This window comes from Balaenoptera musculus, chromosome 4 (genome assembly GCF_009873245.2).
Source record: "Balaenoptera musculus isolate JJ_BM4_2016_0621 chromosome 4, mBalMus1.pri.v3, whole genome shotgun sequence".
NCBI classification, from domain to species: domain Eukaryota; kingdom Metazoa; phylum Chordata; class Mammalia; order Artiodactyla; family Balaenopteridae; genus Balaenoptera; species Balaenoptera musculus.
This window is the reverse complement of record NC_045788.1, coordinates 116,991,937-117,280,294: the sequence shown is the minus strand read 5'-3', so window position 1 is coordinate 117,280,294 and position 288,358 is coordinate 116,991,937. Positions and strand designations below refer to the sequence as shown.

The following is a 288,358-nucleotide window of genomic DNA, read 5'->3' as shown; positions in this document are numbered from 1 at the left end:
TGAGCTGGAATATTGGTTTTTCTCTGCTTTCAGACTCAGACTGAAATACTGTCTCTTCTTGAGTCTTGAGTCTATCTATCAGTTCTCCTAGTTCTCAGGTCTTCAGTCTTAGACTTGAACTACACCAGAGGCTCTCCTGGGTCTACAGCCTTCAGACTGCATATCTCAGGACTTCTCAGCCTCCATTATCACTCATGGGCCACTTTCATATAATAAATATCTTCATATATATATATATGAAGATATATATATATATTCCATTGGTTCTGTTTTCTTGGAGCACCTTGACTAATACAACTGATATAAATAAGATGAAGAATTCTATATGGTAGCTAAGAAGAGAATGTCTAAGTTAATATTTATACATACTTAATCCAGTCTGTACATTTGGCCTTTGCCATTTGAGGTATGGCATAAGGGAACAAAGACATATTTCACCTATAAACATACAGCTATGGATGTTAAAGTTGGTCCACTGTACAGATAAGGAAAATGAAACACGGTGAGATTAAATATTTTCCCAAAGATACACAGCAAAGCAGTGGCAGAACTATCAGTAGCACACCTTTTCTGAATTCTAGTCTACTGTTCTATCCTTCACACCGGGCTTCAATTTCACATATGATTCTTTCCACACTTCAGTGTTTTAACATGTGAAACGATCTCTGAAGCTAACTCCCACTCCCCACTTCACTTACTGTGCACTAATTCTTTCTTTAAAATGAGCATGTTCAGCTGAATAAACCAGGTCCTTGGGTTGGGCAAGGAACATACTTATGCTTTAGAAAAGGTATGGCAGTGAAGGGCTGGGAGAGATGAGTAGAATGCCTCTGGCTGATGAGGATCAGTCAGAGAAACCTGTGTAGCCCATCCCAAGATGCGGAGAGAGTAAATATTGAGCCAGTGCCAACGTACTCAACTGCAAGGAGGGTTGGGGGGGTGGGGTGCAGAATGCCAAGGTCTACAGGGAAGCATTATCCTAGTAGCCTCCTTAGACCACCTCATCTCCAGAGAAGGCTCTGGTAACCTGAACATGCCGTAAACAAAGCTGACACTAAGAAGCACAAAAATTTGCTTCAAGGAACTTTCCCTGAATATTTTTATATGAGGCGCTCACTGTCCGTCAACAACTGTTTTTGGTAAATTTTACCACTATCCTTATTCAATTTTCACACCCTTGGGAGTCTCACTCAATATTAAATGATACGCTGGCTTGGCAAAATAAAAGAAACTCTAGATTATTTTTGCAAAACACATCTGCTTGCTACAGAAAAAAAAAGTGAGGAAAGGAAAATAAGGCATTCAAATTTCCCTGGACAGCTTTTAAAGCTAGCTGAAAAAAATCATATCAAAGAATACTTTCTAATTTCTAAGGAAGCAAATAAAAGTCACTTAGAGAGTGTTTATCACAACTAGCTATATGTTTTTAGTCAAATCTATAATGATAGTTTTTTTTAATATAACTGATATGTTCAGTATATTTTTCCCTATTTTATTTCAAGAAAGATTTTGATAGTTTGCATTATTGTAGATTTTTATAGTTGTCAGATGTTTTGCTCTGATTAGTTTTATGTTGGGTCCTTGATCAGAAATATGACACCTACCACCCATTACAGTTGTTCCTATGAGAAAAATCAATCTTTTTGGCAATGAAACAAGTCATGAAAATTTTCATGAACATCCTCTAGTGAAAAGCAAGAGTAGCTTGTTATATCCCTTCCCTACATTGAAAGGACCAGAGGGGGCAATATCCTAGTGTTTGCTTTGGATAAATCATTCAGATTTTATGAGTCCTTGTATAGATCCATTCCCTATGTCGGAACCAGCCGCGTGTCCCTAAAGTGGTTTCATAGACCTCCGGGTGCTGCTGAGCTGCAGCGCTCCCTGTCCTTAAACAGGAAGGTCAATATCCAGGGCTACTTATATGAAGTGTTTGACATATTCTATGGTCGGTAAGCTGTGAACCCTAGGATATATTCAAGAGCTAGTTATTGGTGGCCCTAACTGTGTACTTCTGATGCCTCTCTCTTTGGGGATGGATGAGGGATAAATTTAGATGGGCTCACAAATGGAAATGAATGCTTAATCTGGATGGTGGTGAGATATCTAAGGAGAGAAGCAGTTTTATTAGGAATAAAATATTCACATATAAAGAATAAACTATTTTACATACACAAAAGTTATTTTTTAGAAGGATCTGTGGTTTAAAAGGTGTCTGTGATATCTGGATGTTTCTTTTCTGACCCACCACTTTCATAAAGTCACATAACATAATAAATATATCATAAAATTATAACTTAAAAATTAGACTCTAATGAAAACTTTCCTTCTTTCCCGATGCTAACTTCTATTCCTGCCCATCATACCAACCATTTAATGAAACCAGTCTATCAGTTCTTTGTCAGGAGTCATGAAAATCTGACAGTGGACATTGATGGCTAAGCAAAATTACACATTTTGCAAAAGATGTGGGATTCCATGAAGTCCATGAAACTGGTTTTGGAGGACTGCTTTTACTTATATGCACAGAAACAATTGAAGAAAAGACATTGACCCCAAAACAGATGACTAAGTATCAAAAGATTAAGAGAGGCTTTGGGGAAAAGTTATGATGCTACCACTTTTTTCCCAAAGATAATTCTGTTAATAACCATAAAAGTCAAACATGTGGGCTTTTTTAAAGCCCACTGGTCTTCAAAAGATGTTTGAAACCTGTTATAATTTTGTAGGAGGTGTACATGTTGAAAGAATTAACTCTTTTGAGCATTTCCTCCTATTCCTATGTTGATCCAATTAGCCTACAACGACCTGATTTACCAAATCCCTCTCTATGCAGACTCTCTGTTTTCAGTTTCTCATCTAAAACTGGAGAGGAGTCTTATGAAAATGAAATGAGAACAGAAATTTACTTTCTATCCTGGAAAGGGGTGATTTATAATATAGAACAAGGTTGAGGGAAGATACCAGAATATCAGGGTGAAAGGTGAGGGAAAGGGGGGCACATGGTTTGAAAAACATATTCAGTATGATATTTATTTTAAATTTTACAAAGCAAACAAAAAGTACTTTGTCATATCATAACAGTTATTAATATAAACCATAGAAAATAAAGCTTATAAAATCTTCATAAGTGGTAATATGCATATGCTACTGTGATTTAAAGAAGGTTTTTTATAATTAGAAGGAAGGGAAATTTGAGAATGTTTTCTGCAATGCATGTGTGTAGAAAAAGGGAGAGAAACACTGGTCTTTGTAAACAGGCAAAAAATAATTTAAGGGTGAGAGAAAAAAAGTTCCATTTGGTCATTTGAAGCTTGACCAAATCTATTTAATCTTTTCCTCTAATAAAATAACAAATGAGCTGATTTAAAGGTGGTGAATCTATTTTGACATTCTCTCCTCTCTCACCTGGATACAGACCTCCTCAGCTCCAGAACTGACTCCTTTATTTGATGAACAAGGATGGCCAGGGGAAGGCAAACACACACATACCCTCTTTGCAAGCTCAATCTATGTCTAAGACACCCTAGTGTTAAAGGCAAGTCATATATTTACATTGGTCTTAACTATATTTATAAAAGCAGGGCAGAGTTCCTCCCTTGATTCTATAACTCATTCTGAGTTCTGGGAGGTTTGTATAAATGTCAGCTGTCATAATTGCTCATTTATTTGAGAGTGTATTTATTTTAACATTTATATTGAGATCTTGGGATTCCTGATGTAGGGATATAAAATTTACTTTTTACTAAATCTTTAGACAGGCTAGGAAATAGTACAGGATTTAAGCAACAGAATTTCAAAGCTAGGACAGAACTTAGAGATCATCAGTTTCTTCATTATCATAAATATGAAAACCAAGGCCCAGGAAACCAGAGTCTAAAGCTCATGCTTAGACAGTGATGCTGCAGAGTAAAAAAGGCTGCAGGATTTGGAAGCCCAGACTTCTGAATTCAAATCTCTACTCTGCCTTTTATAATTATGATATATTGGGCAAATCATTTAACCCCAGAAGAAGATATTTTGATGTGACTAAAGTTAAATAATTTAACCATGAACTTCAGTTTATCCATCTATAAAATTAGGGCAATAATACCTAGCTTTCAGGGTTATTGATAAAAATACAGATAATATATAAAAATGTTTTTAAAATGTTAACTCTTATTTTTCTTTACTAGAAGAAATTCCAGAAATCCTAAATCCCAGCTCTTTGCTCTTTCTAACTAAGAGTAGGATGTCAGCATAAGCTTTAAAAATCTGATTCATTTTTTAAAAATTCCCTTAGTAAAAACCTCCTATTTCTTGATACTCTCCTCTAACAATATCACAATTAGACATAGATTACTGTTTGACAAAGAGTGGTTCTCAACAGTAGACTCAGAATGTTCCAGGAAAAATGAGGCACATAATTCAGGTAATGCTGTATACTATCGCTCTAGACTAAAGAGAAGCAGAGTTTATTAATACCCAAAAGGTTTCTAAAAAATCCTGCAGGAAGGAAATCTATGTATACTAGCTTAACCAGGTTCTTTGGCATCCTAAATAAATATCTGTTAATACTCCCACAGACTTGTGTCACCTGGACAAACTCCATTCCCCAAAACAACTTACAAAGGTGCTGCTCAAGGCACAAATTAATTGAAATGATATGGATTCCAAAATAATGGCTTAAATTCCTTCTGAGTGTTAAGCAAATAAAATGTCAATTCATTTCTTTTTAGTTAAAAATTTTTATACATAGAGCTGGGGAGAGTGGGGAGAAACTGCTGAATAGGTATGGAGTTTTACCTTGCGTGATAGAAGTTTTTTGAACTAGATAGATGTGGTGGTGACACAGTACTATCAATGTACTAAATGTCATTGAATTATTTACGTCAAAATGGTTCCATTTATTAGGTGAATTTCAACCTCAATAAATTATCTTTTAAAATTTCATACATGTATAAAAAGTTCAATTTCAAAATATCGAAACCTGACTATTTCAAGTGTTGTATGACAAACCTACAAAAAGTTTCAGAGTTAAAACATACATTACTACAAATATCGAATCATTATGTTGTATACCTGAAACTAATATAACATTACGTCAATTATACTACGATTTAAAAAAAAACACACATATATCACCAGAGCAAAGAGCAAGTTTTTTTAATGGCCTGTAAAATGTCTGTATGTATTTGTAAAAATAAAAATCGATATTTCTTTTAAGCTCTGAAATTGCAGAAGCTATGTAGTAAAGTCAATACTAGAAGAAAAAAAAGGTATTTTCTACAGGTAGCTAATATCTTACAGGCAGATTACAAACCATCACAAAACACATATTGACAGAGATTGACTATGGCTGCTGTAACTTAATCTCTGCATTCGTGATCTCAAACCTCTGAGTCTCACTTCATGGTTTATGATACAGTTACATCACAACCCCTCAATAGAATTACAGCTTTGTCACTAATCTCTCCCTATCAGTTATCCTGTAAGGAAGGAAGCTGGAAGGCACCACTAGAAAGACGCAACAGCACGAATGATTGCATTCAGTTCCTTTCCACAATAATATCTGTAAGTCTGGGAGTGATAAATGGCACCCAAGTTATAAACGAGCAACAAGGTCAGTAGCACCAAGCAGCCAAGAGTTCAAAGAAAAGTCACAATTCTGATGGGTTCAAGAAAAGGCCACATGCTGCTGGCATGCATGAGTAGAGATAAATCCTCAAAGATGCCTTACTGCAATTACAAAACAGAATCAGAAAAGCCTGTTATCGAAGAGCTAAGAGGTCTGTCCAGGAAATGAACAAAGAACATTGATTAGCATAAAAGTCATTCTTTTTCCGGAAAAATGATGAATTTTTATAACATTCCATGACCAGTCAAGAATTCTGGTGGAAAATGTCTTCAAAATGTTAAATAATTCTTTGACACTGAAAGATGTATCACTGAACAACACTGGTTTTCTTCTTGGTCTTCTCTCTTTAATCTCTTAAATACATCTATAAAGAATCCAGAAGAGACATGGAGGGAAATGGCCTAACTCTCTAGAATTATTTTAGGCTGTGTCTTCATCCCTTTATCAATTTCCTTAGGTGAATTGCATAAAATAAAAATGTGATCTTTTCTTATAAACTAAAATATACAAATCTTCTAACAATATAACGAATAAAAACCACTCAGAATGTTATCATGAAAGTGGCCTGAGAAATCCCCTTGTTTGACCCTTTATGTAATAGAGACTTGAAAATGTTGAGGGTCTTTCCCAAAGTTATATCATTGGTAATAGGCAAACTGGGATTAAAACCACTAGACTTCTGAAACTTACTCCTATCTTCTTTCTCCTTAATAAAAGGTCCCCTCAAATAGATAGCTACTGAAGGTCCCGTAGCATCTAGCTCTCTCGTTGAAGGGACTATAATCCTCAAGTTTTCATGCTCTGTAGATTTGTAATAGATTTCAATAATCTTTGCTATTGCTCATTTATTTGTTCATGAGGATCAAGACGAATTTTACCATACTGGAGAATTTGCTAGCCATTCTGATGCAAAGCTAGAGAATACAAAAAGGGACAATCATTGAAATCTCCACTACTCCTCGGAGAAAGAAGCCTTAAAACAAAGGACTCCTGAAGATATTGAAAGAGCTTCTTTCCACTTTCACTCCACTTTCTCATAAGGAGCCTCACATTCCTCCTGTGACAGCCATGGGAATTTTCTTCCTTATTTTAAACAGCCATGTTGGAGTATAAAAAATATTGCACCATGTCTCCCATGAGTAATTAACGTTAAGGTTATGATTTTCACAATGCTTTTGCCTTAAACAACAGAATATGAAATGTTAAAAAGCTGCTCATTGCATCCAATAATGGAAATGTAAGGCACATTTTGTATATGGATGCTTTTAAGATTCAAAATGACGTTACAAAATTTTAAGGATAGGACACTAACCATTGAGAAAAAAATATATTTTCAACAGTGGCCTAGAACTGTAAACAGTGCTCATCAAAGGACAGACACAGGAGCTCGTATTGTCCAAATTGGTGGACAACCCAACCATGACTTACTTGTCTTTTCAGACCATTCTTATATGTAGTTATTTTGTGCATGTCTAATTTTCTGGAAATACTTCAAACTAGGTATTGAAATTTTACCATAAAGCTTTATTTTCTCCATCGTGTCCCATAAATGCCTCTACAACACTTTCTAACTTATCATGAGAACACTTGACTGGCATTGTGATCAGGCCCAAAGAATTTCTGCAACCTTGCTGACTCACACCTCTTTTGAATATGTATAATAATGGTTTTGCTTCAAAAGCATCTGTCTTCTTGCTATGCTAAACTTGAAAAGCGTAAGATGACTATTTCAATCAAGTACATCATTAAGAAGTCTAGACCATGAACGTGAAATTTTTTTTAATAATGAAAAGAAGAGGTGATCAATAGAAAGCCACACAGCTCCAAATACCTGTGAGAGTTATGAAGAGTTGGGCTCTGATGGGAGAGTAAGATCAATAGAAAATATAATCACTGAAGTGTTCTGTGTACTCTAGACTCTAGAAAAATTATAGTCCAGGGCAGAGCCTCCTACAGCCACTTCAAAGTGTCTAAATTCTTTCCTTGTGCTGGAATGTTCTAATTACTATGGCTAGAAAAACCAAGTTGCAGGATAATTAACCACCTCCTCCATCAGAATCGGACTGAAATAAAACAGACCTCAAATGCCCCCGGACATCTTTTGGCACCTTTTCTTTAATTTGGGTAGGTTTACTTCATGAATATGCAAAATGCAGAATTAATCATCCTCTCTTTATTCCATGAAATAAATTGCTCATGCAGATTTATCCTGTAAGCAATGCTATGTGCACTGCTTTGCTTTCCTCTTTTGCTGTGGGCTTCCAGAGAAGCTGTTTACCTCTCTTCACAGAAAGCACTTCCTTTAGTCCTTACTGAGCTAGAAAATCTGCCTTCGTTATCACGGGGGCAGATCACAAACAGAGATATAACCTGGACAAAAAGCACGTTTTAACTTAATTAAGACCAGTATTGTAATTAGACCATTAAAGCACAAATATTATTGGCAATCGGCTGGAGCTGAGAGACTTTTTTTAAACCTGTGGTGGATTTTATTGTTGCTATAATGGTTTTTACCATAATGAAATTTAATGCATTACCAGGAAAAAGCCATACCCTGTGGTAGGGCGCTGCTTATATTTCGAAACACGTTAGCGTGAAGCTACAGTGAGATCTAATAATAGAAATGAACTTACCTAAAGATGCATTGATTTTTATATCAGGTCATGTTGAGAATTTACAAAGAACATCCAGTCCATGAAACAAAAATCCTCTTGAGAATAACATTGATTGCCAGAAGGGTAATATTAGAAAAATGGAAATCCTCTCCTCCCGGAATAGTGTACATTCGTATAATGGATTAAGTGCACGAGGTAGTTTAGAAAAGGTCATCTTTCAGATAAATGATAAATTTGATAAATTTCAGTAGATTTAATCACCCCTGAGATTTGATCAAAACAGCAATAAAGTAACAAATAACATCCATCTCACACATATAATTTGCTTATTTATTCTAACTTCTGAAATTATAAACATTATTTCTATTAGCATGACCTATTCAATAAAATTCCTCACAAGATAAATTCTTACCATTTTAATACATACCCCAATCGTTGGATGGCTTCAAAGAAGATAAGAAGATTGTCTGAAAGAGAAGGAACAGAGAATTAAGGCAGTATTAAATTATATCTTTCATAAGACCATAGACCCCTCCTAAGGTATAAGGGACTAGAGAGGGAGGTTACTGTTATGCCCACATTATTAGACTTGAAATCAGCATTCAACAGTTTACATATATATTCAAAAACACTTTACTAACAGTTTTCTTCAGAGTAGTGTATTTCTTCATTTTCATCATTCAAGTTTATGTTGTTTATCCATATTCTCTATTATGTTTTTAATGTATTTTGTTTTGAAATATTAGGTTACAGTTTTCATATCTGTGAGGGCACATCTCTTGAGAATTCTCCTAATCTGTATGGAGGTTCTGGTGCTCCTTACTCTCCCTTTTCCTATTTTAAATGGGTATGACGTTCAACTCACCTTTTTCTATTGCTCAATTTTAAGTAAAATGAGTGGTTCTTTTTTGAAAGGAGGAATGAGCCCTGCTATCTTTTCTAACTTCATGGCTCTAGAGCTCCCTCTTTTGTTGTTTTCTCAAAGTGATTGAAATAATACAGAGTCCTGCTTTCTGAGATGGGCTTCCTTTGCTTCCCTTTCTCATTTTCACCTAGATCAAGGGAGACAAACGACCGCCTATGGACCAGATATGGACCTCTGGCTTGTTTTTGTACTGCCTTCAGGCTAAGAATGTTTTCCACGTTTTTAAAACATTGAAAAGAAAAGGAAAAGAAGGAAGGAAGGAAAGAATGAAAGAAGATGATGCACAGAGATGCAGGTGCCCCAAAATGAAGCTGGCCCTTTAAAGAAAAAATTTGCCATCCCCTGAGTCCTAGGTCAGTGTTTTCTTTTGAACTTGTCATTGTTCTGTTCACTTAGGATTCTACTCCCAGAATTTTCTCCTGGCTCAAGCAAGACTGACCTGAAAGGGAGCTTCTATTTTTTAGCATCAAAAGTTTTTAGGGTCCAGACATTACAGAAGTCCCCACGCACTAACCAGTAAATTTGATCCTGAGAACCCCTCTGGCTATGCCTGCTGTTTTCAGATTGCCATCCTTTCCAGCTGGCTTTCTTTCTCTGCATTTGTGGATTCAGGAAGAACTGAAATTTAGGCCACTGCCTCCATCTTCCCAAAATCGAGTTAATTTTTTTTAACTGAATAATGAAGAGAACCTGGAAAGATTAGGAACATTTCTGCTTTCTCTTTATGAACTGGAATGTGATTTTTTAAGGACCAAGGATGTGTTCAGTAAATGCTTATTAAATTGATTTACTGCTTCTTTCTTCCTTATCTTTAATAAAATATTCAATTATTTTTTTACATATGTTAATAAAATTGATCAAATAAATAATTAAATTTCAATTTATATACCATTATACAATAAAATTAAATTCCCCTCAGAGAAAGCAGACTCTTTCTCCTGGGTTAATTCTATATCTCCCCTAATAACAATGCCACTCTCAGAGAGTTGAATCTATTTTACTCTCTTTGTTTCAGATTTCCCTTTCAAGGATGTAGCACAATATGAACCTTCATAATTAAATTTATTCTATGAGAAGGATGGAGTCACTTATATTGAACCTATAACTATTCAAAATGCTGAACAAAATATAAAAAGTAACTCTGAGGAAATCCTGGAGAGCGAGCAAAAGCAGAAAGAAACTGGAGGGCATTTGACTCTTTCAGGAAAGAAAGGAGCTGCACCAGGTGAAATCCTTGTTTCCAAGGCTTTTCACTGAGGACACCCACCCGGTAACACCTGGGGAGGGGGATGACAGGGGCTAACGCTCAAGCAAAGGCTCAGACTTGCTGGCTTCAAAAGTCATAGAAGGAAGTTTGGGTTGCTAAATGGCTGAAAATTAAGAGGGGAAAATCAAATTAAAAAGACCACAGTAAGGGCAGTCCTCAAAACTGCATACAGTGTGCAGGTTCACAGAGCAAGTTAGAGGGAGCTCTGACTACCCAGAGAGGGAGGGAGAGGGCAGACCCCAGCTCAGAGAAGCTGTCTGGCCACCTTGGGTTTTGGAGTGGGTGTGCCCCAGCTACTGTGAACTTGGACCCCATTGCAGGAGCCTTTCTCAGGATGCTCTTCTTTTCTCTGCCCAGACCTGGAGTACATTAGCAGCAGGGAATACTTGATATTGTTTTTCAGAACTACTGAATAACTTTTAAAAACTGAATTATTGGGATTCGCTTCAAGATGATGGAGGAGTGAGACATGGAGATTACCTTCCTCCCCACAAATACATAAAAAATACATCTACATGTGGAACAACTCCTACAGAACACCTACTAAACACTGGCAGAAGAGCTCAGACTTCCCAAGAGGAACAGATGCCTGAGGGCAACCTACACTCAGAGGTGGGGCCAAAACCAAAGCTGAACCCCTGTGCAACAAAGAGAAAACAAAGAGAAAAGGAAATTTCTCTGTGCAGCCTCAGGAGCAGTGATTAAATCGCCACAATCAACTTGATGTACGCTGCATCTGTGGAATACCTGAATAGACAAGAAATCATCCCAAAATTGAGGCAGTGGACTTTGGGAGCAAATGTAGACTTGGGGTTTGCTGTCTGCAACTGATTTGTTTCTGATTTTTATGTTTGTCTTAGTATAGTTTTTAGTGCTTGTTATCACTGGTAGATTTGTTTCTTGGTTTGGTTGCTCTCTCTTTTTTTAATTATTATTATTTTTTTTAATAATTCTTTTCATTTATTCCTTTTTTTTTCTTTCTTTTTTTCTCCCTTTTCTTCCGAGCTGTGTGGCTGACAGGGTCTTGGTGCTCCGCCCTGGTGTCAGCTATGAGCCTCTGAGGTGGGAGTGCCAAGTTCAGGACATTGGACCACCAGAGACCTCCCAGCCCCACATAATATTAATCGGTGAGAGCTCTCCCAGAGATCTTTCTCTCAACATTAAGACCCAGCTCCACCCAAAGGCCAGCACGCTCCAGTGCTGGACAACCCATGTCAAACAACTAGCAGCACAGGAACACAACACAACCCATTAGCAGAGAGGCTGCCTAAAGTCATACTAAATTCACAGACACCCCAAAACGTACCACCAGACGAGGCCATGCCCACCAGAAAGACAAGATCCAGCCCCACCCACAGGAAGACAGGCACCAGTCCCCTCCAACAGGAAGCCTACACAAGGCACTGAACCCACCTCACCCACTGGGGGCAGACACTAAAAACAACGGGCACTAAGAACCTGCAGCCTGCGAAAAGGAGACCCCAAACACAGTAAGTTAAATGAAATGAGAATGCAGAGAAATATACAGCAGATGATGGAGCAAGGTAAAAACCCACCAGACCAAACAAATGAAGAGGAAATAGGCAGTCTACCTGAAAAAGAATTCAGAGTAATGATAGTGAAGATGATCCAAAATAATAGAAATAGAATGGAGGAAATAAAAGGTATGTTTAACAAGGACCAAGAAGAACTAAAAAGCAAACAAACAATGATGAACAACACAATAAATGAAATTAAAAATTCTCTAGAAGGAACCAATAGCAGAATAACTGAGACAGAAGAACGGATAAGTGACCTAGAAGACAAAATAGTGGAAATAACTACCACGATCAGAATAAAGAAAAAAGAATGAAAAGAATTGAGGACAGGCTCAGAGACCTCTGGGACAACATTAAACACATCAATATTCAAATTATAGGAGTCTGAGAAGAAGAAGAGGAAAAGAAAGGGTCTGAGAAAATATTTGAAAAGATTATAGTTGAAAACTTCCCTAACAAGGGAAAGGAAATAGTCAACCCCAGGAAGCACAGAGAATCCCATACAAGATAAATCGAAGGAGAAACACACCAAGACACATATTAATCAAACTATCAAAAATTAAATACAATGAAAAAATATTAAAAACAGCAAGGGAAAAGCAACAAATAACATACAAGGGAATCCCCATAAGGTTAACAGCTGATCTTTCATTAAAAACTCTGCAAGCCAGAAGGGATTAGCAGGACATATTTAAAGTGATGAAAGGGAAAACCCTACAACCAAGATTACTCTACTGAGCAAGGATCTCATTCACATTCGACAGAGAAATTAAAACCTTTACAGACAAGCAAAAGCTAAGAGAATTCAGCACCACCAAACCAGCTTTACAACAAATGCTAAAGGAACTTCTCTAGGCAGGAAATGCAAGAGAAGGAAAAGACCCTCAAAAACAAACGCAAAACAATTTAAAAAATGATAATAGGAACGTACATATCGATAATTACATTAAAATGTAAATGGCTTAAATACTCCAACCAAAAGACATAGATTGGCTGAATGGATACAGAAACAAGACCTGTATATATGCTGTCTACAAGAGACCCACTTCAGACCTAGGGACACATACAGCCTGAAAGTGAGAGGATGGAAAAAGATATTCCATGCAAATGGAAATCAAAAGAAAGCTGGAGTAGCAATTCTCATATCAGACAAAATAGACTTTAAAATAAAGACTATTACAAGAGACCAAGAAGGACACTACATAATGATCAAGGGATCAATCCAAGAAGAAGATATAGCAATTGTAAAATTTTATGCACCCAACATAGGAGCACCTCAATACATAAGGCAAATGCTAACAGCCTTAAAAGGGGAAATCGACACTAACACAATCATAGTTGGGGACTTTAACACCCCACTTTCACCAATGGACAAATCATCCAAAATGAAAATAAATAAGGAAACACAAGCTTTAAATGATACATTAAACAAGATGGACTTAATTGATATTTATAGGACACTCTATCCAAAAACAACAGAGTACACTTTCTTCTCAAGTGCTCGTGGAACATTCTCCAGGATAGATCATATTTGGGTCACAAATCAAGCCTTGGTAAATTTAAGAATATTGAAAGCATATCAAGTATCTTTTCTGACCACAGCACTATGAGACTAGATATCAATTACAGAAACAAAATGGTATAAAATACAAACTCATGGAGTCTAAACAATACACTACTAAATAACCAAGAGATCACTGAAGAAATCAAAGAGGAAATCAAAAAATACCTAGAAACAAATGACAATGAAAACACAATGGCCCAAAACCTATGGGATGCAGCAAAAGCAGTTCTAAGCGGAAAGTTTATAGCAATACAATCCTACCTCAAGAACCAGGAAAAATCTCAAATAAACAACCTAACCTTACACCTAAAGCAATTAGAGAAAGAAGAACAAAAATAACCGAAAGTTAGAAGAAGGAAAGAAATCAAAAAAATCAGATCAGAAATCAATGAAAAAGAAAAGAAGGAAACAAGAGCAAAGATCAATAAAACTAAGCTGGTTCTTTGTGAAGATAAACAAAATTGACAAAACATTAGCCAGACTCATCAAGAAGAAAAGGGAGAAGACTCAAATCAACAGGATTAGAAATGAAAAAGGAGAAGTAACAACTGACACTGCAGAAATACAAAGGATCATGAGAGATTACTACAAGCAACTCTATGCCAATAAAATAGACAACCTGGAAGAAATGGACAAATTCTTAGAAATGCTCAACCTTTCGAGACTGAACCAGGAAAAAATAGAAAATATAAACAGACCAATCACGAGCACTGAAATTGAAACTGTGATTAAAATCTACCAACAAACAAAAGCCCAGGACCAGATGGCTTCACAGGTGAATTCTATAAAACATTTAGAGACGAGCTAACACCTATCCTTCCAAAACTCTTCCAAAATATAGCAGAGGGAGGAACACTCCCAAACTCATTCTATGAGGCCACCATCACCCTGATACCAAAACCAGACAAAGATGTCACAAAAAAAGAAAACTACAGGCCAATATCACTGATGAACATAGGTGCAAATATCCTCAACAAAATAGTAACAAACAGCATCCAACAGCACATTAAAAGGATCATACACCATAATCCAGTGAGGTTTATCCCAGGAATGCAAGGATTCTTCAATATATGCAAATCAATCAATGTGATACACCATATTAACAAACTGAAGGATAAAAACCATATGATAATCTCAATAGATGCAGAAAAAGCTTTTGACAAAATTCAACACCCATTTAGGATAAAAAACTCTCCAGAAAGTAGGCATAGAGGGAACCTACCTCAACATAATAAAGGCCATATATGACAAACCCACAGCCAACATGTTCTCAATGGTGAAAAACTGACACCATTTCTGCTAAGATCAGGAAGAAGACAAGGTTGCCCACTCTCACCGCTATTATTCAACATAGTTTTGGAAGTTTTAGCCACAGCAGTCAGAGAAGAAACAGAAATAAAAGGAATCCAAATCAGAAAAGAAGGGTAAAACTGTCACTGTTTGCAGATGATATGATACTATACATAGAGAATCCTAAAGATGCTACCAGAAAACTACTAGAGCTAATCAATGAATTTGGTAAAGTAACAGGATACAAAATTAATGCACAGAAATCTCTTCCATTCCTTTACACTAATGATGAAAAATCTGAAAGAGGGGTTAAGGAAACACTCCCATTTACCATTGCAACAAAAAGAATAAAATACCTAGGAATAAATCTACCTAAGGAGACAAAGACCTGTATGCAGAAAACTATAAGACACTGATGAAAGAAATCGAAGATGACACAAACAGCTGGAGAGATATACCATTTTCTTGGATTGGAAGAATCAACATTGTGAAAATGACTATACTACCCAAAGCAATCTACAGATTCAATGCAATCCCTATCAAACTACCACTGGCATTTTTCACAGAACTAGAACAAAAAAATTTCACAATTTGCATGGAAACACAAAAGACTCCGAATAGCCAAAGCAATCTTGAGAAAGAAAAATGGATCTGGAGGAATCAGGCTCCTGGACTTCAGACTATACTACAAAGCTACAGTAATCAAGACAGTATGGTACTGGCACAAAAATAGAAATATAGATCAATAGAACAGGCTAGAAAGCCCAGAGATAAACTCACTCACCTATGGTCACCTTATTTTTGATAAAGGAGGCAAGAATATACAATGGAGAAAGGACAGGCTCTTCAATAAGTGGTGCTATGAAAACTGGACAGCTGCATGTAAAAGAATGAAATTGGGACACTCCCTAACACCGTATACAAAAATAAACTCAAAATGGATTAAAGACCTAAATGTAAGGCCAGACACTATAAAACTCTTGGAGGAAAACATAGGGAGAACACTCTATGACATAAATCACAGCAAGATCCTTTTTGACCCACCTCGTAGAGAAATGGAAATAAAAACAAAAACAAACAAATGGGACCTAATGAAACTTAAAAGCTTTTGCACAGCAAAGGAAACCATAAAGAAGACAAAAAGACAACCCTCAGAATGGGAGAAAATACTTGCCAACGAAGAAACTGACAAAGGATTAATCTCCAAAATATACAGTCAGCTTATGCAGCTTAATATGAAAAACACAAACAACCCAATTAAAAAATGGGCAGAAGACCTAAATAGACATTTCTCCAAAGTAGATATACAGATTGCGAACAAACACATGAAAGGATGCTCAACATCACTCATCATTAGAGAAATGCAAATCAAAACTACAATGAGGTATCACCTCACCCCAGTCAGAATGGCCATCAACAAAAAATCTACAAACAATAAATGCTGGAGAGGGTGTGGAGAAAAGGGAACTCTCCAGCAGTGTTGGTGGGAATGTAAATTGATACAGCCAGTATGGAGAACAGTATGGAGGTTCCTTAAAAAACTAAAAATAGAACTACCATATGACCCAGCAATCCCACTACTGGGCATATACCCTGAGGAAACCTTAAATCAAAAAGAGTCAAGTACCACAATGTTCACTGCAGCACTATTTACGGTAGCCAGGACATGGAAGCAACCTAAGTGTCCATCAACAGATGAATGGATAGAGAAGATGTGGCACATATATACAATGGAATATTAGCCATAAAAAGAAACAAATTTGAGTTATTTGTAGTGAGGTGGATGGACCTAGAGTCTGTCATACAGAGTGAAGTAAGTCAGAAAGAGAAAACCAATACCGTATGCTAACACATATATATGGAATCTAAAAAAAAAAAAAAAAAAAAAAAGGTTCTGACAAACCTAGGGGCAGGAGAGGAATAAAGACGCAGATGTAGAGAATGGACTTGAGGACACGGGGAGGGGGAATGGTAAGCTGGGACAAAGTGAAAGAGTAACATTGACATGTATACACTACTAAATGTAAAATAGCTAGTGGGAAGCTGCTGCATAGCACAGGGAGATCAGCTCAGTGCTTTGTGACCACCTAGAGGAGTGGGATAGAGAGCGTGGGAGGGAGACGAAAGAGGGAGGGGATATGGGGATATATGTATACATATAGCTGATTCACTTTGTTATACAGCAGAAACTAACACAACATCGTAAAGCAATTATACTCCGATAAAGATGTTAAAAAAAAAACCCTGAATTATTTACGTCTGCCTGTTTTGAAAGGCATTAGACCTATGTAGTATGTTCCTTCAAAATATCATACTTGTTTTTCCCAGTTTGAGTTCTATGGCATAAGATTAAAATCTATGTGCTAAGAAAAATTATACACAACATGTGAATACTTTAAAAACGAACACAACATTGTAAATCAATTGTACTCCAATATAAAACAAAAATTTTTTAAAGAGATTTTTATAGTGTGACCTTTTGACATTATGCAGGAACATTGTTTAATAGGCCCACATGATTGTTTAATTATCTAGAAGAATGAACCCATTTACTATTAGATTAGAGTTTAGACCCTGAAATTGATTATTTTTATTTCAGGTACATATGGTAACTACAAAGGCTTTATTGCCCTGTAGGAAATTGATCAGTTTTTACGTAACCCAGCAATCTCATTCTAACGTTCTTCTATAAATGCCTGTAAATTCCTAGTTTCTCAAAATGCTCTTTTACTGGATCAGTCATTAATGGGTTTATAAATCTTTGGCGTGCATTTGTTCTATCTTTGTATTACTGTGTTTTTAACTTTTGGAAAATAATGCTTTGACACAGAGATTGTGCATATCTGGTAGGTATACACATAACATTGTGTGATAATAAATGTGCTTAGTTTGGTTGTTGCTTTACAATTCAAAAAAAAGAAAACAAAACTGTGTATAACCCCCACAAAAATCTCAGCTGATTCCTGGATGTGCCCAGGGTGGGATATGGAGAACTTCTGGTATGCAAGCTTGGGAGATGATCTGGTGAAATCTGAAACCGGCCTCTGGACACGGAAAGGAAGGAGAGACCCAAGAAATAGGCTCATTGGAGCCTCTTATATGGAATTTTACCTAAGGAAATCCCCCAATATCTCATCCTTTATTTACTCAGTACCTTTGGTGAAGTCCTATAACATGCCCTGAGATGGGCACCACAGGAGATACAAAGTGAATGAGACACATTTTAGCCTTACGAAGAATTTACAAACTAGGTTAGACACTAGTGGTACGTATAAATATACAAATAAGCAAAATAAATGTGAGTAATTCAAGCACAGAATAATCAGGGAATTGTGGTGGTTCACATAAAGAAACATTTACTTCTAGGGTGATTGTCTAGAGAAAATAGTATTGTAGGCAGCTTTTGAAAATGAAAAGCATAGTCAGAGTTTTGACAGGTGAATGTGTTTCTATACGGCATTCTAGTGGATAAGGCCATATTAATAAATGTTCACGAATCTGATAAAAGAACAGTTTGCAATTTCAGACACTATTTTATACTATCATTATTCTGCCAAGGCTTATGCAATTTGAATTTTATGTAAGTTAAAAACAATCTACTTTTAGATTCAATACCAAACAAATCTCACTACATTATTAATAGTGTCGTCCCTCGGTATTCATGGGGGATTGGTTCCAGAACCCTATGGATACCAACATCCAATGCACATCCTCTTGTATATGTTAAATCATCTCTAGATTACTTATAATACCTAGCATAATGTAAATGCTATGTAAATAGTTACCATCACTCAGCAAATTCAAGTTTTGCTTTTTGGAACTTTCTGGAGGTTCTTTTCCCCCAAAATATTTTTGATCTGCTGTTGGTTGGTTGAATCCAAGGATGCAGAATCCACAAATACAGAGGGCTCACTGTATTATTAAAACCAAAGATCAGGTTTTAATTCCAGCAAATGCAAGAAATTCCTCATGATTTACTCTTTTTAGAAATAAACAAAACAAAGAAAATTATACAAAGGCATGAAATTATGCATGCTAAAATTTATACACCACTTCTCAAGTGAAAAGAAACTGAACTGTTATTGACCATCTTCCATATATCAGACGTAATGGGAAAGCAATATATGTGTATCATTATTTTGTGTATATGTTTACTCTGTGCAAAGCACTGTGCTAGATCCTATAGAAAAAGAAAACAGGTCTTCATTCTTTAAGGAGTTTGCACATTAATAAGGGAAACACACATGGGCTCAGGGACCATGAATGAGATCTATGCATTTATCGGTCCAAAGTCATAAATACCCCTGGCTGTTCAGAAAGAGTAAACATTTTTATCGTACCTCTGTCTGGCATACAACTGTTCCTTCAGAATCTTCATTATAGTACTGTTCTGTATTACGGCACTTAGACTGTATTTTAACTGTGTACTTGACTTGCTCTTTTTTTTTTTTTTTTTCCTGTCATCACCTGACATTCAGTGTGTCTAAAATAGACTTCATTTTTTCCCCAAAGTGGCTGCCTCTCATGATTTTGTTTCTGTTCCTGGTAGCAACATTCTTTGTAATGGCAGAGCCTTAATATACAGCAAGTCCCTTTAATTCAAGTCCTTACTTTCAGCCCTGATCAGACCTTGGATCATGTTGGTCCTTTGTTCATATTTTTGAATCTCTGACTTGCTCTTTTGACACAATAAGATATTAAGGGCAAAGACTGAGTCATCACCTCTTTTTGCCTCAGAATCTGGGACGTCCTGGAATATTCCATTATTCAATAAACACTTCATTAAAGGAGGAATAAATATATAATTAGTAACTTTAAAATAAGTCATTTTTTTAAATTACAAAACCTTATTTAACAAAAGACTACCCTCATAACCATAGAAATTATGGAGCGATAGAGTAGGATGTGACATAAAATGATCCATCAATTCTTTTATTTTCTCAGCCTGACTTCTACAGTCTTCTCCCAAAGCATTTTAAGCATCTAAATTATTTTAAATATATACGCTGCAAAGGGTAACCTATAACATGTTTTGTTATTATATGCCAAAGTTCAATTAAACATTTGGATTCATATTTAATCTAAATTCTACTCATAGAAAAGTTCTCATCTTTTCTCTACAATAGAAATAGAAACCTATCATGTGATGGAAACTATTTAATAAAGATTTTGTGTCCTCCTTAGAATTTAAAATAATAAAGAGCTTATGAGTTTTTTCGTACTTTTCTCTGTTTTTGAAAAAAACAGACATTTTTAGAGCAATTTACAGTAAAATTGAGCAGCAGGTACAGAGATTTCCCATATACCTCCTGCCCCACATACACGCAAGCCTCCCCACTATCAGAATCCTGCACCAGATGATACATTTGTTGCAGTTGATGGACCTACATTGACACATCATTACCACACAAAGTCCATAGTTTACCTTAGGGCTTACCCTTGGTGTGGTACTTTCTGTAGGTTTTAACAAATAGGTGATGATGCATATCCACAATTATAGGATCGTATAGAATAGTTTCACTGCTCAAATAATCCTTTGTGTTCTGCCTATTCATTCTCCCTCTTCCCTAACCTTTGGCAATGACTGATTTTTCTTTATAATAGACTTTAGTTTTTAGATCAGTTTGTTCACAGCAAAATTGAGTGAAGGTACAAAGATATTCCCTATCTCTAACCCCTGGTCCCACACATGCACTTTTTAATCATTTCCACTGCACATAGAGAGGTGAATGCAGAACCAGAAGCCAAATACCCTACTTCTAAATCCTGTGTTCTTTCCACTTCACAGCAAATACATTTCTCTAAACACAGTCCCTGCTGTAACAGACTGGGCCTACAGGCCCACTCTATACAAAGTTCATTCAGGGGTGATTATGGCCCTAATTCCTTTATTAAAATTCCTCCTAAGAGGATCATAAAATTTACCCTTTAAATATTAACCAAATTTTAGTGACTACAAATAATTAGCATTTGATTATTTGTGAAGTCTGACCTCTCGGAAAGAGTTTTGTGTCGTCTGTGCTTTCCTGCAAAATTGCATTTCCTGTTAATAGTTTCATTAATAAATAAGGAGTCAGTCACCTAAGTTCCTTCATTTGTAATAAAGGGCTTTTGGGACTAAATGGACTTAATTTGTTTCCAGCAATAGACTTTAGTGATGACACGATCATTCTTTTCCCTCATAAAATTAGAACCTCTCAGAAAAAGTTTATTAATTTAAAAAATGTGACTATATTAAAAAAATATTTTTCTATTCCCGAAGTGACATTTTCTTAGAAGATTTAGCATATGGAATAAAATTATATTGGAACAATTTAGCAATGTGTTGGATAACATTAAATTATTAATAATCAAAGTTATTATTTAGAGAACTATAGTTATATAGGTAATTATAATCATTTTTATAAAGCTGATTATTAATATTATTGTTATTAAAATGAATTGATGCCAATTCAGAGAATAAATAAAAATATATCAATGAATGGCATTTATATATTTGTGGAGAATGTAAAAGTGTGATTGGAATCTGCTAAGGGATAGGATGTCTGAAGGAAATGTTTATCAGTACTTCTCATCAAATAACAGTCTTCCAGAAATAGAGCGGCTTGCTCAGATCTCAGCCTCTGGAGAATTATAAATCTGGGGAGGAACTTTGAACATCTTTGAGAGTAATTTTCCCTGTAAGCTGTAGATAAGACACCTTAATAGGCATCACACCTTCCAAAACAGTACATGTGACTGAAGCACATCATCTCCACCTGCAAGAGAGACTTGTAAACTCCCTCTGTATTATGAGGAGAAGGTGCTTAAAGGCCAGAACCTCTCAGCAGCATTCTGTTGGCACCATACCCAAGGCTGACACTCCCTTTCACGTGGATTGTAGAGTCCACTTTGTTGAACTAACCCCAAACTAAATGAGAAACCAGGAGTGGCAAGGGAAGATATCTGGAATTGGGGATGAATAAACCTCTTTAAATTGTAATTTTGTGTCCAGAGGTGCCTTTCTTAAACTTTGTCCTCTGAGATTACACACTGTGAAAAAGAAAATAATAATGTAGGTTTTTATCTTTAATTAGACATACTCCTTCATATATCATTAATGATGCTGATTTTTTTCAAGATGCTTATATTTGGTAAAATTGGATCCTATCTGTAGTTTTGCTCTGTTTCCATCTGAAAAAAAGCTAACAAAGATAACGGACTTTACAGGTTAAATTATTCAATGAAAGATCCCATTCAAGTTACCATTGCAAATGTGAAAATGAAGATGGAACCCTCTTAAAATGTAGATAAATGTTATCTAATTATTTATATGACTTTTCCAATTTTTATTCAAAAACTATCAAGTGAAGAGATTAGTTTCATAGAAACTAACTTTTGACTTATGAGTAAGATGATCCAGTAGTTCAGTTTTATCCCTGGAGAGTAAGATTTAGAAATCAGGCCCTCTGAAATACCAGAATCACAGTGATCCCAGGAGACAAGGAAGAGACAAGGGCAGCCACTGCCTGTACTTTCAGAGGGAAACCTGGCTTCTCATTTTCTTTACAGAACAACTCCTGAAACATTACAGTATGATGATTTATACCTCCTTTAATTTGAAGCTAGTGAGGTTGATTAAGTGACTGAAGCAATTACTATTGCTAAAAAAAGTACTATGCTTGAATGCTGGTAAATGTCAAAGGACACCGAGTGACGATCATAATTTTCTGATTCTAAAAATGCAACCTGGGCTTCCCTGGTGGCGCAGTGGTTAAGAATCCGCCTGCCAATGCAGGAGACATGGGTTCTAGCCCTGGTCCAGGAAGATCCCACATGCCGAGGAGTAACTAAGCCCGTGCGCCATAAATACTGAGCCTGTGTGCCACAACTACTGAAGCACACGCACCTAGAGCCTGTGTTCCGCAACAAGGGAAGCCACTGCAATGAAAAGCCCATGCACCACAACGAAGAGTAGCCCCCGCTCACCGCAAGTAGAGAAAGCCCGCGTGCAGCAACGAAGACAAAACGCAGCCAAAAATAAATAAATAAATAAATAAGGTTAACGTAATTTATTTTTAAAAAAGACAGAACTTTAAAATAAACAAATAAATACATAAATAAATATGCAACCTAAGTAAAGATTGCTTCAGCCCTTGCTTCAGTTAACTATCTACACTGCTCACACATCACAGTCACACGTTCTGTCCATTAATGATGAAAAAGAGGAAGTTCAACTAAGTTCAAATGAGGAATGTAAACAGAAAGGGAGTTCAAGGTATGCATGTATGACAGAGTAGATTCAGCTAAATGACTTATATTTTCTATATCTAAAAAAGGACAATAACTGATTATAAAGATTGCATAAAACTAGTAATTAAAAGTTACATTGTTTTGTGAACATGTATATAGAGAGATTTTTAAACATTTAGGGGGAAAAGTTTATCCACCAAAGAAATCTAAATGATGCTAATATTTACAGGGTCAGCTAGGAAATAATAGAATTTTTTTAGAGCTGGAATGTGCCCTTACTAATCAAATCTTCTCTTGAAATTTTAATTATTCATTATATCTCATTTCTCCACTGAATGAAGTTATTTTGAGTAAAACACAAATCCCAATGTGAATAAAAATACAAATTGGAAATTGAATAGAAATAAACTCCTTTAGCACAGTGACCTAAATTTTTTAAAAAATTAAGAACTCTCAAAAGCAGAATTTTAAATCACTTGCCCCAACTTTGAACTTGTTAAAATACAGACACTATACAGACCATCCCCAAATTCTGATGGATTGACCTGTGATTTTATGACTTTACAGCAGTTCAAAAGAGGTAACACATTCAGTAGAAAGTGTACTTCAAATGTTGAATTTTTGGTCTTTTCCCTGGGCTAGTGGTAAAAGGTACAATACTCTCATATCCATAGCTGCAACTCGCAGTCAGTCATGCAATCACAAGGGTAAGTAACTGACGTACTTAAAACCATTCTTTATCCAGACAACCTCCTTTTTTTTCACTTTCAGTACAGTAGTCAATAAAGTACGTGAGATATTCAACACTTTGTTATAAAATAGGCTTTGTGTTAAATGATTTTGCCCAAGTGTAGGCTAATGTAAGTGTTCTGAGCATGTTTAAGGTAGGCTAGGCTACGCTATGCTGTTCAGTAGGTTATGTATATTAAGTGCATTTTCGACTTAATGATATTTTCATCTGATGATAGGTTTATTGGGACATAACCCCATCATCAGTAGAGGAAGATCTCTACTAAAAACACCCCTTTTCTGCTGTTGCTTGTCAAATTATTGTACATGTTACCATTTACTTAACAATGTGAAAGATATCAAGCAAAACATTTAACACTCAAATTATATTGTAGCATGCCAGGGCCACCCAAATATAATGTTTATCCCTGAGTCCTGCATCATTCAATGGAATACAACCTTCTTCAGCTACGCCTACTCCATTTTATCTTATCCTGCTGCCCCACATCCATCATGTCCTATTTCTGCCTCACCCATCATCATAGGTGCCCTCACTTACAACTGCACTTCCTTACCCTTCACTTCTGAAATCAAGTGTTCTTACATGTTCAAGCAGTTTACATAAGCTTTCTCTTCTTACCCTAATTAAAACCTGGATCTCCCCCGAGTATACGATTTTCTCTATAAAAATTCTATAATTATAAAAGCTACTGTAATCCAGGTTACCTAGGGCTGTATCCTATCCCTATACAAGGAGTCTATACAGACTTGGAGAGGAAACAGTAAAAGGGATTGATCTTGTGATTTCTCAAACTGTAGGCATATACTCATTACCACACTCACAGTGTGGGTGTTTGATGATGATGATGATGCTGATGATGTTAGCTGACCAGGAGGGAAAAGAGATACTTCTCCTCTGCATGTTCTTAATACCTCCTCATCCATCTTTCCTAAAGAGAATTCACATTATATCCCAAGGACAGATTAAGCTATTCTTTATGCAAAGCTGTACAGAGTCCAAGAATGGGAATTTGATTAGCAAAAACAATTTGATGCAGATACCTGGGTATCACGTACCACACATTCTCCTGGAATGCCCAATTGCATCCTGAAACAGTGACTAAATTCCTATTCCCTTTGTGTATCTTGTAAACTTCACAGACCCCTGTCATTCATTTTCAAAGGTTTTTCTTCTCCATTAGGTGTCTGCTAGTATGCAGTGGAGATGGAGGAGTCTTGGTCTTACTGTTGGTTGGGGATATGAGGCTTTCCACTTCAAGGTGCCGCTTTCAACAAAATCTTTTCGCAAATCCACCAATGGGTTTTCCTTTTATCTCATTTGCTGAAATTTGGTCACAGGGTCTCTTTTAGGTACAATACAGCCTAAAAACCCAGTATACTGCAAAGAGGATCAGGATGCCATGTGTGGTTTAGAGCAATGATATTTTACCCCATGAGGACATTTTATCACATGAAAACATTGCCATCCTCCACAAGTGGGGGGGAGGGGGGTTCTAGTAGCAAGGAGGAAGGTAGAAATAGATACTCCATAAACCACTATGTTTCCTAGTCAGTGACTACAAATTACTCATTGTGAAAAAACTTAATGTTAAAACTCATAGAAAAGAAGAAAAAATAAAAAGTTATATATTGTTCTTTATGGATGAATACCAGTGTTCTCACATTTCATTTCTTCAGTGTATTATGTAATACTTTCATGAAATTTATGAAACGTGGTAAAATTTTTCTAACAGGATGAAACCCTAAGGAACAGTGATAGAGTAGAAAGTTCTTATTAAACAAATGTTCATCAATTTCATCAAAGAAATTGCCAAGCCTTTGGTGACTATCTACCAAGGCCATCTATTCCATATTTGGAATATGAACAGCAATTATTTCTTATATTTAACCAAGTGAAAACGTGGTAATGGATATACAGCTATGCATAAAATACAATGTCTACATATTCTGGTGGAAGGTAGGAGGACCTCTTAGTAACAGTGATGAGATTGAATTATAAGCACTGTAAAAAATAACTCTCATTTTTTACTCCTAAAGAATAAGAAGGGGGGAAAAATGTGCTATTGTAAGATTAGGGTGAGTCTCACAAATGGCAGAAAGGCACTGACACTGATTGTTGATAAGGAATCAAGAGACCACAGAAATACCACCTCTCCCACATTCACCAGGAAATCTCAGCATGACAGCCACCAGATGAAGCAAGTATACTAAGAAATAGGGAATAGGATGTTATGCTCTCTTCACCACATCTTCAAAAAGTCATTCCATTGGAAAAAAAAAATCATTACATAAAGTTACAGGAATCACATGGAAAAACAAATTAAATGAGAAACCTCATATTTCACAATCTCATAATTATTTTTATTTATTTAAATCCCTTTAACTCTCAGGTAACTCCATGATTTGATATATTCCATTTCTTTGGGAGCTATTACAGCTAATGGAAAAATAATTTTCTAGTACTAAACAATTGTACTAGAAAACAGCAAATGAGTAAGTTATTATCACTATTTTATAGAGTTTTTTAATATGCTAAAAATCTTTGAAAAAAATAAAGCCTTCTCTGCCTAGTATTATTATTGCTGGGAGCAATTAGGTAAAGCATAGGAGGCCAGATTCTCTTTTTAAAGTCTCTACACAGATCTAAAGGTGAAAAGCATGTTCACAGAGAAACTACATGAAGTTTTTTAAGGTAAGATCTTTCATTCACTTATAGCCTTAAGTATATGGGTGATAGTAATGTATCTCACCACTCTGAATTAATCTAATCTAACCAACATATAATGACTAAAGTTGGCCATATGTTAATTAATTAAACTAAGCAACAATTTATAAATGGATGACTGAGGAATTCACCTAACAACAATGTTCTAATCAAGAGATGAGTCCTACTACCAAATTTGAGTTGAAAATAGACAATATTATTAACATAATTTTAAAGTTATGAATAAAGGAATTTCTCAAAATAGAAAAAAAAATTTTTTAAGGCTTGGGTAAGAGACATTGGGCCTGACCCAGAGTTACCCCACACTCCTTAGTAGAATCTGTCCTTCAGACACAACATTAGGGGCGTATATCAGCAAGGCCTTGTCTACAGGGGAGAGGAGTACTTAAAGTTCTCTTGTCCAGGATAAATCACTTATTCTGACTCTATACTCACTTAGAAAAATTCCAATTTTATTATTTGCCTTGAGGTGTCTATCGGTAGAGAACATTATAGCCTACAAACATCATAGCTAGTCTATATGGAAATAACATTTATCTTTTAAAAACAAACAAAAAATGGCATTCCTGTCTATGCCTTAGACTCCTGTGAATTTGGTGTTGTTTAGATAACTGACAATATATATGTATTCTGGTCCTACAAACCAGAATATGGTGACCCTATCAGAAAACTTCCAGAGGGCTAGCTGCCTTGTGCTGGCTGTACACCTCTTCCCTGCTCTTTCAAGCCCATTATCCTACACTGTCCTCTGAATATGAAAATTGTGTCACTAGTCTACTCTTAATGAAAGGTATCTAGTAATATCTCCAGAATTTGAGGTAGATTCTGCTGAATCACCAATACATAGCTTTTACCAATAGAATATAAGTGAAACTATATTTTGGGAGTAAAGGTAAAATCTATGATTCTTCTACAGGAGAACCAAATCTATGGTTCTTCTGCAGGAGAGCGAATCTCTAGCTTTCTTAGTACCTACTGCCAACTCATTGGGTTACCGTCCCAGACATTATCCAGTAAGGAAGCCTCACTTGGCTGCCAGGGAAGACCTAGATTTCTGCGAAATGCTAGCAACATATCAATGAGACAATACTCATTCTTATTCCCCCATGTATTCTTAAAATTTAATTATTGCCTTCTTCCTGTTGTTTTTCTTCTACTTTGACTACCAGCTACACTAATCATAATCATTGTTACATCGATTCGTATTTGTCTTAGCAAAAATTCCAATAATCTATAGCAAAACACACAGCATTTTGTGTCTGTACGATTATCTAAAAGATTAGTTAACACTAATTAAGGCATTTGTTTTCCCTGTGCCTGGTACAGATATATAGATTCGAATACAGGTCATTAAGTAACTTACAGAGACTGTTTAGTGAATGGATAAAGGGAAGGGTTTCTGATGTTCCTGAAACTTAACTCACATTATGGCCTGTCCATATCACAATCAAAGCAATATTTGGGATAGGGAGCCAGCTGGAGGAGAACCAGACTTGAAATATAATAAACCCAGGAGGGGAGGCCCAGGACAGGAAGCTGGAAGCAGTATTGTGTTGGCTAATGCCACACTCAGTCATCTGCTAGATTAAAGTTTTGGCCAGGTTAGCTAGCTGCAGAAAAAATGTGAAGCAGAAACTTGCTCATTATAGAGGAACAAGTTGGCTAAAAACAGAGTAATACTATTTAGTAATTATCACCTTTTCCCCCAGCTGCTCCACACCTCCAGCACACACATCTAATAACGAATGGATATATGGTATGAAAGTCTTTGGCCACAAGACAGAGCCCAGGAAATGTGCCCCAGGAAAGAGCTCTAAAAGCAGACGCTTTGAAAATCTTCACTTTGCTTCTGAGGTGTATCGATGATGTCTTCCCCAAAGGACCAATTAAGATTCTCCTCCCAAATCCAAGAATCCTACTAGATTACCAAGAGATATTCTCTTTTTTCAGACAAAAAGAAATGTTTTAAAGTAATTACAGCTAAGAGGGGGGAAAAGTTCCAAGTTCTTCTATTCTGTCTCTGTAAATGTCTGTTTGCATTTATATTTTGTCTTCTAAAACTCTTGAAAATTCATGGTAAAATAAACAGCCAGGTCTAAAATATTTTAAAGTCAATACAATAAAAGCTGGTTGAGGGATGCTGCCCTCTTATACCTCTAAAACACAGTAGGATATCTACCTTGTTATATATTAAATCTAATATGTCACTGCATTTACAAGAGGAGAAAATGTATATTTCCTAGAGACAGAAGGATTTAGACTGCACATTTGTATTCATAGGGCACCATTGAAGAAGTGTTAGGCTTTTCTGGGAAAATGACTTACTTAAAGTAAGAGTCAGAAATTGGTGCCCTCTAAGGTTGCACACAGCCAGCTCTCTGTCCCTAAGTTGCTGGAATTACATCTCTGCTTCCTCTGTCTTCTCATTCTGTAACTGGCCCTATAATTTAGTTTTGACCTGTTCCCTGCCTAGTACTCCATGCCTACTCCAGTAGTCTTCCACCATCTAAGGAACAAAGCCCTGTCCTGAACCCTACCCAGGGGGACCTATGCCTACAGACAGGTCAGTTGTGCAACGATGACCACTGTCTCCTTGGCTCACAATATTCCCTGTTTTCTGATTTACTCACTACTGATGTGACTAGAAAATGACCTTTTTCTGCATTGCAAATTAGACTGCAACACTCCTCAAAAATTGAGCCCCCCAATTTATCACCCATTTCCCATCAGCATCTATATTGAGTTACTTCCTCTGTGTCAGTTCTTCACCACAGAACAGGTTTTGTGGTACCACCTAAACCTGTGCGGGCAGGTTTTTGGCTGTGTCCTGCTCTAGAAAGACAGTCAGTACTTGGCATGAATCAACCCAAAATGTGATTCTAAAGATGTGCCAACCCCCCAACAAGATTCTCATTTCCTGAATATTCAATCATTTATCTAGGCACTGTTAGCATATGTAAAAAAGCCTATTAATCAGTTGACCTTCAAGCAAGAAGATTATCCTGGTTTATCAGGGTGGACTCAATATAACCATATGAAGGAAAAGGTTAAAGGGTGAGTTTGAAAAATACATTAGAAGAGGAAGAAGAGAGATAGAGCAGAAAGAGGAAGCCAAAGAAATTCTAAGCAGGAGAAGGGTTCAGCACATCGTTGCTGGCTCAGATGTAGGGCCCATGTGCAAGGACTGAGAAGGGTCTCTAGGAGCTATAGGCAAACCCCAGCTGACAGCCGGCAAGAAAGTGGAGACCTCGGATCTATAACCACAAGGAACTAGAGTCTGCCAACAACCTAAAAGATCTTAGACATGGATTCTTTCCCAGAAGTTCCAGATAAGATCCCAGATCACTGACATCTTGATTTCAGCTTTGTGAGACAAGACACAGAGCAAAGAAACCAATTAAGCCATCTGTAGAACTGTGAGACCATAAATTTGTATTGTTTTAATCCATTGATTTTATGGTAATTTGTTTTGACAGCAATAGGAAACTACTTACAGATGTTCAATTCACTCATATAATTTATTTTGTGAAAAAGAAAAACAATTCTTTGGAAAAAGACACCTCTGGTTAAGGTTAACATCAATATTCTTTTTTATACACACAGTTGGGAGCTTATATTTCTTATAGTTCTCCCACTACTTTACTTGTAGAAGCGTTTTGTAACCAAACATGTCTTCATTCATTAGACATTTATTGAGCGTCTCCTCTGTCCAAAGGTCTTTGGCAGATATAAAGAATCCCTGCCTATGGTCTCATCCTTGTATGGAAGATGGGCTGACCCTTACAGGACAAAGTCTAACCACCTCAACACAGCATACACAGTGTTCAATCATCTACCTTCTACCTATAATTCTCTACTTCCCCTTATGATCCAGCCAGACATGACACCAGCCTTTTTCTAAACCTCTGATTTCTCTACTTCCCCTTATGATCCAGCCAGACATGACACCAGCCTTTTTCTAAACCTCTGATTTCTTTTCATGCCTTTGAAACTTGGAATTTACAGTTCCATTACCTCAGGGTGGCTTTTCCCTCTGTCTGGAAGACTCCTCCCCCAGATAGCCAGGTGTCTCTCTCACTCACCTTCTTCAAGTTTTTGCCCATTTTATTCTTTAAAATACCCCTATCCTGACCACTCTATTGAACATTGCAAACTACCATCACCTCCACAATCTGAATTGGCCTTATCCCTGCACTATTTCTATTCCATAACACTTAGCAACCTCCAATGTACTATATTATTCATTTATTATATTCATTTGGTGTTATCTCTCGCTTCCCCTAATAAAATATAATTTCCACAAGAAAGTGACCTGTTATCTGTCATGTTCACTGAGTTATCCCCAGGACCCGGAACACTGCCTCACTCACAATAAACAGACCCTTTATAAATACTGATAGATCATTGAATGAATCTTACCAAGAGAATATCTTTCCTTTTTTTTTTCTTCAGTAGTTACATAGGAAATTTATTATCCCCAAGAAGTGGTGAAAACTGAACATACAAACAGATTTTTTTCCTTTGTGTACACATTTAGTTTTATCGTAACAAAGCAACCTGTACACTTCTAACATTTAAAACTGGGCATCATCTTTCCTTTCTAGCAAAACAAAAAGAAAAATTTTTAAATAAACAGGAATAAAATTACAACAGAGAATGTCAATTGCAAATAAGAACCTACAGGTTCTGCTGATTCTCCTATCAAGTGGCAGGGCTCAAGTCATCATTAGGAGAGAATTTTATTTTAAAAGTGTCATCTGAAACTGCAAGGATGTCCATTAAACATCACAACTAAACATGCCAAAGGAGAAGCCATGTTGTCAAAATGCCCACTTAACCCACCCAAACATCTCAAACCCAACCTTTGCTGACCTTCTATAACCCCATTTTTTAAAGTTTTTTCTTTCTTCTTTTGAACAAGAGAAAGTAGACAGATACATGCTGGTAAATGCTAACTGTCCATATTCACATAGAGACACAGTGTAATCTCTGAGCCCAATATACAGAGAAAGGAGGAAAAAGCTAGAATTCTATGCACTACTACACAGGGGCCTAGCACCCTCCAGCTTCCAGCAGAGCTAAGGGAGCAGGAGGTTTTTCTTTTTTCCCACAGAGCATGGCGGTGTTGATTCCACAAAGTTTTTGTTGAGACAAGAAGGGGTAAAAATGAATTCGGAACAGAAAAGGGTAGAGACTCTTTTCCCACTGAATTCTGCTCAAGGTATTTCCCCCCAAAATAAGTTGTGAGCCATGGTTTAAAGGAGAAAAGAGACCTCAAAAACAGGACGACTGAGCACAAGAGGAGGAAAAAAAAAAAAAGACTGTAACTTGCTCCCAGGGACTGGAGAAAATTTAAAAAGGAAGGTCAGAATCCATCAGTGTTCCATTAGTCATCTTCTCCTTCATCTTCCTCTCCTTCCTCCCTCTCATCATCATCTTCATCTTCTTCACCTTCATCCTCATCCCCTTCTTCATCAATATCTTCCAATCCTTCTTCCTCTTCATCATCATCATCATCTTCTTCTTTCCCTTCCTCATCATCCATGTCCGGAAGCAAGTAGTACTGTAATGGATTTGGCCACATAGCATCTTTGATGACCTCTCCTAACTCATCTGCACCTGCATCAGAATGATCAGTAAACCAGGTGAAGAAGCTTTCTGGTTCCTCATGCTGTCTCTTCCTGCTGGCTTTATTCTGCGTTTCACTTGAACGTTTTGTCAGATCCTTTCTGGATTTCCATTTGATTTGAGTGGACTTTGAAGATGGATCACCACTCTCATTCAGATGAAATTCTTTGGAGAGAAATTTGTTTTTGAAGTAAGGGTTTTCATCAAAATAAAAATCTATTCTGTAACCTGATTTAATATCTTCAAATTCTGTCACTTCGACTCTTGTCAAATAATGCAGCGTCTCTTCACCCTCCTCTCCAAGCAGTGCAGACACTTGTGGATAGTTAGCAAATGTTGTTACCCAAAAATCTGGGCTTTGGGTGATCAATTCTGACCTCTTCTGAAAAAATGGTTGGCGGAGTTTGTTATATTTCTGTTCTACTTTCAAAATCTCCTCACTGGCTTGTTCGTTAAGTCTGTCTGTTTCATTTTGTACTTCACCAATAGGTTCAATTGCTTCTTGCTGTTCTTTTTCTTCCTTCGGCAAGTTCTGAGAAGCAGACGTTTCCTCTGGCCTGGAGGCAGCAGTCAGTCTCGGTTTCTTCAGTTTCTTTGCTTGGGGTGGAAGTGAAGACTGGTTTTGGGGGCCATGCTGGGAGAAAAGCCAAGAATCCACCCAAGGGAAGAGGCTTGTACCAGGAGCTCTGAGAACTAAGGCTGCCCCGGGTGACAGAGGTTTAAATATCACAAACAGATTTGAGAAGTAAAGCATTTGCATCACCAGTCTTGCTTTGATATCTCTACTGTAGTCTTGAAATTTTCCTGAGAAGGCAATTCTATGATCGATCTTTCTGGTTATTTCTCATTTTAAATTCTGATAGAGAAAAGCTGATCAGCCTCCGACTTCCTTGCCCTTGCACGGTTCCATCACACCCAATGCTTTTAAAAATCGAGGTCATCTGCCAGGTTTTGAGCTGTCTTCGACTCCTTTCCCACCCTTCTAAACTAAAGTGGAGACTTTAGTCTAAAGTGGAGACTCTCACCGCATCTCTGCTTTGCCACCTGGCGCCTGTACAGACTCTGCCAATGGGAGGTACCAGAGGGGAAGGGGAAGGCTGAAAACCAAGAGCACATATTTTCAATAGTTATTTGTAGGGTGCGCTTTGGGAGAGCCCGGTTGATGTCCATGAAAAGTGGAGAACTGACAGGTCCACAGGTCACCTTGCTAAGATCAGGAAGTGATCAGGGACTAGGGCTTCACAATAGTCAAGTGTCTGGTATGCCCAACATTCTTCTAGGACTAATCTGGAAGTAAGGGAAGCATTGTTAGATAGGTTTTGGTGAAATAAAGGTCCACCTTACATATATAGGATGCCACCAAGAATGAATATCTTTCAAATTCTTGAAAGAGAACAGGACAGTTTATGAGTCACACTCACAAATTCCTTTTCCCAACTGTCCTTTTATGTTTCAATAAAGACGTAAAAATTAATGCTTAATTAAATGCAATATTTATTACTTCTCTACTGCCATTCTTATTGGCTGTCAGTCTCCTTTTCGATAAACCTTTCAATCCATGATTGACATTTTTCCCCTTGTCTTTTTTTTAAAACTGTTTTAACCTCGGTATTCATATACCAGAAATGTAAGGATGAAAATTGTAAAGATTAGAGAAAACATTTTCTCTCTCATTACAAATACAAGTTGCTCCCTTTGAGGTTATTCTTTAACAACATTTTATAATTGCTGACTTATTTTTCGAAGTTACCCTATAAGACAAAAAGTTTGCAAACAGCTACAAGCACCTATGAAGCCACATATGGCTCCCAACACATAAACCAAAGCCACAAATTGATATTTATAAAACTTCAAAAGTTTAAGAAGGTTCTTCTGGGATATGTGACTGAAAAGTACTGACACCGTGAGTGACAAGGAGCCAGTGTGCTCCCTGGTAAAGAAATTCTAGCTCATGCTGGCACTGAACACGGTGCTTGAACTCACCCACCATTTAGTAGTTTACAGCATGCCAACTTTACAGAGGAAAGGTTTACGAAGGAAAAGTTTCAGTCTCTCCTTCTTTAGCCTTCTGTATCTTGCCCAAAGCAGTTTTGCCAAAGCCAAAGTCTTAAGGGTTGGGCTCAATTTCTCCATTTTAAATAGGGATCACAAATAAAACTGTCAACCAGTAAGAATAAATGTAGTGAGTAAGAATAAGTGTAGTTAGCTTCTTGGCCAAAGTGGTAGACTTAGTTTGGCTAGCAATGCCAGAGCAAATACATCCATGGGGCTCATTCAAACTGGACAGATGTTGACTTGGTCCCAACAACAGCAAGTGGAAAAACTCAGTCCTCAATTCACCTCATTGTGGGTTTGCCTGTTTTAAGTTATGCCTCCTGCAACCTAAATAGCAGCTATTTCAAAAATGTTTTCGTCTCCCAAATCCTAAAATGGATCTAATCACATAGTTTCATACTTAAAAACACAACAAGCAAACAAACATGACCAATTTTCCTTTAAAACTGAAGGCATAGCAGATAAACAAAGATAATTTGAAACCCAACATGTTTAGGTATGAGGGATGAAGAAAACAGCAATTTATTTTTTGAAAAACGTTGAAAATCATTTTTTTTAAAGAACTTCCAATCTGCCTGAGAAATTTCAACTTTAAAGGCAGTCTCCACAGTCTAAAAAATCTATATTAGATATTTCAAAGAATACTCACAGTAGAACAATTGCTATGGCTACAAAGAATCTGACATTTGCATTTCCTAAGGTAATGGTTGGCAATACTCACTATTAGAATCACTTGAAGAATTTTTTTTAAAAATCGATGACCAGGTCCGACTCTTGACCAATTAAACTAGAATATCTGGGAGCAAGGTCTAGGCGATTCTAAAATCCAGCCAGGGCTGTAAACTGAGGAGGTCTATAAACAAAAGGAAAGTAATAAGAATTGTGAGAAAAATGTTTTACACACTTGCCTGATGATCCGTGTCTCCTGGAATGCTTCTCAACACCTGTTGCATGCCAATCTCTGGGGAAAAGCTTGGGAAATGTATTTTTAAACAGGAACACAATAATCTTTATCATCAGGAACCTGGTCTCCTGGAAGGAGAAATGCGAGTAACTATATACAGGTTTTAGCAGATATCCATGGAAAGCACTTAAGAACAAAATGTTATTTAAGCGGGCCTCCAAATCACCACTTGAGCCTTTTCCAGGTAAGGTTTAAGGTCTACGTTAACTGAGGCACACTCTAGAGGAAGCTCAAGTCCCCTTAATATTCTCATTGAACCCCCAAGGGAAAGGCCATGTGAAAAAGGTCAAGAGCAAGATGGCATCCTCAGACATCTGGGCTACAGTGTTGGAGGACAGGGGGAGATTTTATAGGAAGAACTGAATTGAGGCAAATCCTCCTGTGTCATCTTCTTGTCTTCACATACAGTCAATCTCTTCACATCACACAGTGTGTTCTGTTCACAATCTTTTGTTGTGTTGAGCCGGAGCCTCGAGCACCTTGGAGCAGCAGGTGCCTCCAACTCCACAAGGCCTGATGATACATGTGATTTGTATCATGTACCATTTAATAGTACACTAAAACATAGTCGTTTTAAGTATCTGTTTGCATTTTACTCTTTTACTATTTGTTTTATTATTTTTACTATTTTATTTTTAGTAGTTTGTTTTACTATTTCCCTCTTGCAACACTGGGGTATTGTAGTATTCATTTAATATCCTCTAACAGACCATAACATAAAGAGGGCAAAGGCAGGTTTTCATGCTGCACCATTGAATTTCCCATATAATTTGCCCCGTGAGACCCCATGACATCAGTGGCAATGCCCAGTGGAACAATAGAGAAGCCTGATGGGCACAGTAATTTCTCCAACAAGTTGGTGGGATACGACAATAGTACAAGCAGGACATGGTGATACAAGGAACCATGTGGCAAGGAATGCTGAATATCATCTTAGGAACAAAGGGGAGTCACCACTAGAATATACAGACATAACAATTTGACCTAGACTTAAGGTTCTATGAAGAAAGTGAAGGCCAAAGCCAGAAAGATTGGAGAGGTTACCATACCCACATCTCTACCCAAAGACAAAGGAGGTGCAGAGATACTTAAACTTAATCAAATTTTTTAAAAAGTAGGATGTAATAACATTTACACAACAATTCCAGTTGTGTTAGAGAAGTTTGGGTGCATATTTTAAAACTTTAATGACATAGAAGACAAGGTTAACAGTGTTTATCTCTGGGTAGTAGGATTATGAGTGATTTCAGGGATTTTTTTTTTGCTTAATTTTTTTTCTAAATATTCTACAATGAATATTTTTGTGATAAGACAATGTATTCAAGTTATAAAATATTATGATTGTTCAAAATTTATTGTATACTATATATTTGTGGTTTAAGGAAGTCAAGTTCTCAAGCCTCATCATTTATTGGTTTAACCCATTCTCATAGCAACAAGTTGTTAAAGAAATAAATATGTATATAATGGAACTCAAATTATACCTCAATCCTACATGGTAGAGGAATAACTGTGTTCAAGATTAAAATGCAAGAATACTGCAGTATAATTTTTGTGGTCAAATACAAATATTTTTCAATAATTATTCATTGTATTGGCTAATATTATACTTTTTCACTCTAACCTTATTCTGCTACTCTAGACTGTGTCATGAGGCATCAGTATTGTCAACATTATTGACTGTGAATAAATGTAAGACTCAGGCTCTTTAGTTCTGGGACCCAAATCCCAGCACTAGTTCAACTGTCCAGCATTCTCACCAACATAGGGGAGGGCGTCTCATGAGACTAATTGTTCTAACTAAAATCAGACTTCTTAAACACAGAGTAGAAAATCCGTGGTTATATTTAGTATTCCTTTAATAAAAAACAGAATTTTATAATATACTTGAGTACAACCCATCTCCGTTTATATTAACTTTAATGTATGACTCTTTGATCTTAGTTAAAAACAATGTATTCAACTATTAATAAGGGTTCAAAATATCCAACTAGGAGGAGCAGAGGGCGATTGCCCCATCCACTTGAGCATGGGGAGCCTGCTGAGCTCCCAGGCCTGTCCCCTGCCCTCCAAACCCCCCTCCAGGCCACGTGGGTCCTTGAGGTCATAGGAGGGAGGCTGGGGAGATCAGAAGAGACAGGCAGGAGGGGCCCTCCCAGACCCCAGACCGGAGGAGCAGGAGAGGAGAGGAAGGTGTTTGCACCGCTCACTCAAGCCCAGGAAGCCTGCTGGGCTCCCAGGTGAGGTCCCCTGCCCTCTGAGATCAGGGTGGGGGGCATGCCTGGGCCCCTTCTGTTCCTTGAACCTAAGTCCCACCCCCCACACCCCCGAGGGCCTATTCCAGCCCTGTGGGTCCTGAGCATTGGCTCCACCCACCACCCAAACCTTATCCTTGCTTAGGCCTCACCCTCCACAGCCACAGCCTTCTCCCCCCTTTTCTTTTTTTTATTTTTCTTTTCCCTCCTCCCCTTTTTCATTATTGTGGTACTGATGTACCTTCTGGTTGTTGATTCACCTATATGTATTTTTTACATTCTTTCTAACATATCTGTTGGTTGCCTAGTCTAATTGTATTTTTTACTTTGTTATTGTTCTTTTTTTTTTTTTGCCACCCCACGTGGGTTGTGGGATCTTGGTTCATGAACCCAGGGTCAGGCTGAAGCTCTTGCAATGGGAGATCCGAGTCTGAACCACTGGACAAACAGAGAACCTCAGACCCCAGGGAATATTTATTGGAGTGAGGTCTCATGGAGGTCCTCATCTTAGCTCCAAGACCCAGCTCTACCCAATAGCCTACAAACTCCAGTGTTGGAAGCCTCAGGCCAAACAACCAGTAAGACAGGAACACAATCCCACTAAAAAAAAAAAAAAAAAAGAGACAGCAAAAAAATATGTCACAGATGAAGGAGCAGGGTAAAAACCTACAAGACCAAATAAAGGAAGAGGAAATAGGCAATCTACCTCAAAAATAATTCAGCAATAATAGTAAAGATGATCCAGAACCTCAGAAATAGAATGGAAGAACGGATTAAGAAAACACAAGAAATGTTTAACAAAGATCTAGAAGAACTAAAGAACAAACAAACAGAGAGGAACAACACAATAACTGAAATGAAAAATACACTAGAAGGAATCAATAACAGAATAACTGAGGCAGAAGAACGAATAAGTGAGCTGGAAGACAATATGGTGGAAATAACAGCCAAGGAGCAGAATAAAGAAAAAAGAATGAAAAGACTTGAAGACAATATCAGAGACCTCTGGGAAAACACTAAATGCACCAACATTCGAATTATAGGGGTCCCAGAAGAAGAAGAGAAAAAGAAAGGGTCTGAGAAAATATTTGAAGAGATTATAGTTGAAAACTTCTTTAACACGGGAAAGAAAATAGTCACCAAACTCCAGGAAGCACAGAGAGTCCCATACAGGATAAACCCTAGGAAAAACACACCAAGACACATATTACTCAAACTAACAAAAATTAAATTCAAAGAAAAATTATTAAAAGCAGCAAGGGAAAAGCAAAAAATAACATACAAAGGAGTCCCCATAAGGTTATCAGCGGATTTTTCAGTGGAAACTCTGTAGGCTAGAAGGGAGTGGCAGGATATACTTAAAGTGATGAAAGAGAAAAACCTACAACCAAGATTACTCTACCCAGCAAGGATCTCATTCAAATTCTATGGAGAAGTCAAAAGCTTTTCAAACAAGCAAAAGCTAAGAGAATTCAGCACCACCAAAGCAGCTTTACAACAAATGCTGAAGAAAGTTCTCTAAGCGGAAAACACAAGAAAAGAAAAAGACCCACAAAAACAAACCCAAAACAATTAAGAAAATGGTAATAGGAACATACATATCGATAATAACCTTGAATGTAAATGGATTAAATGCCCCAACCAAAGGACACAGACTGGCTGAATGGATACAAAAACAAGACCCATATATATGCTGTCTGCAAGAGACCCACTTCAGACCTAGGGACACATACAGACTGAAAGTGAAGGGATGGAAAAAGATATTCCATGCAAATGGAAATCAAAAGAAAGCCAGAGTAGCAATACTCATATCAGATAAAATAGACTTTAAAATAAAGACAGTTACAAGAGAGAAGGAGGGGCACTACATAATGATCAAAGGATCAATCCAAAAAGAAGATATAACAATTGTAAATATTTATGCACCCAACATAGGAGCACCTCAATACATAAGGCAAATGCTAACAACCATGAAAGGAGAAATCGACAGTAACACAATAATAGTAGGAGACTTTAACACCACACTTACACCAATGTCATTCTTCACAGAATTAGAACAAAAAAATCTTACAATTAGTATGGAAACAAAAGACCCTGAATAGCCAAAGCAATCTTGAGAAAGAAAAATGGAGTTGGAGGAATCAGGCTCCCTGACTTCAAACTATACCACAAAGCTACAGTAATCAAGACAGGATGGTGCTGGCATGAAAACAGAAATATAGATTAATGGTACAGGATAAAATGCCCAGAGATAAACCCATGCACATACGGGCACCTAATTTATAACAAAGGAGGCAAGAACATACAATGGAGAAAAGACAGCCTCCTCAGTAAGTGGTGCAGGGGAAACTGGACAGCTACAGGTAAAAGAATGAAATTAGAACACTACCTAACACCATACACAAAAATAAACTCCAAATGGATTAAAGACCAAATGTAAGACCAGACACTATAAAATTTTAGGGAAAACATAGGAAAAACACACTTTGACATAAACCACAGCAAGATCTTTTTTGAACCACCTCCTAGAGTAACAGAAATAAAAAGAAAAATAAACAAATGGGACTTAATTAAACTTAAAAGCTTTTGCACAGCAAAGGAAACCATAAACAAGATGAAAAGACAACCGTCAGAATGGGAGAAAATATTTGCAAATGAAACAACAGACAAAGGATTAATCTCCAAAATATACAAACAGCTCATGCAGCTCAATATCAAAAAAACAAACAATCCAGTTAAAATACGGGTGGAAGACGTAAATAGACATTGCACCAAGGAAGACATACAGATGGACAAGAGGCACACGAAAAGATGCTCAACATCACTAATTATTAGAGAAATGCAAATCAAAACTACAATGAGGTATCACCTCACACCGGTCAGAATGGCCATTATCAAAAAAGCTAGAAAAAATAAATGCTGTAAAGGGTGTGGTGAAAAGGGAACCCTCCTGCACTGTTGGTGGGAATGTAAATTTATACAACTGCTATGGAAAACACTATGGAGGTTCCTTAAAGAACTAAAAATAGAGTTACCATATGACCCAGCAATCTCACTACTGGGCATATACCCTGAGGAAACCATAATTCAAAGAGACACATGCACCACAATGTTCATTGCAGCACTATTTACAATAGCCAGGACATGGAACCAACATAAATGTCCATCGACAGATGAATGGATAAAGAGGATGTGGCCCATATATACAATGGAATATTATCAGCCTTAAAAAGAAACGAAATTGCTTTATTTTAGTGAGGTGGATGGACATAGAGTCTGTCATACAGAGTGAAGTAAGTCAAAAGGAGAAAAACAAATACTGTGTGCTAACGCATATATATGAATCTTAAAAAAGAAAAATGGTACTGATGAACCTAGTAACAGGGCAGGAATAAAGAGGCAGACAGAGAATGGACTTGATGACATGGGGTGGGAGGGCAAAGCTGGGGCGAAATGAGAGTAGCATCGACATATATAGACTACTGAATGTAAAACAGCTGGCTGGTGGGAAACAGCAGCATAGCACACACAGCGAGATCGGCTCGGTGCTTTGCAATGACCTAGAGGGGTGGGATAGGGAGGATGGGAGGGAGGCTCAAGAGGGAGGGGATATGGGGACATGTGTCTGCACATGGCTGATTTGCTTTGTTGTGCAATAGAAACTAACACGGTATAGTGCAGCAATTATACTCCAATAAAGATCTATTTGAAAAAATAATAATAAAAAGAGAAATATCCAACTATTTGTTACATGTAAGTGTTCCATACAAAAAAATGCCATATCTTAAGGATTTTCTTTATACTTCATATTTTCTCTTTGTTGAGCAAACACTGAACTTTTTATAGTCACTACCAAGATATGTTTTAAGAGAGATGTAACAATACAGTGGTTGGATGACAGTACAGCCAGTAGAAACAACCATCCATAATGCTCAGACTCCAGAATGGTGCATGGCAAAATGGGGAGATAAAGTTAGCATTTACCAGCATAGTATCATAAACTGATAACGACTAAACTTACAACTCTCCTCTCTTTCTGATGAGGTACACACTGAAACGAAATGACCTCATATCAGACCTGGTAGGATGAAATTGTCTATTGATTTAAGAAAAGTAGCTGATGAAAGTTTAATTTAGCTAACTTTAGTAAATAGAGAGGTATATAAAAGCATATCCAAAATGTTGCCATCTGAAACATTAAACTTTTAATATACAGCATGCACTGAATTATTCTGGTGATTGGTGATGCCTGTTTTATAGCTGTGTTTCCAGAATATTGTTTTAAGCTCTGTAATTCTGAAAAAGAGTTTCCAGGTTGGCATGCGTTAGCATAGCAACATGCTCACAATCACCCCACAGCAAAGTCATCATCATCAACATTATTGACATCATCCTAGTTGTAACAAATAAACTATAACCAGGAGCCACCGTTTTGAATCTCACCTTTACCTTAAGTCATGGCTATGGTGTCCTCCTGCCATGCAAGGTTAGCCTCTTAAGAAATAATATCCAAAATTACAGATATAACTGACAGTAAAAATCAGCTAAGATCTTAAAAAATTATGTCATAAAGTAACTTAAACCTTAAGAATATAAGAATACAATGAAAGAAACAATTTATATATTTTTTATTTTATATTGCTTATTGAAAAGAAAAATGTTATATTGAAGCCTCTTCCTCTATGACTTATTCAGTATCCTTGAACATTATCATTACTAGTCTACTATCGTAAAATGTCTTCCATTAGAAAATAAGCTACTACTATGGATTTGAACATATAAAAATACTGGCAGTAGGATAACTTTACTTGTAGTACTGAGGATAAAAATGGAATGGTGTAACTAAAGAGGAAAAAAACATGTAGAGATTCACTTAAACTCAGTCATAAGCAGTACATAATAGGTGGAAAATCACTGTTGCCAACAGAACTGAATGTCCTGTAGCCATAAGAAATTTTATTGAGTTGCATTTTTTAAGCAAAGCCTTCAGGCAAAATATGTACCCAGGAGGCATGTTCCAATTGTGATGGATACTTGGGTAGTGACTATAATGACAGGTGTTTGGAAAAAGACTACAGTTACAATCCAAAGCATAACAGTCACCTGTGAAAACTGGCCTTATTAATCCTATATGAACATACAGATCACATTTCCCACTCAAACCATGCCCATGATTACAAAAATGAGAGGATAACAGAATATATTTATTATAAGGGGCTAGAATATAGCTGTGTTGGACATTGTTTAAACATTAATAAGAATTAATCTGTGTTAAGGGAACTGATGGGCAAGAAAGAGTCAAACAAGAATATATACATGCAGGATCAAATGAAGCATAGCAATGACTAAAACACAGAATAATGAGAGAGTTAAAAAACAGGCACTACAAAGGAACCAGTCTTCCTTTGACTCAGAGAAATACACAGAAAAGTAGCATCTATTAGAGAAAAAAGATAAAAAGTCAGTATCTATATACATAGAGAATCCTAAAGATGCTACCAGAAAACTACTAGGGCTAATCAATGAATTTGGTAAAGTAGCAGGATACAAAATTAATGCACAGAAATCCCTTGCATTCCTATACACTAATGATGAAAAATCTGAAAGTCAAATTAAGAAAACACTCCCATTTCCCATTGCAACAAAAAGAATAAAATACCTAGGAATAAACCTACCTAAGGAGACAAAAGACCTGTATGCAGAAAATTATAAGACACTGATGAAAGAAATTAAAAATGATAGAAATAGATGAAGAGATATACCATGTTCTTTGATTGGAAGAATCAACATTGTGAAAATGACTCTACTACCCAAAGCAATCTACAGATTGAATGCAATCCCTATCAAACTACCACTGGCATTTTTCACAGAACTAGAACAAAAAAATTTCACAATTTGTATGGAAACACAAAAAACCCCAAATAGCCAAAGCAATCTTGAGAAAGACAAATGGAGCTGGAGGAATCAGGCTCCCTGACGTCAGACTATACTACAAAGCTATAGTAATCAAGACAGTATGATACTGTCACAAAAACAGAAATATAGATCAATGGAACAAGATAGAAAGCCCAGAGATAAACCCACACACATATTGTCACCTTATCTTTGATGAAGGAGGCAAGAATATACAGTGGAGAAAAGACAGCCTCTTCAATAAGTGGTGTTGGGAAAACTGGACAGCTACGTGTAAAAGAATGAAATTAGAACACTCCCTAACACCATACACAAAAATAAACTCCGGATGCATTAAAGACTTAAATATAAGGCCAGACACTATCAAACTCTTAGAGGAAAACATAGGCAGAACACTCTATGACATAAATCACAGCAAGATCCTTTTTGACCCACCTCCTAGAGAAATGGAAATAAAAACAAAAATAAACAAAGGGGACCTAATGAAACTTAAAAGCTTTTGTACAACAAAGGAAACCATAAACAAGATGAAAAGACAACCCACAGAAAAGGAGAAAATATTTGCAAGTGAAGCAACTGACAAAGGATTCATTTCCAAAATTTACAAGCAGCTCATGCAGCTCAATATCAAAAAAACAAACAATCCAATCCAAAAATGGGCAGAAGACCTAAACAGACATTTCTCCAAAGAAGATATGCAGATTGCCAAAAAACACATGAAAGAATGCTCAACATCATTAATCATTAGAGAAATGCAAATCAAAACTACAATGAGATATCATCTCACACCAGTCAGAATGGCCATCATCAAAAAATCTACAAACAATGAATGCTGGAGAGGGTGTGGAGAAAAGGGAACCCTCTTGCACTGTTGGTGGGAATGTAAATTGATAGAGCCACTATGGAGAACAGTATGGAGGTTCCTTAAAAAAATAAAAATAGAACTATGATACGACCCAGCAATCCCACTCCTGGGCATATACCCTGAGAAAACCACAATTCAAAAGGAGTCATGTACCACAATGTTCATTGCAGCTCTATTTACAATAGTCAGGACATGGAAGCAATCTAAGTGTCCATCGACAGATGAATGGATAAAGAAGATGTGGCACATATATACAATGGAATATTACTCAGCCATAAAAAGAAACGAAATTGAGTTATTTGTAGTGAGGTGGATGGACCTAGAGTCTGTCATACAGAGTGAAGTAAGTCAGAAAGAGAAAAACAAATACCATATGCTAACACATATATATGGAATCTAAACAAACAAACAAACAAAATGGTCACGAAGAACCTAGGGGCAAGATGGGAATAAAGATGCAGCCCTACTAGAGAGTGGACTTGAGGACACAGGGAGGGGGAAGGGTAAGCTGAGACAAAGTGAGAGAGTGGCATGGACTTATATACACTACCAAATGTGAAATAGATAGCTAGTGGGAAGCAGCCGCATAGCACAGGGAGATCAGCTCAGTGCTTTGTGACCACCTAGAAGGATGGGATAGGGAGGGCGGGAGGGAGGGATACGCAAGAGGGAAGAGATATGGGGATATATGTATATGTATAACTGATTCACTTTGTTATAAAGCAGAAACTAACACACCATTGTAAAGCAATTATACTCCAATAAAGATGTTAAGAAAAAAAAGTCCATGTAGTATTCCCTATGTGTAGGTCTTTTCAACTTCTTAATGGTGTCATTTAAAGGTCGTTTAATTTTGTTCAAGTCCAAGTTACAAATTATGCTTTTGATATAATATTTAGGAAATATTTGCTTAACCTAAGGTCATGAAGATTTTCTCTTGTGTTTTATTCTAGAAGTGTCATTGTTTTACCTATTGCATTTAGGTCTATGGTCCAGCACTACTTATTGAGAAGACCAGGCTTTCCTAGTTGGATTACCTTAGCACATTTGTCAAAAATCAATTGGTGGGCTTCCCTGGTGGTGCAGTGGTTGAGAATCCACCTGCTAATGCAGGGGACATAGGTTCAATTCCTGGTCTGGGAAGATCCCACATGTTGCAGAGCAACTAAGCCCATACACCACAGCTACTGAGCCTGTGTTCTAGAGCCCGTGAGCCACAGCTACTGAGCCCTCATGTCACAACTACTGAAGCCCGCATGCCTAGAGGCTGTGCAACAAGACAAGCCACTGCAATGAGAAGCCTGCACACCACAACGAAGAGTAACCCCCACTCACCGCAACCAGAGAAAGCCCACATGCAATGACAGAGACCCAATGCAGCCAAAAATTAATTAATTAATTAATTAATTAATTAAAAAATTCAATTGGCAAAGACTTAATATTGTTAAGAAGACAATACTCCAAAAATTGATATACATATTCAACACAATTTTTTCAACATCCCAGTTGTTTTATTCTTTTTTTTGAAATTTGACAAGCGGATCATAAAATTACATATAACTGAAAGGAATCTAGAATATCCAAAACAATTCTGAGAAGGCAGAACAAAGTTGGAGGAATCACACTTCCCGATTCTAATGCTTACTACAAAACTGCCATAATCAACACAGTGTGGTACTGGCTTAAGGATAGACACTTAGATCAATGGCATAGAATTGAGAGCCCAGAAATAAACCCTTACATTTATGGTCAATTGATTTTCAACAACGGTGCCAAGACATTAAATGGAGAAAGAAAAGTCTTTACAACAAATGGTTCTGAAAAAGCTGGATAACCACATGCAAAAAAAATGGAATTTGGAACTCTTCTTATGCCATAAATAAAAATTAACTCAAAATGATCATGGACCTAAATGTTAGAGCTAAACTATAAAACTCTTTGAAGAAAATACAGGAGTAAATTTTCATGACCTTGATAATGCAAAGACTTCAGAGATATGACACCAAAGCACAAGAGATAGAAGAAATATTAGATAAATTGAACTTCATCAAAAATAAAAACTTTTTGTGCTGTGAACTATATCACAAGAGCACAAAAAGATAATCCATAAATGGGAGAAAATAATTGGAAATAATATATCTGATAAAGGAAATGGATACAAAATATGTAAAGAACTGTTACAACTCAATAATAAAAGGACAAATAACCCAAGTTTTTAAAATGAGCAAAGGGTTTGTCATATATGGCTTTTATTATATTGAGGTAGAATCCCTCTATGCCCACTTTCTGGAGAGTTTTTATCATAAATGGGTGTTGAATTTTGTCAAAAACTTCTTCTGCATCTATTGAGATGATCATATGGTTTTTATCCTTCAATTTGTTAATATGGTGTATCACAGTGATTGATTTGTGTATACTGAAGAATCCTTGCATTCCTGGGATAAACCCCACTTGATCATGGTGTATGAACCTTTTAATGTGCTGTTGTATTCTGTTTGCTAATATTTTGTTGAGGATTTTTGCATCTGTGTTCATCAGTGATATTGGTCTGTAGTTTTCTTTTTTTGTGACATCTTTGCCTGGTTTTGGTATCAGGGTGATGGTGGTCTCGTAGAATGAGTTTGGGAGTATTCCTCCCTCTGCTATATTTTGGAAGAGTTTGAGAAGGATAGGTGTTAGCTCTTCTCTAAAAGTTTGATAGAATTCTCCTGTGAAGCCATCTGGCCCTGGGCTTTTGCTTGTTGGAAGATTTTTAATCACAGTTTCAATTTCATTACTTGTGATTGGTTTGTTCCTATTTTCTATTTCTTCCTGGATCAGTCTTGGAAGGTTGTACTTTTCTAAGGATTTGTCCATTTCCTCCAGGTCGTCCATTTTATTGGCATATAGTTGCTTGTAGTAGTCTCTCATGATCCTTTGTATTTCTGTGGCATCAGTTGTTACTTCTCCTTTTTCATTTCTAATTCTGTTGATTTGAGTCTGCTTCCCTTTTTTTTCCTGATGAGTCTGGCTACATCATTCTCAATGGTGAAAAACTGAAAGCACTTCCTCTAAGATCAGGAAGAAGACAAGAGTGCCCAATCTCACCACTATTATTCAACATACTTTTGGAAGTTTTAGCCATGGCAATCAGAGAAGAAAAAGAAATAAAAGGTATCCAAATTGGAAAAGAAGTAAAACTATCACTGTTTGCAGATGACATGATACTATACGTAGAAAATCCTAAAGATATCACCAGAAAACTACTAGAGCTAATCAATGAATTTGGTAAAGTAGCAGGATACAAAATTAATGCACAGAAATCTCTTGCATTCCTATACACCAATGATGAAAAATCTGAAAGAGAAATTAAGGAAACTCTCCCATTTACCACTGCAACAAAAAGAATAACATACCTAGGAATAAACCTAGCTAAGGAGGCAAAAGACGTGTATGCAGAAAACTATGACACTGATGAAAGAAATCAAAGACGATACAAACAGATGGAAAGATATACCATGTTCTTGGATTGGAATAATCAACACTGTGAAAATGACTCTACTACCCAAAGCAATCTACAGATTCAATGCAATCCCTATCAAATTACCAATGGCATTTTTCACAGAACTGGAACAAAAAATTTTACAATTTGTATGAAAACACAAAAGACCCCGAATAGCCAAAGCAAACTTGAGAAAGAAAAATGGAGCTGGAGGAATCAGGCTCCTGGACTTTAGATTACACTACAAAGCTACAGTAATCAAGAGAGTATGGTACTGGCACAAAAACAGAAATATAGATCAATGGAACAGGATAGAAAGCCCAGAGATAAACCCACACACATATGGTCACCTTGTCTTTGATGAAGGAGGCAAGAATATACAGTGGAGAAAAGACAGCCTCTTCAATAAGTGGTGCTGGGAAAACTGGACAACTACATGTAAAAGAAAGAAATTAGAGCACTTCCTAACACCATACACAATAATAAACTCCAAATGGATTAAAGACCTAAATGTAAGGCCAGACAGTATAAAATTCTTAAAGGAAAACATAGGCACAACACTCTATGACACAAATCACAGCAAGATCCTTTTTGACCCACCTCCTAGAGAAATGGAAATAAAAACAAAAATAAACAAAGGGGACCTAATGAAACTTAAAATCTTTTGCACAGCAAAGGAAACCATGAACAAGACGAAAAGACAACCCTCAGAATGGGAGAAAATATTTGCAAACGAAGAAACTGACAAAGGGTTAATCTCCAAAATATACAAGCAGCTCATGCAGCTCAATATCAAACAAACAAACAACCCAATCCAAACATGGGCAGAAGGCCTAAATAGACATTTCTCCAAAGAAGACATACAGATTGCCAACAAACACATGAAAAGATGCTCAACATCATTAATCATTAGAGAAAAGCAAGTCAAAAGCACAATGAGGTATCACCTCACACCAGTCAGAATGGCCATCATCAGAAAGCTACAAATAATAAATGCTGGAGAGGGTGTGAAGAAAAGGGAACTCTCCTGCAGTGTTGGTGGGAATGTAAATTGATACAGCCAGTATGGAGAACAGTATGGAGGTTCCTTAAAAAACTAAAAATAGAACTACCATATGACCCAGCAATCCCACTACTAGGCATATACCGTAAGAAAACCATAATTCAAAAAGATAAATGTACCGCAATATTCATAGCAGCACTATTTACAATAGCCAGGACATGGAAGCAACCTAAATGTCCATCTACAGATGAATGGATAAAGAAGATGTGGCACATATACACAATGGAATATTACTCAGCCATAAAAAGAAATGAAATTGAGTTATTTGTAACGAGGTGGATGGACCTAGAGGCTGTCATACAGAGTGATGTAAGTCAGAAAGAGAAAAACAAATACTGTATGCTAATACACATATATGGAATCTAAAAAAACGATACTGATGAACCTAGGGGCAGGGCAGGAATAAAGACGCAGACGGAAAGAATGGACTTGAGGACATGGGCGGGGGGAAGGGTAAGCTGGGACGAAGTGAGAGAGTAGCATTGACATATACACTGCCAAATGTAAAATGGATGGCTAGTGGTAAGCAGCCGCATAGCACAGGGAGATCAGCTCGATGCTTTGTGATGACCTAGAGGAGTGGGATAAGGAGAGGGGGAGGGAGGCTCAAGAGGGAGAGAATATGGGGATATATGTATACATATAGCTAATTCACTTTGTTATACAGCAGAAACTAACACACCACTGTAAAGCAAAATACTCCAATAAAGATATTAAAAAATTAATAATAAAATAAAATTTAAAATAAATAAATAAATTTTAAGAAATAAATCAGAACAATGAATAGAAGAAAAAGACGTTTCTCCAAAGAAGATACACAAATGACCAATAAGCACATGAAAAGATGCTCATTAGGAACATGCAAATAAAAACCATAATGAGATATTACTTCACATCCATTAGGATAGCTGTTATGAAAAAAGTCAGACAACAAGCATTGGTAAAGATGTGGAGAAATTGGAGCCCTCATACATTGCTCATCAATATGTAAAATGGTACAGCTACTTTGGAAAACTGTTTGGCAGTTCCTCAAAATATTAAACATAGAGTTACCATGAGACCCATTAATTCCACTCCTAAGTATATATCCGAGAGAAATGAAAAGATATGTCCACACAAACAGTTGCACACCAATGTTCATAGCAGAATTATTATTGGTAACCAAAATGCAGAAACAACTCAAATGTCCATCAAATGATGAATAGATAAATAAATACGATATATCCATACCATGGAATATTAATCTGCCAACTGATTTTTTGCAAAGATGTGAAAACAGTTCAATGGAGGAGGACTTTTCAACAAATGGTTCTAGAACAATAAGACATCCAAGGTAAAATAATTCAAACCTCAAACCTGAACTTTATGTCTTGTACCAAAATTAAGTTAGAATGGCTCAGAAACTTAAATGTAAAATTATAAAACTTCTGGGAAAAGAACACAGGAGAAAATCTTTAGAATCTAGGGGTAGACAAAGAATTCTAAGACGTGATACTGAAAGCATGATGCATAAATATAGAAACTGATAAATTAGACCACATCAAAATTAAAAACTTTTTGTGTGTTCAAACACCTTTATGACAAGACATGCTACCGATTGAGCCCAAATATGTGCAAAACACATATCTAGCGAAGGATTAATAGCTAGGATATATAAAGAACTCTCAAACAACAGTAATAAAACAATCCAATTAGAAAATGGACAAAAGACATGAACAGACATTTCACTGAAGAGCATATACAGACAGCAAATAAGACATAAAGATGTTCAGCATCATTAGCAATTAGGGAAATGCAAATTCAAACCAAAATGAGATATGACTACATACCTATCAGAATGGCTAAAATTTAAAATATTGGCAACATCAAATGCTCATGAGGATCTGGGAAACAATCACCCCAGATGTTGCTGGTAGGCATATAAATAATACAGCCACTCTTGAAAACAATTTGGCAGTGTTCTTATGAAACTAACCATGTAACTACCATACAACTTAGAAATTGCACCTTTGGGCATTTATCTGAATGAAGTGTAGAGCACAAACTTCAATGTGAGGAATGATGCCGAGACAGAGGCTGCTTGTTGTCAGCCCTCCCCAATCTACATCTCTTGTTTAACTTCAGTTCAGCCTGAATATTTTTATTTGAATGATTTGGACAAAAATATAGATATGGGGGAGTGGGCAGGAAGAAAATTGAGTTTTACTTTGGATTGTGCAGTGAATTTAATAAACGTCTGTTTTCCACAGCACTTATATTCTAATAGTTTGGTAAAATATTATATAAGAAATAAGTCCGACAGAGAAAGACAAATAGTGTATTTTTCACTTACACGTGGAATCTAAAAAATAAAACAAAGGAATAAATATAACAAAACAGAAACAGCCTCACAGATACAGAAAACAAACTAGTGGTTACCAAAGGGGAGAGGTGGGGAAGAGGCAAGATAAGGGTAGGAGATTAGGAGATACAAGGAACTAGACAAAATAAATAAGGTATAAGGATGTAATGTACAAAACAGGGAATATGGTCAATATTTTAAAATAATTTTATATGGAGTATAATCTATAAAAATATCAAATCACTGTGTTATATACCTAAAATTACTATAATATTGTAAGTCAACTATACTTCAATAAATAATTAATTAAATATTACATATGGAAAAAATTAAATTGCAAAGTACCATGAATGTGTACAGAGATGTTGTTCTTTGTAAAAGCAATACTTTTTGCTTGAATTGTATTAAACATGCCTAAGTTCAAAGTTACAGGACTTCAATTGTAAAGGATATCGCACATGAGTGTTTAGTTATTGAGATTTTCTAGCATGTTAGTAAAACATAATTTTATTAAGTACTACAATGGTATGGTATATTATACTCTTATCAGCAGTGATTTTATTAGGCAAACATATTTGAATTGTATTTTTCTGGAAAAGAAATCACTTGGGACAAGATTGCTGCTTTCTATATTGCCACCCCAAAGTGAGAGACCCCCCCCCCCCAGTTCTAAAATCCAACAGACAAGGTAATGGGAAGTGACTCATTTTTGGTTGAGACAACATTTTTTTCCCTTTGATGATTCTTAGTTTATCTTTTGTCAAAGCTTCAGATTCAGAATAACATACATTTCTTTTACAAGCCCTTGTAGTGTTCATTCTAAATAAGTCAATTCTGTCAACACATTCTGATTTTTATTGGTTTTATAAAACAATTCCCTAACAATACAGTTTTAGAGTTGAAAGGGATTGTGGAGGAATTTTAATACACTCTCACATTGTATTTATAGAGACACCATTTTTATCAATAGTTCAGACAGTGGAAAATGGGGTAACCACTAATCACCCGCTTATCCATTAGTTAACTCCCTCACCTATGTAGCTATTTATTAATTACGTGTGATCATTTCATTGACTGTCACCACATCCTGAATGCCCGTAAGAGACACATTAATGCACATTCTTTTCTCTCACTACCCTTTGCAAACCGCTCATATGAAGCTGATGATCCTTTTATGTTTGATAAAAATCCACAAGATTTGCCCACCTTTGAACGCTTGAAATAGAAGGAGTTACTTTCAAGAAGTGTGTTTTCAAAGGCAGCAGGAAGGGAAGGGCTGAGCAGCAGCCTGGTGAGCAAACGGTAAGAGTTCCGCTGTCATCCCGACCCCGGTGACCCCTTCACTTCACTTCCCTCAGCTGCAATAACACAGAGAGCCGCATTACCCTTGCTTACTTGAGGACATGAAAAGGAAACCATGCAACCAAAATGAGTGAAGGTCAGAACTGGCAGTGAAGTCTTGTGGAAAAAGGCGAGTTGAGAATCAGAAGACCCGGACAGTTTTCCACTAATCGAGACTATGGGACCACAAACAACTCAACGCTTTCATTTCTTTATCACAAAATGGCCATAATCACAACAACAAAAAAGGAAATGTGCAGACTTTTAAAAAACGGAGTACTTCCAAAAGTACATTAAAATCCAAATAAAGGGTGCATTCATTTGATGTATTATTATTATTGCCAAATAAATAACAGAATTAGGTCTGACCTCATAATTAATTTTCTTAGGTTTGAATAGGAACCAAACAGTTTTTTAGTCTATGGCAAATGTCCTTTAGTCAAAAGAGTTTCAACGTTTTATCCAATAGGGAAACAGTTGCCAAAAAACAAATAAAAGAGCTTCTTAAGGGACATTAGTTCTTGGACATCAACCTCTAAAAACAAGGTTGTGATAGTACATTGAAGTGAATCAGAACTCAGTGGATTGCATTCCATCAAATGATTTTAGAAAAAGAGAAAATGTTTATTCAGATGTGATTGGAATTTCAAGACAGACAAACATAGAACATATTTTATGCTGTGTTTCTGGTATTTAAAGTTTGTAGTAATACATTGAAAACTGTATTAAATAAACAAGAGAAGGCTTTTTAAAAGATGCCACTAGAAAATGTAGCAATTATGTTTAAACCAAAAATACCTGTTAACTAATATTAGATAATTTCCTTTGTCATTTTTCAAACTCTAGGACATTAAATGACTCTAGCAAATCAGCAGCTTAAAACACGTATCTTTATATGTGCTGGCAATTCCAACACTTAAAATCAGTAGGAGTTAAGAACACCGAGGAAGCTTAGAAATGCAACGCAGATACTTTCAACTCATCTGCCTCTTTTCTTAATCAAAGACTACAAAATGCCATCTACCTATTGGCTATTCCTTATGAATATTTTTTTGAATATTAATAATAAATGATCAGAAACATCATCTTGTTTTATTCTCCTAACTCCTTAAGGAGTTTTATTCTCCTAACTACATTAGGCTTCAACATTTTCAGTATAGATGGTGCTCACATTATATGGGTATGTTGAAAAAAATTATTTTCAGGAAGAATTTAAGTGATTTGAAGTCAAAGCACAGCTGAAAAGAAGGTTCCTGATGGTTTTGCCCACCACACCATCTGAAGGCTGATATTGCAGTACTCTTTTCCTTCCTGAGCCGTTTGCTCTTTCATAGAAAATAAAATTATGTGAAATTGCATGAAAAAGTTTGTATTGTGACTTTAAAAGGCAGAAGGGGACTGAAAACTGCTTATGGGAAGTAGAAACTATAACAGAGAATCAAAACATAGAAATCCAGAAAAAATAATCGCCATACTTAACTCACACATTATAATATTTCCTTTACCACTGTAATTATATCAACTGAAATCATAAGCTAATTTTTGCCTAATTATACCTTATGATATAAGACACAATAATAATTGAATTTATGCCATGGTTAAATGATTACTATTCTGTCTTACACTACATCATCCAAACTATCTGAAGCACTTATTCCCAATCAATGTTAACTATGTGAAAGGAAGAAAAACCCACAGCAGGCTATTCATGCAATCTACCTCCACTGAGTGAGTTAAATGGTACTTTGGAAAGTGTTTGACACAGTACCAAAGGGGTGAATACCAAAAACAGAGCTTATATCTGTGAGATTTTTCTATTATGCCATTAAATTAATAAAGACTTTAAAATAATTTTTTAAATGAAACTTTAAAGTGCATCCATTTATGAATCTATAGAGACAAAATCATGATTATTTCTAATCAAAATTAGCTAAAGCATCTTTTCTATTACTTACTCATTGGTGTCAAGGAAGGAAGGAAACTAATATTTCTGGCATCTTCTACTTACAGAAATTTTCAAATGCTTTCTCACTTAGTCCTTACAACAATCTTATGGGCCAGGTTTATTATTTTTATTTTACAGATAAGGAAACAGAGACACATTAGCAATTTTCTAAGTAAATGACAGAGTAGTGATTCAAATTCATTTAGTTCATAGAAATTTTATGGCAAATACTGAGGAAGTGTGATAAAAAATTATAAAGTGGTATTATTTTTTTCTGTATTTTTTTCAAATTTGTGAATGATTTTCATACTACAATTCAGACCATCTAATAAGGGTGAGCAGAAGATTTACAAAGCAATTAGCATATTGCAGAATCAGATCAGTGCAAGGAAGGGCTAACCATTCCATATGGATAACTACCTTTTGAAATGCTGTTCTGTTGATATGAGTGTAATCTAAATCCGTTTTCAACAACAGAGGCCCTTTGAGTTCTCTAGAATATTTTAAAAATTCTTTTATTTGTTGTTTTATCATATTGATAGTAATCTAAAAAAACATTAATTAATTGCTTGAGCACAAATACTGCCTTCTGGTCTTGATGCTTGCATTTCTTTATATGTAAGCTCTAGTTATATCACCGTCCTGGTACAGAATAATGAGAAAACAGAAACCAACATAATACTTAATTTATGTGATGTTTAAACTACCTGATTTTAGGGCTCACTAGAAAGCTACAGTAATTAAGACAGTGTTGGTGCTGAGAGTAAAAACAGATAAACAGATCAATGTAGTAGACTAAAAAGTGTACAAATAAACCTACATATATATGATGAATTGATTTTTCAAGAAAGATAACCAAGGTATTTCAATAAGAAAAAAAAAATAGTCTTTTCAACAGACAATGCTGAAACAACTGAGTATCATTTTATGACAAACTATCATCAATGCTCACATCATACTGTTCAGAAAAATGGACTTAAAATGAATCATAGATATAAACATAAAAAGATCTCATCAAATTTAAAAGCATTTGCTCTGGGCTTCCCTGGTGCAGTGGTTAAGAATCTGCCTGCCAATGCAGGGGACACGGGTTCAAGCCCTGGTCCAGGAAGATGCCACATGCCATGGAGTAACTAAGCCCGTGCACCACAACTACTGAGCCTGCGCTCTAGAGCCCATGAGCCACAACTACTGAGCCCACGTGCCACAACTACTGAAGCCCGCATGCTTGGAGCCTGTGCTCCACAACAAGAGAAGCCACTGCAGTGAGAAGCCTATGCACCGCAACGATGTTGGAAGACTAAGACAAGGAGCTCACCTTCCTCCCCACAAATACATCAGAAATACATCTACATGTGGAACAACTACTACAGAACACCTAATGAATGCTGGCAGAAGACCTCAGACTTCCCAAAAGGCAAGAAAATCCCCACGTACCTGGGTAGGGCAAAAGAAAAACAGAAAAAACAGAGACAAAAGAATAGGGATGGGACCTGTCCCTCTGGGAGGGAGCTGTGAAGGAGGAAAAGTTTACACACACTAGGAAACCCCTTCACTGGTGGAGATGGGGGATGGGCCTGGGGGGAGCTTCGGAGCCATGGAGGACAGCACAGCAACAGGGGTGCAGAGGGCAAAGCAGAGATATTCCCTCACATAGGATCGGTGCTGACCAGCACTCACCAGCCTGAGAAGCTTGTCTGCTCACCTGCCGGGGCAGGTCAGGTCTGGGAGCTGAGGCTCGGGCTTTGGAGATCAGACCCCAGGGAGAGGACTGGGGTTGGCTGCGTGAAGACAGCCTGAAGAGGGCTAGGGCACCACAACTAGCCAGGAGAAAGTCAGGGGAAAAGTATGGACCTTCCTAAGAGGCAAGAGACCATTTTTTTGGGGTGCAGGAGGAGAGGGGATTCCTTCCCCATTTGCCCACAGAAGGCAGAGCACCGACTAAGAAAGCTCTAGAGACGGGCATGAACCATGACTATCAGCTAGGACCCCAGAGATGGGCATGAAATGCTAATGCTGTTGCCGCTGCCACCAAGAATCCTGTGTGCAAGCACAGGTCATTACCCACACCCCCCACGGGACCCTGCGCAGCACGCCACTGCCAGGGTCCCAAGATCCAGGGACAACTTCCCCAGGAGAACACATGGCATGCCTCAGGCTGTTGCAATGTCACGCCAGCCTCTGCAACTGCAGGCTCAACCCACATTCCAATTATGACTACTGTACCCCTCCTCCTCCCCAGTCTGAGAGAGCAAGAGAGACCTAATCAGCCGCTGCTTTAACCCCCTCCTGTTTGGGCTGGGAACAGATTCCTGAGGGTGACCTACACGCAGAGGCGTGGCCAAAACCAAATCTGAACCCCAGGAGCTGTGCGAACAAAAAAGAGAAAGGGAAATTTCTCCATGCACCCTCAGGAGCAGCGGATTAAATCCCCGCGATCAACTTGATGAACCCTGTGTCTGTGGAATACCTGAACAGACAATGAATGTTCCCAAAATTAAAGCCGTGGACTTTGGGAGCAACTGTAGACTTGGGGTTTCTGTCTGTGACAGATTTGTTTTTGTTTCTGATTTTTATCTTTATTTTAGTTTAGTTTTAAGTGCTTATTATTTTTGGTGGATTTGTTTATTGATTTGGTTGCTCCCTTTTTTTTTTTCTCTCTTGTTGTTTTTTTATTCTATTTTATTTTTTCTCTTCCTTTTTTTCCTACCTTTTGTTCTGAGCCGTGTGGCTGACAGGGTCTTGGTGGTCCACCCTGGTGTCAGGCCTGAGCCTCTGTGGTGGGAGAGCTGAGTCCAGAACACTGGACCACCAGAGACCTTCTGGCCCCATGTAATATCAATTGGTGAGAGCTCTCCCAGAGATCTCCATCTCAACACTAAGACCCAGCTCCACCCAACGTCAAACAAGTTCCAGTGCTGAACACCCCATGTCAAACAACTAGCAAGACAGGAAAACAACCACACCCATTAGCAGAGAGGCTGCCTAAAATCATACTAAGTTCACAGACACCCCAAAACACACCACTGGACACAGTCCTGCCTACCAGAATGACAAGATCCAGCCCCACCCACCAGAACATAGGCAGCAGTCCCCTCCACCAGGAAACCTACAAAAGCCACTGAAGCAACCTCATCCACTGTGGGCAGACACCAAAAACAACAGGCACTAAGAACTTGCAGCCTGTGAAAAGGAGACCCCAAACACAATAAGTTAAGCAAAATGAGAAGACAGAGAAATATGCAGCAGATGAGGGAGTAAGGTGAAAACCGACCAGAAGAAAAAAATGAAGAGGAAATAGGCAGTCTACCTGAAAAAGAATTCAGAGTAATGATAGGAAAGATGATCCAAAATCTTGGGAAAAAAATGGAGAAAATACAAGAAACGTTTAACAAGGACCTAGAAGAACTAAAGAGCAAACAAACAATGATGAACAACACAATAAATGAAATTTAAAATTCTCTAGAAGGAATCAATAGCAGAATAACTGAGGCAGAAGAACGGAGAAATGACCTGGAAGATAAAAGAGTGGAAATAACTGCCACAGAGCAGAATAAAGAGAAAAGAATGAAAAGAATTGAGGACAGTCTCAGAGACGTCTGAGACAACATTAAATGCACAAACATTTAAATTATATGGGGGGGTTCCAGAAGAAGAAGAGAAAAAGAAAGGGTCTGAGACAATATTTGAAGAGATTATAGTTGAAAACTTCCCTAACATGGGAAAGGAAATTGCCAATCAACTCCAGAAAGCACAGAGACTCCTACACAGGATAAATCCAAGGAGAAACACGCCAAGACACATATTAATCAAACTATCAACAATTAAATACAATGAAAAAATATTAAAAGCAGCAAGGGAAAAGCAAGAAATAACATACAAAAGGATCTCCATAAGGCAAACAGCTGATCTTTCAGCAGAAACACTGCAAGCCAGAAGGGAGTGGCAGGACATATTTAAAGTGATGAAAGTGAAAAACCTACAACCAAGATTACTCTACCCAGCAAGGATCTCATTCAGATTCGATGGAGAAATTAAAACCTTTACAGACAAGCAAAAGTTAAGAGAATTCAGCACCACCAAACCAGCTTTACAACAAATGCTAAAGGAACTTCTCTAGGCAGGAAACACAAGAGAAGGAAAAAACCTACAAAAACAAATCCAAAACAATTAAGAAAATGGGAATAGGAACATACATATCGATAATTACCTTAAATGTAAATGGATTAAATGCTCCAGCCAATAGACTGGCTGAATGGAAACAGAAACAAGACCTGTATATATGTTGTCGACAAGAGACCCACTTCAGACCTAGGGACACATACAGACTGAAAGTGAAGGGATGGAAAAAGATATTCCATGCCAGTGGAAATCAAAAAAAAGCTGGAGTAGCAATTCTCATATCAGACAAAATAGACTTTAAAATAAAGACTATTACAAGAGACAAGAAGGACACTACATAATGATCAAGAGATCAATCCAAGAAGAAGATATAACAACTGTAAATATTTATGCACCCAACATAGGAGCACCTCAATACATAAGGCAAATACTAACAGCCATAAAAGGGGAAATCGACAGTAACACAATCATAGTAGGGGACTTTAACACCCACTTTCACCAATGGACAGATCATCCAAAATGAAAATAAACAAGGAAACACAAGCTTTAAATGACACATTAAACAAGGTGGACTTCATTGATATTTATAGAACATTCTATCCAAAAACAACAGAATACACTTTCTTCTCAAGTGGTCATGGAACATTCTCCAGGATAGATCATATGTGGGTCACAAATCAAGCCTTGGTAAATTTAAGAATATTGAAAGCATATCAAGTATCTTTTCTGACCACAATGCTATGAGACTAGATACCAATTACAGGAAAAAAAATCTGTAAAAAATACAAACACATGGAGGCTAAACAATACACTACTAAATAACCAAGAGATCACTGAAAAAAATCAAAGAGGAAATTAAAAAATACCTAGAAACAAATGACAATGAAAACACGGTGACCCAAAACCTATGGGATGCAGCAAAAGCAGTTTTAAGAGGTAAGTTTATAGCAACATAATCCTACCTCAAGAAACAAGAAAAATCTCAAATAAACAACCAAACCTTACACCAAAGCAATTACAGAAAGAAGAACAAACACAACCCAAAGTTAGCCGAAAGAAAGAAATCATAAAGATCAGATCAGAAATCAATGAAAAAGAAATGAAGGAAACAATAAAAAAGATCAATAAAACTAAATGCTGGTTCTTTGAGAAGATAAACACGATTGATAAACGATTAACCAGACTCATCAAGAAAAAAGGAGAAGACTCAAATCATAGAATTAGAAATGAAAAAAGAGAAGTATAACTGACACTGCAGAAATACAAAGGATCATGAGAGATTACTACAAGCAACTATATGCCAATAAAATGGACAACTTGGAAGAAATGGACAAATTTTTAGAAATGCACAACCTTCCAAGACTGAACCAGGAAGAAATAGAAAATATGAACAAACCAATCACAAACACTGAAATTGAAACTGTGATTAAAAATCTTCCAAGAAGCAAAAGCCCAGGGCCAGATGGCTTCACAGGTGAATTCTATCAAACATTTAGAGAAGAGCTAACACCTATCCTTCTCAAACTCTTCCAAAATATAGCAGAGGCAGGAACACTCCCAAACTCATTCTACGAGGCCACCATCACACTGATACCAAAACCAGACAAAGATGTCACAAAAAAAGAAAACTACAGACCAATATCACTGATGAACATAGATGCAAAAATCCTCAACAAAAAACTACCAAACAGAATCCAACAGCACATTGAAAGGGTCATACACCATTGTCAAGTGGGGTTTATCCCAGGAAGGCAAGGATTCTTCAATATATTCAAAGTAATCAATGTGATACACCATATTAACAAACTGAGGAATAAAAACCATATGATCATATCAAAGATGCAGAAAAAGCTTTTGAAAAAATTCAACACCGATTTATGATAAACACTCTCCAGAAAGAAGGAACCTACCTCAACATAATAAAGGCCATATATGACAAACCCACAGCCAACATCGTTCTCAATGGTGAAAAACTGAAACCCTTTCCTCTAAGATCGGGAATAAGACAAGGTTGCCCATTCTCACCACTATTATTCAACATTGCTTTGGAAGTTTTAGTCACGGCAGTCAGAGAAGAAAAAGAAATAAAAGGAATCCAAATCGGAAAAGAAGAAGTAAAATTGTCACTGTTTGCAGATGAAATGATACTATACATAGAGAATCCTAAAGATGCTACCAGAAAACTACTACAGGAATCAATGAATTTGGTAAAGTTGCAGGATACAAAATTAATGCACAGAAATCTCTTGCATTACTATACACTAATGACAAAAAATCTGAAAGAGAAATTAAGGAAACATTCCCATTTACCACTGTAACAAAAAGAATAAAATACCTAGGAATAAACCTACCTAAGGAGACAAAAGACCTGTATGCAGAAAACTATAAGACACTGATGAAAGAAATCAAAGACAACACAAACAGAAGGAGAGATATACCATGTTCTTGGATTGGAAGAATCAACATTGTGAAAATGACTATACTACCCAAAGCAATCTACAGAATCAGTGCAATCCCTATCAAACTACCAAAGGCATTTTTCACAGAACTAGAACAAAAAATTTCACAGTTTCTATGAAAACAGAAAAGACCCCAAATTACCAAAGCAATCTTGAGAAAGCAAAACGGAGCTGGAAGAATCAAGGTCCCTGACTTCAGACTATACTACAAAGCTCCAGTAATCAAGACAGTATGGTGCTGGCACAAAAACAGAAATATAGATCAATGGAACAGGATACAAAGCACGGAGATAAACCCACGCACATATGGTCACCTTATCTTTGACAAAGCAAGGAAGACTATACAATGGAGAAAAGACAGCCTCTTCAATAAGTGGTGCTGGGAAAACTAGACAGCTACATGTAAAAGAATGAAATTAGAGCACTTCCTAACACCATACACAATAATAAACTCAAAATAGATTAAAGACCTAAATGTAAGGCCAGACACTATAAAACTCTTAGAGAAAATCATAGGCAGAACACTCTATGACACAAATCACAGCAAGATCCTTTTTGACCCACCTCCTAGAGACATGGAAATAAAAACAGAAATAAACAAATGGGACCTAATGAAACTTAAAAGCTTTTGCACAGCAAAGGAAACCATAAACAAGAGGAAAAGACAGCCCTCAGAATGGGAGAAAGTATTTGCAAATGAAACAACTGGCCAAGGATTAATCTCCCAAATATACAAGCAGCTCATGCAGCTCAATATCAAAAAAAAACAAACAAACAACCGAATCCAAAAATGGGCAGAAGTCCTAAATAGACATTCCTCCAGAGAAGATATACTGATTGTCAACAAACACATGAAAGGATGCTCAACATCACTAATTATTAGAGAAATGTAAATCAAAACCACAATGAGTTGTCACCTCACATCAGTCAGAATGGCCATCATTAAAAAACCTACAAACAATAAATGCTGGAGAGGGTGTGGAGAAAAGGGAACCCTCTTGCACTGTTGGTGGGAATATAAATTGATACAGCCACTATGGAGAACAGTACGGAGGTTCCTTAAAAATCTAAAAATAGAACTACCATATGACCCAGCAATCCCACTACTGGACATATACCCTGAAAAAGCCATAATTCAAAAAGAGACATGTACCACAATGTTCACTGCAGCTCTATTTACAATAGCCAGGACATGGAAGAAACGTAAATGTCCATCGACAGATGAATGGATAAAGAAGATGTGGCACATATATACAATGGAATATTACTCAGCCATAAAAAGAAACGAAATTGAGGTATTTGTAGTGAGGTGGATGGACCTAGAGTCTGTCATACAGAGTGAAGTAAGTCAGAAAGAGAAAAACAAATACTGTATGCTAACACATATATATGGAATCTAAAAATAATTGTTTCTGATGAACCTAGGCAGGACAGGAATAAAGATGCAGACATAGAGAATGGACTTGAGGACACGGGGAGAGGGAAGGGTAAGCTGGGACAAAGTGAGAGAGTAAAATTGACACATACACACCACCAAATGTAAAATAGCTAGCTAGTGGGAAGCAGCTGCATCGCACAGGGAGATCAGCTCAGTGCTTTGTGACCACCTAGAGGGATGGGATAGGGAAGGTGAGAGGGAGACGCAAGAGGGGGGGGGATATGTGGTTATATGTATACATATAGCTGATTCACTTTGTTATACAGCAGAAACTAACACAACGTTATAAAGCAATTATACTCCAATAAAGATGTTAAAAAAAATTTAAAAACAGAAAATAATAGCTTGAAAAATCCAAATGCTCACCAATTGTTGAATGGATAAACAAATAATGGTATATGCATATAATAGAATACCACTCGGAAATGAAAAGAATCAGATTACTGATATGCACAACCAAATGGATGAATCTCAAAAATACTATGCTCTCAAAAGTACCCAGATACAATAGTATATGTACTGTATGATCCTATTCATATGAACAGGCAAAACTAATCTATAGTGGCAGAGAGCAGATCAGTGATTGCCGGTGATTGGGGGTGGGCAGGGGGGAATTAACTGCGAAGGGACAGGAGGAACTTTTTTGAATAATGAAAATGTTTTATATCTTTATTGGATTGCTGTTTGCATAGGTATATGTTTCTCAAAAGTCAGAAAACCATATGCTTTATATAAGTGCAATTTATTGTATGTAGACTATTCCTCAATAAAGTCTATTTAAAAAACCAAAACAGCTTTTAAAAGAAATTCAGCTACCTGAATAAATTTCCATAGAGCCTTTCAGTCCCCTCGTATAGAACGTTTCATTACAATTGTTTTATCACCAGTTTTCCAGAGCCTAAATATTTTTATACCCCACCTTCAAGGCAAATCAACAATAATGGTGAGGACCTGTTGAACTCTACATATGAGTGTTTTCTTCTGCAGCTTTGATTTTGGAAGAACAAAAAAGAGGGTTTGAGGATAAAAAAGCCTGAAACTCCAAAGGAAATCCGGATTATCCCACAGTCATAGGAACATATAACTACCAGAACTGGTTTTAAATCTGTCTAAAGCATCAATGACAGTTATATGGCAATGGTAACACCAGAAGTGATTTTAAATCTGTCTACTTGTTCGGGGACAATTCACTTCAGTGTACATACCTCTGCAACTAAGACAGAACATCACCCTACTTCTGCTTATATTTGCAACATAAAACATGCTTCTAAGATTGACTTCAACCCACTCCTTCCTCTATAACTAGTATGACCCAAAACGAAGTCTTCCTAAAGCCAAACAAAATAGTGCCATTTGCAGAGACGTGGATAGACCTAGAGACTGTCATACACAGTGAAGTAAGTCAGAAAGAGAAAAACCAATTTCATATAATATCGCTTATATGTGGAATCTAGAAAAATGGTACAGATGAAGTTATTTGCAAAGCAGAAATAAAGACACAGATGTAGAGAACAAACTTATGGATACCAAGGGTGGAAGGGGGCGGGTGGGATGAATTGGGAGATTGGGATTGACATATATAAACTACTATGTATAAAATAGATAACTAATGAGAACCTACCGTATAGCACAGGGAACTCCACTCAGTGATCTGTGGTGACCTAAATGGGAAGGAAATCTAAAAAAGAGGGGATATATGTATAACTGATTCACTTTTCTGTACAGCAGAAACTAACACAACATTGTAAAGCAACTATACTCCAATAAAAAGTTTTTAAAAAACGACTGTCAATATGCTTTGCTCTACAAGATTAAGCTTAATCATCAGAGCTCTCCCTTGCTTACGCTGTAATTTTGGCATTTACATTGCAGATACTGAGTAGTGATCTTATTTTTTGGCAATTCCCAGATCTCATTTTACAGATGGAGAAAATGTGACATGAAAAACATTAAAGGCTTTGTTTTTAATATAACTAATGATCATATAACTAATATAATCCACTGGGAACTAAATACCAGTCTAATAATAACAGGTCTGGTACTCTTTTTCTTCCAGCATTCACATAGAAACACATATACACATGCATATACATCGTTGACATAAAATTCTTCAAGATAATAAATGTCATATAAATTAGTTTCATGGTCACTCAATCTTTTTTGACTTATACTTTAGGGATTTAAAGATGACTATATTCCTCCTAATATCAAGGGGATCATGGTTTACTAAAGGAGACATTCAGGTAAGAAATAATAGTAATGCGATAAATAGAAATCAAAAAAACTAGATTTGTATTTTAGATTCATTGCTTATTTGCAATATAATGCTGGATAAATTACTTACCCTCTCAGAGTTTCAGTTTTTTTATCCATAAAATGCAAACAATAAGATATACTCTGAAAGAGTACTGGGGAGTTTGAAAATTCATGATAACAGAGTAAAAATCACAATGATTGAAACAAAAATAGTTGCCATTTTCATTTCACCAACATCATTATTCCCAATAAAATAAGTAGTCCTATGAACAGACATGAGAGAATGGTTGTCATTTTGAGAAGAAAGTGATATTGGTATGGATTTGCAAGAAGAGGAATAAGTTCAGGGGGAAGGAACACTGAGGTGGGAGTGGAGGTGGTAGTGCAAGCATTCCAGGCAGTAGCTAGAGCACACATAAATCTCTAGAAGTACAAGTAAGTATAAGTAAGATTTACAGGATGCATACTCTCTACTAGGCACTGTCATCAATATACTACCTTATTCCATTCTCACAACAATCCTAAGATTTAGATACTTCAATATTGCCATTTTACAGATGAAAAGACAGGGGCAGATATTGTAACTTGCCCAAAGTCACAAAGCTATTCCATAGTAGGCCTAGGAATTGAACCTGAGTAGAACATGGTAGCCTACACTCTAACCCATTACACAATAAAGAGTGTACTTTAATGTATGTCACTACTTTATATAATTTTCAGGGCTGTTTATGTCAGTTAAGTTTTTCAGAAGCCAATGAAGACATTTGGAAGACTAGTGTATTCAGAGAAGATTTATCAGATCCTTAATTTCTTTTGCAATATGATTTAAATAATTAATTATGTATAGTAGGCACAAAATGCAGTATAAAACTTAGGTGTTCACAAAATACAATTTTATTTTTCTATTACTCAGTTTATTTTCTGTCACAAGCTTCCAAGTAGTCAGATCATAAAAATTTAATATCCTTTAAATATCCATTTGTCTTATCACTGGGTTCTAAATGCTGGCTGGGTGGGAGTTGATGGGCATCTGGCTCTTGTCTTACAATCTGTATATTCTGACATCTCCTGAGATCGGCTGAGGAATTCATAATTCATTTCAGTCCATGAATTTCTGTCGAAACAACAGGTCACTGCTAAGTCATTTGTCCCTCCCATCCGAAAGTTTCCTTCAGGCATGTTCTGTCTAGGCTACGTCCCATGTTCTTTTAGAGTATGTAGGATTATTCTGCTGTTCTTAATCACACAAGTCCACAGAGATTTACCGGATGAGAGGCTGCTTATGATCTCTCATTACTTCCTTGCTCCTCTTAGTTTCAGGCGATATTTGTACTTATCAGGTATCAACCTGGCATATGAGAAAAATGTTACCATAAGTTGATCAGAGATGTTTGTCCACCTAAATCCATTTTGTCTTTTTCCTGAGCCAGTATTCCATCCTCCCTTGCTGGGAGGTGTGGCCATGTAACTGGGTTTTAACCAATAGGATATGAGCAGAAATAATATGAGTCACTTCCAGCCTGGCCCCCAAGCCTTTCACACATGCTCCTTTATGTTCATTCCTCCTCTGTTGTCATGACACAGAAAAATGAATCTCTAAAGGCTGAAAAGATACAAGCTGTACAAGCTGCAAAGAACCTTGCTTCCTGAATGATAGAGCAGAGAGCTGTAATCTGAAACACCCACCAGGACTGTTATTGATCAATAAATAAACTCCTGTTTTTGTCTAGCCATTAGCAGATTAAGTTTGTTTCTTACCACAGGCTGGTTTATCCTAACTAATACACAGACCCATATGATTAGATATCTTAAACAGTGGTTTCTGTTCTGTAATATTGATGTGCCTCCATGGCTGTACTTTCAGAAGGGAAAAGAGGCACCACTTTCACTCCAATCTCCCCAATTTATCTGGAGTGTCTGAATGACCCCTTGTTCATCCAAGAGAGGGGTCATCTCCCTTTTATAAAGTATGTTCAATATTTACTACTCATTGCTTCTCCATCTTACTCTCCTCTTACCCCAGCTCTAAGAATCTATTATTTCAGTGGGAGGCAGAAAGTTTTGTGTTACTCATCAATTACCCCTTTTTTTTAACCATGTTGAAGAGATTAAAATATCATTAATCGAGTATTTTGCAAATAAGTGGGGAAATGAATAAGTAATGTGTAGCTGATTAATTGAGAGACATCGAAGAGTACAAAGAAGAGCAAAGGTGGGGGGATCACCGTCAATATGCCTAAATATTATGCCACAATATTTGTAATCCTCTGTCAAATGGATCACATACCCAAGAACTGCATTATCTCTCAGGGTCTCAGTCATTAGCTTGAGTCCTACCCAGAATCTGGGGAACTGTGACACTTGAAAATGATTAATATTTTTTGATAGTGAGGAATTTGGTCAAAGCACAAGTGTTTATTGAGTACTTACTACATATGCTGCTTACTGTTCTGTGTACTGAAATCTCTAGAAGTACAAATCCTTGTAGTGAAGGACCAAGGATTTTCTCTCAAGATACAAGTACCCAACAGAGGGAACCCCCCTCCACCTTTGCCTGCTTCAAGCATGACCCATACTGAGATGGTAGAGTGAGACAGAGACCACATCAAGGTTTTGTAATAATCCACAAATGTTTTCATGTAGTTGCTCATGTGACCCTGGAAACATCTAGGAGTGCTGATATATGAGAAAATGAGTGTAGTTCCCCTTGCATTGCTTCTAGAAAGCAGTTAGTGCCATGGGCCCCTTGAGTCCGGTTCTTGACTTGAGATACTTTTCCTTATCTCCCTACCCTCTGCAGAAAGTACTCACAGGATTTTGTGATGTAGAACTCAGAAATCTAAGAAAATTGCCAACTGCCTCAAATTCGTCTAAGGCCAGCCTCACTCCATAATCTAGAGTAAAGGAGCACATATTCAAACTTTACCCTTGACACATGCTTGGGTAAACTGCAGTTTCCTGATTAAATATGCAGAGTAAATTCCAACATGGGTCCCAGGTGATAAGTTTCCTAAAATAATTTTTTTTACCAGTTCTCAATTGTGATTCTATCTTATTCTATCTCAGTCATGAGTCAATCCATATTGTACAAAGTCTCACCCCAGCTGGCTAAACTGAGAGCAAGAAATGAAAATCAGATATGATTCTCACGTAATAAATATGGGAATTGTGACTTCAATGATGGAACATTGGAGAACTGAAGGACAGGGGATTTTTAAGATTCTGGAGAAATTTCTTCTTCTAAAAACGACTTGCATGGGTTGGGATATTTTGAGGTTACAAGCTGTGGGTTAAAATAAAGTCTCAGGGCTCACAGGTCTGGTAAAACCACAAAATTCTGTCTTGAATGGAATTTCTGGTGCCAAGCTTTTCATTGCTTTCACCTGAAACCACAATGAGAGGAGTCAAATTTTCATATGGGTAGAGAAAAGAGAAAGTAAACAAAGGACACTCATTTCTCACATCACCAAGCAAACAGGCAGTCACACTGGTGCCTGATCTGCCCAGCACTTAAGCAAGAATCCTGGAGAAAGGTTCACAGAGCCACTACTATTGCTTCATCCAGTTTCTCCCCAAGGATTTGAGTATTCACGTCCCATCGTCCTGGGGGAGGGCATAGGGGTAAATCTGCATATTTGTGGATAGTATGACCATGGTTGGGAAATACCTTTGTGGGAACATGCTGGTTACAACAGCTAAAGTGCTTTTTGCCATATTCAGTTAAATTAATCCCTGTCTCCTGTCTCCCACTTCTTTTGGCTTTTTTAGTAACTTCCTTCTATCCCACTCCCATGTAGCTCATGCCCTTTTTTTTTTTCAGTACCTTTACTATTGATCACTCAAAAAGTCATTCTTAGTTTGGAAAGACTGACGGGAGGCACATTTGCCTGTTTCTGCCGCTAAGTACAGCTGGATATCCTGAACACTATATATAAAACAAAAGAAGGCTCTGAATGGTGGAGACAAGAGGACAGACTGGTTACACAGACTGGCTAAGCTGTGGACCCAAGGAATGACACCACGGTGAAATACCTGGGTTTTCTTTTTATCTCATATACCTCAGACTTAGAGCCGAAGAAACCAGCAAGCAGAAAATACTAATGGGCATAGACAATTAAGCCCCAATGAAAGTCTGTTTTTCTCTACCCAGAGGACTAGAAAAGAGTCAGCCTAGACGATAACAATTCCGCTCCAAACAAATATCACAGAGAAAACTGCTGTCTCATGACCCCGCTCCTGCCTCCACTTCTGCTGGCATGGTGTCAGAGGAGGCTGAGCGAGGGCTTGGGAAGTCCATCTCCATCAAGCTGTAATGCATCCCACCCTACCCTGGTGTCAGCGGATACCACATGGGGAATCTGGATTTGTACCCCTGCACTGTGGGAATAAAGGTCCCCTCCCCGCTCTCCCCCCATGTTTCAGCAGTATCAGATGAGAACTAGCAGAGGGTCAGAACTTCTACCACTGCCACCCTATCCCTGCCCCACATCTCAGTGGAGGACACCTGTGTGCAATAAGCAGCCATTCTAGCCAGGGAGGTATCCGTGAAGGTCTAGACTGAAGCCTGCATTCTCACCCCCAACCCAGAAGTAACGAGGTACCCCTCAACAACCCCCTGCCCACACTGTGGGGTTAACAGAGGTGGGGAAACCTAGACTTCTACCCTGTCCTAGCGGTAATGAAGAGGTGCTCCCAATCCTTTGCCAGCTTCAGAGGAGGCCTGCTAAAACACAATTTAGATGAAATCCAGTTTCATGACATAATATTCAAAATGTCCAGGATACAATCACACATCACTCCTCATACCAAGAACCAGGAAAGTCTCAACTCGAACCAGAAAAGACAATCAACAGAGCCACCACCATGATGACACAGATGTTGACATTATCTGACAAGGAATTTAATAGAATTCTTCTTTAGCAGATTCACTGTAGTTTCTCAATGAAGTGAGCAGCCCAATTAAAATAGATATAATGAATTATAATTCACATTTAATGAAATGTATTTGTGCAAATGGTCACTCAGCACCAACAACCATAAAGAAGTAATGACAGCTTGTTATTACTGATGTAATTAATGGTGGCTTGTTAAAAAATGAGATCGGAATATAGATTAAGAGATTAAGAATCAAGATAAAAAGTACCCACATTCTACTTAATCCATGCATGTTATAATTGAATCATTATAACTGAGTTATGGATTGGGGTTCATTTGTCTACAAACATTTGTCCCCATGTCTCCTTCACCATCCTTCCCAATCTCTACATATACACTCCACAATCACTTAGGAGTGCCTGTATACCTGATTGCTTATAAATTAGAATTACTCAAATATAGTCAAACATAATTATGAATATTATTTGCAATAATGGAAACTAGTGAAGATGTATTAGTCAAGGTTCACCAGAGAAACAGAACCAATAATATATATATATATATATATATATATCTACCTACCTACCTATCTATATCTGTATATATCTATCTGTGTAGATATCTATATATACATCTATAGATAGGTAGGTAGATAGATAGGTATATAGTATGTCTATACTTGTATCTACAGCTATATCTACCTATATCTATATATTGAGAGAGAGAGATTGACTTATTATGAAGAATTAGCTCACACCATTACAGAGGCTGAGAAGTCCCACAGTCTGCCATCTGCAAGCTGGAGACCCAGGAAAGCTGATGATGTAGTTTAGTGGGAGTCCAAAGGCCAAAGGACCAGGGGAGTCTGTGCTCTAAGTCCCAGTCTAGGGGCTGGAGAAATGGGTGTCCCAGCTCTACAGTCAGGCAGAAGGGGCAAATTCCTTTCTCAGCCTACTTTGTTCTACCCAGCGGATTGCATGATGCTTATCCACGTGGGGGGCAGGGGGCAATCCGCTTTACTGAGTCCACTGATTCGAATGATGATGTCATCCAGAACCATTCTCACAGACACACCCAGAAACAACGTTTAGCCAAATATCTGGGCACCCCATATTCCAGTCAAGTGGATATATATCACAAAAGGCAAGTGGCCCATCAAACTTTAAGTTAAATAATTAATTTCCTATTTGCTCTGAACTACTTTCCTTCCTCAAAGAGTTCTCAGTGCCTAGTTCCTTGAAAAAACAAACCCAAAATTATTTTACTGAATCTGATAAGTCTTTAAGATATCATTTCATTGCAAATACTCTCTTCTCTCTCTTTATAGTCAAATTTTATTAAGTCTTTATTTATGAGATAATGTCATGATCCAGAAGCAATACAAGGCTTTTTGTAGAACTTTTTTCCCTCTGAGATAAGACTCTAAAAGTTCTCATAAACCTCTTCACTCTTAAAAGCAAGAGTTGGCAGACTCCGCTAGGGTTTCAAAACTATGGGACATCTTTAATTGCATGGTCATTTGTCTTTACATGATACCTTTCACCTGGTTTTAATGTCAAGAGAAAAAAATTGTGGAGGACTAACTTTTCCATTTAAACAAATACAAATGAAAATATAAAAAGATAAAAGATAAAAAAGATAAATTTATCAGTTTCCACTTTTACTGGTTTTATTTGGAGGTTTGTGAATCTCAGGGATGGGTCCTGTTACGGGGAAAAAAAAGAGATGGTATTCAATTTGAATATAAAATAAAAGAAGGATGGCAGGAAGGGGAGGAGGGAGGGAGTCCTTCTTTTATGCAACTTCTCTAACATGTGATCATATTTGTAAGGAATTGTTCCTTATCTTAAAAATCCATTTGACTGTGCTGTGAATGAGTCCTTGAAAATTCCCCAAGACACAGAAAATGGAACTTTTCTACCCAGGACTCTGTAGTATTGCAGAGTTATCTGAAGTAGAGCACACTGGTTATAAGTCTTTCCAAATTAGTAAACCACAAAAATGTAGGAAGCAGAAAATTACTTGCAAGCAAAATGTAACCAGTATTTATAGTAATTAAGAGATGAGGAGTTTGGGGGGAATTAGTTTAAGGAGGGGGAGAATCTACACTACTTAATTAGACAACGACGCTGTTATAGAAATTTTGCAAACACAGTATGTGCTAAGCAGCCCATGCCCCACTCTCTAGTATCCAAGACACCCACCTTTCAGCTCTACAGTTTAGATGGAAATATGAGATGCAAACACTTTAGCTTTACCCATGCTGTATTTTACTTTCTGCTTAGATTACAATTGATTGTGCAAGATTGGAGAACATGTTAATGATATTTGGAAACTCTTAAACCTTTTTCTTGGGGGGGTGAAGTAGAAAGGAATAGCTTTATTGCTTTGCCAGGAAAAGAGGGCCACAGCAGGCTAATGCCCTCAAAACTGTGTGTCTCGGACTTCCCTGGTGGCGCAGTGGTTAAGAATACACCTGCCAGTGAAGGGGACACAGGTTCGATCCCTGGTCCAGGAAGATCCCACATGCTGCGGAGCAACAAAGCCCATGTGCCGCAACTACTGAGCCCACACGCTGCAACTATGGAAGCCCATGTGTTCTAGGGCCTGTGTGCCACAACTACTGAAGCCCGCATGCCTAGAGCCAGTGCTTCGCAACAAGGGAAGCCACTGCAATGAGAAGCCCGCACATCACAACGAAGAGTATCCCCAGCCGGCCACAACTAGAGAAAGCCTGCACCCAGCAACGAAGACCTAATGCAGTCAAATAAATAAATAAATAAAATTATAAACAAACAACCAAACAAAAACTAACAACAACAATAACAAAACTGTGTGTCCCAACTTGGAGGGGGCAGTGAGGTGTTTTATAGTAATGGTTCAAAGAGGGTGTCATCAGCTCGTGGACATTCTTCTGATTGGTTGGTGGTGAGCCAGCATCATCGACCTTCTGGTTCCAACCAGTCTGTGGTCCACGTGCTTGTGGGCAAATTAACTTTGAGATATGGTTAATCCTTATGTTAGTAGGTAAACTCTAGAAATCTGAGCACAAAAGTTTAGCTCAACTGTATAAAACATTCTTCCTGATTTTCAGGATTATGTCACATTTCTGTGTCATATCCTGGGAAATAGCAAATCCTTGCTCCAATTTAGTTCTTCTCTGATTGGTTCTGCAGCCATCCCCAAACAAACTCTGGACAATAAGGATTTAGAACATTACAAGGATAGTATGAAATGTCAGAATTTCTGGAGAAAAGCTAAGGGGGTGGGTAGCAGTTGTCTGAAGTTCTACTAATGTTCAGACCCACTTGGGAAGGGGTTAGTTTTTCTATAGATCATATCTAGAATCTGTTATTTTATAGTAAACTCCAATAGTCACAGAGCATTACAAAGAGTAAACTGTAAATTTGGCCCACCTGTTGAGCTCTGCCTTGTCACTTCAACAGCTTTTAAGAATTTTTTCTGCAAGTATTTGGAAAAATTTTATGGGAGTTAAATGACATTAGAAAGAGCAGACGCAAAACAGAAATACTTCTGGAACAGCTTTTACGTACAACTTTATAGTTTACAATGTGTTGTACATGCAACCTCAGCCGATGGCCTATTTATTCCCATCCAATCATGTTGGATGGAATACAATTCCATGTCTTAGATGATTCATCAGTACATAAAAATCAGCTTGGCCCTAACCATGCAAATACAATCTGAACTCAATTTTTAAGAAACCACAGATTTTCCCCTTAGGGAATGGACTGTTTGTGGGCAGTCTGTCTCTTTATAAGAAAATTATTTTCTAACGGAGCATTTTCACAGGCTAAAACTGAGAATTCCAGTATTTTCACTGCATAAGTATACCTAGATATTTCAAAGGAATACTCCAAAAACAAAATATGAGCTATTTTCTTGTTTTTGCAGTTTAAATACCTGTATGGAGCCCTATGTAAAATTCTACTCAAGGACTGATTTTCCTTATCAGATTAAACCAATGGAACACCAAGTCTTGCAAAATCCCTTGCTTTCACTTAGGAAAAAAGATCAATTTCACTTACCTTGTGTCAGTTACCAAGTGATTACCTCTCATCTCCAAATCCGCTCACCATTGCCCTGCTGATGGTCCTGGAGCTGGACCCTGAAAACATTGCTCTTTTCTCAGAGGACACAATGGTAAGTATTGTCAGCAGATGGCGCTAGAGAACACTGCTGGAAAAAGAGGCTTTGTTTCAGTGTGTTTTTCTCCACTTGCTACTGCGGTGCACAGCATCAAGCAGTACATAGGACATCAGTGTGTTCTGCTGAATGGCACCTCCACAATGGCAGGTTCCTCTGGCACTTCAGAGGGCAGCTTCCCAGCAAATTCCATGAAGCAACACTTTCCTATGGACAGTTTTCCAAGCACCCAGAAGGCAGCTTCCTGGCAATTTCAGCTGGCAATATACCTCAGAGGACTTCACCATCCAATGGGCCATGGTCATGGCCACACCCTCTCCATTGGTGGGGAAGAGTACCTCTTCCAGATTTGGTCTTTCTCTTGGTGCTCTGACTCAGCCCTAGAGATAGTGGCTTCTCCCTAGATGTGTTCTTCAATTCGATTATTCTTTAGAGTTTTTCTGTTGCTAAGAAATTGGTTATAGTTATTAATTCTTTGTATTAAACTTTCTTTGCTAAAATTGTAATGTGATTTCCATCTCCTGATTGGTTCCTGAGTGACATGTACATTCAAACAGTTTTAAATTTAATAGTAACTGACGATACAAGTACAAATTTGTTTCCAAAAAATCATGGTATAATAACATAGGAAATCTAAAACACTATCTTAAAAATATATGATCCCACAATTTTTCTTTCAGTAGACATTATATTTAAAGTATCCACTTACTGTCAACATAAATAAACCATCTAATAGAATAAATATTATCAAACCAATTTGTTTATTATTGATGTTTGAAAGGAAATTTCCTTTAGTGGAAAAGCTGCTGAAATATTTACATAGGCATTCATCAGTAAAAATGCCAAATGAAATGAGATCAACTACATACTTTTAAAAAGAAGTTGATTTGTATACAGATATTGACTTATGATGGGGTTATGTCCCAATAAACCTATTGTAAGATATTCAAAATATCTTGTCAAAAATGCATTTAATACACCTAACCTACCAAACATCCTAGCTTAGCCTAGCCTGCCTTAAATGTGCTCAGAACACTTACATTAGACTACAGGTGGGCAAACTCATTTAACACAAAGCCGAAATTGTTGAATATCTCATGTAATTTTTTGAAAACTGGACTAAGAGTGAAGAACAATGGTTGTATTGGGTACAGAATGGTTGTAAGCATATTAGCTGTTCACCTTCGTGATCACGTGGCTGAATGGGAGCTGCAGCTCACTGCCACTGCCCAGCATCATGAGAAAGTATCGTATCACATATCACTAGCCTGGGAGAAGATCAAAATCAAAAAATGTGAAGTTTACTTTCTATTGAATTCTTATCGTTGTGGCACCATCATAAAGTCGAAAAATCTTAAGTCGAAGCATCTAAGTTGGGGACCGGCTGTACATGTTAGATGACATAACTTAAAGTACTTCTGAATTTACTTGAATGGAAGGCTACTCCCTATCACTAATGTTGGCATTTTACAGCACATGGATCAAAGAGAGAGCATTGTGGTTTTCAGTTTTCAGTAGCTTTCTCTGGGTGGCCATTATTCAGCCTAGTACGTTGAGCACCAAAGTGCTTTGACTTTTGTCTGGATGTGATAGCCAAATGACTTTGGGCTATCTTCCTTGGAGAGAAGGTAAATGTGTTCTATGCTTGGAAAGAAAAAGGTGGATTATGAAGCAGCTGCCCTACTAGCTTCTAGACGTAGCCATGTGAATAGTGACTGTCCAATGAAAAGTGAGTGGAAGAAACTGATGTTTGTCATTCTGGGCCAATGAAATTAAGAAGCTAGTGTCCCTCCACAATAGTCTCTTTTCCCTTCTTCTGGCTGGATAAGACTATGAAAAGTAAATTATTGAGACACAGAAAGGAAAAATCGGAGTCCCTCAATGACTGTGTGGAAGAAAGGTATCTGCCAATATATCTGAAAGAGGATAAATACAAAGAAACATCCACATAGAAACATCGTGGTGAAAATGCAAGCACCCAACAAATAAAGAAGATCTTAAAATATCAGAGAGAAAAGGCAAACCACCTACAAAGGCATGATAGATTGATTGATGATAGAAAGACTTTTGATAGAATTTTCAACGGTAACAAGGGAAGCCAGAAGACAGTGGGAAGACCTTAAAGTGTTGAGAGGAAATACATATCAACCAAGAATAGTGTATCCAGCCAAACTTTATTACTAGAACAAGGATGAAATAAAGGCATCTTAGAAACCAAAACCTTTGAATGTTTATCACCTTAACTAAAGGAACCTCAGATGGACTTCCATAAGAAGAAAACTGATTATAGGACGACAGCTTGAACATAAGAAATATTGAACAAACAAAATGATTAACGGGTCTGTAAATACAAAACAACTTGTCTGTATAAGTTATTAATGATAATATATAATTTTGAAAGTTAAAAAAAAAACAACTTAATTTCTGGGTAGCTAGAGCATGTGAGTCGCAAGGCTGTTGTATTTGAACCAACTGTTTAATTTGAGTGTATACTCTGACTTTAGATTCTACCTCAGGTTAAAGCAAAGACCTGGCTGAGGATATTGATTTAGAGAAATAACCAAGAAAACTACTTATTATTACAAAATACATTTATTTTCATTCAACAACCTAATTAAGCAATCAATCAATTAAGCAAACAAGCCATAACAGGTGATAGGCCAGGAAGGGATGTACTAACTTATGCCTATTACTTAGCCAAAACTCTATTTCCTTTGACTGTTGTTTATTCCCAGCTGATCCTTTGTCCCTAAGTATTCTCTATCCAAGCAGCACTAAGTGGTCATAGTAACCTCATGTAACTGCTGCAAGATCAGAGTACTCCAGAGAGAGGGAGAGAATACAGTGTTGTTCTTTTCTGTTGAGTGGCAGGCTAGTCACTTTATGCTAACTAGGGACCTGGGCATATTTGATATGTCTTACATTCTATTGGTTCAAATTAACATCAACCTTATCTGTCCCTTTAGACTCAGAATAAATAGAGTGTATACAACCGACGTTACTTGTTTACAAGTTAAGTGTTTATTAGGTATTTATTAGTATCAACTTTTCAGAACTATGAAGATTAACCAATCAGAAAGTTTCCATTAATAGTGGAATAATGTCCTATCAGAGGACTCACCTCCTAGGAAACAACTGTAAAACTTGCACTAAGGCACTGAAGAGGAAACTAAAGCAGACTTAGATGTGGCATATACCCTCAAGGGAAGGTAGTGGGGCAGTAAGCACCTACTTCTACGACTTTTAGCCTAAAGTTAATTGGAATCTTTGAGGCCACCCAGTGTGTGTGTGTGTGTGGGGCACTTGTGAAAAATCACACTGTGTTTCTGGGTTGGGGAGTCAGAAAACTGATGCCAGAAAAATACCACTGAAGTGAAGAAAGACACTGGAAGGGAAAGAGCCAGAGAAAAAACATAAAATCCACATCTTGAACCTCAGAACAGACTCAGAATGACCTTCTTTCAGGTATCCTGCTGCATAAATTCCAGACATAGCCTCTGTGTACCCTAATCTCTGTCTTCTCAACTTAGCAAGACCACCATACTCTTCTTGGTCTACTTTCTGTGAGAGATAAGTATTTCTTAGGTCCTTCCCAGCCTAGACACACCACAGCCCTTTCAGTGTGTGTGACCTTCTAGATTCAGGAATATATCAGAGCTTTAAAAAACCCTATATGGACATTTTATTCTCCAAATATTTCTTTTATGATTTTGGGCCAGCCTCTTGTTTGCCCCAACTAATATTGCTACCTCAGCTACCTGCATGTTAAGTAATTGCTGCTGATTGTTTTTCACAAATGCTCTGGGTGTAGTATCTTTCCCACTGAGCAAGTTCTGAGTCAGTTTAAATACAGCAAGCCCTCCGAAGTGTGCTTTTCCATGAAGCTGCCAGACAGGTGAGGTAGTAACCACTATCTGGGGATGGAGATTTTTGGAGAGTCCAAAATCCATTCTGTCCCCTTCAGTGGTTAATAAGTTGCTGGTTTGCAAGGCTATCATGGAGCTGGGGGAGGAGATGGGAAAAAGGAAAGTTAAAATGCCACAGAGCTCACTCTTCTTACCAAGATTGTTGTTTTTGGAGGACCTTCAAGATGGCAGAAGAGTAAGATGCGGAGATCACCTTCCTCTCCACAAATATATCAGAAATACATCTACATGTGGAAGAGCTCCAACAGGACACCAAATGAACGCTGGCAGAAGACCTCAGACCTCCCAAAAGGCAAGAAACTTCCCACGTACCTGGGTAGGGCAAAAGAAAAAAGAAACAACAGAGACAAAAGAATAGGGATGGGACCTGCACCAGTGGGAGGGAGCTGTGAAGGAGGAAAGGTTTCCACACAGCAGGAAGCCCCTTCGCGGGCGGAGACTGTGGGTGGCGGAGGGGGGAAGCTTCGGAGCCACGGAGGAGAGCGCAGCCACAGGGGTGCGGAGGGCAAAGCGGAGAGACTCCCGCACAGAGGCTCGGCACCGAGCAGCACTCACCAGCCCGAGAGGCTTGTCTGCTCATCCGCCGGGGCGGGCGGGGCTGGGAGCTGAGGCTCGGGCTTCAGTCGGATCGCAGGGAGAGGACTGGTGTTGGCGGCGTGAACACAGCCTGAAGGGGCTAGTGCGCCACAGCTGGCTGGGAGGGAGTCCGGAAAAAGGCCTGGAGCTGCCGAAGAGGCAAGAGGCTTTTTCTTGCCTCTTTGTTTCCTGGTGCGCGAGGAGAGGGGATTCAGAGCGCCGCTTAAAGGAGCTCCAGAGACGGGAACGAGACGCGGCGATCAGCGCGGACCCCAGAGACGGGCATGAGACGCTAAGGCTGCTGCTGCCGCCACCAAGAAGCCTGTGTGCGGGCACAGGTCACTATCCACACCTCCCCTCCCGGGAGCCTGTGCAGCCCGCCACTGCCAGCGTCCCGTGATCCAGGGACAACTTCCCCGGGAGAACTCACGGCGCACCTCAGGCTGGTGCAACGTCACGCCGGCCTCTGCCGCGCAGGCTCGCCCCGCCTCCTCCGTACCCCTCCCTCCCAGCAGCCTGAGTGAGCCAGAGCCCCCGAAGCAGCTGCTCCTTTAACCCCGTCCTGTCTGAGCGAAGAACAGACGCCCTCAGGCGACCTACACGCAGAGGCGGGGCCAAATCCAAAGCTGAACCCTGGGAGCTGTGCGAACAAAGAAGAGAAAGGGAAATCTCTCCCAGCAGCCTCAGGAGCAGCGGATTAAAGCTCCACAAACAACTTGATGTGCCTGTATCTGTGGAATACCTGAATAGACAACGAATCATCCCAAATTGAGGAGGTGGACTTTGGGAGCAAAGATATATATTTTTCCCCCTTTTTCTCTTTCTGTGAGTGTGTATGTGTATGCTTCTGTGTGAGATTTTGTCTGTATAGCTTTGCTTTTACCACTTGTCCTAGGGTTCTGTCCATCCGTTTTTTTTTTTTTACTTTTTAAAATTTTTTTCGTAATAATTATTTTTTATTTCAATAACTTTATTTTATTTTATCTTCTTTCTTTCTTTCTATTTTTTCTCCCTTTTATTCTGAGCCATGTGGTTGAAAGGCTCTTGGTGCTCCAGCCAGGCATCAGGGCTGTGCCTCTGAGGTGGGAGAGCCAACTTCAGGACACTGGTCCACAAGAGACCTCCCAGCTCCACATAATATCAAATGGAGAAAATCTCCCAGAGATCTCCATCTTAACGCCAAGACCCAGCTTCACTCAACAACCAGCAAGCTACAGTGCTGGACACCCTATGCCAAACAACTAGCAAGACAGGAACACAACCCCATCCATTAGCAGAGAGGCTGCCTAAAATTGTAATAAGGCCACAGACACCCCAAAACACACCACCAGACGTGGACCTGCCCACCAGAAAGACAAGATCCAGCCTCATCCACCAGAACACAGGCACTAGTCCCCTCCACCAGGAAGCCTACACAAACCACTGAACCAACCTGAGCCACTGGAGACAGACACCAAAAACAACGGGAACTACGAACCTGCAGCCTGCGAAAAGGAGACCCCAAACACAGTAAGCTAAGCAAAATGAGAAGACAGAAAAACACACAGCAGATAAAGGAGCAAGGTAAAAACACACGAGACCTAACAAATGAAGAGGAAATAGGCAGTCTACCTGAAAAAGAATTCAGAATAATGATAGTAAACATGATCCAAAATCTTGGAAATAGAATAGAGAAAATACAAGAAACGTTTAACAGGGATCTAGAAGAACTAAAGAGCAAACAAACAATGATGAACAACACAATAAATGAAATTAAAAATTCTCTAAAAGGGATCAATAGCAGAATAACTGAGGCAGAAGAACAGATAAGTGACCTGAAAGATAAAATAGTGGAAATAACTACTGCAGAGCAGAATAAAGCAAAAAGAATGAAAAGAACTGAGGACAGTCTCAGAGACCTCTGGGACAACATTAAACACACCAACATTCGAATTATAGGGGTCCCAGAAGAAGAAAAGAAAAAGAAAGGGACTGAGAAAATATTTGAAGAGATTATAGTTGAAAACTTCCCTAACATGGGAAAGGAAATTGTCAATCAACTCCAGAAAGTACAGAGAGTCCCATACAGGATAAATCCAAGGAGAAACACGCCAAGACACATATTAATCAAACTATCAAAAATTAAATACAAAGAAAAAATATTAAAAGCAGCAAGGGAAAAACAACAAATAACACACAAGGGAATCCCCATAAGGTTAACAGCTGATCTTTCAGCAGAAACTCTGCAAGCCAGAAGGGAGTGGCAGGACATATTTAAAGTGATGAAGGAGAAAAACCTACAACCAAGATTACTCTACCCAGCAAGGATCTCATTCAGATTTGATGGAGAAATTAAAACCTTTACAGACAAGCAAAAACTAAGGGAATTCAGCACCACCAAACCAGCTTTACAACAAATGCTAAAGGAACTTGTCTAGGCAGGAAACACAAGAGAAGGAAAAGACCTACAATAACAAACCCAAAACAATTAAGAAAATGGGAATAGACACATACATATCGATAATTACCTTAAATGTAAATGGATTAAATGCTCCAACCAAAAGACATAGACTGGCTGAATGGATACAAAAACAGGACCCATATATACGCTGTCTACAAGAGACTCACTTCAGACCTAGGGACACATACAGACTGAAAGTGAGGGGATGGGAAAAGATATTCCATGCAAATGGAAATCAAAAAAAAGCTGGAGTAGCAATTCTCATATCAGACAAAATAGACTTTAAAATAAAGACTGTTACAAGAGAGAAAGAAGAACACTACATAATGATCAAGGGATCGATCTAAGAAGAAGATATAACAATTGTAAATATTTATGCACCCAGCATAGGAGCACCTCAATCCATAAGGCAAATACTAACAGCCATAAAAGGGGAAATCGACAGCAACACAATCATAGTAGGGGACTTTAACACCCCACTTTCACCAATGGACAGATCATCCAAAATAAAAATAAAAAAGGAAACACAAGCTTTAAATGATACATTAAACAAGAGGGACTTAATTGATATTTATAATACATTCCATCCAAAAATAACAGAATACACATTCTTGTCAAGTGCTCATGGAACATTCTCCAGGATAGATCCTATCTTGGGTCACAAATCAAGCCTTGGTAAATTTAAGAAAATTGAAATTGTATCAAGTATCTTTTGCAACCACAACGCTATGAGACTAGATATCAATTTCAGGAAAAAGTCTGTAAAAAATACAAGCACTTGGAGGCTAAACAATACACTACTTAATAACCAAGAGATCACTGAAGAAATCAAAGAGGAAATCAAAAAATACCTAGAAACAAATGACAATGAAAACACAGTGACCCAAAACCTATGGGATGCAGCAAAAGTAGTTCTAAGAGGGAAGTTTATAACAATACAATCCTACCTTAAGAAACAAGAAACATCTCAAATAAACAACCTAACCTTACACCTAAAGCAATTAGAGAAAGAAGAACAAAGAAACCCCAAAGTTAGCAGGAGGAAAGAAATCATAAAGATCAGATCAGAAATAAATGAAAAAGAAATGAAGGAAACAATAACAAAGATCAATAAAACTAAAAGCTGGTTCTTTGAGAAGATAAACAAAATTGATAGACCATCAAGAAAAAAAGGGAGAAGACTCAAATCAATAGAATTAGAAATGAAAAAGGAGAAGTAACCACTGACACTGCAGAAATACAAAGGATCATGAGAGATTACTACAAGCAACTCTATGCCAATAAAATGGAGTCTGCACCAGGGAGAAATAGAAAATATGAACAGACCAATCACAAGCACTGAAATTGAAACTGTGATGAAAAATCTTCCACCAAACAAAAGCCCAGGACCTGATGGCTTCACAGGCGAATTCTCTCAAACATTTAGAGAAGAGCTAACACCTATCCTTCTCAAACTCTTCCAAAATATAGCAGAGGGAGGAACACTCCCAAACTCATTCTACGAGGCCACCATGACCCTGATACCAAAACCAGACAAAGATGTCACAAAGAAAGATAACTATAGGCCAATATCACTGATGAACATAGATGCAAAAATCCTCAACAAAATACTAGCAAACAGAATTCAACAGCACATTAAGCAATCATACACCATGATCAAGTGGAGTTTATCCCAGGAATTCAAGGATTCTTCAATATATGCAAATCAATCAATGTGATACACCATATTAACAAATTGAAGGAGAAAACCATATGATCATCTCAATCGATGCAGAGAAAGCTTTTGACAAAATTCAACACCCATTTATGATAAAAACCCTCCAGAAAGTAGGCATAGAGGGAACTTTCCTCAACATAATAAAGGCCATATATGACAAACCCACAGCCAACATCACCCTCAAAGGTGAAAAACTGAAACCATTTCCACTAAGATCAGGAACAAGACAAGGTTGCCCACTCTCACCGCTATTATTCAACATAGTTTTGGAAGTGTTAGCCACAGCAATCAGAGAAGAAAAAGAAATAAAAGGAATCCAAATCGGAAAAGAAGAAGTAAAGCTGTCACTGTTTGCAGACGACATGATTGTATACATAGAGAATCCTAAAGATGCTACCAGAAAACTCCTAGAGCTAATCAATGAATTTGGTTAAGTAGTAGGATACAAAATTAATGCACAGAAATCTCTTGCATTCCTATACACTAATGATGAAAAATCTGAAAGTCAAATTAAGAAAACACTCCCATTTTCCACTGCAACAAAAAGAATAAAATATCTAGGAATAAACCTACCTAAAGAGACAAAAGACCTGTATGCAGAAAATTATTAGACACTGATGAAAAAAATTAAAGATGATACAAATAGATGGAGAGATATACCATGTTCTTGGGTTGGAAGAATCAACATTGTGAAAATGACTCTACTACCCAAAGCAATCTACAGATTCAATGCAATCCCTATCAAATTACCACTGGCATTTTTCACAGAACTAGAACAAAAAATTTCCCAATTTGTATGGAAACGCAAAAGACCCCGAATAGCCAAAGTAATCTTGAGAAAGAAAAACGGAGCCAGAGGAATCAGGCTCCCTGACTTCAGACTATACTACAAAGCTACAGTAATCAAGACAGCATGGTACTGTCACAAAAACAGAAATATAGATCAATGGAACAGGATAGAAAGCCCAGAGATAAACCCACGCACATATGGTCACCTTATCTTTGATAAAGGAGGCAAGAATATACAGTGGAGAAAAGAAAGCCTCTTCAATAAGTTGTGCTGGGAAAACTGGACAGGTACATGTAAAAGTATGAAATTAGAACACTCCCTAACACCATACACAAAAATAAACTCAAAATGGATTAAAGACCTAAATGTAAGGCCAGACACTACCAACTCTTCGAGGAAAACATAGGCAGAACACTCTATGACATAAACCACAGCAAGATCCTTTTTGACCCCCCTCCTAGAGAAATGGAAATAAAAACAAAAATATACAAATGGGACCTAATGAAACTTAAAAGCTTTTGCACAGCAAAGGAAACCATAAACAAGAGGAAAAGACAACCCTCAGAATGGGAGAAAATATTTGCAAATGAAGCAACTAACAAAGGATTCATCAACATTTACAAGCAGCTCATGCAGCTCAATATTAAAAAAACAAACAATCCAATTCAAAAATGGGCAGAAGACCTAAATAGACATTTCTCCAAAGAAGATATAGATTGCCAACAAACACATGAAAAAATGCTCAACATCATTAATCGTTAGAGAATAGCAAATCAAAACTACAATGAGATATCATCTCACACCGGTCAGAATGGCCATCATCAAAAAATCTACAAACAATAAATGCTGGAGAGGGTGTGGAGAAAAGGGAACCCTCTTGCACTGTTGGTGGGAATGTAAATTGATACAGCCACTATGGAGAACAGTATGGAGGTTCCTTAAAAAACTAAAAATAGAATTACCATATGATCCAGCAATCCCACTACTGGGCATATACCCAGCTAAAACCATAATTCAAAAAGACACATGCACCCTAATGTTCATTGCGGCACTATTTACAATAGTCAGGTCATGGAAGCAACCTAAATGCCCATCAACAGACAAATGGATAAAGAAGTTGTGGTACATATATATAGTGGAATATTACTCAGCCATAAAAAGGAACAAAATTGAGTCATTTGTTGAGATGTGGATGGATCTAGAGACTGTCATACAGAGTGAAGTAAGTCAGAAAGAGAAAAACAAATACCGTATGCTAACACATATTTATGGAATCTAAGAAAGAAAGAAAAAAAAAAAGGTCATGAAGAACCTAGTGGCAAGATGGGAATAAAGACACAGACCTACTAGAGAATGGACTTGAGGATATGGGGAGTGGGAAGGGTAAGCTGTGACAAAGTGAGAGAGTGGAATGGACATATATACACTACCAAATGTAAAATAGATAGCTAGTGGGAAGCAGCCGCATAGCACAGGATCAGCTCGGTGCTTTGTGACCACCTAGAGGGGTGGGATAGGGAGGGTGGGAGGGAGGGAGACGCAAGAGGGAAGAGATATGGGGATATATGTATATGTATAACTGATTCACTTTGTTATAAAGCAGAAACTAACACACCATTGTAAAGCAATTATACTCTAATAAAGATGTTAAAAAAAAAAGATTGTCGTTTTTCATGAATAACACTCTTCAGATTGTCACAACCCTTTGATAAATTTCCAGAGTTCTGAAATAAATTGGCTTTGATAATTTTTCTAATGTTCTCGTAGTTTTTATAGAGGAATATATTTTCAGAGGTCCTTACTCCACCATTATATATTTTTCTTCTCCCATATGTATACTTTTCCTTTTGCTATTCATTCTTTCTTACATCTCTAAGTGCCATTTGAAATTTTCTATTTTAAATTCCTTGAACTCCTTTAAATTCCTTGAATAAATTCTATTTATCACACTTATTTTAAAGTCCTTGTATGATCATTCTATGATCTGAATCTTCCACATATTTTTTCCTAATGACTTTTTGCTTGTCATTTAAATTCAGATTCATGTCTTCTCTAGTTTTTGTTGTATTTGTTTGCTTCATCTTATTTGATTTGCTTGAGTACAGATTATACATAAAGTTCAAAGAGATCATATCAGGCTCTGGATGATATATCTTTACCTACAGAGGATTTACTTTTATTTTTGGCAGGCAGCTCAGTTAAGGGTGCTAGCAACTCCAATTGACATTAATTTTATCAGTCACTGAAATGACTCCAACCTGGGCTTTAGTCCCTCTGAGGGCCTTTTTCTGTTTGCTTTTGTTCTTTAGTGTGTAACCATTCTAGGTGCTGGGTTTTTCTCATATATGGGTCCTGAACTGCAATTCCTGCTGCCCCATGAGTCAGCCTAAAGTGCTGCTCAGCTTCCCCACCTCTGAGCTGCCTCTTTAGGAACCGGTAAACATATTGAAGAGAAAAGAAGCACATGATGCTGGACTTGTCTACATCTGCTCTCATTCTTTTCTGGATTCAAGTGTGCACAAATCCTCAGTCCTCATTACTTAGGTAGTTCTCCAGTGCCTTCACATAGATATATGTACTTTATTTTGTGCAGCTTTTTTTTTTTAACAGAGAAGATTTCTCTGAAAAAATTGATTGTACCATTCTCAGAAATAAAAGCTCCACTCAAAAGTTTAGTTCTTGACCTTAGGTTTCTGAATCTGTTTGTTGTTTTGTTTTGTTTTTTTTCCCAAGAAAGAGTCACTTACCAGGATGAATGGAATTCAAAGAAGAGAATGTTGGCATCCTCATGCTGCTAGAGACCACCTTGATTAGAATCAGGCCTGCTGACCTCTGTGTGTAGTGCTCAGATTTGCATTCTACGAAGTTTCTCTTTCATTTTTAAGCAAAGGAGAGATTTGAGAGGATTTGTACCAAAGGAAGAAACGAAAAGGATCATACCAACGTTGGCTGGTATATTAGTTTGCTAGGGCTGCCATAACAAAATATCACAGATTGAGTGGCTTAAAAAATAGAAATTTATTTTCTCACAATTCTGGAGGCTGTAAGTTCAAGATCAAGGTGCTGACAGGATTGGTTTCTTCTGAGGCCCTTCTCCTTGGCTTGTAGATGGCTATCTTCTCCCTGTGTCTTCACATGGTCTTCCACCTCTACATGCCCATGTACAGACTTCTTATGAAGTCACCCACCATATTGAATGAGGGTCCACCTCATTTTAACTTAATTACTTTTCTAAAGACACTATCTACAAATACAGTAACATTCTAAGGTACTAGGTTTTAAGATTTCAACATACAAAATTTAAGGGAACACAATTCAGCCCATAACACCCGGGGTAATGGATCTTGGCTCTCAAGGAGAAATTTCATTATTTCTATACTTTAGAGGCCATTACAATTTAGGTTCAGACCCAGAGAACTCTTACAGAGCCTTCAGGAAATGGCTCTTCATACCAATACACTCAGTGATAAAGTAAAGAAACAACTTGCCCCGGGAATGTCAATGGATTCTTATTAAGTCCCTGAAATGGTCATACTTTCTGCTCTTTCGAAGGCCTGGGTGTTCAACATTTCCTTGAATGTAATGAGATTCTCAGTATTTTTCAAAAACTATCTTTTTTAACTTAAAATTATCTTATTTTAATATCTTAATTTTCAGAAAAGAATAGAAAGTTAAAAATGCTTTAACTTCTTTAGCAGACTTTAAAAAATAAGTGAAATAATTATAACTTTTTCAAAAGAATTTACATTATTCCATCAAAGATTAACCCCATGGAGAGCATACATCTTCAGATTCCTGACTATTGAAGCATCACAAGTATGAAATTATCAAAGTAATAGATCTCACAGTGTAGACACCATATCTCTAGGATGTAGGAAAATTTCAAGGAGAATTGTTTATATGTAGATAGTAGCACATTTATTTAATAAACATTTACAAACATCTACTATATAGTTTTGCATAGTTTAAAAAGGGCATTGTGGTGGTTATGAAAATCAAAAACAAAAACAAAACCACCCATTAATCCATTGGCCTGATCCTCCAAGAGTATATAATCTAGCTGAGGAGACCCTAAAAACATGGATTGTTACATAGCTGTTGAGAGGCACCCTCACACAGAGGCCATACTACCCTCCAAGTTACACCTATCTCACTGCATATATTGTATGGCCAAAGCAAATGTAAGGATTACTGAAATGTAAGGTAGGAAGATTAAGAGTACATTGAATTCAATTAGAAATAGCTGGATTTCCACAAAGTCAATCATTTATGATATAGATAATTCAAAAGAGTACCTAAAAGTAGAAAACATTTTGAGGGCAAAATAAAGCTTATAATGGTTATAATGACAGGTTCTGCATTCCTGTTTGACTTCCAGGACGAAAACAGTTTCTTTCTTCATATGTCTAAGATATAAGAGTAAAAAAAGATCCTGGGAAACTTGGGGTGGGGACATTTTAACCATCTCATTCTTTTGACTGATTATGTAATATTGTATAGCTATAGAGAATAAAAGAATAAAAAGACATCACGTAGTACATACTTTCTTGTAAAAATGTGAATTAAAGAATCATCATAAAGAATTAAGGTGCTTATAATAGTGTCATCTTAGAGGAAAAAGTAAAGAAGCTTTTAAAATGAAAGTACATATGTTTAAGCAAGTATACTAGCATTTTCTTCCTTTTCTACTTTATTAAAAAGAAAAAAAACGAGCTATTCTCTAAATACAGTATTATGACACCACCTACTGGGAATTTAGAAGACAACAATCAAGTTATTTCAGTGTAACCATCCTGTCATCAAGCATTTTTTAAATTATCAATTCAGCCGTGTTGTTAAATTCTTGAAGCCAATCCAACATGCTTTCTGTCTCCACCGCTCCACTGAAAAGACCCTTGTCAAAATCACTTACTCTTCTGTCCTCATTTTACCCAGGAACACTTATCATAGGTGACCATTTCCTACTTTTAGAAAAATTCTTCTGTCTTGGAGTAAGAGACACCAGATCTTCCTACTTCATTGGAGAGTCTCTATTTCCTTAGCTGGTTTTCCCTCCAACATAACACCTTTTAATGCTCCTCAGAACTCAGTCCTGGGCCCTCCTCTCTTCTCTCTACATCATCTTATCACATAACATGAATTCCGTTGACTAGCTGCATCTCAGACGTGATGATTCTCAAATTTATGTCTCTAGAGGATAATCCTCTACCAAGCTCCAGACTTAGAACTCCAACGGCAAACTTGCATAGAAACAGAAAATTAAAACTTACTAAATGCTATGAAATTGGAAGCAAGTCCAGAGGCCTCCCAGGTGTCTCTTTCCAATCACACATTTATCCTCCCTCCTGGAGTAACTATTATCCGGACTTATATGGTAATCCTTTCTTGTCTTTTAATATTTTTTTCAGTTTTGCCATTCATTAATGCATTCCTATATATTTTTATTTTACCTAGGTTTTTGTAATGTTAAATAAATGGAATTTTACTGTATATGCTTTTGTCTTGTTTCTTTTAGTCAGCCATATCTTTATAAGATTCACCCATGTTGATATATGCAGCTGTCGCCTTCTCCTTTTAATTGCTGTACAGTATTCCATTATATGAACATACTACAATTTATCAGTTTATCGTTGATGGATATTTGGGTTGTTTCTAGTTTTTGCTAGTATAAACAATGCTTCCAAGAACATTTTTGTATATGTAAACTGATATACATGTACCTAAATATCTTTAGGAAAAATACTTAGGAATTACTGAATAATGTACTCATAACTTCAGATGTTTTAAAATAATGCTAAACACTTTTCCAAAGAGGTTGCATTAATTTACACACCAACCAGTATAATTTGGGTGTTCCTATTGCTACATACACATTCCCACCAATATTTGTTAACTTTTTTTTTTTTTTTTTTTGCCAATCTTGTGGGTGTTTGGTGGTATCTCACTGTGATTTTAATTCCCATTTTCCTGATTATTTATGAGGTTGAACACTTTTCTGGTTATCAGTCATTTGGATTTTTTTTTTTGTAAAGCCTCTATTCAAGTTCACGTTTTTATTGGATTCTCAGGCATTTTTGTATTATATATACATATAATTCTTTTTCTTTGTGGCTATGTTTTTCTTCTATGCCTTCATCACAGCCTGAACTGTGGTAGCCTGAACTGTGTCAACAATGAAAGTTGTAAGTCCCTTTCTAGAATCTCCTTCCTGTATGGTTGCTAGTTAGCATTGGCCAAAAGAATTGCAAGACTGGGAAAGTAGAAGTGAATGAGCCTTGTTTTCTGAAGGTCATTTGTTAGATGTGGTGACTGACAAATGCAGAGGTGCCAATAGGTTCTAGCTTGAACCTGCTCTCCTCCACTCCACACCCAGCTTTCTTTGGCTGCTAACTAACTCTGTTGACCAACAGTTGCCCCAGGCCCATCATCATTGCAGAGGTGGTAGCTATACAGGGTATACCTTCTCATAGACCTAGGAGCCTTCTCTTCAGAGTCCCACTTCAGCAGCTTGGCATGCTTGGCTCCCCAGGTTTACTGGTCAGTGATACCTCCTCTGATTTGCCAACTTCTCTCCTAGAATGTCACTTCCCAGATCCTGCCATAATTGTGTAAGTTTTAATTATTACAAGTAACTTATCTCACAACTCATAGTAGCTCTGCTTCCCTCATTTAACCTCATAAATGTAGATATTGGTGTCAGAAGTGGTTCCAGGGTAACTGAATCTTGAGTACATTAATCTATCATGTTTAGCTCCAATCCAATTAGATTAAAATGAATTAATGTTGCTTATCATAAAGGCAATGCTGGTAGGCCGTGAATTGCAGTGGCAAAACCGTGACTTAAATTATCACATGAAATCACCTGTAGAAGGAAAGACTTAGAGTGACTAAGTAGCTGCTGCCATTTTTTTGTGAAAATTTGTTGTATTAACAGATTGATTGGTTGCATCAAAGTGCACTGAAGAATCTGAAGAAAGAAAATGATGAGCTCAGGGGGTTAAATAATTCTCATCTCAAAATCTGAGTAAAGGACAAGAAAACTGCAACGATCTTAAATGAAACCCTTGTCTCCTATAGCCACAAGGTCTTTTCTAAAACCATACCCAAAGTTTAATTCTGTGCAAGGCTGAATTAAAAAGCAAATTGAGTTCACAGCATTACAGAGGATCTCTTATGTTAAAGTCAGGTCATTGATTCGGAAAGAGTTGGACCATGAAAATTGGAACAGGGACACATGGGAAATTTCCAGTGAAGCTGAGGACCTTAAACCCCAAAGTTCTGTTGAACCTTGTCAATAAGAGCAGCCTTCTTCCCCTGTATTGAGTTTAGATTTCCCTTGCCTGAAAAACTTGTAATGGCCTCACCTGAGGTGGCTGTCTAGCAGGGACCTGCTGATCTTCTTCAATATTCACACCACCTCTCATTGTTTGTAGGCCTATATTCAGATTCAAATTCTAGCAGGCCCCAGGGTTACACGTAAAGTGTGACCCAAGAGGAGACACTATGTACATTAAAAATAATGCAAAATTCTGCCAGTTTATATTGAGAGGAACCTGAGGACAGTGTGTGAGAATGGATGTTTGATAAGAGTGAGGGAATATACATTGAATATAATGCTAAATTGATTGATATGAAAGCACTAAGCAGAGACCTTGGATTCAATTTTTGGCTTCAAAGGCTAGCAGCAGCTCTAAGAGTTTTCTTGGTTGGGTGACTGAAATTGGACTCGAATATGGCCAAAACTGAACAAAGATGAGATGCCAGAACTTTCTTGGTACACTGCATATGGAATTGCCAAAAAGTTTACAGAAACTGCAATGCTGGAGTAGATTATGTATCCCTGCTATGTCCACTGCAGAGGCCAGAAGATACTCCCTTCATCAAATCCTTGGGCAATATAGTGGTGACGTGAGCACCAGCATCCTTTAAGAGAGCTCTTGTAGCTATTCTCTGTGCACTAGAAATGACAATGGGAAGTGCTGCCCTCAAACTTGCCAGAATTCAATGGGAATAATACGATCCCAGAGAGGTAGGGGTCATGTAGCATCACTGAACTAGTAGAGACGATGTAGGTATGGTTACTTTAATGGCAGCACAGCCAAAAATAACTGGAGGTCTTGATTTTTGTCAACGTCTAATTGTCATGGTGTCCTAGGACTAAAATAGATAGGTAGACTATTAAAGAAGAAAAGCGTATAAATCTGTTGAATAGAAATTTCACTCGAATCAGCAAATGAAGAGTCGTGGCCCCTCAACCAATTCCAAGACAAGCCAGTTTGCAGCCGCAGAGCCACTTGAATGAAGAGGAGACTCAGTCTCCTTGAGAAAGTCCCCATTTATTAAGGTGACTGTGCACTGGGGAAAAGGATATATATAATCAAGCATTTCAGGTATGATGGACATAATTCCTGGGGCTGCAGGAATGTCATTATGGTACACCAGCAAGAGCAGGGATTTATGCAGGTCAGATATTAAGAGTTTTGGGTTAGGTCCATCTCAACTAGGTTCTATTCCCAGCATTTTCTCCAGGGTGATGTCTGCCCTTCTGAAGCAATTTTGATTTTGAGCATTTTTTACTTCCTTGAGGATTAGACTGCCTCAGACCCCTCCGATATTTTTGTCCACATCCTTTTGTACTCATCCACAAACTGAAGCCAGTGGAGCCTTCTCCCTGTTTTGCTTATCGTTCTCAGCACTATTTGCAGAAGATTCCGATTAGGGTCTTCTCACTTTATGGTATTTATTGGCAATTTCTGTTTTCTGAGGGTCTTAGGACATACAGAATTTCCTGGGTTTTTTTTTTGTTGTTGTTGTTGTTGTTTGCTTGCTTTTTACTGATAACTCCTCACATCTGCTAAACCTGTCAAAGTCTTGCCAAAATATTGTAGTTGTGTGTAGTTTGGCTCCACCCACTTGTATTTTGTAGCTTATAAGAATTCCTGTCACTTCACTTTGTTGAAAAATCCTATGTGTTTTTCTTTAACTATCCTTTTTTTAATGAAAAAAGGATCTGGGAACATTTTAGAAAGTATGTTATCATGATTATCTCACCCAAGCCGTAAGTCCACTCTTTATTTTTATGACTGCACTGCCATCTTGCACATTGCAAATATCCTCTCACTACATTGCCTTGTCTTTTCACTCTCTTCAGGGAATCTTTTGATGGACCAAATTCTTAATTTCATGTGGTTAAATTTATCAAAAATTTCCTTCATGTTTAATTCTTTTTCTGTGTTAAGAAATCCATTGTTATTCCAAGATCTTAAAGATACTCCCCATATACTATCTTCTAAAAGATTTATAGACTTCTGTGATTTAGCCATCATGGAACAGTTGGTATCAGAATAAGTTTCCTGATATCAATAACCATAAAACTGGATTTAAAAAATATGAAGCAACTCTTTTCAGTGTTTGGAAAATGGACATGCAAGGTTGCAATACTCGAGGGCAGTGCAGAACACCAGATAAGCTTTCTTCCTGGAGACATTTTCAAAATATGGGGTATGGGAAGTGCAAACCAAGCAAAGAGCAGGTGTCTTATTCGGCGAAATTTCCAGGACTATGGAAGGCACACTGAAGTTTGAAACTGTTAGATAATTTTTATTTTTCTAAGAAATTACATGACTACTTGGAAAAATGATTCCTATCTATCTTTAAAATAATTGTGCTTGCTAGTCCAAATTTTAAGCTAATTCTATGTGCCATGTGGAAGTGTGAGAACAGCATAATTTTCATAATTATTGTAAGGGGTGCAGCAATTATAATCAGCACTTAATTTCCTTTCAAGCCTCAGGTTTGTGATTTAAGCACACCAGACTCCAAAAGAAAAACAAGGCAGAAAATTTAACTATTTTTCACTTAAAATATATTATTTTGGTTAACATGTTATGCTGATATTTTTATCATTTTAAAATTAATATTATATTGTTTTACTCAATTTCTAAAATGGTAAAATATCAATAGATATAACCTGCTCAAACAAAAGCTCTTTTAGGTCCTCAAAAATTTTTGTGTGAAGAGGTCCTGAGACCAAAAAGTTGGAGACCTGCTGTTCTCTACCACTAATATTCAATTAGAATGCATTTTTTTAAGATGGGAAAAGAAGCTCATTCATAAACACCACACAAACATTAAAACACATTAAGATATTTAAAGAAAAATTAAAAAAAATTTAAACTCTTCTGAAAGACATGAATCTAATGAAAGGATAGACAATATTGTTTTTGGATAGGAAGACTCATCATTGTAAAGTCTCCATGATTTCTCTATATGCCAATCTATGTAAGCTAATGTAAGTACAATCAAAATGCCAGTAGGATTTTTATTTGAAAGAAGATTGAATAATTCTAAGTTTATCTGTAAAAGAGTACAGAAAATTATGGAAAAAAATGAGTATTAAGTGCGTCTCTGTTGGGTAGTAACACAACATATTAGCTACTAGGAAAATGTATATTAGTTATAAAACAAATATTTTAAATCAATGTTAAAACAACAGTCACTAAATTAGTAATGGTAGCTGAATAGACAAAAAAAATTAAGTGGAACTGAAGAGAGTGTTCATAAATTTCAAATATAAAAATTTATTACCTAGTGCAGATTACATTTTAGATCAGTAAGGGAAAAGAAGAAATATTTTATAGACAACTAGATAATCTTGGCAAAAACTTGTGAATTTTTACCTCACCCTTTAATATAATTTCCAACTGCACTAAAGACTGTCATAAAAAACAAAATCATAAAAATATCAGAAGAAAATATGGGTGAGTATTTTTATAATCTTGAACAGGGAAAATCCTTTCTAAACATGATATCAAAGGTGAAAATTATAAAGCAGGTCAACAGATTTGATTACATAAAAATAAAGTCATAAAACAGTCATATTATAAGCAAGCTTAAAATAAATGACAGAAGGTAAAAATTTGCAGTGTGTGTAGTAGTAAAGAATTAATGATTCCTAATGTGAGCTATTGCAAATTTATAGACGTGAACACCCAATAGAAAAAGTGCAAAGGTCATAAGCAAGTACAAGCGGCCATTAACATATTGAAACATATTCACTCTCATTAAAAATTTAAAAAATACAATAAATTTTCGGTTGTCCCTGAAAAGTATTAAAGACTGATAAATATTCTATGTTGTTGAACCTGTGAAGAAACACACTCTCATGCACTAGTGGTGGCAGTATAAACAGGAATAGTTTGGTGAAGTTTGACAATTTAGCTCAACATTTTATATCTGTATACTCTGTAACTCAGACAGAAGTTATACATCTACAAATTTAGCAGAAAGACGAGATAAAAGTAGCACACACAGAGACATAAGTAGCAGCCTACATTGTATATCCATGAATAAATATCGTACATCTTCCTTATAATCAAATACTGTAGAGCAGTGAGAGATATATACACACTTTCTTGGAAATATGTCTACATCTATTATATTTTTCAAATTTTTATGAAAATTATTTAGATATAGTTGTATGTGTGCATGTATATGTGCACATGCACAGAAAGATGTCCAGGGGAATCAACGCAAAAATGTTAAGTGTCTAACTCTGGGTAGATAGATGAATTTGGGGGGATTATTACTTTTGTCTAATTACTGAAGTTTGTTTTATAAACATACTACCTGGCAGATACTGTGGCATATGGCACACAAGCAAAACGTGTGAATGGGCATGAATTCATATTATATATACATCCTTCCACTGCTGACTTTAAAAATAAAGCATTAAATAGCATCATGTAAAAGTTTCATTTGATAAAAAAAGAGCAACAGGATTTCAATCAGAACTAGTGCATTTACTCTTGAGGTCCCAGAGATAATCTATAGATATATTTCTGAATATTTAGTGTTTTAGTGATTAACATATTTGGATAAAAATGAAATCTCTGAGCGGAAACTAGTGTGTAGGTTCTATACCTATTGTCTCTCAGCTCCAGTTCCATCCACCCTTTTATCCCCTGCTCTGTGATGCTGCGGCTGGGACTCTGCAAATTGCATTTTCCTGACCTCTTTGCTGCACTCCATTTAGGTTCTGTCAATATGAAGTACTAAAGAAAAGTTGGAAAGTAGAAAGAGGAAAACAAGATTTACTTCTTTGTCTTTGCTTGCCAATCCTACCGGTGACCTAATAATTTCAATTAATTCCAGTCTTCAACTGGAACTTAGAGCTTCAACTTTAGAACTTCTAGAGCTATCTTCATTGCATCCCTCAGAAGTAGCAAGAGCACTTAGGTGGTGAACCTTCTCAGAGGTTTGAGCACCAACTCCATGGGGACCCTTTTTTTGGAGCTCCAAGTTTCTGGTAACCCCAACTTTTCCCCTTTTGTTTCCCTACCCCTAGGAATAGTAGCTGTATCCTGCAGTTAGGCTCTCTGGGTTACTCTCTAATGCCTCTACCACATCTCCTCTGTTGAAATACCTTGTGTGGGCTCTCCTGACTGGATATATGATGGTAGAGGTGCTCTCTGAAGAGCAGATGTAGTAAAGTGGTTAATGGCAGGATCAAGATAAGGAGATGTAAATGCTGACAGCCAATTTGCTCAGGTTAGCACTTTGGAGGGTGTTTGAATGTTCCAGGGGTGTTAATAGAGGAAGATGTCCATATCAGCAAGGGTCTGAGGTAGCTCTGTCCAATGAAACTTTCTGCAATAATAGAAATGTTCTAAAATGTATTGTCCAATACGGCAGCCAACAGTCACATGTGGCTATTGAGAATTTGAAATATGGCTAGGATGACTAATATTATTTGGTTTAAGTTTAAATAGCCACAGGTGACTAGTGGCTATCATACTAGACCATGCAGGTCTAAGGTGATTGGAGGACCAGACAACCTGCAAGACTGCACCTTTATTAAATTGCCAGATATTTTAACAGGTACTAGGGTTACAAAACCAGGAGATACTATTTCCCTCTAAAGGAGTTCAGTCCAGCAATGGAAGACAGATATGCAAAACCTCTTCGAAAGATTATTCTGCCAACAGTACATAAGATGGATTAAAGGGGCAAGGGCAAAGATAGGCCACTCAAGGCCAAATCCAATTGTCCAAATTAAAAGATGAGAAACCTCATCAACAGTAGGAGTGAAGGGATGCATGAGCAAGGTATTAAAAATCTGACATGTCAACACCTAGTAATCAACGGGAAATAAACGCAAAATTGAGAATAATTCCCTATTTCTGAATCATTATATCATTCACCAAAAGAATGTAAGAGAATCAGGTTTGGGAAGAAGTAGTGAATTCAGTTTTGGATGTGCAGAGTTTAAAGTGCCTGTGAAGCATCCAAGTCTCTATGTTGAACAGACAATTGGACATACGTACAGATCTAAAATGCACAAGGGAGGTTTGGTTAGGAACACAAACTTGTGAATCATAAGTATGTAGGCAGTACAGGAAGACAAGCTAGCAGACACGACCATCCAGGAAGGGTGAAGAGTTAGAAGAGGGCCAAGTACAGACCTTGACAACACTGATATTTAAGTAGTAGAAAGAAAAGAAAACGACAAAGAATGCAGGTAGGAATGAGAGTAGTCCAAAGAAGCTTGTCTCAGGAAGGCAGAGATTCTGAAAATCATGAGCAGAAGCCAATAGTGACAAATTATAAAATGGCTGATAATTACTGAACACTTAACTTTGTGGCAGACATTTTCCAAGAGTTTTTTAATATAGAAACCCATTTAATCTTTTAAAAAAATCATATAAGGCAGTTTTTACTGTGATCCTATTTTATAGATGAAGAAACGTAGGCACAGAAGAGTTAAAGAGTTCACTCAAGATCAACACCGCAGTAAGGAGCTGAGCCAAGATCTGGACACAGGCAGTCTGGTTCTAGAGCCTGCACTCTTAGCCACTCAGAAGAGAGAAAGAAGTCCAGTAAGTTAAGGACTGAAGAACATTTGAGTGCAGCTTCAGCTGGAGCGCAGACGAAAATGCACATGCAGTATGGCATCAGCAAATTTATACCCCCTGCCTTTTCACGTGACATACAATAATGCAAAACGCACATTTCTCCACCCTACTTCAGTCAGGCTCAATTAGTCTCTGAGGGGAGGGCCAGAGGTAATCCTTAGAAAAATCAAAGTTGGAGAAGCACCTACCAAATGTTCTCAAAACAGTTCTCACTTTAAAAGGCTTTTAAGAATCCACATGATAGATAGGACCTAGACACCTTTTATAAAGAAAGCTCACCCTTTTGATGCACACCTAAGGTTAAGGATACTAATCTAGTTCCAGATTATTGAAAAAGAACCATTTGTTAAAGGACAAACTGATATTGTACAGGCTTTGGGCTAATACAAAGCAAAACAGTGAGCTAATTTTGTAGTAGAGCAAATATGTCTCCCAAATAACGAACGTACTTTTAACTAAGTTTATAAATTCATTTTATACTAAATTAGATTTTATTTTTATCTTCCTCATAACATTGGGTTATCAAAAATGTCTATCAAAAATTTACAAGTATGGAGGTGAAAAGTTGAAGGGGTTCATATCCAAGCTCCCCAACTTTCTTGGTAAAGGTGAGATCATCCTATTTTACTGGAGCTGCATTGAATAGGAGGTTGAGGATGGTAGTGAAGGTGTGAAAGAAGAACTGTGCATGGAGTAAGTAAGGATATTTGAAATTCTGGTGTGTATGTCTGTGTGCATTCAATTGCGTATGTAGTTCTCTCAATCATGACTCATTTACTTTTATTAGTAGTATTATAGTACTTATTATTTGATTATTGTAAGTCATCTCTATCAAATGGCTAATTAGAAAAAGAAGGAACTGGAGGCTAGAAAGTACAGGAGGGGGTAGGGGAAAGCATGTGTAAAATAGATTTTTTTTTCATTTTTTAAAAGCAATGACCCTCTCCCCTTCCACCCTCCAACCCCCCGCAGAAAAACCCCACCAATGCTTATATGTATGCACCGCATAACATTATCCAAACATGGAAAAATATGTGTCCACAATGGTTAACACCAGTGCCTCCAGTACTGGCTGGGGAATAGGGATATAAAGTAGGTAAGAATAAAAATACCAGCAAAACAGAAACAGATCTATGGTATAATGTTAAGTGAAACTAATAAAATAAACATGAACAAGGGCAAGTCAACATGAATTATTTCATTCATTCAGCAAAAATTTGTTCAATGAAAACACACTGAAATGATTAGGTGGATGCATTGTAAGCAATTTCTAACTTGGTTTGCTATAACGTTGATATGGTTTTTAGAATAAAGTGAGAGTAAAAGAAAAGCAGATGAAAGAATAGAACTACAGATATTTGCACAGTGATCTTGTAACAACAATACTTTTGTGTCTGCAAAGGAGGTATATAAACTGGGCCATCACATACTGTGGACTGAATTGTGTCTCCCACCCCCAAATTCATTTGTTGAAGCCCTTACCCCCAAATGTGACTGTATTTGGAGACAGGACCTTTAAAGAGATAATTAAGATTAAATGAGGTCGTAAGGGTGGGGCCCTAATCCAGTATGACTGGTGTCCTAATAAGAAGAGGAAGAGACATCAGAGATGCACACATGCACAGAGAAAAGGTCATGTGAGGACAAAGTGAGAAGGCTACTTTCTGCAAGCCAAAGAGAGAGGCCTCAGGAGAAACTAAACCTGCCAACATCTTGATCTTGGACTTCCAGCGTCTAGAGCTGTGAGAAAATAAACTTATGTTTTTTAAGCCATCCAGTTTGTGGTATTTATTATGGCAGTCCTAGCAGAAAAATACATATGCTTTACATGAGGCATAATGGCACAACAAACAATATTTAATCTGCTTAACAATGTAAAGTAAATTTTAAAAAAATGATTATACAACTGTATCCCTACTTACTCTTCCCAAGTATGCTGTGTGGATTGTACTTTAGAGGGAGGACAATAGGACTCAGAAGCCAAAGTCAACAATTCTGAATCATAAAACAAAGACACTGAACTTCTGGAGAATTAGATATAGGAGGAGAGATTCCACCTTAGTCTCAATAAATCTAAAGCTAAGCGAAAGAATTTTTAGTCACTTCTTTGAAATTGCCAGTGAGGGAAATAATGAAAAGTTTCCAAGAAATGAGGGTTCAAAAGTAAATAGAAATTAAACATCAATTTAAGGTGCATAAAATGCTACTGATAGTTTTATTTATTAGTGCTGTAGTTCTCAACATTCAGCAGATATCAGAATCTTCTGAAGGACTTGTTGAAACTTGTTAACTCTTCAAGTTTTAACAAGTGTTGGTCAGTAGTTCTGATATGGGGCTCAAGAATTTTCAGTTCTAACATGTCCCCAGATGACGCTGAAAAGCTGCTTGGCTGGAGACCACATTTTGAGAACTACTTATTTAGTGTATTTAGTGTATTGTATTTTAACGAATCTGAAAAGTATTATGGGATCTCACAGGTTCACTCATGGCTACAGTCTCCTTACACAAGATGTTTGTAACAAGTTCCTACAAATCTTAACTTCTATCTATTCGAATTCTACCCTAAATTATTTCAAAATGTAATTTTTGGGGAGTGGGAAGGGAGTACTATAGTAATCAAAATGAAAGTCATTAAATCAAAGTGAAATCTGCCATGGACAACAGTTCTATGAGGTTTCAATTTTTAAATTACTAGCCATAAGTTATATTTAATCCAGTAAATAATGTTAAGAAAATTTCACTAACCTAAATCTTAAGAGTAGATTAAAAGCTGATATAAAAACAAGCTGTTTCCCTAGGTCTTGAAAAAGGCCACTTTTTAAAATAAGAACTTCAGATTCATAACTAGGAATGAATAAACTGGCTTTTAAGTACAGAGTAAATATGATAATAATACTTACCTGGATGTGCCTTGTAAAAGAAGTAATTTCCATATGGTGTTTAGCAGTTTGTGTCTCAGTGGTCAATTATACACATAAACACAAACAACTTTACCATTATGGTAGAATATCATAAAATACTGAAGATACTTTATAAATGCTTTGAGGATACATATGAAGTTTCTAAACTTGCAATAGGACTTGAAAACCGACGCAGAGCACTAGTTCTGCTCAGTAGAGAATTTGAAATCTAAACCAAAACACATTCTGATGGCTATAATATGCAAAATCTAATTTTACAACAGAAGTAGTACCAATTCTTTGTCATTAATACCTTAGCAGTATATTGATACTTTTATAAGGAGTATTATATAACAGTTTAATATTTTCTTGTTCCTCTTCCATCCAGCATCTTTTATGAGAGGCACTTATAAAGAGCACTAGCTTTGGCGACGCTATAAGAAACATACACATGGTATAATGATATATTTTACTACGCTAACAAAGTATCACTTATAAAGAATTTTTATAAATTCAAAAATAGGTTGTTGGTAACAATGATTACCTTTAAAGCATTGAATTTCATTCACAATATTACTTCATTAATCTTAAACAGCAGTTCCATCTACAAAATGTTCTACAGCTTTTTCCTTTTTGAAAAGGAGGTAAATAAATGCAGGTAAGGTACTCATAACTTCTAGTTCAACAATATCAACTTCATTTCACAGCACTGATTAGTAGAGAACATTTTCAAATAAAGTAGTATACAATTTACAAAAATAGAATGACTATATAATGCAAACACTGTCCTCCATTATGAAGAATATGTGTGTGTATACATGTGTGTATGTATGTATATATACATATACATATTTCTTATAAGTTTCACTATTAAATAGCCCTTATTCAAGTACTTTTTTTCTGGTATCTCTTGAAATAATCACCTTGCTATATTATATGTAAATACATAAAAAAATAAAAGGTTAATCTAAGAAAAGGTTAAAAGTTTCAGTGTGGTTGACTTAAATATCAGCCGCTCACTTCAGTGAAAACCTGATTTGAATTCAAAACAGGTTTAGGTGCCATACTAAGTTTAACAACTTAGTCAAAAATATAGATATATTTAAGTGTCAAGTACTCAGTAAATTTCTAATGTGCTAACATTAGAGCAAAATTAAAAGTGTGTATTAATCTATTTATCACCCAATCTTAAACAATCCCCAGACAAAATTCATTTATATAACTAAAAAAATACACTAATATATAATATACCTGCTTACAAACACATAGGTAGCCATAAATAAAACTTTATTCTTTAATTTCATTTACAAGCTACCAAATATTATGTATTGTACACAGTGCTGAACACTTAAATGGCTGTAGTCATGGAGGATCCAGACTGAATGGAAAGCTGCAGATAAAGAAAAGATAAAAGCAAAGTAATACTGTAACAGACAAGTGGCAAAAGCATGGTTTTGCCATAATAAAATCAACTGGATTTGTAATTATACATCAGTTCTGGTTAAAACAAAGTGAGCGCCATGCGATTCTCAGCTTTGTTTGCAGTCTGGCTAAAGTCTGTAGAGTCCTTTTGTCTTCTGCGGTGATTAAAATAAAAAGTTAAAAACTATAGCAGCAACAAGCAAACCCTGTAACAGGAAGGCAAGGGTTAAGAACTAAAAAAAAGTTTATACAGTGTGTTTAGGGAAAGTATGTGCAGTTTATCTTCCATCAGCAGGAGTCCGACTGAGGGACAACATGATTCGGGCAAATCGCTCACAGAGTTCATGCGTGGAGTACGGAGGTAACTTCGGTGGCTCGTGGAAACCTTTAATCTCCGTAGAACAATCAAGCAGTTTTGGCAGAAAATCTGTCAGCTTCTCTTGGAGGTTTGCTGCAAATATAAACAATTAGATGTAACTAAAGATAGACAGGGAGAGAAATTATCTTCAACAAGATTTATTAATTTGGAGTGGTCAGTTGATGTTTCATTTCAAAACATGTAAAATCATTACCATTTTGGGGGAAGAAGTAAAACATAAATGGCAACAGTAGTGTGCACAGCTTAGTTTGTAAATAAGAAAAAAAACTGATGTGAATATAAACATGTTACAGAATATAAAAAATGATAATAACTAACATCTAATTCTAACTGCTTTTAATCCCAACACCCCAGGTGTCCACCTGCATTGTTTAAACTTACATTCCATTTCTTGTCCAAGGTAGGAACACCATCGATTTCTCATATCTTCCACAGCAAGTATATCTTTCTCTTCCATTTCATCCACCAATAACAAGGGCAAAAATGGGACAATAAACTCATTCATGATAATCAGACCATTGTTTACTTCTCGATCCTCTCCAGATTCAAACAGTTCTGCAGCCTGCTCATTTAATTTCTTAACGCAATGAAAAAAAGAACAACAGGTTTGTTTCTTTTTTTAATTAAATAAAAATGTAAGTGTTAATACTGAAGGCAACATAACAAGCATGTTTCCAGACAGTATTAGAACAAATGGAAGTCACAAAAAGCAACCTCAACCTATTGAGCAAGAAAAGTCTCTTAGAAAAGCCTATGCATATAACAACAGAAACAAAAGCAAAAAAGAAGTGGGAGAAATCATGTTGCCATGTTTTTAAAGCTTATGTTCAGTTTATTTCACTTTGATCATCACTATAGGGACCATTTTTAAATTTGTTCTCCAGAGGTAAATTTCCCCCAATTCTAAAATTTGACAAGCACTCAAAGTAATTTTAAAAACAAAGAAATTTTTGAAAGACTCATCATCTTCTCCATAAATGTCAACTGAACAGGGACTGTTATATTTCTTGATACAAAAATATAAAGGTAATCCATTAGTTCATTTATTCCTTCAAAAAATTCTTACTCAGTACATGCCATGTGCCAGAAACTGTTCTAGATGCAGGGGTACCCAAGTGATTAATACAGAAAACTCTCATGGAGCTTATAATCCCTTACAATACAGGGATCAGTAAACTTTTTCTGTAAAGGACAAGATAGGAAATATCTTAGGCTTTGAGGGCTATATCGTTTTCATTGCAATGACTGACCTCTGCCACTGCTGCACAAAGGCAGCCATATGTAAATGAATGGGCATGCCTATGTTTCAATAAAACTTTATTTATAAAAACAAGTGGTAGGCTGGAGCACAGGTCAAGTGTGCTGACATCTAATTGAGTAGAAGAGAGAAATCCATGAGATAAGAAACAGACATAGGAGACAGATAAAAAGATACAGGTATAATAAGACGTTTATGTCTGAAGTCTTATGTTTACAGAATGATAAATATGATTTTTAAATAGTTTTAAGCTGAATTTCAAATACAAAAATTTTATTATTTCTTATGGTTATATTATGTCATTCTTGTGCAATTTATCTTGACTTTGTAGAGAGGCTTATGCTGAAAGTCCAATTCAGCTACTAAGCAAATTATTTAACCTTCAGCAAACAAGTACTTTCCTAGCTTCAGCATCTTTATATGAAAAATGAGATACTATTACCTTCCTTACACAGTGGTTAAGAGGATTAAATGAGGTAAGCCTTTAAGTATCTAGTGTAATTTTTATAATTTGCATTCAAAGACATATAATTATTCTGAAATTCGATGTTAAGTTCACTAAATCAAAACATATCCTAGAAACAACTCAAACATAGTACGTCCAAAGCCAACCTTATTCATTCTCTTAAGAGTCCCGAAAGCCAAAGACAGAACTAGTAAGTCAGGCAGCCTTAATGCTTCTATTTCCTTCTTCCCACTCATCTAATAGTTACCAAGTCCTTGATTTCATTTCCTTTACCATCTTATATACCCTCTCTTTCATATTCATTGTACTTCTGCCTTAGTTGATGCTCTCGCCCTCTCTTCCCTGTCTATCTCCTCTGGCGTTCTTCATTTCAATCTTTACTCCTTTCCAGTTCATCTTCTAGTATACTACTGCCAGAATTATTTTCCAAAAACAAACCTGATCATGCCAAACTTACATCAACTTTACAATGGTACCAATGCATCAGAATGGTGCATAAGCTTCTTCACAGTCTGACATCAACAAATCCTGTTGGCTTCATCACTTCCACCTAACCCTGTTCCTCATAACTTAGCCACAATGGATTTATCTTCATTTTCTGTTGTATACTTTCCATGCCTTTTCATATGATATTCCTTTGTCTGGAATGTTATTCTCTCTTCTCTACAAGGCATTAAACTCTTATTTATCCATCAAGATCCAGATCAGTGTTTATCTTATCTCTTAAGCTTCTCCCCAACAATTCCAGGCATATTATTTTGCATATTTCTCATAATAATACTTATTCTGAAATATAAAAATTATCTGTGTACATCTCTCACCAGATTGAATTCTCTTAGGATAAATAATAGGTCTTACTTATCTTTGCATCCCTCAGAATCTGACATTCAGTAAATACTCAATGTAAAAAAAACACAAAACCTTAAAGGAACACTAAAATAATCCTCCTGAGGTTTTATTTAAATCCCTATGTGAAACAACAAAGTGTGGCTGGTTTACTAACCTAAAATGATAAAAGAAACACATTCTACCATTTTATGAATGTCTTAGAATAACCATCAAGTTTTGGTTGTATTTATGTTCAAAACAGTTTTACCAAAATATTTCAATATCCCAACACTGTAACATTTTTACATTAAAAATTGCTTTAACTCATTCAATGCAAAATTTTATATAATTATATAAAACTTTGTACTTTTTAAACTGAAATATATATAATTCAGGTCCTCCTTCTCAGGGGTTGATTAAAAACCTTTTGAAACTGACCAAATTAAGAATACCATCCTTAATGGATACAAACCATCAATAATTCAAGTCTTAAAATACACTCAAATGCAGCAAAATCAGCTAAGAGAAAAATAACAAGATCACAAGCTTCTAATATTCCCATTCAAAAATTCTGAAAACATACTACAGACTACAATTAACATATACTATGTAGTTCTACTGAAAGAAAACATTTCACCAGTACACCTACTTAAAGTTTTTTAAAGTACACATTTGAATACCTTTATATATTTTATAGAAAAAAATTGCAACTTAGAAGTTCACAATCTATAGTCATGTTAATAGCTAAATGAAATCTAATCAGAAAAAAGTATAAAGATGGAATTTGTAATTTTATACATAAAGGTTAGCTGACTCAAGAAACATTAACAAAGTACTCCAGATATCTAGAGAGTAAACTGGTGGGGGAAAAAAAAAAACTTGCTAAAAAGATTTCTTAAAGTTTACAACAACAATAATATTTCAGCACATGGATAGTAAAAATATTTGAGGAAAAAAATTCCATTGACTAGGTGAAAATAAAGGATATTATACTACAATGAATCCTTTAACATCATGTACACTATATACACTATTTATAGAAACTCAGAAAAATCTATTCTTTTTCTGGAATAATAATGATGATAATTCATGACATCATTTAGCCCCTCTTCTGTCATCAAAAGAGGGAATGGCAGAATGAGAAGAAATCTAAATATAAAAATGTAATTATTCTGATCTCATTTTAAGAACATTTCTGGTTCATCATCTGTAAAACTTAAGATCCTTAAAGAAGAAGGGATAAAGAATTGAGTGTATTTTCCCACCTCAAGGGAACAGACCCAGATTATAGACATCATCATGACACCCCATCAGAATTAATAGTCAATCACTTATATATGAGTCTGGAAAATTGCCCCAATGGAAGACAAAATGATAAAGTAAACACATACTATGTGCATTCAACTTACTAGTAAACATTCTCTTCTATAATGTGATATCAATTCTTCATCATGTCCTCTGTATGGGCCTTTGGACAAGAGTTCTTTGTTATTCTGATAAGCACAGATAAGGAACAGCAAGGAATCTATATAACTTAAAAAAAAAAAAGTATAGCATTAGTATTTTATCTTTGTAAAAAAAAGGTCAATTACAATTATAAACCATTTTAGGTATACATTTAAATTTTGATTATCCAGAACAACATTAAAATAAAAACTATCATCTGATGATACACTGTATGCCTGAAGGCATCTTCTGAGCAACAGCCGCATCTGAAACCAGCAGACAGTTGTCTTAAAAATAAAACAAACAAAAAACAGAGCTAGGAATTAAGAAAAAACTGAGAGAAAAAGGCCATAATTGATGAATTCAGAGTTCCTTCTGTCTTCCTTGGTATTTATTTCCATTTAGACTCAAAATTAACACTGATGTGAAAGTCAGTTATCTACTTTTTAAACAGCATAATGCCAGTTTTGTTTGAGGGAAGGATCAGGTTACTTTGTTCCTTTATCACGAACAGCACTCAATTCATTCAGTGACTCTTTTTTAGTCAGGTTTTTTTCTATGTGAGGGCACAGTTCTACTCATTGAGAAAAATGTAACAGAGGGGAGAATATCCAAAGGAGATGGGTGAAGTAGAAGGGAAAAAATGCTTCTAAATCTGGGAAATCTAGTGGGATACAAACAGACAAAAGAAAACACTAACATAAAAGGCAGGCAGGGTTAGGCCTCTATTTTATAGTTAATATTAATATGTTATTGATATAAGTCTAGACCTTAAGAAGTTCAAACTAGGTTTTAAAAAGGGAATATGGGAAAAATGTTTGAGTATTATATTTGTCTCTAAAATGATTATTCTTCTCCTAACATGCTGTAGGAAAAAATATATACAGCTATATATTTGTATAACTGAAATATGAAAGATATTTTAAGATATTTCCTATGTGTCAGATTTTCCAATCGTAATGTATCTTCTCACAAATTCAGAAAAATGCAACATCCTTAAAAGTGAAATACTGTACAGAAACAATGTTTACTGCCAATCAGTGTTACTGTTTATTAATTTCAGGTGCTCAGAAACAAGTCTATATTCCAAATGTTAAATGTAGAATTATGTGGAAATTAATGTACACATTCATGACAAATCAAATTACACACCTGAAACTACTTCATAAAAAATAAGTTCTTTTAAGTATGTTTTGAAAACAGCTTTTCCCAGGAATTTGTTTTTGAGAAAACTTAGAGTATGAAATCTTATTTAGAAATAATATGGGTATAGTCTCAGCTAAAGCTTTTTTTGTTTAAAGAGTGATAATAATATTAAATGTTGTTTTACGCCACTAAGTTGAATTAGTTTGCTGGCACATCTACCTTTCCTTTTACAGCTATTAAGCTTCCTGTTGAAAGGTCTCCCCTGAATGACATCCATATCTGGCTTTCTAGACCTGAGTCATCGCTCTGAGAATAGCTCTGAAACCATGAACATGTTCCAATTTTCTAGTGAAGTACACAAAACGTTCTACATTTTATCAACCTTTAAAGTGCTTACATTTCAAGTAATCAGAATAAAATTCAGCAGTCCAGTTACCAAATTCTTATTTAACATAAAATAAGACTATGTAGCCTGATAGATTCTCTTTATCTTCCATTTTTACTGCTGTAAAATTACGGTTCCTAAAAACATGATTTCATTTCACTACTCACAGAAGTAATAATGACCCATCAATAAATAATTCAATTTATGGTTTTCAAGTGCTAAGTTTTCATTAAAAACAAGTTTGAACGAACCTTTTGGCAATGTTTTATACACTGCTAGTTATGGTAACCGCTATATTTAAAGTGGTAAAATTAACATTTCTTTTTTCAATATTCCATAAATATTATTTGTCACCATTACTAATTTTCTAGCTGATCTTTTGCATTTGCTATGCTAAGAATATTCACTTTACCAACAAGAATATATTTAAGAATAAGCAAATTATGAAATTTAAACATAATTCCAAGTTATACTTAAAGTCCTTTAACAAATGTTAACTCAGAAAAGCTAATGTAGAAGCTATGCAGAGAGCAAGAAAATGACAGGTTCATCTTGTTAATTCGTATTGAGATAATGAATACATTTTGTCCTTTTCTGATTTCATTAAATTATACAAGAATACAGAGGTCTCTATTTCAATTTTTCTCTCCCTAGTTAGTTGTGTGACCTTGACAAAGTTATTGCAGCACTGTGAAGCCCAGTTTCTTTACCTATAAAATGGAAATACCTTTTAGATACTCTATTCAATTGTAAGACCATATTAATATTTTTCTCAGAAAACTTAATCTCCAAAATCCTAAAGCTAATTAGAATATCCCTATTAAATAAAACTTTGACCAAAATATTAATAAAATAGAGCTGATCAAAATAGTTTTCTATTTCAGTGACCAAAGTGAATTAACTTAAAAGTACACAATCACTAGGACTTTAATAATTTGTATCCAAGTATTAACATTACTTTTTACTTTTGTGTGATAACTTTTAAGATTTTGATAAGTGTAAGAATGATGGCATTGTGTACTGTCCAACGAACAGAGCAGCACTGTCCAACAGAACTTCCTGCAATAATGGAAGTGGTGTATCTGTGCTGGCCAGAACAGTAGCCACTAGTCACGCATAACTACTGAACATTCAAAATGTGGCTAGTATGATTGAGAAACCGAATTCTTAACTTTAAAAATTTTAATTAATTTAAATTTAAGTTTTTGCATGTGGCTGGTGGCCACCATGTTGGACAGCATAGCTCTAGACGTAATGTTCCATGTTGGCATTTAAAAAAAACAACATTATTACCTCAAGTGGAGGTTTCTTATACTTTACACAATAAAAAAGAAAAGGAAAAAAAAAGAAAGAAATCAATATCCCTTTTACTTGGCGGCAGTATTACAGTGTATATTAAATATAGCACATAAAAAAATCCTTTGTCAAGTAAATTAATGTTAAAGGATATGAATTGAGAAATACATGGATAATAAGTAAATACACATTAGTGAATAATCTATAATGGTCAATAAATCAATATGTATCCTTTTCTTCTCAATAACAATGATTGCAATTTAAAAAGTAGAAATTCCTTTAAAACCATCTGTAATTTGTATGAGAAGTAATCTAAAATATTTACAGTCGCAGTATTTAGAAGACAACTGATTAGTTTTCTACAGCTATATTTTTTATAGTACCTGGAAGTTCAGAGAAAGAGACAGATTAGAAACGCTATCTCTAATTTGACGTCAAGATTAAACTCAGAAAGAACAGGAAAAAGGCTAGTGACTGGAAGGTGGATGTTGGAGAATACAAAGAATTCCATTTGCTGGGCTACCAGCTTCTTCGGTCCCCAGCAAACTTCTAGGCTTCAATCTAATCCTATTCCATTCTAAGTTTCAATTGTAGTGTTTGAGAGCTGATAAAAACAATGACAATAATGCCAGCTTTACAGATTTAGCTTAAAATGGAAAATATATTGTATGTGGGGTATATGGGAACTCTTTGTATTAATTTTGCAATTTCTCTGTAAATCTAAGACTGTTCTAAAATAAAACATTTATTGAAAATATACACTGCAAACAAAACCTTTTCTATAGATGAGGTCACATCTGAATAGAATACAAAAATTAAGCTCTTCTTTTCATGTGTGTCCATTTTGCCTTACCTTTCTCTTTGAAAATTTTCTAGCCCAATTATGAGATACAGGGTTGTTTCCCTGAATTTTCTATAATCCTGATGCCATTCCTGTAGGTGAAAGAAAAGAGTAAAAGTACATAGATATTAAAACTACAATGAAAACTGCTTATAAATGCATTGTTTTGATAACTGTTTGAATTAATAGAAGCAAAGAGTTCATAATCAAAGATAAACTAGACCTAAATCAAGACTTTACTGTCTTATATACAAAACTATTTATCGGTATAATAATAAATGTAAAAATTATTAGACATTGATGAGAAATTAAACAACAATGATCTCACTAGAAGAAAACAGAAATACAAAGGCAAGATAATCAGTCAGGTACGTCATCTCTCTCTCTCAAAAATTCTTCAGTGTAAAATTTTATTATTAAGATATCATTATAGAATATTTGGGGTGCATGTATCTTTTCAAATTAGTGTTTTCATTTTTTCCAGATACATACCGAGGAGTGAATTGCTGGATTATATTGATGGTTCTATTTTCGTTTTTTTGAGGAACCTCCATACTGTTACCCATGGGGAGAGGGAAAGAAGGAGTGCGATAGGGGTACAGGATTACAAAATACAAACTACTATGTATAAAATAGATAAGCAGCAAGGATATATTGTATAGCACAGGGGATTATAGCTATTATCTTGTAATAACTTTTAATGGAGTATAATCTGTAAACTGAACCTATGCTGTACACCTGAAACTAATATAATGTAAAGCAAATACACTCAAATTAAAAAAATATTATTATAGATCTACATCACATTGAAGGTAGAAGGTAAATGAAGCTAACTCCTCTAACAGGAAGCAAAGCTTGAAGACTGTTATTTGAAGCACAGTTTTAAGGAACTGAAAGAAAAAGCAAAATGTTACATCATAATAAATTTATTTAACCTTTTAATTTTCCCAAATTTGTGTTAAATTTTAAATGTGGTTGTTGAATACTCTTTTCAGCTGAGCTATGGTGAAAAAGATAGATGTATTTCACATTTCAACAGCCCCTTCCTCCAAAACAACTCACAATTATTGGGCATGTAATGTGACTAAATGATTCAGAACTCACAACTTATAACTCTAGAAAATGATTTAAAAAAAAAAAATCAAGATTTCTTAACTTACTTAATAAAAATTGATTCAAGGAAAATCATAACTAAAATTCAATATAGGACTAACCTAAGGGAGATAGCGATGATAGAAGTGTGAAAGCTTTTATATACATATTATTATAAGTAAATGAAAATAAGAAACATACAGGCCAGTTATTGACCAGCTACATTCTACTTGAATACGAATCATTTTAATTTTTAATTTTAAAAGGCATAATTTCCACACTATTAGTAGACCTTAATAACAAATAAAGGTTAAATTGTCTTGCAAGCATAAAGTTAACTTTTCTGGGGGAAGTATTCAAATTGCCACTCTATTGTCATTAGAATCACCTTAGAAGTTGTTAAGTAGGTAAACTTTTTCTTTAAAGGGTTAGACAATAAATGTTTTAGGCTTTGCAGGCCATGCAGTCTCTGTTGTAGTTACTCATCTCTGCGGCTGTAGTGTGAAAGTGCTGATGTGCAATACCTAAACAAATCGCTTGTGTTCCAATAAAACTTTATTAAAAAAAAGCGGGTAGTGAGCTGGATTTGGTCTGTGTGCAAGGTTTGCTGATGTGCGACTTAGAGCAAGACAAAGATATGTGGGATATACAGAATCCAAAAACATGTCACGTAAATACCTATAAGACTTAGTGGATCTGCAGTTAGAAAAAATATGAGAAGTTTTCATAATAAAAATATGCTGAATCCAATCTGATGAAGCATGCTTGTAGAGAGACTGTAGAATCAAATCACAGTTAAAAAATCAAGTCCCATGTTACCTGAATCTTGGAGACAAGGGTAGAGTTAGCAACCAATTTGCCTGCCATCTCTGGCATGTACTGTGTGTCCATTTATTTGTGGCTGTGTTCCTAGATTTTCTATTCTGCTTTATTGTTCGAATTTACCTATTCTTATGCTAATATTATTATAAAGCATAAAGGTTAAAATAATTTGTATTGATTTCAAGTAAAAAGCCTTCCTACCTTGTTCTTCTTCAAGAATGTCAGGACTAGAGTGAGATCTTTGCATTTCCATAAAATTTTTGAATCAGCTTATTAAAGCTCCATAAAACAACTTGCTAGAATTCTGACAGAAACTGCCCAGTATCAATAAACCATTGTGGGGAAAACTGACATCTTTACAATACCAAGTTTCCCAAACACGATACGATACATATATCCATTTGTTTAGGTCTTCTTTATAATGTCTCCTAAAGTCATGCACATTTTTTTGCTATATTTGCTTCTAGGTACTCCACAGTTTGGGTACTACTAAAAATGCTGTTATTCTTAAGAATTTCTATCTGATTGTTACTGGTATAAAGGAATAAAACTGATATTTGACGTAAGACTTGTATGTTACAGAGCTCTCTTATCTTTATTTATCTCCCATAAATTTATCTGTAGATTTTGTATTTTCTAGGTATAAAATCTGCAAATAATGATAACTTTGTTTCTCCTTTTGCAATCTCTTACTTTTTGCTTTATTTTTTGTTGCCTTACTGTCCTTGAATTTCCAGTACAATGCTGAATAGAAGTGGTAATGGCATACATGCCTGTCTTTTTCTTGATCACAAAAGGAAAGCTTTCAATGTTCAGATTTCTTTATGATATTTGTTTTTGTTTTTCAAGACACTCTTTAGTAGATTAAAGTAGCTACCTTGTTTCTCCAAAGAAGATATACAGATTGCCAAGAAACACATGAAAGGATGCTCAACATCACTAATCATTAGAGAAATGCAAATCAAAACTACAATGAGGTATCACCTCACACCAGTCACAATGGCCATCATCAAAAAATCTACAAACAATAAATGCCAGAGAGGGTGTGGAGAAAAGGGAACCCTCTTGCACTGTTGGTGGGAATGTAAATTGATACAGCCACTATGGAGAACAGTATGGAGGTTCCTTAGAAAACTAAAAATAGAACTATCATATGACCCAGCAATCCCACTACTGGGAATATACCCTGAGAAAACCATAATTCAAAAAGAGTCATGTACCACAATGGTCATTGCAGCTCTATTTACAATAGCCAGGACATGGAAGCAACCTAAGTGTCCATCGACAGATGAATGGATAAAGAAGATGTGGCACATATATACAATGGCATATTACTCAGCCATAAAAAAACCCAAAATTGAGTTATTTGTAGTGAGGTAGATGGACCTAGAGTCTGTCATACAGAGCGAAGTAAGTCAGAAAGAGAAAAACAAATACCGTATGCTAACACATATATATGGGATCTAAAAAAAAAATGGTTCTGAAGAACCTAGGGGCAGGACAGGAATAAAGACGCAGACGTAGAGAATGGACTTGAGGACACGGGGAGGGGGAAGGGTAAGCTGGGACGAAGTGAGAGAGTGGCATGGACACATATACACTACCAAATGTAAAATAGATAGCTAGTGGGAAGCAGCCGCATAGCACAGGGACATCAGCTCGGTGCTTTGGGACCACCTAGAGGGGTGGGATAGGGAGGATGGGAGGGAGACACAAGAGGGAGGAGATATGGGGATATATGTATACATATAGCTGATTCACTTTGTTATACAGCAGAAACTAACACAACATTGTAAAGCAATTATACTCCAATAAAGATGTTAAAAAAAAAATACAACGCAAAACAAAAAATAAGTGGAGAAAAATAAACGACGATTATATTTAAAAAAAAAATGACTGTTTTCTGTATCCTTCCTTTTATCTGTTAATGTAGTGAATTACACTAATTGTTTAAGGGAATATAAAGTAATTAAGTTTGTAAATGAGAGCGGTCATTAATCAAAGGCACTCATGAAAGCAAGTTAAAATTTACCAAATTTATAAATTTTTGAAAAGATAATGTATAAAGTTAAATTTAAAAGCTTGAAAAAATACTAGGTGTTTGAATTGGTAACTTAAAAAAATATTAGTTTTAAAGCCAAAGTTAACACAAAGAGAATTTTTTGCACAAAAATTACCACAGGCATGATACGAGTGCTCATGTGTGTGCTCGAGATCTCTCACACAACACTGTCCAATAATGACAAATGCATATGGCATACAATGATTAAAACGAATTTCTAACTTCCCCCCAAAATATCTGATGAAGCAAAGAAAAAATACAGCATGGCTTCACTGTAGTACAGTATTTAAGAACATAGGTTCTGTTAACAAAGTTGTGACGTGAAGTTATGAGAACTTTAGGCAAGTTACTTCACCACTCTATGTCAAATTTTCTCACGTGCTTAGCTGTGCTGAAATGAAAGATTACTGAATTAAACAATTCCTCAATCTATAGTTCAACCTCTCAAAAGGCACATTACCTCATACTCCTCAAAGTTTACTTCTTCAGGTTTTATCATTTCAATTTTGGCTTGAGCAACTTTCATTATGTTGTGACACCTTCAAATAAAAGAAATGTATTTCTAAATCAAAAGCAAACTCCATAAAAACTGAAAAACATGTGTTACACAAAACTAAACTACCCAACACATATGAAAATGAAATACACTATCACTGAGCAATATTTTTTTGAGGAAACAACTTTCAAATAACTTAAGTGAAAAATGTGTTTTTTGGACAATACCAGATAGTTACAAAGTATATAAAGAAGACAGAAGCAATAATTCTAATTCAAATTTACCATGTTATATTTATTGATACATATGGCTTTTAAATTATATTCTATTAATAAAGATGGAATATGTAAAAAAAATTTTTAAATTTATAATGTATTATTAAGTAAGCTCCAGAGACACAAAATCTTATTTTCCCCCAAATGGTATTATTAATAAATAGTAAAAAGGAATCCAAAATGTGCCTATCATTTCAGGTAGGAATGGAAACATTTCAATAGATTTTATGATCAGAACCATTGCTAAAGAAATCTCCCCAAAATATATTTAGTTATCACACACATTTTACTCCAGATTTCAAGCACAAAAGAAATTAGATTTCTTAAAACGAACTATTTTTAGTTGCCAGGGCAAATAACTGCAAAAGACTGAAAAATCAACGTGAGTACTCCATAAGTATCCTCCCCAAATTCAATAGCATATACTCATTGGAACATAGTACACTGACAGTCCAGATAATGAGGGTTATAACTTCTGAATTCTTCAGTTATATGTAACAAAATAAGTGATGCCAACCTTACTACTAATAAAAATATTAATAGCCAATACTCACTGAGCATTTACTATCTAACAGATAATGCTCAAAACCATTTACCTGTATTATTTCACTTAATCCTAAATTTCACAGCAGACACATGGTGAGGCAGAAATTAAATCTAGATGCTTTGTTTTCCCTCATACTCTTCTCTACTCACATATTTTTAATTCAGTATTTTTGAGACATTCATGAAAGGATAATCATTTACTTCAGAATTAAAATGTGTTTACAATGAACTCCAAGATAGTATAAATGTTTCTGTATTCTAAAATAACTTTTCAGTACTTTGGATCTTTACCTGAGGCCTAAATTTTTTTAAATAGTATTCATTCTAACTAGACTAAATTAAAATTTTTAACATTAGTAAATAGTTTTATAGGAGTTTCTAAGAGAAAACATTTTTTGGTAAACCAAAATTAATTTAACCATTCTAAGCCTTCTCTTTATGTCAGGAGATGTTTAATTACTTTATTTGTACATATGATTAATTACTTTTCTCCAGTGGTTCTCAAACAAGGGTTATTTTGCTCCCTCAGGGGATATTTGGCAGTATCTGGAGACAGTATGGGTTGTCACCAGTTGGAGGGTACTACTGGCATTTAGTGGGTAGAGGCCAGGAACATTACTAAATATCCTACAAAATACCGGACAGCCCCCTCAAAAACAAAAAATTATTTGGTCCCAAATATCCATAGTGGAGAGGTTGAGAAATTCAAATATTAAGTCCCAAAAGGGCAGTGATAATTATATTATACTCTTCTGTGTACCTTTACATTGCCTAGCTCAGTACCTTAGTTCACAATTAAAATGTACTAAAGCGATCTAAATTATTTTTAGTTCAAACTTTTAAAGGTCATGATTATAAATCCCAAATAAATTACAAAGCAATTGTTCAAATTAAGTGAAGTCAAATTCTGTACTGCATTTATTGAAATATGTCTGTGTATGTGTAAAATAAACATTCAAAAATTGCACTGGGAGCTATAAAAAAGACAAGGACAATTTGAGCACACGAATAAGATATTTAACATTTTCAAATTACCTTTCATCAAAACTCAAATTTCTATCTCCAAATTGTTCTAGCAATGTTTTCTCAATGATTTTCTTTGGAGCCTGATTCTGGATAAAGTAGACTACTACATGATGTAAACGGTAGTCTGTTTCTGGTGGGGTATCTTCTTGGGCCAATTTAACCAACCTTGAATATTCCAACTTAATTGCCTAGAAAGTACAAGAAAATGTCAATCTTGGTTAATTATAATAATTAAAATCTTTCAATATTAAAACTTAATTATCCTTACAATGAAATATGCTTTTTTCCTTTTAAAATATTACAAATAAGGTAGTAGTACATCTAAGAATATTGTCCCATGTTCCATAGTTTAAATACATCTAAGCTTACCATGTGAGTAACTTTGTAAAACTTATCAGAGCCTGGTCAAAGTCTATTCAGAGGCATAAAACAGAGATACTAGGTATATCACCTAACCTATGCTCAGTTTGATGTACCCCTCTAATGTTTCAAATTCTAGGGCTGAACTGCAGTTCCCTAGAATACCCATATCTGAAAGAAGATGGCTGGCTCTTAAATGCATAACATCACCACAATTAACTTCAACTGTAGAGCTGACAAATAAGGGATGAAAAAGCAAGTTTTTTATTTACCATAAAATAAATTTTTTATTATTTCAAAAATATTTGAATTTTATCAGTGTAATGATTATTAATGCATAATATCACTATTACTACCTTGATACTTGAGCTTACTTTTTCTTTATAAACACCTCAGAATTCATATTATAATGGGAAACAATAAATACTAATGCATGTTCCCACACATAAGCAAATGATTTGAAAAATATCTGCTCATAAAGAAATATGTGTACAGTTATATATCAAATACTACTATAAATAAGAAGCCCATATAGTTAGATAACACTTTAAAAATATTCATTTATATTAGACACATCTAAATTCTAACTCTGCTAACCATAAAACATTTGGGGCTACATGCAAAATATATTTTACAAAAAGTCCATTCTACCGGAAAGGGTTTTTCTTTTTTCTTTTAAATGCATGCCTTTCCTAAGCAATTCTTGGCCATCCAGAAACTACCACCTATGGGGCTGTATTTTATAGAAGTGAGAAAACATAACTGAAAAATAGTAAATGAAATATTCTAGTTATATATTCTTAGGGAAGCTAATAAGTCCTTTCTATTGATATATAGCTTAGCATTATAAATAGAGTAAGGTAATTACTCTATAGCTAAAATAAATTATTCCAGTTTTATTTTGGATATACATGTCATTCTAAAGTGTTACTGCTGTGGTTAAAAATAGCCATGAAAATTAACTATATTTAGTCATGTAAGACTATGATGGCTCACTTTACTGCATGCTTTGCTTATAAACTCTTTAATCTTCCCAATTTGAAATTAAAAATTTTTCCAAGTTGAAAAAAAGGCACATGGTCATTTAATAACTAAACTATACGGAATTTGAGAATAAGTGTTAAAGAAAAACAATAAATAACTGTTCTTCCTTATCATGGCCCTTAGACAATGATTGGCAGAGGCTATTAGAAGGTTTTTGGATATTTAAATATTTCAGATGTCATGCTTTTGGCCGAAATTAGTATGACCAGAATAAAATAAATTTGTCTCTTAAATAATATTATAGGTTTAGACATAAGGAATTACAACACTAAATGATTATCCGTTCTCCCACCTGCCTTCAAAACACAGGCTGTGATTTTTTTTTTTATAAATAGTAAATAGATTTCTATTAGAGAGCTAGAATATACATCGTCTTTAACTCTAAGATTATGTTTATCTCTTGATTTTGCTCTATTTAAGATTCTCCTAATTTTAATGAGTAAATGCCAAAGTCATAATCTATAGGTGTTTTATTAAACCAGTAGAAGTAGAAAGGTACTTCTAAATATCTAGGAGCAGTTTTTCAAACACAAAATACCACATTTTATCAGCATAAATTATCAACTTTTTTTTTAATGAATTGCTTTTTCTCTAACGTCATTTTATTTATTTATTTTTTAAATTTTTATTTATTTATTTATTTATTTATGGCTGTGTTGGGTCTTCGTTTCTGTGTGAGGGCTTTCTCTAGTTGCGGCAAGTGGGGGCCACTCTTCATTGCGGTGCACGGGCCTCTCACTGTCGCGGCCTCTCTTGTTGCGGAGCACAGGCTCCAGACGCGCAGGCTCAGTAATTGTGGCTCACGGGCCCAGTTGCTCCGCGGCATGTGGGATCTTCCCAGACCAGGGCTCGAACCCGTGTCCCCTGCATTGGCAGGCAGACTCTCAACCACTGCGCCACCAGGGAAGCCCTCAACTATTTTTTTTTTTTTTATGAACTTCCTTCTCAAGAAGTTTTCTGACTTCTACAATATACTGCAACCATACACATTCCTTCAGATTTTCAACAAGGTGTTCCACACTGGTATATTTAGGAGAGCTGTACACAATCTACCCTTAACATTTAACATGGTCCTACTAATCAGGCTCAGTGTTAACCTATTGAGTCTTATTTCCTGTTACTCTTCTACCCAGATCAGGTTCAACTCCCCACAAATGCACACATGTCTTTGCTCCTTAAGTTCTCTACATGCATGATGTCCTTGATCATTCCCCATCTAGCCACACATGATTCATTCAATGAGACTAGTTAAAGTCTCTCTCTTTTGAAATCTTCTTCCAAATGATTTCTACTTAGACTTTTTTCTACTTTTCTAAATCATATGATAAAACATATTCTAAATTTATAACTTCTTATAGACTATTTTGATGTAAGTATATGTATACATTAGAAAATGTCAAATATACAAACATACAGTATACTCTGGAGGCAGTAAGATCTAAGGGAAAATCAGCTGGAGTAAAATTCAGAAAGCTAGGTATATCATTTTATTTTTAAAATTGTTTATTTTAAAAACTGATAGTGTACTAAGAGATGAAGAAAAACTACTTCAAATTCCAGAGGGTCAGAATCATATAGGTTATATTCTTTGAGCACAATGTAATATAAATAGGAATTAAAAATAAAGATAATTCCCAAACTAAACACTTAGGAATTTTAAAATACTGTTCTAAATTACTCTTGGACCAAAGGAATCAAAATTATATTAATACTGAGAATATGAGATCTCAAAACCAAAGGGACACAGCCACATTGGTAAAGGAAAATTCCAGCTTAAGCAATACAGAATAACATTTATTTCAAGAAGCTAGAAAAAGAAAATAAACCAAAATAAAGTAGAAGAAATAAAATAATGTGGCAATTAGATAAAGACCACCAAAGGCTTTTTCTTTCCAAAAAGCTGAATGGAAGACCAAAAAATGGAGAAAACACCACCAGAAATAAGGAAAGTGATAATACCAAAGATACAGGAAAAAGTTTTAAAATTTATAAAAGAATAATATATAACTTTATGCCAATAAACTATAACATCTTTATTAAACAGATGATTATCTAGGAAAATATAAGTTATCAGAATTACTTTAAGAGGCAGAAAAACTGAAGAGATGCAGAAAAAATATAGATAATTGAAAAGGTTGCCTAAGATCTATGCCCAATAAAGGAATTAGGCCCATTCTGTTTTAGAGCTGTGCTGTCATGTCAGATCTTCAAAGACCAGATGATTCCTATATCTAAACTGCTCTGAACCTGAAAAAGGGGGAAAGCCTCCTTAATGATTATATAAAACTAGTATAACCTGAATATCAAAAATTGACAAATATTTTTAAAAAAAGAAAGTATAGATCAATTTTGTCAGTGAACATAGATGCCAAGACCCACATCTATTTTTGATAAACTACCTTGTATACATAAAGAATATATAGGAACAGATAGTGTTTACAATGATTAAAAAAAAGATAGACGAATGCTAAGATCCTTACTTTGCAAGGATTAAGGAGAAATCTGTTCAGCATCTCAAATAGATGCATTAAAAAATTATCTAAATTCCAAAACCAACCAGTTTAAAAGAAAACTCTTAACTGTAAATTTAAGAAAGTGCTTTTAAACTTATAAGAGAGGATCTGTAAAAAACCAACACTACACATTCTATTTAACAATAAAACACTAAAAACATTCACATTATACTCAGGAACTAAACAAAGGAGTTTACTACCATTATTTTATTATTTATATTCTGAAAAGGCTGGTCAACATAATAAAACCAGAAATAAGAGATAAGTATAATGGAAATTATCCCAATAATGAGATAGTTATTGGGAGGCAGTTTACTGAAATAATCAAGAGAATCAACCAAAACATTATTAGAAAATATAAAGGGTTCAATAAAGTAACTGGATACAATATAAATACATAAAAGTAATTAGTTTTTCCACAACCTACCCTACCAATAATTTGGTATTAAAAGTGAGGATAAACAACTCAATTCACAGAAATAATTTTTATATATCTAAGATTAGATTAAAAAAGAAGGTATAAGACCATTATGAAGTAAAATTCTAAAACCTTACTTAAGGACATAAGAGAGGACCGAAAAACTGAAGATTCATATCATGTTCCTTTCTGAGAAGACTCAAAATACTGAAAAATATAATTATCCACCTCACTGTAACTTAATATAATGCAAGTACAATCAAATTCGGAAAGGATTTAAGGAGACAAGTTGCAGTTGGTTAAAAATTATCAAAAAAGAAAAAATGAAACTTGCCAAACTTTCCATTTATAAAAGAAAAAAAATTAAGAGGTGTTTCTACTACAAAATGTCAAAATATATTACAAATGGTCCATAATGTAAATAAGTGTAATATTCAAAAACAGAAAAATGATCAATGGAACAGAGATACCCAAAGAGACCCATTTATAAAAAGGATTTAATATACGATACAGTATTTTAAGTCAGTGTGCAAAGAATGCATTAGTCAAAGTGTTATGTGTCATGATACGTTTGGACTTTTTGGATATTTCTCTATTTGGAGAAAACTGAAATCTCATATCTGGGAATCAAACAATAAAAATCATTAAAGTAACAAAGATTTGAATAATTTTAGAAGTGATCATATAGTCTCAAATCCATTAAGGAACTATTGCTATATTTTATAAGATTAAAAACATTATGTACAGTTAAGACATCAAAAACAAATTTGAGGATAAATGACAAACCACAAAATACAATTTTCAAATTATAGATGAATCAAATTTCTTAGCAGATCAGATGCTCATTTAACTTAAAAAAAAAGAAAAAAAAAGTGTGCAAAAAATGGACAGGCAGTTAACAGAAGAAATACCAACTGCCAAAAAATTTAGAGAAAGATACTTAGCCTAACTAAAGATCAAAGATACATAAAATAATGGGATTACCCTTTTTATATCATTTTGTCAGCTAAGCATCAATGATGGTACATTGGAAATTCTACTACGCTATGTTCACATGAGTTTTCAAATGATATATGTACAAGAATGTTCACAAAAATACTGGAAATGACCTAAATGCCCAGCAACAAAAATGGTAATGATGAATTTAATAAAAGTTACAATTTGTGAGGGTTCTTTATGTGACACTGACACTTTATGTGACAGACACTGTCCAATGATGTCTACATGGATTATCTCACTTAATTCTCAAGATAACTTCTCATTTATAAATAAAAAAAAATGGCCGTGATAATGTCAGTAAATTGCCTAAGATCACACAATTATTAAGGGATAAAGCTAGAATTTAAACCCAGGCATCTGACCATAGAGCCTTTGCTAGTAACAGCTCGCCTGGGACAGAACTTTCTAACCTAGGCCATGAATAAGCTGTAAGAATTCTGAGATACTAATCCCATCAGCCTTTATGGTAGCCAGATCCATCACTAGATCTATCCATGTTTGTCATAACAAGGAAAAAACTGGAATGCTCTGCTCTAAAAAAATGTTTAAATAAATTTTGGTAAGCTCAACAGGAAATAAAATGTACCTATGAAAAACAATAAATCTACAAATCATGACACGAATAATCATAAACCACATTACATGAAAAAAAAAACTAGAAAAAGAAAAGGTAGAAAGAGCATACTTCTATTTTTATTTAAATTATAATGTATGGATGAGTACTGAATACCAGTCTCATTTATCTACCTAGGAGCATATACAAGAAATAATCAATAGAAGCTAACTGTGGAGTGAAAATTAAAAAGTGAGAGAGAAATGTTTACATTCTATGTTTTGGTATATGTATATTTTATTAGTTTAAACATCGCTTTCTCTAAGAAGCCCTCTAGATAACAGCTCTGTTTTTCCATTATAAGGTCTCTTTCCACAAACTGCTCCTTTATCATACTAATTATGACTCTAATTAGTGTTTGCTTCCCCCTAGAAAATAAGCTTCATTAAGGCAGGAACTCAGTCCATCATTTCCCCAGCTATATTCATTGGCTTTAGTACAGTACCTTGACATAAGCAGGTAATACCTTTTGAATATGCCCATCAACAGAATGGAAAAAAAAATAGTGTAGTCATACAATGGAATACCGTAAGAGAATGAACAAATTCTAACTATATCCAATAATATATATGAAGCTTCAAACATGTTCTTCAGTAAAAGCAGCCAGACACAAAAGGACCTATAGTAAAAGATTCTAGGTATATAAAGTTCAACAAGAAAACTTACATTGTTAGAAGTTCAGATAACACCTACTTTTGGATAGGGGGAAAGTGTAGTTCATAGAAAGAAGAAACAAAGGTAATTTCTGGAATACTATAATGTTCTATTTCTTGGCCTGGTTGACAGTTACATGAATATGTGCACTGCGATAATTCACAGAGCTGTAAACTCATGAACTGTGTTCTTTTCAGCATGTTTTACATCTTAATAAAAATATTTTTATAAGTACTGAATAAACAGAGGGGTAATAATAATAGGCATTTATAAAATAAAAAACAAACTAATAAAGTTATGTCAACTGGGAACAATTGTTATGAAGCAATGAAATAACCAGTAAGGAAAAAAAGTTTCATAATATAGAAGTGTTATTGCTTCATTAAAATCCTAAGGGCACTTTAATAGGTACAGACAAAAAAAAAATGTTACAAAAAAGAAATTTTAATGTCTTTGAAAGTAAATGAAAAAAGTTATACTAATCGCATGATTATAATTATGATGTGACCCTCCCACTCCCACCCCTGTACATATACATACAGGCAACTAGTACTTTGAGAATATTATTCCTTTTTTTCCTTCTGGCTTTTATTTTTGCTCATCACAGTAGCCTTGTACTGCCTTTCCCTGAATTTTGTTTTTACATGACAGAAACTTCTGTCTTTAAGCCACTATGATTTGGGGACTTTCTGTTAACAGTGAAAACTAATCTTAATAAATAGAGTCAACTTGGGAAAAGGACTTAGGTAAATGTCTTTTCTCATTTGTTTTTCTAGATCTGCCTGCCTACTATCTCTTTAATATTTGTGTACAGGGGCAGACTCCCATGTGGGAGGGCCTGTGGTTGAAATAGGAACTGTGACTGACTGGGTTGGTAACCCTTCCTAATTCAAAAGTTAATCCTTAGCAAATCCACTTACCCAGCTAGATGTAAGTTTCATTTCCCAACTTATCTTTTTATCAGTAACAAAGCGAACACTTTCATCACATGGTTTTACTACTAGCAAACATACATAACATTTAAAAAATTGTTCTGATCATAATGCATAAGTAAATCCATATACAGAAGTACTTAAACATGCACAGAGTTGAAAAACTTCTTCTCACAGCCAAAAAGCTAATATAAAATAAAGCCAACAAAGTTTTTTTGGGTAATGTGACAGGATAGAAGAAAAAAAAAAACTCTTTCCCTCAATTTATAATAAACTAAGCATTAAAAAGAAAGAAAATTAAAACTATACTATATCTGATTTAGGGAACATAGGAAGACAAAAGGAATCATATGTTAGATTCTGTGCTATGTATATATTTTGTGATTTAATACTGAATGTCGATAATGATTACAGTCAATTGCCAAGAACATATAGAACAATTAAAAGGTCAACTGCTGTAAAAGGAACCAAAAGTCTGTCAAAAGACCTATAACCAAAAAAGGGGCTAAGCTCGTATGGTTTTATGAGTGAGTTCTAGTTTACTCTTATGGAACAGTTAATTCCTATGGAAACTATACTAGAGTTAAAGAAAAACAGGAGAGCTCAAATTCATTTACTAAATGAATTTAGTAAATGAACTTAATAAGTATGACATCAAACCTGAGGAAGACAGCCTCCAAATTATAACTTACAGCAATTTTTTTATTAATATAGAATGCAGAAAGCCCAAATAAAATGCTACTGAGCTAAATGTAAATAGGGTATTTTTAAATTTATGAAATAAAAAATTAAAAGTGTTTTAAGAAAATATTCCAGAAAATTTATAATACCTTAGGTTGAAGAAGACTTTTTGTATAGCAGTGAAACTTCAGAACCCAGAAAGGAGAAGAAAGATAGTATAGATAGCACAGTATTTTTAAAACTTCTTTATGGAAAAAGGTACCATAAACTAAATTCAAACAGAAATGGCAGACTGGGAAAAAATATAGGACATACGTCCACAGAGAGAGTAATATATAATAAATGAGAGTACATCTATACCATAGAATACTAAATGCAGGTGGTATAGATAATGTGGTAGATATATTGTCTTAACTTTAAGAATACCCACAATATATTTCTGAGTGATATAAGTTACAAAATAATATGAAGAGTAAAAGTTAAAAAATTTCTCTATATATGCACGTCTTTAAAAACAAAAGGAAAAAACCAGAAAGGTTATACAAATGTTAGAAGTGGTTACAACAGGGCAGCAACAGAGACTGTCGTTATTAGTTTTACTTAAGACACCTCTATATTACTGAATGATTGCATTTGTATACGTTATTTTTGTTATGTATATGACAAATTTTCTCAAATTTTTTATTATCAGCTAGAACTTTCCAAATGCTAATCATTTACCTATACCAAAAGTATACATTAATTATAAACTGATAATGTTCACCTACATATTCTTCAATTACAGATAGATGAAAATATACACAAATATAAACTTCAGAGATTTTCTGCTGCATCAAAATCAGAGGGTAAATTTAAAAAGACAAATATATGAGATATAGAAAATACACAAAGGATAAGATGCAAAGGGCATCCCCAAAGTGATGATGGAAGGAGATCTCAAGACATCAGTTATATACCAGGAATAAAGGAAAACCAATGCAAACTGGAGCAGGTCATAAAGCTCCAGAATAGAATTCCACAAGAAAATAAAACTGACAAAGAACAGTGCAAAAAACTAAGCAAACAAAAAACAAAACAACCAATTCCAAGGAAAATGAAAGATGAGGGAAAAGAAGTAAAAGTAATAATATGTATGACTTAGTTCAACCCTGAGTAGCACACAAGAAATAATAATACAAGCTGAGAATTCTGAATTAATCAAATGACAAGATTCTTATACACATATTGCATGTGTGTGTGTGTATGTTGATGGAGGGATGAAAACTGTATGTGCTGGTGCGTGTATATGGGGCAGGAGAATAAAGAGGGCTCATCATTCACATCCCATGGTAGGGAATTCAACAGGAAATGTGTAAACTAAGAATCACAAAATCACAAGCATTCTACTTAAAGATATAGAATTAATGCCAAAAGGATTTGATGAAATAACTGAAAGCTGTTACCAGAGCTGGGGGTGGGAGGGATATGATGTGACTACTGTTGTTTGCAGTATGTATAATTAGGTGGCTCTTTAAAATATATGCAGGTATTAATTTAATAAAAGTGAAGTTTCCAGTTCAACTGGAAGATAGATAAAGATACCCAACTTGACAAAGATGACAATGGTACTATCAATGACAGATAACTCTTCCATAAGAAATAGAAGAAAACTTTTGAACACACATATTTAGTGTTTTCTAAGAAAAGAAATGTAGACTGCCCGGGAATAAGGATTAATTTTTAAACATAAAAGTTGTTTTTCTTTTCGTTTTTTTTTTTTTGATAAGAGTAGTTTTCAGCCTCTCTCATGGGATCTTAACAGAGTGAACAACTCATCTTGGGACCAGTCTGCCAGAACTTCAACAGTTTAGCCCCTAAGTCCTATATCCCAGGAAACCCTTCAGTCCCAGGCATACCAGGATGATTGGTCACTCTAATTCTAACCAGTTCAAAGGTGTTTATTGATATAAGGCTACTATTCACAAGGCCTTTGTTTATACTATATACCGAAAGAAACACTGAAAATAAGCAGTTTCTTAAAGACTGCGGTGAATGGTGGTATAGAACATTAAGGGAAAATTTTAGATTTTAAATGTCAAGAAAGGGAACACGTAGCTTTGTTGAAGTGAACTATACCTCAATAAAGCTGTTTGTTTGTTTGTTTTTTTTAATAACAAACACTAAAAGGGGCCAGGGAGGTAAAATAATGAACTGGCTTTGGTTAACCTAAAGAAAGTGACAAACCAAACACAGTGTTTTCATCTTTCAAATATGTAAGAACAAATAATAATGTAATCAAAACAGTAGATCTGGTATTAGAGGGAATAAAGATTTAGTCATGGAATAATGCATCAGCTTGATGGTCTCAAGTCTTGAAATGACTAGGATATTAAAATTAATTATGGAGAAAACAAATAAGAAATATAAGATAATAAATGAATGAATCATTTTAGAAACAACTAAACGAAGAAAGCAATTTAGTATGAAATGATAATAAAATTAAAGAAAAATATTGTAATATTGACTAACAGTATTACCAGAGGAGAAAATAAACTATTACCAGAAGCATTTACTCAGTTCCTATTTTTGCCCATCAATACCCTTTATTTGCTTCAAATACAAATACAATAAATTTCTGCTAACAAATCAGAGGTGTACTATTAGGATAACTCAGGTAAATTGCTTTGTTTTTGTTGAATTATCTGACTTTAAAAAGAATAATCAGTTTTAGATTCATGCATAAAAGAAACCCGTAGAACATTAGGTGGCCATGATTAGCCATGGATAGGAAGAGAGAAAGTATATAGGAAAACAAATTTAATTCAAGGAAATAAAACATTTTAAGAAGTTTATTTAAAAAATAAATAAAATGAAAATGTTCATTGTACCTTAAAGAACCCTGCTTCAGGGCCACACCTGTCATATACATTCCTGGATTTACCTATCGCCATGATAATACCTTGCATGTTCGGTGTCATCATGATCTGCCACAAGGGATTTAAAGTAAGAACTTTTGAATGGTTATCATAAAAAAAAAATCAAAAAACCAAAATCATTCCTTTACATGCAAGTTAAAAGTCCTTTGTTTTTACATGCATGTTAGAAGTCCTTTGTTTTTCACTATTTATAAATCAAACACTGCATTTTTTTTGTAGCAAATGTGATCTGATACACATATAAGTATCTCGAAATCTTCCATACAGGGCCACAGTTAGCTGACATCGTGCCTTTGTGCAAAGTGCAAAAAGGCATCCTGTCTGAACTGAAGAATTTTTAAAAAAGGCACCCCCTTCTTGACAAACAATTTAGAAAAATGTGCTGCTCTCTAAGAGAACCATTTAGAAAAAGCAACACTCTTTTTATTAAAGAAGATGCCTCTTCTTTAAGGCTCGGGGAGCTCAGCATTAGCTCAGTTCCAACTCCACTTCTGCCAGTTGGCCAGGCACCCCTGCCTGCACAACCATACAGTCTAAATATCTAAGCAGCAGCCCTGTACCCATATGACTTATTTTTAAAAGTTACAAGGCACATGCACTGTTAAACTATCACTCCAACGAATTTAAAAAAACATATACACAAAACACAAAACTCTGCCAAGAGCATAAGCACTTGCACAAAAGGTAGTGTTAAATGATTAATCACAATTCTACTTTTTTAAATGCCAGAACGCTCACCCTAAAACAAGCACTAAGGTGCTTGATCAACAAATTAACATTTTTATTAAAAACATGCCAGTCTCCATAATCTGCAAGCACCAACGTGGTAATAGTTCAACAGAAAAACGTACTGCTATTAAGTACTAAATATTTAAGTATTTCTTTGTCTTCATAATAGTTTATTATGTACTATGTCATTTTGTATAATGGACTTGAGCAACTGTGGATCTTAGTATCTGCTGGGGACAGGGAGGATACTGGAACCAATCCACCATGGATACCAAGAGATGGCTGTATTCTTAAATGTTTGTATTTTAAAATATCTGCAAAGTGAAACAACTCAAGACACTATGAAGCTATCATATTAGAGCAATAAAGAGACTGCATCCATTACCTCTGATTCACTGAACCTATTACCCATAGTATTTATTTTGGAGTACACACTGACAGTTGCAATATACCTAACATTAACTGCTTCAGAAAATCCTTCTGGCCAGTTCCTGACTCACAAACCTGCTTCTTATTCTCTTTATGGCCCATGCTTTCTTACAGTAGCACAGTAATAGTAATGTCTGTATGACACCTCGGATTTTGGTGATTAACTCATATAAGAGTTTAATTATAACCTTGAAGTAAGTCTGAAAAAAACATTACTTGGAAAAAACTATTCAATATACATTCAATTCTCATCCATGCCAGTAAAAACTAACAAATGATAGAATCCAGGGTCTGTCTTTTCTGTTGTTACTATTCAGAAACAGCTTTACTGGCCCCCTCTCAAATACAGAAAAGATCAAAACTGAACAGTGTAAAGAAAAAAGTGGTAAAGGGGAAAAAAAATCTGATGGGATCAGGACAATAGCAATTTTCATCTGGATTCCCAAGAACCATATCATGGGAAACAAAAATGCCTCCATACTGTTAGAAAACTAAGTAGATGAGAATTAACAGTGGAGTAGTAAGAAGAGATAAGATGGAGGTGCCCAGTGTATACAACACTGGTAGGCATTCGACAATGTTGATGAATCATTCAATTCAGTCACACAGAGGGTGCAGAAGAAAACAAAACAAAACAAAAGTTATCAGTACACTAATCTGTATCTCATCTATATCTAATCAGATTGTAGGATCTTCTGGTAGGAAATGGTGGGCAAAGTATTATAATCAATAATTCAAGTAAAATAGGAAAGGAAAATATTTTTAAGTGCTCAAAATTTCTGCTATTTAATTAAACAAACCTTATCAAAACCTATCAACCCGAGAGTAAACAAATCCTATGTTTGCACAAAAGAATTAACTCTAGCAACATAAAATTATTCTTTTGACAAATCCATAAGCTTTCTACTTAAATTTTCATTTGAAATTTGAAGTACTGTCAGCAAATTGGTAAGGTAATTTCAGGCTGTGGGTGGCAAAGCTGTGTTATGCAGCAATAGACAATGTGATGAGGGTGCAGGCATGCCCAAAGTACTTGCATTAAATAGCAAAAAACAAGTGGAAACAGTGCAGAGGGCTATAATAAAGGTACCTCGTCATCATAACCCCCCTCCTTTGACTCAATCATAAATTTCCCTACATGAGGAATCGCCACCTCTACAACTTGCTGGTTAGAAGGTGGTTGGCTTGTGGTATTTTCAGGTTTCTGCAGAAGAAAATCATTAGTGTGAACATTAGAAAAGAGAACAATGGAAGCACTCAGTTTAAGTGCATAGACTCTTGATCCTTTTAAAAATACCTGCATTTTTTTAGTATGAAATGAAAACATCTAAAACTGAACATTAAAGCAAATGCATTAATCAGGTAATAATACAAGATTTCCAGCTTTCACTTTGCATCTCAAACACTAAATGAAATTTTAATTTTTTTTTCCCACAAAGCATCTTCAAATACTTAAAAATAGTTAATACTGAAATTGTATTTCCTACTGCTGTCTTTACAGTAGGTGAAAGTTTTATTTACTTTTTAAAATTCTAATAACTCCACAAAGCCTTTCTTGATATCTCCATCAAAATAAGATATGACCTCCTCTGAATCCAGGAGAGTCTGTAGGTTTTCTTTCTTATGATTTTACCTTTCTATCCTTTCTAGTAATCGATTGTATAGCCACTTAATATCCACACCACTGTGCTTAAACCCACTCGGTCGCAGCCTATGAGACCTAGTACAATATATTTATATCATGAGTGTCCAGTGAATTCTTGTTTTGGGGAAAGCTGCTAGAAAGTGATATCCATTTTTAACAACTCAGTCAGATTCTTCTTCTTTTCTTTGTTAACAAATTCTATGAATTTCACTAACCCAAACTAATAGAGTGGAAGCCAGTGTGAAATCCAGGAAGTCCATTCAAAGACACTAATATGGTTCATTCAAAACACTGTTCAGATTTCACAAGGATCTTACTTTACTGACTAGATTTATAACTAGCATATTCACTATTTACCTACAAACAAATTTCAGACGTACTTAAGGTGCTTGAAAGCAGCTTGCTTAAGTAATTTCAAATTGCACCATAAAAATTTCCCTAAGCAAAGATGAACTTTACTTTTGACATCAAATAAACAGAAAATTTTAATAAAAACAGAGTGGTTTTACTGCAGTTTAAAATACAGGTAAATTTTAGTGATGTGAAGACTTCCTGACTTTTCCAAAGTACATATGCAGAAAAAGTTTAACTGAACAATATAACAAGAAAAATGGCCAAGACCGGCATTGCTTCCTTTAAAAGAAGTGTTATTTTTAACCATAACATTTTCAGAAAAGCTTTCCTCGTTCTGTTTGAGTCCTCAATTTTTCAAGAGGAAACAACCAACCTGCATGGTTGTCATGATCGTGAGAGCTAATATTCAGCTAACCCAAAACCTGACACATTAATTGTTGTTCTATAAATGATAGGTATTACAAATATTATACTATTATGCTTCTTGAAATTGCTTATACTTGAATAATCCTAACCCAATATTACTATGGGTAATATAATATTATCTCTGTAAGTAGAGATAAGCTTGGTCTATGACATTTAATTAAGGATTTTTAATTCTTCCAGCATTTGAGAGAGGAAGAATTGTCCTACGTCTCCATTCACAAGAGTGAAATATAAGCAGGTAAACTAAGAAATTTGTCTGAACTTTTGGTGAAAAATTTCTCATAAGCAAACCAACCCAAAACAATACTATATTAAGAAGAAAAAATACAAATTTAAGGCAAGTAGCAACCAGAAAATGTATTCCTTAGAATACTTATCCTTACAAAATGACATTTCCTTTGGAAAAAAAACTGCACTTAGGAAAAATAAATGTTCTATAAACCTTCCCAGTTGCCACAGAAGAGTTTCAACAGCAATAACACTAATTAATTATTTGGGTGAAAGTTGAAAAAGGGAAGAAATTTTGGGCACATGTAGTTATTCTGTGTCCATCAAGTTTAGATATCCTAAAGCACCATAAAAAATTTTCATATAAAGAATTTTAGGGTTCACTGAAGTAAAGTACATTTATCTTTTCCTATTACTGTCAGGTCCCATATGGACACCTTAACAAAGGCTGAACTTGAAAGAGATTAAAAATAAGTTCCTCAGTTAATAAGTTGTAAAAATAATTAGAACACAAAGATTTTTATTAATTGCCTGAAATCTATTAAATACGTGATTTTTTAAAAAAGTGGTCCCATAAAAGGGTGATTAGAAAGCTATATATCTTCAACCCCTTTGGCTCCCTTAATATGCTCATACCTTTTTAACCTACTAACTTATGGAGAATCTAGTCTAAAGAAATAACCAGAAATATGGGAAAAGTTTCATTTTTAACAGCCTATTTATAATAATGTAAAAGTAGAAATCAATATATAAGGGGGAATGAGTAAGTAAATAAGAATTTAATCACTTAATGGAATACTAGTCAACCATTAAATGTTTTTTAGTTTGTAACATGGGGAAACGGTTATGTTCAGTGATTAAAAGAAGAAAAGTTAAGATATAAAATTTTATATGCAGTAGTAACTCAATTACAAAAATAGATCCCAAATCTGTATATAAAAATAAGAATGAAAGAAAACATACTAACTTATTAAGTGATTAACTTTGGATAGTAGAAATACGCATGATTCTTTCCTAGAGTCTACTTTTTTGAATTTTTAAATTTTCTAAAATATTTCACTTAAAATTAAAGACATTCTTCTAAAAACCAAGCTGTCTAAACATTTGGAGAGTATCTCTCTATGGTTTCTGTGATTCTAAGCTTTCCAGGAAATTCTTCTTCTACTAAAGTTGGAGCTTTATATATTGTATATTTGTGAAATGTTTAGGATTTAAGTAACAGAAGGAAATAAAGAGCGACTTAGGGCCTACACTACATGCTAGGCACTTAAAAAAATGATCTTAATTCATCCGACAATCACCTCCATTTTATATAAAAGAAAACTAAGGTTTAGAAAAATTAAGCAACTTATTCAAGTTTGCATAGCTAGCAAGAAGTAAAATTAATATTCAAAAACCCAGGACTATCTAATCCCCAAATCTGAAGACTCTGAAATTTAGTTTCTAAGGTATACCTTTAAATGAGAAAACCCAGTAGGTGGTTACCATGATCCTAAGCAACTGACCATGAGACCAGGAACCACTGGTCAGACAGTCATGATTAATATATCCTTAGACATGCTGCAGAATTTATACAGACAATGTGGCCAACTATTGGTGCTACTCCAGAAGATATGCCAGATAGAAAAATATTTATGCTACCTATCATATTCCCTCAATGCCATCTTTTTTCAAGTAAAGGTGAAGCAGTAGGTTGCTAGCTTATAAGATGATATCCATATGAATAAACTAATCAATCAAAATTTAAGTGCTGATTTCTACAAATTTAAATTACACATGATTAGCCAAACTAAAAAAAAAAAAAAAAAAAAAAATCATGATTCTACATTAAGCTAAGTAATGCTTCCAGCTTTCTGATACCAGTTAAAAGAATGATACTTATTAACCATAATGTAGGCTCTAACAAATAAAAATCTTAATTAGCAAAAGCCCTGGCAAATTATTTTTTTTATATCAGGCAAAAATATTTCTCCCTTGTTATCTACTCCTGTGTTTTTTCTCCCTCCCTAGGGTTTCTTCTACCATCCCCCAAGAAGTAGAAATCCCAGATCTATTAAAAGAAGCATTTTTCAGGAAGCGCTTTAGAGTTAGCAGTTCCTCATCGCAAGTTTTTTAGAGTCTCTAGGGACATTTGAAAAATTTGAAATGATCAAAAAGAAAAATCTATCTATATTAATACATTTTTTTATGGTAAGATGATATATAATCAAACTTTTTCAAAAAGGAAATTAAATTAAAAAATAATTTCTGATTACTTTGTTCATCAAAACATAATTAACAGAATACCCTATTAATTGAACATTTTGGTTAATCAAGGTCTTAGCACATTAAAGACATCACTGTAATTAGCAGGCTATTGTTGAGATTAAGTTCACTCAGTGGAAAATTATGTGTTGAAAAATTACATGTCCTGTTAGCTTTAGCACTCTAGGAGTGGAATCTTCAAATCCTAAAATTAGCTATCACGAAACTTGTATTAAGAGTTGTTTGTGCTCACTAATAAAATAAAAAATAAATGACTATAGCAACTGAATAGTTTTGTAGTATGAAATTCTTGAAACAACATCTCTCAGAATATCATATTCATTGAAACGTTAATGCAATACCAATGTGCTCAACTTACTGTTATAAAAAGACACACTTGAATACTTGAAAATTACCAATAAAGGAGGCTTATAATGACAATTTTATACAGGACACTACTGAAATATGCATAAAGTGTTTTATAATATCATATTTATTCTACTAATAATACTCTAACCTAGACTATCTAGTATTTTGTTAAACACAGTCCATGAAACAATGAAATTTATACCTTATATTCCCAACTATTCCAATGTAATAAGACTAACGATGGGAGGAGGGGTTGAGGGAAAAGAAAAATAATGCTAAATTTTGTACTTCTCTTTTTTAAGTTCCAAATCAAATGACTACTTTAGTCTATGATTATAATTTTTCATAATTCTCTAACAGGAAGACAGAAACTTATTTTTTTAGAAAGAAGCATTTTAAAAATTACAGCTGAGGAAATTACAGCCTGGCAGTTGGGTGACACCTACAATCACTCATCATGTTCAAGCAGAGCCGTCCCTTGGCCTGGTCTCTCCTGACTCCCAGGCAGGTCATTCTCCTTATACTGCTAGGAAACCTTGTGAACATTGATGGGTATGTTCAGAGAGCTGAAAGAAAAATTCTTACCGACTGTAAAACTGTTTCAGGACTTTTATCTTCATGCTCATGTGATGCCTTGGTAATTATTCGAATAGTTTCTTCTTTCAAGTGCTTTGAGAAATCACTTCTTGATGGCTGCTCTAGATATTCTGGTTCTCCTGCTTGTGCTTCATGAGAAAAGAATCAATTGTATATCTAATATAAATCAGTGAGTCTATACTAAGATATATCTGTTATTTATTTCTCATTTGAAGTTATACAATAATTAATTTTACTTTACTTACTCAATTTAAAGTAATACATGCTTCAATATACAGCACTTCCCCAGAATTTACCAAAAGAAAGAATCAGATCTCAGAGGAGTCAAATAATTACTGAAGAAAGCACTCATTATAGTTTATGCTAAGAAATTCATAGTAAATTTTTTTGTCATGATAAGTATCAAAGTCTAACTTTGGAAAATCATGAGCATTCTACCAAAAAAAAGAGGTAGGGGAGTGGTTTGTACAACAATCCTGGTCTGAGTTTCTGTAGAGAGCACAGTAGCTGTTTTTCTGGACACAGTATCCTTTTTCATACTTACCTAACAAAATCCTAACCCTGAATGAACCCAACCTTCTATCTTTTCTGAACCTGTTCCTGGTAGCTGAGTGTTGTCAGAGAAAAACAATTACAACTTGCCAAACTGGTACCAATATAAATTCAAGACTTCAAATACTACTTCTGTGAAGAACTCCTAAAGTTATATCTACTGCCTATGGTCTGAGTTCGAAACCCACAGATTCAACAATGTACTCTGAGTGTCCACTGGGTATTTAACAGGCAACCCCAAAATCCTTATACAACCTACAAGACGTTATATAAATGGGCCTCTGCCTATCTCTCCAACATTGCCTGGTGTTCTTTGCCCTTTACTCAAAAAAGAACACATACTAGTCTTTTTTCAGCTTATCTAATACAACAGAGAAGAGGTTTACCTTCCAACTTTTGGATCTTTCCTCATTTTCTTCCCTTTGCCTGTGTGTTCACCAATTCTCATCCCCCCCATCTAATAACTTCTATATATCCTTTTGTTTAAATACCACTTCCTCATGGAAGTATTCCTGATAACCACATTTCTAGAGCAGGGCTGCTCAGCCTCAACACTACTGACATTTTGGTTCAGATGATTCTTTGGTGTGGAGGATTGTCCTGTGTACCCAGGCACCTACCCACTAGATGCCAGTTGTACTGTCCCCGCAGGTGTGACAATCAGAAATGTCTCCAGTATTGTCAAATGCCGTCTGAGGGACAAAATCACTCCCAGGTGAGAATCACTGCTCTAGAGTAAATGTATACTTTCTTTTTAATAGCACTTACAACAATTATAACTTCATTATTGTTGTTAAGTATTTGTTTCAAGCCCATATCCCCTGCTAGACTGTAAGAATCGAAAGAGCAGTGATGTTATCTCCCTTTTGTATTGCTATTTCTTCAACACCTAGCATATAATAAGCACACAATAACTTAATGGAACAAATGAATTAATAAGCTAATGAATGGATAAAAAGAAATAAGAAAGTACACTAAAATATTCTACAGCGTTACTGGGATAGGTTAAGTGAGTCCTTGCTCAATCAATTGGTGGGACACGACAGGATACTGTCATCCTTTCCAATATTTTGTTAATTTAAAACTTTTCTCAAAGTGAAATATTATTCAAAAAGAAATACTGTAATTTCAACATAGATGCATGAGCATTCATTTATCCAATGAATTCTAATTAAGTGTCCAACTATGTGCCTGGCACTAGGCTAGGCACTGGGACTCCGAGTGTGAACAAAGCAGCCAGTCCCTGCCCCCATGGAGTTTACAGTCAACTATGGAGAAAGTTATTAACCAAAGAATCACGCATATGAATTGTGACAATATCATAATAATACATTATAGGAATAAAATGGGGCAAGGGTAATTTAATTATGGGATATGAGATAAACTGACTTCTTAGCTGAAGGATAATGGATTAGATTTGAAAATGGAAGAATGAACAGCCCATGAAGTGAGCATAAACTCAATCCAAACGGCATCTAGTGTGGCTGGACTATAGTATTACAAGAGGGGAGAGGTGGCCAAGAGATGATGCAGATAGGGACAAAACGGAGGCCTTTGAGTCACAAAAGTTTTGAAGGGCAAAGGAAGTGAATAAACATTTTAAATACAATGGCAACACGTCAAGTTTAAAGAACATTATTCTGACCACACTGCAAAGAACAGATTAGAGAGGAAAGTAAAACTAGAAGTCAATGAAAGTACTAAAAGGTACTACAGCAATATGAGCAAGAAACGACTGTTCTTTTAGATAACAGAGACAGCAAGAAAGAGAGAATTGGTTAGATTCAAGATGCATTTTAGACATAAAGGTTTGGAGACTGATGTGAAGATGACAAATTTTGGGTATGAGTAATTAGGATAATGGGAGTGAAATATACTATGACAAGGAAAACTAAAGGAAGAAATGCTTACAATGTGTGTGATAAGTAAAGAAGTTAAAAAAAGTTAAATGTCCTCATTTCTATATTTCCTGACTTTGGACTGCAATGTTCTTTCAGTGTCCCTGTATGATAGACAAGGTTAAGAAAATCTTAACCACTGCAACTCCAGCTTAGCAAGGCTTCTGCTTCTGGAAGGTTTCATAAGTGGCTTAAGTCAGCTGCTTTAGGGATTAACAGAGACAGACTTCTTGTTGATAAAGATTTCATTACTTGTGTTTTCCCCCTTTGTCTCTTCTCACTGTAATAGATAAAACATCAGTAGTTGATAGTACGATGTGAGCTTAATGCAATGAGGGCCAAGAAATCCATCTGGTGTGACACTGGTCTAAGCCAGGGAAACCTGGACAATGTATGTAAATTAAGTCCTTAAGAGAAAAAGTAATTTTATCTGATCGACACAGTCAAATACACCTTAGGTCCCCAGCGTCAAGGTTTCCTTCCACATAGGGATTTGAGTCCAAAAACCTTATGTGATGCTGAATGATTTTGCCTAAATGTCATATAAAACTATTTCCTCTAGAATTTTCCCTGTGTAAATATCTTCCAGGGAACTTATTTGAGTGGTACTGTAATCACAGTAGGTAAACCTATAAGGATTCGAGTTCTGGGAGTTTGGAAACAAAAACTTCATTCCCAACATGTTTGTTGAGCATATGCCATTTTCAGTACCGAGTTAGGTTATTAACAATGTAAAAAAAAAAAAAAAAAAAAAAGACAGAAAATTTACTCACTTTAAGGAACTCTCAACAAAATCAGATAAATGTATACTCCATTACAATACGAAGTACTGAAGGCAATAACAGACTTATGCACAAGGTCCTACAGAAGCACTGTGGACCTAATACACACACTTGGAATGATGCTGCATGCTAAGAACGGAGGAATGCCAACTGAGCTGAGTCTCAAAGGATTTGTAGAGAAAATTATCTTGATGAGAAAGAAGATGATTCCAGGCAGAAGGAATAGCATATGCAAAGGCACTGTAAAAGGTAATAATTGCTACAGGGGTAATTAGGGGGATTCATAAAGATTTGGGGATATGAGCAAAGTCTTAAAATGGACAAAATTTCAAGAATAGTGAGGATAAGAGGACATTTTCCAAATGAAGGATACTTCATGAGCAAAGCCTTAATTACAGGAAAATAACCTACAAGCAAGAATAATGGGGAATACCCTGGTTTAGATGAAACATAGAATAGTAGTTTTGGAAGAATTACAAGGGAGTCAGATTATAATAGAGGGTCTTCATAAAAAAGAAAAGAGGTTTTAGCTTCATTTTGTCAAACCAGAAGAGAAAAAAACATGTTCACTAGAACAAACAAATAACCAAAGGAGGAAAATAGAAAGCTCTTTCCACTATCCAGAGATAAGCACTATTAATATTTTTAGTATTATATATTCCAGATTTTACCTACCCAAATTTTTTAAAAAAAGTTATTCTGAATATACTGTTTTTAAACTTAATATAACAATCATTCTTCCTCTCGATACAATTTTTACTGATTATACCGTGTTCTTCTGTATAAAGGGCTCATACAACTAATATTTTACCATACATTTAGGCAATTTCCATTTCTTTGTTAAAAACAGCATTAGGACAAAACATCTGGCTCTTTTATGTTTTTTGCACACACAACAGTTTTTGTTCATCCTGTAACCCTATAGGAGTCTCACGCAACAGTTTTTGTTCATCCTGTATCCCTAGAGAAGTCTCATCCCTGCTGGCCTATATAAATGGTAGGAGCTCAAAAAACAGAGACCACGCTGTTTCCTTTATGCACTAACTGGCATTTTATGTACTAACTGGTCCCACAGTTATTAAAGTGTTATTGTTCAGGCTTCAGCTTGAAATACAGCTGGTGATTACTTATGTGACATTTGTTATTCTTAATTCCTGGAAGTCTTCCTTGGTTACCTACCTGCAGCTACAAACTCCTAAACACACTCATTTCACCGTGAATGACCAATTCTCTGTAGAGGTGTAAAATGTCCCTGTACCTGGAGTATCTTTCAAATCATTTATTTAGTTTATGGATGCTTCACTGAGATTTTTGGATGGCTATCCTCCACATAAGATATTTTCCAGCCATGTTCTATGTTGATAATAGAACTTATTCATTCACCTATTTGGCTGTTATATAAAATCCAACATTCTGAGAGTACTCAGAACTTGCTCCTTTAGTCCACCTTCATGTTGAAGTAAAGGGTTGGGAGGACCTTGGGGGTGTTCTGTGCCTGTTTTCTGGTTATGGTCTTTAGCATTTTAAGAGAGTCAACTTGACAAGCAATTGACTTTCTGTTAAAGCATAAGGATCTGCTCTCTAATCAACTATTTAAAAAAAGAACAATAACTTGTATCTTTCAGAAGTATTTTATACCTTAACTTACTAATGAGTCATATTTATTACATGCAAATTTAGAACAATATTTAAAGAGTACTGTGTCAAAGAATAGTAGTCCGTTTTTCTTACAGAAATGTATTTAAAATCAATGATTCCCCAAAAGCAGCCTATAAAGAGCCATGCTAAGCTGGCTGCATAGAATCATCACAGAAACAATTTTAAGACTTCAGATTCCTAGGTGGCACCACAAACAGAATTCTCAGCAATGTGGGGAGTAGAGGCTTAGGAACCAAAGTTAAACCTAAAAATTATCCAGGATAGAGCTATATCTGCACAACATACTTTTAGCCTTCTTCCCTAATGTATAGTTATTTTGGCTACCCTTTTTTTTTTACATATACATCTTTATTGGAGTATAATTGCTTTACAATGTTGTGTTAGTTTCTGCTGTACAACAAAGTGAATCAGCTATATGCATACATATATCCCCATATCCCCTCCCTCTTAAGCCTCCCTCCCAATCCCCCGCCTCTAGGTGGTCACAAAGCACCGAGCTGATCTCCCTGTGCTATGCAGCAGCTTCCCACTAGCTATCTATTTCACACTGGCTATCCTTTTAAAATGGTTGCATTCCCATACACTGAGGATCACCCCTAGGAAACTCATTATTGCAATTTCCATAGGGAATGAAATCAAATCAGAAAACATTCAAGGGGCATCAACCATGTGTCATTTATTATGCTAGATTCTGGAGATTTAAATAAGAACATCGCCCGGTCCCTGTTTTAAAGGAACTTGAAAATATTGAGGATATTGTTCATTCTACCAGGTCTTACTCTCAGGAACCAACTGTACTTTCCTGGAATATCAGCTTATTTTTGATTTGTAGACCATTTGTACCTCATTTTTTGGTTTCAGTTTCTTTCTTTTTGTTTTTAAAATCCGAGTATGTTATATATATATTGTAAGGACTTCAAATAGTTTTTGAGTAAGATATGGGTAACACAAGCAAAACAGTAACAGGCAAAGCTCTCTCTCCTTCAGAATAATTTGTTTTATACATACAGCCTAGAGCCATGCTGCTTAACCACAGGTACACCTCAGAATTATCTGACCATCTTTTTAAAAATATATATTCTGGACCCTTCCTCCACTGATTCTGATCCCAGTAAATCTTAGGTGGTATGTCCTGTTTATACTCAGAAAAAGTCCCCCAGGTAATTCTGATGCATCGATATATACCGCAGTAAAGAACTGTTGGCTAAATCTCTAAACATAAGTGTTAAGGTAAGTTTTCTTTTGCAGTAGGCAGGTTAGGGAGGTAGTGTGAGATGGACTAAAGAATACTTTTCTATCATTTATTATTTAGTTTCAGTAAGACAATGAATCGTGTGGGAGAAGTGATGCCTATGGATTTCTTGGTCACCTGTTAGAGAAGAGGAACAAATACTCATTTAATTAATACTATATAAATTAATATTCTTATTTGGAATATCACCCTTAAGAAATTGGATTTTAATGGTTCTTAGGTTACAGCTTTACTGAAAAGATTTGCAGGGAGAGAAAAAAAAAATCACTCTGATGGATTTTATGAACAAGATTTCCTTGTATTACTTCCACTAGTCACTCATAATCCTAGTGCACACCTGAGAGATTTAAACACAGGTTCTCTTTGACAGTCTGAAAGTATTATACCAAATTAAACAAATTACTTTGAAAACTGTGAGGAGAGACAGGAAAAAGATGGCATAGGCATTAAAGTAAAATTTCTCTACTAATGATAGGATGTAAGTGATTCCAATGAACACTATAATACATTCCCTTATTCAATTGTGGTATGTTAAATTCCCCTGTAACAGAATATGGATTTCTTAATATGATATGTAAGATAATACAGTAATAGAAACCAATCTTTTAAACAATAATCTCACCCCCAAATTTATAGATTTAGAACATTCTATTTCTACTAACTCAAAATGCATATTTCTAGCAATTCTATACAGGACATAATGTTTTCTACTGAGGCAGTATTGTCACTGCTTTCTAAAAACCCAGTCTGGAAGATAACTATCATAACAATTACATATGAATTGACCTTTTCCATCTCTTTATTTTTTAGTTATTCTGGCTCCTTTCAGAAATACATCTGTATTTCTCTTCAAGTTTTTTTTTTTTTTTAAATACTAAAGAGGGACATGAACATATATGCCCAATACCTACTGATGAATTTTTTAAAACTTACAAAACAGAATATAAAGTGTATAATAGGAAGTATTGATCAGGATAAAAAGGGTGTGGAGCATACACATGTGGCCTTTTCATAGCGAGGGAATATAAGATGACAAATGTAAATGATGGGGAAAAGCTGGCTAGTCCTGTCAGACAGGAATATTAGTGGGGAATATGTATTAGTCTGATTTAGTAAAAATAAAATGTGTTAAGTCTGTAAATTTAGATAGTCTCGTGAGAAACAGAAAAGATGGAAAAGAGACTGTACAGAATTTAATATTTTGATGTTACAAAATATAACTGAGCCAAGAATAATAGGGTTGGAGCTTAACCAATGACTGGAGCACTCACCTTCAGCTGAGCGCTTAGGTGCCACTATCACGCCAATTATGCAGCCCTGTCCTCCCACTAATAAGGTAAGAAGAGCCGTGTGCAACTGGAGCACTTAAAAGTTAAGCAAAGAATAACAGAGTAGTTCCATCTTGGGGCAAGTTCTAGGGAGTAATTTGGAAAGGATATGTACAGAAGACAAGGGATGAAATCACAAAGAGACGGAACTGACTCAAAAATGAAAGGAACTATAACATAGTTACTACACTGTGATTTGAACTCAGAAACCTCTTGATATCTACTGAGCTATTTTACTTCCTACTAATATGGACAAAGTTACTATAATGAAACTGCATTGTTATGAAACTATTATAGAGTTTCACCTGTTCTACACAGTGGCCCTTGATGTACAGGAAGAAAGTACAGTCCTCGTCTGGTAGAGCTCACCAGAGACTACAATGGTGGTATTCAGATATACTGTACTGTATTTCTGTATCAATATGTTGGTATCTTTGTTGGTATAATACCATTATCTTGGTCTTTTAAAAATTCTGAATCAATGTCACTTAAAATCAAGATCAAGGACCCAACTATTCAACTCATATGAGAACAAGTTCCAAGTTTGGAAAGATCTGTGCATGCCTACATCAGTCACCATACCATATTGTGGTACTATAAATCTCTCATTGAAAGAATAATTCCTTCTAAAGTTCAGATGATAATGCTGAAACCTACCTAGGTAAAGCTGCATGGGAATCTGTCTATAAAAGATGAAGTTAAACAAACACCTAAAATGCTTTCTTAAAAAATAAAAACAAAACACACAGATCTTACAAAAAAAAGGGTGATTCAAAATGATCCACTCAGAGTTAAATAAAAAAAATAAAAAAAAAAAAAGAGAGAGAAAGAGACAAATGGGGTTAAGGAAAATATGTTTAATTTATCTCTTCTCATTTCCCCAACCACTAAACAGAAATAGCACCTTTCCTACAGTACAAAACGTTATCCTAAAATATTTTGACAACTTAGTGATGAAATTAATCTTAAAAAAAATCATTAGACATTGTATTTTCAGCTTTGCTAGAACATATTTTTGTACAGTGTTCTTGATATTTTATTGATTTCATCACCTAATAATTGTAGAATGTTTAATATTTATATTTTTAAACACTTATCTTCTCATTTGTTTTACAGATCTATATAGATTTTTGCTTGGAATATATTAAATATTTAGTTCCTGCTAATTTTGTTTTTAACTTTAAGAATTCTGAAAAAAAATCAAATAAATACCCTACATGAATTAATACTATTTACCAGTAGTGTTATTTTGCTCAAATATGAAATTATTAGAGTTCATTCCTTTGATAGCTTTAGTGAATTGGCTTGGGTTACCTGTGGTTTCACAGTTTTGCTAAGCATCTTGCCAAGAAAAGTCAATCAAAGTAGGCAGAATAGGTAGAGGGAGAGTTAGCAGAATCATCTCACTTAACTTGAAAACAATATATATGTACATACAGTGTTATCTGGCAAAGGGGTAAGCTAAATTGTTGCCTTTTATTATCTCTGAGTGATGGAACTTCAGATGATTTTTACTGGAGTCTTCATGTTTTAGGATAACTAAAGTTTTATGTTGTTTTTGCTTTTTCAATGAGCATATCTTATTTTTATAATAAAATATCAATAAATATGATATTGATAATAAAATGCAATAAAAGCGGACTAACCTGTTGTCACAGAAGACTCTGACTCTCTCAATTTCTGAGATGCTAAAAGTTTTTCCTGCAAAGCTTTCTGGGCAAGCTGTGCATCCCATTCTTCTAGTTCTTTCTCAAATCGCTGGTTGTCTTCCTCAACAAAATCTCTTAAGTCTGGTGGTAGTGTTTCTATTCCAACAAGGGCCTGCCCAGTTTCTTTATTAAACTCCTCTGCAAATCATATTTCAAAAACTATTATAAAATTAAGGATTAAAGAAAAAATGCAAAGCTCAAAATAGAAGGTGTTTCAAATGTATTTAAAGTACAAATTATTACCACTTGGCGAATCAATATTACCTATATATTAAAAGAAAACTCAAACAAATGCTCAGAAAAACAATGATGCAAACATTTGATAATCCATTATAGGTAATGTTCTCAGCTTTTGCTTTTAGGCTGAAGAGTTAAAAAATGGAACAAGACATAAGGCCAAAATTGTTTGCTACTTTTCAAACACTGACATAGTTCTACTTTTTCTATTATAAAATACCAGACGTTTGATTATTCATGAAGTAAAACTTACCACAAAATGAGAAGAAATAACTCATAACCTCAAAAACTCAAAATAGAACTAAAATTCTTTTTCATCTGAAGCAGTTAAGTATAGCAATATACTTATATGCAATTTGAAAACTAATCAATCAATATAGCAAGATTTCTTTAAACATCACATAAGTAGTACTTAAAAGGGTTACTCAACCTCTACCACACACACACAAAATAAATTTTAGCTTTCAGTCATAAATGAACTGCCTAACTAGTTTTGCTAAATGGTTAAATACAAAAGGAAAGTTTATTTTTATCAGTCTCAACAAACCTTTATTAAGTGCTTTTTATATGCAAAGCCTATATTAGAATATGAGAAATAAAAAGATTAAGACATAGTATGAAATGGTCCCTGGCTTTGAGCCAATCAGAGTGAAGTGGGAAAGACAAGTCAACATACAATTCCAACACATAATAAGTGCCCAATAGAGGTATGCTATGAGAACACAAGGAGGGATACTTTGTGGCAGGTCAAGGAAAACTTGGCAGAGCAGATGACATCTGAATTGAATCTGGAGCGATGAGAAGGAATTAGGCAAAACAAGAAAGAAATAAGATCATTACTGGCAAAAAATAAAAATAAAAAACATAAGAACATATAGATATAAATGTGTGAAATGATTTGGTGTGAGCCAAAGAAGTTCAAATATCAGTAAAGTACATAAAGTTTGAAATGGACAATGGTTATAAATGAAGCTGGAGAGACAATTAGAGGCCAGAAGATGGAGGCTTTATATGTTAGGTTAAGGAGCTTGAATATGAGTCAATGTGTGACACAGTCGTTAAAGGGATTTTAACAAGGAGAAAAAAATCAGATTTATATTTTATAATAGTTACTAAATAGTTAACTTTGAATACAAAATATATTCCAGTTTTCAGCCCTGGTCACATTACTTTTCAATTCCAGTTTTCTCACCTACAATAACCCAACAGCATTTTCTAATCATATTCATCACACTCTTTAGTAAACCACACTTAATTAATCACACCAGAGACCAGAGTCACATAAAAGGGTTACTTATTTAAAAATACATACCACCCTATATATTTCATATTCTTACCTTGCATTAAGAATTGTGGCTTATCATTTATGTACATTAAACAGTATGCACTGGCATTTCTATAACCACCAAAAGAGTCCCTCACTAGCTCTTCCCATGATGATTTTGTTACAGCAATATCATTGTACTTCATCCACCTGTTTTCACGATGATCAAAAATGTATGCCCAGTAGTGCCCGGCATTAGCTTGGCCTTCATGAACTAAAACAGCATGTAAGCGATAAGGAACCTAAATATGAAAAAGAAGAGTTAAACTGTAGTTATGCAGTCTATTACACCACATCCCATGAAACCCACAAACCATCTGACTGGGGGATCCCATAGGAGCATTATGTTTTTTAACAAGAGTAAATTGGCTGGGATTAAAGTTTTGAAAAAATTAAACTATGAAATAAAAGAAGGCAGGGGGCAGAGAGGATAAGCAAACTAAAGACATGTAAAACAGACAGGTATGTAAATAAGATGATTTTCAAAACTCTGGAAATATATTTGTCGATCTATTTAAGTTATTTCTTTCGAATAAAGAACTTATGATGAACACTTTTATATATAGCACATGATTTGTTTATATCTTCACAGTTATAAATTGATGGATGAGTTCAGCAAAATGGCTTATATAACAAGCCATTATATGAGCCTCAGAAGTTAAAATGTAACTGAGCCCTTTACCTTCTCCCATAATCTTTTATTTATTTATTTATTTGTTTGTTTGTTTGTTTATTTATTTTTGGCTGCGCGGGGTCTTTGTTGCTGCTCGCGGGCTTTCTCTAGTTGCGGTGAGTGGGGGGCTACTCTTCATGGCGGTGCGCGGGCTTCTCATTGCGGTGGCTTCTCTTGTGGCAGAGCATGGGCTCTAGGCGCGCGGGCTTCAGTAGTTGTGGCCCGCGGGCTTCAGTAGTTGTGGCCCACGGGCTCTAGAGCGCAGGCTCAGTAGTTGTGGCACATGGGCTTAGTTGCTCCGCAGCATGTAGGATCTTCCCAGCCCAGGGCTTCAACCCGTGTCCCCTGCATTGGCAGGCGGATTCTTAACCACTGCACCACCAGGGAAGCCCCACTCTCATAATCTTAATATCCTTAAACAACCATATAATTTTCCCATAGAAGTTTTTTAAAATGCTAAGGCCTTTTGGGAATTTTTGATAAATTTTATTATAAAAGAATAAAAAGGTAGGCAATAAATACAGTATGAGAATACAACTGAATGAGGAAAATATTAATATAAAAATCTTAAAGTTCAACAATTTTATAACAAAAAGTATGAGAATTATGATAAATAACATAGACAAATTAAAATATGTAAATAATTTTGATAATGCTTACTAGCTCAAAATTCAACTTACTTGGATCATAGATTTGTCAGAGTACATTAGTTCAATTGTGCGATGGATTCTAGATATGCTTTCCTGCAAATCTAAGGATAGAAGATGCCATTTAATGATTAATGATTAAATCTGTCCTACAAAATTATTTAGAGGCAGGGATGTTTCACAGTTATATTGCCTCTAATTGTTTTTTAAAAAGTGGAGACAACCTAAATATTTGTCAGTAGGGAAATGGTTAAATTATAGTATAACCACACTATACTATGAAGCTGTTAAAAAGAATCAGGAAAAAAACACCAAAGACTACAAAAGAAAATTAGGAACTTTAGACTAGGTAAAGGCCTTTTACAGCTTGTTAGAAAATCCAGTAACCATAAATGAAAAGACTCCCCAAATTTAAGAAAATCTATTATTATAGAAACAAAACAAAAACCAACATAAAGAAAATCAAATGACAAACTGGAAAAATATTATCTGCAGCATACAACTACAGGCAACAGGTTAATACCCATAACATTAAAGTTTCTATTAAGCAATAAGAGAAGGACAAATAGTTCAATATAAAAAATGGGCAAAGGTCACAAATTTATAGAAAAATAGAATTTCACTCATAATTAATGAAATGCAAATCAAGACACTGAAATACCATTTTCATTTCAACTATCAGACTACCACAAATTAAAAAGTGCCCAGAGCTAGGGAGAATACTGGGAAACAGGTTCTCTCACACAAAATTATTGGGAATGTAAACTGCCTCATTGTTTTGGGAGGGAAATTTTTAAATAGTCAAAATTTTAGGTATATACACTTTGGATCAGAAATGGCATTTTTAATATATTCAACTCAAAAAGTATGTTAATATGTATGCAGAAGGCCAGCTTTGTTGGTAGTTAGTAACAACATAGAAATTGAATAAATTATATCATATTCATATATTGGAATACTATGTAATAGTTTAAAAAATAATGCTAACAGCAAATATCATCAGGGATAAAAGAGAGAAAACAAATATTCCAAGGAAAATCTTTAATACTTGATGCATAGTATTATAGGTTCAAAACCTTATGACATGTCTCTCAAGTTCCTCTAACTTAAAATGGCCAGAAGTGGACTCATCATATTCCTACTTCCTCCCCCAAGGTGGGGGCCTGCTCCCCACCAGTTTGCTCATTTCCAAAGTGCATTCCATCTATGTAGTTATACATATCACTATGAGCAACTAAGGGAATCATCCCTGATCCCCCTCTCTCTCTCTCCTCCCTCTTGTCAATGACCCACATCAAAGAATATACCAAATTCATTTCTTTCCTCCCTCAATGCTACTACCTTGGTGTCAGAAGTTCTTAGCTTTCAGCCTTCTGAATGTAATCTTATGAAAACAAACACAATCTGCCAAGTCCAGTAGAAAATTATCCAACACCTAGCACAGTATTCAGGAAAAACTATGTGCTTAATTCATGTTTATAATGATTTCAAATACAAAAAATTTCCTTAGATATGAAAAATACTAAGGAAAATCTTTAGTTACTAATGCTAACTGTTAGTTGCCACCACACCCTATTTACTCCCTATTAAATTAGGACTGCTCTTTATTTCCATATTGTCTATAAAGCATCTAGTTGGGCATTTAAAATCTAACAAGTGATATTGTTTAGTACAAGTCCAACCTTTTGGTATAAAAAGAGTAACTCCTAGATTTTTTTTTCATAGATCAATAAAATTAGGATAAAATTAGGGAGCAATAATAGGTTATTATATTTTGACATGCAAGAAAAATTATGATAAAACTACCATAAAATATTAATATCACTTCATTTTAAGAAAAAGGAGATTTTAACAGCAGTAAAGTAGGAAGGAGATAATTTCAGAATAAAGGAGAGTTCCTTCCAAGCATGGACAGATGGCAACTTAACACTAACACACACACACACCCCACAGAGCACTGTCCTTACTTTTCTTATTTTACTACATGCCAGTTAAAACTCGTTATAGACTGGCACTGAGCTAATAGATCATATTTGGAAACCTACTAGAGCAGAATGAATATTAAAATTCACATTTCTAATTCTTCAACCTAAAGAAAACATTGTATCACTTGAACTCACTGCACAAACATCAAGGGAGGTACGTAACTGATTAAGTACAAAATCTGATGCTGTATGATGTTTCACCAATGGAGTACCTGTGAATACCAGTTTGATATAAATTTAGAGCACTAAACCAGAAAATCAGACCATCTGTTAGGTCATTAATTAGCTAAGTAATCCAGGGAAAATCTTTTGGTCTCTCTAAACCTGATATTAAGATCATAAAAAAGGAAGCCAACCTAGTTTATCTTACAGAAAACACTTTGTAGGGGGAAAAAAACCTTTATTAATATTTACATATGAAACCCATAATCCACAGGTGACTTCCCTTCTCAATTCTAACATTAATCATGTCCATCTGAGGTAGAGTAGCTCTGCTATGAGAAGCTTCTTACCTCTGGTGTCATTTTCTATTTCTGTCCTCCAGCGATGTAAACAGCTTTCTAGCACAGAGAGTTCCTCTTCTGTTATGTGCCTTGGTGCTGGATGCATGGGCAAATCTGGAGGTATCCGAGACTGAGTGAATGGTTTGTGTATTACTGATCTCGATGAAATGGCAGCTATTGATACGGGTGATGTGCTTGGCAGTTCTGAAGAAGGAGCTCCCTGCTGGTCTGTTGTGCTGTATTTTTAAAGCACAGAATATTCATTATTAAACTTTTCAAGTTGAAGCTCTGGACAATGATTATGTGCCAAACAAATAGCATTAAATAGGCTTATAATTTCAAAAGGAAAAAGGTTTCTTAAAAAAAAAAACCCAGAAATACATGGATTAATCTAATAACCTAATGAGATTCTTAATATATGGAACTACATTACTATAAGGATAAAATTGGGGCTTTATAGTAGAAATGGCTTAATCATATTTATTTATACAAATCTTACATATACCAGAATTATAAAACCTTCCCTTGCTAATACTTAGCAGCTCACATTACAGAAAATTTTCTAATTTAACAGTAGTATTTTCATGGATGAAAGGTTGATACATATAACATACAACCTAAAGTATAATTCTGAATGGAAAAAAAGTATGATGAAAATTTCAATCCACAACCATAAAATCCATTGAAACAATGAAATAAGAAAGCCCCCAGAAGCATACAACCTTCTAAGTGAACGTCATCTTTTTAGTGTTCACTAAAATAAATCATAACATGCATTTTATAAAACCGTCTTTAAAGGCATCAATTATATTATTACGTAATACAGTAACACAGCTGTCTCTTCTATCAAGAAAACTTTTTACCTTGGTAATGTCTGTGATGGTACAGAACCACTAGATGGGGAACTAGCATCAATATCATCAACAGGAGAAGTGCAAACAGGTTTACTTGAGGCAAATTCCAACGCATACTGCAGAACATCCACCAAGGGGAATCGTTTGGGACCCGAACCATAGCTTAAATACCTGTTAACCATAAAATGTATGAATGCTTTCATTTGTGTATAAAGCACATTTGGTTTTTTTTTCAATAATTGTTATAAAACATAATAAAAACATTTCAATAAATATTCCTCAACAATGAAATTAATTTTGCTTTCAAATGAAGACGGTAAAACTAAATATACACTCAAGAAATAAATTAAATGTTCTCCAAAGGAACGCAAAACCAAAGCTGGTTAAGACTGAATGTGTGTATATACTGTTATAAATTTTAGATGCTGCTCTAAGTTGTAACCCAATAGTAAAACGAAAACTGACATTTCCATCTCCTGAGACTTTTATTTTTAGATCTGTTATCTGGTCTCAAGATGGTGACAAATATTATCCTCCCACCGTTTTCGTCTGATTATTTTTCAATATGATTACTGATACCTTTTAAGAATTAAAACTATTGAAAAATAACATTATTTTGTACAAAAAGTTGTAGGCTATTAACTTTCAAATTAATACTAAAACAAAGGAACACAGATTAGATCAGAGGTTGCAAACTGGGATCTTTCAGACCACATTTCAGCCTGTAGACTTTTGTCTGAACTACAGAATATTTCATACTCTAGATTCTGGCTTCTTCGGGAAACAATGCGAAGCTATAGACAACAGGAAGATGATGGTCACGCGTGGCACCGCCTACTAGTGCCGACAGCAGCCACCCTCTCCCCACAGGGATGTGCTCTCTGACTCCCTCTGCCCACCAGCTCACGCTTGACTTGCTTCCCCCCTTCTTTATAAAGCCTCCATGAGCCTCTCGTAGGCATCTGAGCTTTTATCTTCTGTGTTAAGGAGAAAAACTCAGTTACCGTTCGTTTTAAGGGAAATCTCAAGAGTAATATTTAGTCTCACACAAGAAGAAATCTCAATCATAGATTAGTTTAACTTTACATCTATTTTTAGTACCATGCGTGTTACCTCTTGATGGTAGGAATATTTAATTTTAAACAATAAAATCACCTTCTAATGCCAACTCTGAATTATTTTAGTCTCTAACGAAACTCAAGCCTAAACTATTCAAGCAAAATATCAATCCAGGATGATTATTTACTCCTAGAATCACAAATCATTCAAAGCAAATTTTAAATTAAAGCTCTAGATAGTCACTAAAAATATGACTTCCTATAGTTAGCTCATAATTTCACAAAAGTTTCAATACCTTTCAAGTCTCTGTTGCAATACTGTGAGGTAATCTTTTAGTCTCTTGATCTCTTCCCTCTTAATTCTTGTTATTTCTCTGTTTCTGTGCATGTATCTATCAGGAAAAAGAAATACAGCAATTATTAGTATTTTCAAATATAGAAGTAGACACAATATTAAGTCTAGCCATCACCACAGAAGATCAACTCATCCAAAATTTTATAATAAAACATCATACAGACAATACAAATTAGTATTTTTCCTTATAACATTATTCCCAGTAACTATACTTTTCTAAATAAAAAGAGAACTCCATTTTCCTTGACAAATAGTAGTAGATACATTATGCAAAAAGTAAAAATTATTTTAAGGAAATTAAGCAAAAATTTTCTCTAAGCACAATAATTCTTCACTGGATACTGAACTGTTTCAAAACTAAGTCATGCTGTATACCAAACCATACCTGTCCAGATATAAAACTTGAGGAAATTCCAATTTGTTGTGAATTTTTTCTGGTCTTCCCAATGCCTGATTAAATTCAAATCTTGACAATTCAAACGTTAACACAGGTGGTAGTTCGGTAAACCAATGCTGAAAGAAAGCAATAACAAAACCCCTTAATATCACGTTTCTGTTTTCTCCATTGCAATTTTAGGCACAGGATGTTGGTTAGCAGTGGCATTTTTATATGCATCATCATAATGCTAACATCACAAATAATTGATTGGGTATGCAATTTAGTTAAAACTGAACTTCCTCCTAAAAGTTTTTCACACCTTTTGAAAATTCCAATGGGGTAACACACAACCAGGAAAGAGAAAAATCTTCTAATGACTCTCCTTCTTCAATGATTAATTCTTTACATTAGAATTTCTAACCCAAAGAGAAAGACACTGAATAAAAGTATGGCTTAGTATCTCAAGTTTTCTGGCTTCTTCAATATTATGTCACAATTACTACCAGGAATGGCACATATACTTAATACAATCAACCACGCTGTCAAAAACCTGTGACAAAGTAACATGTAAGAGGTAGTACACTAAAGAAAAAAAATATTTTATAGCATAAATGATCACAATTCTCATGCTAAAACTAGAAACTGATACTTTCCTGTTTTAAATTTCATGTTCCCACTGGAATTTTGACAAATTTGAGAAAAAGATCTATCATTAGCAAACAGAGTTTATACTGATGATAACTACATTTAATATTTTTAAAAATGACTAGTGCTTAAAGAATTGAATGCCTCACTGCTATCAGGCAACTCCTCCACACACTTTGGCAACTGTTCAGTTAAGCGTGAAATGCAACAAAACTTCAAAATTATTTCAATAAACAGATTCAAGCTTTACATAAACCTTATTTATTTAAAGAGGAAGAAAAAGGAACAAACTTGTGAATTAACAAATACAGAAGTATAAAATAATGTAACAAGTATTTCTAAAGTGCTTATTTTAAGCCGTGCAATGTACTTCTGTAAAAAGAAACTGTTGTATACTATATCGTGTATGGTATTTTTAAGTGCCACAAAAATGTCACCACATAAATGTCAATAAGCTAAGAGTATGCTAATTTAAATTCAAACGTTCAAGAAAAAGAAAAGCAGAAATGTGGCACATGTGGCAAACTGAATATGATCTTGAAAGTTGCTACTTTTCTGTAAATAAAATCAATAAAAATAAATGGTTATTAAAAACTATTTCTCCCTCCAAAAATGCTAATGATTACCTGAATTGAGATTTCCTGAGTTGGATTTGGTTTACCTTTTACTAAAAGTTGAAGTTTAAGGAATTTGCTTTATGGATATTACCTGAAACTGACTAGAGAAAGTAATGGAAGATCTAATATTAGAAACATCTCTTAAGTTTTAAAATTTCTTGAGCAAAGTTTGCTTATTTGCTTTGTTCTCCCACGGCATTGGAAAGAATTTTTTTTAGTTAGCTTTAATCCATACCTAAAATTACTATTAAGAATTAAAATATACCCCACACATATCACAAGGAAAACGCCTGATGCCTTTGGATGATATTCTCTATTCCATTTTATAATACCCAAACAAGTAGATTTCAAGTACTATTACCTTCATTTTTTTCTTGCAATGCTTTAAATGTTACTATTTAAAAATAAATCTAAGTATTAACTTTAAATAGTTAACATACTTTAATTCATGGGAACCTACAATGGCCAACAGAAATGAAATGACCCAAATTGGCGGTATGCTTCTCTGTAAGCCATAAATAGTCCAGGAAATAGGTTCCATATCTTATGAAAGAATGTTCATAATATACTATGTAATATGTCTCTGTGTGGATCTGTTTCCTCCAACAGCGGTGACAGTTTATTCCTACTACAGGAGTGGAAGGATTTCACTTTTTCATGATAATGCTGATCAGGACAAGAGATAGCCAGACCATTCCCTAAATTCATTTACAAAAGTACTGTGGGTATGTCCAGCTCTGTGATTTTTAGATCATACGTACAGCAGGACATAAGTAGAATTTCAAATAATAGAAAACAATGAGACTTTTTTCTTTCAAAATATTTTTCCATTCAGTGAAACTCTATACTTTATCCCTAATCTAACCGGTATGCCATGCTGTGAGACACAGGTCATTAAAGGTAAAAATGATGCTTAGGGGCTTCCCTGGTGGCGCAGTGGTTGAGAATCTGCCTGCCAATGCAGGGGACACGGGTTCGAGCCCTGGTCCGGGAAGATCCCACATGCCGCGGAGCAACTGGGCCCGTGTGCCACAACTGCTGAGCCTGCGCGTCTGGAGCCTGTGCTCCGCAACAAGAGAGGCCGTGACAGTGAGAGGCCCGCGCACCGCGATGAAGAGTGGCCCCTGCTCGCCGCAACTAGAGAAAGCCCTCGCACAGAAACGAAGACCCAACACAGCCAAAAATAAATAAAATAAGTAAATAAATTTATATAAAAAAAAAAATGATGCTTACATTCTCCATATCTCAAAACACATATCATTATGATTACTATTATTATTACTACATTATAAAATGAACTGACAGGGGTAATAGATTTCTGCAGTTAATGAAAAAAGAACTTAGATAATCAGCAATGGCAACAGCAGTACTCCTGAATTTACTGTAAATATAAATCTGACCTGTTAAAATATTTTCTAGAGAGAATGTGGCCATTTTTATGAGTTAACAGCTGATTTTTCTATTAATATGTTTTAACTACCTTGCTTTTGGAAGATTACATGAATATGGGGGGGGGGGGAAGAACAAGAAAAAACAGACCTATCATTGCAAATTCCCCACAGAACACCAAACAAAGCTAGGATATAAACTAAGCACGAGAAGAGAAAACTTGCAATTCCAATTCAAAACTTAGTTTCAGTCATTTAATTGCCTTCACTCCTTTGCCCTATATATTTCCTATATAATATCTCCATATATCTAATATAGTATATGTAGGTATTATTTCTATAACTTAGTTTTTTAGTTAAAGCTCTGTAAAATTTCTCTCAGCACTTTGATTATAACTTGGTACAACTTTGTGAAGGGAAATTTGGCAGTACTTACATTTTTAAATGAGTATGCCCTGTGACCTAAAGATTCCACTCCTAACTATCCTTCATTCCTAAGTGCTCAAGGGTATTTACAGGAAGACATTCTTTGAAATAATTCTTTGTGCAACTACTATCTCACAGAAGAATTACAACAATTTAATTTTATAAATACAGGCTACACTGATACTATGCAGGTTCTAAATAGAATGATGTAAAGCTATATACTGACATGGAAGGATGCTCACAGTATACTGGTAAGTAAAAAAATGCAAGTCTCAGGACAGTATGAACAGACAAATACAATATTTGTATGTTCATAGCAATCGTCTAAAAGGATGTACATCATATTATTAGTAGTGAATACCCACACCAGAAGTGAGGTATTTACTCTTTGAAATTCTTTCTCTCCAATAGGCAATCAAAAAATAGCTCCAGGTTTCCTGGAGAGTATAACTCATCTACAAATGGCATACCATTTAATTAAAATTTAAAATTTATGATTTAGAAAAATATTTTGTAAGTAATTATCTTACATATAATCATTTTTAATTTATTCAGTTGCCTCTTGGTACATCATTACAGAAATGTAAACTCTTACAGGCCACTGGATGTTTTAACATAAGCAATTCTGGAGACTAGAGATCTTCCTATATTAGTTGGCCACAGCTATTTCAGCAAAAAAAAAAAAAAAAAAAAGAGATGTTTTCTGTATCAAAGTAAAATCAATAATTTTTATTAAATAATAGTGTAAGAGATAAAAGGTATTAACATCGGGGATTATGCCAATTTAGAAACAAGCCTAAAATGCTACTCATTGGTCTTTATAGAGAAACAAAATAGCTTTTCTGAAGGACATAATGAAATAAGACTATAATTTAAGGGTGTTACTAAAAACTTTTAAGATATTCTGCTCTAGTTGGTGACAGTCACTTAAACCAGGCTGAATTATTATTGAAACTACTGTGTTCAGCAAATCTAGGCAACTGGTACTAGGAATCACAGGTAATCAAATTTGCTATTATTCAGACTGCTTAGAAACTGAATTCAGAGATGACAACAAACCATTGTGTATCTTAGGTTAGATGGGAAAACCTAGGCAGAAAATATATATAGTAGTATAGGGTATTCAGAGTATGAAGCCAAAGACAGAGGACAAACTAGATTTTTTTAAAAATAAATAATGACAATCAGAGTCAACGTAAGAAAAACATTTTTAAAAGCTAGGAATATGTGAGAAAGATTATTTACCAATTGTTAAATTATTTAACAATAAACCATAGTGTGTTTCATTTATAAGCTACTTTGACAATGTGAGGAAAATGCCATCCCTTTTTTCCCTGCCCAAACCCATCATTCTTTTATTTAATAGGAAACAGATCGCACTTTATGGGGCTCTGCTCACTTGTTCCATTCTGGGATCCTTGGAAAGTCCCAATCTTTACAGATTTGTTTCCCAATTAATAAAATAAATAAGCTTAATTTAAGTATTCTTAATTAAAGGTCTATATCAGAGTCATCTGTGGAGCTCTGGTGGCCATATACCATATCCCTACCCTAGATTCTGATTTGATAGCTTTGAAGTGAGGTCTAGGTATCTGTTGAGAATCATTGAAATAGATGCTCTGTGATGTAGAGAGAAAAACTATTTCAAATATTTTCTCTCTCTCACAAAAACAGCCAAAAAATAGTAAATATTATTTATTTCCTTTTTGTTTGAGTATGTGAGGGAAGAAGAGGAAATGAGGATGGCGTTAGAATTACATCTTTTTAAAAAAGCATACAACTCAAATAAAAGCAATTTATTCTGAAAAATACAAGAACCTAGTCCCTTTTTAGATAAACAGAGATGCCATCACTTAATATTTATTAAGTACCATTCAGAATAAAGACCTTGGAAACATTTTTAATATGACTGAGACATTTCATTCAGTCAGTCAATATGTATTACGTAATTTTATCTGCAGTCACCACACTGTCCTAGGGATACAGTAGTGAATGGCACAGATGAAGACCCCCACCCTCATGCATGGAGTTTACATCTAGACAGCTATCAGCAATTGCTTAATGATGGCTGATTTTGGCGCACATAATCTATCCTTTACTTTATTATTCTAGAAGAATATATGGATGGAAGGATATACAGATGGAGCTAGAGAGATGAATTGAGAGATGGAGATAGGTTATTAGACAGAGACCAGTGGAGACAGATAAATAGTTTTGTAATATATTTTTTTAATTCTTTCTTTCTTAAGAAAGCAAGTTTTTTCATCTGCCCTTCAGGCAATCACACAGTAATTTTACAAGAAAAGGAGTGTGGTGTTGCCTACTTGGGTGTGGACATATTCCAACAATATTTAATGTAAGTAACATATGTCTATATAAAATTCCACTCTAACATCAGTGTTTTTCTTCCTTACTTCCAGGACTAGCAATGCTGTAATGGCTGGTACCATGACTGAAAAGTCTTAAAAGACTGAACAGTGTCCTAAAGGAGGATTTTAACATCATATTTTGAGAAAAAATTTTAAATGAAAATTTAACTTAGATTATAGACTATATTGACTCTGCAGGTTTCCCAAATATGTATAAATTAAATTATGTATCATAATTAAATCCAAATACATTTTCTGAGTATGCTCTCAGTTATTAGTAGCTATATTCTTAGAGCCTTAAATTGCACTTCACAACATTTTAAGAAAGACCTGAAGGGAAGGGGAAAAAAGATGCTAAACTCACCTCTTGGCCGGACTTTCCTGAATTTTCTGAATGTAAAGACTCAATTTCTCCTTCAATCATGGCAGCTTCTAGGCACTCATGTAGATCTTTGAATCCATTGACCTGAAGTGGGTACTGACCAAACATTTCAGTATTTTCAAATTTTTTACCTATAAGAGGGGGGAAATTAATATTCCTCAATATGGCCTTTTAGCTACTAAAAGTAAATAGATGTATATAGTAATTATCTCCTGAACCTGAAAACTATAACTGTTTATGCTCCAGACAGTAGTAGTTGGTATAATTTTCCTATTGGTTTGTACATGTGCATATGTATATTCACATCCAGCTATGCTATAGATATTACACACCCCTATGTGTGTATGTATGTAATTATATACATGCATATGTAAGTACATATTATGTATATATGTATATAAACATACATATTTATATATATATGTTTATTCTTTTAAAAAGTACCTTCTAAGGGTAAGAGAGTGTGCTAACACTGAGAATATATATAGCAGTGCACAAAAGAGGTATGGTCTCTGAGCTTAGGAATCTCCTATCCTCTTCTGGAAAAAGACATTATACACATTAATTGTACATATAATTATGAACAAACAATTGTTTATTATTACAGATGTTATAAAAGGGGTGGTGAGACAGAGTGCTGTGAGAAGGTATAAAAACGGGGAACAAACTTAGTCTTTAGGGCTGGAGGGTGAAGCAGGGAAAACTTCCATAGCAAAATGACATTTATGCTGAGACTGTAAAGGTGAATGGGAGTTGGCCAGGCCAGAACGTCGGGGAGCCAGAGTATTCTTGGCCAAGCAACAGCACACGCAAAGACTTTCAGGCTGCAAAGAACTTGCTTGGCATGTTTTAACGAATTAAGGGAAGGAAAGTATAGTTTAAGGGAGCAAGACGGTGATGACAATGAAGAGTTAGGTGAGGGATGAAAATCAAATTCTTAACAAAGTCTAGTAGCCCTTGTTAAGAATTTTTTTCCAGTATATTCTGAATATAATGGAAAGTCACTGAATAATTAAATCTAGGAATAAGAGTCTCAGATTTATATCTCTGAAACATCCTTACGGTTTCTGTGTTAAGTAAGTGATAGACTGTTAGGAGACTATTATAGAATCTATCTAAAAATAAAGGTAGCATTGAATAGGGTGTTAGTAAAAGTGTATAAAAACAGATGAAATGACATACACACATTTATAAATATATACAAAAGGGAGCACCGACAGGACTTGATTGAATGGCTCATAGGCAGGATGGGGAATAGAAGAGACAGGAAGGTATCAAGAATGATACTCAGATTTTTAGCATGAACAACTGAATTGATTTTTATGTACTGAAAGGGGCACCAGTGAAGGAAGAGTAGAGGATTTTTTTTTTACTTTTGTTTTAAGGCAGCAGGGAAAATCATTGGTTTAGAATGGCCCATAAGATTTCAAGTTGAAAAGAGCTGGACATAAATAAGTCTGTAACTAAGACTGGTGTGAAGCTATAAATTGGAGAATTGCTAGCTTATTGGTAGCAGGAAATCAAGGAAGTGAATGAGACTGCCCAAGGAATTATCTGACAGAAAGAGGAAGAGGACCTAAGCTGATTCCCAAGGATCTCCTACCTTTAGATACAGGAAGAACTATAAATATAACTCATAAGAAGTACACACAGAGGCATGAGAAAGCCAAGATAATATGGTGTGATAGAAGCCAGAGAAGTGTTTTTAAGGAAAGAGTGGGAAAAAGGGGGAGGAGAGAGTGGAGTCAACAGCATTAATAGTTGATAAGAATTCAGTAAGAACTGAGAGTGATCCAATGGACTAACACACATGTAAGAAATCAATAACCTTAAAAAGACCCCTTTTAGAAGAGGTCTGGGGACAGAAAATGAAAGTGGGACAGGTAGAATAATTGGAGAGATAGCAGGTGAAAACAAACTTCTCACTTTAAAGGAGCTTATTTCTGAATAAGACTGACTGAAAAAGAGCATGTGAAGGGAGATTTTTTTAATTTTAAAGATGTGAAATACCAGAACATGTCTAAATATTGATGAGGAAGACACAGTGAAAGGAAGAAGCTAAAGGTACAGAAAAAAAGCAAGATAATGGACAGAATAAGGACTGAGTGAAAACATGAAAGGATGAGATTCTGAGCACATGTAATGAATAGCCATTGATATTAGACTAAATAATTCCACTATTACCTGGAGGGACAAATAAAAGAATGTGGTAGAGGTTGGAACGGATCCAAGTTGGGAAGCCTGAAGCTCATATATCTGAGGAACTCACTTTTAAGAACTATGATAAAAAAGTTATAAGCACAAAATTAGGTTCAGGGCCTTAGCCAGGACCCATGGTTAGGCTTCATTAACTTCATGGTAAATCCATGAAATCTGAGTTAAGATCTTTCTCAGAAAATGAAGAGACAAAGAAATTAGATTAGAGGTAGAAAAACTGGAAATTGTTATTGCAGAAAATGGGAAAGAAGACAGTGATTAAACAAAACAAAGATGACTGCCAGGTAGGGTTACAGGCTTGGGACCAGTGAAGCTTAGAGTCACTACAACTTTACGATCCATTATAGTTAACCCATTTGAGTGACCTTCTCCTAGCAACCGTCAGGTTCTCAGTACATGCAGAGAGAAGAGGAATAGTTCCATGAGGGTCAGAGACTAGCCAGAGAGGTGGCGCCAGAAGGGAATGAGGGGAAAGAGCTTTAGAAATGTATAAGGATGATCATAATGGACAAGGAAGGAAGTAAAGCAAAGACTGAGAAGAACAGAATGGAGGGGTCAATGGCCTAGAAATTCTAGAAGAGTTGAAGAAGTTTTGCAATAGAGTACTTTAGTAAACAAACTGAAAATCACCCCTAATTGAGAGTCACTAGTCTAAAAAAAGGCATTAAGAAGATATATGTAAAAATAATAAAGTGTTCTAAAATAAATTGTTAACAAAGCAAACACATAGTTCCCCTGGAAATGTATTAAAATCACATTTATGCAGCACAGTAGCCTTTAAACAACTTACCAAATCCAAGTACGAAGACTTCACTGATTAAGAAATTTTAATAATCACTTTTAAGAATCCAGATAATATAGGTAGAAGTGCTCATGAGAAGTATTATAAATAGTGCCCAGTCACAACCTGATTAGAGCTCCTCTACTGCTATATAGTGTTCTACTTCAAATAAAAACTGGTATGATAGTGTGGACATCCCAAATTGGAATACAATGCACTATATAAAATATTCCACTACTTATATAATGAATATTTAGCATTTGAGGCAAACAAAATGTACTAACACCTCAATATAACCTTTAGGATGTCTGATTAAATCCTGAGTTAGTGTCTACCTTTTTCCAAATCTCAAATTTAAAACTACATTCAAACAAAACTTCATGGGAATCCATCACTTAACATCCTGAAGAAAAATTAATTTCCCAAATTTTATACTTTGGGTGATTTGGGTGAACTTTCAAAAGCTGATGTATAGGGTCATTTGGGAATAACAATTTTTCAAAAATGTATGCTTTGGGACTTAGTAATATTATCACTTGAAGTATATCTTATGAGTCAGTTCCCTGCCCTTGTTAGGAAAGCCAAAGAGTAACTGGTGAGGCCTGGACTTTACGTAACAGGAATAGTATCACTCAACTGATTTTTCAGAAGACAGAGTACAACTCTTTCTTGAAAACTATATTCTGAAGAATTTTATAATCACCCCCAAAATGGAAACCCTGCAATACCCTGACTATGCTAAATTGCTAAGTACAGCTTTCAACATGCATAGACTTGAAACCCTCAAAAACAGTGACCATCACACCAAGCCCAGTATTAAACTCCAATATTATTTTTAAAAGATCCATCAATTGCTCCCTTAATCCCTGTATCCTAACAATTCACAGTATCACAGAACCCGTCCCAGGCAAAGAACATCAGGACAACATTAACTAAGTACCAAGTAGCATGTGACAATATACTCTGTACTTTCCTTTACATGCACTCAATTCTTTGCTTTTTATATAAATGATTAGCAGTAACAATGCAGCAGAAACTACTAGACAGAATAAGTCAAATTAAAATTAAAAACCATTCCACAAATAAAGTCACTATCATGACAAAGGAGCTAACAGCTAATAGTATCTCAATTGTAATAAATAAGCAGACGTGTAACTATACCTTCAAGCACTCCCACGGCTAGGAATCTTCCATAGAACAACTCTACCATGGGGTTCTTTGGCTTCTCTTCATCCCTAAAAATCACGTTAAAAATATAAATGTGGTTATAATTCTTAATTTTTAGAACTGTAAATAATAGACTTATAATAATTCTTATCAACTATTAAAAGAACAATAATATATGCCAAGACAATAACATTTATGTGGTTATCATGTGTTTGGCGCTGCGACTTACAGTGTTGGGCCAAGGTACTTAAATTTATTTTCCGTTTCTTCACCTGTCAACTGAGGATAATAATAGTAATGGAACTCACAAGGTTGTTGTAAGGGTTAAAATGAGTTACAATGTGGGACCTCGTTATAAGAAGACCTGAGTAGAGTCTGTATTCACGAAGTGCCTGATCTTTCCATTATCATTTCGATTTTGAACTTTTAGTCTGTACAACACATGCTTATTTGGACTTGTTGGGAAGGAGGGAAAGCCACTCTTAATCAAAATAAATTTCTATAAAATTTTAATAAGTCATTTCCCACATTTACCTAGAAGAATGAACACTAGCCATCAGCAGTGAAGGAGAAAAACACCAGCTTCAACCCAGGTAGCTAAAGAGAAACTCCAATCTTTTATAAAGTTTCATGTTGCTGGTAAAATTAGTCATCTGTGAATTTTCCAAATTCTTTAACATATAAATTTGTTGTTCTTCTTTTTTGCTTGAAGCAAATAGAAACTGACAATTTTTAACTTTTTTTTAACGCTTTGTACCGTGTGGTCTAAAAACACAAAGTTTATTTTGGCCTTGCTGTATAAAAGTATGTTGTATCCACAACTGCAGAGAGATTTTTCTTCATAAATTTTGTGTTTAAATTAGTAAAACTGATTTATTTTAAAAAAGAGAGAAGGACACTATCTGTCTCTTGATATACGTGTTACATTCACCCTCATTTAAACCATAAAATAATTGGTGGGAAGTACTTCACTTAATCTCTGGAACAATCCTTTGAGGTAGTGTGGTGGTCATCAGTGCTATTCAAAAAGATTTCTGTCCCTCTACTTTTAGGTACATACTAAGAAGCACTTTCCCATTTACTTTTTATTGAAATTTGAAAAAAATCTGAACTGTGATAAAATACACACAATATAAAATTTACCACCTTAACCATTTTTAAGTTTACAGTTCGGCAGTGTTAAGTATATTCACACTGTTGTACAACCAACTTCCAGAACTATTTTTCATCTTGAGAAACTGATTAAACAACTCCACATTCCTCCCTCCCGCCAGGCCCTGGCAACCACCATCCTAACTTTCTGTTTCTTTGAGTTTGACGACTACTGACACATCATATAAGTGACATACAGCGTTTGTCTTTTTTGTGACTGGCTTACTTCACTGAGCATCATGTCTTCAAGGTTCATCCGTGTTGTAGCATGTATCAGAGTTTCCTTACTTGTTAAGGACATTCCACTGTATGTGTAACACATTTGTATTTCCATTCATCCATGGACATATCAGTTGCTTTCAACCTTTTGTCTATTGTGCTAATGCTGCTATGAATATGAGTGTGCAAGTATCTCTTTGGGACCCTGCTATCAATTCTTTTGGATATAAATTCAGCAGTAGAATTGCTGGATCATGTGGTTAATTCTTGTTTTTTTTCATCTTTATAGATACAATTGACCAACAAAATTGTAAGGTATTTAAAGTGTACAGTGTGAAGATTTGACATATGTATACACTGTGAAAAGATTCCCTCCATCAAATGATAATTATATTAGTATTAATTTTTTGAGGAACCACCATGTTTTCCACAGCAGCTGCACCATTTTACATTCCCATCAACAGTGCACAAATGTTTCAATTTTTTCACATCTTCATCAACACGTGTTATTTTCTGTTTTGTTTTGGTTTTGGTTTGGTGAGGGTTTTTTTTGTTTTTTGTTTTTTGATAGCAGCCATCCTAATGGGTATGAGGTGCTCCCATTAACTTTGAAGTTAAGTAAACCACATGACTTGCTTTGCACAACAAAATGTGAGTGGAAGTAATGTGTGCCATTTCTGGGCTGTAACTTTGAGAGCCAATATACTTTTCACTGATGTGGTGATCCCAGAATCCTGTGATGAGATGAAGCCTCTGTCAGCGTAAGGCCCTGTCAATGGATGTGCACAGCACCTTGCTCACACTCATTGGGCACAGCTAAGGCTGTGACATAAACCTCTGAAGTTTTGGGGATGTTGCCACAGGATTATCTAGCCCACCCTAAGTAGTAGCAGGTGGCACTCTTACCTCTATTGCACTGGTAATAAAACTGTAGACTACGCTAAGTCACTTGCCCAAACTCACACAACTAGTAAGTGCTCAAACTGAAAAGCAAACTCAAGTCTGCCTCTAAAACCTATGAATCCTTCCACTATGCATACTTAATCTCTGGGCATTTTAACTCTATGAAAACAGTTTATTTCACACCTTATTTTTTACACTGTGACAATAAAAAGGACTTGAGACTGATATGGGGGAGAGGAAGAATCCAAAGATTGTCTCTCTTGATGTAAAAGTCTATGAATCTTTAGACATAAATATTAGTATCTCCATTTCCACACGTCATATTTCCATGTAGAAAAGCAACATTCCTGGTTTCTCTCCTTACTGTCACAGACATACTGCATAGAAAGAGCAGTGACATACCAGGTTGGTGACTTTGGCAGAAGAAACTGGGTAAGAGCTGCTCGACTAATTCTGAATTCTCTTTCCAAATCTTCATATCTGAATTTTGGTCTGCTCTCCACTGACCTGTGGTATGCACACTGACCTTCCCTAAGGAGTCAGACAGACCAATCTTCTAGAAATTGTTTACCCTGTCCTTCTTTGCAACCTCTCAGAGGTCTTACTCTTTACTGTGCATTTAAGCTTTGAATATCAGGTACTAAGACTGTGGTTATCAACAGAAATGTAAGGAACACAAGTGAAGAGCAATTTAAAAGACGTGAGACTTCCATTGATATAACAGAAATGATATACCCACCACTTGCATGAAGAAAAGCTAGATTGACACAAATAGCAAAGGCCAAAAGAAATCACTAAAGAAAACCTGTATCAGGGACACTTGAGCCTTGGGAATTAGGTCGACACAGAAAGAGTTCAGAGATCTAGGGCAACTGATAGAGTAACCTACTCAGTGCTTCCCAATCTTTTTAATGTCATTGGCGCACAGATAATATATGCAGAGAACTCTGGAATAAAACCACATGTTTTCTCATGATAACAGAAACAGGATCAATACCTCCACATACCTATAATCTGGCTTACCATGGCACAACAGCTGGAAAGCTCTGTTCTAGATAGGCAGAGCATAGTGGTTCAAAAAGTTTTAGCTCCATAAACAGTAAAGAAAAAACAAAACTACTGAGAAGTGAATGAGGAGAAGGACATATTTCAAATAAGACAATTTTAGATGAAATGGGAAAGTTCTAGCTTCTTTTAAAAACAGTTTTAGGAAATGGGGAGAGAACTTGTTAGTTACTAGATCAGAAAAGTTGACACTGGGACCCAAAGGAATTTTTCAAAAGTAAATGAGTAATAAGGAAAGATCTCCAAAATCAGAAAAGAATGATCCTTTCAGAAATAACCAGGATTCAGGAAACAGTCAAGTGGCAGTCTTCTAAGGCTAGAGATAAAAAGTAATCAGGGAGTTGTGTTGCAGATAGGTTACTATATGAGCTGCTTATAGAAAATCTGGATAGATTCGAGGAGGAACTAGGGATTTCAGGGTAAAGCATTCAAAGAATTACTGAGAGAACTTCAAAGAGACTCAGTAATCATAGATGGGGATACAGATATTGTTCACATTCTGAGGAAACATGCTCAATAAATTTTGGGGGTTGGAACTCTAAGGAAAAGTATAAGGAACATGAGTTTTACTAAAGAGGAGCCAGGGTGGACAATCATAGATCAAGTCCACACATGGGCTGTCTGCTGGTCTGACAGGACAGAACCCTGGTGGAATTCTGCAACACAAAAGAGGTGAAGGTGGACAATGCATGTTTGAACAATAAATTACTTGGGCATACTCCTAACTCATATTTCACTAGCTCTCATTATGAGGGTCCTATCAAGAAAATACAGAGGAGCAGGTTATACAAAAACAAGTTTATAGGGCAGAAAACAAAGTCAAAAGAAGAGAAAGAGAAGATACTCGTCCATCAAACAGAGCTGGTCCTGAATGAGGTAGAACTAAGAAGCAGGTTAACCTATTAAAAATTCAGCCAAGCCTTCCTTAAAGAAGAATGAAAAAAACGCATATGTAACTGAACCTTAAAGGGCTATCCCGCCCAGAAAAAAAAAAGTAGCAGAAAGAAATATACTCAAGGCCTAGAACTTTCAAAAGCTGAGGAAAGAGCATATCATAGAGATGATGATCTTCACTGGATGCTGGAACTCAGGTTTCAGAAGCATCAACCGCAGATTCAGTTCAGCAATCTGATGGGGAGATTTACCAAATGAAGCTAACCTGAAGAGAAGAAAGAAACTACCTAGAAAGCAGGTTTTACAGGCCTAAGCAATCCCATACCAAAATGCAATGGCAGCAACCACTGGGCACAAAAATATGTTATTAGAAAGAGCTTACATTCAATGCAGCACTGAGGGCCAGCAAACTGAAGCTCGTAAGAAAAATGTAGCTTAAGAGTGCTGGTGGACAGAAAGCAAGGGCACCTGACCAGAGCCGTTAGCATCATAAACTTCTAAACATGCCAAGAAGGAAGTGGCTTTGTTCAATGCCACATTCTCAAGACAGTTTCTAACAGTAGAATTTTTTCCCTCAGATACTGTAGATTTAGCGCCATAATCTAGAGAGATTTCTTCCAACGTTAGTTGTCTAAGACCAATTGGCCCTTAATGACAAGCATCTTGGCAGAACTAAAACCATGATGATTGCCTCCATTTATGACATTATCCAGATTTTCTGCTACAGTCTTTAGCAACAATAACTTGAGTATGGATTGCACTAAGATCTAGGAATATCATAGCTGGACTGAAAGTTAAAGGGTTGAAGTTCTGCTTTTGTTTCAAAATTTTGAAAGTAAGAGATCAATGTTAATCATGTGTCCTAATAATCCTTCAAAATCTAAAATTAGAGTATATGAAATTCTACATCTGAAGGACTGAAAGAACTACACACATACAAGTGAAAGAGAATGCAGGCTTCATCTGAAGAACCTCAACTCAATTCAGGCACAGAAAAGACAGGCCTGTAGTGTAAAGGCTGAACAAACTCAGAAAGTCAAAAATGATTTCTTTTTTGTTAGACTGCAACCAAAGGGCAAAAGAATCTGACTTTTAAGTATAATCTGTTTGGATTTTTCCTTAAAAGATCAAGTGGATATAATTTGGAAACTTATTTTTCCCCTGAGAATTTGAGAACAAATGATGAGGGCTATATAAAATTTTAGAAGCATCTCCTAGTTGCTAACAATATATAATTAGAATATTTTTACTTTAATTCAATCTCATTGCAGACTACGTTATTACGCGTTTTTTGGACAATAAGGCTGGCCATAATTTTAAAATAGAAAAAAAAAAGATACATCTAACTAAGAAAGTAAAAGGCCTGTACTCAGAAAACTAGGAAACTGATGAAAGAAACTGCAGACACAAACAAATGGAAACATATATGGTGCTCATGGATTGGAAGAATTAGTACTGTTAAAACGATCATACTACCCAAAGCAATCTACAGACTCAACGTATCTCTATAAAAATACCAAAGGCAGTTTTCACAACACTAGAACAAATAATTCTAAAATCTGTATGGAAACACAAAAGACCCTGAATACACAAAACAGTCTTGAGAAAAAAGAGCAAAACCAAAAGTATCAAGCTGCCCCTAGTAACCCAGCTGGAACTGGTCTGAGGTGGCACAGGGCCTGTGAGTTTGGTTTTAAGTGCCTGGTGGGAAAGCACATGTAAGTGCAACTCCTTTCTCGGAATGAGAAAATTATTGCTCAGAAAGGCACAACTTGTCTGAGTTTACACACCTAGCTGGCAGATTGGCTAGGACTTGGTTTTTGTCATCAAAGTCAGTGCTCCTTAAGCTATCTAGGAGCAGACAAGATGGCCGAGTAGAAGGACCTGAGCTCACCATCTCACACAAACACCAAAATCACAACTACCTGCTGAACAACCATCGACAAAAAATGACTGAAACCAACCAAAAAAGGATACTCTAGTTCCAAAGACAAGGAAGAAGCCACAATGAGAAGGTAGGAGGGGCGTATTCATGATCAAATCCCACACATGCTGGGTGGGCAACCCACAAACTGGAAAATAATTATACCGCAGAGGTTCTCCCACAGGAAAGAGAGTTCTGAGCCCCACATCAGGCTACCCAGTCTGGGCATCTGGCATTAGGAGGAGGAGCCCCCAGAGCATTTGCTTTGAAGGCCAGCAGGGCTTGATCGTAGGAACTCCACAGGACTGGGGGGAACAGAAATGCCACTCTTGGAGGGTGAACACAAGGTCTTGTGCACACCGGGACCCAGGGGAAAAAGCAGTGACTTCACAGGAGCCTGGGCCAGACCTACCCGCTGGTCTTAGAAGGTCTCCTGGGGATGCGGGGGGCGGCTCTGGCTCACTGCAGAAACAAGGACACTGGTGGCAGAGGTACTGGTGAGTACTCATTGGCGTGAGCTGTCCTGGAGGCCACCATTTTGATGCAAAGATCTGGTCCCACCCAAGAGCCCGTAGGCTCCAGTGCTGGGATGCCGCAGGCCAAACAACCAACAGGGTAGGAACACAGCCCCACCCATCAGCAGACAGGCTGCTTAAAGTTTTCCTGAGCCCACAGCTGCTTCTGAACACACTGCTTGACAGGGCCCTGCTCACCACAGAGACAAGACCCAGCTCCACCCACCAGTGGGCAGGTATCAGTCCCTCCCACCTGGAAGCCTGCACAAGCCTCTTAGACCAGCCTCACCTACCAGGGGTCAGACACCAGAAGCAAGAGGAGCTACAATCCTGCAGCCTGTGACACTGCAAATACAAAGTTAGATAAAATGAGACAGCAGGGGAACATGTTCCAGATGAAGTAACAAGATAAAACCCCAGAAGAACAACTAAGTGAAGTGGAGACAGGCAATCTAACTGAAAAAGAATTCACAGTAATAGTAAAGATGATCCAAGATCTTGGAAAAAGAATGGAAGCACAGACCAAGAAGATATAGGGAATGTTTAACAAGGATCTAGAAGATTTAAAGAACAAACAAACAGAGTTCAACAATACAATATCTGCAATGAAAAACACACTAGAATAAATCAATAGCAGAATAAATGAGGCAGAAGGATGGATAAGTGAGCTGGAACACAGAATGGTGAAAATCACTGCTGTGGAACAGAATAATGAAAAAAGAATAAAAGACATGAGGACAGTTTAAGAGATCTCTGGGACTTTAAATGCACTAACATTCGCATTATAGAGGTCCCATAAGGAGAGGAAAGGGCCTGAGAAAATATTTGAAAAGATAATAGCTGAAAACTTACCTAACATGGGAAAGGAAACAGTCACCCAAGTCCAGGAAGCACAGAGAGTGCCATACAGGATAAACCCAAGGAGGAACACTCCAAGACACATATTAATCAAATTGACAAAAGTTAAAGACAAAGAGAAAATATTAAAAGCAACAAGGGAAAAGCAACAAATAACATACAAGGGAAACCCTATAAGGTTATCAGTTGATTTTTAAGCAGAAATTCTGCAGGCCAGAACGGACTAACACATATATCTAAAGTGATGAAGGGAAAAAAACCTACAAGTATATTCTTATACTTTACCCAGCAAAGCTCTCGTTCAGATTCAAAAGAGAAATCAAAAGCTTTACAGACCAGCAAAAGCTAAGAGAATTCAGCACCACCAAACCTACTTTACAACAAATGCTAAAGGAATTTCTCTAGGTAGAAAAGAAAAGGCCACAACTAGAAACAAGAAAATTACAAATGGGAAAGCTCAGCAGTAAAGGCAAAAATACAGTAAAGGTAGGAAAATATACATACATAAATATGGTATCAAAACCAGCAATTGTGAGAAAAGGTGAGTACAAATATAGAATACTGGAAATGCATTTGAAATTAAGAGACCAGAAACTTAAAACAATCTTGTATATACATATGGACTGCTATATCAAAACTTCATGGCAACCACAAACCAAAAATCTATAATAGATACACACACAAAAAAGAAAAAGCAATACAAACACAACACTAAAGACAGTCATCAAATCACAAGAGAAGAGAACAAAATAGGAAGGGAAGAAAAAAGACCTGCAAAAACAAACCCCAAATAATTAACAAAATGGCAGTAAGTATGTATCGGTAATGACCTTAAACATAAATGGATTAAATGCTCCAACCAAAAGACAGAGACTGGCTGAATGGATGCAAAAACAAGACCCTTATATATGCTGTCTACAAGAGACCCACTTCAGATCTAGGGACACATACAGACTGAAAGTGAGGGGATGGACAAAGGTATTTCATACAAACGGAAATTAAAAGAAAGCTGGAGTTGCAAAATTCATATCAGACAAAACAGACTTTAAAATAAAGACTGGTACAAGAGACAAAGAAGGACATTACATAATAATCAAGGGAAAAATACAAGAAAACAAAACAATTGTAAATATATATGCATCCAACATAGGAGCACCTCAACATAGAAGGCAAATGCTAACAGCCATAAAAGGAGAAATCAACAGTAAAACAATAACAGTGGAGAACATTAACAGCCCACTTACATCAACAGACAGATCATGCAGACAGAAAATCAATAAGGAAGCACAGGCCTTAAATGACACACTAAATCACATAGACTTAATTGATATTTATAGAGCGTTCCATCTGAAAGTAGCAGAATACACAATCTTTTCAAGTGAACATGGAACATTCTCCAGCACAGATCACATGACGAGCCATAAAGCAAGCCTCTATAAATTTGAGATTGAAATCGTATCAAGCATCTTTTCCGACCACGACACTATGAGATCAGACAACAAATACGAGAAAAAACTAAAAAAACACAAACATGTGGAGGCTAAACCATATGCTACTAAATAACCAATGGATCACTGAAGAAGTCAAAGAGGAAATCAAAAAATACCTAGAGATGAATGAAAACGAAAACATGAGGATCCGAAACCTATGGTACATAGTAAAAGCAGTTCTAAGAGGGAAGTTTATAGCAATACAATCTTACCTCAGGAAAGAAGAAACATCCCAAGTAAACAACCTAACCTTACACCTAAAACAACTAGAGAAAGAACAACAAACAAAACTCAAAGTTAGCAGAAGGAAAGAAATCGTAAAGATTAGAACAGAAATAAATAGAGATGAAAAAAACAATAAAAAAGATCAATGAAACTAAAACCTAGCTCTTTGAAAAGACAAACAAAATTGATAACCTTTAGCCAGGCTCATGAAGAAAAAGAGGGTGATGGCTCAAATCAATAAAATTAGAAAAAAACAAAAAAAGGAGAAGTTACAACTGACACCACAGAAATAAAAAGGAGCATAGGAGACTACTCTAAGCAATTATATACCAATAAAATGGAAAACCTAGAAGAAATGGACAAATTCCTATAAAGGTACAATTTAGCAAAACTGAACCAGGAAGAAATAGGAAATATGAACAGACCAATCACAAGCACTAAAATTGAAACTGTGATATAAAAGCTTCCAACAAACAGAAGCCCAGGACCAGATGGCTTCACAGGTGAATTCTATCAAACATTTAGTGAATAGTTAACAAGTATCCTTCTGAAACTATTTCAAAAATTGCAGAGGAAGGAACACTCCAAACTCATTCTATGAGGCCACCATCACCTTGATACCAAAACCAGGCAAAGATGTCACAAAAAAAGAAAACTACAGGCCAATATCACTAATGAACATAGATGCAAAAATCCTCAACAAAATACTAGCAAACTGAATCCAAAAACACATTAAAAGGATTATACACCTTGACCAAGTGGGATTTATCCCAGGGATGCAAGAACTTTTCGATATCTGCAAATCAATCAATGTGATACACCACATTAACAAACTGAAGATTAAAAACCATATGATCATCTCAATAGATGCAGAAAAAGCTTTTGTCAAAATTCAACGCCCATTTATGATAAACACTCTCCAGAAAGTGGGCATAGAGGGAACCTAACTCAACATAATAAAGGCCATGTATGACAAACCCACAGCTAACATCACACTCAATGGTGAAAAACTGAAAGCATTTCCTTTAAGATCAGGAACAAGACAAGGATGTCCACTCTAGCCACTTTTATTCTGCATAATTTTGGAAGCCCTAGCCATGGTAATCAGAGAAGAAAAAGAAATAAAAGGAATCCAAATTGGAATAGAAGTAAAACTGTCACTGTTTGCAGATGACATGATACTATACACAGAAGATCCTAAAGATGGTACCAGAAAACTACTAGAGCTCAGCAATGAATTTGGTAAAGTTGCAGGATTCAAAATTAATACACAAAAATCTGTTGCATTTCTATAAACTAATAACAAAAGATCAGAAAGAGAAATTAGGAAACAATCCCATTTGCCATCGCATCAAAAAGAATAAATTACCTAGGAATAAACCTACCTAAGGAGGCAAAAGACCTGTACTCCGAAAACTATAAGATGCTGATGAAAGAAATTGAAGATGATACAAATAGATGGAAAGATATACCATGTTCTTGGATTGGAGGAATCAACATTGTCAAAATGACTATACTACCCAAGGTAATCTACAGATTCAATGTAATCCCTACCAAATTACAAATGGCATTTTTTGCCCATCTAGAACAAAAAAATCTTAAAACTTGTATGGAAACAAAAGACCCCAAATACCAAAAGCAATTTTGAGAAAGAAAAACTGAGCTGGAGGAATCAGGCTCCCTGACTTGAGCTATAGTAATGAAAACAGTATGGTAATGGCACAAAGAGTGACTTGCAGATCAATGGAACAGGATAGAAAGCCCAGAAATAAACCCATGCACCTACGGCCAATTAATCTATGACAAAGGAGGCAAGAATATACAATGGAGAAAAGACAGTCTCCTCAATAAGTGGTGCTGGGAAAACTGCACAGCTATATACAAAAGAATGAAATTAGAGCATTTGCTAACACCATACAGAAAAGTAAACTCAAAATGGATTAAAGACCTAAATGTAACACCAGATACTATAAAACTCTTAGAGGGAAACATAAGCAGAACACTCTTTGACATAAATCACAGCAAGATCCTTTTTGGATCCACCTCCTAGAGTAATGAAAATTAAAAACAAAAATAAACAAATGGAACCTAATTAAATTTAAAAGGTTTTGCATAGCAAAGGAAACCATAAACAAAATGACAAGACAACCAACAGAATGGAAAAAAATATTTGTAAAAGATGCGACTAACCAGAGATTAATCTCCAAAATACACAGACAGCTCATGCAGCTCAATATCAAAATTAATAATAATAAAAATAATAACCCCATCAAAAAAATGGGCAGATCTAAATAGACATTTCTCCAAAGATGACATACAGATGACCAACACACACAAGAAAAGATGCTCTACCTTGCTAATTATTAGAGAAATGCAAGTCAAAACTACAATGATGTACCTCCTCACACTGGTCAGAATGGCCATCATCAAACAGTCTACAAACAATAAATGCTGGAGAGGGCATGAAGAAAAGGGAACTCTCCTATGTTGTTGGTGGGAATATAAAGTGGTACAGACACTATGGAGAACAGTATGAAGGTTCCTTAAAAAACTAAAAATAGAGCTATCATATGATCCAGCAACCCTACTCCTGGGCATATATCCAGAGAAAACCATACTTCAAAAAGATGCATGCACCCCAATGTTCATTGCAGCACTATTTACAATACCCAAGACATGGAAGCAACCTAAATATCCACTGACAGATGAATGGATAAAGAAGATGTGGTACATAAATACAATGGAATATTACTCAGCCATAAAAAATAATGAAATAATGCCATCTGCAACAACATGAATGGAGTAGAGATTATCATACTAAGTGAAGTAAGTCAGACAAAAACAAGTATCATACAATGTCACTTACATGTGGAATCTAAAAAAATGATACAAATGAACTTTACAAAACAGAAACAGGCTCACAGAAATAGGTAACAAACTTATGGTTACCAAAGGGGAAAGGTGGAGGGGAAGGGATAAATTAGGAGGTTGTGATTAACATATACACACTACTATATATAAAATAGATAATCAACAAGGACCTACTGTATAGCCCAGGGAACTCTAACCAATACTCTGTAATAACCTATATGAGAAAAGAATCTGAAAAAGAATAGATATATGTAAAAAAATTGTTAGCTAAAACCAAGGGTATGATGCTTCCTCATTTCAAACTATACTACAAAGCTATGGAAATCAAAAGAGTATAGTATCAGCACAAAAACAGACAGGTAGATAAATGGAACAGAACAGAGAGCCCAGAAATAAGCCCACACTTACATGCTCACTGAAAGTGAGGGGATGGAAAAAGATATTCCATGCAAATGGAAATCAAAAGAAAGCTGGAGTAGCAATACTTGTATCAGATAAAATAGACTTTAAAATAAAGAATGTTACAAGAGACAAGGAAGGACACTACATAACGATCAAGGGATCAATCCAAGAAGAAGGTATAACAATTATAAATATATACGCACCCAACATAGGAGCACCTCAATACATAAGGCAAATGCTAACAGCTATAAAAGAGGAAATCAACAGTAACACAATAATAGTGGGGGACTTTACACCAATGGACAGATCATCCAGACAGAAAATTAATAAGGAAACACAAGCTTTAAATGACACAATAGACCAGATAGATTTAATTGATATTATAGGACATTCCATCCGAAAACAGCAGATTACACTTTCTTCTCAAGTGCACACGGAACATTCTCCAGGACAGATCACATGTTGGGTCACAAATCAAGCCTCAGTAAATTTAAGAAAATTGAAATCATATCAAGCATCTTTTCTGACCACAACGCTATGAGATTAGAAATAAATTACAGGGAAAAAAATGTAAAAAACACAAGCACATGGAGGCTAAACAAACAAACAAGAAAGACAGCAAACAACAAGCGTTGGCGAAAATGTGGAGAAAAGGGAACCCTCATGCACTCTTGGTGGTAATGTAAATTGGTACAGTCACTATGCCGAACAGTATGGAGGCTGTCAAAAAGTTAAAAATGGAACTACCATATATGATCCAGCAATTCCATTTCTGGATACTTATCCAAAGAAAACAAAAACACTAATTCAAAAAGATATATGCACCGCTAAGTTCATTGCAGCATTATTCACAATAGCTAAGATATAGATGCAACCTAAGTGGCCACTGATAGATAAATGGATAAAGATGTGTGTGTGTGTGTGTGTGTGTGTGTGTGTGTGTATGTATACACATTCCATGTAATATTATTCAGCCATAAAAAAGAATGAAACTTTGCCATTTGTGACAACACGGATAGACCTAGAGGGTATTATGCTAAGTGAAATAAGTCAGACAGAGGAAGACAAATATTGTATCACTTCACTCACATATGGAATCTAAAAAACAAATGAACAAACATAAAACAGAACAGAGTCATAGGTACAGAGAACAAACAGATGGTTGCCAGTAAGAAAGTGGATGGTGGCGGGGGATGAGTGAAGTAGGTGAGGGAAATTAAGAGGTAGAAACTTCTAGTTACAAAATAAGTGAGTCACAGGGATGTACAGCATGGGGAATATAGTCAATAATAATTGAATATCTTTGTATGATGACAAAGGTGGTCAAAAGGTACAAACTTGCAGTCATAAGATAAATAAGTACTGAAATGATTAATACAATTAACACTGCTGTATGTTATATTTGAAATTTGTAAGAATAAATTCTAAGAGTTCTCATCACAAGGGATAAATATTTTTTCTTTTTCTTATATTTTGTATCTATATGAGATGATGGATGTTCACTAAACTTATTGTAGTCATCGTTTTATGATGTATGTAAGTCACATCATTATGCTGTATACTTCAAACTTACACAGTGCTGTTATGTCAATTATATCTCAGTAAAACTGGAAGAAGAACAAATAAAAACAAAAATAGATAAAAAGAGAAGGAAAGAATTTTCAGCCTTGGATTTCTGCCTGTATTCTAGGTGTTAATTTACGTAATGCATCTTGTAGAATAACATCAGAACCTGCGGTGGCAAATCCTAAATGGTCCACCAATGTTTCAGGAAGATGCACAAAGGAACCAATGTTTGGTGTTAGGAGAGTGGCCTCAGAAGAGTGGGAGTAGGACCACCCTGAAAGTGTGTGAATTCCTTCCTTTAAGGAGGTCTGCCCATATATTTTAAATTACCAGAGTCTTAGTGGTTCAACTAAATGGGCACAAAATAAAAAGCCCCAGGGAATGTTAAGGAGAAATTTTACATGGAAGGAATCATGAATGTCCTCACGATTCCATGTAAAAAGATTTCATCAGAATTATTACTCCTGGCATGTTTCCCTACCACTAACCCATTCTTCTTCATGGAATATGACTTCATGGAATAAGAACTGAGGATGTGGGGTTAGCTTTTTCAGAGATCACTTCTGAGATATCTCTCACTAGATTCTGACCTTATATTGGACATCTAAAGCTACCCAACATCTGCAGCCACAAATTCCAAAGAGCTTGTCAATAATACAGATAACATTTAGGTTTCCACACACTTATCTCAGATTCTTATTTCTCTGTTGACAATGAATACATAAGAAAAAAAAAAATGAGTGTTATTTATCGATCTCCTAATTTATCTCCATCACTAAATTTCACAGTAACTTACGTCTCCTCTTCAGCTTTCATTTGGAAGGCATCTTCTAACCAATCTAATAATTTGTGTGTAAACTCACTCACGTCTTGCTGTGGGGGAAAAAAAAAAGTCTTGTTGATATTCGAGCCTACCAATGAAAACACTAAATACTGCAACATAAAACTTACAGCCAGTCTTTTCAAATGTATAATTAACTGACTCCTCACAAAGGTATCATATGAAATGTCTCACATCAAATGCAAGAAATATTTATAACTTAACCAGAGCATAAACTCAGTATTTGAGAAAAACAAGCATTATATTCATAATCATGTAATTGGGTTTCACCTTAGGAGGGAAAAAAATATATGTGTGTGTGTGTGTGTGTGTGTGTGTGTGTGTATATGTGTGTGTGTATATATATATATATATATATATATATATATAAAAATTCAAACTTATCAATGAGATTTTTAAAAAGAGTTATTACCCCCCCACAAAGAGCTCTCTAATGAATCTTTATAAAATGAAGGACCCACATTACCAAAGAGTTCTTCATTATATAAAGATTTATTACTGGCTTCTGTCTTAGAAGGAATATGTGTTTTTAAACAATTCATTTTTTCAATTCAACTGTTAACACACAACTTTTTAAGCCATATCCGATTTTACTAAGATATCTGTTAATTTGGGTAGGTTGAGCCTAATTAATCACTGACTCCCCAACTATCAAGTCTACCACCTCATGAACGTCAAACTGATTCTCCAATCAGAACCAGCACAATCTTCACCTTTTGCCATCTCTTCGGTCCTACATCACCTGACATAGATAAACAGGAATAAGCAGTGGCAGTTGTACTTATCAACTACCATAAAATTCTTTCAACACTCCGACCTGGAGCACAGCAAACAGATTTGTATAGAACCTGCATGGGGAGTGGAGTGGGGTGGGGTGGGCTGGGGGGATAAAGCAACCCTACTATGACTTCCCAAAGACAGATAAATAAGTGTAAGCAATTTGCCTTTATCAAAATAGTCCCAAATATAAAACAAACTTACTATTATACATTTTCACAGCTAGAAGTTTTTTGAAGAGCATCTGGGTCAACCTATTTACCTTTAAAATGTTGAAACTAAGGTCTAGGAAGCTTAAATAAATTGCTCCAAACCCATATAAAGACAACTAAACTTAACACAAAATGCTAGTTATAAACATCCATACCATCTGTAGTGGGTTAAATTGAGGCCTGTCAAAATATATGTCCACTTGGATCCTCAGAATCCGTCTGTATTTGGAATAAGAGTCTTTGCAGATGTAAAGAAGGTACGGATCTCAAGATGAGATCATCCTGGTTTAAGGTAGGCCCTAAATCCAATGATGGGTACTCTTATAAGAGGAAAAAAAAAAAAAAAGAGCAGGCACACAGACATAACAGGGGAAAAGGTCGTGTAAAGATGAAGACAAGAGACTGGCACCACAAGCCAAGGAACACCAGGAGTCACCAGATGGTGGAGGCAAGGAAGGATTCTCCTTGAGAGCCACCGGAGGGAGCACGGCCCTGACAACACCTTTATTTTGAATTTCTGGCTTCTAGAACTATAAGATAATCATTTTCTATTGTCTTGAAATCACTCAGTTTGTGGTAATTTGTTACAGCTGTCCTAGCAAACTAATATAATACTTTAAAATGGCTTTCCATACTTTTCTATAACATTACCCTGCAAGGTTATATCTGACAAGAAACAAAAAGTTTTCCTACTTATCCAATACTCTTTAGAAGAAAATGTTAGGGGGGAGAAAAACTGAAAACAGCAGCAAATATAAGCAAATTCTGATGTGACCACCTTTTTTGTTCATTTATCTTTGCCATAAAAAATGAATTAAAAAAAAAAAAAGCACAGGGAAGGCAGTGGCAAAATCAGACATCTTTCAGCTCTCCACACATCCACGTAACAGATATATATCCAAGTACTACAACAACTACACTGCAAACGTAGCAGATTTTTAAAATCTCCTCAAGTATTGTCTTTATCTTTTGCCCATTATGTCATTGTCATCTTTTCCAACACTGTTGCTATTATTCTCTGCTACTTTCTTTCCTTCTCTTCCGCTTTCCTTCTTTAATTTCTCTGACTTCTCACATTATACGTGAAAATGTTGGTTTGTGGTTTGTTTATAGACATTTTCTATTTTTATAGGAAAATTCCCAATATTCTTTCTAAAAAATTGATAAAGCAACCAAACAGCACTACATAAAGATTGGGAAATAAAAGAACTAATAACAATGTTAATGTCATTCAGAAACCTTTTCTGAGTAATTACGGAAAACTACTTTCTGCCAGCAAAGAGAGGCATATCAAAAGCGTGTATACTACACTGACACTGGGTTATCACACCTTGGTGAAGATTTTTAATTAAAAATTTGTGAACATTCTTAATTTTACCCACTGCTTTCATTTAGTAATTTTAATTATAATATAAATTACAGCTTCATTTATCATATACTTTCAAGATTATCACTATTTCTTAATTTAAAAGTAAATCTTCCAAATAAACAATGTTTTAAATGGCTCCAGCTTATCTGTATAAAGATAAATGACAACATCTTTGTCATTTATCTTTGAAAAAAACTGCTTAAGAAAAGATCAGATTAAATAAAATAAAAAGTTAATAAACAAGTAAGCTCAACAAAGCTACCTGCTGGGAGTCATTTGATTTGAAAGCATCCTTAAGAATTTCAACTGCTCTTGATGGATCAACATATTTCCTTTTAGTACCAACAAGAAGTGCAAATAGATACCGAAGCTCACGCATAAAAGGCAAATTCCGATGCTCCTGTTGAAAAAAAAGAAAAAATCCTTAAGTGAAGATTAAAATCTTTACTGGTAAAGAGATACTCATTTTAAAATTAACCAAAAATTTAATATAGATTAGGGATGAATCTAGCACTCCTATTACCATAAAAAAAGAAGAGTGATCGTGTCATCTAGCAGAATGAAAGAAGGAGTCAATCACGGAAAGAGCAGAGGACCTAGACTAAGCTCACAATTTTAGAATAAATGCCACAAATTCACAGTAAATCATGTCATTACCCAGCCAAGAATATCCTCATTTAAGTCTGTTTATTATAATCCTTTCCATTCAGCAAAGCCCAGCTGCTGCTGAGGACAGCAATAACAAGAGCCAACATTCAATGAGTGCTAACCACGTGCCAGGCACTACTTACGTACTTTACGCTCAATAAACCCATTTAAGCAAAAATCCCCCTCCTCCATGAAGCCTTCCCCAAGGCCCCTCCAAGTCAATGATCTCTTCAAACTCCACATCTACTGAAATTAATGTTTTTCATTCAGCAATGAATCACTACTGCCACTGTTATGTGAAAATCCTAATTATCAGACACATTAGTCTAATAAGTAATTAGACTAGATCCTAATATTAGACTAATGTATCATCTTTCTAGTGTTCCTTTGAAAACTCACTACTGTTTTTCTTCTTCTTCCAGAAGGCACAAAAACAACCCAATATTATCAATCACAAACAATTTATTTTAAAATAACAAGAAAACTTTTTATAAGAATGTAATTCACATGTCTTAGTGAAATACATTATGGTAACAAATCAGATGGGCAGTTCTTACTACGGTTAGCTCCTGAAATAACAATTTTAACAGATAAAGCTTACATATACTATTTAAATATTAGAAAAATTTTCCAAGTTTGCATAGTTTTGTAGCAGTGTGTGTCTGTGTGTGTACAGTTGTTACCCAGAATATAATCAATTAATAAAGAAACAGTTGCTCCCACAATACATTAAAAAGCAGTCCTAAGAAATAGGTGTAAAGGAATAAAATTGATTCCAAATATTTATTTGATCTAAAAACTACATACCCATTACAGCAATCAGAAAGTACATAAAGTCTAACATAAAAATGCTAAGTTATAGAAAACATGGATTTTATTTAAGCATAATAAATTCCACCATTGATGATAAAGATGAAATGCAAAAGTTTTAAATGAGATAAAAAACTAATCCATGATTTTTCTGTGGTACTTACTATTCCCCAACAAGTGCCCTATATAAATAGGTTTCAAGAGTGTAAATGCTAAAAATTTTAATCCATAAAATAATTTTCAGAAATCTCCTTAATTTCCTGTGATCAATTTCTTCATTTATCACTGTACCTAAGGCAAGGCAGTTTTTTGAGACATTCCTTGCCAAGTGACAAGAATGAAATAAATGACTTTTGAAAATTAAGTGAAATTCTGCTGAGACGCATATGTGAAAAGTTAAATACTTTAATAAAACATTTTTTGCTCTCAGCCAATTCCTGTGGCTAGAAAATCTTGAATTTCAAAAGGCAAAATTAGTGATTGCTGTTAAGACTAGCCACTGCATGGCTAAATTATGAAAATACCACCACATCTAGAAATTATTCAAACACAGTTCTTTATCTTTTTTTAAACAGATTTATCACGATATAACTGATGTACAATATACTGTACATTAGAAAGTGTACAATTTTACAAGCTTCACATACGTATACATCCATGAATGTATCACCACAATCAATAACATACCTGTCCATCAGCCCCAAAACTTTCTTCATCCCTCACTCCCCTCCCTAATCATTCCCAGGTGACCATGGTTACTTTACACTTTCTAGAAATTTATATAAATCAAATCATACTCTATGTACTCATTTTAGTCAATGGTTTCCTGCAATCGGTATAATTATTTTGAACTTCACCCATATGATTATGTACATTAATAATTAATTCCACTTTATTGCTGAGTGGGATTCCATTGTGTGGACAGACCACAACTTATTTATCCATTAACCTGTTCCAGCTGCAGTGGATATTATTGGATGTGGCTTTGTGTGGACATATGGTTTCATTCCTCTTGAGTAAAGAACTGAAGGGAAATGGTAAGACTGTATGGTAGATGTTTTTAAGAAACAAACAAACTGTTTTCCAAAGGCATTAAACTACTTTATATTCTCACTGGCAGTGTAATGAGAGTTCTAGGTCCACATTCTAAAACACTTGGATATGGGCTATATTTTTTAACTTTAGTTCTTCTAGTGGCACCCCTCATTTTAATTTGCATTTGGCCTAATGACTAGTAACACTGAGCATCATTTCATGTAGTTATTTACAATCTGTGTATCTTCTTTGGTGTTGTAATCTGTTGAGATATTTTTCCCAATATAGTAATAGGTTACTTGTCTTACTATTGAGATGTAAAAGTTCTGTATATATTTTAGATACAATTCCTTTGTATGATATATGTTTTGCTAATATTTTCTCCCAATCTGTGGCTTGCCTTTTCATTTTGTATGAATTTTTCAAAGACAAGCGTTTCATTTTGATGAAAATGAAACATCAATTTTTTTCTTGTATGATTTGTGCCTGTTTATTGTCCTTCTTAAGAAATCTTCTCTTAATCCAGAACCCTAAAATTTTCTATGCTTTCCTCAAGAATTTTTATAGTTTTAGTTCTTTGTTTTAGGTCTATAGTTCATTATGATTTTTTTTTTCACAAATAGTGTCCTGTAAAGGTTGAAAAGTATTTTTCTGTCTAAGACATCATTGGTTTAAAAGATTTTCCTTTGACCATTGAATTGTTTTGGCAACTTTGATTAAAACCAATTACCCCTATATGTGTTGTTCTATTTCTGGACTCTCTATTCTGTTCTATTGATCTATATGACTATCTTTTCACCAGTAACACAGTGTCTTGATCACTGTAGCTGAATAATTAATTCCTCCAAAGCTGCCTTTCTCTTTAAAACTGCTATGGCTATTCCATATCCCTTGGTTTTGCAGATAAATTTTACAATCAATTTGTCAATTCCTATGAAAATGACTGCTGGGATTATAACTGGATTGCACTGATTCTATAGATTAAACTGGGTGCAACTGATATCTTAAAAAAACTGAATCCCCTGATCCATGAACGTAGTATATCTCTTTATTTCTTTAATTTCTCTCAGCAATGTTTTGTAGTTTTCCATATCTTTTGTCTACTTTATCTCTAATATTCCATATTTTATGCTGTCTTACATAAGTAGTTTTTAATTTAAATTCCCAATTGTGTGTTGTTAGTATTAAGAAATACAACTGATTTTTGTATGTTTGCCTTGTATCATGTAATGTTGCTGAATGAACTCACTTCTTGATTCTAGCATCTTTTTTTTTTAGTAGAGTACTCAGGATCTTCTAAATAGACAATCAGTCATGTAAATGAAAAGACAGCTTTGTTTCTTCTTTTCCAATCTGCATGCTTATTTCTTTTTCTTACCTTACAGCACTGGTTAAGAACTCCAGTCTAATGTTTAATAGAAAAGTGGTGAGGGACATCTTGTTTGTTCCTGATCTTTGAGGAAAAGGATTCAGTCTTACACCATAAAGTACTATAATTAGTTGTAAGTTTCTCATAAATGAGTTTTAGCAGGATAAAAAAGTTTTTTTCTGTTCCTAGTTTCTGAGAGATTTTGCCATAAATATATGTTAGCTTTTGTCAAATCCTTTTTCTTCATCTACTGAGATAGTCATATGGCTCTTCTTGTCTAATATGTTAATATGATGAATTATACTGATTTTTGAACATTAAACCAATCTTTCAGTCCTGGATAAACCCCACCTGCCAATGAGGTATTATTATCCTTTATATGTACTACAGCATTCAACTTGCCAAAAATCTGACAATTTTTGCTTCTATTATTCATGAGGAATATTGGTCTGTAGTTTTCTTGAAACATATTTTTCTACTTTTGGTTTCAGCATAATGCTGGTCTCATAGAGTAAATTTGGAAGTTTTACCTCTTCTTCAATTTTCTGGGAAAACATGTAGAGAATTGCCATTATTTCTTCCTTAAATGTTCGGTATAACTCACCAATAAACCTTGCTGCTACTGATTTTTTTTTTTTTTGGTGGGTAGGTTCTTAACTAAAAATTCAATTTCTTTAATATAATATAGAGATACTCAGGTTATCTATCTTTTCATCAGTTTCAATAGTTGTTAGCTTTTAAGATATTTGCCTGTTGTTTATAATATTCCACTATTCTCTTTTATTGTCTACAGAATATGCAGTGATGTGCCCCTCTTTCATTCTTTATTTTGGTAATTTGTTTCTTCTCTCTTTTTTCTTACTCAGTCTACTTAGAAGGTTATCAATTTTACCAACTTTCTTAAGAAGCAGCTTGTGGTTCCATTAATTTTTCTCTACTGTTTTCCTGATGTCTAATTCATTGATTTATGTACTTTGTCTTTATTATTTCCTTTCATCTGCTTTCAAATTAACGAGCTTTTTCCCCCCTAATTTCTTGACGCAATCTGATGCCATTAATTTGAAACAATTCTTATTTTCTAATAAGGCATTTAGCTCATGTATTTTCCACTAACCACTGTTTTAGCTAAATACCTCTAATTTTGATACATCATGTTTTAATTTTTATTCAGTTCAGAATACCCTGAAATTTCCTCTTTGATTTGTTCTTTGTTCCTGGGATTATTTAGAGGTGTAAATAATTTCCAAGTACTAGGGGGATTATCTAGATATCTTTCTAATTGCAAGTAATAATTCTAAATAATCATGTGAATTATAAATATACTTCAACCAAGACATCAGAACAAAGAACTAACCAAATTGTGACAGAGAGAGGCAACAGTCCAAAAAGTTTCATGTAAAAACTGTAATGACTGAAAGGTGTTTGCTTAATTTCTCTGGAAGTATGAGTAGTTGGTCAGGTGATCTTGCTTCCCTTTTGAAAACGGCTTATCAGTCTGACACTTTATGGCCAAAGATTACGGACTGAAAAGCTGGTTATAAATCAGATTATATTCCCACTAACTAGCATTATAAATGTTTCACATGTTTGCAGGAAAAGTAGTTTTCAAAATTAGACACTAAAAGGAAAACATAATTTAATAACGTATTATTACTACTAACAATAGGTTACACAAAGTTCAACACTTTACTGAAACCTAAAACTTTAACTTCTTTGTCTTTGCAACCAGTCCCCTTTAGGGCTACGGTTTCTTTATGACAAGATCACTGAAGTCTTATACTCAAGGATATCATCTCCATAATTAATTTTTTTCATTAATATGAATTTCTGAATGCAAATCAGTCCTATCTTTTGAAAAGCTAATATGAACAATATAATAACTAGCAACAGCTGAAACCTAGTACTTACTATGTACCAGGTACTTCTAAGTCCTTTATGTGTTTTATCTCATTTAATTCTCACAGCAACTCTATAAAATAATTGCTGTTATTATTTATGCTTTTCAGATAAGGAAAACGAGCAGTAACTAGATCAAGCAGGTCCACAGCCAGAACCCAGCCAATGTGGTCCTGATGCCTGTGCTCTCTGTCACATTATATTGCCTAACAATATTAGAAGTTACAGATTTGCACTGAAAAGACAACCAGTGCAAAACTAACCTTTTAAAGAGCTCATCTACAGAAATAACTGAAAAATTTTTGATTTCCACACAATTTTTCAGGAGGCAACTGAGTAAAGACCTTGAATTGTAAATGGTAACCTATAAAATTTACTGAAATTTGACATCCAGAAAAAAGAAGAAAAAAGCAATTACTAAAGTGAAACAAAAAAATTGGCCTATTACTGACACACAGGTGAAGAAAAATTCATATTTACAATATAGTAACCAAGAATAGGAAGTTACTGTTGTAGCTGAGATTAATAGGTTCACATTCAAATTTGACACTATTTCAGATTTGATTTGGCAAATTCCCAAAAGCAAGCACAGATAAAAGAATATGAAGACCATATATACTCTGCTTAAAAATTTTTCATAATTTTACCTTTTGGTTTCGGGGTAATTCTTGAACATTTGATGGTGGCTTGTAATTCAGAACTAGTCTTCTAAATTCCAAAAGATTGAATAATGACTGAAAAAGAACAACAATTTAAGATAACCGAAGGGAAAATTCTTTTAACAGAACTGTAAACATATGACTGGCCTGAGAGATTTATTTTATATACAGAATATTTCCCACTAGCACAAGAAGGCCTATTTTCTCCCTGAGAAGAAGTCACATTTTTTAAATTTTGACATATTATTCTTGATCATTAACAATATTTACGGTACTGCAAAGGAGAAAATTATTCGTGGACAACTCAAAAAAACATAATATATATTATTAAAAGTTTCCTTTCTTTATGTTACTACGTGCCTAAGCAGTTTCCTCAAAATAAAATCTACACAAATGCAAAGTCAAGAACTTTTTAGACATGTTATGTTCAGCATGAGTTTTCTAGAGGTATCAATTCTACAAAAATATAGTACAAATAAATTTATGGGCCAGATGCTAGGTGATAGAGACACAAAGAAATTACGTATTATCGCTAATCGTCAAGGAGACACACAATCTAGAAAGGAGACAGATATTTAATTATAACAATAGCAGTGTTACTCCAAAATACAGTAATATTGATCATGTAGAGCATAATGAAAGCATGTGAAAGATGCTCATGAAAAAGCTTCCTGCAGCTATGTTTTTAAGCTATAGCTTGTAACCCGTTAATGTCATCATGATAAACATTAATTTTAAAAACTGAAATAAAATATAATGGAAAATATCAGAACATGTCATAAACAGTCAATTCACCAGAGTATCATTTGTAAAATTTTCATTGGTGATATTTTTACATACATATGTATGTGTAAAGTGTTTTACAATGTAAAACGTATTCCTTTCTGTGAGTCACACAGTTTATAAAGTTTGAAAATCATTGTACTGGAAGTGATAATGTATTAAATCTTAGTAAAAGATGGGTTAGCCAACTTGCTAGAAAATAAAAATAGCACCACAAATCCATAAGAAAACAAGATTTTGTTTAGTACTGGGTGTTGGGAAAACTGGTCCACTATATATAAAGAAATAGTCATATATAGATATATAGATATAGATGTGGATTAAAGACCTAAACATGAAAGGTAAAACCATAAAACTGATAATTGTGATCTGAAGTATTTTTTAATTAAGCAATATGAACATATTCATTCATTTATTCATTCATTTAACAAATATTTATGGAGCACCCACTACATGCCAGACACAAGGAAGACAGGCAGCAGAGAATAAAATATATCAAGTCTCTGCCCTTGTACTATCTTGTTATTGCAAGTTAAAACAATGAGAGCAGATGTTATAAATCAGAAATAATAAGTACAATAACAGACCAAAATCAGAAACTTAAGGAAGAAGCAGCATTTAAAAGCCAGAGGAAAAAGAGCTATTAGAAAGACAAAATAAAAATAGTAAAGGAAGTGTGGAGTATGAGATCACAGAAGAAAAAGGAGTAGAGAAAGCTTTCAAACATAGTTGTGTATCAGAATAACTGCAGAGCTTTAAAAAATCCTATGTCAGGAACCTCTCAACAAAGATATAAAGTACCACAGAAGATTCTGGAGTACATCAAAGAATCACTGGCAAATTTCATGAAGGACAAGATTAGCAAAGGTTGAAGGTTGCCACATTCTAATAAGGTAAGGGCAAGAAAATAATCTTTAGACTTGTCAATTGGGAAGTCACCTTTCCAGTAGAATGGCAGAATGGAAGAAGAGCAGCAATGAGTCCTGAAGAAATGGGATAAAACTAAGGGGGACAAAGTATAGACTGTTCTTACAAGGAATTTAAATAGGAAAGAGAATATTGACAAATCTGGAGAATCTCAATCCCACTTCTATGCTCTGAGCTCCCACTGGAAAACTTTTTTCTTCTTCCTGAACACCCTTTAGAATTTCCTTTGGTGTGGGTCTCCTGGTAACAAATTATTTCAGCTTCTGCTAAACTGAAAATTGTGGGGTTTCTTTTCATTTTTTAAAGATTTTTGCTAGTTATAGAATTCTAGGCAGCCAGTTAACTTTTCCCAGAACTTTAAAGATAGCATTTCTGTTGAGAAGTCAACCGTTAGTCTTATTTTTGCTCCATCATAGAGGCGATACACCTTTTCCATCTGGCTACTTTTAGTATTTTCTTTGTCTAGAGTGTTTTGCTGTTTTACTATGATGTGCCTTGATGTAGTATTCTTTACATTCATACTACCTGGTTCCTACTGCTTCCCTAATCTGTGGCTTCATCTCTTTCATCAAGTTTGGAATATTCTTTGTCATCTCTTCAAATATTGTTTTTATCCTATTTCCCTTTTAGTTTCCCTCTGGAACCAAAAATAAATTGTGTTAGTACAATTTACACCATGTCCAAAATATCTCTTATATGCTCTTATCTGTATTTCATGGCTTTAGTGTGAAAATGTTCCACAAACTGTCCAGTTGACTAATTCTCTCTTCAGTTGTGTCTGATATCCTGCTAAACTCTTCCACTGATATCTTAACTTCATTTATCATATTTTTCCGTTCTAAAATTTCTATTTTGTTCTTTTTTTATAGATTTTAGTTTTCTATCAAAATTCTCAATCATGCTTCTAATTCCTTGAGCACAGTAATAGTTACATAACAATTCGATTTTTAGGTTTCCTTGCAGGTATATTTCTAATTATCCATTGTTTTCTCTTAATTTTTGGACATGTCTTATTTTCTGATATAACTAATTATGACTGATTTGAGTGCTAGACATTGTATGTAAAAAACTGGAGAAAATTCAAAGTTCGAGATGATATAGTATCTTCTAACAGAATTTACATTTCCTTCTGGCCGGCAGCAAAACTGGGACTACTTGCAAACCTAGATCATCTTAACCCAATCAATTCTGAGAAAATCTCAAGCTGGGATTCACAAATTATAAAGCCTGGCCTATTTTCAGTTCTCAGTTAATTCTAGGGTGTAGCCCTTTAGAATTTAACTGAAAATCTCAGGTGTTTCCTAGGGCTCCAAGCCTGTGTGAAACTTTGCTTAGCTCCCCAGCCAATCAGCAGTCACTCCGGAAATTGCCTCAAAGATAAAATCAGCCCAAAATGTGAAGCTTACTCTCTGAAATTCTTGTTCTCTCAAAGTGTAGCCTCAAAATTCCTCACTGCTTTAGTGTTTATGATGCCTTCAAAAAGCTGATTTCATTTTTCTTTTGTTTTGTTTTGGACTCCAGAAAAATATGAGCAGGTAGACGGCCGAAAACAACTTAATATGCTACTACCCAAAGTAGAATTTGTGACCATGGATTATCACAACAAATCACAGAAATTTATTTTAAGTACCAATCTATACCCTAAATCAGGCATAGTACTATTAGTCAACACATTCCTTCAAAAGGGGTGGGAAAGAGTAATTGTCACTACTGCCTAAATTGTGTTTGTGAGTCATACACATTGAAAACAAGTATCCTTTCATTCAGTCCAAAGCTAATGTGTCAATTTTGAAATTTGTTAAAGTAGAGTTTGGTTAAACTCTTGCTAATATCAGAGAGCTAATGGAAGATGAGAGTTTAAATACATAATTTGTGGAAAACAAAAAGAGTGATGACAAGAGAGCAAAGGGAGACATAAACTGTCTATAATGAAAGATACTAAGGAAAAGCAACATAAATTCTCCTTGGTGGATTTTTAAAAAAATGAAATGGTATCAGATAAGTTTCAAGGTGAGATAGAAAGAGACTGGCATGATTAAAAACTGAAAGTCTGTATACAGAGCAATTAAAGCCCTATGTCCTTCCCAGACTGAGAAGCATCAGACAAGTACTCTCTCCTCTGTGGAATACAGGAAAATTTAAACTTTGAATATAACTTAACTGACTCAGGTTCATAAAAATCAGTCATAGTGTATTTCAGGGTAGGATGAGATTCAGGGCTACAAACAGGGTTAAGTGAAAGCCTGCCAATTGACCCCCAATTGTCCCTTCCCCAATTCCCTTTCTCTAGACCTGCTTTTGGAAAGTTAGCAACCATGCTTAAACCACCAAAAAATGAGAATCCAGTCTGGATTTGAGGCACAGAAATCTCATGTTGTAAAGGACTCCCCTCACCAAAAAAAAAAAAAAAAAAGAAAAAAAAAGAAAAAAAAAGAGTTAACATGTTTGAGATGTTTGAGTATATGAAACACACTATTGATAATACCTCAAAAGAGAGGTTGAAGCAGCTGGAAATTTTTAAGGATAAATAAGTATACAGAAAACAGAGAGAAGAAAAGGTGGCAACTGACAACTCCAGGAAAACAAAGAATTACAGAGGGGTAGTCTTAGTAAACCACCACAATGTCTACAAAGCCAAAGAAAATGTAAACACTGACTACTGACTATTTTTAACTGGTGATATAACTATGTTGGGAGATGAAAGGAAAGGCAATTCTAGGTAGGTGAAATGAAAGAGCTAAATCCTCATCTATCTTTGCAGAAAGCCATGTCATTTAGAAAAACGAAGATAGCAAGAGAAACAGCTAGAATTGGTTGTAGATGCCTTTAAGAAGCAGGACTATGTTTCTCAGGCAGGGTGGTTTGGAGCAGAGGACTGCTGTTTTTCACAAGGCTTTTATTGCTATGGAATTTTTGGTTTTCTCTTTGAACTATGTACTCATGTTCTTTGACGAAAATTAGAGACAAAAGCAAGTGCTATGAAAAACACGTTAAATGATATCCTGAAATGTTTTGAAAACTTGCAGCACCTTTTCAATACCATACTTTAATACATTAGAGTGGTAGAAGCACCTTAAGTCTTCAATTCCACCATAAGTAATATATGCTCCTTTATGGTTCATTCATTTACTAACTCAGTAATTACTTAAAGGGTTCCTCCAACGTGTCAGACACTCTACTATACACTGGTACAGAACAGTAACTTAGATGATGTGCTCTCTGCCCTCAGGATGCCTGTATTTTAGTCAACTTAGAGTTTCATAATTTATGCATAAGGCGACCATATACCTTATCATCCAACCCATAACCCTTCTGAGTATGAAAAAGGGCTTCAAGACTAATTAATAGGGGCTGATAGAGCTGCCATGTGAGTAAACTGGGACTGTACCAGGCAAACTGAGAAGTATGAGCACCTTACTTCTGAGCATCTCAGAGGCATCCAAACGGGAATGGTGCTAAGGTTTATCATGAGAATCCACGGATTACTTGAACTTAACACCCCAAACCAGAGAAAGAGGAGAACATATTCCTATAAGTAACTACCTAATTCACTGACACCCTAGTGGAAAAAGCAGCCCCAATTCGTACTTTCTACATAAAAGTTCCTTTTGAACAGGATGAAAATAGTCCTGACTAGATAACTGGTTGATACCCAATCTAAAGACAGTCAGGCTAATATTATTAGCATCCAAAAGATTATGTAAGCCATTCTCTGTACAACCTTCTCTTTGCTTACAGTCTCTTTCTGATATTCTGTTCCCCTTTTATTCCAAAATACTTAGGTCTCAGTACCTAAAGGAACAAATATAACAAAGCTGTGCCTTCTGTAGTCTATCCTCATTACCTACTCTGAAGTTAGAGATTTATAATCCCAGTAAACTACTATAATTGGTAGAAATATTTACAAAGAAAAGAATTCCCAGTTGTTTCATACTAGTCTTGCCAACTAAGTATAATAAATTCCATCCCTGAGAAAAGTTTGTAATTGAAACTTCACAGTACATTTATGTCACAGTCTGAACAAGTTCCACCTTGCTTTGGAAAATACAATTAAAAAACTTCCAACACTAATATAGATTTCCTACCCAAATTTTCTTTCATAAGTGAAAAGTTCCATTTATGATGATAAACTGTTATATTTCAGATGTCTGTGGAATTAAGCAAATGTCAAGAAATGAAAAAATATAATATTTCAATTACTAGAAATGAAAAGTAAAAGGTACTTAAAATGGGTTAAGAGACTTTAAAATTAATTCAAAAACAAAACGAAGTTATCTCCAGATAAAGTTTTCTTCCCACCCACAATTTTCTGAACTCTGAAGCTTAATGTTTTTCCACATCCCCAAGTCAGTATCTTATTACTTTATTATAATCCAAATTTTTCAAGGTTAGCGGTTACTTCTCCTAGGTGTTTATTCTAACTAAACTATTGATTTTTTAGAAGCACTTTCTTACTTCTTATAGTTTTCTAAGAGAAACAGCTAACCAATGAGCCTCATTTACTGGCTGTAATAGTGTAAAGGTAGCATCTACTTGTCCAAATACAGGCTGCAAAGCATACTCATAAACACTCAGATCAGAGCCTTAAAACTGTGCTTCATATTTTAAAATGATGACTGAATTATGAAATTTAGATTGAACAATGAAATGCAAAAGCCTTTACTAACAGTGCAAGTAAAGCAAGGTAGCCTAGTAAGAAGATCTAAGAGATTAAGATAGTAAATAAAGTTTGAGATATTGTTGGCATGTAAGTGAACAATTAATGCATATTCAAGGCCAAGAACAAAAGTATCATCACAAATTTATGCTAATCCAGGTATTCCTTAACATTTTAATAGGCTGGAAAACAAATAACATAGCATATTATTAATTAGTGTATACCACAGTTTATTAAAAAGTGAGGCATAAATCCAGAAGGCCAAAGGAAATCAAATTATATAATATTATTTGCCAGAAAGGCAGAAAAGAGTTGGAAATAACACGGAAGTAGAAAAAAAGTTAAAACTACAGGTTAATCGCCTAGAGAACACAATTAACAACCTTGTAGAAATGAACTTAATAACCTGTGAGTTGCTTTAATATCATATGAAAGTTTACGCCATACACAGTTTTGGAAAAGTACAAAATGAGGAGATATTTTGAATGTAAAAGAATGTAAATTAGAAAACATCTAATGATTTTAAAAGTACTCATCAGCAATAATAAATAAGCTACAATTCAGCTGTGTTAGGAAAATAAGCACAAATACTAATTTTCCTAAATGGCAATTAAAATTAAGAGCATGTTATTATTCACAGATTGTTTTATTTAAGGAGACTTTAATTTAACGTTTTGCAATTTGACAGACAACATTATCAATGTCTGAGAATCGTAAAGATTTATGACAAAAGTCATATCACATAAAAGTTTAAAAAAAAAAAAGAAAACTACTCCAAATTAAGAAGATGATGGATATCTATGCATACAAACATTTTTTATTTTAGAATAAGGAGCTCAAGAAACATTTCATTAAGGCCTTTCCAAGTTAGAAAGAAAATATGTTATTCTTGATTTATCAACATTTATTCTTTATGTCATTCTCATATACGTATTGATAATTATTTGTCAATCTGTTCCCTCCTCAAATAAAATGCTCTCTTACATAAAAATAGTATTTAAATGACTATAATTCTTGAATGATATTTTCCATTATATATAAATAATTCTGATTTGACTCACAAAAAAACACAGTTTTGGTTTCATATCTTGGTTACATCCTTCCCTAAATTTGCAGGGATTTATATACAAAAATATTTTCTTTCCACTCTGACAATTCCCAACAAATGGGAAGGAGGAAAAATTAATTCTGAATAAGGCATTAGGTAGTGTTCTATCATTAAAACTCCATACTGGGAATGAGGAACAAAGTGGGGTGGGGAATACTGCAATCCCCAGACTAGGTTAGTAGACAGAAAGGCATACTAAAACCTGGTCTGCAGTTATATATAAAGTATACAGCTTAAAAGAAACACAACCCCAACCCACTTTCCATTGCTGTCAGGCCCACCAAATAAGATCTGCATAAAGACTCTTACCTGAATAACAGCACTAAACCAGCAAGTATTGCCAACATTCTTTAGTCCAACAGGAGCTTTGTCCTGCCTTTTTCTATCATAAGGGTTTCGAGAATCTCTCCAAACTTCAGTAGGTGTCCTCTTCAAACATGCTTTATTTTCTGCTATGCTGGCTTCAAGAACTCTTAAACAATGGGAAGAAGATGATGGGGGAAAAAAGTACAGTATTAATTTAGTGCTGTACCCTAGAAGATAGCATACTATAAACTAAGGATTTTAATAGATTAAGCTCTAGACAATCCATCTGGGGAAGTAATATTTAAAACTAAATTTACTCAAGCAGAGGCTAGTTTTCTTTAAGAACATAGCCGTGGCAATGCCAACACATCAAGAGGCATGCAGCCTATTTTTCTCAGAAAAAGGAAATTTCAAACACAAAAAGACAGCATTATGTAATAGGAAATATATTAAATTATGTTTCAACAAATTAGAGGCTTAGTACCAAGGATACAGTACCTAGATAAGTTTTCTGAAAAGTCACTGTATTGAAGTACATATTTACAATATAACATAATGACTAATTTTTATAAGAATTACTTTGAATCAAGAAAACTAAAAATTGAAAAAAACTTTACTGTTATTCCTCTGACCATTAATTTCCTTTTCTATTATAAAAAGGGTAAGGTAAATTCTAGGGTTCCTTTCAGTTCTAGAGATCCATGATTCTACAAGAGCTAAATAAAGGGAGAGAATATTTATGTGTTCACTTTTTTACCCAGAAGTTTGCCTAGGGAAAAATCTACTGAAATAAATATCTACATATCAGAATAATAAAAGATTAACCTCTTCAAAATAAATGCACCTACAGAATATCTAAAAATATATCTAAAATATCTAAACACGGCTAAGAGTAATGCTACTTTGCTTAATGGTGTTCTTCTTGCTCTTAAGCATGCAACAACATGCTGGAAAACCCTAATCCCCACATATAAACTAACCATGCATTTTTGCCTGCTCAAGACATGTGTTACTTACTATTCTAAATAAGCATAAATAATAGCTAAATATCTTAACTCATTTTGTATTCATTATAAAACCTCAGCAAGAAGAAGTTTTTTCAACTTTTTTGGCTTCTTGAGAAAATCTCATTCATGCTACACTATCTTTCTCCTAAAGATTTTGCTCTATCAGATTAATGTCAAAATAATATAGCTATCTTCCTTAATTATGCAGAAAAAGTAAATTATTCTTTTGTCTCTAACCTTAAAAATGACATTAGATACAATGTATTAGATTCCAAACCAGTATTACTTAAAATAACTTATATGAATGTAGGCTAGAGTCTTCTTTGGGAATCAGTAAAACCACATACTGAAAAAAAGAAAGCAGAAAACAACACGATCGGGACTTCCCTGGCGGCACAGTGGTTAAGAATCCGCCTGCCAATGCAGGGGACACGGGTTCAAGCTCTGGTCTGGAAAGATTCCATATGCCACGGAGCAACTAAGCCCGTGCACCACAACTACTGAGCCTGTGCTCTAGAGCCCGCGAGCCACAACTACTGAGCCCGCGCGCCACAACTACTGAAGCCACGCGCCTAGAGCCCATGCTCCACAACAAGAGAAACCAACTGCAATGAGAAGCCCGCACACCACAACGAAGAGTAGTCCCCGCTCGCCACAACTAGAGAAAGCCTGTGCGTAGCAACGAAGACCCGACGTAGCCATAAATTAATTAATTAATTAATTTAAAAAAAAAGAAAACAACATGATACATTACAATGTAAATATCAAAGTAAACTCACATATTTAAAAATAAACAGTATACCCTTTTAAGAGTGGCCCAACATTAGCAGCAGTACTCTGCCCAAATATCAACTCTCCATGCAACCTCGGCCCATACAAGCTTTTTCTCTTAAACTATTGACCACTAAAAGGTACTAGAACTCCTTGGAAGGTATTTAGTTAGATGAATTGGGGCATAAGAAAATCAGCATTTATCTAGAACATCCCACTCTTATCAGAAATAAGTTTTAAAGAACATAAAGGGGAGGTAAGTCAAAGAGCCAACCTGAGAGAATTCCTACTGTTCAAGTTGTACAATTCAACATAATATAAGAATAAGAATAATCAACTGGAAAAATTAAATTTGTACAAGGCGACTACTTCAAAAGAGAAAAGTTAACACATAGTATACAAAAGGTAAATACAACACCAAAGTCTATTTTATATAACAAGGTATATTTAATTATTTATTGACTTTTATAAATGGGAGTGTTTTCATTTGAAAAGTTTGCTCCTTTTGTAACATATGTATATCCAGAAGTATAAATAAAGGAACCTTATTTCTATATTGGTAATTAGAAATGAATGAACTAAAACAAGCAATGGGTTCTGGGTGAAGTAGCAACAATACCACAAACAGGAAAGAAGAATTAGCACCAGTGGTCATATATAAGAGACAGAAGAGGCATCCAGCAGTTGATTAGCACCAGTGGGCATGTACAATAACCATTAAAAAAGAGAACTCTACAGTATATTCCAAAAGCATAAACTGATCAAAAGTGAAGGAGAACAAGGAGAACTACACTCATTCCTAAATCTTCTAGGTGGATGGTCCTCTACCATTACATATTTTTAAACTTCTAATTATAATAAAATATTAATTAGAAATAACCCTTTTCAATGCCAACACACCAGATCATTTGTATCATAGTGACCAGGAAACAGGTCACACAGACAAGTCATGGAAAACCTGAGAAGACCTGATTTCTACAAAATGTACCCAGTCTACAAAAATTAAAGTCTAAAAATAAGTCACATGTACTCCAATAGAGGTTAAAAAAAATAAATAAAAATTAAAAATTGAAAAAATAAAAATAAGTCACATGAAGTTAATAACAAAATGAGACTCAGCCTCAAGACCATATTGAGTAAAATTAGGTCTCCTGTTCCCCACAAGTGTCAACAACCCATCCCAAATCTACAATCCAGACTCCCCTGAGATAATGACATTCTTCTTATTCCAGATCTAGTTAAGATTACTAAAAACTAAAAACCAGAAAGTATTTTTTGAATGTTTCGATACAGTCAGTTCAGGTACCCTCCTCTTCAGCCCCCTCCCACCAAGAAAATACATCTCTTGATTTTCATGTTGTATGAAAACATTAATGTGATAATATAAGCTTTTTAGTTCCCTTGCCTACTTTTGGGAGAATGTATGGCATCAAATGTACTTTCTAGAACCAAGCAGCTTACCTGCACTTTTTGTTACAAGAGGAGGGAAAGAAAGTCAAGGATATAAACTGAAGATACCACCTCTCCAGCATTCCCATAAAACTTTTTACAGAGGTAAAATTACATACAAACTGTAATAACTGAGTAGAGCTTAAGACATACATGTTCACTGTTTCTCAAAGTGACCTAAGATATAAAAATTTTTTAAAGTATCCATTTCTAAACCACATTTATTTTTGGTGGGTGGGTATACATACTTAAATGTATATAATTAAATATTCTTATAACTCAATTCAGTCATATGGTAGAGATCATCATTCATTATAATAAAAGCATGAGTTTTAAAGAAGTAGATTTATTATAATATTCCTTAAACATATGGTAATACGGTAGAATTATGGTACTAAAAATAGTAGATGAAAGAATGCCATGACTTTGTGATCTTGATTTACAGCTTATAACACATTTAGTTTTTTAATCACCAAGGACTTACAACATGCTCCAGTAGGTTTCCTCCTACCACTTCCTCCTGGCTCCTAAAAGACTTTATAAACACATTTATTACACTGCACAAAATTATTAATCAACCAGTCTCTCCCATCAGCATCCAGAGGATAGAAACATGGATTTGTTTCATCCCTAGAGCATACATGATTAAAAAAAAAAAAAAGGGGGGGGGGGCTAAACAAGTGTTTGAAGTAGATGGAAGATTAAAATATTAGATGTTGCTATCTCTTTGTCATTTTTTTTTTTTTTTTTGGCAAAAGCCCAACCTCTAGCCCAAATATGAGCTCTCCATTCCCAAGCCCTTGTCCTTTTCTATAGTCCAGTCCTGGCATATTAATATAAGCTTTATATAAAGCCAAGTCCTCATAAGGGTTCCTTCCCTGGCCTCACCAAACAAAGTGAAGCCAATGATTCTACCCACGCTTTAAAGTGTAAAGTACGCCAATAACTACATTTCAGATATTAAGGCTGCAAGTAGAGAGAGAGAATAAAAAAATAACACTGCAAATCTCAGAGCTCAGAAATAGCTTAGAACAAAATGTAGCATACTGAAAAAGGCAAGCCCAAAAGCCACAAATACCAACCCCAACTACAATCACCTTATCTTCTCAACACCAGTCATGACCATGGCATTCAACAATATAAAAAGATGACAAAATGTTTTGCTGTCTCTTTTCCTTCCACACACTGTATTGAGTGAATCTTTAAAGCACTTACTTATGGTAAGTGTTCATGTTCCTAGTAGAATTTTATCGTGCTGATTTTGAGGGCTTTTTTTTTTTGCTTGTTTTCTTTTGTATTGTTATTTAAATTGCGTTATAGAAAACATTCCACTTTGGATCATCTAAGTCTATTTCAAGCAAGCAACATACTCACTGGAAAACATGCATATCATTTAAGCTATACAGATCAACCAAAAAGAAAAGAAAAAAGAAGGTGGAAGGAAGGAAGAGAAGGAGGAAGGAAGGGACGGAGGGAGGGAGGGAGGAAGGGAGGAAGGGAGTATTCATCTTCTACATTTCCTTTAAAAAAAATCTATTGGTATTTTGATTGTGATCGCACTAAACCCATAAGTTAATTTAAGGAGAACTGACCGGTTTTACAATATTCAGTCTTCCAATTTGTGAAACACAATACATTTCCAATTATTTCCATATTCATTAATATGTCTCAGTGTTATTCAATAATTTTCTTCTTAGAAGTTTTTGCACACTTCTTATTAGATTTATTCCTGGTCTTTAATAGTTTGTGTGTTATAATGGTAGCTTTTAAAATTTTCTCCTTATCATTCCTTCTTATACATAAAAACATAACCTTTTGTGTACTGATTATCAACCAACAGGGCTAAATACATCTTTTCTTGGTAAGAGTATTTTATTGAGGTGATTTACATATAATAAGATACACAAACCTTAAATGTATAGTTCAGTGAAATTTTTACCAATGAATACCACCCCCCATGTAACCACCACCCAGACCAAGATATAGAAAATTTCTATTATTCCCCAAAATTCTCTCATGCCCTTTCCCAACCAATAGTGTCTCTCTAGTTCTCAGATAATCACCATTCTGACTTCTACCACAATAAACTAGTTCTGCTTGTCCTTAAACATCACATAAATGGAATCACACAGCAGTTACTCTTTTGTGTCAAGTTTCTTTCACTCAACATGTTGCTTTGTGGATTCCTCCACATTTTTTAAAGTACCAGGAAAATGTTTTCCATTACATTGTTTAGTATTCCACTGTGTGAATATACAACCACTGTTAACTATTCTGCTCTTACAGATATTTGGTTGTTTACAGTTTTTAGTTATTATCAGTAAAGGCACTATGTGCTTCTTTCTCAAGGGTCTATACCTAGAAGTGGAAACATGGACTATGCTAAGTTCTAGCATAATATATGTTGAAATACACTAGAAATTCCCAGTTTTCCAAAGTGGCTATATCATTATACATTCTTATGAACAATATATGACACTTCCAACTGCTCTACATGCTTGCCAACATTTGATATTGTCAGTCTTTTTAATTTTAGCCATTGTGTTGGATATATAGTGGTGGCTGTTCTCCAATGAGGTGACTCATCAAACTTGCACCACAAAGATTACCACCACTGCTATAATCTATCATCATACCCAACATGGCAACTTGTCCACTTTTAACTTGTCCAACTTATTATTTTCATGTGTCTAACTGCTATGTAAATTTGTGTCATTTGTCACTTTCACTGTCACTATTTTTAGGATAATTCTACCTTTTTCCTCTGAGTAATTTTAAGATTTTCCCAGTCTTAAGTATTCTGGAGTGTCACTATAATGAATTTATGTATGGGTTTCTTTTCATTTTTCTGATTGGGATTTGTTGGCTCATGAAATTACAAGTTATCTCTTCACTTCTAAAAAATTCTGTGATTATCGCTTTAAATTTTGCCTCTGACTCACTCCCTCCTTTTCTTCCGTAACACCGATTAATGTATGTTAGACCTACTCATTTTATTCTCCGTGTCATTCAACCTTTCTCCATATTATTTATCTTTTTAGCTATCTGTTACACACTGGATAATTTCTTCTCATAGCTTACAGTCTACTAATACATTCTTTAGCTATTTCTAATCTGCTATTAAACCTGTGTTCTGTTTTTTCTTTTTCTTTTTTTTTTTACTTTAGTAATTCTTACTTTCATTTCTAGAAGATATTTTCACAGTCCTTTTTCAAGTAGAGATTTATTGAATCATTAAAGTGACACAAATTTCAGCTGTACAAACATGGTACAACTTCTCAGGGGCAAATCTCATCCCCTCCAACAACACTCCTCACAGCTAAGGCAACTGTCTTTGTAGTATTATAGGGGTTTCAGAGGAGGGATATTTCTGATTTACCCTTATTGTGAATATGTCATCCACTGACATAACTTTATGAGGGGAATGATTTCCTGTTAAAGCTTCCCACCTAATATAGACAGTGGCCTTTAACTTCTTTTTCCCACATTCAACAAGGATATCAAAACTGAAATTCAAATTTATACACACAAGCAAATGTCATCATGTCAAAAAGTGACTTTCGGCATTCCGAACTTACTTCTTTGGGTTCCAGCTTTCACTTTGATTTAGTCTGATTATAGCCCTTACTATCTTAACAATTCTATAATACTTTCAAGAGATCTTAAAATATTTTACATCCAACAGAAACAACACATTCTGGTTGTTTCCACTAGAAAATCTGTTTTAGTCTACCATGTTTCCTGAAACTGTTGAAGGTGTGCTCTTTGTAACAATTTTAACTAGAACCTAGCCCTACCTTCTACCCAACTTATTCAAAGTCATTTCATGAGGCAAGCCATTTTCACAACAAATATGCTAGACACAAACTAGCCACAATGCAGTTTATTAACAAATTTCTACTATCCACACTCTACTTGTTCCCTGTCTGTGCAGTGATAACTAAGATAATTATAGTAAATGCATCCAATCCTGACATTAAGAAGTAATTATATTAAGAAGTACACTTCTAAAATGTTCAACTTAAGAAATTTTACCATGAAATTTATGGGTGCTGGAACACAGGATTGTAAGATGTAAAAAGGTTTTATCTCATCTAGTTATACACAATAACTCAGTATTCCAAATGTGTGAATTCATATTAAAGTATGTTACTGAAATACAACCATAGTTAAATGATTCTAGGATTTTATTTGGCAAGATTTTGTCATCTGAACTTACTAGGTAATGAACAAATAAATTTACTTTTAAGCATAATATATAAATGTTTTCCTTAAAAAATTCATCATTTTCCCTTTTGAATTTAGTCTAAGCCTTAATAAAAACTCATGCAATGTTATATTTGTCAAATGCTTAACTAGAATTCTCATGTTCCCTTATTTCTAATACAATATGATATATAAATGTGCTTATTTACTGAATGTTGCAGTTAACTTTTTTTGTTAACTATATATTATAAAATCTACGCATATCAAGGAAAAAAATTACATTCTGCAACAGTAAATTAATATTTTTTTTACTTCTGAGTATAATTTTACATAAAATTTTGTCATATTACACTATACCAATTCTCTGCAATGCTATCTACAATACAAATACTTGCAAAATATTTACTATTTTAAGAGTTTATTAAAATTAAAAGATCAAGGGAAAAAAAGGGCATTATCTTAATGAGTTTTTTTTCCACTTGGACAAAAATTAGTATCTTAAAGAATATATAACATATATTGTATGTAATAGAGATTAGGAATAATCTAAATTCCTTAACTTTTATTTTTATTTTTTTACTGATTATCTAATTATTATGTTATTTTAATTAGAAAGCACAGGATACAAAACTACTGACACTACTTGGTATATAATCCTCCAGACTTTTTTCTATTTATGTACTAATATAAATTAACATATATATAAATATATATACATTTAAAAATATTTGTATCATAGTATATATTCTATTTTATAATCTCTTTTTCACATACTAGATTATCATTCCCCTTAAATATGAATTGCAACTGATGTATTTCATGTTTAAAATATTTCTCATAAAGCTTAAGTATTATCAAATTTTATAATTATTCAAGACAAATATTTCATTCCAATTCATTTTTATAAGATAAAATCTAACTTTATAGTTTCTCCAAATCCTTCAAAAAATAAGCCTAAATAAAATGTCTAAAAATAGCACATGTACTTTTGGTTTTCATTTAAAATTACTGGCATTAAATGATATTAGCCACAACGAAAGAGGATAATGAATTTTAATTAAGTCTTGCCATCTTAATATCTTATTATACAAAGCAGTTTCCAAAGTAACAAAGACATTAAAAAGTATTACTACAAAAAATTATGTGCCTTTGCTAAACATAGCATTTTGAGGCATCTCCTACGGTAATCTCAGATTACTCAGAAAGAAATGTACTATTAATATTGTGCCAAGGGAAATTATCTAAGAAAGCTGGTACATTCTGCTACCAAACAACTCTGTTAACAGGGGAAAAGAACACTGGAGTCATAAGACCCATCTTAGCTGTGTACCTTTGGAAAATCATTTAACCTCTTAAAAGATAAATTTCTTCTTCAGTAAGATAAAGTTACCATTGGCTCCAAAGAGTTGTTTAGAAGATTATGTTTAGTTATAATTTAAAGTTTTTTTTTTTAAATCAAACTTATTTAATCCTTTGGTGGATCAAATTTTTTCAAACTAAAAAGTTTTGGTAATTAAATCAAAAGATGCATTCCATCACACATCTTGGAATCTTGCTTATTTCTTTTTTAAAAAAAAAAAAAACCTATAAATATACTATCATATCATAGATCAGAAGTTGGCAAACTATGGCCCATGGGCCAAATCCAGCTGGCCGTCTGTTTTTGTAAATCGAGATTTACTGGAACACAGCCACACTCATTAAATTATGCATTATCGATGGCTGCTTTTACACTACAACACTTGAGTTGAGCAAATGTAACAGAAACCAGATGGCTGACAAAGCCTAAAATATTTACCACTGGCATGTTACAGAAAAAAGTTTCTTGACCCTGGCCATAAATGACTATAAATTGAATTGGACAATGTATCTAAAAGGAATTAGGGGAAGAAAAAAAATCAAAGAAATATTAAAATATATACCTAAATTTAATGCCCCACAACGTCACTCCAAAACCTAAAAACATCTAAGTTTCAATGCAATTGGATCTAGAATAGAAAAACCTGGGTTACATAAAATATAAAAACAATACTAAGTTTATTAATAGTTTATTTAGAATTGCAAAGTATATATTTGTGCCTCTTCAAAGTAAAGTCAATTATTATTTCTATTATAAATAGTATTTATATCTACTTTATACAAATTATATTTTTACCTGCTAATGGCTTGCTCCTCATCAGTTATTCCAGTCTCCCTGAATGCCCTGTTTGATTCCGCCAAACTCAAGGCAATTGCTCTCTGAAGATCATCTTTATCATCTCCAGTGAGATCAATCACATCTGAAAAGCAAAACTATCTTTCTCAAAATTAAAAGTCAAACAAAATGAAAGGTAATTCTTACAATGGAGATTTTATACCCAATATACCCTTTCCAATCAAAGTCAGCACCAACTTAATTCTGTATAAGAGCCTCTCTGAAGAGAATGCAAACACTTTTTAAATTGGTTATACTTTGAAATTTAATGTTCTTCTCTATAAAATATACCTAAAGCAATTAAGAGTATAAATATTTTTCATTACAGAGGAATCTCAATATTTACTATGAAGTCTCTGATTAAAAGCTAATAAGCAGAAAGATTGCTAAAAACAGGTTCTTTAACAACAAAAATTGAAGCCAACGTAATTAAACATTTACATATATGCTTTCTGAAGTTAACCCAAATACACACACATTACAGTCGGCTATACTACCTAGACATTTATCAAAGTATAATATTAAATGAGCTCCTCAAAAACTATGTTATCAGAAACTAATTGACCATATATATTTATATTTATATACACTTTTAAAGTCTGGACGAAATGTATGAAGCTGTTAACAGTGGTTAATTCTGATGAGGAGGGTTATGGGGAGAAGGAAGTATAAGGATCTTTCACTTTCTATTTTCTGTTCTATGCATTCCTTTTAATTAAAAAAAAAAGTTTTCATTCAGAAAAAGAAAAATATGCAAGTAAATGACAGGTTTTCTTTTGTTAGAATAAAATAAAGTAGTTAGATGCTGTAAGTGTTCTTCTTCCAAAGAATAAAGTCTACAACTATTACCACATTCAAAAAAACTGATTTTTAATCCAATTTCCCAATATACATCGATTTATTTCCTTATCTCAAAAGATGTCAGTAATACTCCTATTATCATTTAAACAATGATAGACCATAACATGTTGTTAAGTAGGATATTACGAAATAATGGGATGAGAAAGAGAAAGAAGTATAGCTGTTACTACCTTATCTTTGCATAGTTGGGATTATGCTGGTTGGTATTCTGGACAAGTTCTATAATCATTTTGTTTATTTGCATTCGAGACATGTTAAAATTAATTTTTTTCTTTGTAATCTTAGAATATTATAAGAGGGAAACAAACAAAAGGGTTGGGGATGGGAGATAAAGTGTCTGCATTTTACCATCTGGCTACATCTATTAGTTATATATAACTACTAGGAAAAAAATTTTGCACTTAATAAAAAATAAAGTATACTGATAGTTTCAAAAGTCTACTTCTATTGTTATATACACTTTTTTCTCCAAACAGCAGCTTATGAGAATATTAAAAATATTAAAAATAACAGTTGGCCACGGAAGATTTTTTTAATGTTCTTAGAGAGTATAACAAAACCTCCCCAAAATGTAGTAAGTAGGGTCCAAAAAATTCAGTCAAGTAGAATGTGCAACAGTTATAGAGCAAGTGAAATGATGGCGCATGCATACGTACGTCAGCAGGCCAAAGGTTTCCTAATTCTGGTTTACAAATTCCAAGTCCACCAAACCACAGCTGTAGATGGATATCACCTGGGTGTAGTCATTCAGTCCAGCTGAAATATTGATAAAGAAGCTAGGACTGGAGAGGCATGAAGTGGCCTCATAAAAACGAGAACTACCGTGGTCATTAAATAATGACTAGAACTTGGATGAGTAAAGAGAGAATAATGGAAGTAAAGAAAATAACTTGAAAATCACAAAGAAGCAGAAAAACAGGCTTCGGGGACACGATCAATTAGCCCTCAGACTCCAATCTCTCATCCTCCTTGTGTGCCTTCTACAACTACAGAAGCTGAAAAGATTAAAACAAACAAACCTATTTTCCTGATTCACCTGCAGTTATGGTTCTGGATAAAATTTAGGTTCCACCAATCGGATGCATTAGCATGAGATTTGGAAGGCAGACTTGAGGGGGGAAGCCACTATCCTGCTGCTTTTGGCTGTTTTTCTCCAGCATGACTGAACTGATGTGGGCTGTTCCACAGTAGCAATCCAATATCCAATTTACAGCTTCAGGTATGTCAAAAGATAGAATAGAAGTGGTAACCAGACTCTGCACTCCAATGCCCAGGCACAGCTCAGTGGCAGTTACCTAATCCTGGCTGCTTGTTCCCTGGGCAGCAGCTATAGAGCTATGTACATTCTTGAACCCTGTAGTCCCAAAGGCAGTCTCCTGATTCACTATCTTCCTGACTGTGGCAGACAGAATGGCTTCCCTGGCTGGCCAGTCCTGCAAGAATCTAGGAGTCATTTCAGAAAGCTGAGCTAGAGATCCTTCCTCCATTGCTTCCACTGATTTTTTTAAGAACCTAGTTCCTGGTATTAAATTTCTTCTTTGGAACTATCTAGAGTGTTTACTGTTTCATGACTGACAAGTAAACCAAACTGGCTAGAGCAGAACTCACGTAGAAATGGCAACAAGTTATACTTAGAACTTTTCATAATTTAGCAGTCGTAACTCAAGCAACACAAAAGCAAAAAACTAGGCAAGATGCTTTTAACCCTATTTCATAAATGAGATAACTGAAGTTGCAAGAAATGAAGTCTAATAGTATAATAAAGAATGGTACACAGGCTTCAAATTTAAGTCTTCAAATTATTAAGTCCAGTGGTCTTTCCTCCATACTAGCAGTACCCAAGTGTAATCCATGGATCCTTGGGATCCCAATGACCCTATGAAGGAAGGGTTTCCTTAAGTAAAAAATACTCTCATAATAATACTAAGATGTTATTTGCCTTTCCTACTGGGGTCACATTTGCAGTGATTATGCAAAACAACAGTGCATAAAACCACAGCATCTTAGCACAAATCAAGGCAGTAGCATCAAGTTAATTACATTACAACTATGCATACCCATTATTCAAAAAAAAAAAAAAGCCAGTCTCTCTTAAATCCTTGATAAAATGAGGAAACTAATTTTATTAAATCACAAACATTGTTTTACATGTTCTTTTAATTCTATGTGACAAAATAGAAAGTATGCATAGTACTTCTGCTCTATATCCAAAGTATGCTGTTGGTAAAGAAAACACTAGTACACTGCTTGAGTTGCAAGCTGAACTGATTTTTTTTCATGGAGCACTATTTTTACTTGAAAGAACAACTGACAAACTACAAACTATGATTATTCAGACGTCAGTATTTGGCAGACATTTTCTGAAAAATAAAGTGAGCCTGTCACTTGAAGAACAAATGAAGAGTATTTGTTGCCAATGATTAGCATGGAATTTTCAAGCAAAAACTGAAACTTCAGAAAACTTGTTTCTACCACTATGAGCTTGACATCTTCCCAATACTTAAACGCTTTTCTGGTGAAATCAAGTGATATTAACAATTTCTATTTGTTTTATAATGTAGACTTTCTTCCAACATTTGGAAGGAAACCTTTGCCAAATTACCAATGTGCTGTGTTATTAAATCATGCATGGATAAACAATCCATTCAAAGAGCAAGATAAGACACTAGGAGCATCTTCTGTTCTAATATTTGGTCTCTGACCCAGTTCCTGACATAGAGCTCCTATATCACTTGGCATTTCCTAGCTTGATAGGAACATATTTTGCTCTAAGGAGGTGACTCTTGGTGGGTTCCTAACTAGCTTCAGGATGGGCCACTGGTCATCAGAAAGACTAAGCCCTGATGAGAAGCTTGGAACTTTGAGCCCTACCTCCCATCCTCCAGGGAGACATAAGGACTGGAGATTAAGTTAATAATCGATCAGGCCTACCTGATGAAACCTCCATAAAAATCCCTAAAGTACAAGGTTTGGAGAGCTTCCCGGTTGGTGAACATGTCCACATGTTAGGAGGGTGGTGCACCCCAACTCCACACGACAGAAACTCCTGGCTTGGGACTCTTCCAGACCTTACTCTATATACCTCTCCATCTGGCTGTACATACTTTATCATAGTCTTTATTATATAATAAACCAGTAAAGTAAGTGTTCCCTGAGTTATGAGCCATTATAGCAAATTATCAAACTTGAGGGGGTCTTGAGAACCCCCAATTTGTTGTAGCCAAGTCAGACAGAATGTGGGTAACCTGGGGACCCACTACTTGTGATTGGTGTCTAAGGTAGGGGCAATCTTATGGGACTGAGCATTTAGCCTGTGGGGTCTGATGCTAACTCCAGGCAGATGGTATCAGCATTGTAGAACACCCAGCTGCTGTTGGAGAATTGGTAGTGTGTGGGGGGAAAAAACTCACATATCTGGTGTCAGAATTATTATAAGTATGATGAGAGGAAGAAACAAGCAATTATAGTCTTTAATGCTAGAAAGGTTAGCTGACCACAGACTATCAGTTCTTAACTGAAAAGCTGGGATTTGTTCCTTTAAGCGATGGAGAAGGTTTATTTATTATTTGTAGTTTCACTATAATTACAATAATTTTCTCCATGATGTTCCCATTACTTCATAAAGCTTCTTCTTTCCATAGGTCATTTTAGAACAATATAGAAATCTTGAATTATTATAACCTACTCACATACCAAATACATATGATTTTAAGCACAGATATTAAGAAAATAAAACTTTATTTTAATAGAATGGTTAATCCTAAATTTATTTTTCAGGAGTTTAATAGAATGATTTCTGTAAAATATGTAATAAACTATAAAATAGCCCTCTATGATTTTCTTATGTGTTTATTCAAAAAGGAACAGAGAATAAGCTTAGCAGTAAACAATTTCTAATTGGCAAAAGTCAACTATAAAAACTTAGCCTTTGTAAAAATTCCATCCAAGTACCAAAGTACTATGAATATTTTTCTGTCAATGCCAAGGGAGGACCTTGGTAAAACACCAAACTTTGTTTGAACCAATCCTCCCTCCGGTATTAGTATTAGCATTAGTGTGAACAGAATTCAAGGGCACAAGTGTGTTAGTGCCAGTTGAATAACACTGTAGAAAATCACGTTACAAAAGCCTATGAACAGTAATCTACAACATTTCAGGATTGACCAAAATAAAACATTTTTTCCTGTAAAGTCAGAAATATATATACCAAAACATAACATCCACCCTAATAAATCTTCCACTTTCTAAAAACTTACACACCAACTACCAAACATTTCTCTGCTAACTCCAAAACACAGAAAGTCATCAACTTAACAATAAATTAGACTTCAAATGTATGAATTGTTTATCACTCAGTTTTTCTCATGAAAATGGTATATAAAATGACATGAGGCTTCCAAGTTAGTTCACAAGAGCCAATTTAGCCCATAATCTAATTGAATATATGCAAAGATTTTTATTTTAGAAAAAAAAAGTTCTTTCATTATTTTCCTTACCTACATAAGGCTAAACCTAGGGGAAACACTTTTTTATTTTTAATAAGCCAAGCTTATATTTACCACCAGCAAAGATTTCTAGGCAGGGGAGTGATATGAGTAGAAATAACTGTTTTGGGAGTTAGAGGAGTTAAAAGTGCTGAATAAGAGTTTGAGAAGAGTTGTAATAAGAGTAGGTACCAGAGCAGAAAAACTCTCTGGCCCACCAAAAGGACAGGGATACCCTTAAGAGAAAAAAGCAAATATGAAGAAAGAGATGGTCAGCAGATTGGAAATGAGAAAAATACCATTCCCACTCTCACTCTGCTTCAACCACGGTTGTTGTCCTCACCATTCACCTCCTGAGCCGAAAACATACTCCTACCTCAAGACTCCAGCCTGGGACTCACCTCTCTAAGACATCCTTGAGGTTCCCGCCTTCACTTCCTCAGGTATCTGTATAAATGAGACACTTCCCAACCAACCTTCCATCTAAAATAGCACACCCCATGTCTGAACTACAACCTCACCCCTGCCAGCCTCTGTCCCTCTACCCTGCTCTATTGTTCGTCATGAACTTACTATTATCTGACAATATTTATTTATTGTTTACTGTCTGTCTTCCCCCTATGTAAATGGAGACATTTTTTTATTTTTTAATGGCCTAAAAGAGTACCTGACACATATTAGGCAATCAATAAATATTTGTTAAGCAAATAAAGGTTAATATCTAGACTATGGAATAGAAATAAAAATTAATGAGTCATCTCCACAGTGGCATTAGTTAGAATACTTGAGAATATATACTTTATCCAAAATTTTTTCTAGTAAAAGGACAAATAGCATAATAAAGTATCATGTTAAAAGAATACTTAAAATCAAGAAGACATAAGCAACGTAAATTGTGTTGCTCATCCCACTCTCCCATTCTCCCCTACCGTCAAGTCAGTTCTCTTAACATGTTCCTACTTTTCCAATCTTCTCATTGCTAAACTCAGATTCTCCAAAACAGTGATGTCCAATAGAACTTCCTGTGATGATGGAAATGTACTATTATCCGTATTGTCCAATAAGGTAGCTACTAGTCACATGTGACTACTATTGACCATTTTAAATGTATGTATGGCAATGGAAAAAACTGAGTTTCAGTATTACTTAATTTTATGTTTAAATTTAAGTCTCCACATGTAACTATTGGCAACTGTATTGAACAGCTCAGCTCTAAATGGTCTTGCTCTGTTTTTAATAATAGCTGCTAAATTTATAATGGCAGCATTAGTAAGTAAGGAAAGTAATAATAAAGGAGCCATTCTTGATTTTTGTCATCTATTTTACTGTGTTTTCCAACTTGGAAAAAATTAAAAGTTAACATTCTATATTAGTCAACAAAAAGTGCAAAGGCCCATGGCCATCATTCTGTCCTAAAGTTAAAGAAAATTCATAAAGTTATACAAGTAATTCTACAGTGTATGTCTAATATAGAATGTAAGTCTAATTGCATCCAATCAGTTACAAGTAATTTTCATACCATTGTAGCATCTCATTTTTAAGTTTAACATTGACTTTTGGTGAATCATCAAAATAGTTTTATGCATTAGAAATCTCTACAGAAAAAGACTTAACTTCCATTTCACTAATTTTTTTTTTTCTATCTGCAGATGCTTGTTTAACAAATTTGGTGAATGGGAAAAATATCAGTGTTCAATTAATAAATCCTAAACTGCTTAACATAAGAGATTGCCCTCAGCAGGGATGAGAGCACTAGACTGGGATCTATTTATGAAATGTGCTTTAAATCACTTTTAGGCTAGCCAAGCAATATAACCAAGATTAGAGTTCTAGGACAGAACTTCAACATTTTTCTCACTTTCTATGCAATCCTTACCAAATAATTCAAGTTCTTTTGAAGGATAAAAGAAAAAAATACAGTGTGTCTTAAAAAAAAAAAAATACAGTGATTCTAAATTTTTGAAGGGTCTACCACTTAACACTCACTCCAATGTGTTATACTAATTTCTCTAAAACTTAAGCCAATACGTGGCATTATTTTCTGTGTTAAAATTACCTACCCAAATCCCTCTTATCTTTTGATCCATACTTTGATTGCTCAATTGTAGCACATCTCGTTCTGGTGGGTATATACCGTTTTTTTTTCCTGTTTTAAAGAAGTTCAAAAGAATTTAATGATCATGAAAGAAAGATATACTATTTGATTTCAAATTGGCAAAAGCCTTATATGGTCATGTCTATGACAGAGTTTTCCATTGACACAAAGACTTCACACAATCTCTTCTCTGATTATTAATACACCTATGATATCTCAATATCTTGCATTGTTTCCTAGTTCCCTTTGCATTTTAACTGCAAAACTCCTAACACAGTAATTTTATTTCTCATTTAAGCGAGAGGTAGGAGGCACTCATTGACAATTCACAATATCCAGTCTAGACAGGAGATATAAGTAATTTAAAAAGGTGCCTCAAATTTTTGCTAACAGTACTACAAAATGGTTTGGGTCTTTTCCCAGAATTCAACAGAGTATTATATTACAGTATGGAATGTTACCAAAGCAATACTTTCTAATTCCTTATTATGCAGAGAGTACAAGCTTTCCTTGAAATGTTTTCTTTTTTCTCTCAAAAATGAAAGGTAAAAATACACTGAGAAGGCCACAATTGAAAATGTAATTACTACTCCGTCAATATTAAAGTTCACAAATATGTGTTCTAATCAAGTGACATAATTTGCTTTCTCTTCTGATATACTTGGGTATATGAAAATTTCCCAGCAACCCCAAAAGTGACTTCTATGGGATATTAGTTTGAAAGCTAAATTTTTCTAGTCATCAAAAAAACATGTATTTTAGATCTTCTAAAAGAGACCTTCAGTTATAAGCTATATTCTAGCTTATAACAATAAAGAACCATTATATATTTAGCATTAGAGACTTTTATCTCAAAATATAGATGTTTTGTCAGCACTACAACCAACAGATGACACACTTAAAGTTAGCAAGGCTTTGTTTATGCTTTAGCCTGGTTGTAACAGACTTTATACTTAAAAAAAAAAAAAAGAAGAAGAAATTGAAAAAATAAAAACCCTAACCATATTTGCAAGAATTAAGTTCGACTATGGTCAATTTTCAAGTAACAATGCATTTCACATAAAATTGAGAAAATGCTCAAAAAGGGTTTTATATCTAGAACAATCCCTTGAAAACTTCCTCACACTCTGATCACTCCAATACTCCACACTCCTTCAGCACTTACAGAGTTTTCTCCAAGAAGAGGCCTGAGTTTGAATATATATATTCATTTATAATTATTTTCTATCCTTCCCACGTTTTACCACCCCATCCAAGAATTAAAAATACAGAGATTTCATTTCTCCTCAGCAATTACAGCATAGTAATTTAAAGAATCTGCTGAATGCATGACATCTACTTACTTTCTCAGTTTTAAACCTTGTAACACTTGGTATTATACAAGTGTCATAACACTTGTAGTATTATTATGGCACTACTAAATTTAAATGCTGAATAAAGACTATTTCCTAAAGGCAGTTGTACTTCTTAGAACTTTATGAAAGATGGCACAAATTTGTTAAATAGAAAAGAACTATTGTCACCTCATCAGCTATATTTTTCTCAGTTTAATACTAATACTATTATAATACAATCACCCCACTATATCTCTACAAGTTTTTTTCTCAGTAATCTCAAACCAACTTTATGAATGCACTACCCAAATTATTCAATTATTAAATATGAATTAGCATCCTGGTTAGAAGGATAGCTCATTTTATCAATAAAGAAACCACAACAACAAGCAATTTGCTCAATAAGATAATCAATAAGATGAAACCAGAAACTCCATCTCTCTACCATTTCTTTCAAGTGGAATATGAAAGTACTTAGTGCATATTTTCTGAGAGCTACACACATACACAAAAAATTTTTTTCAATTATCAACAAATGGGACACATGCTTTCTGAAATCAGGTTGCTTTCTCCCTAAGAGCACCTAATCAAATCTCTCTTTTTGTCCATAACATTTTCACTATTCCTTGTCAGAAGTCTTTAACAGGTGTTAACATGTGACTTAAACAATATTTTCTAATTTTCACACAGCAAATAAGACATCATCTTTAATGACAGTCTTATAATCCTAATTCTCCCCTGCAAATCTATATATGCTGTCCCACGTCTCAAAGTCTACCATCTATATTGAGTTCACAGCTATCGTTCTAAAATCTTTCCATCCTTTCAACTAGAACACTGCACCATGTTTACTCAGTTTCGTCTCCTTCATTTTAACCAGCTGTCTTCAGTCAAAATCTTTCTTTTTTCCTTTTTCTACCTAATTTCATTTTCCTCCCAAGTCTCAGAACCTTGAAAGATACGTTATTCTCACATACTAATTCCTCCTCTATTTATACCACTTCTCTTTTTTCCAACTTCTTATAACAAGCTTCTCAACCCTGTTCAAGAGAACGTTCATTGGTTTCAAAACAGCTTTTTTACACATATTATCAAAAACAACTCAACAAACACTTTTTGAGAAACAATAACATCCTATTTTAATGGTGGGACTACCAATGGTCTCTTGCCCTTTTAAGTTTAGTTTGGTAAGCAAGAAAGGCACAGCAAGTAATTTCAAAATAGCACAGTACCTGTTAAGACAGAAGTATGCTCTGGGTGTCAGAAAAGCCCTTGGAGGCTAGAGGAAACATTCTAGAGCCAGCAGCTCTTAAGCTAAGTCTTATAACATCAGAAGAAATTAGGCTAAGGATAAAGGCTGGAGGGGATTCCAGACAGAAGGAACAACAAGTGTAAAGACAGAAGAAATTAAATAGCACTGGGTGAATGAGAACTTCCAATCTATTCTGTATTATCACAGTGTAAAGTGAGAGGAGGAAAACAGTAGAAAATGAAGGTAGAGATGTAGATAGGGGCCAAACCACACTTTGTCTTGAACTTGGACACAGCAATTGAGTCTGTCTTACATACATAAAACTTCTCCCATCACCTATTACATGTGTGAGATAGGAGTATCCTAGCTTTGGCTGACATAAGACCATTTTGGGAGCAAAAACACTAAGATTACCTTGAAATTTTGAAATTAAAATATTTTATCAATGAACATTAAACAGCATTTAATGTCAATCAATAGCTATAAACATCTATGTGAATGGGATCTTCCTGGTTTTTTCCTAACTTTGAGAAAGTCTATAAAACAAAATCAAAAATTCTCTTTAAGTACAAGTTAGTAATCAAACTTCTCAAATCCAGAATGCATAGAAATACCTACATTTTATATAATGCAGTTATTACACCATAATGAGATAGAGATAAATGAACATATTTTTCAAAACTCAACTATATAAGCATAAATTATTCATATTATGAAGAAAAATTAGAGTCCCGTGTAAAATTTTCCATATGTATGTATGTGTATATGTGTATTTATTTATTTTGTTATGTTCTAGTAAGCCTTTTTCCAAGATCTTTATTCTGGAGAGGGGTTGGAATTAAGGGAAGGAAAATTCTGTTAAACAGTAAATCTATCAGTAATTAGAAACAATACTTTATCTTCAAAGATAATACTAAGATCTCTACCAACACTTAACATCAATAAAACAAATGACTGTGCCCCATTTAAAATTCTAGAAACTTTTGTTTCTTTAATGAGTAAGACCTTTAGATGTTCCATATTTCAAAACAATGAATACGATATGAAATGTTTTATAAAAGGATATACAACTTAAATATAATCTTTTACTCCTCAACTGAAAACAAACATAGCAACTAATAAAAACATATACGCCTTTCAACTACACCAAAAAGAACCAAAGCTGAAGTCGTTCCTTTTTTGTTCTTCACCTCTGTTTAAACAAAACACAGCTCCAAGAAAAATTTTTCATTACATTCTAATTAAAATATTAAGAAAGAGAAGTAAACTTACTCGTATCTGCTTGGCTTCCCACACTGATGTATCTATCATTGCCAGGTAGCGCTGTTTGGTAGTAAGTTGTCTCCTCCCGCTGAGGGGTCTTGGCATTCTTCGCAGTAAGGAAAGCCACTGCTAGTTCCAAGTTTCCGTTACTATCCTTCAAATATCAAGAACGGAACATCAAATATTTTGGAATAACTCTATACATTCTCATATAATTACGTAATTTTCTCCATAACAACTAATACTAATAGTAAAAATCATTTTCAGATTTAAAATTATTCTATGTGATTCTTAATTTTACAGTATAAATTCACTGTAAACAAAGTAGACTACATAAATAGTAATTCCTTTTTCTATTAATTAAAACTACTAATATAATGTAAAAATCAATTCTATAACTAATTATCCAATCATAACTTACACTCCTAAACAAATGAACAAACTAAAAAATGTTTTCTGGAACTGGCCACATAAAAGGGTGAAAAATAAATATTTAAAATAGTACTTCAGCAAACAAGGACAATAAAAGATATTCCCTTTAGTGTGTATGCTGAATGCCTACCTAGAGGCAAACTAACAAGCAAATATCAAAGACTCATAAGAAGAAAACAGCAAAATGGTCTGAAGCTTGATAGAAAGACACACAGAACTCCTAGGAATACTCAATACTATCAAGAGGAAAATCCTACCCAAATTAAATGTATAAATTGTATGTAGTTCTCATCAAAAGTATACCTGGACACTTTGTTATAAAGCAGAAACTAACACATCATTGTAAAGCAATTATACTCCAATAAAGATGTTAAAAAAAAAAGAAAAAGTATACCTGGACAAAATTATTCTAAAGTTAATTTAGAAGAAAACAGATGCTAAAAAACTAAGAATTTTTGAAATAGCAAAATGAGAAGAGACTTGCCCACTTATCTCTATATTCTCTCCACAGTTAACAATAAATATAACGCTAGCTCTATGACAGCTCACTGAAACCACATTATGAAATCCAGATATTAGTAATGAAGTTATCTTTGTAACAGAAGGCCATAACCCACAATACTACGTAGGCCTTTAGAAGTTTAGCATACACACGAAGCATAATAGGAAGCCAGTGGAAGGTTTTGGACAGAAATGACATGGTATGACTTACACTTTAAAAGGATTACTCTGGCTGTATGCTGGGAATAGACTATAGGAGAGAATGGGTACAAGCAGAGAGTCCAACATTATTTGCTATCATATTAAACGTGGGGAGGGATAAAAGGGTTAAGAACAGGATGATTCCAAGATTTGAGGCCTGAGCAACTGGAAGAATGAAGTCCCCAACCCATCCTAACTCCAATTCTAGCAGCCTTTGAGGAGAGAAAAAAGTAAGAGTGCAGTCTGAAAAGCACCGCTGTTTTAAACTTTGTTATCTGTCACAACCGTTATAAGATTCTTAAATGAATCATCCAAAATATGGGTTTAGCATAGTCTATAGTTAGATAAGTAAACTAGTCGTAAAATAATTGTAATAACAATGGCTAACATTTATTGAACGCTATGTGCCAAGAAATGTGCTAAGGGCTTTCCATATACTCTCTCATACAATAATAATAAACTGAATGCAGCAGGGATCTACACTTACTTTGGAGGTATAAATAAATTCTCAAAATAAAATACAGTAAAAGTGCTAAAATCGATCAATGACATTGCGGCTCCCAAAAGTAGACTCCTTGTCAGTATATTGCTGAGAGAGTCAACTCATTATTAAACATCTTACAAATTTATATTGAGCAACAATTAAGGTTTAAGTACACTGTTTTCCTCCCCAGATACTGGTAACTGAAACAAAAGTTTAAAATAAAAAAAAAAAAAACATGGTCACACAACCTACCTCAAAGGAAATGCAGACAATAATTTAATTTTTTACGTTTATTTAATTTAGCATATACTACGTGTTTCCCAAGTTAAAAAAAAAAAAAAAAAGTGAATTCCCCAAATTTGCCCTGACAAAGTAATGGGTGTAGCCCCACACTCAGTGATACAGAACGGGAAAGGCAATTTCTGAAAATAGACATGGAATGATTTAATCATATTTAGCAGAATAAAGAAAGGACTGGCAATCATCTAAATGTCATAATCATAAAAATTGAGGTACAACACTTTTGCTTCCTCTCCAAATACTTACAGTGGCATCATAACCATGCATTAAAATGCTCCTAACAGTACTGTTTCATCGTTTTCCTGATGGGGAAAAAAGCTGAAGCAAAGCTTCCAGTAAAAGCAGAAATTATGTGAGGCACTGGGATCAGGCAGCTTGGTTTCTGTCCAAGCTCCTGCACATACTATGTGATCTTCAGCAAGTCACTTTAACTTCTCTGTTTCCTTATCTTTTAAAAAGGGGATAAAAATAATACCTACGTCATAGTTATTAGGAGGATGAGTTAGCCACATAAAGTACTTAGAATAGCACTGTAGTGCTTAATAAGTGCTAGTTATTATCACTACAATTATGATGATTATGATTACAATCATCCAAAAGATAAATTATTTCTAGAAACAAATGAAGAACTTTTGGCTCAAAATCAAAAATGATATAATTAATGTTGTCTCTCAGAGCAACTTGCAAAGGACTGAAGCTATGTGTATGCCCATAGCAGCAAAAATGCTGTACTGCTGTTAGCCTTTGGCAGCAATCTATAAATAAACTTAAAATGCAGTTCTAGTTCTTGAACATCTTTCATTCACTTGCTCTCTTTCAATGTGCATATCCATGTGATTTGACTCATCTGGGTGCCACTGTGTGGAAATGAGCATACTTCATAAAATATAACAAAAATCATGCCCTTCATTTAGTGCATAATAAAACAGTTTGATGTTGAATGTTCTTAAGGTGCAATTAATTGAACGTTAGCCAATTTATATTTCTCCTTCTTGGAAGAAAAAAATGTAACTTCTGATACTCTATTAATTTTCTCCCACCTCCTCTTCCTCCTCCTCCTCTACCCCACCCTGCCCCCCACCCCCAATTAAACTCTAAAATCATGTCTCTTGGGTAAAACCAGCCATTAGCACTTGGATTCACTTCCCTCCTTTGTGCATGAAAAGTGTTTCACATGGAGAGGTCTTCTTTCACTCCAAGGTATCTTGGAACATTAGGCTGCTAAAAGCTAACATGCTTGAAGTTGCAGTATGTTATGTTAAGTAAGGTTCTTACTTTATAAAAGTTCTTTCCTATATCTCTACTACTACCCATGGTATAATTAAAAAACTCAAGTTTCAAATATGGTAGGCAGTGGAGATGAGGGTGTACTAGAAACTGTATGTTGCAAAACAGAGGCCATACCTTCAAGGCTTGCTGTAGTATCTGGGCATCATTAATCCCAGTAATTTCTCTCAGCTGGTTCAAAAACGTCTGCTGGTGCTAGAGGAAGGGAAAAACCAAAAGTGTTATCTATGAAATCTGAAAATATACAAGGACAAGAAAATAAATGACCTTTGGGAAAAAAACAGAAAACACAAAATAAACTAGAGTGAAAAACAAAAAAACAATAGAACTTGACAAAGATTGAATAAATTTCATTCTTTTAAGAAGAACGAACCATACTGTGGTAGCCCTTATTCCATTCTCACGTTTTTTTTTTTTTTTTTTCCACACACACACACTGTATTTTATTTTTACAAGAGATAAATAGACTGACACCAAGCATTGTACATGGATGACCACAACAAAAGCAACAATGATTGCAATTACCAAACATGAAACACACTCATACTATGTCATAATATTGACATTCAGTCCAGTAATCCTCCACTGTAACAGCTCCTTTACTTTGCAGTGAAAATTGATTTGTATATTCTTTGCCTCTGAGTCCTTGTGGGATTTTTTTTTTTTTAAATTCAGACAGAAAGTCACAAAAATTATACTCATCCTCATCAGTTCACTCAGTCCCATGTAATTAATTTTTTTTTTCATCTTGATCTTTTGTTAGCACTTTTATGAGTTCATCAGTTTTTCATTAGAGTTCTGAAAATGCTTATTCATTCAGTTCAGCAGTACAGTCAGTTACCAGAAACCTGTACTTGTCAGAGTCTTTTCCATGAATTTCTTGAAGATGAAACCCTTTTATAGGAACATATTTGCAAAATCATCAGAGTACACCCAGAACTGTCTGTAAATGACAAGAGACTTAAAAATGACCATGGTTAAAGATTTGATGAAAGTTCATAATAATGCAGTTGACAAGAAAATTAGTTATTTCTGAGATATACATTTTAAAGTAATAACTAGGATTATTACTTATAACATTATACCAGAACATATAAGATTTTTAGAAATTTCATGTAATGTCTGAAACATTTATATTAACATATTTCCATACATATTTCCACACAAATACAAATATAAGATTTTTAGAAATTTCATGTAATGTCTGAAACATTTATATTAACATATTTCCATACATATTTCCATACAAATACAAATATAAGATTTTTAGAAATTTCATGTAATGTCTGAAACATTTATATTAACATATTTCCATACATATTTCCATACAAATACAAATATAAGATTTTTAGAAATTTCATGTAATGTCTGAAACATTTATATTAACATATTTCCATACAAATAACCCAATGAAAGTTTAGTAGTAGTTGTTTTGTTTGTTTTTTTATACTGCAGGTTCTTATTAGGCATCAGTTTTATACACATCAGTATATACATGTCAATCCCAATCGCCCAATTCAGCACACCACCATCCCCACCTCACCGCAGTTTTCCCCCCTTGGTGTCCATATGTCCATTCTCTACATCTGTGTCTCAACTTCTGCCCTGCAAACTGGCTCATCTGTACCATTTTTCTAGGTTCCGCATACATGCATTAATATACGATATTTGTTTTTCTGACTTACTTCACTCTGTATGACAGTCTCTAGATCCATCCACGTCTCAACAAATGACTCAATTTCGTTCCTTTTTATGGCTGAGTAATATTCCATTGTATATATGTACCACAACTTCTTTATCCATTCGTCTGTTGATGGGCATTTAGGTTGCTTCCATGACCTGGCTATTGTAAATAGTGCTGCAATGAACATTCGGGTGCATGTGTCTTTTTGAATTACGGTTTTCTCTGGGTATATGCCCAGTAGTGGGATTGCTGGGTCATATGGTAATTCTATTTTTAGTTTTTTAAGGAACCTCCATATTGTTCTCCATAGTGGCTGTATCAATTTACATTCCCACCAACAGTGCAAGAGGTTTCCCTTTTCTCCACACCCTCTCCAGCATTTGTTGTTTGTAGATTTTCTGATGATGCCCATTCTAACAGGAGTGAGGTGATACCTCATTGTAGTTTTGATTTGCATTTCTCTAATAATTAGTGATGTTGAGCATCTTTTCATGTGCTTCGTGGCCGTCTGTATGTCTTCTTTGGAGAAATGTCTATTTAGGTCTTCTGCCCATTTTTGGATTGGGGTGTTTGTTTCTTTGATATGGAGCTGAATGAGCTGTTTATATATTTTGAGAGATTAATCTTTGTCCGTTGATTCATTTGCAAATATTTTCTCCCATTCTGAGGGTTGTCTTTTGTCTTGTTTATGGTTTCCTTTGCTGTGCAAAAGCTTTGAAGTTTCATTAGGTTCCCACTTGTTTATTTTTGTTTTTATTTCCATTACTCTAGGAGGTGGATCAAAAAAGATCTTGCTGTGATTATGTCAAAGAGTGTTCTTCCTATGTTTTCCTCGAAGAGTTATAGTGTCCAGTACTTATATTTAGGTCTCTAATCCATTTTGAGTTTATTTTTGTGTATGGTGTAGGGGGAGTATTCTAATTTCATTCTTTTACATGTAGCTGTCCAGTTTTCCCAGCACCACTTATTGAAGAGACTGTCTTTTCTCCATTGTATATCTTTGCCCCTTTGTCATAGATTAGATTGACATAGGTGCGTGGGTTAATCTCTGGGCTTTCTATCTTGTTCCATGTTCTATGTTTCTGTTTTGTGCCAGTACCATACTGTCTTGATTACGTAGCTGCTTTTGTAGTATAGTCTGAAGTCAGGGAGTCGGATTCCTCCAGCTCCATTTTTTTGCCTCAAGACTGCTTTGGCTATTCGGGGTCTTTTGTGTCTCCATACAAATTTTAAGATGATTTTTTCTAGCTCCGTAAAAAATGCATTGGTAATTTGATAGGGATTGCATTGAATTGTAGATTGCTTGGGTAGTATACCTCATTTTCACACAATGTTGATTCTTCCAATCCAAGAACATGGTATATCTCTCCATCTGTTTGGTATCATCTTTAATTTCTCTTTCATCAGTGTCTTATAGTTTTCTGCATTACAGGTCTTTCGTCTCCTAGGTAGGTTTTATTCCTAGGTATTTTATTCTTTTGTTGCAGTGGTAAATGGGAGTGTTTCTCCATAATTTCTCTTTCAGATTTTCACTCATAGTGTATAGGATGCAAGGGATTTCTGTGCATTAATTTTGATCCTGCAACTTTAACCATATTCATTAATTAGCTATAGCAGTTTTCTGGTGGCATTTTTAGGATTCTCTATGTATAGTATCATGTCATCCGCAAACAGTGACAGTTTTACTTTCTTCTTTTCCATTTGTATTCCTTTTATTTTCTGTTTCTTCTCTGATTGCCGTGGCTAGGACTTCCAAAACTATGTTGAATAATAGTGGTGAGAGTGGACATCCTTGTCTCGTTCCTGATCTTAGAGGAAATGCTTTTCAGTTTTTTGCACCATTGAGAATTGATGTTTGCTGTGGGTTTTTCATATATGGCCTTATTATGTTGAGGTAGTTTCCCTCTATGCCCACTTTCTGGAGCGTTTTTATCATAAATGGGTGTTGATTTTGTCAAAAGCTTTTTCTGCATCTATTGAGATGATCATATGGTATTTTATTCTTCAATTTGTTAATATGGTGTATCACATTGATTGATTTGCGTATATTGAAGAATCCTTGCATCCCTGGGATAAATCCCACTTGATCGTGGTGTATGATCCTTTTAATGTGTTGCTGATTCTGTTTGCTAGTATTTGTTGAGGGATTTTTGCATCTATATTCATCAGTGATATTGGTCTGTAATTTCTTTTTTGTATGTCTTTGTCTGGTTTTGGTATCAGGGTGATGTGTGGCCTCATAGAATGAGTTTGGGGAGTGTTCCTTCCTCTGTGCAATTTTTTGGAAGAGTTTGAGAAGGATGGGTGTTAGCTCTTCTCTAAATGTTTGATAGAATTCACCTGTGAAGCCATCTGGTCCTGGACTTTTGTTTGTTGGAAGATTTTAAATCACAGTTTCAATTTCATACTTGTGATTGGTCTGTTTCATATTTGTTTCTTCTCTTCCTGATTCAGTCTGGGAAGGTTATACCTTTCTAAGAATTTGTCCATTTCTTCCAGGTTGTCCATTTTATTGGCATAAAGTTGCTTGTAGTAGTCTCTTAGGATGCTTTGCATTTCTGCGGTGTCTGTTGTAACTTCTCCTTTTTCATTTCTGATTTTATTGATTTGAGTCCTCTCCCTCTTTTTCTTGATGAGTCTGGCTAATGGCTTATCAATTTTGTTTATCTTCTCAAAGAACCAACTTTTAGTTTTATTGATCTTTGCTATTGTTTTCTTTGTTTCTATTTCATTTATTTCTGCTCTGATCTTTATGATTTCTTTCTTTCTGCTAACTTTGGGTTTTGTTTGTTCTTCTTCCTCTAGTTTCTTTAGGTGTAAGGTTAGATTGTTTACTTGAGATTTTTCTTGTTTCTTTAGGTAGGCTTGTATAGCTATAAACTTCCCTCTTAGAACCGCTTTTGCTGCATCCCATAGGTTTTGGGTCGTCGTGTTTTCATTGTCATTTGTCTCTAGGTATTTTTTTATTTCCTCTTTGATTTCTTCAGTGATCTCTTGGTTATTTAGTAATGTATTGTTTAGCCTCCACGTGTTTGTCCTTTTTACGTTTTTTTCCCTGTAATTCATTTCTAATCTCATAGCGTTGTGGTCAGAAAAGATGCTTGATATGATTTCAATTTTCTTAAATTTACTGAGGCTTGATTTGTGACCCAAGATGTGATCTATCCTGGAGAATGTTCCGTGCGCACTTGAGAAGAACGTGTAATCTGCTGTTTTTGGATGGAATGTCCTATATATATCAATTAAATCTATCTGGTCTATTGTGTCATTTAAAGCTTCTGTTTCCTTATTTATTTTCATTTTGGATGATCTGTCCATTGGTGTAAGTGAGGTGTTAAAGTCCCCCACTATTATTGTGTTACTGTCGATTTCCTCTTTTATAGCTGTTAGCAGTTGCCTTATGTATTGAGGTGCTCCTATGTTGGGTGCATATATATTTATAATTGTTATATCTTCTTCTTGGATTGATCCCTGGATCATTATGTAGTGTCCTTCCTTGTCTCTTGTAACATTCTTTATTTTAAAGTCTATTTTATCTGATATGAGTATAGCTACTCCAGCTTTCTTTTGATTTCCATTTGCATGGAATATCTTTTTCCATCCCCTCACTTTCAGTCTGTATGTGTCCCTAGGTCTAAAGTGGGTCTCTTGTAGACAGCATATATATGGGTCTTGTTTTTGTATCCATTCAGCCAGTCTATGTCTTTTGGTTGGGGCATTTAATCCATTCACGTTTAAGGTAATTATCGATATGTATGTTCCTATGACCATTTTCTTAATTGTTTTGGGTTTGTTTTTGTAGGTCCTTTTCTTCTCTTGTGTTTCCCACTTAGAGAAGTTCCTTTAGCATTTGTTGTAGAGCTGGTTTGGTGGTGCTGAATTCTCTTAGCTTTTGCTTGTCTGCGAAGCTTTTGATTTCTCCATCAAATCTAAATGAGATCCTTGCCGGGTAGAGTAATCTTGGTTGTAGGTTCTTCCCTTTCATCACTTTCAGTATATCATGCCACTCCCTTCTGGCTTGTAGAGTTTCTGCTGAGAAATCAGCTGTTAACCTTATGGGAGTTCCCTTGTATGTTATTTGTCGTTTTTCCCTTGCTGCTTTCAATAATTTTTCTTTGTCTTTAATTTTTGCCACTTTGATTACTATGTGTCTCGGCGTGTTTCTCCTTGGGTTTATTCTGTATGGGACTCTCTGCGCTTCCTGGACTTGGGTGGCTATTTCCTTTCCCATGTTAGGGAAGTTTTCGACTATAATCTCTTCAAATATTTTCTCTGGTCCTTTCTCTCTCTCTTCTCCTTCTGGGACCCCTATAATGCGAATGTTGTTGCGTTTAATGTTGTCCCAGAGGTCTCTTAGGCTGTCTTCATTTCTTTTCATTCTTTTTTCTTTAGTCTGTTCCGCAGCAGTGAATTCCACCATTCTGTCTTCCAGGTCACTTATCCGTTCTTCTGCCTCAGTTATTCTGCTATTGATTCCTTCTAGTGTAGTTTTCATTTCAGTTATTGTATTGGTCATCTCTGTTTGTTTGTTCTTTAATTCTTCTAGGTCTTTGTTAATCATTTCTTGCATCTTCTCAATCTTTGCCTCCATTCTTATTCCGAGGTCCTGGATCATCTTCACTATCATTATTCTGAATTCTTTTTCTGGAAGGTTGCCTATCTCCACTTCATTTAGTTGTTTTTCTGGGGTTTTTTCTTGTTCCTTCATCTGGTACATAGCCCTCTGCCTTTTCATCTTCTCTATCTTTCTGTAACTCCATTCTCACGTTTCTAAAAGCCCATTCTTCACTGACTAATTTATGCCTCCCAACAAGAAAAGGAGTGATCTGCCTGATGGCTAAACTTAAGAAGAACTAAGGAAAACAGGTATTCATTGGGCTACTTTAACTAGGGGATGAGACCACAAAATGAAATCCAGGCAGCCCTATTAATCGCTCTCTCTACCTAAAGTCAGCCAGCATTGAGGCACCTAGGATGTTTGGAAAAAACATGCCTTTGGCAGGCCAAGCACTAGGTGGATATATTACACCAGGGGGAATTCTACCCTATTCAAGGAAAAAAAGGATCATCTCATTTTCCAATCTGTCATAAAAGATCCCAAATAAAATTGATCACTTGCCCCCATTTGCTTTAAATCTGTTTATACTCTATTGATCTATATAATCGACTATACTCTACTGGAGAGAAAAAGAGGTAGGATAAGATTCTACTACCAAAACCCTTCCCCTAAACTTCCCTAATTAAGAACCATGCTCCTCTCTACATCTCTGCATTTCTTAAAACAAGTCCCCCAAAACTGTAAGATGGCACCATGAAATAAAGAAAGCTCAATGGATATGACATGGAAAACAAGTCACCACTAGAAAAAAAGGATCTGCTGAAATCTTCTGTCTTCCCCCTAAACATTCGTATGTGACAGTCACTAAATGTCACTCAATGTTTCCTCCTCCAGCATCCTGTCCAAATTCTAGGTAGGGTAAAGGGCAAAGGACAAAGGGTGTCTGCTAAATGACTCTGCATTCTTTAATTTGTAAAGGTATTTACAAATACCTTTGATATAGATGAACCTAGAAGCACAGTTTGATTTAAGCAAACTGTATATTTTTAAACAGCAAATATATAATCTATATAGAAGTTAATCTTTACAAAATCATATTAAGCTAAAGTGGTAAAATACAAAATTTTGTGTGTATATGTTAATGAGTACAAGGTAAGATGTAAAAAAGAATGTAAAACCCAGAAAAGTTTACAGAGCCTGCATTGTAGTAGACTCCCAATTCTTCTGCCATCTCTGTACCCACACCCTTTACCACTTCTCACTTCCTCTCACTAGAAACACGATATATTTCCTTGTTGTACTGATGATAGGCTTGGCCATGTGACAAGCTTTCATCAATGGCATATTAGCAAACAGCATGCAAGCAGACATGAAATGTGCTCACATGGTTGGGCTTGCCCTCTTGAACTTCTGCAACTTCATCAAGAACATAAGCTGGGTAGCCCACTTGTTCCAGAAGAATGAGGTATGTGTTGCCCCAGAAAAATGGGGCACGTGAGAAGAGCCACCCCAACCAACCAATCTGAACACGATGACAATATTTTGGTATGCCACTAACTTTTGGTGCGGTCTGTTACACTGATAGTTGACTGCTAGAGAGTACTATAAGAATACTGAGTATTTTATGAAGAGAAACAACGTCTAAAACTTTTTTTAATTAATTAATTAATTAATTAATCTATCTATCTTTGGCTGTGTTGGGTCCTCGTTGCTGCACGCGGGCTTTCTCTAGTTGCAGCGAGTGGGGGCTACTCTTCATTGTGTTGCGTGGACTTCTCATTGCGGTGGCTTCTCTTGTTGCAGAGCACGGGCTGTAGGCACATGGGCTTCAGTAGTTGTAGCACAAGGGCTCAGCAGTTGTGGCTCACGGGCTCTAGAGCGCAGGCTCAGCAGTTGTGGTGCACAGGCTTAGTTGCTCTGTGGCAATGTGGGATCTTCCCAGACGAGGGCTCGAACCCGTGTCCACTGCATTGGCAGGCGGATTCTTTTTTTTTTTTTTTTTAAACATCTTTATTGAAGTATAATTGCTTTACAATGGTGTGTTAGTTTCTGCTTTATAACAGAGTGAATCAGTTATACATATACATATGTTCCCGTATCTCTTCCCTCTTGCATCTCCCTCCCTCCCACCCTCCCCATCCCACCCCATCCCACCCCTCTAGGTGGTCACAAAGCACCAAGCTGATCTCCCTGTGCTATGCGGCTGCTTCCCACTAGCTATCTATTTTACATTTGGTAGTGTATATATGTCCATGACACTCTCTCACCCTGTCCCATCTCACCCCTCCCCCTCCCCATATCCTCAAGTCCATTCTCTAGTAGGTCTGTGTCTTTATTCCCGTCTTGCCACTAGGTTCTTCATGGCTTTTTTTTCCCTTAGATTCCGTATATATGTGTTAGCATACTGTATTTGTTTTTCTCTTTCTGACTTACTTCACTCTGTATGACAGACTCTAACTCCATCCACCTCATTACAAATACCTCCATTTCATTTCTTTTTACGGCTGAGTAATATTCCATTGTATATATGTGCCACATCTTCTTTATCCATTCATCTGTCGATGGACATTTAGGTTGCTTCCATGTCCTGGCTATTGTAAATAGAGCTGCAATGAACATTTTGGTACATGACTCTTTTTGAACTATGGTTTTCTCAGGGTATATGCCCAGTAGTGGGATTGCTGGGTCGTATGGTAGTTCTATTTGTAGTTTTTTAAGGAACCTCCATACTGTTCTCCATAGTGGCTGTATCAGTTTACATTCCCACAAACAGTGCAAGAGTGTTCCCTTTCCTCCACACCCTCTCCAGCATTTATTGTTTCTAGATTTTTTGATGATGGCCATTCTGACTGGTGTGAGATGGTATCTCGTTGTAGTTTTGATTTGCATTTCTCTAATGATTAATGATGTTGAGCATTCTTTCATGTGTCTGTTGGCAATCTGTATATCTTCTTTGGAGAAATGTCTATTTAGGTCTTCTGCCCATTTTTGGATTGGGTTGTTCGTTTTTTTGTTATTGAGCTGCATGAGCTGCTTGTAAATCTTGGAGATTAATCCTTTGTCAGTTGCTTCATTTGCAAATATTTTCTCCCATTCTGATGGTTGTCTTTTGGTCTTGTTTATGGTTTCCTTTGCTGTGCAAAAGCTTTTAAGTTTCATTAGGTCCCATTTGTTTATTTGTGTTCTTATTTCCATTTCTCTAGGAGCTGGGTCAAAAAGAATCTTGCTGTCTTGTATGTCATAGAGTGTTCTGCCTATGTTTTCCTCTAAGAGTTTGATAGTGTCTGGCCTTACACTTAGGTCTGTAATCCCAGCTAAGAGGGAAGTTTATAGCAATACAAGCCTACCTCAAGAAACAGGAAACATCTCGAATAAACAACCTAACCTTGCACCTAAAGCAATCAGAGAAAGAAGAACAAAAAAACCCCAAAGCTAGCAGAAGGAAAGAAATCATAAAGATCAGGTCAGAAATAAATGAAAAAGAAATGAAGGAAACAATAGCAAAAATCAATGAAACTAAAAGCTGGTTCTTTGAAAAGATAAACAAAATTGATAAACCATTAGCCAGACTCATCAAGAGAAAAAGGGAGAAGACTCAAATCAATAGAATTAGAAATGAAAAAGGAGAAGTAACCACTGACACTGCAGAAATACAAACGATCATGAGAGATTACTACAAGCAACTCTATGCCAATAAAATGGACAACCTGGAAGAAATGGACAGATTCTTAGAAATGCACAAACTGCCGAGACTGAACCAGGAAGAAATAGAAAATATGAACAGACCAATCACAAGCACTGAAATTGAAACTGTGATTAAAAATCTTCCACCAAACAAAAGCCCAGGACCAGATGACTTCACAGGCGAATTCTATCAAACATTTAGAGAAGAGCTAACACCTATCCTTCTCAAACTCTTCCAAAATATTGCAGAGGGAGGAACACTCCCAAACTCATTCTACGAGGCCACCATCACCCTGATACCAAAACCAGACAAAGATGTCACAAAGAAAGAAAACTACAGGCCAATATCACTGATGAACATAGATGCAAAAATCCTCAACAAAATACTAGCAAACAGAATCCAACAGCACATTAAAAGGATCATACACCATGATCAAGTGGGGTTTATCCCAGGAATGCAAGGATTCTTCAATATACGCAAATCAATCAACGTGATACATCATATTAACAAATTGAAGGAGAAAAACCGTATGATCATCTCAATAGATGCAGAGAAAGCTTTCAACAAAATTCAACACCCATTTATGATAAAAACCCTGCAGAAAGTAGGCATAGAGGGAACTTTCCTCAACATAATAAAGGCCATATATGACAAACCCACAGCCAACATTGTCCTCAATGGTGAAAAACTGAAACCATTTCCACTAAGATCAGGAACAAGACAAGGTTGCCCACTCTCACCACTATTATTCAACATAGTTTTGGAAGTGTTAGCCACAGCAATCAGAGAAGAAAAAGAAATAAAAGGAATCCAAATCGGAAAAGAAGAAGTAAAGCTGTCACTGTTTGCAGATGACATGATACTATATATAGAGAATCCTAAAGATGCTACCAGAAAACTACTAGAGCTAATCAATGAATTTGGTAAAGTAGCAGGATACAAAATTAATGCACAGAAATCTCTTGCATTTCTGTACACTAATGACGAAAAATCTGAAAGTGAAATTAAGAAAACACTACTGTTTACCATTGCAACAAAAAGAATAAAATATCTAGGAATAAACCTACCTAAGGAGACAAAAGACCTGTATGCAGAAAATTATAAGACACTGATGAAAGAAATTAAAGATGACACAAATAGATGGAGAGATATACCATGTTCTTGGATTGGAAGAATCAACATTGTGAAAATGACTCTACTACCCAAAGCAATCTACAGATTCAATGCAATCCCTATCAAACTACCACTGGCATTTTTCACAGAACTAGAACAAAAAATTTCACAATTTGTATGGAAACACAGAAGACCCCGAATAGCCAAAGCAATCTTGAGAACGAAAAATGGAGCTGGGGGAATCAGGCTCCCTGACTTCAGACTATATTACAAAGCTACAGTAATCAAGACAGTTTGGTACTGGCACAAAAACAGAAATATAGATCAATGGAACAGGATAGAAAGCCCAGAGATAAACCCACGCACATATGGTCACCTTATCTTTGATAAAGGAGGCAAGCATATACAGTGGAGAAAAGACAGCCTCTTCAATAAGTGGTGCTGGGAAAATTGGACAGATACATGTAAAAGTATGAAATTAGAACACTCCCTGACACCATGCACAAAAATAAACTCAAAATGGATTAAAGACCTAAGTGTAAGGCCAGGCAGGCGGATTCTTAACCACTGCTCCGCCAGGAAAGTCCTAAGACTTTGTTTTCACTTAGTATTTTGTTCATCTTTCACAATAATGTCAGCTAAATATCCTAATAAAATAATTCAGGTGCATGGTTCTTCAGCTCATGAATTTTGACTGAAAAATGAAACAATAAAGAGAAAAGGATCAGGGTGGGGGTGGGGAAGAAGGCAGAGTGGGAAGGAGAAAAAGTAAATGTATTTTCTTAACTAAGTTAGCAAGAAACGGGACCGAGATCTAAAGAGGTGAACTATGAGAAAAATTCTAAGTTTATGGAAGAAAAGCCAACTCATTTGTCAAGTTTTCCCCTTTGTTATTGGCATCTTCCAGCTGTGCTTTTCCTGTCTTTGAAAATTTGCACCTTCATTTCCTACAATTATATGTTTTTGTGTTTTTGTTGCTATTATTTCTGTTGTGATTAAGACCCTGGTCTTCTTTCAAGGTTTGCACCTTCTTATTTACCAAACTTCTGGTCTGATACACCCTGATCCTCAACTAAAAATGTCCTGCATATGGTTCTCTCCTCCTTGACTAGCGATTTTGGATCCAAGGTGGATCTAACCCACTATCATTTCTAGAATTCCTTTTCTGAGCTCTGAGTTCTTCCTTGTATGGATTTCTTATCTACTACAGTATAAGGAGGTGGGTGCAACCTGTTCACACTGCTGGACCAAGAAGAGCAAGACACAATGTTCAAAGAGATTCAATGGCTTGCAAACACCACAAAAATCAATAAGCAAACAAACCAAGACTATCTACAGGCCTTCAGATTCCTTCCTCGATGTAATTTTTACTGAGTGATGACATCCTTAAGTGTCTACTACATGCAAAATCCAGTACTATGCACTTCAGGGAGAAGAAGGCATCAGTAATTTCAATATAAAGTTAAGGATCAGAGTGTTTCACAGAAATTCCTTCGCCCCCACCTCCGTTGATCCTACGTAATGCTGGGTCTGTTTTAAATCTGTTTAAGTAAGACTACAGCATATTTAACGTTGGTATAACTTCTTGAGAATGCAAAAAAGGATCACTGGCTTAAGCCCAAAAAAGAAGACAAGCATTTATTATGCTCTTGCTGTGTGCCAGACTGTTTTAAGTGCTTCCGGTGTATAATCTCATTTAATACATGTGCACGTGCACACACATAAACCCTCTAGAAAGTTACTCTCATTTTATAACTAATAGAATATTTAAGAGACTAATAAGTACAGAGACAGAAATGACTGACTAATTTTTCAACTTCCACAGCCCATGTCTCTTCCACATTTTCTCTATGGTATCTGATTCTGCAGATTAAAGATTCAGTGAAAAATGAAAACTCAGCCCAAAAATCCATTACTATGCTGACATAAAATACTTAGATAATGGTACAAAAAAACTGGAGCACTGATGACCACAAGGCAGGAAAGCTTTCTGTGTTAAGGGGTGAGTGACTCTTAAGTCAGTCCTTGGTTCCTTTGACTGAATTTCTAAATATAAATAAAACTTGGTTTAGTGCAAAAGAAAGAAAGACAAAGGTTTCCATCTTCAGGGGAAAAAACGGTAACTCTTAGAATAACCTCTAAAAAAACCTCAAAATTTCTAAGAAAAGAAGAAAAAAACCCAATTTGATAGAAAATCCCGAAGTATTCATAAGCTTCAGAATCACATGCCCTAAACTTCAGAATCAGCATTGCTAGGCACCAAATGGTAAACATTTCAAAGTTACCTATCAATGAAAGGACTAACTATACTACTGCCTTTAAGGTACATAACCATACATATATCTAGTTTTACAAATACCTTCTGCATCTACCTAATTAACACTGAACTGCCTTACTTCATGTTATCTCTTACCGTAACAAAAAGTTCCCAAACTTCATTGACAGATAATTTCAAGTACATAATATATCCTTCAAGTACATCTTTGTAAGACCCAAACCTGCCTCTAACCAGATATATAAGAAAAAAAAAAAAAACTTCATTTCATTAGTCTTGCTTTTTATTTTTATCCGTAATTTTAAGGAGGACAACATGATGACCTTTCATTTCCCTTCATATGTAATAATCTATGACCTCTCTGAGGAATTTTCCTACAGTACAACCCTTCTCATGGCTTAAAGGACCCTTTGCATGCCCCAGCTATCTCTAGCTTCACCCTGCACTACTTTCCCCTTCTTCCTCTTCCCTCTTTCATCAGGGTCTACAAAATACTATTCAACTTCCTAATTCAAAGGTCTAACCTTTCTGTTAAGGTTAGAGGTTCCCCTGACACCACAGATTGTAATAACATACTATGTTAATCACCAGACTCTAAATCGAAGAGAGCACAAGACTGTCTATTTCGCTCATCACTGTGTTCCTGGTAACTAACTAGTACAGTGTCTGGCACACGATAGGAACTCAATAAATATTGACTGAATAAATGAATATAGCAGAGTTTGCAGAGGTGAACTGGAGTAAGTCAGATCACAGGGCTTGAACTCATCCACAGGAAGGAGGTACAAACTAATTACTGGAGATGGGAACGAGAAGCATGCGTAAATCATGCCACTTAGCAAATTTTCTACACTTTCCTACATTGCACCTAGAAGTTCACAGAACACTTTATAACCTAGTTCTGGTCCTGTCAATCCTGCCTGAAGGAGAGTGTACAGTACAATATTGTTCAAATTCCCAACTGCAAATAATTTACATATTAATCTCAAGAATAGTTGGGGTATCCTGTATTTTCTACTGCCACAGAGTTAAGGTTTATCTCAGTCTTGCTGGGTTAACAGCACTTTATTTTTTATTTATTAAAATAAATTAATCACATACCTCTACGGATGTATAAATCTAAAAGTATGCTTTTTTATTTTTCACTATTTACATTTAGCCTTAGAAATGCTAGAAATTCTGAATTTAGTCTTTTCCCACCTTTTTATAGAATTCAGAGCTACAATCTTTTTTTTTTTTAATTAATTAATTAATTAATTTATTTATGTCTGTGTTGGGTCTTTGTTTCTGTGCGAGGGCTTTCTCTAGTTGCGGCAAGTGGGGGCCACTCTTCATCGCGGTGTGCAGGCCTCTCACTATCGCGCCCTCTCTTGTTGTGGAGCACAGGCTCCAGACGCGCAGGCTCAGCAATTGTGGCTCACGGGCCTAGCCGCTCCGCGGCATGTGGGATCTTCCCATACCAGGGCTCGAACCCGTGTCCCCTGCATTGGCAGGCAGGTTCCCAACCACTGCGCCACCAGGGAAGCCCCAGAGCTACAATCTTAAGCATTATGTAATGCCCCCCCCAAAAAAATAAGAAGAAAGTGAAGAAATGAGATACTTTGTTCGCCCTCAATAAATGTTTGTTTCCATGCTTCCTCACCTAAGAGTTCATACCCTTACCTTCCACTCCAGCCCTTCAACCAATCTAACATCTGCATGATGTCCATGCCCCTAATAGAATCTTCCATCCCTATTAACTGGCAGATATAAGACATGCATCAGAAGTAGAAACTCTAAACACAATTTTCCCCAAATATACTGTTACACAGCGCTATAAGCTAAGTTCACACAAAGTTAAATACATATCTTGGCCAAATAAGAACCTAATACCATGAAACATGGTTTCTATGGCAATATGCATTTAGAGGTCCAAAAATCCAACTTGCAAAATCTTTTGGAACTGTGTTTTTAAATTAGAATGCCTATATTATGGAAAATGTGGGTAAACAAAACTTTTGTGAATCAAATCATATCCTTGAACTGCTATGTTTTCAGTTTAAATAAAGTATATATTTAACTTGTTTTTGATGCTAATGATCTGGCTGATTCCTAATATACCTGTCTAAGATATATAAAATCTTTGTGTCTGATTAAATCTTTATGTGTCTCTTGGTTTCTGTACTTAAATTTTCATAATTAACTTTCAGTCCAAAAATAAAATCCCTTATACTAATAAAACAAAATAAGCATGCTCTACGTAGAACTTTCAGACTAGAATACTACATAATTCCTAGCAGCTATATGTGTCACAAACAATTCCTTAAAGCAAACACAGTATTTGGTCACACTAATTACATTCATAATACATCCTACTGACTATTAGGAACTCCATTCTTCTAGATATAATGTTAGGTTTAATAAAGCTTTCTTTGCCAGACCCATAAAAGAGCCCTTTGCAGAAGCCTTCAGCCTCCAGCACCTCAGCAAACTTGTCTTCCATCCAGTGGGCTTCAATCACAACCTCTCCAATAAGAACTGAATCTCAGTCTTGGAGCTTGGTAAGACCTCTCCCAAATGTATTCCTTCCTTTATTCTTTAGAGTTCTCTTTGCACTTTAGCAGTCAATCATCTATTACTAGTCAATACTTCTTTGTATTAAGCTTTCCCTGTTCAAATTACTGTGTAGTTTCTGTGTCCTAACTGGACTCTTACTCATACAACTTCCTTAAAAGCAATTTTTGTATTCTAATAATACGTTAATGATGCAATTCTGTACTTTTAAGAGAATAAGTCTCAAAAACAATAGGAAGAGGAAAATTAACCATAAATGGTAAGTGCTATCCAAGAACCACCGCTTATTGAGCACTTATTAAAAGTGTATAAGGCACCAGAGATTTCATTATGTGGGCAAGATCAATTAAATCATTGGCCATTGGTGACTGAGCTCAATCTCTAGTCCCTCTCTCCTCCTTGAACTGGGGAGTGGGCTGAAAGTTCTAACTCGCTAATCATAGTGGTTGGTTTTTCTGAGGCACAGCCCCCATCCTGAAACTATCTAGTCCCCCAACCAGGAGTTATCTCATTAGCATACAAAAGACAGTAAATTTCTGTGGCAGAAACCAGGGGAAAAGACTAAATATTTACTTTTTATTTTACCACACCTAGCCTCGTACAGCTACTTGTAGATAACAGAAGGCACCAAATTGTTTTGTTTCTTTGTCCTTGCTCATGGACTTCTCTTCGTTTAGAATGCTACCTTCAATCTCCCCATACATCTTCAACATTACCTCCTCTATGAGGCCTTTCCTGTTCTTAGATCCTCTCCTTGGTCCTACCAATATATCCTGTATATACTTCACTTAACTTCTAATATAATATATGCATTTCTGGCTCCCACCCACCAAACTATAAGCTTTTTTATAGTGTATTATTTATTTCTCTATCTGCTTAAGACAAAGAAGAAATGAATGGATGGACATGATAATGAGAGTCGACTGGGTATCTAGGCAGAAATGTATAACAGGAATTGAAAACCTGAAACAAGAGTTTATGTGAGGGTGAAAATTTTATTTTGAAAATACAAACTTGGTAGTAGTGAACATATATGACTGAGAAACTACATAATCTCTCAAAGCTTGCAAAGAAAAAAGCAGAAAATCGAAGACTAAACCTTGAAAAACTCCTACAGTTAAGCAGACACACAGTATATGGTATTAACAGCCGAATTTTACCATGCTGTATTGCCCAAATGTAAATAGTTTAAATATATGTACTGATAGTACACAGCAAAAGCTGACAAGCTTACAAAAATCTTGCCCATAGCTAGGCCTACTTGCTACTGTCTTCTTACCCATCAATTCTCAACTTCTTTGTGTTTGTAGAACTTGTTCAAATATTAAATATTTTTGGCAGCATACTTGAAAAGGTTTAAAACTTTCACCACAACAAAATTCAACAACTCCTAAAGGAAGTGGTAATAATTACAACACAATTATTATTCCAGTACAACAGTACTGTCGCATGGTATCTGCAAAAGGAGTTATCACACTGCACAGTAGTATCTCACCCTCTTGATTATCCAGGCACTAAGACATGCTCACAGGCAAAATATTGACAAGTTCCAATACATAATAGTTATATGGCACTAACTTAAAAGTAAGCTATAATTGTTACCTCTTATTCACAGCAAGTGTATTCCACTCTACACTAAATCACAAAACCTGTTCAGTTCAACATTCTGCTTAAGAGATACTAGAATAATTACAATACATTTACTAAGCTATAGCAAAAAAAACAGTTTTAAACTATGATCATACTTGGCGGCACATCTCTGAAGATGTGACAACAAAAAGGCTGAGAACACTACTCTTAAGACAAAGGCTATCAAATAAGTACCAGGGTCACAGATGGAATGTGGATGACAACAGCAATAAAATCTACTCCGAATGTTAATAAAGATATTTTACAAGAATATCCTGATATACATATATTACTTTCCTTGGCTGAAGCTGCAACTGCCAAGTTAGCTTCTGTAAAACACTACCATCTGTCAAATTAAGCTAACCTTGTTATTCTGGTTTTTAAATTTTGGTTACATCTGAGTTAACAGTTGGTTTTTGGTTTTAGTGCATAAAAGCTACACAATAGAACATAATAAATGTATGTCTATTTTATATTTATGCAAGCTTCAGTAAAACTATAATAAAAATACTTTAGTTCAAGAAAGAGTTCCAGAAACCTCCTTTCTTGTCTTCCTTTAAAACAGTCCTAACTCAAGGATAAAAAAATACTGCCATCAAGTGGAGTATTAATGGGAAGGAGAAACTTTTCAATAAAGCTGCTGGTTCTCCAGATGAGAAAAATCAACTCGGACACCTACTTAGACATGCAAAATTCAAATCCAATTGGAATAAGACTTAAATACCAAAAGCAAAACAAGAAAAAGATTACACGGCAATAAAAGAGAATATCTTTATGAAACAGGTATGAAAGATCAAAATAAAGGAAACTAATTACATATAAGATTAAATCAAAATGGACTCCTACTCATGAAAGAACAACATAAAGGGAGTAAAAAGACATACTGATAAACGGAAAAAGGTATTTGCAGAATATGTAAGTTGGAAAAAAAAAGTAGTATATAAACTATAAAGAACTCCTTCAAATCAAAAAAGGTAAAACAATCTCCCCCCCAAGAAAAAAAACAGAAACAATGTGAATTTCACGGGGAAAAAACCCTCAATGGTCCATAAACATATAAAAAGATAACCAATTAGGTTATCAACACCAGAATGGTTAAGTTCTTGTGTAACCATAAGTATAAATAACCACCACATATGCTCATATGCTTCCTTCTCTATCCCACCAAAGCTTCACATGCTCAGATTCACTGGGTGCCCTCCCTCTGATGCCACAAGCAAAAATGGAAATATTATCAGTTCTATTAGTTCTGCAGGCTTATTACCAACTTGAAGTCCCAGCCCCACTGGGGAAGAAGCCCGGAAGTCAGTTCTGAGAATATGTATGGTACAACTAGAACAGGCACAAAGAGTGTCCATGACCCCAGGAGGCCTGTGCAGAGAGCTCCTTCTTCCCTCCAAAAGCTGGAAATTTTAGACCTGAGGCAGTGGACTGCTGCTAATTTCCTTTCAACCCACTTCCTTGGCCCTGTCCTGACCCAAAGTCTTTCTCTAAGGCCTCATGGGAAGACTTTAGGGGCCCTCTCTCTGACACACCAAGACCAGCTCAGAGGCCTCAGTGGAGGATACAGCAAGCCCCACACCTCCAGCCCAAGCTTGTTTCTGTAGCTCCATTTCAAAGAAATGAGACATTTGATTTTGCATGTATTCTGGCTCAAATTATGATGCATAAACTTTTGTATATGCAAGTGTATGGTTGGTTCTCACATTAGTGCAAGCACAGCATCAGATCCTGGCCACTAATGGTTCTTCATTCCTGGTCCCTCTCTCTACACTCCTCCCCCACATCTTTCCTCTTCACTAAGAACCTAGCTCTCAGCTCTGCAGCCAATCCTGTCCTCAAAGCTAGTGCCACTCACCCCAACAGAGCCACTTCCAGGCTGAACAACACCAACAAAAACCCAACAAATAATAAGTTTCTAGTTCAAAACAAGCTATTCTTCTGTCTTATTCTCACATGGACCAAAAACCATAAGAAAAGTCTTTCTCTGCTCAATTGTTTACCTGTCCACAGTTCATCCCACCCCATCACTGGTCCCCCAAGTTCTTTCCAAACTTCCAAGCTAACTACAATGTGAAAGTATTTTTGTACCCTGTGGGAAAAAATACACACCATAAAGATTATTCTTGTGTGTGCTATTAAAGAGATTAATGCTAGTCTGAGGCATGAAGAAGAAAAGGCTTTTCATTCCTCAGTAGTGAGCATTCTTTATGAGGTATTACTTTAAAAAATATAAAGTGAAGGAAAAATGGTGCAATTTCATTTTGTTTTGTAAGCATATCAGTACATGCTCCTAAGTGTTTTACCTCTAGGAACATCTTTAACTTTTTTGCCATTTTCAGACTTGGAAAAATAAGTAGCTTTTGTTATTGCTGATCCTATGAGAATGTAAAACTGAATAATATATGAGAAACAATACTTAAAAGTCATATAAATATAGCCAATAAGCACATGAAAAGATGTCCAAAACCATTAGTCATTAGGGAAATACATACTGACTCCACAGTGAGGTACCACTACATACTCACTAAAATGGCTAAAATATAAAAATTGACAATACCAAGTGTTAACAAAGATATAGACCAACTGGAACTCTCATACATTGCTGATGGGAATGTACAATGGTACAACCACTTTGAATAACCATTTAGCCATATCTTACAACAATTCCACTCCTATGTATTTGTCCAAGAGAAATACTTTAGAAGTACATCAGGTACCAAAGTAATGAACTGTCCTTTAAAAGCAGCAATAAAGAGGGATGTGAGGCAGTTTACAGAGATACCATAAAACATTACTAAAACTGGATGGAGAAATCATGGGGAAAATAAGGGAGGAGGATTAAAATGAAGTCATCGGTAAGTTTTTCCACAGACAAAAGGCAGGCTAGGACTTCCTTGGTGGTGCAGTGGTTAAGAATCTGCCTGCCAATGCAGGGGACACGGGATCGAGCCCTGGCCCGGGAAGGTCCCACATGCCGCAGAGCAACTAAGCCCGTGCACCACAACTACTGAGCCTGCGCTCTAGAGCCCACGAGCCACAACTATTGAGCCCACATGCCGCAACTACTGAAGCCCACGTGCGTAGAGCCTGTGCTCCACAACAGGAGAAGCCACTGCAATGAGAAGCCCGCGCACCACAACGAAGAGTAGCCCCGCTCGCCACAACTAGAGAAAGCCCGTGCAGCAACAAAGAGCCAATGCAGCCAATTAATTAATTAATTAATTAATTAATTTTTTACAAAGGCAGGCTAAGGACATGGCGGGGGGGGGTGGGGCAAGGACCATAGGGTCCTGCTCTGTTTCACTATGACAAGATCAGGGTGTAGCAAGAAAACTCTGGATAGCTGTTTATAAAGGTCTCCTAGGGTGACATTAGCTTGGAAATTATTACATTTAAGGGTGTGATCTTATACTATCAGTGTCCCAGAGTAGATTGGCATGTTTTAGTCCACAAGAGTAAAAAACAAGAAAGAAAATAAACCAAACCATTTGTTCATTTGTTGGGGGATGAAGCCGAAAAAATAAATAAATTTAAAAAAAATAATAAAAGCAGCAATAAAACAAAAACATCCACTATTATCACTTCTAATCAACATTTATCATATGTCTTACCTAGTATAAGAAAAAATGAAATTATAGGCATAGAAACTGTAAATAAATAAAACTGTCATGATTTATTTATGATATGATCTTTTATGTAGAAATTCTAAAATTATCTATGAAAGTTTTAGAGTAAAGTTTAGCAAGGTGGCTAAATATAAGATCACTATACAAAAGCTAGCTGCATTCATACACACCAGTAACAAGTAACAAACATTTTAAAGCACCACGTATTATTGTTATCAGAAAGTATCAACTACATAGGACAAACAATGTGTAAGAATTCTACTGTTAAAATTATAAACTAAAAAAAAAAAAATTAAAGAAGACCTAAATAAAAAGAAGTATACCCTGTTCATGGATAGAAAGACTCAATATCATAAAGATGTTAATGATCCCAAATTGGTATATAGATTCAATAAAATTACTAAAAAACTCAAACAGGGTTTTTCAGAGAACTTGGTAAAATTATTCTAAACTTTCTAAGGAAGATAAAGTACTATAACACTTCGGAAGAAGAGGGGCAAACTTATTTTTTCAGTACTAGAGGTTACTATGAAGCCAAAGCAACGAAGACAGGATGGCATTCACAAAACGAATGACGGAACAAAACAGCAGAGGGTGAAAAAAAGCATTCCATAAAGCTTTTATATATGACAGAGATGGTATGTCAGTTCAGTGGGGGAGAGCATTATCTTTTCAATAAGGTAAGATTAACAACAACAAAAAATCATATACAAAATAAAAATTAAATTGGATCACTACCTCACACCAGGTACAAAAAATTAACTACAGACAGTATAAGGTCTAGATGTTACAAACATAACTTTAAAATTCTTATTACTATATAGATGAATTTCACTTATATATCAAGGTGAAAAAAGTTTCCAAAGTTAAAACAACTAAAATTAAAAATATATACCTTCAGGAATTCAGAGCGGCAATAAAAAGGAACTCAAGGGGAGAATGAAGACAGGATTCAAGCTGATTACAATCTCAAATGAAAATAGAGGGATGCGATGAGGGGACTATATGGTTAGATATAGGTTACTTTCAAAGTTCTCACTTGTGTTTTAAGTAGTGCATTCAATGTGTGCTTATCATTAAAGATTAATATGCTATTTCATAAGTAAATAAAAACATATTTGCATAGATAGCTGATCATGATCCAACATTTATGATTAATTCGATTCTGTGTACTTCAGAACCAATTAGTGTATACATTATTAAAACAAACCCACAAAAAAGTATCTGACCACCTGTGGAGGGAGTAAATACAGAATTGGCATTACAAAAATTATAATGTAGACAAAGTAAAAAGTTATCCTAGCACATAGAGCAAAAAGGGAAAGAAATTATGAAATTTGAAGCAAGGTAGAGAGATGAATGGTATCTAATATTCAAATGATGTAGTTTCAGAAGGAGAAAGAAAAAAGGAATAGAGTAGAAGTAATAATTCTTAAATATATATCTTTTTCCTGAGAAGAACACTAAAGTTTTCAGATCAAAAATCCTCGCCAGGATGGTTAAAAATACACACACACACACACACACGTGTGAAATTTCTCAATTTTGAAACCAAAGAAGAAATCTTATAAGCTTATACAGAGAGTTAACAACTTATCTACAAAAAAAAAATCAAACGGTATTAAACTACACAGAAAAACATAGTTAAAATTAAACACCTAAATACCTATTTTTAAAAAACTTATTAGCTACTAACATGTAACACAATTAAGTAATATTTTTGATGTAAGGTATATTGCAAAAAATTTAAATACCATCATTTAAATTAGAATTCCATATTATCCCAACAAAATCAAGAATGCTGTAAGTAAAAATATGCTAAACAGTCTTATCTTATTGGGGGCACAGGGAAGGAGAGAAAACTATTAATTATTTACAGAAAAATATGTTTAAATATATTTGTTTAGAATTAAAAGAGCAGAAAAAGCTCTTTAAATAAATGAAAGTCAGAGGGCAATAAAAAGATTAAATTTGTTATCACTATATATATGTAAACGATGAAATCTTACTAAAAGACCAGCAAAAACACAAGTTTGGATTCGATCCATTAGAAATACAAAGATAATTTGATGAAATTACATTAAAAGTAGAGACATCAATCTCTCTCAGAACTTAATACATAAAGAAAAAAAAATGAAATATTCAAATGACACTATAAGTGTTCATTTAATATATAAATATAGAACTCTATAACTCTCAAAAAATACATATCCTTTTCATATGATCATTAAAACCTCATGTACTTAGTTGTAAGAAATTCTTAATAAAATTCTAAAACTATTACAAATCATATTCTCTAAACGCACTGTTTCAATTGTGTTGAAACTAAGAATCCACAATTTTAAAAATGCAACAAAAAAAGCAAAACAAAAAATATTTTTAAACAATGAAAGAAAAAATTTTAAAGATACCAGTCAAAATTTGGAAAGCGTAACTAAAACTTGCTCTAAATAAAATGGTCAGTCTAATATAGTCCTATTCATCAAAACTTCAAAGTAACAAGTACTTAGGTTGAAAGATCAAAAATAGTTAAAAGCTACAAATTTTGAATGGTTTAACCTAATGCTACACTAAACAATTCCAAAAGTGTAGGAAAAAAACAAAAAGCTTTCTAATGCTTTTATGAGCTAACCTTAATAGCCCATATACATATAAAAGCAAACCTTGTAACCAATCTCATTTAAAAACAAAAATTCTAATTTTTTTTAAATTTAGTATACTGAATTTGGAGGCATCACGACTGAATGTGATTTTGCCAGAAAGCAATACAGATTAATGGTTAACAGCAGAAGCCCCTGAGTCGCGTGGCCCAGAGTTTAAATCCCACTCTTAACATATACTAACAATGAAATGTTGCTTTAGTTCTTAACTTCTCTATTACTGTTTCCTCAACTGCGACATGAAGGTAAAAAAAAAAAGTCTCCACCTAAAAAAGTGGTTGGGAAGATTAAATGAAAAAAACTTATAAAACTCTTAGCACAATTTCTTAACATAGTACATAGTAAATATTCCTTCTGTTAACAATCGTTCTTATTATTGACATACAAAATATCATCGGTTGTTGCAAAAAAAAAAAAAAGACATTTGATAAAGAGTCAACATCTAAATCTGATTTCAAAGCATTTTAAAAACTTATAATTGTAAGGACATTTCATATTACAATGAAACAATACATAACAGAAACTAGTATTAACCCTAGTAGTATTCTGTAATCTTAGCTAAAACAATAAAATAGTTTATGAGTAAAGAGGTGTAAAGATTGACAAAGAGGAGGTCAGATGATAATTATTTGCAAATGATATGGCCTGCATACAAAGAATATTGAAGAATATCAACAGAATATTAGAACTAATGAAAATTCATTAAGGCAGCTGGATACAATGTTAGTATAACGAATCAAAATTAGGTGAGAAAAGAAAGGAGTAAAAAGGGAATAAGCAGCTGGATCCCTTTCTCTCTGCAAACCAAGTCTTATGCTAATACCAAGATAACCAACTATTTCATACTAAAGAATATCCATTTTATATAATGTTTAGAGTGATTTATATAATGTTAACTGTCCCTTGAAATGTTGTATTATATTTTTATAACTTTAGATAATACCTAAATTAGAAAATACTACATTTTTTTAACTAAGAAATTTACCCTGAATTCAGCTTGTATTGTTTTGCAAGTTTTAACTCTTAATTTGGTTAATCTGTGACATCCTTCCCACCTAACCCCCAGTATAACTAAGTGAAAGTCGACTGTTGATCCACAAGATTCCTTCTGCCTCCATCCTCTATTTCTTTCTTATCCTCCCTGTCTGGAATAAATGTACGCTTAGCTCCACTAAACACTCAGATCTTAAAAAGTTGCTCATGTCTAATCATACTAACTTTAAGGCTTTAAAAGAAGATTCAGAGGCATTTAATGACTTGCCCAAGGTCATAGAAAGGTGATTTAGATTAACCCACATCCTAGTCTTTTCACTACACGGCCTATATTCTAACAGTTGTCCACACTTTCGAGCTTTCATCGATTCTCAATAATGTTAAATTGTGAGATTCAGTTAGGGAACTAAAATAACCCCTGCGCTTGCATTCCTTTTAGAAAACACTCACTCATTCATCAAATATTTACTGAAACCTACTACGTGCAAGGAGCTGTTCTAAGCCCTAGGGTGAAACGAAATAGGCAAAATACCTTCCCTTATGAACCTTATATTTTATTCAACTCAGGAGGATACATTTAATGAAAACAGTATCCAGCTCACTTAACTCTACAAATTAACTTGGTCCCTGGGAGGAAGGCTTCTATTTTGCTGCCCTAAAGAATCCTTATTTGGTAGTGTATATATGTCAATGCTACTCAGCAGCATAGCACAGGAAGATCAGCTTGGTGCTTTGCGATGACCTAGAGGGGTGGGATAGGGAAGGTGGGACGGAGTCTCAAGAGGGAGGAGATATGGGGATATATGTATGCATATGGCTGATTCACTTTGTTGTACAACAGAAACTAACACAGCATTGTCAAGCAATTATACTCCAATAAAGATGTATTTTTTTAAAAAAATTCCTTATTTGGGACCTGAATCTATGAATCAAATTTCTGAGATGCAAGGATCCTACACTTAGGTAAATATCAAGCACAAAGGCTGAATACACATGTTCAAGAACAAAATTATGACAGAATTTAACTGTAGCTAATCTGCTGCCAACTCCACCTCACCTGTATCATCTTAAACCTCAAAAAAACAGCTCTCTGCAGTTACACTTAATCTCATAACTCCCTGCCATGGCTAAACTTGAGCAATCAAGCAAAGAACACATCAGAGGAAAAGACAGCCCTTGCCTTATGTTACCCTGTGACAAGCTACTCTGTAGGTGACAAAAGACATATGAGTGTTGTGCTTTTTTTTTTTTTTTAATCATACATCCTTCTGGAAGAAAAAAAAATCTTGAAAAATAGAAAACTGTTCCAACTACCAAAATACGGCTCTTTGTATAAAGCTAATATTATATATGAGCATACAACACACAATTTTTTAAAGGAGAGCAGAAAACAGGCTAAGATTTTGGTTATGCAATATGCACTAGACACTTCTCGTTTTACTAATAATTCATAAAGTTTCTAATTTAAAAGCAAAGGGTTTCACTTTTGTTTCTTCTAAAGTAGTTCATTTCCTAGTTACTAGCTTGAAGTCTACTTCCTAGTTACTAGCATGGTGGATTTAAATTGTCAATTCATTTTAAGTGGATGGTTTAAGGTATTTGAACCTATATGAATATTTTTAAATAGTTCTGAGTAACAAAGTAATAGTATATTAATATAGAAAGCAAACACATTACATGTTTCTTTTAAAAATAATACATAAACACCATGATGGAAGTATAAAAATAAATGCAATTGTATTGCTCTAAAAAAATGTCCACAGTATCAGGGAGATGATCTGACAGACACACACTAAAAACAGCATCATAATGGTAATATTTTAGACTAACAACTACTCCCTTTGTTTAAGGAGGGGACTCAGTAAACTAGGAAACTGGACTTGGTGGCCAAGATCACTTTCAGTAATTTGATTCTTGATTCACAATTTTATGCATAAACCTCTGAATTGGGCAGATCTGCATTACCTAATTTTATGCTAAAGAAGTACTTTAGTCCAAAATCAATTTAAAAAACTCACAAATTTCTTGCCAATGTTCAAATTTAAGAGATGTGAAAAATATGAGTTATATTTCCCACTTTGAAACACATAGGCTTTAATATTCAACTTTGAAGAGAACTATAAACAGAAGCGACACCAAACCTATTAAATATTGCTTAGTATACATAGGACCACAAGATCCTCCTCTAAGTATTAACACTTTGTCACGTACTCAACATCAAAAACTAAAGTTTAAGGTATTCCAAACAGAATGGAGGGGATTAGGAGATAAACTGTTCTAAACTCCCATTATTAAATCTAGAATTATTCCACTGTAAATAAACTGCAGTCTGCAATAGTCTTCTAAATTAACCAGTACAGCACACAAGAGCTCCAAAGACAACTTTCCCAAAGTGCCTAAACTAACAATGCACTATCCTTGCTTTCCAAAATTCTTGAGCATCTTCAATTACCTCAAGTACTATAATAAAATTCTAAAAATAATCTCAAAGCAAAAACTTAGCAAGCTGGGTGTATACACAGTCAGCAGGACAGCAGCCCTTATTCTAAAATCAAGCACAGGTAGGATATAACAATGCCAAAACTACAGCAGGGTGGGGCATTCACTACTCTGCCAGAAAAATCAAATATACTTTTGGTAGCTGCTCTCTGTAAACGCTGGTTACCCCCATAATTCCAAGACGAGTAAAGCAATCTTTTCCTTTTGTCCAAAATGCTTTTCACACCAATGACCACCCCCCCCCACCCCCAAAAAATTAAGTCACAACCAACTACTTTTCAGGATATGGTGCAAGCCGTGATAGTGCACTTGAGATTCTGAAAGCAAAACCTAGAAAAAAAGTAGCATCTCTCATTACTTAACATAAAAGATCTGAAGCTTCACAAACCCAGATTTTTTTCTTAAGTGAGTGACCATTTGAATGTGTGACTGAGGCAAGAGTAAAGGGTGAACGATGGAACAAGGTCAAACTTAGGGGACAAAGGATTCCTGGAATAAACATGGCCAGAAAGGTTTCCTTAAGGGACAGTTTCTATATTCAAAAAAGAAAAAAAGAAAAGAAAAAGAAACGGAAGGAAGGAAGGGAGGAAGGAAAGGAAGGAAGGGAAGGAAAGGAGGAAGGGAGGAAGAGAGGGAGGGAGGGAGGAAGGAAAAGGAACCAAGCAAAGCCTCTGCTTTTACACTGAGTCTACCTGGTTAATGTACCTGTCCCGCCAGGCCGGCTATTCAATGCTGGTGGAGACCCTTTTGCAAAATAGCAGGCCTGGAATGCTCCTACCTTGGAAATAAAAACTGGGTTCAGAAGGGATGACAACCGGCTATTCCTTTTTTTAAAAAGAAGAGGAAGATAAAGTTTAATTAAGAAGCCATACAGAGGAGTGTAGGAACGTGAGGTCGCGCTCAACCAATACCCAGCACCGTCTGTTACAGGAAAACAATCGGCAAAAAGGAAGTGGACTGAAACCCGCTAACTACACCCCGCTTTCCACAAGCAGCCCGGAACTGGGCGCGACGCCCCCAAAGCGGGTAGGGGCGGGGGGCAGCGAGGGGGAAGCCCGGGGCAGAGGAGGCCCGGGCGGCGGCGGGGGAGGCCGGGGAGTCCCGGTCGAGGCGGGTGAGGGCGGCACGTCAGAAGGAGGAGCGGGGCCGGGCCGCGCCGGCTCGCGGCTTCGCCTCACCTTCTGCGGCCGCCGCTCTGCTGCAGCACGTTCTGCTCCACGGTCATGGCCCCCGCACAAGCCGGCGGCGATACCGGCGGCGGCGTCCGGCTCCTCGAGCCCTCCGCCGGCCCTGACTGCCACGCTCGCCGAGCTCCAGGGAGCGGCGCGGACGGCCGGGGAGGACAGCGCCCCCCGCCAGCCAGGCGCGAAGGCGATGGCGGCCGGCGTGCGCGGGCACCGCGGGCTGGCGGCGAGGGTGCGGACAGCGAGGGGCCAACGGGCGGCGGCCCCACGACTCCGCGCGTGCCCGCCTTAGCGCGGCTCGTCGGCCGCGGCCCGGGCCATGAGCGGGGCGGCGAACGCTCGGCGCGGTAGGGCGCGAGCAATCCCGGACTCGTCACGCGCGCGCTCCTTCGGCTGGCGGCTCGCGGGCCACTGCGGGGAAGGGAGAGGGGACAGAGGGAGCGGCCGGAATGGCGCTGTCCTCCTCCCGCCGCGACTCCTCCTCCCCTCCCCCAACCGTCGTCACCCCGCCCCCGCCCGGCGGCCTCCTCCCCCGCCGAGCCCCGCCGCCGGCCGCCCTAACCCTACATTATGACCCCGCGGGGCGGCGGGGCGGGGCGGAGCCGCCCGGAGCCCCGCCCCCGCCCCCGCGCTCCCCGGGGGTGGAGCGAGAGAGCGCCACGCGGGCCGGGCCTCGGAGCCGCCCCTGCGGCAGGTTGCGCGACGTATGCCCTTCGCTCCGCGATGCTCCAAGCCGAGGGCCGGAGGGCAGCGTTTCTCTCTGTGCCCAGAATTTGTTAGATCGCTGGCTTTCCGAACTCCTCCAAGACAAAACATTTCCCTCCAGGCCGCATAACGTCCCAAAACCGCTTTGGGTCCCGAATCCCAGCTCCTTTCTATGTCTCTGGTCTTTCTAGGAATTTCACAAGCAGTAAACTCGCCCGAAGGGAAAAGTCAAGTGTGGTTTAAGCAAAAGGCTGTCAGAAGCCCTTATGCTGGAATGTACTTTAATCCTTAACTAATCATTACGTAAATGAATATTGATATTCTCTGCCTACTTCTTTCATTCAAACATGTGTCAGTCACTGCTAGGCTCTGGAGAAGTAAGGTATATTTTCCAAAGGTTTGATATAAATGAAATACGGTCTATACAACAGACAATATTACAAAAGTATCACTGCCTAGATGACACATCACCTAATATCCCAGTTGCCAAACAATTATCTGTTAACCACCTTGCTTGGAATACTTGACCATATGTGGAATTGTAAGGAAAACCTAATATTGAGAAAGCAATCTGTAGCCTCAAAAATATCTTAAGTTTCAGGAGCTAATCTGGGGATAGGAAACAGATAGGGATGTGAGGGTGATGGTGTGGTGGGAGAGGAGGAATAATCAGTGCGTATTGTCACAAATACAGTGCACACATATGCAAATCTGGATATAGTTTTTAATCTGATGGCAAGAAAAGCAAGTTTGGTACGTGATCATTGAAATAGTATCAGGTTTAATTTAATAATCATGTAACTCCTAAGGTTTGTAATCAGTCTGGTGCACTTTACAAGCTGTCCTTTGCTCTGCACCTTAGATGTCTACAACCGCTTTTGAGGTCTTTCCCTTGAGTTTTCATGTTTATTTGCTCATTTGATTTTGACAGATTACAAATTTTATTTTACATCTCTAACAGAAGAATTTGAAAGGTTGTGAAGTGGTTGGAAACCCAGAATTTTAAGGAACAATGCAACAGTTCTGATAGAATGCACACATTTTTTATAACACTGAGACCCAAAGAGGGTGACTTGTCAACAAAAGCTTACTACAGCCCATTTTTCCTCATTTATAGATGAAAATTCTTTCCACATATCAACTCCAAGTTTGTCTGTGTTACAGATTTTTTAAAAATCTATCCAGTTCATGACATTTGAATTTAAGAAAGTTAAATTTAACATAAAAAATCTGGTACTGTGGTTTTATAAGGATATTGCCAGACACTAAAGTTTAGTTTCTAGAATGTTGGCAAGTAAATGTTCCTCTGAGTTAGATTTTATTTTTATTTTTTTATTTTTATTTTTAGTTTTTTAAACATCTTTATTGGAGTATAATTGCTTTACAATGGTGTGTTAGTTTCTGCTTTATAACAAAGTGAATCAGCTATACATATACATATAACCCCATATTTCTTCCCTCTTGCGTCTCCCTCCCTCCCACCCTCCCTATCCCACCCCTGAGTTAGATTTTAGTTCCACAAAAAAATTATCTTACCAGTGCTTACTATATTATTACCAAATAAAGCTCTTTATAGGGTAGTTTGTACCTGCCCACTTTGATCATTCCCTGATCACTTTTGATGGTTTCCTATTTAATTTTTTTTAAATCTTAATTGTGGTTTTGTAAAACTTTGAGAAGTAAATTTCATGTTTCCTTATAGGTAATTTTTTTTCAGAAAGCATACAATCGGAATGAATAGAGGATAAAAATGTGAGAATTTGAGATAAATTTGAACATCAGACCCATTGCCAGATATCTTAAATCATTTTAAAAATGTGCCCCAATATCAGTTTTGCTGTTCATGTGTCAGCCTTAATATGGATGGTTGTTGGAATTATATATCCTCATTATATTATTTAATAATTCCTAAATTATTGCATTGCTCTGGATTGTTGACACTTAGGTAAGCAAGTAAGGTGATAAATTGCATATAAAAGTTAATGTTTAGTTTTTTAAATTTATTTTTATTGAAGTATAGTTGATTTACAATGTTGTGTTACTTTCTGCTGTACAGCAAAGTGACTCAGTTATGCAAATATATACATTCTTTTTTAAACTCTTTTTCCATTATGGCTTATCCCAAGATATTGAATATAGTTCCCTGCGCTATACAGTAGGATCTTGTTGCTTAGTCATTCTATATGTAATCGTTTGCATCTACTAACCCCAAACTCCCAGTCCATCCCTCCCCCATCCCCACTTCCCCTTGGCAACCACAAGTCTGTTCTCAATGTCTGTCTGTTGCTGTTTCATAGATAGGTTCATTTGTGCCATATTTTAGATTCCACACATAAGTGATATCATATGGTATTTGTCTTTCTCGTTCTGATTTACTTCACTTAGTATGATAATCTCTAGTTGCATCCGTGTTGCTGCAAATGGCATTATTTCATTCTTTTTTATGGCTGAGTAGTACTCCATTGTATATATGTACCACACTTTCTTTATCCATTCATCTGTTGATGGATATTTAGGTTGTTTAAATGTTTAGTTTTTAACACAAAGTCTATTCTTCTATTGTGGATCAAAATGATGTTTCTAACAATATTTAATATTATATCTTATATATGAACCAAGGACATTGGTATTATTCTATCCTGACTCTTTATTTCTTTTCGTTTAGAAAGGGTTTGAAAATCTGTTTCTGGACACCCGAAGTCTAATATGCTGCCAAAGCACGTCTGTAAGATATGAACAAGTGAGAAACACTCAGTTCACAGGGTAGATTTGAACAATTGCCACAACAGAAGAGTGTTTTTTAAATCTACTTTGAAGAGGATTGGAAGTATTTTTCTTCTTAAGGTGTATTGACATTCTGGGACAATTTTGTTTCCACCAATAAGGGAACCATAAGCAGTCATTCAAAGAGGAGGTTTCTATGATGTCACAATAGCACCACTCAGCAATAGAGTGTTCAGAGATTGGAACCTGTAAGAGTACTTCCTGACTAATACATGCACAATAAAATGCATATTGAATTAAATGGGCAGCCATGAAGAAGAGAAAAACAAGTTTATTTACACTTTTACAGTGTGTGTCTAACTCTAACTTCTCATTCCAATCGGACAGCTTTGTGGTCCTGGCAGCCATATTGTTTTATAAATATATCACTATTAGTATCTCCAGCTATCAATAATGCCTCCCACACTGAAAGTCTCCAGATGTTGCTTCTTTGGTCAGTGTATTAGTTTGCTAGGGCAGCCATGACAAAATACCATGGACTGAGTGGCTTAAACAACAGAAATTTATTTTCTCAAAGTTCTGGAGGCTGGAACTCAAAGATCAAGGTACCAGCAGGGTTGGTTTCTCCTGCTGCCTCTTTCCTGGGCTTGCAGATGCTGCCTCTGCATGTTTGGTTGACCCTCTGTATACACACTCTCCTGGTGTCTCGTTCTCTTTTTATAAGGACCAATCATATTGGATTAGGGCCCCACTCTAACAGCCTCATTTTAACTTAATCCCTCCTTAAAGGTCTTATCTCCAAATATGTTATATTCTGAGGTACTAGGGGTTGGGACTTCAAACTATGAACTTTAAGGGAACACAATTCAGCTCATAGCAGTTATATTTAGCCTACTTTACTTATAATCCTATACTTCATGCCTATGTGCCATCAAATATCCTTTTTTCCTGCCCCATCCCATAACCTCTTAGATTGGCAAGAGATGCATTAACACATTAAAAGATAGTATCTCCACATTTTCTGCCAATATTGACACTTCCAATTAGAATAATTTTGAAAAACTGAAAACAGATTCTAGTTGAATGTGAACTATATCTTTGCAAGGTCTACGTGGAGAAAAAGCTATACTTCATCAACTGAAAGCCAGCACAATAAAGTGGAGATTTCTTGCATGAATCACTTGTTCTTCTTGCCTTGAACATGCTCGAAGGCATACTCTGACACTGAAAATGGTTTAGAATCCTAGACCCTTTCTCATTTCTTACCTCTCTTCCCCTGCTATAGTGGTAGGCAAACATTTCCCTGAAATTATCCTATGACATATATGGGCAGAAAAAAACACATCAGAAAGTGACTAATGTCACTTTTCAAAACCTCTATCTCCCTTATTCAGGGCATATGCTTACTACGTATGTCCAAATTCCAAAGAGCAACTGAAAGACTGATAGCTCGGTTATCTTGGCCAACTTACTTAAGCCTTCTGCATATTCCTTGCCTATTTGCTATCAGGAACGTTCCTTGCCCTTCTATTGCTCTGCTCTGAATCACGGAAAGAACTACCCATGCATATCCCACGCTCTCAGCTCAGCTGGCTTCAGAATGGATTGGCCAATGAAAGGGATGGGTGGGGTATTAGAATGTGAGAGAAAGGGAGAAGCCAGGACATTCTGCTTTCTCCTTCTCCCTCTCCCCTTGGGGCATCTCTTTGAGCTATGTCTCTTCAGTGGTTCCACTTTTCACCAGATTGGCCTACCCTCGTTCAAGGTCCTCCTGGTGAAGCAAGTCCCTGAGCTCTGGAGATCTTGCCTCCTTCCATCATCTCTCCAAATTAAGAGTCATAATAATTTCTTGCTGTTGCTAAACTCTGATTTAACTCACTGTCCCTTTTTGGTGTACTCCTCCCTTACCTGTGTAACCAATCCTTTGAATTATCCCTTGATTTAAATATTTAGAGAGTATTGTGTTTTTCTGACACGACCTTTACTGTCATATGTTCTCTGGGTCTCTGTAATCTATAAAATGAGAATAATAATATAGGGTTATTTTGATGATTACATGATTAAATACATGTAAAATATTTAGAACACCATAAGGCACAAAGTAAGTACATAATAAATGTGAGCAAGTTCTTGCTATGATTATTATTAGGGATTCCACATGATCTATAAATTGAGAAGTTAAAACCATTAGATGAACACCAAGAAGAATTATTCAGCTGGGTGTGAATATTCTGAGTCTAGGAAAACAAGACTAGTAGCAGAGTTAAGTGAGATCAGTTTACAAAATCTGACAGTCTAAGAAGGGACTGTTCTACTGACATTTCTGTAATAGTTTCATATATCATATAATGTACAAAAGAACTAGTTTAGTTATTCCTGGGCAACTACTTTACCACTAATTTCAGACCCCTGATGATCATTTGTGTTCTCTCTTAGATAGTAAAATGACACAAAGTTCAGATATAAGTGTCTTTAATTTTTAAAAATACATACTAGAGATATGGCAAATCAGAAATTTATTTTTGGACAAACAAAGCTATTAGCAAGTAGAAACAGAACAAAAGGAAAAAAACCTTAAATATTAGGCAGAAGTGCTACTCATTTTTGGATTCTGCACAACAATGTTTATACTAAATAGGTGCTCAATAAGTGTAATTAAAATGAATTTATAAACAAAAGTAAAACCAAATATAGGGCTTCCCTCATGGCGCAGTGGTTAAGCATCCACCTGCCAGTGCAGGGGACACGGGTTCAAGCCCTGGTTCCCGAAGATCCCACATGCTGCGGAGCAACTAAGCCCGTGCACCACAACTACTGAGCCTGCGCTCTAGAGCCCATGAGCCACAACTACTGAGCCTGTGTGCTACAACTACTGAAGCCCATGCACCTAGAGTGGTGCTCTGCAACAAGAGCAGCCACTGCAATGAGAAGCCCGCGCACCGCAACGAAGAGTAGCCCCCGCTCACTGCAACTAGAGAAAACCCGTGTGCAACGACGAAGATCCCACGCAGCCAAAAATAAAATAAATAAAATAAATAAATTTTAAAAATAAATAAATGAATAAAACCAAAAATTAAAAATCCCCTTTCTAGGCTTTCAGAAACTGTTTTTAGTATATTTAGAATACCTACTACCATCTTATAAAATGAGATGTGTATACAATAATCTACTATTTTCTCAGTCTAGTAGTTTGGTCTGTTTTTCATTAAGAACAACGCATGGAATTTTTTTATGTGAAGGTTACTTAAATGGTTCTGTTCAAATCTACCATAGCTTTAGTTTGGGCTATCACAAACACCTGCAATTGTGTGGCAATATTAACTGAGAATAAATCTTGTATAAGTGAAAATAGGATAGCATATTTTAAAATTAGATCCTATTGGTTTCAATTTCAGAACCTTCCCGCTAAGATTGGCTTTACTGTCAGGTGAGTTAGGTTGACTATTCTAGGCCTTCTATTTTGCGCAGGGTATGAGAAACAGCCTATGATACATTAGAGCCAGCTACTATTTTCCATACACTTACTGTGGGCCAGGACCTATGCTAAGCACTTCACAATTCAAGCAATTTAATCTTTACCACAACCCCATGAAGTTGGAATTATTACACTCTTTTCACAGAGGAAGAAATTGTGGCTTATCGTTTAAGTAAATTATCCAAGGACACACAACCAAAACATATTAAACTGGATTGAATTCAGGTAGAAGGTCTGCCTGACTTCAAAGCTCTGGCATTTAAACCCTCTACACTGTAGACCAGCCATTTTTCAAGTGTGGTTAATGGATCCTGGAGGTCCTCAAAACCCTTTCAGGGGGTCTGCAAGATGCTCCTTTTACCAACTATATATCTGTGTGAGACCAGATTTTCCTCTTATGCTTCAACCCAAACAATATATGGTAACAGATAGAATGTAGAAGCAAATTAGAGATTTCTGTTGTCTTCTGTTAAACCAGATATCAGAGATTTGCAAAAATGTAAAACAATGTCATTCTTCTTGCTCATCTTTTTTGTTTTGGAAAAGGTGGTCACTTTTCATAAAAGTAATATTTATATTAAAATATAATGCATTTCTTGTTTTTAAATGAAATAATAAATAAGTATTTTTGAAATTTCTCAGCTGTAACTTCCAATATGAAGGGTATACAGCCTACAGACTTAAAATCTCATTGGGGTCCTCACTAATTTTTCAGTGTGTAAAGAAGTCCTAGAAAAAATGCAGTCCATTTCAAAAATGTTGAAACCCACTGCTGTAGACTTCCACTGTCATCAGGCATTTTGCAAGAACTAGAAATAAAACTGATCTGACAATTCTTTATGTCTCTCAGGTATCAGGTATCACTATGGTGATCCTTTGAGAAACTGAGGTAGAAATAAATTGAACCAAAATCTCTTGCTTACTTAAGTGCCATTCAAAAGCTAGTTTAGCTCTAGATTTAGAAATTATCATGTAGAAAAGTAGATCCCTAGAAATATGTGAATGAAAAAATAAAGCAGAGTAGGTGACTTTACTTTCTCTGTTGTTGAAAGGATCAAAGAAGACTTACTTCAAAGTACTATGAAAATGGTAGAGGACAATTCAAATGTATGATACTGTTATAAGTTATTATAATATTGTGGTAGTACGAAATTATGGAAATTAGGAATTGGTTTTGAGAGCTAGCTATAGTGCTATTTAATAAATATAATTTTATTGCACTAGCTAATATAATATGTAGCCATATTATACATGTTATAACTAACAGAACATAGTAAGTATTATAACTTTATATTTAAGTGCTTTACCATATATTAATCACTTGAATATATGGTGTCCCATTTTTTTTTAAATTAATTAATTAATTAATTTATTTTTTTGGCTGTGTTGGGTCTTCGTTTCTGTGCGAGGGCTTTCTTTAGTTGTGGCGAGCGGGGGCCACTCTTCATCGCGGTGCGCGGGCCTCTCACTGTCGCGGCCTCTCTTGTTGCGGAGCACAGGCTCCAGACGTGCAGGCTCAGCCGTTGTGGCTCACGGGCCCAGTTGCTCCACGGCATGTGGGATCTTCCCAGACCAGGGCTCGAATCCGCGTCCCCTGCATTGGCAGGCAGACTCTCAACCACTGCGCCACCAGGGAAGCCCTATGGCGTCTCATTTGACCCTCACTAACTATGCTATGGGACAAGGCAGGACATACTCTATATCTATTCTACAAATATGGAAGCCTAGTCTCAGGGTGGTTGAGTGACTTGCCAACAGTACACAGCAAGTGTATGGTCATGTTAAACCTTGTACCTAGCATAATACCTCAGCAAATATTTATTAAATAAAAAAATAAAGAAATCAGATCGGACTCTTAGTCCAGTGTATTAACTCTGGCGTATGCTGATTTAAGAAGATAATATATTTTGCAACACTGCCTCATTTGCCAACATTATTCAAAATGAATTCAAAAAGGTACATTGTGGTATTGACTTACCACTCACTTATGCAGATCTTTGTCAGGAGAGCAATAACAGATGAAGAAGAAATGCATTCTTATATTAAGGGCTTATACTCAATCCTCAAATTTATTTTTTTCTATCTTCAAAGAGTAAGTGATGCAATGCTAACTCTTTTTCACATGGCATGTTAGGATTAACTTCCAAAAAACAGAAACACACACACACATATGAATTTCACTGGAATTCCAAAAATATGATAATTTTGCCAAATGAATAGAAGTTTATTATATCTTGTTTATGACCAGTCCACTGAAGACAAACCAATGATCCCACCCTATTGACTCTTGAATTTCAGTACCATGGACAAAGACAGAAGGAAAACAAATAAACTTAACCCCCAAAAGCCTACAGCCTTCTGGGGTGTCAGCTACAGAAACAATGTCATAGTGTACCAGGTAATGAGGAAACCAGGAATAAGGAGCACCTAACTCTTCCTAAAGAAGATGGTATTTGCTCTGACACAGTTCACAATCTGGTAGGAGAATCAAGAATATAAACAACAAAATAAGAGATGTTAATAAGCAAATTTATTTACAAATTACTGGAAGTCAATGGAAGGAAAAATGGACTTAGTCTAAGAAAATAAAGCAAGGTTTCACAGAGAACGTGACATTTGATATAGGCCTTGGTGGAGAAAGAATGAAGTAGAAGTAATTGGCAGCACAGGTCTCGTGTCCCAGCCTACTGAATAAAGGTACTAAAAACTTGAACTTTCCTTTACTTTTGGTTCACAGAAACTTGAAGTAAATGATCATGAACCTATTGTATTTGTTTCGAACCACTTACCTGGAGGAGATGGGCAGGAAGCCCTGTAGCCAGAATCTGTATAACAGTTAGCTGGTGAGTACGAGGCAGTGGGCGAAAAAAAAACACCCTTCAGTATGGCAATCACATTTTTTGAACGTTGCAGAATCCTCATTCACTTAAATGGAATTATCCACAGCTGTGCATATGAATGGCAATTTCTTGGAAGACAAGAAGTCTCCAGAACCACTTGGGTTTATCTCCTTCTTTATGTAACTATTGCCAAAAGTGGCTGTACACTTGGCCATTAAATAATCTTACTCTAATGTTCCAGATTTCTCTGCCCTTGTTTCAAGTCTTTCTGGAAACTCTTATCTGTTTTCTTTCAACAATTCCATCAAACTAAGACTATTTTAAGAAAACACCAATGCTTTGTACTGGATGTATCAGGGGTTGTGTTTTTGGGTGGAGGCAGCCCACTATCTGAACCCCATGTTTGGACAAATGGCCATTGTGTCTTGGTGAGAGATAGGGCTCCACCTACTGCCACAGAAACCAAAATGCCAGATACTTGCTCTCTCAGATCCATAGAATACTCTGCCAATCAGATGCTTCCCCAGTCCACTGAATCTTTAGCTAGTGAGGCAAAAAAAGAGACAATTGAGAATTATTTCTGGTGGTGGGAGTGGGGGTCAAATGGGAGGATGGTGGCGATGAGGGCTTCGTGAGTGATGTCCAGCGTCAAGCCAAGAATGTAGCAACACGCTGCACTGACAGCATGAAGGTCATCACTTTAGCTTGGGTTCTAACTTTCCATCTTCCCCTGGTTCCAACCTATTTTTCCAATCCAAATTCTCTATCCTTCTTTTTATCCTGTCAACTGCCAGGTAGGTTTCCAACACTTTTTTCTTAAAGGCAGAATTGATTTCTGTCACTTTAGCAATGAACCCTGACTGACACAGTTTTTCCTAAGTAACAGAATGTATAGCGTAGTTGTATCTTGTAGTATTTCTAATTGGACAATTTTTATGGGAAATCCATTTTAAGAATGTCCTAATAATTGTTAAGTGACAGCTGATTACATGCCAATGGAAAAATGTCTTTATGATTGAATATGAAGAAAGATATCAATACATTAATTTGAGTAGCTCACAAGGACGCCCAAACCCAAGGGGATAAACATTCACTATACTTGGCAATGGTAATGCTTGCTAATTATAACCAGAAATGGCTGGTTATTGGATATAACCATTTCTCCAGTTGGGAACGTCAGAGGAAGGAATAAAACTAGGAGATGGGAAGGGCGGTTTCTTAGCAGAAAGACTGAACTGAAAAAGAACCAGAGTACAACAAAAAGGAATTCATCCATTAATTTATTCATTCAAAGAACATTCAAGGAATGTTTAAGTGCTAAGTGAAGAGAGACACAAAGAGAACCAAAGAGGAGTCCAGCTCTCATGAAGTGCATGAGAATATAGACATGTAAAAACTTATTATAATGGTACAAGGCTACTAGAGTTACCTGTAATATTCCATAGGCTTGCATATTAGTTTTCTATGCTGCATAATAAGTTACCACAAACTCAGAGGCTTAAAATAACTCACTTTTATTATCTCATATTTTCCACGAGTGAGAAGTTCAAGCCCAGTTTATCTGGGCCCAGCTTACCCTCTGCTCAGGGTCTCACCCAGCTGCAATCAAGGAGGCACCAGGACTTGGATCTCATCTGGGCCTGGGGTTCTCTTCCAAGCTTATGAGACTGTTGGCACAATACCTTTCCTTGCAGTTGTAGAAGTCATAGCAGTTTTCTTCTTCAAGGCCAGCAGGAGAGAGTCTCTAATCCTCTTAGGTCAGACGCACCCTGAAAATCTCCCCTTTGATTAACTTAAAGTCAACTGATTAGTGACCTTATTGTATCCGCAAAATCCCTTCACCTTTTCCACTTAACATAATCTCAGGAGTGATATCCCAAAACATTAGCCATATTCTGTTGGTTAGAAGTAAGCCCCAGGTCCCACCGACACTCAGGGAGAGGAGATTATAAGAGGCATTTTCAGTTCTACTCAACAAAGCTTCCTTCTATACATTCTCGTCCAGGGATCATAGTCTGAAGAAGAGATAGACAAGGACATACCTTCTAACCAACTTGCATTGACAAGTATTCAGGTTAGCTGTGACTCAGCAACACTTCATCTCTTTTATTTTTTTTTTTTAATTTTTACTTTATATTGGAGCATAGTTGATTAACAATGTTGTGTTAGTTTTAGGTGTACAGCAAAGCGATTCAGTTATACATGTTCATGTATCTATTCTTTTTCAAATTCTTTTCCCATTTAGGTTATTACAGAATAATGAGCAGCGTGCATCTCTTTTAGAGATATTTATCCTCTTTCCCAAGCCCTTACATTTCTCTATATCCATATATATGTTGTTTCCAGAGATAGGTTCTTCTCATAATTTAGAGAGAAGATTGAGCCCAACCTCAATTTAACTAACATTAATGAACTTCCACATGTATGAGATGAGGAATGGAGTGACCTTCTAATTCCCTCATGCAGTCCTCAATCTTATCAATGGTATGACCAGACAACATCTGGCTAATACCAGAAAGAGATGGGAGGGTCCTGGTCCCCTTAATGAGAGCTATAAATTTGCTGTGATTTTTAAAAATACATGTTTATTGGAGTATAATTGCTTCACAATGCTGTGTTAGTTTCTGTTGTACAACAAAGTGAATCAGCCATATGCATACGTATGTCCCCATATCCCCTCCCTCTTGAGCCTCCCTCCCACCCTCCCTATTCCACCCCTCTAGGTCGTCGTAAAGCACGGAGGTAATCTCCCCGTGCTAGTGGCTGCTTCCCACTGGCTATCTATTTTATGTTTGGTAGTGCATATATGTCCATGCCACTCTCTCACTTCGCCCCAGCTTTCCCCTCCCCCTGCCGTGTCCTCAGGTCCATTCTCTATATCTACGTCTTTATTCCTAAAACCATTCATCCAGACCAGTCTAGAAAAGGCCCAGTTGATTGTTTCTATTTTGCTCCCACGTGAGAGGATGAGGGTGGCCACTGCCCCATCTTCAGACACCATGTGCTACTTCCTCTCGGGCAGTTCAGTCTGCCAATTTGGGGGATGGTGGACCTTTGAAGCTTCTTTCTGGGCATCTTGGATCATCCTGCATGAGGACCATCTTCCTACCCTCCAAAGGGATTAATCAATGAAAAAAGGTAATACTAAGGGTACATGACAATAATGGATCCTGGGAAGTTTTGAGAATACCCCCCAAAGTACTAATCAGTAGTCTGAAGTTGCCTAGAGGCTGGAAGGGGTCTGACTTTCAGTACTGTGTCCAAAAGAAGAAGATGGGGAAACAACAGATCCTTGTCGTGGATGCCCTTCGTAACCTGAACAAGCACATCCTGCTGGGAACATACCAATAGAAGAAATGACAAAGAACCATGGGACTGCCCACATCTATCAATCACCCTAGAGATTGAGAACCTCTCTGTAAGGTAATGTGACTTCTGTATCTGGTAACCTCACAACCCCAAGGCCTACAGTCTTAGCTTTGGACTTCACTGATTGCTTTTGCAGATGTCTAGGGCTCAGTTAATTCATTATTATGGCCTTAAAAAAATAAAAGTTAGTGAGAATATCATGTTGTTGGCACTTACTGATATATGACCTTGACAGATCAATAATGTTAAAGACCTCATACTTCTGCTATGTTAAATTTATTTCCAAAACCCTTCCTCATTATAATGTAAGGTGATAGAAGAATGACAGTTATACTCCTGCCCTTCTCTGCTCAACAAGAAGCATAAGATTCCCCCACCCCCAACTCATATCCTCTTCTGGTTAGGGGAATAAAAGTTATACTCTCATGTGAGCTTCTCTTAAGGCAGTAAGTACCAAATGAGAGTTATAGCTTATACAGATTCAGAGAGCTCAGCCAGACCTCAGAGATTCTGATTCAGGAGAGCTGGGTACCGAGCATCTGTGTAGCTTTTTAATTGATAATACATGCATATAACCAAATTTTACATTTCAAAAGGATACACAGATAAAAATATTTATTTCATCCAATCCCCTTGTTTTCTTCTGTGGGGACAATTGTTCTTACAGTTTTTTTCCCCTGTACTTTGTGCATACACAAAACCAGAGAAAAAAGCAGTACATACACTTGATTCTTTACCTTGTTTTTTTTTTTTTTTTTAATTAATTAATTAATTAATTAATTTTTATTTTTGGCCGTGTTGGGTCTTCGTTTCTGTGAGAGGGCTTTCTCTAGTTGCGGCAAGCGGGGGCCACTCTTCATCGCGGTGCGCGGGCCTCTCACTATCGTGGCCTCTCTTGTTGCGGAGCACGGGCTCCAGACGCGCAGGCTCAGTAGTTGTGGCTCACGGGCCTAGTTGCTCCGCGGCATGTGGGATCTTCCCAGACCAGGGCTCGAACCCGTGTCCCCTGCATTAGCAGGCAGATTCTCAACCACTGCGCCACCAGGGAAGCCCCTTTACCTTGTTTTTTTTTCATTTAATAATATATATAGGAGATTATTTTATGTCCTTAAAAAACACATACTCTGAAAGCATTTCAACAGACTGAAGACACTGATAAAAATCTTCAAAGACCGTTAGGCTCTTCTCATAGTCTGTAGGGGGCAGTTCTGTGCTAGAACCACACAGATCAAAAGATTCCTTCTAATCTTAATCCACTTTCTCTTTATTCTTATCTACCAACCCAAATTTACCTGCCAGTCGAAGTTTGCAATTCTTTTTTGTCATTTAAAATATAGAGCTTTTATGGGACTGGCTAGTACACTGGGACCTTTGTTCTAAAGGACATAGGACATAATTATCCCTCATAAAATTCTAGCCGTTTTATTACTCTACTTTTGATATTTGTCATGAAGATAGTTAACAGAATTGCAAAGTATTTTGTTTGTAAATATTTATACTCTAGAGACTCTAAACTGTATGCTTAAGGGCAGTATGGTAATCTATTATCAAAGATAAGCAAAAGAAAAGTAAAAGCAGACATACTAATGGCTAATAATTTGGATTTGAAAAGAATTTTCTTTCCTCTTACACCATGGATCAAACTGAAGAATATTATACTAAGTGATTTAAACCAGGAACAGAATGACAAATACTGCTTGATACCACATATGTGAAGGATCTAAAAATGTCAAACTCATAAAAGCAAAAGATAGAATGGTGGTTGCTAGGGGCTGGGATGGGGCAGGGGAAATGAGAAGGTATTAGTCAAATGGTACAAAGTTTTGGTTATGCAAGAAAAATACATCTTAGAAATCTACTGTACAACATAGTGCCTATAGTTAATAATATTGTACATATTAAAAATTGCTAAGAGGGTAAATCTCTTGTTAAATAATTATTATTGGATAATAATAATAGTAACTAGATAGGAGAAAAAAAAGAAAAGACTTTTGCTTTCCTCTTAAAACTTTCATTTTGTTCAAAAGCATATACTAAACAAAAGTTTAAGAAGAGTCATTTTAATCTTCCAACTAGCTTTATTGCTTATTCAACTTGGCCCAAAATTAATCTGGAAATTACTTTACATTGAATAGACTGAAAGTGATTACACATACATACACACACACACACACACACTCACACACATACATAATCACACATCAAAAAGCCTCATATCTGAGAATTACCAACTTAAGGTAATTGGGAACAGTAAAGTAGTTTCCATTCTACTGTGGTTAGAATTTACCCAGCACAAGTACTTGCTGTTTAAATATTTATTAACATGTTTAAATATTAAATAGAAAACCTCTCAGATACTAGACATGCACTAAAACAAATTGGAATTGGCTTCTGAGTTTCAACATTGATATTCTCTTTGGGAACAACTGACAAAAAGAAAACTTAATGACAAAAAATTGTACCCAGGGATGTCCTCAAAGCCAAAAATTATATTTATATTCTGTTTATTAATAACTAAAAATCTAGGGAAATTTACATATTCTTATTCCTCAATTCAGCTAAATGAAAACCTAAGATACTTCCTTATTCTTGGACAAAGTTGTTGAGGAATGCAAGTAATATGTACACAGTTGGGAATTATTGTCTTCTCTTTTTTGGAGATAAAAAGATTCTTCAGATTTTGGTGGGGTTTTATTTTTGGTATTTGTTTTTTTCCGAACATAAAGTTGGCATTTGAAAAGAGTATATTCTGCCTATATAACAGGATTTATTGAATTTAGAAGGTTAAGTAGTTGCCTTTCATATTCTGGATAAAATATCATACTAATAGTTGCTCATTTTTCACACCTTAATGTGTTTTTTTACTAATTCTCTTCTTAAGGTGATAAACAGCTTTTTTTCTTTCCTTTATATCTAGATGAATATCCAGGCAGTGTCCAAATTTAATCATAAATGTGAGTCATAGAATGAATATGAATAAATCACAGGGCTAGAAATAGATTTTTTCTATTACAGTGCAATTAGAAAAGAGCTCTTAACAATTTCAGTTTTAATTCAAGTCTATGCTAATTCCAAGGTATAAGTGGTCTGGTCTGCATTAATTTCTTGCCCTAACTCTGACTTCTCATTTTTAAAACATAGTGATAGTTTTTCACAATATTCTTGTGCTGTCAGGCAGCCCATCTTATTGACACACATTCAAACACAAATGTATGCCTTACTTTTTAGAATGAAAATTAATTTGTAAATCTTTCTTATTGCTTTTCAATTTTTCCAGGTATCTAATAACAATTCTAGAAGACAATCACTACCAGCTAAGTATCATGTCATATATATATATATATATATATATATATATATATATATATACACACACACATATATATACACACACATACACACACATATATATGCAAATATATATATTGCAAACTTTCTGAAAATGTTTATTTTTATAAGTTTATTTTCTTAATAAGCAGACACAACAGTTGGGGATATATGAAATTATGGAATTATTCTTAGGAAAAATTCTGTTTGTCAACAGAATTTGATAAAATTTTAGAAATTTTAGAAATTTTTTAAAAATTAAGATTCATTCACAATTGGGTTTTTTTGTTGTTGTTGTTGAGACTTTAGTGAGCCCTCTCAGACTTTATGAAGTAGTTGAAAATTACACCTTTATCCTGTAATGCACTATTGATACTGGTTCTGACTAAACTATTAATGTTGTATATTTACCTGAGATACTTTAAAAATAAATACAAGAGTGAAAAAAAGGATCCATGGCATATTAACTCTTCTCAAGCAGAATTATGCCTTAATGCAGACTGTACACCTATGCAACTTTTCTTGCATCAAAGTCTGTTGTTGTTTAAGATTGGAAATAACCATTCAAATGAATTCCCATTCAAAGATTCAAAGGATATTTGCATTAGTCAGGCACTGGCTGATGTTCAAGGACAAATAAGAAAAAGAGTCCTTGCTGTCAAAAAGCTTATTGTCTATAAAAGCTAAAACACATGTTAATACAAGTGATATAGGTACAGTGATATGAGTATGTTCAGGGTAACAAAAACAGACGTGATCACTTCTAATGGGGAAGATCAGTGCCATGGACTGAATGTTTGTGTCCCCCAGCGAAATCCATATTTGGAAATCCTAATCCCTTATGTAATGATTTTAGGAGGTTGGCCTTTGGGAAGTGACTAGGTCTTGAGGGCAGAGCCCTCAAGAATTAACTAACCCTCATGAATGGATTAGTGTCCTTATAAAAGGGGCCCCAGAGAGCTCTCTCGCCCTCTTTCCCCCATATGAGGACACAATGAGAAGTCAGCAGTCTGTACCCTGGAGGAGTGCCCTCACCAGAACGCAACCATACTGCCACCGTGATCTTGGACTTCCAGCCTCCGGGATTGTGAGCAAAGAAACCACTAGGTGGTTTATGCCACCCAGTCTATGGTGCTTTGTTACGGCAGCCAGAACATCTTCATTGCAGCAGTAACACAAATTGTGTCTCAGAATGGATATAAGCGCTCCCCAGGTAAATGGATAGAGCCGCACAAGTGAAGGCACAGAAGCTTGAAGCGTCGTGTGCTTTCTGGGAACCCAAAGAGGGCTGGCCGGCAGCATCAGGGCTTGGTGGGGTAAGAAGGGAACAGCAGGAGTTAACGCTGGGAAGGCTGGCAGAGGCTAGATAATGTAGAGTCCTGCACCATGCAAATAAGTTTGCACTTGTAAGACTTTATGTTGTCTGTCACTTGTTTTTGATATTTTAAAAACTGCTTCTTGAATTGGAGCTCCTTTTCCTAAGAAATATCATGTGGAAATCCAATGTATAAAAATATATATAAGTCGGGCCTCTCTGATTAGGTGTGTGTGAGGTACCCAGAGTCACTGACGTACACAAAGACCTGTTTAAAATGTTTTCCACATAAATACGTCCTTCCAACAAGCAAGCACCTTGTCTTGTGATTGTTGAGAATGGCATGTCCACTCAGACCTTTGCCAATAGGGTAAAGGATTTTAGTCTTGGTTCTATATATATATATATATATATATATATATATATAAATAACCATGAAGAAATACTACAACAGAGGAGAATATAGCAGTATGGAGAAACTATTGTTATCTTCTGAACAATAGATATCCCTACCCCCAGCTAGGAAGAGACCTGCTTTTGTTTGGCAGGATCCTGAGAATAAGGACCCTGAATGGATGCTGTAGATAGTAAAACCAGCTAGAAAATGAATTACTCTTTTTTGAACTCTCCAGTCTATGTTTTGCTTAAGTCATTTAACTTAGAGTTCATGCTTGTAACGATACAGCAGTTAGTTAGATACTGTGTGAAAAAAGAAAGGAGGAAAGAAAGAAAAGGGGAAAAAAGCTAGATTGGGAAGAAAGCACTTGGGAAAGAAAGACGTGAAGAATCCTCATGTCTAATGAGGATTTTGCTTAAGTTTCTGCCACACGGTGTGTGATGTGGCACGTTCTCCATCTCTCTGAACCATCTCCGTAAACCATCCATTTATCATTACTGTTTGGCTGAGTTTTGAGCACTCTGTGAGAGACCCAACAAAGTGCTGGTGACAATCTCCAGGTGAGTTAGGAGCCAAGGCTGGGGCTGGCCTGAAAAACCTCTATGAGTGAGTTTCATAAACATGAATGGTTTACAGTGTATTCTGAAACCCACCTGCTCTTCCCGTATTAACTTGGAAGATACGTGTCACCTAAACTCACTGTTAAGATTGTGATGTGTGATTATGATGTCAATTAGGGTTGTATTGGCATCTGATCTCCAACTTTCCCTGCTACTTGGTCTCTAAGCCATAGTGGCTTTCACCCCTTCCTCCTGCCTGCTTAGCCAGTGGTACTGAATTAATATCAAGTGTTTGGACAACCAGGGGTCATTTTGAACATCAGTCCCTTACTTCCTCTTCAGGAGCTATAAAATTCACCTACACCAAGAACTGGTTAGAATAATAACTATTAGCATAACTGGTTTATACTTCCCTTGACCAGAAAAGTTCTAGCTTCTTAATTTCCTGTCTTCACTCTGCTGAGATTATCAGATGCCAGTTTCGAGACAAATGATGAAACAGCCATAAAAGGAGGAGTGTTCAGGAAGGCTCAGCTCACTACTGGGAGCTCACGTTCATATATTACAAATGGGGTTCCTCTTGCGATCATCCTTTCAGTGAAATGTAAAGGAGCAAGATTCTGGGTTTGTATTTTGCTTTTGACAGGCCCATAAAAAAGAAGAGCCAGCCCATGTGTCTAAAGAAGAAAGAGGAAGTGAATTACTGATATATGGGGGCAATATAATAGTTAAGAACCCAGTGCTTTTCAAAAATGAATGGGCATTCACATCACCTGGGAATCCTGTAGAAAGTCAAATTCTGATTGAGTAGGTTTGGGATGGAGGCAGAAGGTCTGAATTTTTAATAATATGACCAGTGATACAATTCTGCTGGTCATGTATCCCACTTTGAGTAGCAAAATTCTAGAGTCAAATTACCTGGGTTCAAGTCCTGGTTCTTGACTCCACCAAGCTGAGTGACGTAGGGTAATTTAACATCTATATGACTCATTTCCTTATCTGTAAAGTGGGAATAAAAATATTACCTACATCCATGAGTTGTTGTGAAAGTTAAAAGAGTTCATGTATAACAGCACTGAGAAGAATATCTGGCACATGGTAGGTGCTCAATAAATACTAGGTAAATGAATTACTTAACAGAAGGATAGAAGCCGGGGAAGGGACCTGTGCTTTTGAACCCAACTCTTTTTTTTTGGCTGTGCTGCACAGCTTGGGGGATTTTTAGTTCCCCAACCAGGGATGCAACTCAGGCCCTTGGCAGTGACAGCATGGAGTCCTAACCACTGGACCACCAGGGAATTCCCCCAACTCTTCTTTTTTTTGGAAAAAATAATGATAGTGAAAATATCACATTAAAAAATGTTTTTATTGAAGTATAATTGATTTACAATATTATATTAGTTTTAGGTATACAGCATAATGATTCAGTATTTTTACAGATTATACTCCATTAAAAGTTATTACAAGATAGTGGCTATAATTCCCTGTGCTATATAATATGTCCTTGTTGCTTATCTATTTTATACATAGTTTGTACTTCTTAATCCCATACCCCAAATTTGCCCCTCTCCCCTTTGGTAACCACTAGCTTGTTATCTATATCTGTGAGTCTGTTTCTGTTTTGCATATACATTCATTTATATTATTTTTTATATTCCATATATAAGTAATATTTCATTGTGTGCATATATATATATATCACATCTCTTTATCCATTGATGGACATTTAGGTTGCTTCCATATCTTGGCTATTGTAAATAGTGCTGCTATGAACACTGGGTTCACGTATCTTTTCGAATTAGTGTTTTCATCTTTTCTGGAGGTATACCCAGGAGTGGAATTGCTGGATCATATAGCAGTTCTATTTTCAGTTTTTTGAGAAAGCTTCATATTGTTTTTTATAGTGACTGCACCAATTTACATTCCCAGCAACAGTGTATGTGTTCCCTTTTCTCCACATTCTCTCCAGCATTTGTTATTTGTGTTATTTTTGATGATACCCATTCTGACAGGTGTGAGGTGATATCTCGTTGTTGTTTTGATTTACATTTCTGTTTTAATTAGTGATGTTGAGCATCCTTTCATGTGCCTGTTAGCCACCTGTATGTCTTCTTTGGAAAAATGTCTATTCAGGTCTTCTCCCATTTTTTGATTGGGTTGTTTATTTTTTTGATATTGAGTTGTAAGAGCTGTTTATATATTTTGGATATTAACCCCTTATCTGTCATAGCATTTGCAAATATTTTCTTCCATTCCATAGGTTGTCTTTTCATTTTGTTGATGGATTCCTTTGCTGTGCAAAAGCTTTTAAGTTTAATTGGGTCCCATTTGTTTATTTTTGCATTTATTTCTGTTGCCTTAGGGCACAGATCTAAAACTCTTTTATGTCTCCCCAAAAGAGTCATCTGCCCTTTCAGCCTCTAACTTTGTACCACTGGTTGCCTTTGAGTCAACTCTGTAGAATCCTAATTAGGGCTCAGAAGAGCAAAACGGGAAGCCTCTGCAGAAGGTAATGGGTTCTTTTTTTTTTTACACGTGAGGGCAGGGAGTGATCATATTTATATTTAAGAAAATTGCTCTGAGAGCAGATGGGAAACAGATAGCAGGAGCTGGACAAAACTGGGGCTGGGGAGATAAGGTTACAGACTGTCATAATTGACCAGGGAAGAGACAAAATGAACCTGAGATTCGGGTAGTGGAGAGAGTTGGGGAGGTGTCAATACAAGCACAATTAAGGAAATTGACTTGACATAGCATTAATTAGTGGGCACAGCTGATGTTTAGGAAAAAACGTGGGAAAGTTTTCTAGCTTGGGTAAGAAGATAGATCTTGGGAATGATTTGCAAAGATAGAGAGTAAAGGGAGAGGGAATATGTCCTTAAAAAGATGAATAAAACAGAAGGAGAATAAGATGGTAATAGGACTAATTTTGGACATATTAAAAGTGACTGTGGAGCTAGATAACCACAAGCAATTAGATATCCAGGTCTAGAACTGAGGAGACATACACGTTGACCAGACAGATTTGGAAGTCATCAGCATTTGTGTGTTAAGACCCTGGAAGGGAATGAGTCTATCCAGGGAAGTGTGAGCTGTAACACAAAATGGAAGCCATGAGGGAGACTGAGAAAGAACCATGGGAGAGGGAGAAACAAAGTCGAAAGAGAGTTATGGCAGAAAGCCATGAGGCAAGTGCTTCATCAAGGAGGGAATGGTCAATAGAGCCAAATTCCATAAAACAGCGTCTACACTGCCAGGAACCAGTTCTCCCTCCATGATTCATTGAACCTGTCAACACCACATCATGATTCTAATCTCTCAGGTCAAAGCCCAGTACCTTTGTTTGACTCATTCTGTTTCCTCATTCTCTATATTTAAGGCGTTAAATTTCCTTCCTATTCCTTGATATCCATTCCTTTGTCTGTAAACTCAATGCCATATTTATTCCCTTCAATTCTTTACAATAAATTTTTAACTTGAAAAACTGGTTTTGTTTGGGAAAATAAGTCCCTATGTATCTAAGTATTAAGAAATGTATGAGAATAATAAACACCAAATTTAGGATGAGGATTACCTCTGCAGAGGGTGGGGCAGTTATGATTAGGGAAGGGAGAGATATCAACTGAATTAATAATGTTTAATACTTAAGCTGGGTAACAGGATCATGGATTTAAGTGTCCTGATAGTTAAATAATGCAAAAAAAAAAAAAAAAAACGATTTAAGAAATGCTTTATAATGACATCACCCTGAAATTCAAGTTTTTAAGGTCTTCTCAGTGTGGGACCCTGCTCTCTGTCTTATCTTACTTCCCACAGTTCCTTGCAGTATTCTCTTCTGGGTCTGGCTCCTCTCTATATCATTCAAAAAGGTCATTGTCAAGTGCATTTCTTTGTTTTCTTTCATTATTAGTGTCCCCCTGCCAGGAATGCAACTCCACTCAGTCAGGTATTCCTCTCCAAAATCTTTACAGCCCTTTAAGCTCAGAAACATTTGTTGCCCTTTCTCCGTTGAACATGAACTCCCCGCCCTCTGAAATCTCATGAGTGCATGCATGTGTGTGTGTGTGTGTATGTGTGTGTAACATCCTTATCTATCAATCACTTTCAAATCTATTTGCATGATATTTTTATCAATATAGTTCAGCAATTCTAATCCTGGTGGCACATTAAAATTATCTGAGACATTCTTAAGAAATATTATATGTCTGAGCTTTGACTCGAACAAGGCTGAATGACAGAATTTTAAAAATCTTCCAAGTTGATTCTAATACTGCAGTTCTAGCCTGATCATGCCTTGAAGGCAGGGACCACCTCTTCTTAGCCACCTCTACACTAGCACAGAATTTCACATATGAGTACATGAAATATGTGAATACGAGCTTAAATACCAATTTCATTCAATGAAACCCGGAAAAGCTAATAATCTTAAGAAACTACTGCACTATTCTTCTGACATTACAATATATAAAAAAGTCCACTTAGCAGTAACTTGACTTTCAATAGTTCACTGTCATGAATATTTGGAAGCAAGTTACCTAAATGTGCAAACATGAACAGCTGGACTGAAGTCGAACATTGACTGAGTGATGTTAAATACTGGAATCCAAGGAGGCAAGGCCATAGATAAAAGCTTTTAGTTCCAATGTTTGACAACTGATCCTTAATGCCAGATAGGATCAAAGTAGCAGTAGACAAGTATAAAACATAAAGCATGAAAAATGTAGGGCATTTAGTAAAAGAATGACAGTACAAAGATGTTAAAAAGAATCGTTCATGATAATATGCAATAGTAGGATAAATCCTGTTCTAATTTTCCAAATTAAATCATAAATGTTTATAACTTGTGTGTTGCATTGTTCTTTATAGGCAAATGGTATTTAAATGCCTAAAGTTGTTACATCTGTGTGAGTTGTGTCAAAATGATATGCTTCTATTTGCAATAGTCTTGATGGCAAGAGTTAGTTAATTATTTACATCATTGGCATACCATCAGAAAAGAGAATGTATTTTTAATCCAAATTTTCAGAAGGAAAATGAGAAGATATATTAGATAACTTTTAATGTCTCTTCCAACCTTTAGATTCTTTAACTAAACTATTTCTATTGATCTATCTTCAAGCTCACTGACTCTTTCCTCTGCCATGTCTCATCTACTGATGAGCCCACAGAAAGCAGTCTTCATTTCTGTTACAGTGTTTTTCGACTTCTTACATTTCTTTATGATTCTTCCTTAGATTTTTCATCTCTCTGCTTACACTACCTCTCTGTTCTTGCATGTTGTCCATTTTTTTTTTTCATTAGGGCCCTTACCATATTAATCACAGTTATTTTGTTTTATTAAAAAATTTTTCAGAAACTGTTTATTTTCCAACAAGCTTATTTCCATTTTCTGTTTAAGAATCTGTAGATGAACAGCTTAGGAATACTCAGTGGTTGCTCCTACATGTCCAATGGCCTCAGCAGTGGGAGCTACAGACTATTCTTCAGCAGTAAACTGCTGAAAAGGCACAGGAGGAACCTTCATGCCTTCAGCCCAGCCTGCGACCTCGGGTTGAGTAACAGTAAACTCAGGAGCTGGAGCAGTGCATTCACTCTGAAATTTCTTCTTGGTCACAGCCTTTTCAGCAGCACCCTCCTCTTCCTTTTCAATCTCTTTAGGATTTCTGTAGAAGTAGAGATCAAGCATGACTTTCCATGAGTGTTCCTGGGAGATGGTGCCATGCACGCGTAGAACTTCTGGAACAGCATCCATCACATCAGACCTGCTGAGCGAGCTCCCTTGTATGGGTGGCAATGTCCACATAGCACAGAGGAGAATCTGTGTCACACAGAGCAATAGTAGGCAGGAGATGCCCCTGTGAGAGGCTGGTTGTCAGCCTTGGGATCAGTAACCACCAAAAGTCTCGGCTCCAGTAAGGCTTCCTGGATCTAGTTCCAAGTTCTAGGAGTAAGGCAGCTAGCAATAGAGCAGAACACTTCAGCTCAGCTCACTGGCCAATATTCCTGGATGATACGACACTGACATCAGCTGGGTTTTCAAAGGCAACAATGGCACCAGCTGCCGGCAGAAGCTTCTCCCAGATTTTCTTCAGATTTATGAGGTAGATGCTATCACTTTACCTTTGGTGACGGACTATTCCATTTAGAAGTCAAGGTTGGTACCACCTAAGTGTGTGACTGCTGAGAGGAATTTGAGGAACTCTTCCTCTTTATTTGCAGGACATTGGGGGCTCTGGACATTGTGAAAGTTTCCCTCTAAGTTACAACAGAACCCAGAACAATGCTGTATGGACCCCTCTCTGGGTAGCACATAAAGGCTAATCACAGTTATTTTCAATTCTCTGTCTGATAATCCCCAAATCTGTGTCACATCTAAGTCTGGTTCTAATGCTTGCTCTGTCACTTCAGTCTGTTTTTTCTTGCCTTTGGCAGGCCTTGTAATTTTTTGTTGAAAGGTGAATATGATATGTACGAATAATTAGAATGAGGTAAATAGGGTTTTAGTATGAAGATTTATGTTAACTTTTGCTGTAGCAATAGGTTCTAGAAGATTCGAATTCCTCTAGTGTCCTTGCTTTGTTTTTCCTCTTGACATTGGGCTTTCCTGAGAATGCCTCCTCAGAGAGAGTCTGCTTCTTGTAGGACTTAGAGGTGTAATCTACTGTTTTACTGGAGCCCTGTTGTTGTGGTAGTATGGTGTGGACAAGGGGGAGCGTTCTATAATCTTTCAATTAAATTTCAGTGTTTTAATCAGCCTTGATCTTGGACTGTGACCTTCACAGGTGTTTCTCCATGGTACAGCTTCCCCTACCCACTGCCCTGCACTCCCTTCCCTGGCTGCAGCCTTCTCAATCTATTTCCTTGAACCTCTGATCCCTGTTGACTATGCTTTTGTTTTTTGTTTTTGTTTTCCCTCTTCAGGTGAAACAGGAAGCCTGGAAGGGGGTGGAATGGGAGGGGTTCCCTTCCACCAGCTGGGATAAGGCTCTGAAAAAGTCCTTTTGCCGGGAGAGTATCCTTCGTTATGGTTCAACTGTTGGTTTATTTCACAATGATTACTCTTCCCTTCCCCCTGAGAGCCACAGGGATCTTTCTTGGATCTTCATGGTGAGAACCTAGTGGAGGTACCAGACACAAAGCCCATGAGAATGTAGGGACCCTCTTAAGACTGCAGCCCGAGAAGCCTCTCGCTCTTATCTTAATGCACGTTCTGCTTCCAGCCAGATATTCACCAAAATTACTGTTTGTGTTCCTACCAGTTTATGGCTCCAGCAGCTTCTGCTTCAGGTCAGCAAGTCTCACCTGTGTGTCTCTGCATGAACTTGTCTCTTCAGATTTCTGCCTGGTAATTTGCCCTGCAACCTCAGTTCTCTGATGTGTTCAAGAATAGTCACGGATTTTCAGTTGATCCAGCCTTTTCTTATTGTAAGGACAGCAGTGACAACTTCCAAATTTTTCGTCTGTCAGAGCTGAACCCAGAAGCCTAATCAAATTATTTCTAATTGTATGTTTCTAAACTTGTAGGCACACATAATAGTTAAATGCAAGATTTAAAACTATTCTATCGGAACTAAATATCTTGTCATTTAAGTATATTTTAAAACTTAATTAAAAAAAAACTGTCAGTGTTTAGTATTTGTTGACATTTATATTTTAATTTTTGTCAGTTTTCACTGTTGACATAGTGAACATTGCTTTTAGTTATTTAATTGAAGAAACTGTTGCTTCTCAATTAATAAGCATAGTAATAGCAGTCACTGCCATTTCACGAAATCTTCCTCAGAGGTTACCTTATTTATACTCCCATTAATCAAGAGTAATGTTAGGTCTTATTTTATTCTGTCTATTTTGGGTATTAATATCTTTATTTAAATAACTTACAATGTCTGGAAACTTTGATCAAGTTCAGCATTTCACTGTATTTATGAAACTACTTGCTCTGGTTTCTTAACCTAAAATACTTTTAAAAATCACATTTTGTGTCACAATCTCAGGATTTTTTTTTTTTTTTGTAAATAGGTAAAGCACCTCCTACAGAGTTTTTTTTCTTTTAACGAATTAATGAATTAATTTATTTTTGGCTGCGTTGGGTCTTTGCAACCAAGCCATTTGCTGGGCACAGGCTTTCTCTACTTGCAGCAAGCTGGGGCTACTTTTGGTTGTGGTGTGTGGGTTTCTCATTGCGGTGGCTTCTCTTGTTGTGGAGCACGGGCTATAGGCATGTCGGCTTCAGTAGTTGTGGCACTTGTGCTCAGTAGCTGTGGCTCACGGGCTCTACAGTGCAGGCTCAGTAGTTGTGGCACATGGGCTTAGTTGCTCCAAGACATGTGCGATCTTCCTGGACCAGGGCTCTAACCCATGTCCCCTGCATTGGCAGGCAGATTCTTAACCACTGTGCCACCAGGGAAGTCCCAGGATTATTTTGATTATTGAAGCTTTTCTGGAATAAAGGGAAAGTATTATTACTGATGGGGTTTAGAACGTGCTAACCCCAAATATGGCACCGTTGTATATTGAATATTTTAAGTTGAAGGAATTTGAGAAATGGAAGGTGCTGGAAGGACTCTCCACCCTCTTCTTCCCTGAAGCAAGTCATAAGGCCCTCAAGTGAGAGGTGCCCTTTCTATAGCAGGAGGAAAGGAGCAGCCTTATCTCTGAACGTGAATGGACAGGTCTTGCTAATTTCCCCCATTTGACTACAGTTACCTCATACCATTTGTCCTGTCATATCTTTTCTCATCTTTCCACTCTTCATCAAACTCAGCATAAAAACGCTTAGGTTTAACTGCTTCTTTGGGTCTTTACTTCCTTATGAAGGCTCATGTGTCACACAAAACTTACATTAAATAAATTTATATGCTTTTCTCTAACTAATCTGTCTTTTGTTACAGAGATCCAGCCAACAACCTGGAAGGTAAAGGAAAAGTGGTATTTTTTCTTCCAAACATTATAAATAGAGAAAGTTTTATTTTTGTCTCTTGTTTTTTGTTAGTATGAGGTGGTCACTGGCAGATGTTGTAACAAACCATTAACATTATCCAAGTTTAAATGATCATTATTTTGGTATATTATAATGAAGGATTTCCTCATTCGAGGAGCTCTGTGATAATTTGATATCTTGTCTTGCATGGCAGGTCAACTGTGGGTCAGGGATGTGACCCTTTGTCTCAGGCTGTGGTTTCAATCAGCCAATCCTCGGAAGCAGGGTACCTCTGTATACCTCAAACACCTTGGTGGTTTCTTGAATTGCTCTATAATTATAGGCTTAAATAGAAATAAATTTAAATGGCGCTTTATTCTTAGTTGAAGTAAACTGAAACCCTGCAATTCTGTGGGACAATGAAGAAGGTAAATTTTGAAGCCTCGTACTTCTGGATGCAGTTCATGAAGACTGGAAACTAGTTGGGATTTCTCAATTTTTCAATGAAATGAAATTTACAAAAAGGCCCCAGGGCTTCCCTGGTGGCGCAGTGGCTGAGAATCTGCCTGCCAATGCAGGGGACACGGGTTCGAGCCCTGGTCTGGGAGGATCCCACATGCCGCGGAGCGGCTGGGCCCGTGAGCCACAACTACTGAGCCTACGCGTCTGGAGCCTGTGCTCCGCAACAAGAGAGGCCACGATGGTGAGAGGCCCACGCACTGCGATGAAGAGGGGGCCCCCGCTCGCCGCAACTGGAGAAAGCCCTCCCACAGAAATGAAGAGCCAACACAGCCAAAAATAAATAAATAAATAAATACTAAAAAAAAAAAAAAAGGTCCCAAACTATTTTATCAGTCTGAATTCCCTGTATAGGTATCTGACTTGCCTAAGAGGAGAGTTTGTGAGATGTCTCCAAGTCAGTTCCATCTCCCACTCTCTCAACCATTTCACACATTCTCCTCTCTACAAAAGCCTCCAGCACCTCCTCCCATCATTTTAAACTGATGGCCTTGTTTCTTATTTCATAGAAAAAATACCAACCTTCCAACCTGCATCTGTACTCATATATCCTATATTCCCTTTTGTAGTTAAACATGATGGACCGTCCCTGGTCCTAAGGTCAACTCCTCCTCTTGTGTACTGCCTCTCATCACCTCTCACCTGCTCAGACTTCACTCTGGCAATTGTCCCCTCTCTTTTCCATAAAAAAAGACGGAAAAAAAAAAAAAGGACAACAAATTCACCTTGATTCCACATCTCTTTCAGCAACATTTTCCATTTCTCTGCTCCCACTTACAGCCAAAGCTCTTAAAAACAATTGCCTCTACCCACTGTCTACAATTCCAGTTTTCCCACGCTCCCTTGAACCTGTTCCAATCTGCCTCCTGTCTCCTTTTCTCCACAAGAACAGTTTATTCAAGGTCACCAGTTACCTCCATGCAGCCAAACCCAATAGTCACTTCTCTGATATAGTCCTGATATAGCCTTACCTATAAGCAGCTTTTGGCCCACCAACAGCTTTTTTTTTTTTTTTTTAACAAATGATCATCCTTTCCTTCCTGAAACACTTTTCTTCACTTCATGTCAAGATCTTCCTTGCTCTTGATTTTCTTCTGTCTCTCTGACCACTCCCTCCCAGCCTCCTTTGAGGAACTTGGTTCTGCCTTTCCTTGACAGTCTCTACATCGCTCTGCCCCAGAGAATTTTTTTCTACATATATTCACTTTTCTGATAATGTTATTTAGTCCCATAGCTTTCATGCTCTCTCCATAAAAATTCTAAAATTAATATCTGCCTACTCAACAAACAATTCCACATAGATATTGACAAGTTCCTCACACATAGACTGTTCAAAATTGAACTCTTGATTAAATCTGTTCCTCCACAAGCCTCTTCACTGTATACATTTGGGTGTTATTATTTGCTGAGTACCAAATGCCAAAAACAGAAAGGTGGTTTTAAAATCATTTTTAATAGTTAAAATTTGTTTTTAAAAAAATAGTGTGATATAATCTCTCCAGTGTGAACTATGCCTCTTTAGCTTACTTTAAGGTAATAAGAACTAACCAGTATACGACTGTTTCCTCCCTTTTTCTTTTTAAACCAAGAAACCCTGATTCTATTTCGTCATTTAAAGATAATTTGGGCCACATGTGGCAGTGGGTCTGAGGAAAGGAGAGCTTTCTAGAGACCTGGACAGTGCACTGTGACGTGGGGAGCTGGGGAAGGGGGCAGGAGTCTGGCCCTGGGAATGTGATCTAGGCTGCAGGCTCCAGGCTCAGCGAGGGCCTGGGTTCCAGAATTCAGCTTAGTGCAGCTGACTAGACCCTTTGGAGTTGGCTGCAGCTTTGCAGTAAAAGCACTGAAGGGGAGCAATGCATTTTGGGTAGTGGGACAAAAATTAATTTCTGCAGACAAAATCTTTAACAACGATACTAGCCACAAAGAATATAATCATAATGAGGAAAATTTCCTGATGGTTATGGTGACGAAACCCAAAGCAGTGAAACAGCAGGCCCGGATACATGCAGCCCAGAGATCAGATCCACCCACCACTGCTGCAGTGGTTCAGCCACAGCAGCAGCTTTGGCTCAAGTGCCAACCTCTGTCCCTGCTTTGGCTCCCACCTCTGCACCTGTACCCATCGCTCCAGCATCAAGGACTCCATCTTCTGAACCTGCACCTCCTACTGCAACTAAACAAGGGAAACCTGCACAGAAGCCAGTGGGGACACCTGTGACTACTAGCCCAATACCCACTGACAGCACATTAGAAGAGTCTTAGCAAAAGCCTTTTTGAAGATGCAAAGAGCACTTGTGACAGGTTGGTCTTATGAGAATATGGTAATGAGATCATGTCAATGAGCTGGTTTCAACAACCCTGACAGAGCAGTGAAGTATTTTTTAATTTACCAAATAAAAAAAGATGACTGATAAGCTTTATTTTTAAGAGCAGTTTTAGGTTTACAGAAAAATTCTGTTTGTTCATTTCTTTTGTTTGTTGGGAATTCCATGCTCAAGTGAAATCATACAGTATGTGTATTTAAAGAGAAGGGAAACACTCTCTTTAAATGAAAATAATTACCAATTAAAAAAAAAATTCTTGACCATTGAATGTAAGACAATTTTAGATTATTTGAGAAGCTGTACAATTACAGTATATACTTACTATACAAAAACATAGCTTCATGTTCACATTTTTTGCTTGTTTTGGGTAAAAACTGGTAGTTGTCTGGGTTTCAAAATTATGACTGTGGGTTTGATTTCAATGTGTGCTTTGGGGTAATGTAACTTTTGAAGCTAATGAAGACATGCAAAGGTCACTTTCACTCTCTTACCTTTCCCGCAGCAGAAATGTGTTTACCAGCAAGCTATGAGTTCAAAGAGTTGCCTTTCTTTTTTAAACCCACAAAATGCTTATTGAATTAAAAAACTAATGGAAATGTTTCAAAACCATGTTTCTGACATTTTTTAAAAATTGCATTTCTTTTAAAAAAATATTTATTTATTTATTTATTTTTGGCTGCGTCGGGTCTTAGTTGCAGGACGCGGGCTTCTCTCTAGTTGTAGTGCACGAGCTCCAGAGCGTGTGGGCCCAGTAGTTGCGGCGCCAGGGCTTAGTTGCCCCGCGGCATGTGGGATCTTATTTCCCCCACCAGGGATTGAACCCATGCCCCCTGCACTGGAAGGTGGATTCTTAACCGCTGGACCACCAGGGAAGTCCCAGGTCTCTAACATTTATAAACTTTTTTTCTTTGTTAGATAAAGATGTGTGACAAATAAAGTCATTGACATTATAATAACTTTGAAAAAGAGGAGGAGGATAGAGCTATATCCAGCATATTTTTTTAATTAGCATTCTGGTATATTTATTTCCAAATATTTATTTCTATACAACTTTTTTTTTACTTAGTTGTGGTCATACTTTATATAAAATATTTCTTGCTTTTCACTTAAATTATATCACACGTATTTCCCATGTCATTATAAGTTACTTAGAACTACAACTTTAAGTAACTGCACAGTAATGTGTTATGTATCCAGCATCTTTTTATTGCATTAAGAAGATGGGAGCAATCTTTGGAGGCCTGAGAGATGCACCTGGGAACATATTTTGAAAAATATAAAGTTAAGATTTTCATGGCATATTAAAGGTAAAATCTTAATAAGCAAAAAAAAAAAAAACCCTTTTGAATGCCCTTTTAGTTATGTAAATATGATATATAATTATATATATAACATCTCTTGTATGTTGTACAGGCAGCTCAAATCGAGAACTCCCTGAAAAAAATTCTTAGTTTTCCTCCCAAACCTAATTATATCCAAGATTTCTTCACATCAATAAATGGTAGCACTAGTAACACCTACTCTTACTGACTTATAAAAGCACTTTATTAACCCTTTGTCACATGTATTTTATAAATAATTCCCCAGAACGAAGCCTTCCCCTAAAATTTGATTCCACAATAAATCACAGAAAAAAGACAGTCTGAGCCAGACATAAAAATAATTCATACTCACAAAATAAGTTAGGATATAATTATTTGACTTCAAAAGAGCAAATATTTTCAGAAAATATTGAATTTATCCAGAACTTTAAAAAATTATGACTTTTTACAAAATAGTTGTAAGGTACCAACACATTTTTGGGAATACTTAGATTAGGTAAAATACCATTTATCTTTAGTGTGACTGCTACATTTCTGTAGAATTTAAGTCAAAATGTAAACACTATTATACCATTTGACTATTGTGTCTCCATCTACAAAGATGTGTCTACATAATCAAGTTTCTATAGGATATGTGGAATAACTCTCTAACCATCAGAGTATTGCTGCATTTCCCAAGCCCAGGTTCTCCATTCATTCCCACTCAATTCCCTGTGCAAGACACTCTGGGGTTCCAATAGCTCCGACCTTTTAATCTATTCAACCTGTAGAGACTTGCTTTGGCCAGCTCTGTATAAACACTTTGTTTTTCTTAAGAAAATAAACTCTTATTTCAAAACCACTCTTTTGTGGGCAGAGGGCTGTGGTAGAGCCTTGTAAGTAGTAAAATATTTCTCAACACCAGAAAAATACTCTTGACTTTTTTAAAGGATGTTTTCAATTAAAAAAAATTAACCGCAGTCATTGAAGAGGAAATGAGATGGCAGTTTATTTGATGCTGATAATTTAATTTATTCTTCTGAAAAATTGCCCCAATTTAAAAAAAAATCATGAAATAGAAGTTGTATGTAAATACTGTTAGCTCATTACTATTGATTATTCTTATGCCACTCATTAAGTATTTCAAAGTGAAGTTCAAAACCACAATTACTTTCTACCCTCCTCTCTCCACTGCACTGTCCTGTTCATCCACTCTTGAACAGAATTTTTCAAGTCAAGTTGGCATATTTGCTTTCCTTCAACAGCAGTAACAGAAATGTCTGGGAGAAAATGTGTCTGCGGACAAGCACAAGTCATCATAATTCCCACACTCTATTCCTTATAACAAAGCTATTTGTAATCTTTGCGGACTTCACTTATTTTTCTAATTACAATGTCAACTCTCTGAAGCAATACTTGTCTATTTGAAGCAAACTTTTAAAGTTGAATCCTACTAAAGTGAATTCTAAGACACATTTTTTCAACAAGGAATCTATTTGATTGAATAAACTTTAAAATAAAAAAAGTATATAAATGTACATTAGAACACCGATTCTTAGTGGAGAAGTGGAAGAAAAGGAAGCTGACAAGGGGATGCGGCCTTGGCCAGCAAAGTGGGGGATCAGAATCTTGTCATCCCTGAAGAGAAAGGAAGGGAGTGTTCCCAGAAGGAAGTTTGTCACAGTGTCAAATGTGTCAGAGTTCAGAAAATTAGTGACTAAAAAACACTGTTTGATTTCAACAAAAAAGTTGGTATCTTCGATGGAAGCAGTTTTAGGCAGGTTTGCAGGGAGCATTTGGAACTCAGCTAGCTAAGAGTTGGAGGTAAACAAGATGTTAGAAAGTAGAAAAATCTAGTGCAAAGAGTCCTTTCACGAAGTTTGACAGGTAAGGAAAGAGAGAGGAGGAAGCAGCAGAATAAAGATGTGGGGCTGGGATAGAGATTGCAAAATTATTAAACATGGGAGACATTAGAGAACTAGTTTAAGGACAGAAAAAAAGGATCCAGAGAAAGAATGAAGACTCAAGTAGGAAAGAGGATAACCCATGTATCCCAGAGACCCTTAGATGGCAGGAGTGGATAGGATCAGATGGGATTCATTTTTACAGGAAGAGAAACTCTACACCATTGCGACAGAAGCGAGAAAGAATTAATGGGTGACAAAGATAAGATTGGAGTCTATCCTTAGTATCTATATTCGGAGTGCACATTTGTACACATTGCTATTTGCTGTTTCTGAAAGGCCCAATATCGTCCCTCCATGTACACACATCTCCTAGCCATATTGCCATACATAGCTCAAACATCGTTTCTGGAAAGCCTTCCTTGGCAAGTGCAATCTGCTTTGGAAGTTTCTCCTCGTGCTCTCAGATGCTCCCCGTGCATTGCTCTATGTATACTTTGCCTTATAATTTAACTGCATTTACTTGTCAGTCTTCTCCTTTGGACGGCAAACACTTTGAAGGTAGAGACATATTTTATGTGCCTTTGTATCACAGAGCCTAACGCATTTGAGGAACTTCGTCTGTATTTGTTAAATCAATGATGCCTTCTACTTAGATGAAATGAATTGTCATGAACACACCTCCTCTGAACACTGTGAGTGGCAGGGCGTGGGAATGGAGGTGAGCTTCCTGTACTCTCTTGCTGTGAATTTCTGCTCTTGGCTTGACTCACTATTCCTTCTTATCATCTTCTCCCTGTAGCTCTTGTTCCCTCTGAGCTTAGCCTTACCCCAGGCTCCATTGACCATGGCTTCCCGACCCTCTTTCTCCATTCCAAAAAGTCACCCTAAGCAACAGATTTTTCATTCCATGTAAGGGTTTAATGGACAAATGCAGAAATATGCGGCAAAACAATCAATGCAACGTGAGGTATTAAAGACCATCATAAAAAACAGTTGAAAGTCTCATTGACAATCAATTCCTACTATAGGGAAACTCTGACTGGATATCTTTCTCATGAGAACGTGACCTACCACTCTTTCCAGGAGATGCCCATTCCTTATCTCTCTCCGGAATTCCTTCTCTACTTTTCTCCCCAGGTTGTGCCACTCACTCCTCCCTACAAGGATCATGGTAGGCAGAATAATGGTCCCTCCAAGGTGTCAATGTCTTAATCCTCAGAACCTGTGAATATGTTATGTGGCAAAGGGGAATGAAGGTTGCAAATCAGCTGACCTTAAAGCAGGGAGAGTAGCCTGGATTATCCGGGTGGATCCAAATGTAACCACAAGGCTCTTTAAAAGTGAAGAGGGAGACAGCAATGTCAATAAGACTCCACTGATCATTACTGGCTTTGAAGATGAAAGGGGCCACAACCAACGAATGCTGGAGGCCCCTAGATGCTGGAAAGGGCAAGAAGATGCATTCTTCCCTGGAGCCTCCAGAAAGGGACTGAGCCCTCATGCTGACCCGTGTTGGCTTTCTAAGTTACAGAACTATAAGATAATAAAGTTGTGTTATTGCCAACCATTAAGTTTGTAATAATTTTCACAGCAACAAATAGAGCACAAATACAAGGACCAAGATAACAAATCCAAATTCATTTTGATGTGAAATATCTTAATTCTTTTGACTCAACATCTGCTCTAGTACAAGCTCTGGGACTTTGCTTTGCCAAATCAAAAAGAACATTAACAAACTTTGCTTTACAAAATAGTTATCTAACCCTAAAATGAATGGAAAAGAACCCTCTCATGCTCAAGCCCTCTTATCATATTTATGACATTTTTTTTTTTTTTAAATTTATTTATTTATTTTTGGCTGTGTTGGGTCTTCGTTTCTGTGCGAGGGCTTTCTCTAGTTGCGGCGAGCGGGGGCCACTCTTCATTGCTGTGCGTGGGCCTCTCACTGTCGTGGCCTCTCTTGTTGCGGAGCACAGGCTCCAGACACGCAGGCTCAGTAGTTGTGGCTCACGGGCCCAGTTGCTCCACGGCATATGGGATCTTCCCAGACCAGGGCTCGAACCCGTGTCCCCTGCATTGGCAGGCGGATTCTCAACCACTGCGCCACCGGGGAAGTCCAATGACATTTTTTATTTCTATCACAAATACATTGTTCAAAGTATGACTCCAGAAATAACATTATTCCTCTACCAGGAAGGCATTAAAATATGTTTGTGTATCTCACACTGTTCATTTTAAATAGTTATATATAAATAACATGCTTATCGAAGGGAAAGGAGGAGAAAAGCTTGAGGAATAGGAATTTTAAAAGTTTGATTTGCCAAGCTCTTCCAGTTTGACTCTGACAACTCAGTGTTAAATAGCTCCTTATTGAAAGAGCAGAATATTAATGTTTAATGAACTTGAACAAAAAATCGTACAACTTAACCCTTTCAATTATTCAAATAGAGTTTCCTACACTGGACATGAATGAAGTTCTAAAGCAATCCTTCTCAAACTTTAATGTGTAAACAAATCACATGGAGATTTTTTTTTTAAATGCAGACTCTAATTCAATAGGTCTGGGTGGGGGCTGAGATTCCGAGGTTCTGACTTTCTAAACGCTCCTAGATGATGATGATGATGCAGTTGGTCCCTGGACCACATTTCAAGTAGTAAAGTCATGGAGGACATTGAAGGTCACAGTAAAATCAAATGCTTGAATTCTATGCTTCTATAAATTAAACATATCAAAACTATACACTCACTAAATCTGTTTATGTAGCAAAGAGAGAATTCTATAAAATTATTATTTGGAGTTGAAAATCATTTTATGACAAGACCTTAACATTATGAATTTCGTTTACAATTGTTTATAGCATCATTAAACAATTCTTTTTCAGTGATGGTGTAATCATGGCAAACTCTGTGTTCCACCTCCCCCCACTAACCCCAGCCCCAATGGTTTATAATAAGCATAGGTTTCTGCTAGCTTACTGTAAGAGCCTGTTCATCTGTGTGCCAGGAAATGGTAGGATTAAGAGGTCAGATGCCATTAGCTAGTTCCCTTTGCCACCACTGCCATTGCCTGATAGATGTTCCAAGTCTCCAGTAGAAGCCTTGCGTTTGGTCCCACTTCCAACACATTGCAGGAATAACAGTACCACAAATCTGATCCTGTTATCTAGATATAAAACTTATCAGTGTCTGTTAACAATGCCTCCTAATCCCGCCTCCCCCATGGTCTATCTCCTGGCTTGCTCTCCAGCCCCATTTTACGCCAGTCTCTCTCCTTCCTTGTGTCAGCTCCAGCCACACAGCTATTATCTCATTTCTTTCAATATTCCATTTTCCCTTCCACCTCAGGCCTGTGTTCATGATCTTCTCTCCCTATAAATACAACTCTCCCCAAACTCCTCACATTTGATGCTTAACCATTTTTCCAATCTCAACTCAAAAGTCAATTTCTTGTCAAAGCCTTCTTTGATGCCTCAGACTAAGTCATGTGTCCTTGCCACACACTCTCATAAGCGTCTTTAAATGCACTTATCACAGCTCATAATTATATACTTGGGTGATTGTTGATCACACTTTTTCTCCCTAAATGATCATATGTCCCACGAGGGCAGGTCTGTCTGTCCCCCCACTCCCTCCATTATACCTATATTGCCTAGCATAGTAGAAATCATTTAATAAATATTGATGAAGGGATAAGTACAAAATTTCTTTTTTAATGAGCCAACTTAGCTAACATTAGAATGAGGGATGAATTTGCAAATAGAAAAATGGCTGACTTGGAAATGAAAATTTAGAACAACTAAATTCCTTGATGACGGATAATATGTTAGGCTGATCAGTTCTTACCTATATGATCTGTTTATTTGTTCATTTCTTATCTATCACCAGGGCTATGAAAGGTATTGGGAATATAGATATGGATCTAGCTGGGTCCCTCTCCTTGGGCAGCTGAGCCTAGCACATACTCCCTGTTGACTGTGCAATGCTCAAATGACCTGAAAGAGGCTTGTGCACAGTTTTCAGTTTTGTCTAAATCTATGATTACAATGGAGACTATGCAATCAGGGCATGGTTAGAATCTGACTCATGTCATTTCCCAGATGAAGACCGGTATGATCTGCCTGCTCTGTGTTTTAAACAACACGGTGGCTAAATATTATTCCACTGCAATGAAGCAAGACATAGCCTTTTGCCATCTCCTTCTCTCCACTAAGTGTTGTTTGCAAATTCAACAATGATCAGAATCTCTGTTACGTAAATGCATAAAGAAAAGTAACACTACATACTTCATAACACTAGAGCAATTGCATTTCCATTGTAGCTGTATTTGAACACAAAGCAGACATTTTGACATTTTCCCTAAACTCACAAAACAGAATTTTACCTCTATATTTTTTAATTTTAAAAGGAATAAAAATATAAACATTAAGAAAACCCTGATGATTCCCATCTTAGTTTTAAAGAAGTTTTTGTTTATGTAGAGCCAAGAGGCAGTTTATGAAACTTCAGGGTTTCACCAAAAGGAATAGTTCCTAGCCAGAAGAAAAAAAAAAAATGATGCTGATTTTGAAGATTTATTCATAAAACAAATATTTATTGAGTTCTGCTTTTACTCCAAGCATCTTCTTAGAGACAAATGTCCTTATACTCAGGGAACTAATGTTTTCATTAGGGGAAACTAGCAAGATAATGATAGATAGTGATAAATATTTTGAAGACAATGCAGGGTGAATCAAGATAGAGTTATGGGGATTGATTTGGAAAGGAAATGTTTGAGCTGAAACTTGAATCCTGAGCAGAAGAATGCCTTGCAAAGAGCTGGAGGAAGGACAGAGAGACAAGGATGCAGAAGACTTACAGCAGAAACCATGGTGGCATCTCAGAGGAACAGAGTCAGATGGCCCAAAGCCAAAGAGGGAGATCGTGCCCAGATCATGCAGGTTTGATTTCTAACTGCAATTGGAAACCACAAGAGAATATCGAGCAGGAATGATGTAAAGTTTAAAAAATTACTCTGGCGGTAATAGGAAATAAAGTATAGTTGAACAAGAGAAGAAGGAGGGAGAGATCAGTTTGGTTATTGCATTAGACCAAGGAAGAGCTGGTAATAGCTTGAATCAGAGCAGTAGCCATAAAACTGGAGTGAAGTTCTTGGACTCAAAATGTAACTCTATACGCAAACACTGCAAATAAATTCTAGTTGAGCAGGTATCTTACATAGGAAGTTTCTCCATAAGACAACTGCCATTCTCCACAGGCCATGTTATGAAAGCATGCTATAGCTGTGGCTAAAGTAATAGGTTTATTTCATATACAGGTTCAGTTAACAAACAGTACTTTGAGTTCAGCCAGTATGTTGGATTCAGTCAGCCATCTTTCCAGTATTTGCCTTTAGTTATAAATAGGTCATGGTATTGAAAAGGGATGAACATTATTCTATCAACTTTTTGAAAACAGATACTCTACAATTAATGAAATACGACAATAATGCCTCATCAAGGCACTCATTTTAGTAAAAGAAGTGGTAACTTCATACATTGACAAGATTAATCTTCTAATCAGAGAATGGAAAGACAACTAAAACTTATTTAGGACCTGGAGTATTTTTAAATTTGGAATGTATTCTGTAAATACAAGTACTACCAAATAAATAATACTTAAAAAACAGAATAGCTTTGTAATTATTTCACCCCATTGTCCAAATAGTTGTCCAAAATACTTGTAGACAACTGTACCTGCTCTTTTTACTTTGGAAAACCCGATGCTTCAATGTACAACAATCACCTGTATAACATGGTTAATCCTTTCATGCTAGGCTTTGATTAGAGGCCATTTTACTTCCATGGCCAAAGACATTAAGGTTGTTAATCACCAGAGTATAACACATCAATACTTTATTGATTTCTTAAATTAGAATTTATGAAATAGATAAAATTTTACATCACCATTGTGCTAGATGGGACTGAATTTATAAGACTATTAAAGAAAATTGCAAGTTCCTTTAGTAGCAATAAATGATATTTAAAGAATAATAATTTCCAAATCATATTTTCTACTAAAGTGTAATTCTTCATGAAACAACTATTTTTTTAAAGCATATTTTTATTTTCATTGTTTTTACTTTATAACTGCTTTGTAAATATTTTGGAACTGAGTTCTTCATTTAATATATTGCTAACATTCATCCATATTGATGCATGTCACTACAGTTTATTCATATTGACTAAAATATTCCATTCTGCAAATATTACTGTATATTCATACAATCTCTTGTTAATGGACATTTGGGTTCTTTTCAGATTTTTGCTGTTTGGAGAATACACTATGTGTCCTTGTACATGTGCGAAAGTTGTTCTTGGATAAATACCTAGGAGAGGAATTGTTGGATCCTAAGGAATGTAAACATTCAACTTTAAGAAAAAATACCAAACTGTTTTCTAAAGTACTTGAATCAATTCACATTCCCACCAGTGAAAAATAACAGACCCTGTGGATTTACATCCTCTCCAACACTTGGTATTGTCAGATTTTTCTATTGTGTCAATAAAAGTGATATAAAGAGTTATCTAATTAATATCTAGGTATTTTCATTTCCCTGATGATGAAAGATATTGAACATCTCTTCATACATTTAATGGACATAAGTGTTTTTTCATCTGTAAAATGACTGCTCCTGTCTTTTGCCCATTTTACTATCAAATTCTTTGCAGTTTGTTATTGATTTTAGGCTTAATTACATATTCTTGATATTAAATCCTTATTTGTTCTGTTTATTGCAAATATCTTCATCTAGTCTGTAATTGCTTACTGCTCACTATCTCTAAGATTTATTTAATAAACTGAAGTTTTTAATTCTAATGTGTGTAAATTTATTAATATTTCCTTTTATAATCAGTTTTTCTGTACTGTTGAATAAATCTTGTCTTAGCTTAATTCATTTGGTACCAGTTTTGTATTAAGTATCATTTTGGCAAGCAAGTAACTATTTTTTCAGTTCCATTTATTGGATGGCCCTGTCTTTCTCCACTTATCTCATTTGCCATGTCTATCAAATTCCAAAGTTTTATACATTCTTAGGTGTATCTGCGCATCTATTCTATTCTATTGGTTGACTTGGGTACACCATTGCTACCACAGTGTCTTAATTACTATAACTTTATACTAAGTCCTGATATCTGATAGGACATATCTCCTCTCCCTCCTTCTGCAGGAGTTGCCTGGCTACTTTTGACTTTTTATTCTTTCACATAAATTTTAGGAAGATTTTGTTAATTTTCATGAGAATCCATTTTAGGAATTTATTGAACTTGCATTGAATTTATAGGATCAATGTGGAGAATATATCATCTTTACAATAATAGTTCTTCCTGCTGATAAACATGATATATCTCTTCATTTATGTTTGTTTGCTTTAATATCTCTTAATGAAGATTTATAATTTCCTGTAGAAGTCTTGCTCATGTTTTGTTAGATTCATTTCTAGACACATGATATTCTCTGACCATATTACAAATGGCATCTTGTCTTTAACTTTCCAGTTGTTTGCTGTGTGTTTATAAAAATGCAACTGACTTTATTATCTTGCTAAACTCTCCAATTATTTCTAATAATTTATAAATTGTTTTGTGTTTTCTGTTAGCAATCATATTACTGCAAATAATTAAATTTTACTTCTCTTTTTACAATTCTTAAGCATCTCATTTTTTTGTTGTTGTTTTATTTCACTGGCTAGGACCTCCAATAAAATGTTGGACAGACGTAGTGATAGTGGGCATCCTTGTCTCATTTCAAATATTGAACCTGCCTTACATCCTTGGAATAAACACTTGATCATGGTGTATAATTATTCTATTTATTGCTGAATTCTATTTGCTAATGTCTTGTTGAGGATTTTTGTATGTATAGTCATGAGAGATATTGGCCTGTAATTTTCTTTGTTTGAACCGGTTTTTTTTTTTCTTGTTTGATATCAGAGTAATACTAGCATCTTAAAATAAGTTGGGAAGTGTCCCCTCCTATTTTAGTTTTTGGAAGAGATTGTGTAAATTTTGAGTTACTTCTTCCTTTAATGTTTGGTAGGATTCTATAAAACCATCTGGTACTGGAGATTTCTTTTTGGGGAGTCTTTTAATTACAAATTCAATTTACTTAATATTTATAGGGAAACAACTATTTTTATATGTAAGAAATTGCATTCATATTCAGAACCATAACCATATAATTTCAAATAGTATGATCTATCCACTTTCAAAAATATGTCAAAATTTCTGCTCTTGTTTTTAAATAACAAACTCTACATTCCTGAAAATATACTCTCTTTATCCATTGTTATTTTTGGTCTCTGAAACTGTAACTCACAGAAAGTGTAACTCACAGACACAGAATGTTTTAATTAACAGTATTGAACAAATAATATTTCTGGTTTAAATTTTCCACATTTGAACCAGGAATGAAAAGTGAAACTAATATTTGAAAAAATGTGTTATTTCTCCCCAATTATTTTCTGAGTTTTACTAGACATAAAAACAAATGAGTTTTCAATGAAGCCTAGTCAGTGGGTATACCTCCTAGAGGAGTGTATAATTACCTCCTGGATTAGAGTCTCATTCTCTTTTCTGTATTAAAACTCAACATATGCAATGACAATTTTAATTAAAAATAGTTCATGAACACTAAGAGCCACAGTATTCATGAGTAAAGGAGGGCTAATTGCCAAATAAAACTCATGCCTCTAGACTATTAGCCTAGTCTCCTGATTCTGCACACTTTTCAATTGATTTTGTGTTGTTTTGTGATTTGCAGCAATTTGAAACCTATAAATCATAGGTTTCATAGTAATTATAGTACCAAATGAAAATTTAACTGTGGGAAAGAGCTCCCAAATTCCTTAGAGAATTAAAAGTGGAGTTTATGTTGAACTCAGTAACTAAGAGAGAGTACTATAGCCAAATGCTTTGAGAAAAAAATTTCCACTTTTAGAGAACATCGATTATCAATAGTATGGGAAACAAATCCTAAACATTGCTTTTCTGGGCAAATTATATTTTGATATAATTTCAAACAGTGTAAAGTTATAAGACTCTTATGAATAACTCCCGTATATTCTTGACCCAGATTGAAAAACTGTTTATAACTAGCACCATTTACTTTATCATTCTCTCTCTCTATCAACTTTTTCTGACCTTTTGAGAATAAGTGTAGACATCTTGCTGCTTGACCCCTAAATAACAGCATATATTTTCTGAGAACAAGGGCATGCTCTTAAAAGACCACAGTATAATTATTAAAATCAGGAAAATCCATATGAATTTGACATTATTAGTTACACATATTCCTTTTAAAAGTTTCATCAAGTTGTTCCATTAATGCCTAATACCCTTTAAAGCCCTGTTCGCCCTCCTCCTGTGATCCGCCCTCTGTCTAGAATCCAACCCAGGATCGCATATTGCATTTCGTGGTCACATCTCTTTAAATCTTGAACTGTTTCTCAGTCTTGTTTCATGACCTTAACATTTTCTAAGAGTACAGGTCAATT

At 35.7% G+C, this 288,358-nt stretch overlaps 2 protein-coding genes, 1 long non-coding RNA gene and 1 pseudogene across 5 annotated transcripts; 1 reads left to right on the top strand and 3 right to left on the bottom strand.

Moving 5' to 3' along the window:
* The first annotated feature begins 10,694 nt into the window (after window positions 1-10,694).
* Window positions 10,695-28,493, top strand: LOC118894696. The gene is made up of 3 exons (XR_005019733.1): window positions 10,695-10,818; window positions 16,921-16,925; window positions 28,482-28,493. It is a non-coding gene; the product is annotated as an uncharacterized LOC118894696 (long non-coding RNA).
* A 3,404-nt stretch (window positions 28,494-31,897) lies between these two features.
* On the bottom strand, window positions 31,898-32,911 carry LOC118894054 (protein SET-like). Its single transcript, XM_036849710.1, has one exon. It carries the CDS (start codon window positions 32,909-32,911, stop codon window positions 31,910-31,912), a length of 1,002 nt encoding a protein of 333 aa, XP_036705605.1. The 3' UTR covers window positions 31,898-31,909.
* A 67,497-nt stretch (window positions 32,912-100,408) lies between these two features.
* On the bottom strand, window positions 100,409-245,400 carry USP25 (ubiquitin specific peptidase 25). Of its 3 annotated transcripts, XM_036851646.1 has the most exons (26): window positions 245,135-245,400; window positions 216,796-216,873; window positions 213,483-213,627; window positions 202,146-202,269; window positions 192,561-192,723; window positions 184,765-184,851; window positions 178,622-178,759; window positions 175,957-176,033; window positions 161,071-161,144; window positions 156,894-157,042; window positions 151,091-151,218; window positions 150,647-150,742; window positions 149,302-149,463; window positions 148,448-148,674; window positions 145,984-146,054; window positions 144,644-144,872; window positions 143,007-143,207; window positions 133,878-134,017; window positions 129,117-129,230; window positions 126,821-126,916; window positions 115,749-115,927; window positions 113,857-113,935; window positions 109,433-109,512; window positions 105,716-105,839; window positions 102,136-102,331; window positions 100,409-101,826 (listed from the first exon to the last, which is right to left on the bottom strand). In XM_036851646.1, exons 7-26 carry the CDS (start codon window positions 178,736-178,738, stop codon window positions 101,654-101,656), a joined length of 2,712 nt encoding a protein of 903 aa, XP_036707541.1. In that variant the 5' UTR covers window positions 178,739-178,759; window positions 184,765-184,851; window positions 192,561-192,723; window positions 202,146-202,269; window positions 213,483-213,627; window positions 216,796-216,873; window positions 245,135-245,400; the 3' UTR covers window positions 100,409-101,653. The 3 variants fall into 3 exon arrangements, with proteins under 3 accessions (XP_036707541.1, XP_036707542.1, XP_036707543.1); XM_036851647.1 differs by lacking the exons at window positions 126,821-126,916; window positions 129,117-129,230; XM_036851648.1 differs by lacking the exons at window positions 175,957-176,033; window positions 178,622-178,759; window positions 184,765-184,851; ... (3 more) ...; window positions 216,796-216,873; window positions 245,135-245,400 and having other exon boundaries at window positions 156,894-157,040; window positions 161,068-161,130.
* Window positions 245,401-269,268: 23,868 nt separating this feature from the next.
* Window positions 269,269-270,092, bottom strand: LOC118893906 (annotated as a pseudogene).
* Between the last annotated feature and the right edge of the window lie 18,266 nt (window positions 270,093-288,358).

Bases quoted from the DNA above. Each gene is read 5' to 3' on its own strand.
- LOC118894054 (XM_036849710.1), bottom strand. From the start codon at position 32,911: ATGCAAATGCTTTACTTCTCAAATCTGTTTGTGATATTTAAACCTCTG.
- USP25 (XM_036851646.1), bottom strand. From the start codon at position 178,738: ATGCGTGAGCTTCGGTATCTATTTGCACTTCTTGTTGGTACTAAAAGG. The intron at 102,332-105,715 runs GTAAGTTGAATG...CATTGCGTTAAG, and splicing joins ATAGAAGAGAATGTTTACTA to AAATTAAATGAGCAGGCTGC. The intron at 101,827-102,135 runs GTAAGTTTAAAC...TTATATTTGCAG, and splicing joins CCTTGGACAAGAAATGGAAT to CAAACCTCCAAGAGAAGCTG.